Source organism: Hippoglossus stenolepis, chromosome 17, assembly GCF_022539355.2.
Source record: "Hippoglossus stenolepis isolate QCI-W04-F060 chromosome 17, HSTE1.2, whole genome shotgun sequence".
Taxonomy (NCBI): domain Eukaryota; kingdom Metazoa; phylum Chordata; class Actinopteri; order Pleuronectiformes; family Pleuronectidae; genus Hippoglossus; species Hippoglossus stenolepis.
Genome location: NC_061499.1, coordinates 7,271,815 through 7,511,302, shown reverse-complemented (window position 1 = coordinate 7,511,302; position 239,488 = coordinate 7,271,815). Strand labels below are relative to the sequence as shown.

General features: G+C 42.5%; 24 protein-coding genes and 1 non-coding gene across 52 annotated transcripts; 9 read left to right on the top strand and 16 right to left on the bottom strand.

The window, feature by feature from the left end:
* Window positions 1–2,016: 2,016 nt before the first annotated feature.
* Window positions 2,017–5,465, top strand: LOC118125169 (40S ribosomal protein S19). The gene is made up of 6 exons (XM_035183554.2): window positions 2,017–2,136; window positions 2,373–2,443; window positions 3,270–3,370; window positions 4,371–4,554; window positions 4,641–4,695; window positions 4,983–5,465. Exons 2-6 carry the CDS (start codon window positions 2,373–2,375, stop codon window positions 5,028–5,030), a joined length of 459 nt encoding a protein of 152 aa, XP_035039445.1. The 5' UTR covers window positions 2,017–2,136; the 3' UTR covers window positions 5,031–5,465.
* Window positions 5,466–5,512: 47 nt separating this feature from the next.
* On the bottom strand, window positions 5,513–8,048 carry LOC118125307 (trypsin-like). The gene is made up of 5 exons (XM_035183781.2): window positions 8,003–8,048; window positions 7,745–7,898; window positions 6,337–6,590; window positions 5,844–5,980; window positions 5,513–5,662 (listed from the first exon to the last, which is right to left on the bottom strand). Exons 1-5 carry the CDS (start codon window positions 8,040–8,042, stop codon window positions 5,513–5,515), a joined length of 735 nt encoding a protein of 244 aa, XP_035039672.1. The 5' UTR covers window positions 8,043–8,048.
* Window positions 8,049–9,090: 1,042 nt separating this feature from the next.
* kmt2ba (lysine (K)-specific methyltransferase 2Ba) lies at window positions 9,091–32,606 on the bottom strand. Of its 4 annotated transcripts, XM_047344305.1 has the most exons (37): window positions 32,202–32,606; window positions 28,349–29,792; window positions 27,991–28,157; window positions 27,158–27,241; window positions 26,895–27,051; window positions 24,464–24,734; window positions 24,196–24,257; window positions 23,786–24,031; window positions 23,513–23,622; window positions 20,826–21,341; window positions 20,490–20,603; window positions 20,222–20,368; window positions 19,879–19,971; window positions 19,545–19,662; window positions 19,224–19,337; window positions 18,891–19,081; window positions 18,701–18,802; window positions 18,390–18,500; window positions 18,172–18,248; window positions 17,852–18,033; window positions 17,560–17,645; window positions 17,023–17,157; window positions 16,743–16,901; window positions 16,440–16,557; window positions 16,260–16,338; window positions 15,990–16,150; window positions 15,693–15,854; window positions 14,110–15,572; window positions 13,178–14,004; window positions 12,906–13,028; window positions 12,504–12,619; window positions 12,154–12,279; window positions 11,696–11,948; window positions 11,441–11,551; window positions 11,226–11,309; window positions 11,012–11,141; window positions 9,091–10,881 (listed from the first exon to the last, which is right to left on the bottom strand). In XM_047344305.1, exons 1-37 carry the CDS (start codon window positions 32,505–32,507, stop codon window positions 10,606–10,608), a joined length of 9,021 nt encoding a protein of 3,006 aa, XP_047200261.1. In that variant the 5' UTR covers window positions 32,508–32,606; the 3' UTR covers window positions 9,091–10,605. The 4 variants fall into 4 exon arrangements, with proteins under 4 accessions (XP_047200261.1, XP_035037856.2, XP_047200260.1 ...); XM_035181965.2 differs by having other exon boundaries at window positions 13,178–15,572; XM_047344304.1 differs by having other exon boundaries at window positions 12,906–13,025; window positions 13,178–15,572.
* Window positions 32,607–33,402: 796 nt separating this feature from the next.
* Window positions 33,403–36,307, bottom strand: LOC118124317 (zinc finger protein 664-like). The gene is made up of 5 exons (XM_035181968.2): window positions 36,224–36,307; window positions 35,676–35,810; window positions 35,266–35,381; window positions 34,659–34,802; window positions 33,403–34,534 (listed from the first exon to the last, which is right to left on the bottom strand). Exons 2-5 carry the CDS (start codon window positions 35,773–35,775, stop codon window positions 33,887–33,889), a joined length of 1,008 nt encoding a protein of 335 aa, XP_035037859.2. The 5' UTR covers window positions 35,776–35,810; window positions 36,224–36,307; the 3' UTR covers window positions 33,403–33,886.
* A 581-nt stretch (window positions 36,308–36,888) lies between these two features.
* On the bottom strand, window positions 36,889–41,042 carry ndufv1 (NADH:ubiquinone oxidoreductase core subunit V1). Its single transcript, XM_035181967.2, has 11 exons — window positions 40,980–41,042; window positions 39,601–39,709; window positions 39,430–39,512; window positions 39,174–39,344; window positions 38,719–38,902; window positions 38,361–38,550; window positions 38,013–38,225; window positions 37,690–37,856; window positions 37,520–37,601; window positions 37,260–37,405; window positions 36,889–37,134 (listed from the first exon to the last, which is right to left on the bottom strand). Exons 2-11 carry the CDS (start codon window positions 39,703–39,705, stop codon window positions 37,063–37,065), a joined length of 1,413 nt encoding a protein of 470 aa, XP_035037858.1. The 5' UTR covers window positions 39,706–39,709; window positions 40,980–41,042; the 3' UTR covers window positions 36,889–37,062.
* A 507-nt stretch (window positions 41,043–41,549) lies between these two features.
* On the bottom strand, window positions 41,550–49,523 carry hcn3 (hyperpolarization activated cyclic nucleotide-gated potassium channel 3). Its single transcript, XM_035182019.2, has 7 exons — window positions 48,536–49,523; window positions 45,642–46,071; window positions 45,377–45,538; window positions 44,474–44,692; window positions 43,829–43,975; window positions 43,009–43,249; window positions 41,550–42,633 (listed from the first exon to the last, which is right to left on the bottom strand). The coding sequence occupies exons 1-7, from the start codon at window positions 48,991–48,993 to the stop codon at window positions 42,431–42,433; spliced, it is 1,860 nt and encodes a 619-aa protein (XP_035037910.1). The 5' UTR covers window positions 48,994–49,523; the 3' UTR covers window positions 41,550–42,430.
* Window positions 49,524–58,458: 8,935 nt separating this feature from the next.
* On the bottom strand, window positions 58,459–65,469 carry LOC118124371 (IgGFc-binding protein). Its single transcript, XM_035182048.2, has 12 exons — window positions 65,431–65,469; window positions 65,127–65,177; window positions 63,467–64,717; window positions 62,781–63,127; window positions 62,105–62,687; window positions 61,429–62,009; window positions 60,790–61,335; window positions 60,104–60,668; window positions 59,680–59,879; window positions 59,190–59,564; window positions 58,738–59,009; window positions 58,459–58,604 (listed from the first exon to the last, which is right to left on the bottom strand). The coding sequence occupies exons 2-12, from the start codon at window positions 65,167–65,169 to the stop codon at window positions 58,595–58,597; spliced, it is 4,773 nt and encodes a 1,590-aa protein (XP_035037939.1). The 5' UTR covers window positions 65,170–65,177; window positions 65,431–65,469; the 3' UTR covers window positions 58,459–58,594.
* A 1,742-nt stretch (window positions 65,470–67,211) lies between these two features.
* On the top strand, window positions 67,212–69,267 carry ecm1a (extracellular matrix protein 1a). Its single transcript, XM_035182921.2, has 3 exons — window positions 67,212–67,395; window positions 67,785–68,041; window positions 68,576–69,267. The coding sequence occupies exons 1-3, from the start codon at window positions 67,323–67,325 to the stop codon at window positions 68,777–68,779; spliced, it is 534 nt and encodes a 177-aa protein (XP_035038812.1). The 5' UTR covers window positions 67,212–67,322; the 3' UTR covers window positions 68,780–69,267.
* A 295-nt stretch (window positions 69,268–69,562) lies between these two features.
* LOC118124780 (phosphatidylinositol 4-phosphate 5-kinase type-1 alpha) lies at window positions 69,563–79,659 on the top strand. Its single transcript, XM_035182914.2, has 16 exons — window positions 69,563–69,716; window positions 70,086–70,232; window positions 72,640–72,674; window positions 72,881–72,967; window positions 73,117–73,247; window positions 73,405–73,522; window positions 73,678–73,830; window positions 74,214–74,513; window positions 74,661–74,869; window positions 74,983–75,066; window positions 75,395–75,443; window positions 75,529–75,613; window positions 75,699–75,866; window positions 76,031–76,256; window positions 76,649–76,736; window positions 76,833–79,659. The coding sequence occupies exons 2-16, from the start codon at window positions 70,184–70,186 to the stop codon at window positions 76,836–76,838; spliced, it is 1,788 nt and encodes a 595-aa protein (XP_035038805.1). The 5' UTR covers window positions 69,563–69,716; window positions 70,086–70,183; the 3' UTR covers window positions 76,839–79,659.
* A 308-nt stretch (window positions 79,660–79,967) lies between these two features.
* On the top strand, window positions 79,968–83,835 carry LOC118124782 (26S proteasome non-ATPase regulatory subunit 4). The gene is made up of 10 exons (XM_035182918.1): window positions 79,968–80,084; window positions 80,650–80,790; window positions 81,228–81,342; window positions 81,477–81,563; window positions 81,729–81,797; window positions 81,959–82,174; window positions 82,422–82,530; window positions 82,640–82,771; window positions 82,889–82,941; window positions 83,463–83,835. Exons 1-10 carry the CDS (start codon window positions 80,059–80,061, stop codon window positions 83,631–83,633), a joined length of 1,119 nt encoding a protein of 372 aa, XP_035038809.1. The 5' UTR covers window positions 79,968–80,058; the 3' UTR covers window positions 83,634–83,835.
* Window positions 83,836–83,979: 144 nt separating this feature from the next.
* On the top strand, window positions 83,980–92,569 carry znf687b (zinc finger protein 687b). 4 transcript variants are annotated; one of them, XM_035182900.2, is made up of 10 exons: window positions 83,980–84,328; window positions 85,011–87,338; window positions 87,874–88,136; window positions 88,225–88,409; window positions 88,881–89,057; window positions 89,170–89,332; window positions 89,637–89,981; window positions 90,219–90,319; window positions 90,407–90,494; window positions 90,625–92,569. In XM_035182900.2, the coding sequence occupies exons 2-10, from the start codon at window positions 85,025–85,027 to the stop codon at window positions 91,225–91,227; spliced, it is 4,239 nt and encodes a 1,412-aa protein (XP_035038791.1). In that variant the 5' UTR covers window positions 83,980–84,328; window positions 85,011–85,024; the 3' UTR covers window positions 91,228–92,569. The 4 variants fall into 4 exon arrangements, with proteins under 4 accessions (XP_035038791.1, XP_035038793.1, XP_035038796.1 ...); XM_035182902.2 differs by having other exon boundaries at window positions 87,841–88,136; XM_035182905.2 differs by lacking the exon at window positions 83,980–84,328 and adding an exon at window positions 84,346–84,662 and having other exon boundaries at window positions 87,841–88,136.
* LOC118125321 lies at window positions 89,380–89,514 on the top strand. Its single transcript, XR_004698821.1, has one exon. It is a non-coding gene; the product is annotated as a small nucleolar RNA SNORA13 (small nucleolar RNA).
* A 495-nt stretch (window positions 92,570–93,064) lies between the features above and the next one.
* Window positions 93,065–96,578, bottom strand: aqp10b (aquaporin 10b). The gene is made up of 6 exons (XM_035182917.2): window positions 95,961–96,578; window positions 94,997–95,123; window positions 94,189–94,326; window positions 93,883–94,001; window positions 93,566–93,783; window positions 93,065–93,458 (listed from the first exon to the last, which is right to left on the bottom strand). Exons 1-6 carry the CDS (start codon window positions 96,303–96,305, stop codon window positions 93,260–93,262), a joined length of 1,146 nt encoding a protein of 381 aa, XP_035038808.1. The 5' UTR covers window positions 96,306–96,578; the 3' UTR covers window positions 93,065–93,259.
* A 2,652-nt stretch (window positions 96,579–99,230) lies between these two features.
* hax1 (HCLS1 associated protein X-1) lies at window positions 99,231–101,849 on the bottom strand. Of its 2 annotated transcripts, none has more exons than XM_035182919.2 (7): window positions 101,636–101,849; window positions 101,135–101,385; window positions 100,468–100,643; window positions 100,319–100,382; window positions 100,091–100,224; window positions 99,787–99,907; window positions 99,231–99,675 (listed from the first exon to the last, which is right to left on the bottom strand). In XM_035182919.2, exons 1-7 carry the CDS (start codon window positions 101,698–101,700, stop codon window positions 99,602–99,604), a joined length of 885 nt encoding a protein of 294 aa, XP_035038810.2. In that variant the 5' UTR covers window positions 101,701–101,849; the 3' UTR covers window positions 99,231–99,601. The 2 variants fall into 2 exon arrangements, with proteins under 2 accessions (XP_035038810.2, XP_035038811.2); XM_035182920.2 differs by having other exon boundaries at window positions 101,561–101,649.
* Window positions 101,850–103,541: 1,692 nt separating this feature from the next.
* ubap2l (ubiquitin associated protein 2-like) lies at window positions 103,542–125,088 on the bottom strand. 9 transcript variants are annotated; one of them, XM_035182907.1, is made up of 30 exons: window positions 124,935–125,088; window positions 123,414–123,551; window positions 122,806–122,883; window positions 121,734–121,844; window positions 120,963–121,137; window positions 119,916–120,017; window positions 119,309–119,354; window positions 117,127–117,171; window positions 115,903–116,009; window positions 115,565–115,624; window positions 115,416–115,468; window positions 115,134–115,219; window positions 114,507–114,687; window positions 114,108–114,306; window positions 113,658–113,998; window positions 113,363–113,535; window positions 112,907–113,027; window positions 112,300–112,339; window positions 111,995–112,181; window positions 111,789–111,855; window positions 111,165–111,495; window positions 110,178–110,266; window positions 110,019–110,072; window positions 109,844–109,925; window positions 109,112–109,359; window positions 108,697–108,802; window positions 107,353–107,478; window positions 105,558–105,625; window positions 105,246–105,440; window positions 103,542–104,816 (listed from the first exon to the last, which is right to left on the bottom strand). In XM_035182907.1, exons 2-30 carry the CDS (start codon window positions 123,507–123,509, stop codon window positions 104,721–104,723), a joined length of 3,663 nt encoding a protein of 1,220 aa, XP_035038798.1. In that variant the 5' UTR covers window positions 123,510–123,551; window positions 124,935–125,088; the 3' UTR covers window positions 103,542–104,720. The 9 variants fall into 9 exon arrangements, with proteins under 9 accessions (XP_035038798.1, XP_035038799.1, XP_047200086.1 ...); XM_035182908.1 differs by having other exon boundaries at window positions 109,112–109,329; XM_047344130.1 differs by having other exon boundaries at window positions 112,907–112,997.
* A 675-nt stretch (window positions 125,089–125,763) lies between these two features.
* Window positions 125,764–128,725, top strand: LOC118124976 (protein C1orf43 homolog). Its single transcript, XM_035183239.2, has 7 exons — window positions 125,764–126,159; window positions 126,250–126,351; window positions 126,453–126,561; window positions 126,660–126,713; window positions 126,967–127,133; window positions 127,513–127,571; window positions 127,967–128,725. The coding sequence occupies exons 1-7, from the start codon at window positions 126,097–126,099 to the stop codon at window positions 128,172–128,174; spliced, it is 762 nt and encodes a 253-aa protein (XP_035039130.1). The 5' UTR covers window positions 125,764–126,096; the 3' UTR covers window positions 128,175–128,725.
* Window positions 128,726–128,806: 81 nt separating this feature from the next.
* On the bottom strand, window positions 128,807–146,208 carry tuft1b (tuftelin 1b). Of its 3 annotated transcripts, XM_035183236.2 has the most exons (13): window positions 145,951–146,207; window positions 145,059–145,115; window positions 134,461–134,538; window positions 134,252–134,350; window positions 134,062–134,136; window positions 133,787–133,852; window positions 133,395–133,484; window positions 132,473–132,583; window positions 131,515–131,738; window positions 131,149–131,254; window positions 130,793–130,876; window positions 130,101–130,195; window positions 128,807–130,001 (listed from the first exon to the last, which is right to left on the bottom strand). In XM_035183236.2, exons 1-13 carry the CDS (start codon window positions 146,059–146,061, stop codon window positions 129,929–129,931), a joined length of 1,269 nt encoding a protein of 422 aa, XP_035039127.1. In that variant the 5' UTR covers window positions 146,062–146,207; the 3' UTR covers window positions 128,807–129,928. The 3 variants fall into 3 exon arrangements, with proteins under 3 accessions (XP_035039127.1, XP_035039128.1, XP_047200163.1); XM_035183237.2 differs by lacking the exon at window positions 133,395–133,484 and having other exon boundaries at window positions 145,951–146,208; XM_047344207.1 differs by lacking the exon at window positions 145,951–146,207 and having other exon boundaries at window positions 134,252–134,345; window positions 145,059–145,076.
* Window positions 146,209–150,034: 3,826 nt separating this feature from the next.
* cgnb (cingulin b) lies at window positions 150,035–171,825 on the bottom strand. 4 transcript variants are annotated; one of them, XM_035183556.2, is made up of 21 exons: window positions 171,623–171,825; window positions 166,100–167,282; window positions 165,917–166,005; window positions 165,743–165,812; window positions 162,356–162,453; window positions 161,989–162,121; window positions 161,703–161,906; window positions 159,745–159,893; window positions 158,648–158,674; window positions 158,017–158,137; window positions 157,483–157,695; window positions 157,163–157,252; window positions 156,170–156,427; window positions 155,901–156,071; window positions 154,477–154,638; window positions 154,225–154,314; window positions 154,026–154,109; window positions 153,807–153,925; window positions 153,123–153,231; window positions 151,974–152,137; window positions 150,035–151,387 (listed from the first exon to the last, which is right to left on the bottom strand). In XM_035183556.2, exons 2-21 carry the CDS (start codon window positions 167,270–167,272, stop codon window positions 151,258–151,260), a joined length of 3,654 nt encoding a protein of 1,217 aa, XP_035039447.2. In that variant the 5' UTR covers window positions 167,273–167,282; window positions 171,623–171,825; the 3' UTR covers window positions 150,035–151,257. The 4 variants fall into 4 exon arrangements, with proteins under 4 accessions (XP_035039447.2, XP_035039446.2, XP_035039448.2 ...); XM_035183555.2 differs by having other exon boundaries at window positions 161,694–161,906; window positions 171,623–171,824; XM_035183557.2 differs by lacking the exon at window positions 158,648–158,674 and having other exon boundaries at window positions 161,694–161,906; window positions 171,623–171,824.
* A 1,502-nt stretch (window positions 171,826–173,327) lies between these two features.
* Window positions 173,328–178,689, bottom strand: pygo2 (pygopus homolog 2 (Drosophila)). 3 transcript variants are annotated; one of them, XM_035183292.2, is made up of 4 exons: window positions 178,475–178,689; window positions 177,620–177,683; window positions 176,922–176,974; window positions 173,328–176,654 (listed from the first exon to the last, which is right to left on the bottom strand). In XM_035183292.2, the coding sequence occupies exons 2-4, from the start codon at window positions 177,669–177,671 to the stop codon at window positions 174,912–174,914; spliced, it is 1,848 nt and encodes a 615-aa protein (XP_035039183.2). In that variant the 5' UTR covers window positions 177,672–177,683; window positions 178,475–178,689; the 3' UTR covers window positions 173,328–174,911. The 3 variants fall into 3 exon arrangements, with proteins under 3 accessions (XP_035039183.2, XP_035039182.2, XP_035039184.2); XM_035183291.2 differs by having other exon boundaries at window positions 177,620–178,689; XM_035183293.2 differs by lacking the exon at window positions 177,620–177,683.
* Window positions 178,690–179,616: 927 nt separating this feature from the next.
* Window positions 179,617–188,534, top strand: LOC118124294 (SH2 domain-containing adapter protein E). 2 transcript variants are annotated; one of them, XM_035181931.1, is made up of 7 exons: window positions 179,617–180,958; window positions 183,540–183,666; window positions 184,852–185,079; window positions 185,845–186,085; window positions 186,809–186,928; window positions 187,875–188,083; window positions 188,191–188,534. In XM_035181931.1, the coding sequence occupies exons 1-6, from the start codon at window positions 180,458–180,460 to the stop codon at window positions 188,056–188,058; spliced, it is 1,401 nt and encodes a 466-aa protein (XP_035037822.1). In that variant the 5' UTR covers window positions 179,617–180,457; the 3' UTR covers window positions 188,059–188,083; window positions 188,191–188,534. The 2 variants fall into 2 exon arrangements, with proteins under 2 accessions (XP_035037822.1, XP_035037821.1); XM_035181930.1 differs by having other exon boundaries at window positions 179,618–180,958; window positions 187,875–188,534.
* A 5,930-nt stretch (window positions 188,535–194,464) lies between these two features.
* On the bottom strand, window positions 194,465–197,356 carry s100s (S100 calcium binding protein S). Of its 2 annotated transcripts, none has more exons than XM_035182528.1 (3): window positions 196,010–197,356; window positions 195,476–195,629; window positions 194,465–195,246 (listed from the first exon to the last, which is right to left on the bottom strand). In XM_035182528.1, exons 1-3 carry the CDS (start codon window positions 196,144–196,146, stop codon window positions 195,064–195,066), a joined length of 474 nt encoding a protein of 157 aa, XP_035038419.1. In that variant the 5' UTR covers window positions 196,147–197,356; the 3' UTR covers window positions 194,465–195,063. The 2 variants fall into 2 exon arrangements, with proteins under 2 accessions (XP_035038419.1, XP_035038421.1); XM_035182530.1 differs by having other exon boundaries at window positions 197,264–197,317.
* A 217-nt stretch (window positions 197,357–197,573) lies between these two features.
* On the bottom strand, window positions 197,574–205,568 carry s100u (S100 calcium binding protein U). Its single transcript, XM_035182527.2, has 3 exons — window positions 205,301–205,568; window positions 201,970–202,098; window positions 197,574–201,641 (listed from the first exon to the last, which is right to left on the bottom strand). The coding sequence occupies exons 2-3, from the start codon at window positions 202,087–202,089 to the stop codon at window positions 201,000–201,002; spliced, it is 762 nt and encodes a 253-aa protein (XP_035038418.1). The 5' UTR covers window positions 202,090–202,098; window positions 205,301–205,568; the 3' UTR covers window positions 197,574–200,999.
* Window positions 205,569–207,293: 1,725 nt separating this feature from the next.
* Window positions 207,294–208,932, bottom strand: s100a11 (S100 calcium binding protein A11). The gene is made up of 3 exons (XM_035183121.1): window positions 208,786–208,932; window positions 208,557–208,703; window positions 207,294–207,586 (listed from the first exon to the last, which is right to left on the bottom strand). Exons 2-3 carry the CDS (start codon window positions 208,683–208,685, stop codon window positions 207,452–207,454), a joined length of 264 nt encoding a protein of 87 aa, XP_035039012.1. The 5' UTR covers window positions 208,686–208,703; window positions 208,786–208,932; the 3' UTR covers window positions 207,294–207,451.
* Window positions 208,933–210,432: 1,500 nt separating this feature from the next.
* On the bottom strand, window positions 210,433–219,906 carry pbxip1a (pre-B-cell leukemia homeobox interacting protein 1a). 3 transcript variants are annotated; one of them, XM_035182043.2, is made up of 11 exons: window positions 219,579–219,906; window positions 218,722–218,850; window positions 217,688–217,772; window positions 217,520–217,587; window positions 216,207–216,852; window positions 215,267–215,491; window positions 214,738–214,761; window positions 214,283–214,326; window positions 214,008–214,103; window positions 213,669–213,849; window positions 210,433–213,498 (listed from the first exon to the last, which is right to left on the bottom strand). In XM_035182043.2, exons 2-11 carry the CDS (start codon window positions 218,791–218,793, stop codon window positions 212,447–212,449), a joined length of 2,493 nt encoding a protein of 830 aa, XP_035037934.1. In that variant the 5' UTR covers window positions 218,794–218,850; window positions 219,579–219,906; the 3' UTR covers window positions 210,433–212,446. The 3 variants fall into 3 exon arrangements, with proteins under 3 accessions (XP_035037934.1, XP_035037935.1, XP_035037936.1); XM_035182044.2 differs by lacking the exon at window positions 219,579–219,906 and adding an exon at window positions 219,336–219,562; XM_035182045.2 differs by lacking the exon at window positions 214,738–214,761.
* A 2,103-nt stretch (window positions 219,907–222,009) lies between these two features.
* Window positions 222,010–226,092, top strand: cks1b (CDC28 protein kinase regulatory subunit 1B). Of its 2 annotated transcripts, none has more exons than XM_035182047.2 (4): window positions 222,010–222,300; window positions 222,555–222,621; window positions 222,775–222,902; window positions 224,469–226,092. In XM_035182047.2, the coding sequence occupies exons 2-4, from the start codon at window positions 222,563–222,565 to the stop codon at window positions 224,516–224,518; spliced, it is 237 nt and encodes a 78-aa protein (XP_035037938.1). In that variant the 5' UTR covers window positions 222,010–222,300; window positions 222,555–222,562; the 3' UTR covers window positions 224,519–226,092. The 2 variants fall into 2 exon arrangements, with proteins under 2 accessions (XP_035037938.1, XP_035037937.1); XM_035182046.2 differs by having other exon boundaries at window positions 222,014–222,300; window positions 222,552–222,621.
* Window positions 226,093–239,488: the final 13,396 nt, after the last annotated feature.

Below are 239,488 nucleotides of genomic sequence, written 5' to 3'. Positions count from 1 at the left end.
GGGACAAAAAAGGGGAGAGAGATGTTGAAAGGGGGGGAGGGGAAGAAGCTTAGACAACTGACACACAGAAAGCGCAAGGCTGCGGTGTGTGTGTTTGTGCATGTGTGTGTGTGTGTGTGTGTGTGTGTGTGATATGAACATGTCCCGCACACTTATACACGCACATTTGTCTATGTAGTTTTTACATGCTGTGTTTAACATGCTGGTGTTAATCCGTGTACGATGTGAGCCTGGATACCTGAAAGGAAATTCATAAGCTCTCAGGGCCAAAGTAAGAAAATGATTAAAAAACGGCAGGGTTTTTTCAAATGCACTTCTGACAAAGTACTGAAATTAAGCAAATGCTTTGAAGGCAATGGACGTAGTGAGTGCTGTAATTAATCCAACTGTTTTGTCAGTTAATCACTCCTTCAAAAGAAAGTGTCAGAAATAATAAATAAAGTTGTATGCGAAGCTGTCAGAGCTAAAACATGAGGCGTTCAACCTGCTGATGCTCTTGAAGTGACAATTCAAAAACCAAAAGGGACTGTTGAGGACTGAATAATTCAGCTCTAAACACAACGTCCTGTCATTTTCATTTTAAACTTAGACCGTGATCATCACATGCACACATCAGACTCAGATTGTTGTTAGTTTGTATTCTTAAAATATATACATGTAATAATTTAGTAAATAAACAGTAGGTCTAAAACTATCAATTAAAGACATTTATTTTCTCAATAATAAGTGAATTCTCAAATCTAAGAACCTACAACCATAAAGCATTTAGTTCACAAAATGAAAGAATAGATTTTAATAAATATTTAATAAATAATTTCCAATACTCTGCAGGTTTGTTAACCACATGACAGAATAAGTAAGAAAACCGTACTCCTGGTAACTTGTAACTAGCATTCACCATTGACATTACATTTTAAACAAGAAGCAAAAGTGAACAAATAACTGTTATTTGCAGACCTAATTAACCTGCAGAGTGTCAAGCAGATGTTTTGGTGTCCTAGGAAATAGATTTGTGGCTCATACTGTGAACACAAGATGAAAATACATTTGCATTTTGTGGTTCAATACAGCTCAGATGTTGCCTGCAGATATTGTGACAGGTAGACAAAGTGTGTGAGCAATTATGTTTTTTTTTTAAATTTCTAATTGCTTTATAAAAAACGGATGATTTCCAAGATCCCTGCAAAGAGGTGTGAATAAAAACCCTTTCTCTCTCTCTGTCTTTACAAAGAACCACCTTTGTTGCAGAATTGAGAGCTTTTATTTATGAATTACTCATATTCGCTGCCTCGCTGCCTCCTGCTTTGCTTTCCAAGGACATCAGTCACCTTGACAAAGAAAAAGGCCTGGACAGTGGACACAATCTAAAAAGATGGCTGTGGCAAAGAGTTTTCATTCCGTCTCATGCAGGAAATAAGAAAGATCGTGATCCTCATCACACTCCAACAAAAGTTATAAGCCACAAAACACGTTTTCATTCATTCATAGTGTCTTTATAAAAACGTGGTAGCCTCGTATAGAAGCCGGATAAAGAGAGGAGGGGCACTGACCCTCCTATGGTGGTGTCCTCTCCTCTCCGGCTGACTGCAGCACACTTCCTGAGAGGCCCCTGGGTCTGACGAGAGAGGGAAACAGGGCCAGAGATGTGAGAAAGGTGACACAACGCCACCCTCTGCTGGGATCCAGCGGGAGCAGCTCACTCCCATCCCAGCAGCAGCAGCAGCACCACCATCACCACCACAGAGATAAATAAATAAAAAAACTAATTTAACCACCACGTTCACACAATACATGAATCCCATCGTGTGGTTGAGATATAACTGGGGGGGTTAGAGTCAGTGTTTGGGGGTAGCGGAGTCCAAGGGCAGGGATAAGCTGTGATCTGCAGCTGCTGGTGAGGTTAACTCAGGCTACGGTATCATGATGAGGGCAGCATCCCTCCTCCCTCCATCCCTCCTCAGCATCCCTCCCTCCCTCCCTCCATCCCTCCTCAGCATCCCTCCCTCCATCCCTCCCTCCTCAGCATCCCTCTCTCTGCTGCTGCTTCCCCGCATCAGCTCCGGGCCAAACTGGGACCGAGCTCCATCCCTCCCCCCGCCCAGCACTTGACTGTCGACTCTGCACAGTACATGAAAAGTAAGATGCACATGCAAGTTTTTTTTTACTGTGTAAGATGAAAGCTGCACGTGTGGCCGAGCTGTCAGCCGCAGTGAGCCGTGCCTGCTAAACGGCTACTTTAGCTAGCTAGCAAGTTAGTTAGCTAGCAAGTTAGTTAGCTAGCTAGTTAGCTAACGATTTTTCTTTTGGTCCACGAAAGCTTCTCGGAGGAAGATGTCAAATGTAACATTTCAACTCACTGTGTGTTTTTCCAGATGCCGAGTGTGACAGTGAAGGATGTCAACCAGCAGGAGTTCGTCAGGGCTCTGTCCGCCTTCCTCAAGAAGTCAGAGAAGTTCACACACACACACACACACACACACACACACACACACACACACACACACACACACACACACACACACACACACACACACTGCAGCTGCGGAGAGCTGTCAATCACACAGGCTGAGCCTCATGGGAATGAATAAGAGAAAAAACTCTTTCCTCATTTAAGATGAGAGGGAAATGTAATGTAAGATATAAGTTACTGTTATTGTTGTCATTATTATTATTAATAACTATTATATAAGTGTATTCGTGTAGTCAAATAATAATGGTAAAAATACACTTTTATATATTGTTATTATACTTATATAATATATTATACTATAGGCGGCTGCCTCATGGAAATAAACAGAAATAAGAGTTGATTTTATGATATGAAAAAAAAAACACTGTAGAGTTTCATCATTTAGAATAAGATAAGATAAGATGTAAAATGTTACTATTATTATTATTGTCATCATATTATTAACTATTGAAAAAATGTATTCATATATTCAAATAATAAAATAATACTGTGACAAATGCATTTACCTAAAGTGATGTTTCCAAATAACTTACAAAAAAAAAAAATTATTGATTGAAATCTTCACATATATGAAACAGGGATGATGGATTGTTTTTATTGACAAATAAACAATAAGATGCTGGCATAAAATGGAATGAGCTTTAATTAGATTCTATTTGGTTATTTCACATTCCAATGTTTAAAAAATGCAGCAATACATATGTGTTATTATGAAATATGATTTTGTTGTGCCATATGTTGAAATGGCCCAGTCAGTTGATTTGTCACATTAACTGGTAATTATTTTTACTTTTTTCAGGTCTGGCAAACTGAAGGTCCCAGAGTGGGTCGACACTGTGAAGCTTGCCAGGCACAAGGAGATGGCTCCCTGTGATGACAACTGGTTTTACACCAGAGCAGGTTGGTTACACTGGGTTTCATCACCTCATCTGTTCCTCCTCAGCACCTAGAATAATGAGTGGATTTCAATACATTGTAATTATTGATGTTTCATTTTAAAAACCATCACAGAATAAAAAATTGCAAAATCCCTGCTTCCTTTATATTTAAATGTACAGCTGTTGTTTTCCTCAAACTGTCCTGATGATAACATTTGGGCATTTGTCAGTGTTTTCTTACATATTAAAGATAAAACAGTTAAATAATTACTTGATTACATGATTGACAAGGAAAATATGAATTCCTTGCAGCTTTTACAGCTTTTCCTTTGTGTCGATAATAATACAGGATGTCTAGTACCAGTGACTTTAATGCTTTTACACGTCAAAGACCTCATGTTGTTCATTTTAAAACCCGTCGATGGGAATTTATTCTCGGGATCATGTGATTTCTACACTAGATAATGATTCAGTGTCTTGAGATGTACAGCAAGTGTGACCTCGCTTATACAAATGGATTGAAGTACAAATGGATTTACGTTTTCTTCGACAACCCTGTGAGCGTCTCAAGGACTCTGGAGCCCGTTTTGAGAACCCATTGGTTTATATTATAAGATGAGATGTTGCTTTATTTATAGAGGGAATTCAATTTGACACGACAGCACAGAAAAAAGTCATAGGATGAGAAAATAAGAATAGAAACAGAATCCAGAGTAAATAAGGTTAAAATAGAAATGTTATATACAATATAGATAATTCAACACATGTGAAATACAGCCCATACAGATAATACACCTTGTGTAATATTGGTCTGTCTTATCAGATTTTCCACAGTATATATAATGTATAAGAATACACACTCAGCTGCTTTGTATCTTATCTCCTCGGGCAAATTGACCCAACAAAAGATTTTCACACACTTGTTTACGTTGGAATGTTTGATTTCATGTCTTTTGGCTGAACAAGTTCGATGACAAAACGGGGACATGACAGTTTATTGGACTGTTTGTTCGTCTCCTCAGCTTCCACGGCCCGTCACCTGTACCTGCGAGGAGGGGTGGGCGTGGGCTCCATGATCAAGATCTACGGAGGGCGTCAGAGGAACGGCGTGTGCCCTGCCCACTTCAGCGTGGGCTCCAGGAACGTGGCGAGGAAGGTCCTCCAGGCCCTGGAGGCCCTCAAGATGGTGGAGAAGGACCCCAGTGGGTAAGACAGGTGGATGGGGGGGGTATGAGACTGGAAGAAATGGAATAAGTGATGGATTTGTAAACATTATTAACATTTATTTACAGTGGACGGAGACTTACCCCTCAGGGCCAGAGAGATCTGGACAGGATCGCAGGTCAGGTGGGTTTGCCTGAGCCGTCATGAACATTTTATTGTTGCTCTTCACAAGATGATCTATGTTATTTCAGCAATTTATTAAATGTAATGAACCTCAGAGATGCTCATCCTTTAGTTTTAGCCTAAATATAACATATTCGTATTCATTCTTTTATCTATATAAATCCAAATTTCAGCAAGGTCACATTTTGGGCCGTTACACATTTAGTGTCACACCTCCTCTTTGACCAGTGCTCGTGCTGTATGACCATCCCTGCTGCGCGCTCTGTGTTTTTCTTCTGTCTGTTCAGGTCGCCTCAGCAAACAAGAAACAGCAAAGTTTACAAAGCGGCGTCTGAGGAATGCATGTGGAGAATCCAGAGCAGTGAAATGCAGTGATGCCTATTTACTCAAGTGTGCTTGTTTCCCTCATCACTGCGGTGCCACATTAACCGAGTACCAAAGGCATCTCATAGGCATGCATGTGCCTATAGTGCAGTAAGTACAAATTAAAGAGATTATACATGGACGTTTTTTTTGTCACAGCGGTGGCCTTGTGACTGAGAACAGAACGGACACAGAAGCACTGAGCATTTTAATGTTGTCTTTGCAACAACTGTGAAACTCAAAGAAACAACATAACAGATTAAATGGATGCTAAAGTATATTTTTTATTTATTTATTCTTCATCATGACTGTTGGTTACAGAATATCAGGCCTTATCGTTTTGTTCATGAGATGTAAATGAATGATAATAATACTCAAGGTGTTCTAAATAAACAGAGTATGAGCTAGTGTGGTGTTCCAGTGTGAGATCGTATGTGCACTAGTTGGGTTCAGTTCAGTTGTTGCCCATAACATTGCTGATCCAGCTGTTGTAGCGGCACACACGGGCGTAGACGCTGGGGTGTCCCTTCATGGCGCAGTCATAACCCCAGGACACGACCCCCTGCAGCTGACCACTACACACCAGAGGACCTCCAGAGTCCCCCTGCAAACACACAAGAAGAACAACAACACAATATGATTTGTCATCATGGTGAGTGTGTAACTCAACAACAAAAGATTAACATGACACCAGGGTGAAAATGCAGTGTTTTGCTGCCGTCTCTGGTTGAGTTCTGGAAGGTGATGCACCATCATGCACCACCCGAGGGTTTAGGTGAACTCACCTGGCAGCTGCTGGCCCCCCCGTGCATGAACCCGGAGCAGAGCATGTTCTCGGTGAGGAGGTGTGGGTAGGCGTTCCTGCAGATCCTGTCATCGATAATGGGCTGCCTCAGGCACTGCAGCCTGTCGGGAAAGTCGTCTGTGGAGCAGGAAGACGAGTCTCAGTCACTGGATCAACATATTTTTTTTATTTCTGAGCCAAAATAACCCTGAACGCAATGTCAGGGTGACATTTTCACAATTATATCTACATTTAGTGCCACAGAAGACTTTATAAAACTATTTCAAAAGGTCCATCTTTTGACTTTACATTTACTGTTGCCTTTCCCTGACACCATTATATTTATTTCCTTACACAATAAAAAACTATTTAATGATCTCATTCCCCTCCACACGGTGACAAGGTTACAGTCTCCTCAGGGCTGCTGCTGTCTCTCATTTCTGTTTTTCTTTACAACCCCTCTTCACTCAGCTCCTTCATGTCTCATCTCTTACTGCCGTTGGCCGACGTGTTGCCCCACCCGGACACCAGGCAGTTCTCGTCAGCCGCGGGGCAGCGGGAGGGCAGGGCCACGGTCTGGACGAAGCTGTTGAGGGTGGCGGGGCGGCTCAGTTTGATCAGCATGATGTCGTTGTCCAGGTTGTAGCTGTTGTACTGCGGGTGCTTGATCATCCTGGCGCCGTCAATCCACTGCTCGGTGCCCTCGTTCACGCCGACGTCGTGCTCACCGAGACGGACCTGGATACGACTGGAGGAGGCAGGAAAGTTACAGAACATAAAAGTCAGATTTTTTTTATTCTCGTAATTTCTGCATCACTTTGATCATCTTGAGCCTGGGGAACATTTTCTGAACAAATATTACAAAATAATATCTATTCAAATTTTGAAGTCCTGAGCCACCATAAGATCCTGATCATAGCAGGTATCAGCCAAACCTGTAAGTGTGTCAGAGCAAGGTTCTGTTTTATTTCATATAAATTAAATCCAAAACTGGCAATAAAAGGATTGTGTTATCCTTCTTATCCACAGGTCATAGTCTTATTCTGTGGAGCATAAATAGTTTGTAAATGTGGACATATGTGTTACACATGTACCACAAGCAGCTGAGAGACTTTTAAGAAGCATTTTTGTTGTATTTTAAATTCTAAAACAGAATTCAGTTTTTTAAACCCTTATTTTAACAAGATAAGATCATCGTTGCACAAAACAGTAGAACGAAATGTGCTGTGCAGCACCTAGAAAACGATACATACACACATTCCTACACACACATCTGTCCACATTCATAATTAATGATCAGTACAAATAACAACCAAACCCAGTCACGTGTTAGGCAGCACTGAGCTGCTGCGCCTATGCCCCGCCATTTAACCACTGGTAAATATTTTAACAGTAGAAAATGTACACTTTGATCTGCTGGAGGCGGAACATTTCTCCATGCTCACCTTAAATCGTGTGTTCCTAACCCAAACCCTAAGCCAATAATGATCCAGTGTGAAACCTAAACTGCTCCGGCTCTGGAGGTTTACAGAGGGTCGTCCACTCATCAGAAGGTCGGTGGTTCCCCGGGCCCCAAATTGCCCCTGACAGCTGTGCCCACAGTGTATGAATTGTGTGTAATAGAGAAAGTGCAGTGTGGTATGAATGGCTGTGTGAATGGGTGAATGTGACTCATTCTGTGTAGACCATTGAGTGTTCAATCAGACTGGAGACTGGTATTCATATGCTTTATGAATACAGTCCATTTACCCTTTAAACAACACTGAGAGTGATTGATAATCTTGCGTCCAGCAGTTCATCTTTTCCAAGCATTATGCTTCTTGTCTGGAGATGGTCTTCAATCTGTATTCTGGACAGTAAAGCAAGCAGAGTCATGCAGAGCGATAGACTTCCTGTACTTACGACTTGAAGCAGTGAGCAGCAGACAACACCCACTGGCTGGAGATCAGGGATCCACCGCAGAAGTGGTATCCAGCATTCAGAGACACCTGGTAGGGAACAGAGTGGCTGGGACACTCATACCCTCCGACAATCTTATCATCCAGAGCTGCAGCAACTGAAACAGCAAACAAATGCATAGTATAATTGTTAAATCTGTATAATAAGTATGTGTAAGTCGTATGTATTCACAGAAAAGTACAAAATTGGTCGATCTCTTACATGCAGCTCCAAGCAGAGCCAGGAATATCAGGGCCTTCATGCTGACAATCGTCTAAACGTTAGAGAAACTCCACACTTTATCTCTTTATATACACCCCTGCTGCACATTATGTTTTTAACTTGAGGTCGGACAGTGAAAACTGTTCTGGGAAAGAGCCATATGGCAGAAAGGAACAGAAAGACCTTGAGCAACATGGAAACTGAGGGATAAAACCCACCGGGCCTCTTTCTGATTTAACGGTGTTCTTCCTTTGACCATTATGCAATCAGCAATTATGTTATTTCAAACCAAATGACGATTATACACGACATGCACACCGATTAATATGGAACTCTACATTAAACACATCCGAACAGCTTTGGAGTGTGTCATGACACAGATGTCACATTTCCTACAGTAGGGGATATTTGTTCAGAAGCACAGAATCACACTTCGATCTCTGAGAGCAGTTCACAGTTTGCAGGTGCCGCTGGTTTGTTTCTTCGTAACACACAGAAACTTGATAAGGCTGTTTTTGAAAATGCAGCAGTAAAGCCAGCCGCGTAAGAGGGTGACTGCCACGTCCCCGAACCTGAGGGTCAGGGCCCCCTCGGAGGGACTTAAGGTGAATGTCAGGGATGTGCTGTGGGTTTCCTGTGATGAGTGGTGCAAGTTGAAGTCGAAAAAAGATTGAAACAAGAGTATATGATTGCATTAAGCATCAAGTTTCAAGAAAGATATCTTATATTATATGTATATTGTTTAAAGTTGTCTGCGACTGAAATAATTAATTTCTAGTTTTCTTTTTCTCTATTTTATTATTTTATTTCTAACAACTCTTCTTTTGGTGACACGGAATATAAAATATGAGTGAAAGGAAATAGTCAGATTTTACTTCCAATTTTATGGCTTATTGGAAATATCTATAATTTGTAATATAACTGCATTGTGATGGTTGTTTTCTTTGGTTCAGTCATAATACTGCATTATTAGAAAGAGCTGGTTTCTGGCAAGGACACGGACATTTGTCACACCTTCTAACGTTTGAATTCAATTAATTTAATAAATGCTTAATGGTAAAAACATTTGCAAAAAGTCAAGAAAAGTCTTAACATTTCAAATCTTTATTGAACATAAATTAAAAAAATGTATATAAAAAATATTTAACAGGTTTTAGAAATTCTTTATACAACTTTATACAAGCAAAAATCCATTGTGACAAAGCTTTGTTTCAAATTCAATTGTTTATCCTAAGAAAACGAAAACAAACATCTACTGGGTTCAGCTTCTACGTGAACAGGCGGGTGGAGATGCACATAGGAGGAAAAGAAAACAGCGGATACCTTTACTCAGGAAATCATTGCAGGCATAATAATAAGTCAGTGTTTAATAGTAGTGAATAGGGCTGTTTTCACACTATAATAACGTGATAAATTACAAAGACTGAACAATGAGGAAGCAAATGTTTTTTAAATGAAATCTTGCTTCATAAACACCTTTGAGGTAGAACACCAGTGAGACAGGGTGAAAAACAACCACATACAAAAAAAAAAAGAAAGATTAACTTAGGATCATGACTCTGCATCATTCCTATAAGTCAGCCTTCACTTACAAAAACTAAGTTAAAAGCTCAAACACATTTATTTCCATTAGCTTGTTTAATATACATTTATTGTTCAAATATACAAAAATACAAAACAAAAAAAGATTCATAAGGGACTGAGCAGAGCAAGATCACTGTAGTAACTTTGAACCCTGCACTGTGGAAAACTCCCTCATAGACCTTAAAATACATCGACAGCACAAATGAACAGATAAAGAACAGATCAGGGGGATAAAAGCATTTCGATCGCAGCATCTCTGCCGTTACAAATAAAAGCGAGATGTTTCTGAGAGGTGGAAAAAGTTTGGGTGACTCGTATTAAAAGTACCCATTAGGGTAAATGTCATCAGCACCTTATTGTCGTCCCTGTGGCGTCCAGAGTGATGTTAAAATGTAGCTGCACTACAACGTGCACAAGGTGCTTTGAGTAGACTTTTGTTCGGAAATAGAAATTAGTCCCGTCTGCTGTGACACCAGCGCTGCCTGAGAGGGTCTTTTCAAAATAAGGTGCTGATTTAAATTAGTTGTCGTCATCCCTTTCTGAGACCTGATATTTACAAAGACACCCTGTCACCAGCATAGTAATGGAGCCATCTTTACATACTAATAAATGCAATCGGGTTATTTTAGTCTGCACCGTTTTTTGGCTGGTAGTTGTCACCTCCCGAGCTCCAGCAGAGGCTACCGATGACAAGTGAAAGACTTGAAAGACTGAGGTGTATCGAACAGTAAATGAATAACGACAAAACGAACAAAAAGAGAGCGACAATCCAGCAGTCACGAAACTGAATAAATAGTCCTCTTCCGAAGCTTTGACATATGGCTCTAATCTGGTTTCTCGCCCAGTCGATAAATTAAGCTTCCAATGAAGTGAGGACTCAGTAGATCAGATCTGTGCACATCGGCGCCCTCTCTCCTTATGGCAGCGTCACAACAGTCGCCTTCATCGATTCATCAAAGTCCGCCTTCTGAATTCAAGTGCATAATTCAACAAGATGACCATTGGTGCGCGGCGTCGTGCTAATTCAGGAAGCGGCGGCAGCGTCTCGTCGAGCAGTTGCAGTGCAGCTTGCTGTCCTCGTCCTCGATGGGGAACTTGTAGTCGTAGGTGAGCTCCTCGCCGCGGTAGATCTTCCTCAGGGCGAAGATGACAATGTGCTTGCGGCCGTCCACGTTGATGACGCGGGAGTAGCAGTTGGGCTCGCACGAGTGGTTGATGAAGCGAGCGGCGTTGCCCTGCATCGTCGCGTCCACCACGTCGAAGTCGTCGATGCGGAACATGTAGCAGCCGATGCCCTGATGGAGAGTAATGTTTTTAAGAAACCGACATATACACTGTTGACACATTTTCACTGCTTAACTACAGTTCAATTATTCCTGTTTGATTTAGGGTTTTTTGTTTTCAAAACCAGTTAAAAGTGCTGACCTTGCTGTCATAATACTTCTCCCTCATATCGGTCAGGACAGAGCGAATGACGGTGCCGGCGTACTCGATCACCATCTCCCCAGCCTCGATGTTCCTCTTACAGTACAGTCCACGCCCGTGAATTTGAGATCTAAGACAATGACAGAAAAGGAAATGGGTTAATTTATACATTTCATTTCAGCATACATACATTAAGCATTTCGTTTTTCATTACCTGTAAACTCCAACTGCTTCTTTGGATATTTTCTCCAGGTGCCTGAATCTCATGGCCATGGGCAGCTCACTGCTGGTGGCTCGTCTGTCAGAGGAAGGTGGTAGAAAAGGTGGTTTCAATATGGATGACATTTTAAGCTCGTGTTTTCCCTGTGGCGTGCAGAGGGTATAATTTCTAATATTAGGATCATGGTGGCACAATTTAATTAATCTCACCGGGAAGATTTGAGTGGGAATTCATCCTCTTCTTCATCAAAGGGGGCGACGACGTCCGGGGGCTCTCTGTGCTGCGATGCCAGGAAGTTGAACATATCAAATGTTGCTTTCCTGATTAGGAAGAAGGAAAGAAAAAATTAAGTTAACAGACAAAGAAGTAAAAAATAAAAGACACAGAGCAACAGAGTATAAATAAACTTTATGAACATTTATAAATTTAAAAAAAAAAAAAAAAAACTGGGACCGCGTTGGTACCTTGTGTAGATTTCAGTTCGGGCGCAGCCACTTGGGTTGAGGGGAAGCTCTTCCTCGATGGCATCACAGCGGTGGAAGCGGAAGCGGTGGTATTTGCAGTTCGTGGCCCCCTGCAGTTGCTCCAGCAGGAAGATGACGGCATCGTGGACGACACCGAGCACCCGCGGCCCGCTCATCCCGCCCAGAGGCAGCTGCTTCAGGTGGAAGCCTGCGCGAGCTTCAAGGACACCGTCAATCACTGCACGCCAGGCGACTGAGGGAGGAAAGAGATGAGGGAGGAAAGAGATGAGGGAGGTGTGGGAGTTCTGCAACGCTGCACATCCACAGGACTGACTTTCATATTCAAACTAGGACAGAATGATATTCTTATAGTTTATGCAACTCTAAAAATCAGTAGCACATTTGTGAGTGAAAGCAACAAGCCTGTCAAACAGTACAGTCACTAAACAGCCCCTTACCCTCGATGCTGTTTGCTTTAACACTAAATCCATCATCACTGGTGATTTCAAAGCGCAGGTGGGGCTGGTTCATGTACATCCTCTTTTTGTGTTTAGGTGGAGGAGCATCTTCGTCTGAGCTGAAACCTGTGGAATTAAATGTAATTGCAAAAAAGGGTTATGTACAAAATTTCCAGAGCGGCTTAATAATTCAGCTTAATTAATTACAATTAGTAAGGAAAAGGAAAACAAAGGGATTTGTCTCCAAATGCTCTCAGGGATGTATTTTTACAGATTTACCAATCTGCCACACAAAGAACCTGATGCACTGATGAATAATTAAAGAGACATTCAAGGTTTTAGTCACAAACCTGTATAAGGGCCCCATTCAGAGAGGTCACTATGGCGAGCGCTGACCCACATGTGTGTTTTACTCTCGTCGCTCTGTGTGTTGGTTTGTGCGGATGAGCTGTCAACCTGAGGAGGTCTGAGGAGAAAGACGAGGCAAAAAAAATTTGTAATAGTATAAAACAATATGTGAAGTAAAAAGTTTTGCAGGAACTTTCTCCAGAAAGACAGAAAAAAATACTTGTTGCAAGAATTTTATTGTTTTTCTTTCAATTTTAGTCAAAATATTGCCAATGCAAACTTGTTCTTTTAAAATAAGCTGTCCTGATTATTTATTCTACTTACGAATGTCAGAATAGAGGCGGGTAAACATCTGTTAGTATGGAAATAAGACTACAAATGAGGATGTTTTAAGTGGAACAAACCTGGAGGGTTTGGGCAGAGGTGGAGCAGTGATTCTCAGCAGCTCAGGCTCAGACACGTTCGCCTGATCTAGATCGAGAATGTCCTTCATGCTCGGAGCTTTCATTCTCACACCACTCAATCTGCTGAATGAAATCAAGACAACATATTTTATATTCATGCTTTCTAACTCAAAAAAATACTTTCATCATGTAACACATCTAGATTCATATTTTCTAAAAGTTTAAATAGCTTTTCTAAGTTGCCAAGAAAAGAATTAGAAATCTTTCCATACCTGGCTTCATTAGCCTTTTCCAGCTCACTTGATGTATCCGACAAGAAGTCAATCTTGGATTTCTTCCTCGAGAGCTTTTCAGTTGTTGATGAGACTCTCTTAACTTTCACCAGGTGGTGTGATGAGGCAGCTGTTGGTTGCAAGTTCAAATCTGGTTCACATATTAAACCACCGGGCGACTCTGAACGTGCAGCTGGAGCCGGATCCGACTCCTCGGCGCCCTGAAACTGGGACACGCTACCCTGACTGGCATTTGGCTGCCGAATGTGAGTGAGGATGTTGGGTTTCGTCCTTGACGAGTCGCGGTGCGTCGCCATGGCTCTGTCGATGATGGCCTGAGCCGTGCTTTCCTCCATGTTGGAGAAACTAGATTCAGCGGCACTCTGCACTCCAACAGCAGCTGTGGTAGCGCTGCTGGTTTTCACAGGCACCACTCTGACGATGATTTTTCTCTCGGTTGTTGTGTGGTTACTGGCAGGAGTGGCGTTTGTGGCAGGGAGGCCGGAGCGAGGCTTTATTATGACACGAGGGACAGAGCGCTGCAAAGTGTTACGACTGTGGAGAATCTTGGCTATCTGGCTTATCTTACTGTAAGCAGGAGAACTTGAATCGAGAGACTGGTACGTGTTTGATTTCGGGTCTTTGACGAGAATCTGGCCTTGGCGGTTGACCAGCAGGACTTGATGGGCTGGGGCCGGGGCCGGGGCCGGGGATGAGGCCGAGGCCGAGTTAGTGGCTGCAGCCTGATTCACAGCCACCGCCTGCTGCTGACTTCCGGGTTTGGAGCTGTTCAGGCGGATGGCGAAGGTTCTCTGTCTGGCACCGGGCTGCACAGGTAAAGCGTTTAAACCATTGATTAGAATGGGAGCTGTGACTGTGCGTGGGACTGCACACAAAGTGGCAGCAGCAGGCGAAACAGACACATTACTTACTGTTTGAGTGGGCAACAGAAGTTTGTAATTAAGCTGTGGCGGAAGACATGGTTTTGGCGACAAGCGTTTAAGTTGTGGTGGGGGATGTTTCGTCTTCATCACAAAAGTCTTCATCATTATAGGAGATTTTTTGGTTTCAGTTTCTGGCGAGTAGTCGGGGTCGTTTAAATCGTCTTTATATCCTTCAACCGAGTCAGCTGATGAGGTAGTGTCATCTTTATCTTCTTCAATGGTTCTTGGGTAAACTATCGCGCCATCGTCAGCAGAAATAAAATGGCCTGTACTTGAATCCAAAATCACCTCGTTTTGAGATGTTGGCGTTTCAGAGCTCATGGGGACCTCAGAGCTCATGGGGACCTCAGAGCTCATGGGGACCTCAGAGCTCATGGGGACCTCAGAGCTCATGGGGACCTCTTCCTCCTGGAGTGAAGTGTCATCTTGTGCGTAATCTGACTCGAGGAGAGCAGTCGGCGGTGCGATTTCCTGAATCTCTGGCTCGGTTGTTGCTTGTTGGACCGTTGGGTGTGCCACAGTGTAGATCGACTCCAGCCTCTTTAGCGCAATGGTCAGCTGTTTAGTTGGTTTATTTTTGTTATTGGTCAGAATGTTAATGTCCGGCACTTCGTCGCTGCTCACTTCGCTTTCATCGCTCTCTGAGCCGCTGTCTGCTCCATCCAACTGTGAGATCGACTGTGCTGAGGGGAGCTGACCTGAGGCATCCGAGCCGCTCGCTGCTTCACACACCACGGTACGGGAAAACTTTAAGTAATGGCTTGAGTCTTCATCTTCAGAGTCATTCTCCTGATTCTGTTCCTGCATTTCCACATCCTGCACTGCGCCTTCCACCTCTCCTCTACCGCAGTGAAGCACCACGTTCTCCGTGAGCAGAGCTTCATCGAACTCGAGCTTCGCATCCAGCATGGAGGCCACTGCCACCTCTGTGTCAGTGTCAAACACAGTATAAGGCAGCTCCTGGGAAATCAGGTGGGCAACTTCATCTTCCAGGTTTTCCGGGGCGAGTGAGATCCCGTTGGTTGTGGCCACGGCTGCGTCTTCTGCCTCGGACGATGCCAGGAAGTCTTGGGGAACCTCGGCAGAGACCGGAGTGGTGATTTTAAAGCTCTGTCTCCCTTTGGGGGAGTGAGTGATGACTGCTTGCCGCGGTGACATCCCTGCAGTGATGCTGGAGTTGGATCTAGGCGGGGAGCTCCAAACTGGTGATGTGGAGTTTTGTCGTGACAGAGGAGGCGAGGCTGGTCCAACGCTTGATGACCTTGGTGGGGAGTTGAACAGTGCACATCTGGAGTGGACGGTGCCCCCTGAGCGGAGAGTCATCGGTACAGTGGGATCACTGTCTGTTGGGGAGGAACTACAGCGGCTTCTCGATGAGAGCCTGCGAGGCCGACGGGTGTCCTCCAGGTCCCTCAGTGTCAGGATGTGGTGAGATTTGGGGGGAGCGGATCCTGAAAGCATCAGATAACAAAGTGAATCCACTAAGACAAAGCACATTTAACAAGAAGAAATAGCATTTGCAAAGGTAAATGATAAAAACAATTCAAAGATCTTTGTGCCTAAACATCTACCTGGCGATGGGAGAGGTCGGGATGATCCTCCTGCTGGTCTCCTGGTCTGTGTGTAACCAGGACTTTTGGATCCAGGTGTGTTGTGCAGTTTAGAGTTGGGTGATGGGGTAGTGGACTTTATTGGGCTGGATGAGGTGCTTAAACGATCAGGAGACTCCATATCTGTCAAAGAAGAAAAGACAAAATGACAATAAGTTTTTCAAGCTGCTCTACATTGCTGATATACATACATTTTCATGTCAAAGTCTTTAGTGTCAATTCTCTGAGTGTTGACACGATCTGTACACTCCTCCTCACCTCTGAGGTGTTTGGGACTGTGGACGATGGTGTGATTGTCCTCCTTGTCCCATCTCAGATCCGGTTCCTCACCGGGCAGAGGCGTGCTCACTTCTGTCACCTTACAGGTGTACTTACAGCGCCTGCGGGGGTCCACAGTGCTCCAGTACAACCGAGAACATCTAAAGAATAAATGGAAGAAGAATGTGTTGCATAAATAAAACAAAAAGAGGAGTAAACCCCAAGGAGTTCATTTGTCAATATGGCTTTATAATGACAATGGCCACTTACTGATAGCCGACAGGATACAGCATTCTCCCATTAGACGACAGCTCTGACAACACACCAAGTTTCTGAATCTGCAAAGAGCCTGGAAAATAAAAAGATAAATGATGGGGTTGAGCGTATTGGCCTAATGAAGACACACACACTCCGTAAAGTAGTCAAGAACCAAAATCCAGATATGTTTACCTATGGTCATGTTTATGGTTTCTGGCTCGAGGCCGGTGAGGAACTTTCTTCTGAAAGTAATCCCCTCGAAGTCGACGTACACCCGTCGAGGGACTTCAAACCCTTCCCCAGACACCACCTGCAGAGGCACAGTAAATCTTATATCAGTACAATGCAGAAACAGTCAACAGGTGTGAAATGCAAGTGGTTTCACTAATATTCTATTACTTGTAATAATTCTGATATGAAAACATAAACCATAATTTAGGAACTATTATATAACCAGAAAGAAAAGAGAAGCTTAGAGGAAAACTGTGTTTGTACCTTTGCACTGACGAGATCCCTGTGTTTCCAGCAGAACATCTTCCTGTCCTGCTGAAACACACAGCTCTGGGCGCGAGCACACATGAAATGGAAATTACTCTGGCAGGTGGCGAGACAGCAGCCCACAGTCGCTCCCGACTGTCCACAGCGATCACAGCGCTGGAGATTGAAGGGAAAAAACAGTCATGTTAATACAACGTCACATATACGTTTGTCACAGTGTTATGCAACGTGTGCAAACTGGAACACTTGAGGCTGTAATGACAAGATAACAGCTTACCAGGTGGCGCCCTCTGGAGACAGCGGTGTGCACTTGCAAAAGAGCACCGTTGTCCTCATACACCTCTGCAGACCAAAGGCAGCAGTTAATGTGCGCCCATTCATTCTGCCCCAAGTATAACAGCCGTCCTGCATCCTATCAGGGGAAAAAACATTCTTATCACTTAATGAACAGCAGACAGTGACCATGTTTTTATGACAAGCAACATCACAGTCAACCCAGGTCTGCTGCAGTGGAAACATAATGCAGCCGGTTTCAAAGACTTGACTCTGTGTGTGAAATACAGTCAGAGGTGCTGAAACAACTATCTACAGTATTGATTATCTGTTATTTTTTACTGAATTTAAAGTTTTAAACATTTAAATGTTGCAGCTTAACTAATGTAAGGATTTGCTGCTCCTCCTTGTCTTAGTTTATACTATAAAGGCTGCATATCTTTGGGTTTAAGATACACAAATTACTTATTAATCAATAAAATAATCTGCAAACGAAAAAATGATAGCATTTATTTGACAACAGTAAGACAGCTCAACTCACAGCAGGAGCAGAGTCTCCATATTTTTGGCATAGTGCACATTGCCTCAAATCTCCAGTCCTGATGGATTTCAGGTCACCTTTCACACCTGTGAGGGAGGAGAACCAAAGTAAGTAAATTCATACATCTAATAAAGTAGCACATTCTTTTTTGCATTAAAAAGTGAGACAAACTGCACAGTTGCAATTTTTCAACTAAGGATTAAATCCACTGTAACCGTATCACAAAACGTTCTGGGTAAGATCACATTCCTCAAAATACATGATACAGAACAGACGACAGCAGTTTCCATACCATGTGAATGCAGGGGGAGGCTGCGGGTCGCACCAGACTGCTTTGTAGTGAGTGAGGATAGCAGAGGGTCCGATTTCCCCGCTGGTGGGCCCCTGGACTCCTCGAGCTGGTATGTCCTCTCCAGCCACTGTGCATAGCTGTGCTCCTTAGATGGTGGAAGGACGGCCTCAGGGAGCATGCCGCTGTGGAGTGAAGGAGACGAACAGTCAAACAGGGGAGACATTTGAGACAGCTGTCCATCTATGACAGAATCCTGAGTATCTATTTAAATCACATATATTGAGCATGAACACCAATAACACTCAAGTTGAAACATTTACCTTGGAAATTCATCAGAGAATGAGTTCCATTTTTTTAGAATAGGGGACGGAAGCCAAGTGAAAATCTGCTCCACCAACTGTCAGAAACAAAAAATGTAAGGTCAGAAGAGAACCTGGGTTAAACTGTGAAGGACAGTGTCTATTCTTGGACATTTTGGACAATACTTTAGATTAAACTATTAACTTTGAGTGTATTTTTGGAAGAGAGGTGAGCTTACTTTGACATAGTGTGCCTTGGCCCGAGTAGTTGGCCTCTGATCCTCAGGGAAAAGCTCTTCCTCCCTCAGCCACTTCCTCATCACAGAGTTGACATCCTTGTGGAACACTTTCTGAGTGGGTGAGAAGAAAAAAAAAAGAGGTTAAGAGTTTGATCCAGAGCATCTCACAAAAGTGAGTTTCAGAAAAGAGAAAGACCTGCAAAGGAAGACAGTCATAACTTCGTGACATGGACTATTTTCATTCATTTTACTGAGCTAAATGTTGTGAGTGATTACCAGAACAATCAGATTATAACAAAGAATAAACTCACTATTGAGGTGTACACTCCCTCTTCAAACTTCCTCTCCATCACTTGCAGATCACAGACGGGTCGCTGTTCCCTAAAAAACCCTGAGTCGTTTGTTTCCAGACACTGAAAGACAAAGAACCATATTAAATAAAAAAAAGTCATTAATATAAACTGATATTAACAAGCACTAGTGGCTGCGGGTCTCTCTTACCACTTTACAGATAAGTAGGTGCTTGGTGGCATCATGGGAGAGGAGGTCAGTGAGCACCTCCTCAAGCCCGGCGATCAGCCTGATCTGCAGCTCCTCCTTCAAGCAGCTAGGTTCACTCTGGTGCTCGCTACAGGGTGAACAAGTGAAATCCATCTCCTCCGTTTGGCTCGACAGCAAACCACACAGCTCCTCTGCAATCACACAGATAACGTTGGTTTCTAAATCAAACATATGCTTTCTAAAACATTATAACACTATACCTGTCAATCAAGAGCAGGAAGTCATTTGTGAAATCCCCCCTTTAAAACCCATGTATAAATTAGCATTACTCACCCGAAAGTCCTTCACATTTGTAATGAATCCAGTGGCTGCACTCTGAACACTGAATCATCTGTGCGTGTTGGCTGCTGTCGTCGTAGCACTTCTGGCACACCGTACAGAAATTACCTGATGTAATTAAAATAATTAGTGTCACACAAGTACAAAACCGACAGTGTTTACAGTGAGTACAAATATAGGTCATCTCTCTGGGCAACACTGGACTTGTTTGGTTAATTCATAACAAAGTCTGGGAGGTTTATAACCAATGACCCTCACATTTACTGAACACTATAAAGCCTTCAGGAAACTCTGCCGTCTCTCTTAGGTCTTTACCTTTCTTGTGGAGACAAGTGCAGTCAGGGCACAGGTCCTGCTCATGGTTCCAGGCCAAGTCCCAGGACTTTCCAGGAGTCACACCGCAGCTTTTACACCGAATGCACGTCATGCACACCTACACAAACACAACAAAGTTAGTAAATAGCACAAATAATAAGTCCAGAGAGGATTATTCCTCAACCAAAACCTCAGAGATACTTGATGAACAGTTCATTTGTACTAACGTTTTTTATATCAAGGTCTCACAAGTGGATTAAAGTAAAATTTAACATTTTATGACATTTGTGAATTTTCTATGATCATGCAAGAAGATCAAGGTTAAATTAAATACCCAGGGCAAGCTGCAGTTCATAGGTTTAGGGTATGTTGGTCCCAAGCAGGAAGGATGGTAGGAGGTTTGGCATCTTTTGCACTGCAACACAGGCTGGAAGGAAAAAAAAAAGAAAACACACAGAGAGAGAGAAGGGTAAATTAATAAGAGAGCTGTGGTTATCAGAGAGGAAAAAACCTCTGTCATATAAACTCTTCCAGTTATTTCCTTTTTTGTGCCGTCTACAGAAGATGGCACTTTTACAACATACAATACCTCAACCAAAGTCATAACACTACAAATCTGTTTTCAGCAAAGATAACGGATACGTTCATGTTGTGATACCTCTGCTGTGGTTACATACCTTCGTGCTCTTGCTTTTACGTCCACAAACGTGACAAAATTTGCAGCGCCTGCAGCACCAGTTCTCCTTGTTCTCCCCCTGGGGGCGCTCCTCCGGTGAGAGACAGAAACTGTGGAAAGGCTCACAGCAGATCTGGCAGAAGATCAACTGTAGGGGGACAAAAGACCAAATTTACAACTTCACTAATGAGTTTACAGCTGTAAAATATGAATGGGAGACAGCAGCCGAACATTCAAAAGATCAGTGTTCACACTAAAAGCTGAAGTACCTCATGTCGTCCTTTACTGGCGCAGAGCAGACAGACGGGTTGTGGTGTGGTCGGGACAGATGTGAGGACGCTGAGGCCGCCCATGAGCCATACATTCTGAACAGCACAGTCCTCCTGACAGGCGCAGGTCAAAAGAGTTTTATTAGTTTGAGGATGATCAAGCCAAACTACAAACTGGATTATAACAAAGATAAATATGCGTACTCCTCAAGTCCTTTATTAACCAGGACAAAAGCAATTTTCTTATTTGAGCTAAAGGAAATTGTCAAATCTAAATATTTGCTGGACATTTGTAATATAACTTCCCTGCCACATAGTTTTAATGTAAAAACCCACCTTGAAGTCCACGTGAATCTTGTGCTTGTTCTGCAACAGGCCCTTATGGGGAAGTCCATTAGTTAACCCCGTCAGGGTGTTCACTGATGCACACTCTGCAGAATTCTGGGAATGAAGGACAGAGTGCGTGTCAATTGTTGGACAGTTTTTCGGCACCGTCTCTTTGACAGGAACGTCCTCCCCTTTCTCCTCTTCAGGCAGATCCGCTCGTACGTCCTTCTGCTCATCTCGTTTGCCCTCCTGCAAGTCTGTGTCTGGATCAACAGTCTGAGACGGCACTGCCACAGTTTCATCTTTGTTAGCTCTGTATGTCTCAGTCAAAACATGTGGGTGCTGCACCTCAGACTCCTGAAAACACGGCTGTGTTGAAATCTCTGTCTGAGCTGAGTGCAGTGGGGACTGAAGTTGTTGAAATGAGGATGATGATATAGGTTTGTGTAATGCTGACTGCGCCACAGACTGGGGCAAACGGTGCAAACATAATCGCAGGGATTTCTGTGGACGGTCTGTTGCGGCCTGTGGTGAAAATGGAGAAGCAGGATGTGTTACATGCTGGGACAAATCTGCAGGAAACTGTGTTATGGCCAGTGTGGTCTGTTTTACAGGCTGGGACAGTTCTGGAGGAGACTGTGAAATAGCGGTCTGTGTTAAAAGCTGGGACAACATTGGATGCAATAGTTCCATGCACCAATCCAGACACCAGGGCAACCTCTGAGACATAGCAGCCTGCAGGATAAAATCAGGCAGACGGTATAAATGTATTTGTATCTGCCGCTGCAGCTTCGGCATTGGGCTTCTGGTTGGGCTGGTTTCAGGGAAACTTTCTCTGGCCTCCGTCTCTGCCGTGTTCTCCTGTTCCTGTGGAGGAGGGGACTGCCTAAGCCAACCAGCAAGACAGGTTCCATAGTGACACCAATACCAGTGGCATGCAGAGGCGGCGACCGGCAGCAGCCAAAGTGATAGAAAAGGGGGAGGAGCACTACGTCTTCCAGTGTGATAGCCAGGAATAATAAGTGAGAAAAGGGGGAAGTAGAATTTAGCATTCCGTAGATTGAAAAGAGGTTATTTGAGGTGTAAAAGAACAAATAAGTGATGAATTTAAGTCTCGAGAAAATAGAGACTGGCAGGTAATGACAAAACAAAGCTAGTGACTAGTTCAACACTTTAGAAAGTCCGCTTCATGGCAAAATGCATGGTGTTGTTCTCTTAGTTTGTCAGTTTCAGAACAGGGTTTATCAATATTTCCTCTTTTTTTTTTTTTAATAAAAAGGAGACATTTATTTTAAGTCTCCCATAACTTAAAGTATTTTCCTGCAAGTGTGAACCAACACACACACCCAGACGACAGTAAATATCTCATGAAACTAATGACACACATACACATACAGTGCGTTTAGAACTGCATTGTATGTACATCCATGTATTTACATCTGCATGAATGTAATCATGTATGTAATCCGTACATGATTACATTCATGCAGGTGATGCAATTAGATGTTTATATGTTGTAACAGCGTTTCCTTAACAGTTGGTCTCCACTAATAACCTGAAAACATGTTTGTTTAGTGTTGGCATGAGTCCTGCACCAACTAGTGAACTGTTCATGAGCAATGTTTACATTCTGTTGCACTCAGCTCCTTGAGAAACTTGCCATTACAATCCTTCACTTAGCACTGGGGACAAATCTGCAGGTAAGAAAAGGGAAAGCCAGGAAAAGATCCATGCTGCAATGCCACTGACATGACCGCAACCTTCGTCCTCTTCATTCTCGTCTTCAAAATATGGTGGCTTCCTTCATTACTAGTGTACTTTGATGAAGGAAGATGAGATTATTGACTTGTGACCACACAACAAACATTTCACACGCACCTGCCATGATCTCAGACCATGACCGTGTGCATGTGATAACTTCAAATACAAAAACAGCGTTACAAATTTGCAAACAACAAATAAAGATGAAAATAAATTCAAGCAGCATCTAAACATAGATAAAGGGATTATAAAAACTATGCAGCACAACAGATGATTCAAGCTATTGAGATTTAGGGGTTAGAAACAATTTAGGTGCTTTATTAGTGTATGTGCCAACTTCAATCAGCAGAAGCAAAAAGTCTGGCAGGTGCAGCAGAGATAATCAATACTACCATCATCAACCATTATTATTATTATGTACAGCCTCAAACACAACTTGAGCAGACTGGGTGCTGTGGGTTCCTACCACAAGGAAAATGGATTGCATTTTGCCATGAACAGAGCTTCATTCATCTGTTAATTATAAAACATGAGGTTAAGTTCATGCAAGGTGTTTAATGAGAAGGAGAAACGTAAAAGTCAGAAATGGGAGAAAAGCCAGGTACAATATTAAAGCAGTTAATAGAAACATTCATTCAAGCACAGAGGCTTCATTTGAAAAGGAGAAGAAATGAGATACAGATCTGGGCAAACTGTTATTTGAAAGTTATAGTTTTATTTATTATCTAAATAATCGTAATTTTGAGCGTTAGTTAACAACTTTATTTTTAGTGGCCAATTTGTTGAAGAAATACAGGATTTAAACAGTTTGTATTGTTTAAATTTGTTAACGTGACCCATCGGGATATTTAGCAGATGACAAATAACCACAAAAAACATTTTCCAATGATACAGTCTGCCCAGGGTTGATTATGTAGTGCACTAAATGGTTTTACCTTGTTCGCTCTGGGTCTGCTCCCGACTCCTCTGGAGAACAGCCGGCGATGCTTCACCACTTCAGGTGCAGGGTCGTCCGGCCCTGATCTCCAGTCTTGAGGAGCAGGATCTCCAAAAGAAAATAAACGGATTCAAGTCAAAAGTCGTATGTGTACTGAAGGGTTTCAGAGAGAGCACTATCTTTTTGTGCAAAGCAGCTATGACCCTGGGATTGTAAAATGATTTATACATTCACAAGTTTGAGTCATATTAACAGCAAAAGCTTTAATTACCTTGTTTGCTCGCAGCAGCAACATTTGCCTTGACTGTTGCTTTATCCTCATCAGCCTCTTCTCCTATTCCCTCCTCTTCCTCAGATTCAGATTTAAGCAGGCTGCTGTAGGAGCGAGGTGTGATGTTACGCAGGGACTGTTTTCTGATTCCAGGGGTCACTGCAGACGGAGCCTCGCCTTCTCCTCCCAACTCCCAGTTCCCGGTGTCACTGCTCGACATAGAGCCTGACATCCGCCTCTCCTGGCCTGAGAAACAGCATTCACATTATTAATTACGTACACAAATCAAAATATTTAGATATCCTATTAAATGGCTTTGTTCTCTATTAATTTTCACAAATTCATCAGGTGGAACTGAAACTTTAACATTCACAGCAGGAGCATCATGTAATTATGACATCATGACATACCTTTCAGTGGTCTGACAATGCGTTCAAACTTCGCTTTCACAATCTGGTCACACTTTCGGTATCTGGAAGCAGAAGAAAGAAGTCCCATGTGATAATATATCCTGAGTAAAGCTCAAATGCTCATGTGCATTTTCTTGAAGTTCTTCAATAGTCCACAAATGAGAATTACCGTATCTACATAGTTTACCTTGTGCAGGAAAATTATCATTATCATCAGTGTGTATCTCTTTGCACAAAACAATATGAATTTATGACTTGTTAAACTCACATGCAGCACTGCCGCTTAGTGTTGGGCCCTCCAAATTTGGGCTTATCCAGGCAGTTCATACACTTGGCGCAGTCCACCTTTATCAGACAGCCTTTGCAGCCCTGGCAGCGCCGGGAGCGGGATCCCACGCCTCCAAATCGTCTCATGATCTTCCTCTTTCTAAACTTGTGGCCCCTCCCCCTTCCTATCCTCCTCCGCTGGATGTTTTCCTGTGAGACAACCCACTGAGCCCTGCCCTGATCAGAGACGTCATCGTCATCATCTGCCACATCTGCAAGCGAGAGACGGACAGGATGGGTAAAAAAGCCCCGGCAGATAATTCAAACATCATTACATATCTGTGATGTGGTGGGGCGACACCTTTGGATGCCAGAACTTACTATTCATTCTGCAGGAGACATTACAGGTCTAACTGCTGTGTTTGGAGGTGTTCATTTACTTATATACTCTTATTTACTGGTCTTTTGTCCAAGCTTGGTTTCTATGGCTACAGGTTACTATTGACTCCTAAAAAAAAAAAAAATCACTCTAGGACACATCAGGAGTCTGAGAGAAATCCATTGCTGGTGGACTGACCCCGATTTCAAAAACTACTGGAGCAGATTTGAAACAACCTCCTGCATCCTTCAGTGGTAAAATGTTAATACAAGCTGGCACAAAGCAACTTCACACAAAGAAAATACTCAGAGGTGGAGACTTTCAGGTGGAATCATTTTTAAATAGTTAAAGTAGCAGGTATAACCTTGTTTAAGGCTCCATTTTTCCCAACGGCACTAGATGTGTTCATTAGGTTAAAAAAAAAATTCAGGGTAGTGAGTCTATTTGTCAAACAGCACTTCCTCACCTCATACTGAGTGATGCTCACTCGACCAGTGTTGGGTATAGCTTTCCAACAGCGGTGGCTAATCTGTGTGTGACAAAAGATATTTTTGCTGGAAAATATTTTTGTTACAACTACATTGAACTAATAAAGCAGTTCTTCTTTTGCTCAGCAGGTTAAATTTGCCAAAAGCAATAAAAACTGGTTTTCTAAAAAAATATTTTCTTAATTTGTGCTTGTAACTACAGAAGTTTATTTATGCCAGTTTGAAAGAAATAGTTTAGCCAGTGGTTTTTTATTATTATAATACACTAGTAAAGCAGCTTTGCCAAACATAAAATGGTAGAAAAAAATTTGAGTATGGACAATACTCATTTAGCATTTAAAAAAATATATATAATGTTAACCTACCAGACAGGACGTTATCAAGTCACTCTGTAAATGATGAGGTTCTGCTGCCTGTTCCAGGGTTCCAATAATTGCTACTTTAAAACTTTCTTTGAATACCACATAGAATGTAACTTAATACTTATTTCGCGATCATAAAGCTCAAATATGAAAGTATGACGGATGATGAATAAGGACAATTATTTAATATAACCTCAAATATTATTTTAGGCCAAGAGTAATATTGATACTTGATAAAAAAATATATTGGCCAATATTTATTTCTTGACACAACCCATAAGATAAATAAACGTTTTTTTTGGAATTGTAATAAAAATATGTTCCGGGCAATTCTCAAAACATCTCTTTGGTATTTCTGTGCTTAGATCTCTTGCCATGTACGAGTGGCCATATACAGTATCCATCCATATATGGGAGAAGATTGAAATGGATGAAAGACTATTTCAATCATGTCTAAAGTCAATATTTAGTTTCTGTAGCTAGCGGTAGTGGCGGTGTTTGCTATAGGTCTGATGGTGCTGACTGAACTCCACAAAAAATAAATTAATAATCCAGTGTCGGAGCTTCAGAGGAGGACATATCTCCCAACAGCACACAATGGAATACAAAAGAATTTCATGGCAAACATTAATTACTGCTTCAATGGCCTTTTTGTGAAAACGGATTCAGACCTGCATATACCCTGTACTACACTGTACACATACTTTCTACCCTGTACTTGTACGATCACGTCTCCTTTGGTTGAGATCATTCCTTTGTGTTATGTGTGTCTGTTTCTGGACAGTCGAGTCTGATTAGTTAAAACTACGAAGAAGTGCAGTCAGCACATCTGTAAGCAGCAGCATTTCCCTCGTGTCATCAAAGACCGTGACTGTTTTCTCTTTGTTGGTCCAAAAGAAAAAGACAACACACATGTGACTTTCCAAATACAATGCAAACCAAGAATAGTTTACAGGCTATTTACAATTACAGATATGAGGATACATACTACTATACTCGTATAGGCTATTTACAAAGTTTACACAGTAAGGAAAATTCCTGCATGTGCACATTGTAAAAATTAAGTTGATTTTAAAGTTAATTCTGAATATATACCACAGTTAAAATGATCACACATAAACAGTGCAATGTAAAATCCCCACCCTTGTCTGAGTTAAGACAAAGGGAGGTAAATTTGTGCCCTCTACTGTAGACACACTGTACCTTCTGTTGCGGGAGAGAAGGTGATGCCCTCTCTCTCGTGCAGAGGCAGAGCGCTCAGTCTGGGAATATCATCTGGCACCATGGCACGGGGCTGCCCCAGAGCCACTGCTGCTGCCCGACACACGTGTTTGATCCTCGGACCACCCAGCGGCGGCTCCTGCATGCACACAAACATACACAGACGCACAAAAATGTAGGACGCTTCTTGGATTTATCCAAATATATATAAGGTCAAACTCACATTTTTAATGTAGGAGCATTACCTGAGCACTAGTATCTTGAGGAGATGTAACAACTTTCCTCCTCCTCCTTCCACTTACTGGCACCTGCAATTCTCTGGAGCCCAACTATTGGTCCAGACAAAAAAAAAAAGTTTCATGAAAAACAGTACAAAATGAAAATAATATTCAATTCCTAATGATATGAAACAGAAAGGCAGCACATTCTCATTCCCACAGCCTGGAAACAAAAATTATTAATGTTTAAATACAACTGACTCAAATGCTTTGAAGCTTTGGACATTGTTATGATAATCAAGATTCAAATCAGAAAAGTCAACGGAAATATGGTCAGAAAAAGATATCTCCAAAAACAACAATGCCACAGAGAGAATCTAAAGCCAGAAGATGAGATCAAGCACAGTTCAAAAATCCTATTGGACTATAGGCATGACCTCAAGCTTATTTTTGAAAAATGATGATACCATTAATAAACAAATGGCAGTAAATATAAATGCAATTTGTTCAAGATAAAAGATAAAAAGTCTCCTGTCCGTGGTAAACACAGCCCAAGCATCGCCTCTCTGACACTTTTCATTATGAATGCATTACCACATAAATCCTAGTAGCCCATTAAATAAGAGCTTTTAATGCAAAATCTGTCATTATACATCAACATTAATAATTAACAGTTATTCTCAGATAGGCTGTTTATTTCAGCTCTACAGATTTAAGTGCCCTTGGAACGATTTACAATGTGTAAGCACCACTCCAAGGAGCAGTGAATATATTATCTTATTATCGAAGACTGACAATGTGTAAGTCCGCAAAATGTTCAGTTTCTACTTCAGCACAGATTTGATGTTTCGGGTTCTTACCTGAGACAACTTGAGCTGCTTCTGCTGATCAATCTTGATGAGCTGGACTTTGGCTTTCTTCAGCAGGTGGAGCATCCTCTTATTAGCTCCACTGAGACCTATTCGATGGCTGGGCCCACTGACTTCTAAAGTCTCCTGAACCTCCCCCGTCATGCCTTTTGCTTGATCTGTACCAAACAGCAAAAAAATAAAAATTATTAAACTGTTCAGTAAAGCTAAAATATAATAAATTTACGTATATAAATATAAACCAAAGGCGTTCTGCTGAATCGAAAAACCAAATTTTCCAGTTAAAGTTAGGGAATTAAGTAGCAAGAGCTTTCTAATTTACAAATAAAAGGAAAAAAACAATCCTTACTTTTGCTTCCACACTCTTCGAACGGCGTTTGAGAGGGCTTCTCCGCATCAGTGTTCACCACCACCGCTAGTTTCCTCACAACACCAGGAGAGTCCATCTCCATCTCTTCCATCATGAGCTTTGACCTCCGCCTCTTCTTGACATGAGCGCTCAAGCCTTCGCTGTGATACATGTGATCCTCCGGAGTGTCACACTGGCCTCTCTTTTTCTCTGCCAGTTTCAAGGTCAGTTTTTTTAGGTTCTTGTAAATCTCTACGTGGCTCGTGCCTGAGCTGGGCTTCGAAGAGAACTTCATCACAGCAGACGGGCTGTTGTAAACGGATAAAGAGTCACTGTCTGACAGCAGCGAGTTGCCATCATAACCTGACTCATGGGGTGATGCACTCGGTTTTCCATCCTCTCTCTGCTGACTCTTAAGCAATGTGGAAAAAGGGCCCTTTGGAAAGGGAATCATTTGCTCGTCCAAGAACCTCTTTGGAGTTTTAATAACTCGAGAGGACCGTGCGCTCATCAAAGGAGCGGAGGAGTTGGAGCTCTGCTGGACTTGTTCAGAAAAGGAGCTGTGTTCTCCTTCTGATGGAGTGATATTCTGTTCTTTCAGCTGCTCCTTGTCCTCGTCCTGCGTCAGTATGGCTGGAATGGCCTCTGGTACATATGTGTAAAAAACACGCCTAGTGCGAGTACGACCCAGTTTCGGGCGTCTGATGGTTGGCGGCGGCTTTCTCTTGCACCAAAACAGAGACTTTCTTTTGTGAATTCGTTTCTTAGGGGAATCTTCAGCTTTACACTCGAGGGGCATTGCTGCCTCCTCTCCACTCTGAGCACCGGCCTCGGCTCCAGCCTCCGGAGAGGCACCCGTACTCTTAACAATTCTCTTCCTCTGCCGTCTGTGGATGGATGTAAATGACAGAGCAACTGCTTGAGATGTGCTTCTGGTGTGCCCAAGTGGTTTCGGAGAGCTGTGTGGCTGGGACTGGTCTGTGTCCGAGTCTGAATCCTCTGAAAGCTCATCTTCCTCCTTGATGTCACCAGATGTTTGGTTTTGCATTCTGCCTGACTTGCCTGTTTCTCCTGCTTTCCTTGTCAAGACAGATGATCTTGTACTGCTCTGGCTGCCTGAGGCCTGCTCGTCTTTATGTTTGGCTTTTGTGGGGGGGACTAACCGCTTGCTACGCACTTTAATGATCATCTTGGGTATTTGTTTGTCTTCTTCTGGGCTCTCTTTGACACCCAGGCCTTCTTTGTGAATCCTAGGTACAATTTTCCCAATCAGAGCTGGTTTTGGGGTGTTGGGTATAACTTTTCCAACAAGATGTTTTGTTTCCGGAGAATGGTCCGAAGCACGGGAAGACTTCGCTTGGCTGAATGGCGAAGACCGTGTAACGGTGCCAGACGTCTTCTTCGGACAAACTGTCGAGGTCCCAAATCCAGTGAAATCTTCCTCCTGGAGAAAAACAGAAAAGATATAACATTTAGAATTAAATAGCAAAATAGGAGAGAGAGAAGGGGAATGAAATGCTGTAAACGGTCTGGCCGTCCAGGAGTCAAACCAAGGACGTGCTGCTCAGGACATGTAGGCCCATGTGGTATGTGCTCTAACTTTTCGGCTATCGGGCCCAGGTAAAAACATTCACCTGAATAAAACATTAGACTGTAACTAACAATTTTCTTCTATTAAAAGTAGCGATGAATATGGACACAAAATAATGACATATATTAAATAACCAACATTGCTATAATTTTGAGCGTTGATGTGTAATGAAGGTAATGCGGTAATAAGTATTTCCTTTCAAGCAAAGACAGTGAATTGGTTCAGCAGGTGCTCAGGTTTCTGAGTGTGTGGGACATTCACTGCCACATTCTTACTACCATGACGACATGTTGAAGAAACTGGTTCAGCATTCTTACTCCAGTGTGAAAGAGCTTTTCTCAATCCTTGAGAAATAACTAAGATATTATAAATGTGCACCATCTCTCTGCACATATCAATTGTAATAAGGTGCAATATGATGCAATCTAACTGTAATGTAGCATCTGAGCCATTTGGTGAAATAAAAATGTTTCAATATGGCCACTTCCATAAAATACAGCTGAAATATAATACTAACAAAGTTTAAGAAGAACAATCAGCCTCCAGCATCCTCTAATTCAGACCTGTCTACCTCATATGCTTAGACTGCACACTTCATCAAAAGCCCACTTCAACTTGGTTTCAAATTACTCACATCCATCTTCACATGCAAAATAGTCCTGCGATGAAATCTGTTGCGTCCAGCTGCAGAGCACGAGAGCGTGTGTGGCACCAAGTGACGTGTGGTGCTCCAGCCGAGCATCACCCACAAGCTTTAGCATGAGCCATGTGACTGTTTCAGTGCACACTTAGGGGATTGCATCAGTGAAGTCGGACTGGTGACAGACACTAAAGCCCGTGCTGGAGATTAAATTCTATTTGGAATGTAATATTATCACTGAATCCACCTGCCAAGCTCCGTACTGATAGTAGAACACCTTAGTAGAAAATGTCGTCACACACCGGCCTCTATGAAACACAATGAATGTATATTGACAGATCTGAATGGTCTATGTCTGCATAAATGATTAGTCAACTGACATTTCTTCTTGATGTATTGTTGTAAAATTTGTATTTTTAGGGTTTTCGAAAATGTTGATTGTGGGTAAAAAAAAACAATTACATTTTAACATAACTATTCGTGGGTTTTTTACACTGTGCTGTGGCACATTAGAAATCAAATGATGAATCAATAATGTAAACAATAGCAAGTTGCAGCCCTCGATTCTAGTTGCTAGCACTAAATACAAAGAAAGAACTGTGCAAAGACTAAAATATTATATTAATATTATACTCTCTTGACAACACTGACCATTGAAAAGAAAGTAAAGTGACAATTAAATAAAAGTGTAATTGTCCACTTCAGCTCACTCACTGCAAAACAATAAAGATTTCCCTCTCATGTCTGAGCAACCAACAACATTTGAAATCAATCCATCACACCTGCAGGTAGATTTAAACTAAGCCTGCACTGCATAAGAAATACACACATCTCTTTTAATACTTCTCTGATTTGGACTGACGTGGAAAGGACTGATTCCTGATCCACCTCCACTACCTCCTGAAGGAATGTCTTTGGAAACGTGCTAAACTAAGTCTTGACACTACCAGCTTCTTTCAGAGTATCACCAAACCCCATCTTTGTGATCTAACGTCCCTGTGTCCGCCTTCCTGTTGCAGAACCACGTCGAAAACACCGAGTTGTCAGCTGACAGGGAGCGAGAGGACCCCAGGTTATCAGCGGCTACAAGATTAGCAGTGTGTGTGCGTGTGTGCGTGCGTGTGTGTGTGCGTGTGTGCATGTGTGTGTGTGTGTGTATGTGTACAGCTTGGTAACTCAAACTGTTTTCAGGGGATGGGTAAACAAAGACATATCCCGGTTTCCACAACAAAACACATCCACTGCCGTTTCCTTTACCGCCGAAGTTTCCGCCTTGAGCCATTTCCATGCGAACCCTCAGCTGCCCAGACCCTGGTCTCCGTGTGTGAAAGACTGTGGCGACTTGCGGTCATTTCAAATCAATGAATAACTCGTATGTGCGGGGGAACCGACTGAACATTCACCCGTTGACCACTGAAGCATCGCCCGCAGCGAGCTAGCTACGATGTTTACAGGGGTTGGTGTTTGCAAGCTACCGCTAACTAGCTCCGTGTTAGCTTGAACACTTTAAATAGCAAACAAAGTGCTTTAAATGTGCCCCTTTTAAAACAGGGTGTGTTGGTTTGCCACGTTAGGATCCGTGGTCTCGATGCAACTGACATTAGCTACGTTAGCTCATTCACCTCCTCGCTGCTGCTGCTGGACTCGAAGCCCGCATCCCTCTGCCGCCTGTGCTTCTCCGCCACCCCGAGCAGGCGCAGCAGGGACGGGTCCTCGCTCAACGCGAGCCCGATGTTCACGGGCCTCGGCCCTCCGACAGCCAGCTCCCCGTCATCCGAGCCCAGCCTTCCGCGTCTGGTGCGCTTCTCCGACCGCAGCCTGCTGCGAGTCGCCCACGGCCGGCCCGGGAAGCGAGCCCGGGCCGGGTGTTGGATGTTCGAGCCCGCCACGGTAGCGGGAGATGGTAATCCGCCTCCCGATGCCGCCATTATTTACCACAACAACACGGTGGGCGCGCTGGCGGAGGGAGACTGCGGCGATGTGAGAGGTAAGATGGACCGAGGGCGCGAGATAGAGAGCAACCACTGAGGCATCATGGGAAAACGAACTTCGCCGACAGGGAGCGACACGTGAGCGACGCACTGGGCGAGTTCGCTTGTGAGGATCATTTATTATCCACAGCTCCAGGGACAAAGAGCTCATCTTTTATTTATTCAAAATACAGTAGCAGCCATATCAGGTCAGGTAGTATAATTCTATTAAAGATGTGCTTTTCCTTTTGTCTGATATTTCCTTTAACAAGTGATTGGTTGTGTAAATTAATAAAACAGATCAGTATTAATCAAGAATTTGTGTGTTAACACCCATATGGTATTCTAATGTAAATGGTTTATACAGCCATTTCAGATGAGTTTAGAAAAAATCTAAATAAAAGTGGTTCCATATATTCTTCTTTAACAAAACAGAACAGGTAATGACCGGATTTCAGTAATTATTTAAAGGACATGGCTTCATTTAACATACGTTATACAGTTGGAATAGCAAATACTTTGCATATGCATATGAATAATTTTAAAAATGCCTTATTTCTCTGTAGAGTGAAAAAAATAAAATTCATAACTCAAAACATTGTATGTAGTGAGAATAGTGACAGACAATATTGAATGCCCTTTCTTTAAATACAGAATAAAAAATAAATTTCAAGATGATAGTTGTTTATCATTATATTTCTCAATGGTAATTCCTAATCAGTCATATGTATTACATCCTAAATACAGTATATTCAGTTGTAGAATATTCATAGTGTATTATTTCATGAAGAACATGTTATTAGCATCTTTTAAGCCATTCAATCAGACACAGAAAAAGCAACAAGACAAAAACTCCTCAGAAATGTCACATTGTTTAATGCAACAATTATTTACTTCTGGGAAGAAAAGAAAGGCTCAGAGATTACATAATTTAGGTCTCATAATGCAGAATCCCTATACACGAGCCCATTTCATTATGTTTAGGATTTTCTTTACATCTTCCCTGTAGTTGTCACTTACCAGTTTCACAATTAAAATATTTCCATATTTGAGGGAGAATGAGCAAGGAATTCGAAAGCAAGGCCATGTGATATTTCAGAGTAGACATAACATGTACATAGTTTTAATGACAAGTGTGGTATGTCTCTCTAAAAGCAAGTGAAAAATTTGGTTCCAGAAACAGCCTCCGTGTTGTACAACCTTGTTTTAAAAAATCTCCCACGTGAAAGATTCACATAAAATTCTTCTTCCTACTGTCAAGAATATTGTAAGAAATATTCTGACAATCATTTAACTGAGTGTTGTAGGATCAGGTTGCAGTCTTTTCTCCATGTATATTATCTTTTTTCTGTTGCGTTCTCGCCCTCGGTGTGGGTGTTCTGGTGGACCTTTAGGGCACTCTCTCGTGCAAAGCTCTTTCCACAGGTGGGGCAGGTGTGTCCAGAGCGCTGAGCCCTAGTCATGTGTGGTTGAGTGTCACTCTCGTCACACTCTGTTCCTTCGTGAGTCTTGCGAAGAGGAGGCCCATGGCCCTCCTTCTTGTGTGCCCTCAGGGCTGCAACAGAAGGAAATATGAGGTCACAATTTGCTTCGGGACAAGGGATCTTGAGCTCTGGTTGCAGCTCGTTGGAGTAGCACCCCTCTGTCGGAGAGTCATCTGCTTCCTTTTCTTGTTTGATCTTCTTGCCGTCGGATCCTTGAGTTGTGTCCCTGGGTTTACGGCCACGTTTTTTACCTTGCACCTTAATGTCACAGTTTAGATCATTAGCAAATTTCTCCTGGTGCTGCAGAAGCTTTTCTTCTGTCGGGAAACCATGACCACATTTACAGCACTGGTAGGTGTTGACGTCATCAGCCACCACTGGGCATTGGGGGTGCACAGAAACGCGATGGTTGCGAAGTCGAGAAGGACTAGGGAACAAGGCACCACAGTCGCTGCACGGACACCGTCGTTCTATGCATTCGCGTCGTTTGTGTTTGTTCAGCTGCATGGAGACATTAAACACTCATCAAGCACAATAGACAAGTTATTTGATCATTTTCAAAGCCCCTATAGTGTGCTTATAGAGCACAAAAAACAGGCTTGCGTGCACCCTGCAGTGCCCTCACCTCAGTGAAAGTATAGAAGGTTTTCTGACAGTAAGTGCAGAGGAAGGGCTTCTCTCCTGTGTCGTGGGAAGTCTGGTGCAGGCTGAGCTCCTCGGAGGAGGAGAAGGACTTGTCACACTTGTAACAAGTAAAGAGCGTATTGGACTGTAAAATAATGAGCAGAAAGGTGGTTAAAAATAATTAAATTCTAACTGAAGGCTCTATTCACTGATTCGTCTTTTTAAAGAAGGGCAGAACTCTACAATAGAGAACAGAATAAAAATCTGTGACCAGTTATAGTTAAGTTAAGCCAAATTACATCTCTATACACATACAGAATATATTGTGAAAAAAGACATTATGCATTATGCAATAAATTCAATAAATAATTTGTCATTCAAGAAGATAAATATCTGCTTTTAGTTTCCAGTGGTACTAAACAATAAATATGTTGGGACTAAATATATGAACTTGCTCTATGACCCATTATAACGGGCATTTTCATCATCCTCTCATGTAAGTAAAAGTATCTTCACTTGCAGACTTAATAATCACAATGACTTCAGATGCATTGCTGAGTTTGTTACATAAAAGCACGAGCAGGTATCTTTAGTCTACTTCTCTCCACCTGCTGCAGCTGCATCTTGTACATGTCCCGGTGGCTCTTCCTCATGTGTCTCTCCTTGGCTTTGAAGTCAGAGAAGGTGATGAAGCACTGGAAACACTGCAGGCTCTCATGCTGATCTGCGTCATGATGGGACGACAGAAAGTTTAACGATTAGCACAAACAATATCGTGGAATAATCAGATTGTACAACTGCAGGGTATTAACACATGTCTGGTTCGAGCACTCAGAGCATCACAGTGAATATGTTAGCATCACATTGGGTATGAGCTATACAGAGACTATGTTAGCATCACATTGGGTCATGAACTATACAGTAAATATGTTAGCATCACATTGGGGTATGAACTACACAGGGACTATGTTAGCATCACATTTGGGTTATGAACCACACAATGAATATGTTAGCTCACAGGACTGCAGAGGAGGGACCACGGGCCCCGGCTTGATCTCCGCCTGAGTGGATCTCTTCTCGCCCCCAACGATAACCTGCTCGATCTTCAACATTTCCATGCCGATGCTCTCACGCACGTCCCGGCCACATGGAGCTGCAACACAGGAGCACGCCGCTGTTGTTTGCACACTCGAACCCGCTGCATATATTGTTGTGTTTGCAGGCAAAGCAGAGCCGACACCTGCATCACACCGGGCTAACGTCCAGCTAGCATAATCAGGATGTTTTCAGCTAAATCATAAAGATGCATAAACGTCCGATAACAGGATGGTGTTTTATTTATATGCATTTTAGGCAGACTTGCAATGAGATAAATACACAACAGCTAGCGTCAGGCCTGAGCTAGCGAACAGAAAGATGGAGGGAGGAGACCCGCTCAGATAAAACTAACGAGACTCTTCTATTCGAACAATATTTGATTTGCGGGTGTTGCTTTGTTTGTGTAATTTTAGATCCCTTTCGATTTGGGTTTTTGTAAACAATTCAAAAACGGGAACCATTTCTTACCGTTCGAGGCGTCCACAGAAATGAAGCCGCGCTGGACTGTCTGCCCACGTCACGTGACCCGGGCGAGGCTGCGGCGCACGGAGCTCTCGCGAGGTTACGACAATGCAACGTGTTTTTATCACTTTCTGCAGAAACTCTTAATTCTTAAAGGTGGAACAGTGATTTATATCATCTTACAGTTAGTCTATCGCTTGCTGAAGGATTTTTTTTATAGATAATTTACATTTTTTTTACATGCATTTTATGTTCCACCTGGTGGCTGGCTGCAGTATTGGTAATTGACCAAACTAAATAAACGATCTACCTCAGAGATGGTTTCTGTTAATTGAGGTAGTTCTTGTCATACTGAAGTTTGATTCAGTGTTAATTTTTACAGCAAGTTGGTTTTAATAAATCACTAGATGCTATAAAACAGTGAAACATTATCATAGACAACTGAGACTGAGAAGAGATTCTGCTACTGCGCAGATTCTGGCTCCAAACGCTCAAGATTGCAACTTTCATATCCAGGATATTTTAGCTTCATTTCTGGATAGTGGGAGTTAAGTGGAGACACGTTGTCCATCATTATATACAGTCTGTGCATAAACATATGAGGTTCAAGTGATTCCATAATAGTAATTTAAACAACACATCTACTGTCGAAACAAAAAGTTAAAGGCTTCTTTAAGGTTCATAGAACTTTATTGGTAATCTTAACAGACAAGGCAGACACATCAATGCGAAACTTGATGGTGAAAAGACATCACATTATCCTCTTAAATAATTTGTCACTGACACACGTGGGATAGAGGGCATGAAGGCAGAAGAAGAAATTCAAGGAAGTTGAAAGGAGCCATTCAAGCCCTGGCCTGCTGCTGGTATTCAGAAATTCGGTTTTCCATCACAGGCCTGAAGTGTCTGATCAATCCCTGAGAACGCAGAAAAGAAAATACAGAGGGAAATAGTACATTAATCTTCAAGCAGAAGAATAACAGATACAGCAGCTGCCAAAATATCAACTATTTCTTTATCCGTTTATAGCAAATATGAATACCTGCACTGGCCATGCCGCACCATCTCCCAGGGCACAGATGGTGTGACCCTCAATCTGCTTACTGATCTCCCAAATCATGTCGATCTCTGCTTGCCGTGCATCTCCACGTACAAAACGCCACATCATATCGTTCATCCAGTCCACTCCTACAGGACGAAGAGAGAAGGGGGAATAACTCAGAGATCTGCTTTACTCCCAGACAGTGAAAAACTCTTAGCTGGCAATGTTGCTGCATAAAATGACACTGAAGCAGCCCTTACCTTCTCTGCATGGCGTGCACTGGCCGCAGCTCTCATGTTTGTAGAACTCAATCAGGCGTGCAATGGCTCGGATAATGTCAGTCTGCAGAAACAACGCGTCCACCGATGTAACAGATGTTTGCTAACTTGCACATGCACGATGAATAACAATGCAGAGTGGACAAACTTACCGATTTGTCCATGACGATTAAGGCAGCTGTGCCGAGCCCAGTCTGAGCTTGGACGAGGCCGTCGAAGTCCATCAGCACTTCTTCACACACGTTTTTGGGGATGAGGGGAGTTGAGGAGCCACCGGGGATTACAGCCAGAAGGTTGTCCCACCCACCACGCACTCCACCTACAAGACAGATGTTTGTTTCAATTAAGTTAAACTGCATTAACTTAGGCTGTGCTTATGTTAAGCTATCTTAATCTTTTCACTCTATGACCCCCACGGTGCAGGAAAAAACAGACAGGCAAATGAAGCATTTAGGCTGTTTGGGTTCATGGGTACCTGCATGCCTCTCGATGAGTTCTTTCAGAGGGATAGACATCTCCTCCTCCACAGTGCAGGGGGTGTTTACATGGCCTGAGATGTTGAAGAGCTTTGTGCCAGAGTTTCTCTCTCTGCCAAAGCCTAGAAACCAAGAGCCTCCACGGCGACAGATGGTGGGTGCCACGGATACCGTCTCCACATTGGCAACAGTTGTAGGGCAACCAAACGCCCCTGTAAGATAGGAGGAAGAGCGAAGTAGAGGAGTCAGAGCAGTGTTTATTGGGCAAGAACACACAGCACTTGTCCACTATGGGGATACAAACAAAGGCCCAATAAGATCAGTATTTTTTTCCCAGTGGAACTCACCCACGTCAGCAGGAAATGGGGGCTTCAGGCGGGGCTTCCCTTGCTTTCCCTCCAGGGACTCAATAAGAGCGGTCTCCTCTCCGCAGATATACGCTCCAGCACCACGCATCACAAACACATCAAAGTCATAACCAGAGCCGCAGGAATTCTTTCCAATCAGCCCAGCGGCATAGGCCTCATTGATAGCAACCTAAGAGGAGATAACATTTAATGTTTCAACAGGAGTAATTCCACATTGTTGCTCAAGCAGACCTTGTGTTGTACACAGATTATCATGAGTCTCTTTGACTTGCAGTATGTTGAAATTAACCCAATTAGGACATCACAGAAATTGCCAAGATGCATCTACAATTTTCACCTGCAGGTTGGATGACTCGTTGTAGAACTCTCCTCTAATATAAATATAAGCAGCACGCGCCCCCATGGCCTTTCCAGCGATCAGACAGCCCTCCACCAGCTTGTGTGGGTCGTGCCTCATGATCTCTCTGTCCTTACAGGTGCCAGGCTCACCCTCATCTGCGTTCACCACCAGATACTTTGGCCTGAAGAATGAAATCAGAAGCGTGTTAAATAATTTCTTCCCCCCCAAAAGCAGTCACTATAGTCGAGACAGTGCAGATCTTATTAATGGCTGGTATAACTAACAAAGAACATACTGAAAATGTAATTCTCAGCTACAGCCACAAACACTTTGGTTTTGATTTATCACTTATTGGGGGTTAGGAAGATTTTCTGGTAACCAAAAATGTGTACAAATACTTGGAAAACAATAAGGATGCTGATAAGTGCTCGATGTTGCGGTTCCTCACTGACCTGCCATCGCTGGGTTTGTTCATGAAGCTCCATTTCATGCCTGTAGGGAAACCGGCTCCACCTCTCCCACGTAGGCCGGAGACCTTGATCTCATTGAGGATCCAGTCGACTCCGTTGAGAAGAATCTCCTTGGTTTTGTACCAGTCACCACGCTTCAAAGCCCCGTTCAGCCTGAAGCAAAAATCGGAACAGGTGAGGACTGTGCTCTTTTCTATATAAATTATGGATTAAGTGAGAATATCATCAGTGGTGTTACCTCCAGTCATGACGGCCATAAAGGTTTGTGAAAATTCTGTCCTCATCTGCCAGCGGTCCAAATGTTGTTTTCTTTGGAGCACTCTGGAAACATAATGCAAAGACATATGAAGTGAATGCTATCTAATCCTAAAATTTAATTGATTTATTTTGGTTATTATGGGCCAGGTACCTGTGCTGTGCTGTTGAACCGGGTGATGGCAGTCACTCCAGCTTGACTGACAGCAGCTGGGGTTCGGGCCACCCCGCTCACCACAGCTCGAGAGAAGGACAACATCCTTCTTGAAGGGGGGGGGGACGACACACAGTAACATGTTGTTAAATGTTGACATACGGCCATTTGAGTTAGTTTACATACAATACAATCTTTCCTCTTGTAACCCCTAAAGATAACTTACAACACTGATTTCTCCCACAGCATTTAAGTCTGGTATTGACCAAAACACCACAACATGCCTGTAGCACTGAGCATTAAAGACTGTCAACAACTAAAATGTCTGGTCAGACTTGCTTACTTGGTCCGCTATATATATATATATATATATATATATATATATATATAACATCACTCCTGTTTTAACCTGGAAACTAAAGGGGACAGAGCATTTTGAACCGGGGCCTGAGATTCTGGAAGGAAATGAGATTAGCTGACCCTGCAATTCCCTCAAAGTGCCTTCTTATAACATACTTTTGCCAGACAGCCTTTCCTTATATAACTTGAATTTAAATTGTCTATGAACATTATCGACCATGATCTTCTACTTTGCTTTTACTACGATCTAATGCATGTTTGACTTATTTGTTTTATTGCTTCCCCTGCGAAGCACTTTGAAATCTGGATCTATAAATACAGATTGTTATTAGTTATATAATTATAAACAGACAAATGAATTCCTGGAATTCATTTAAACGACGACCAACAGTGTATATTAACTTAAATAAACTAATAATCTTTTGTTGTTGATGTCCCAAAAACCCTCTTTTCTGATTGAGCAGCATCAAAACAAAAGCAGTTTGTTTTTAACCAGAAAATAGTTTTTATTTTAACACAACAAAAGCAACAATCGCTGGATTAAATGTCACATAACGGTGGATTTAATCTCGTATTTTAATCACTTGAATTGCTTTGCCTGGGACCTTGTGTAACTTCTTGTGTGTTGTTATGTCAGAGGTGTTGGGTTAGCTCGCAGCGTTAGCATCGTTCAATCAACCCCGAGCTGCGATGTTTCAGCTCAACACACCAGTAAATAAACTCAAACAATATCTGAATTAAACTGAAATAACCAGGGAGCTCCATTTGAAGTGTTTCCCCTCGTATCAGGGAACACACTGACCTCCATGCTCAGGTGGCTACTGCTAGCCTAGCTTAGCCTGAGCTAGCACCTCTAACCTTGTAGAGTCCGGACAGAAACATCTGGATCGCGGCGGCAGCAGCTTTTACATTTCCCAGCGAAGACACGTGGATTAACTGGTCCGCGTCAACAGCTGCATGTGTATTAATGTCTGTGTGAGATGTGCGAGAGAAGATAGAAAACAATCGGTCCTGCTCACCTCCTCTGCGTCCGGAGTTTATGAAATAACCACAGGAAGTAGAAGCTCGTGGCCCGGATACAGTCACCAACAACACGGTGAACCCCCCGCACGTTTAATAACATTTCATTCAACAACATCTGCTCAATAAAAGTTCATCTACTGTCATTAATGTGTTGCTCCTGGTAGTTATCAGTTAACATGTAAACTACATGCACGTGTATGTTAAAATGCACATAAACAATTCTCAGGTATTCAAAGTGTTTCCATTAAATCCAACTTTAACCACAACATTTAACTTGAAATAAAATTATTTTGTTGATCCACTTTATCTATTTTACAACCGTAAAGTTAACGTTTATTTTACAAATTGAACAACATTACTTAACTGCTTGCAAACAACAATTTGATATAATAACAAAAATAAATAATAATAATAATTAACATTTGTAAATTATTTCTGTATTATACCTAAAACATGTAAAACAAAATTTGTTGTTGCATTCAATCTACCGGAAATATTTACTTTTTAAATACAATATGAATAAATTAAGAAAAAGCAACACAATTAAAAAGAGACGAATGTTCATATTATGTTTTTTGGTCTTTATTAATATCAGTATTTGATTGCACTATCACTGTGTTACTGGGATTAAACAACTCCGAACCATCTGTAATGTTGTTATTTTAGGCTTATTAGTACCTTCTAACCAATTTAAGGTTTACTTCTGAAATTAAAATAATAAAAAAAAATGTATTTTTACATTTGTTTGCAGACATTAAAACAGATGAAGGTGCAAGGAAAGTGAGTGACTCTAATATTCATCTGTGGAAACACTTATACTGGGAAATAAACTGTAGGGATACAGAGGTAGAGTTCAATGTGATGAAATAAACATCTCCAAATAGGACATGTGGTGAATCAAACAATGACGTATGGCTGCGTACAGCCTGTCTCTGTACAGTTATTACATCACAGCAGCTTATCCTCAGGGAACAATGGTATTAAACCCTCATTTGATGCAACCTGCAGGCCTGTGGGATCATTTGAATCAGAGCTGCATAAAGCTGCAACACGTATATCCCAGCTGGTGCTGCTGTGTGCTTCTAATATCCTGGATGTGTGAGGGATAATGAAACTGCAGTCTCAAAGCATACAGGCCGGGAAAATTATTCCTATTTACATGTGGTGAAGAGAACACGTATCAGCAACAATAGAAGAGATTACTTTCTCATTCGTGTTCATACTTTTTTAATTATACAGTGGATCTAACCTGAGAAGTGTTGAAAAATCTAACACAAAACGATCATGTAGAATACTGAGATTTACAGGTTCAATATTTCCAACCAGGTGCAGCAATAATGTGTTAATAAATAAAATTGAGGGTCTCCATCATCTTGTCCAACAGCAATCAGTTCAGTCAAAGTGTTAAATATCCTACACCAGTGTCTCTGTGCTGGTGCAGAGGAAATCATTCTGCTGGGGGAGGCTGGTAACTGGGTCTGCGGGACACTCGTCCCAGTCGGTCGACAGCTACGCTCTCGAAGGCCCTCCTCATCAGAGGATGTTCCTCCAGCACCTCGTTGAAACTTTCCACGCTCAGGGAGTAAAGACGGCAGTATGTGTCGGCCCTCACGCTGGCTGTGCGTCGGCCCTGGGTGAGAAGGCAGATCTCTGAAATGAGAGGTTGACTGTTAAAGCAATAGATTCATGTGCTGAACTGTCATTTATCAATTATCAATATTTTCATTGATTGACTGGGAAATTATTAAGCATCTATTTCATTAATCGTTTCCTATCAGTTGCAAGCATCTGCATCATTTCTCTGTTCGTGTGGCATTGCATGAAACATCTCTGAATTTTTTATGCAAAACAATGTATCTGAATTTTGGAAATTATGACAGAATTTAAGTATTTTACAATATACCCTGTAGTTCAAATGATTCATAGAGTAGAGAAGAGGGGGTCAGTGGCAGCTTTAACAGGAGAACAACATCATGGGGAACCAGAACCACTGAACCTCTTATTGATTTGATGGGGATGATTTACCCCCAAAGTACGCTCCATCGCTGAGCATAATCTCCTTACTGCCACGCGGGAGGACAGTGACGGCGCCGTGCTGGATGAAGTACATTTTCCGACCCAGGGTCCCTTCTCGTATAATCAAGTCTGCAGGTTGGAAGACCTCAAAACGCAGCTTGGTCAGGATCACTGTCACAAAATGAGGGTCAGTGTTGGCAAACAGTGGCATGTTGGCCACCAGCCCACGGCAGTTATAGCTGACTATCTCCTGCACGGTGGAGAGAAGAGAGAAAACATTCAGAAATTGTGGGATTGAGTTATAACTATCTTTATTGTGTATCTGTCAAATTACACATAAATTAAAATGATTGTTAGTTGCAACCCTAGAGTTTTAACATTAACACATAGTTTGCTGCACATAGCATCAACTCCATTATTTAATGTAATAATTTATGTGATCCAATGTATTACACAATATCAATTTCAGAAAAAATACTAAAATTGATACCTAAATTTAATTTATGAATTCAAATTGAATTAGAGCTTAAACAAATAGTGAATTAAATAATCAGCTGTAAGAAATCTAATCTACAATTTCTTAACTAATTAATAATTTTAGCCATTTACAAACAAACCATACAAACTATTTCTAAACATTCCAGGTCTAGAATGTGAGCATTTTCTGCTTTTATCTGATTTATATCATCTTAAACATGACCTTTGTTTATTTCAATGTTATTGTCCAGGCCTAGATTTTCATCTCTGTGGACAGGTGTCATTAAAAGATATAATTACAGAGAAAGCAAGAAACACCAAGTCAAAGACAAAGTTTTAATGAGGAACCCACCTCCTTGAGCGGATCACTGAGCTCTCCGAGGATGCTGTCCTCGTCAAACATCTTGCCCTGGAATCGCTGCTCGTAATAATCATGGATCCTCTGCCTCACGTCCGCTGGCAGTTTATGGAACGACATGTACTGCTCCACTTGTTTATACTATAAAACATTTGTACAAAACAATTTTTTGGATTTAATATTCGTGACGATACGATTGAAATTCCACATGATTGTTGTCAGATTAAATCACATTTTCTACCATGTGTTTGCTGAATTAATAATTATGCATTTATTCTATTTGTGTTGTGGCTTTTGCGGTTTTAAGTGGATTACAAACTCATTTGTAATGGGCATTAGCAAACAGTGATCCAGAACAAAGGTGCCGCCATTTGTCTATTCATCCGCTCTGCTTTATCTTGTGAAAATCCCCTGGAAAAGGTCACAACAAGGCCACAAAGTCTGTTAGATAATACACATATTCTCCAGGCATTTGGCACATTTTCCACCAATAAAGTACGAGCAAGCCTGTGATGTAAATGGTTGTGAAGCCAGAATCACATTCACATCCATGTGAGGCTCTTAGGGACGTATTGTCCACACTGTGGCTGAGGGTCAAAATGTTTTTTGTCAGTTAAATGTTTCCGGTCAGATGTTCACCTTCTCTTGATACTGACGATGTGACGCATCCAAAGACTGAACCAGGGTCGTTGCGTGGCCGAGGAACAAGGCGTAGCAGGTGGCCCCCACGACCATGCTGATCATGGTGAGCCACACATCGCTCATGCCCTCCGGAGGGTGGGCGCCGTATCCTATACACAGCATGTGACTCATGGCCATAAACAGGGCGTAGGAGTACTGTATGTGCCATGTAGCGTTCTGGGAAATGGATGGTAGAGGAGACATGACAAAACAATGTTGTAATGAGAAAACATACTTAACATGATCATACAGTGTTGGATAAAAAATGCCTGATTAATTTAGCATAGGTTAAGTTTTCAACAACATTATTTATTTCATAATGAGGCTTAATAATAAGTTCCTGGAATTGAGTAGTTATCAATACGTGGGAAAGTAAGGAAAACAACCAATTTCAAATTTTTGCAATTGCAATTAAAGGAAAAGATTTTGGAAATTATTTCACTTTCTTGCTGAGGGTTGGATGAGAAGATTGACACCACTCTCATGGTGGGAGTATATTAACTCTACAGACATGATAATGGTTTCAATGTGTTTCTCAGCAAGAAACCAGACAAGTGTATTTCCCACAATATCACTCCATTCCTTTAATTTAAATGATTTACAAATTTTAAATTGGCTTTAAAATGGGTAAAATGTTAACACATTACAAAATATTTCAGGTTTAAAGGAATCATTTGACATTTATTGAACAATGACAAGATCGATACCACTCTCAACTGTTATGTTTTTATGCTAAGCTAAGCTAATCAGCTGTATACGCTTCATTTTTAACGGACAGATTTCAAAGTGGTATCCTCATTTAACTTTCTGAAATAAAAGCATATTTCTCTAAAATGTTTGTCCTATAGTCGGCCTCCTCACCACCATATTGTTCTTGGCTACCCAGCAGTCTGGAGGAAAGTCCTGCAGCATCGGCACCATGAAGGTCAAGCAGCCGTCCCAGTGACACAACAGCAGCATCATGCCAATCAAGTTCACTATTCGCACCACTGCACTGGCCAGGTCATACGTCATATGGAAAAGCTGACAGAGGGGAATTTTTCATGGAGAGAAAAAACATTCAATAAGAAAGATTTTGAATTTCTCATCCACACTGTAATAATATTCTCCTTCTTCCTCTCTTTACCTCTTCCCACTGGTGAATGTACCGGATGAGGCGAGACAGTCGCAGAAGACGCAGCAGACTCAGGATCTTGGTGAAGCGCACGATCCGGAGTGCGCGGGCAGTGCGGTACACGTCAGACGAGTCGTGCCGGGACTCCAGGTCAACGATGAGGAAGATATAGTCGACGGGGATGGAGGAGATGAAGTCCACCATGAACCATGTGCGGAGGTAGTGCCTGCGGATCTCTTTGGGGTCCAGGATGATGTGGCTGTCCCCTTCCAGGATGCCGGTGCGGAAGTTGAAAACCAAGTCCATGAGGAAGAGAGTGTCAGACAGGACGTTAAAGGTGATCCAGGGGCCGGTGTTCTGGTCCTCAAAGAAGGTGATTCCCCAGGGTAGAATCACCAGATTACTCATCATCAGCAGGAGCATCACGATGTCCCAGGAAAACCTGGACAGAACATGATGGAATGATGGAAAGTCGAGGTTGGGAAAATATAAAACTGCAAGCATTTAATTTTTTGCTTACTTGCCACAAACCTTTTCCCACTAGTGCTAAGGAGGTTATGTTTTTATCAGTGTTTGGATGGATGGATGCATTATGGGTCAGGGAAGAAGCCATAAAATAAAACACGAAGAATTCTAAATAGAGTCTGGTGTTTGTTACAGAGGCAACTCTTCTGGTTCAGGAAGCTAAGGATCATGGGTAATATCCACCATTCAGTTGTGTTTCAGTTCAGAGAGTGGGACTTCGCAGTCAGAGATTGATAGTGTTTTTTTCTCGACTTTAAATCCACTTAATTGTTTGGACATGGAACAAAATGAATCACCAGGTGTGCCTGCAGAGGGCGCTGTTGCTCAGTAAAAGTTACACAGTGTTGCTTTAAGGTGAGTTGAAGTCATCAGGTGTACAGGGTGCCGTGCAGAGATTGTCCCATTTCAGAGTGACCCTTACTCCCATAACAGATTCTGTCACAGGAGGAACCCCTCTTATTAAAAATACATGATGTTCACCTCACCAGGCTCAATGTACTTTAAAGAAGACGCTGCAGATACGTAAACGCCACCGGAGAGGTCTGACCTGCGATGTGTTGGTTTGATGGGTCAGACTTCAGAGTGTTGAAGCTCAATCACTGTCTGCTTCATGTCATACAAGTCCCACTTTACTGTAGGTCTCCCGTGTCTTGTTATACTCGGGTTGGGTTTCCTTACAGCTTGTTTCCATCATGTGTCAATCACCACGGGTCTCAGTCTCTTCCTCCCCTCTCTTTCATTACAAGGGCACAGTAACAGAATAGGAACCAGACTATTTCTGATTACCGTCACAGCTCGCCGATCGCAATGTGAACCCTGTGAGAAAAGGACCTTCCACATTCTTTAGCTGGACAGAGCGGAGGCACAGATAGATTAGTTCCTCATTTTCAATCACGTTTATCCCTCCATCAATCTCTTGTGTCCACGTCCCCTGTGTCTACACGCTGGTTTACATGCCTACTTATCATCTTATGCTGCAACAGATTAGTGGTTGCATGCTGCTAATATCACCGCTAAAGACTCTGCTGTTTATTTGTAGTGAGTGCATACCATATATATATATATAGTCAGCCCTGGTTCTTCTCTTGCACGTCTATGACTTTGAGTGCAATGACTCAAAAGCAACTGCATGAATTGCCATAGAAATCAGTTTTCCTCAGAATTGTGATCATTTTGGTGATTTCCTTACTTTTCATACAGCACCACTATCACGCCAAACTTGAATTTGTCCTTAACTTTGCTTTTTGTACCAAATACCTCAGCTGCATTTTATCTTTAGTACTAACCAGCAAACTAAGACACTAAACCTTGCTTACGTCCAGACTATCAGCATCAACATTATGATTGTGAGCATGTAGACATGTTGACATTTGGATTTGCATTACAACGCTGTCACCAAATACTTCCTCATAGACCAGCTAGCATGTTGTGCTCAGAACCGAAGAAGGTCCGAGCATCTGTGTCTCCATTACATCTGCACAAACTCCATCTGCTGATGAAAACCACATGATAGCGCTGACAGCCCCTTGCAGAACAAACCGGTAAGAGGAGTTATTACGTGAATAACCCAACCCACTTTAAATTGGATTCCAAATGCAAAAGAAAACCGACCTTCACCCCTGAACAGGAAAGCTGAGCATCACAAACGTTCTGTTCCAACTCATCCATTTTAAAGGGGAAGTTAGAGCATAAGGTTTAAGGGTAGCAGGCCTTCAATAATCCCTCCCTCAGCTGTCTGTGTATTATTGCATAATAGAGCAAGATTGGAATTATAGGGATTCTTATGGGCAATAATCCCTCTGCACGGGTTTATCCCCTCTGTCTGGCATAGGCCTGATGTTTAAAAATTGTTTAAATTTGATGGTGGTTGTTATTAGTCACCACACAGATGGATAGCTTGGGAATCACGGCTAAGATGCTGTTAGGCCCCAAAAGCTGAATTGATCGAACCAATCCTCCGAAAAGTGAGACAAAACTAGGCCAAGGAATGACATGGATAACATTAAATTATCGGGATCAATGAATGTAGTTCTTCCTTCTCGTAAACAGGGGGAAAGGGAGTCACAGGGGAGTGGTATCATTAATCCAGATGATCTTGTCCTATATATTGTATCACTAATCAAATCCCTTCATCGCCTTATCATGCACGAGGAACCATGACATCAGCTGTTGTACCGCAGTCTGTCCTTGGACGAACTGGATTGAATCGCTCAGTCGATGACTTTTTAGATCTCAAGGTAGATTTATGATAAATTGGGTAGTTTTGTGCTGGGAAAAGGTTTCATGTGGTTTTATGTGAAGAAATAATGTAGGCAAACTTTCCCATAAAAAAACTGTGACAACAAGAGGAAATTCTGAAGACAATCCAACCTTGTGGTTACCTGAAGTTACTGTAGGGGTGGATGATCCACATGCCGAAGCTCTGGACCCTGGCCTGCTCTGCAGCAACACCCTTATGGCTGCCAAACATGCGCAGGGAGAACTTGTTGACCCCGGGCTGCAGCAAGGAGCCAAACTGCCTCTGGAAGTAGGAGGACTGGTCCTGCGGGAGGTCCTCGTTGCCTCCGTCCCCCTCCTCGTTGGTGTCCAGCAGGCCATCAGGGTCAGCGGTGTAGTCTTCATTGTGGGTCTTGACTAGGGTGAAGAGAGTGTTGCTCACATCGCCCTTCTTGTCTACCTTTGGGGAAGGGGTGCCAGGGGGGGTGGTCCTCTGGGAGCCACTTCTCCACCGTGAGAAGCGGAGGCTGCTCCAGCTGCGGTACCTGGGCGTCTCTGGCTTGTGAGCCGGGCTCTCATAGACGCGTCTGTGGTCGTCGATACTCCTGGAGGGGCTGGTCATGGCAACACCTTCCAATTTAGACTGCTCACAGCAAAGAGGACTCTAATGTCCCTGTAATTTGGCTTTTGGGGCCTGACTATAAAGTTCAGTAACTAAAAAAGGTAACTCGCAGATGTCATTTTCTGTTTAGTTAACTTCATTTACAGAGTTATATAGCCAACCATATTTAGAAAAATAAAATGACAAGATGAACTTTACAATAGAGCAGTCGAACTTAAAAGTGCAATATCTTCAAGTGACGCCACATAAACCCAAAATACCATTACCTCACTCTTACCTCTCTGCTGATTACACCCTATACATTGCAAATCTCCAAATCATAAATCAAATATCATATATAAAAATTTCCTGACTCCAGTTCTTACAATAAAAATCCATGAAAAGTTGCGTCGTCCATTAAAAAAGTACTTTCCTGAGATGAATGAGGGGAAAAGAGAAACTTCTGCAGCCTCAGATGCTCAGTGTGTGTTTGAGTGTGAATGTGTGTGTGTGTATGTCTGTGTGTGTGTGCCCTCAGTAGCCTTTAATAATCGGCTTGTTGGCATAACTCACCTCCCTCCTCCCTCTTTCCCTCCCTCCTCCTCCCTGCTGAGAAAGTAGTCCCTCCCTCCCTCTCTCTCTCCCTCCCTCTCTTGCTCTGTGGGACGCAGCATTGATGCGGCTGCAGGTCAAGTTGCACAGTCATGTTAAGACCCTCCAGGTCAGAGTATCATCATTTCCTCATGACTCATCAATATTCGGAGGGAGAACCCCTTCACCTTTACCTGAAGCATGTTAAATATCGAATATTAAATATTAATCAATCCTAGAAATCTCTGAACCCCTTAAAATTTAATTGAAGGAAACAGCAGGTCTATGCACTATAGTTAGGGCTGGATCAGGTGAGTCCTGAACTATCCTTTATTTATGCTGCTATAGGCCTAAAATATTTTAGGTCTTGACCTTCTATGTAAAGTGCCTTGAGATAATGTATATCATGATTTGGTGCTATACAAACAAAATTGAATTGAATTGAATTGAATTGAATGTCTCTTTAAGATCGATATAAGGCAAAAGAACAAGAAAATGTCTATTTAAAAACATTTACGATATTGATCAATGTGCGTTTACAAAAATCAGTTGATAAAATAACAGTTTAAAATAAAATAAAAAATAGAATAATTTACATAAAAATGTTTACATTATTTTTCATGGCTTACTATTTTCTAATTGAAAATACAGAAAACTGGAAAATTCCTTTTTTAGTTTCAGGCCGTTCAATAAAAGAAAACTTTAATTTATGATTTTTAGCAGACAAAAAGTAATAAAGTGATGTTTGATTGTTATTGGGAATAGGTTTTCATTTCAGTGCTCTGTTTTGGGTTCAAGGTTCAACTCAACAATGACATATTACTTGTTATGTTTATATTTGAAACTTGTGAACATCCAGCAGTTAAGTATCAATGTTCATCATTATCATTATGAGTCAAAATTCATAATGTTGAATATGTCAACATCTCTTGTTTAGCTCGGTTTTGCCCTTCACCAAATCCTGATGGAAATATCTGGCTCTTACAGTCGCTCCATAAATTGGGTAATGAATACATTCTGTAAAAAAGTTTGTAAACCGTGTTGTTTTTTTCCACTTATGCACTTTGGACTAAGTGATATAGAGTAAAATGGCTGAAATGCAGGCTCATCAATATCTGTTTGTTTAATTACACCTATGTATTCATGTGTTTAGACCCATACAAACTTATGCAGTCCCTCAGTGCTGCCCACATGTGTTCTCTCCTGGTATATCACCATCAAATTTCACTACTGTCGCCTATACACTCTTTACAGTGGCAGGTGTCGTGTTCACGTTTACACCAGTGACTCACACACTTGAGAAGCTGCAGTCACAATTTGTGGGTCACACGGAAAGCTTGCTCCTTACAGTTATTTATTTTTTAATTAATTATACACGTTAAACATTTTAAAAATAATAATAAACTGCAGTCTTGGGGCAAACGAGGTGTGGGATACTGGGGTCAGGTTAACCAATTACCACAAAACTAAAACCAGTAACTTGTGAGGGGACTGCTGGGCCTTGTTGGACGTATATATGTGCTCTGCTGAACGCCTTTATAGTTTCACTTTCTCTCCTAAATGAAATGATAAATAATTTTACAGGGACAAAAAGATCCCGAAAACAAACTGTTTTATTATCAGTGTCATAGCACGAATGTTGGCTCAATAACATATCAATGCCACTTCATACATTAATGAAAGGAGTAATATGAAATTTTTTTTTACATAAACAGTCATTTGCTGGCATGTGGTTGTGTCTCCTGGTTGCTGAGGTTTTTATGCGTTTGCCGTCATCTCAAATCACACATCAGATATCGCACACAATTGCCTAAAACACAAAATAATATCATTGTTAATCCACTTATATATGCTCTGTAACAGCAAACGTTTGATTTATGTTGTGGTAAGAAACAGCTTTTGTGTCTTACACAGCTCCCTGGTCCTTCCTCAGGAAATTACATATTGGACTGTGTCCCTTCAGTTGTTCCTGCAGTTTGGCAATCTCCTGCTTCCAGGCATCAGACTCAGCTTTTAGAGGAGCTTAATGACAGAGAAGAGATGGAGATGATTCGGTGACACTGTCATCTCTCCACATGGTGGCAGCAAATGATCTGTGAGGTGGTTGCGTGTTTATACTTTCAGTGTCTATGAGTTCCTTCTCTGTTTTAGCCAGCTCATCACGTATTGGTTGCTAAGATTGAAGGAAAGGAAATGTCAAAGTGAACCGAAGTGAAACATCAAGCCAGTGTACAATTATTTTCATATTAAGAAGTGAGTAAAAGAACATGATTTGCAGAAAAATTTGAAGACAGTTAACATTGATGTATGAATGACAGAATGTATTGCTGCAGCCCTAGCATGTAACAAGGTGGATTTACTTCATTACAGTACTTAAGTACATTTTTTTATAACAATAACAATCTTTATATGTAGACCACTTTTATTCAAACAAAGATGCAAAGAGCTTCACATGTGGAACTAACTCCTATAGATGCACTACAGTTTAGTGCAGTGGATTCCAACATTGGGGTCAGACCCTGGCCTGCGGGTCAAAAGAGAAATCTTCTGTTTTTACTACCTTTTTTATTTTAAGCACATTTGGCTGCTTTTTATGCTATGAAAAGTGCTATGTGGATATACAATTTTTTATTATTACTGGGAAAGAAGAAAACACAAAGTTCTGCTGCACATCTATTTGACTTTCAGCTATTTAAAAGAGACCGTTTAAGTAGTTTATCTAAGGTAAATGCATCTGAGCCTCAACTAGATGGATTTTTATGAGTAGCCAAAAGAAATAGATCAGAGAGCATGAGTTTAATCTTTCAAAATATAAAGTATAAACTCAACATATGCTTTTTGAATTTCAATATGGTGTAGCAGAGGTATAAAGTGGCACAAAACTTAGTTATTCAAGGATAAAAACCTGAAATTCTACTTTTGTAAAGTACTTGAGTCAATGCTTTCCAGCATGGTTTTGTGGGCCTTTTTATTTACCTTTTCGTTTTTACAGGTCTCATCTTCTTTCTCCTTCTTTTGCATCTCTGCGACCATTTTGGACACTAAAGGCTCCAGCTCCTCCAATGCTGTCTTCCCCTGCTGCAGCAGCTTCTCCACCGAATCTTTGAATAATTCCTTGTTTGACACTCGATCAAACGTTCTTTGGAAATCCTCTTTCGCCCTGTCACTCTCCTCCTCCACAGTGGCCAGATCCTTGTACTGGCCCATAATAACCACCACCAGTCCCGTGGATACCAAGATGGAGAGAAGGCCCATAGTCAACAGAACCCGCATTGTTGCGACTATTCTGTGTCCCTGTGTGCAGCAAAGGGAAAACTAAAGTTTAACAAGTTATTACTAGGTGTGGAGTGAAAGTCACTGCACCTTAAACGTCCTACTTTCTTATTTCTGCCCTCCTCTCTACCTTCTGTTTGCCGTCTACTTCCTGCTTCCTCACTACTGGGATCTTGATCTACCGCACGGTTGAGACACACGAGGTGGGGATTGACACTCGATCTGCAGCCACTGTCACCTCCTGAGCCTCTCTCCCTGGCTCTCAGTAGACTGGTTTGCAAACAGGTTGGACAACGTTGCTATCATTTACAGCAGCGCACAATGCTCAAATATGCAGGTGATTAACTACAGCGCCGTGCTTTGTCCTTTTTTTTTCTTTCAGTCCACACACTAGAAACTTACAAGCGAGGGATGATGGAGGATAAACAATGACAAGGTGGTGAGAGGAGTGTGTGTGTGTGTGTATGCAGAGGGGTAATTAGACACAGGGGAAACACATGAGGAACAGGTGCAGACAATCACAGAGGCAGGAAACAAAGGAAGTAAAGTGGGAAACACACAATGAGCAAAAACTTCAAAATATAACAGGAAACTGAAAACTCAGGGAGAACAGAAATCCAAACACAAACATAAACACAGGGAGACACAGGGAAAAATAAACAAAGAATCTATAATCAATAACTAAAACACTCTTAATATCAGAGGGCAAAGTCCAAAATATAGAGTCCAGAGTCATGACAAATAATAAGAAGAACAACAACACTAATATCAATAATACATCTATAACTATCACTATTTTCATTATAACAACCAGAATGACAGAGCTCCAGAATATCAGGAGATAGTTCATTCTGAAATACAACCAGTGCATAGGAGGAAAACGTGACAGAAATATGTCATTTGTGTTTGTTTCAGGAGTCTCCTCCTGTCTGCACAACGATATATAAAGTTTCCATCTCTTCTGTGGAGCAGGAGCTACAGCAACATTAAAATCACACATCGTGGTTCACTTTATTTCAGCACAGTAGAAAACCTTTTGCAATATTTTCACTTATTTAAAAAAAATCCAACATCTGCAGTCCATATTTGTTAATGTGCAATCTGAAAATTCACAAAAAAACAAACAAGTGGCTGTAAATGTCAGTTTATGCAGCAGCAGATAACAAACAGCCCCAACAGCTCTGTCAGCTTTCCAGAAGCCCAACCCTCTATGTCAACTCTCCGTCAAACCAGCTTTCCGTGTCGAAAGTCCCCAGCTGCACCTCTAATGATCCACAACATGAAAAAACCAAGAGGAGGCATCTTACTGTAGGTGTGTAATAAGTAAAAAATCATATATATATGATGTATTTCCTTCTAACATGATCTTCTTTGACTGTTTGCCTGAAGACGAGAGCGCCAGTGTCTGTATTTACACTCAGGTGGCAGTTTATTAGGTACACCGACAGCTAAAATAAAGCTCCAACAATAATCCTGCTGTAAATTCTATCTTATAAGATTTCTTTTTTAGACTTGTTTCAGACAGGTGTCAATTTAACTGCATGATGAATTTGGAGGCTGCAGTTTGTGGTGCTGTTGAGCTGCATGACAATACACAATATGCATAGTTTGCCAATATCTTTGGGTTATTTAGCGCCTCATCGATATAAAAGGATATGGGATCAACACCTGTCAAAACTAGTTGGACATATATATATATATATATGTGCTCTGCTGAACGCCTTTACAGTTTCACTTTCTCTCTAAATGAAATGATAAATAATTTTACAGGGACAAAAAGATCCCGAAAACATCAAACAGTTTTATTATCAATGTCATAGCACTAATGTTGGCTCAACAACATATCTATACCACTTCATACATCAATGAAAAGAGTAATATGAAAACAAATTTGACATAAACATTGATTTGCTGGCATGTGGTTGTGTCTCCTGGTTGCTGAGGTTTTTATGCATTTGCCGTCATCTCAAAGGGTGCGAATGATGTGGACATCTGACATAATTGCCTAAAACACAAAATAATATCATTGTTAATCCACTTATATATGCTCTGTAACAGCAAACGTTTGATTTATGTTGTGGTAAGAAACAGCTTTTGTGTCTTACACAGCTCCCTGGTCCTCCCTCAGGAAATTACATATTGGACTGTGTCCCTTCAGTTGTTCCTGCAGTTTGGCAATCTCCTGCTTCCAGGCATCAGACTCAGCTTTTAGAGAAGCTTAATGACAGAGAAGAGATGGAGATGATTCGGTGACACTGTCATCTCTCCACATGGTGGCAGCAAATGATCTGTGAGGTGGTTGCGTGTTTATACCTTCAGTGTCTATGAGTTCCTTCTCTGTTTTAGCCAGCTCATCACGTATTGGTTGCTAAGATTGAAGGAAAGGAAATGTCAAAGTGAACCGAAGTGAAACATCAAGCCAGTGTACAATTATTTTCATATTAAGAAGTGAGTAAAAGAACATGATTTGCAGAAAAATTTGAATAACATTCAAAGACAGTTAACATTGATGTATGAATGACAGAATGTATTTGCTGCAGCCGTGGCATGTAACAAGGTGGATTTACTTCATTACAGTACTTAAGTACATTTTTCATGTGTTTTTTTATGATAATAACAATCTTTATATGTAGACCACTTTTATTCTAACAAATTTGCAAAGAGCTTCACATGAGGATAAAACAATAAACTAAATAAAATAAAACATGTGGAACTAACTCCTATAGATGCACTACAGTTTAGTGCAGTGGATCCCAACATTGGGGTCAGACCCTGGCCTGCGGGTCAAAAGAGAAATCTGACGTATCGTGAGATTATTACCGAATTCTGTTTTAACTACCTATTTTATTGGAAGCACATTTGGCTGCTTTTTATGCTATGAAAAGTGTTATGTGGATATACAATTTTGTATTATTACTGGGAAAGAAGAAAACACAAAGTTCTGCTGCACATCTATTTGACTTTCAGCTATTTAAAAGAGACCGTTTAAGTAGTTTATCTAAGGTAAATGCATCTGAGCCTCAACTAGACGGATTTTTATGAGTAGCCAAAAGAAATAGATCGGAGAGCATGAGTTTAATCTTTCAAAATATAAAGTATAAACTCAACATATGCTTTTTGAATTTAAGTACGGTATAGCAGAGGTATAAAGTGGCACAAAACTTAGTTATTCAAGGATAAAAACCTGAAACTCTACTTTTGTAAAGTACTTGAGTCAATGCTTTCCAGCATGGCTTTGTGGGCCTTTTTATTTACCTTTTCGTTTTGACAGGTCTCATCTTCTTTCTCCTTCTTTTGCATCTCTGCGACCATTTTGGACACTAAAGGCTCCAGCTCCTCCAATGCTGTCTTCCCCTGCTGCAGCAGCTTCTCCACCGAATCTTTGAATAATTCCTTGTTTGACACTCGATCAAACGTTCTTTGGAAATCCTCTTTCGCCCTGTCACTCTCCTCCTCCACAGTGGCCAGATCCTTGTACTGGCCCATAATAATCACCACCAGTCCCGTGGATACCAAGATAGAGAGAAGGCCCATAGTCATCTGAATCCGCATTGTTGCGACTGTTCTGTGTCCCTGTGTGCAGCAAAGGGAAAACTAAAGTTTAACAAGTTATTACTAGGTGTGGAGCGAAAGTCACTGGACCTTAAACTTCCTACTTTCTTATTTCTGCCCTCCTCTCTACCTTCTGTTTGCTGTCTACTTCCTGCTTCCTCACTACTAGGATGTTGATCTACACCACAGATAGAGACTCACGAGGTGGGGATTGACACTCGATCTGCAGCCACTGTCACCTCCTGAGCCTCTCTCCCTGGCTCTCAGTAGACTGGTTTGCAAAAAGGTTGGACAACGTTGCTATCATTTACAGCAGCGCACAATGCTCAAATATGCAGGTGATGAAGTACAGTGGTGTGCTTTGTCCTTTTTTTTCTTTCAGTCCACACACTAGAAACCTACCAGCAAGGGATGATGGAGGAGAAACAATGACAAGGTGGTGAGAGGAGTGTCTCTCTGTGTGTGTGTGTGTATGCAGAGGGTTAATTAGACACAGGGGAAACACATGAGGAACAGGTGCAGACAATCACAGGGGCAGGAAACAGAGGAAGTAAAGTGGAAAATACATAAGGAGCAAAAACTTCAAAATAAAACAGGAAACTGAAAACTCAGGGAGAACACAAATCCAAACACAAACATAAACACAGGGAGACAATACACAATATGCATAGTTTGCCAATATCTTTGGGTTATTTAGCGCCTCATCGATATAAATGGATATGGGATCAACACCTGTCAAAACTAAACTAGTTGTGTGAACTAGCTGCATTTAAAGGCATCACCTTGACCTTCTACAACAGTAAAACTCTGCTTTGATGCATCGGTACCCACAATTTAATCATATTGTAAAACAGCATAAAAACATAAATTTCTTTAGAACGAGGAATTTCACTTTGATCCTCTATGTGCATTTCGTGTCATTTTGTGTATTTGAATATGATTTTGAACTTTATACTTTATAGAAATTATGTATTTACACAAGTCACACCCAACCATTATTCTCATGGGCGGTTACCAAACGGCCACAGTGTCAACAGTGATTAATATTTAACACACACACGTTCAAACCTAATTGATGGGCACTGTTCCAGTTGAATAATCATAAAGGTTTGATGAGACAGATCGACTGTGTGTAAAAAAGATGGACGGCTCCCCTGTCAAAAGGCCTTGATCACCACCTGGTGGCTGGCTACAGTACAGGTCATGAACAGAATAATATTGAACGGATGTTTGAAGGAATTTTTGACCATCCTCCCAAAATACATCCGCACAGCACCACTAGGAGTATCCCTCCAAGCAATAGCCAAGGTCAGGTTATCGATAAAGGGCCAACTCCAACTCAGAGGCACCAACTACAACTCTTTTCTAAATTACATCAGAAGCAAGACGTAAGGACACAACGTGATTTAGGAAGCATTCTTTAGGCTTAACTAACCAATAGGATGCAAACACCTACATGTAACAGAGAGTGACAACAATTCTAGCCTTTCGTGGATGTGCTGTTGGAAATGGGTGACGCAAGGTGAGGGAGAAATATTTGGATGTTGTGTGAGACTTGATCTTCAGACTTGGGGACAATTGCTCATGTTACTCTGTTTATGTTTGTATATTGTTCCACCTTCTGGTCTCCTTGATGCATCAAGTCTACACTGAACTGTCAGCTGCTGCCTGAGTTCTCCTTTCACCAGCTTCCAGGACACTTTCATCACAATGTGCACAACAGACTCTCTTTCAGTCACATGAGCAAACACAGTAAAATAAATCTGCCATTATACTTTCTGGATTTGCAGCCATATACATGAGGCAAGGTGACAACTGTTTAACATTTAATAATTGATTTATTACACGTGGTAAGCAGATATAATATATAAGTCAACTTATAGATGCAATGTATTTACTGTAACTCCTTGTGTGGGTGACTGATTTAAAACAGATAGTAAATGGCAATAGAGTAAAACCTACTGTAATTATATTTGATATAATGGATGGTACATAAAGTAACTCACTACCAAGGTCAGTTGAATTTTGTCTGTGTGACGTTGAGGAAAGTTTTTACAGCAGGAAAAAAAATGATGATGCAAAATGTTCAAGTTTATTATGTGGTTATTTGACAAAAATTAAACATGAAGAACACACTTCAGTCTTGATTTGAATTTACTGCAGATGATACTGTTGCATTGATCTCTCAGTGACGATGCATGTTCCATCACAGCCCACTGCAAAAAAAAGAATAGAAATTAATTAAATTGGTGTGAATATACAGATCTACAACAACTGTATTCAAAATATGATTAATGTTGAAAATGTTGATCTCGGGGCGCGGCCTGACCCAGCGTCTATCCTACTCACCAGGTAGGGAAGTCTTGTGCAGGAAACTGGGCCATGTGGTCCTGCATCGTTCCCACAGAGAAGAGCATGATGTCTCTGAAGGGGAGGAGCTTGCCACATGCTCCGCACACGTTTGCCGCCATGCTGTCACTCACGGTCACAATGATCTCCTTGGTGTAGCTGAATTGCAGCTTGAAGGTCGACAGCTGCTCGACGAGTATGGCTCGGCCGGTGGATCTCACAGAGATGTCGTTTCTCGGGCGGCTGGGGGAAGTCCCCTTTTTACCGTTTACCTGTGAAACAGCATCAGAGACAGATTTCATTGTAAAAGCGATCTTCTGACTCAACCTTCAGGTTCAATCAATACATTTGAGAGAGGCTTCAGCTTTTTTTGTCCACCTCTCGAAATGAGAACAAAGTAATGTGACTAAGCATTTCCCAAAATCATGAACGACGCCTTTAAATATACTCACCCAGATCTCCTGTTTGTCGGTGACGGTGATGCTCAGATCGTTAAAGTAGAGGTAAATAGCAACAACGCTCCTCACACCGGACATTCTACATTCTTGGAACATCACCACAACCCTGAACCAGTCAACCGCCGATTTGTTGCAGTGTGTGATGATCTCATAAGCTCCCATAACAGAGATGGCACCGGTCTTGCCACTGAAAAGAGTAATGGATCCTCCGGTCTCCACTCGACACTGTTTGGGATGGCAGCCGAGGATATGGTTCTCGCCCCGGCATTTCTCTGTAGCATTGCACGAAATGTCCTCGCACTTCACTTCACCAGATGCCGTACAGACACAGCGCTGATGGCAGTTGTCAGTTACGATAGACTCACCAATCTAAGGAGGAGAGTAAAACTGTTATCATAGTACAGACAAATATTTCTGGGGGAGACTCTCAAAGCAGAAGGGATGTTAAGTATTTTGTCAAAGTGAGGACTGAGGGCTACTTCACCTTGAAGGTACGTCCTTCGTGGAAACAACTGCAATCCTTTTGGGCAACACAGCCAGTCCCATTGAAATAGTAGCCCTCTTTACAGGTGCAGCCCTCTCTGCAAGTGGTGGGGCAGGTCATGCTTGCGGTGAGACCGGGGCATGGATAGGCACAGGCTCCGCTGCAGATGCTGTAGTGACTGTGTTCAGAGCACTGAGCAGCTACAAAAGAAAGGATGATCATTCATGGAGCAATAGCATCACATTAATTACCTGATAAAGAGACCACTTAACAGCATGCATCTCTATCTAAACTGGTGCAACTACACAATTTGCCTATACATAAAATGTTAATGTTTTTTCTACATCCACTAGCTTGATGTTTTCTTGATCGCCTTTGTTGGCTGACAAGGCCAACGATCATCGATTGAATCAACAATACTTACGGCAGAAATCAGGCGTCCTCCAGTTGTCCAGCTTTACTTTGAGAGTCTGACAGTCCCTCACGTATGCTGAGATGCTGTTGCAGAGCACAGTGCGATCTCCCTGGCTCATACAGACGTCATAGACACAATCTCTGTAGTAATACTCAGGACTGAGTTTGCTGTGGCATGCAGCAAAGGTACCATTAGGATCGCGGATTCTTCCACAATCATTCTCATAGATTTTCTTTTGAGCATGGTTGCATTTCGGGCACTGGTCCCCACTGCAGCCGTCCTCACATACCACCCCTGGAGTGGGCTTTTTCCACGCTGCTCCAAAGGTTTTTACATCCTTGGTCATTTTTCCATTCGGCAGCTGAAACGAATTGGTCTTGTTCTCATAACTGCCGCACAGACCACAGGTTTTGTTTATGAGGTTTGCAGGTATAATGATTTCAATTTTGTAGATCATATCGTAGGTCACTTTCAGGCCAAAGTCAACCACGATAGCATAGGCAAAGCCTTCTTGGAAGACTTTCACTTGTCCATCATTGAGGTTAAATGGAATGTTTGTCAAGATGTCATCCACCTTGAACACAAAGAATGCAGAAAAAAGATTATATGTTGCTGAGCTATCAATACAAAATGATTACAATGAAGGAACAGAGTGACATTAAATGAATTAACAATCTCTAAACAATATTACTAACCATGAGCGATTGAAGTTGATTCCTTCGGAGGATCAGGGTGTGACCGTACACCTCCACAGCAACAAGAGTGGCTACAGCCAAATTAGGTTTGTCTGTCATTGTCCATTTCTCATTCTCCACAACCACAGAGAAATTGTGGTGATGCGATTTTTCCTGAAGGCACAATTTAGCTGCGGTGTAGGAGCACGTGCCTTGGAAGTCAAAATAATGTTGTTTGAAGTTTTTGTAATGCGGATCACCTGAGATCGTGCAGGTTGCTGATTCCTGACATGACCGATCATTCTCCCTCCAACTTTTTCCTAGTTCGTCTGCAGACACTGCCCGTGTACCATTTTTCAACCGTAGGTCATCTTTGGGGTTGGTATTATAATTCCCACACAGGCCACACATTGCGCCGGCATATGTACTGGGCACTTTGACTTGTACTGTTGAATTCCAGTTATAAGAGACGTGCACCCCGAACTTTGTCTGGATCTCAGCATGGTCATCAAACTGGCGAACTGTTACATTGCCTCTAAAGGGTAAGCTGGTATTTTTTCCATTTATCTGCAGCAAGAGAGGGTTTAATTTAAAATGTGACATATTATCAGCTTTTAAAAAACAGCCATTCTAAGATAAATTTGCTACATTGCAACTCACCAGAACGGAGTCTTTGATCCCTCTCGTGATGACAATGGAGCTGCCATGAATGTTGACCTCCACCAATGTTGCACCAGAGTCAACTATTTGCACAAGAACTCGAAACTGTTGCAGGGACGGATCTTTCACGCAGACCCCAGCCAGCTCGTACACACAGGTGCCGTTAAAGTTGTAATCGTACCTATCAAAGGTCTCGATGTGAGGTCCGGCCGTCATGTTGCACTCAGAATAAGACACTGGTTGACATCCAAGAAGTTGATCAACCATCTTGCACTGAAAGCCCTGCTGACAACCCGGTGTCTCACACTTAACTTGCTTGGTATGTTGATCGCATGTGCATTTCTCAGTACAGTTGTCAGTAAAGAAAGAGCCTTCAGCTTCTATATAGAAGCCTTTGTACGAGCAGCCACACTGGGCTTTTGGGACACACGCAGTGCCACTCAGCAGGAAGCCCTCGTCACAGACACAGGTCTCCACACAGTTTTCTTTGCAGTTTTTGACAGCATCTGGGTTTTCACAGGTGGCAGGGCAGGCGTTCCCACAGAACTCATAATGGCTGTTCTCTGCGCATCGTGGTTCAGCTATTTCAGACAAAATTACAATATATTACCATCACAGGATAAGTGTGAAACTCAAACAGCTGATATCTTCAAGTATATTCAATGGAGTTACTCACGGCAACGTGCAAGGTGCCGCCAGTCATAGATTTTAACGCCCGCTCTCTGACAGGAATCAGCGTACACTTGCAAGGTGTCACACATGAAGTTCGTCATCCCCTCACCCATGCAAACATCATACATACACATCTCATGAAGGACTTTGGAGTCAAGGACAGCATTGCAATCGCTGAGTGGTCCATCCATGACCGTGGTAAGCAAGCTGCAGAAGAGTTTGTCTTTAATGCGTCCCAAGAAGCTGTGGTTTTCACAGGTCTCACAATTGCCCGGGCATTCATCTCGACACTGGGAATCATGTGGCCCATCAGTAACCTTCCAGCTCTTGCCAAAGGTCACTACATTGTTGGTCTGTGAGCCGGTAGAAGTCACAAAGTCATCCTCCTTTTTGGTGTTGAAGTTGCCACACATGCCACACACCTTGCCAGAAAATGTGCCCGGCAGGCTAATGACAAGATACTCCTTCCAGTCATACTGCACTGTCAGGCCAAAATCTGTCTCCACAACGACAGACAAGCCGCTCTGGGATAACTTCACCTTGCCATTGCCCAGGTTGATAGGGAGATTCCACATTGTGTAGTTCATCTAAGGCAGATTCAGATGTTTTTGAATTAATTGACTGATTCACTTAATTCCTTAAAAAATATGAGCAGTAATATTTGTTCTGATCTTACTCACCTGGACAAGGCCAAACTCCGATCGCACGAGAGCCATAGTGTACCCATGGACCTTAATGATCACTTTGCCGATGAATGTGACCTCTGAACCGGTACGTTTAGTATTCTGCGCATCAACCTCAAAAGCTGGAAGGTTTTCCCCAGCATGGCAGTTCTTGACCATTGTGTAGGTGCAGTTGCCCATGAAGTTGTAGTAGGAGCCATCGAATGTGCGATAGTGAGGATCCCCCATGGCCCAGCAGGTACCTGCTTTGACGGCGGGTGGTTTTTTGAAACATATTGGGGAGTTTCTGCTCATCTTGCACACTTCGTCTTCAGGACACTTCATAGTGCTGCAGTCACGTTTCTCTGACACAATGCAAGAGTTGGAGAGGACACACAAACCATTTCATTCTTAGTTTACAGCACAGCAGCATTACTATTAGTTATAAGTTATGTGACTCTGTAGTGCACTGTGCTATTGCTTGGCTCTACTATGCTCTTCGTACAAATATATACTATTCTATACTTTACTATACCACGTTAAGCTATACTACACTATGCTTTACAATACAAGACAACTATACTATAACAATCCAACTACTATAATAACCGTGCTTAATGGTAGGCTTTGTTTTTCCTTAATGTCGCACACTATGTTATGCTGTATTTCATATTACAGTATATTTTGACTGACTCTCTCCTTACCTGCTGTTTCGCCAGATGCAGGGGATCCATACCCATTAGCAGAAGCAACACCTAAACTGTAGACACCAAAGGGGGAGCTGGGGTGAGATATCTGATAGAAGGTTGCCCCGGTGCTATATTGCATCTCAGCCCAGGAGAAATCAGTCCCATCTACTTTATGCCAGTCAAAGTTTTCAGACTTGGGCTTTGGATCAATTTTGATGTCAGCCAGGTCTTTGTTCCGAGCCACAGCTATAATTGAGTTGTAAAAATCACCCTGTCCCTGCAGGGCGTAGGAAGTGCTAAAATGAATTGTGGGCAGTATAGTCATCAGGAAGGGATCAGCACGATCAAAGAAGTCAATAGGACCCCCGTTGAATTCAAATAGGACCTGGACACCCTTGTCGGATGTCAGATATATAGCATTTGGCCAATATGATTTTATCTCATGAGTTTCTCCTGCATGCATTGTGTAATACTGGACTCTCCCATTAATACTCATGCTAATTTTGGTGGGCTCGGATGCTTGGACGTAAACACTGTCATATTGATTGGTAAACTTGTTATGATAAGGCAGGGGTGCGATGATGAATTCTTTCCCCCAGCTGTACACAGGAAGAAGTTGTTCGTAGACGTGGTTGCAAGAGGTGAATTTCTGAACACAGCCATGTCCCGAGGAGACGGCAACAGGAAGACGCGAGACCACTTTCGTGCCACTCAGGTTTTCTAGGCTCTGAATCTGAACAGCCTCAAACGCCTCGAGCTTTATGGTCATCGCACTTCCTCTAGTGTAATATTTCCCCAGGAATCTGACTGAGCCCTGAAGGGAAATCTCAACTGTGTTGGGCTCCTTGTGGTTGGTGATGGAAAATTCTTTAATGCCGTCACTCTCGTCGCCGATGGGAGTGAATATGTAGTACTCAGTCCCCCAGTCCTTTACTGGGTAAACCACAGAGGTGTCTGCTGTGTACTGCTTGAAGTTGAGTGACGTCACACTGACATCTTGGCTCGCCTCAATCAGCACAGTCTGATGGGACTTTTTGCTGCCCTTCATCTCTACGCTGTCAGGAAGCTTGAAGGAGAAGCTCTTGCCGGGCTCAATTTCCTCCACTTTGACCTCACCCTCGGCCGTCACCTTGACCTTGGTGCGGCCTTGGGAAGAAGGCAGAGCTGCAACTTCAACAGAGAAACGAGTATCCTTACCATCACCCCCAAGGTTTTGCATGAATGATGTGGCAAACTCTCTTCCTGCTGGTAAAGCAGAGCAGAGCCCTGCAATAAAACAAGGATGAAAAGCAGGCAGTGAGGAATCCAAAAGTATAAAATCACTATTGGTCAATAAATGGAAGCGATTAAAGAGTTACTCTAGATATTTCAGTTAATTAATAGTAAGAACAAAAGACAATGACAAGTAAAAGTAAAATAATTTCTTAAAAATGCATTAACACTGAAATATACTGTATGAATGGACTCTTTCAGAATAAGAAAAAGAGGACCAAGAGTGAATGGACTTAATTACTTTCTGCCACTGTTATATACGATAAAAAACATTTTTTAAGTAAAACGTGATATTCAACATGTGGGAATTTTACATGAGCATTTATCAAAAAAGATTTCTAGGAAAGTTTTTGGGTATTTCCAGACGTTTAAGGCATCTATTTGACTTATTTTGTTGACTTACCAATCACCACTAAACCCACGGGAAAGTAGGCCAGCCCTTTCATTGTTACACCTGAAATAATGCAAACACAGAACCAGAATTAACCACGATATGCAAACACACAGACACACAAACATTTGGGGGACAATTGTCAGGGTTTGTGGAGCAGTTGGACCCAAGATGCAGAGACACAGATGTTTCAACAAGAAGTGTCCTTTTAATGGCAAAATATCTTAACAGAAAAAAAAACAACTAAACAGAGAGATCTCAAAAAGCCTAAACTGAAAAAACATAGAGCACACTGGGGAAAACACTAGGAACTCACGAGAGATGGAGATGATACAGAGGAATGACAAGCACAAGAGACGAGGCATAAATGACAATGAACCAACGGAAGCACAGAGACTTATATACACAGGGAAGGCAGGGGCAATTGAACACAGGTGGAACACATGAGGACTGGTGCATCTAATTTCATTTACAAGAAGCAGAGTTAGTGATTTCTGGTACATCTTCGCAAACCTTCCAACGTGCGTGGAGAAGAGAAACATCTAGAAACTCCAACAACACGTGTAAAAGGTGTCGGTGGAGTTTTGACATATTCAGACTTATAAGCATCACTAGTCGACTAACACCCATGACATGATAAATAAAGTTCACCAGTTTGCTTCAACGCCGCTAAAATTTAAGCCACTGACTGATTTCTACCATTTGCCGATGTTTGTTATAATAAATTATTAAAACGCCTTAAAAATCCTTATAGTTATAATATTTTTAAAAAGTTCTTACCTGAACCAAATTAAAGTGGGATGTGGATACGCGGCCTCTCGACTGACACCCTTTTTATTTGCTGCGGTGTCGCCGGGTAAGCCAATCAGGGAGAAGGTATCACCTGCCTGCACAGATGCCAAGATACCAACTGACTAATCACATGTCAAAACTTTGCATGAGGATATATATCTTGTTAGGTAACAGAAAATGTCAACATGTCAAGCTCTTGCTTGGATCATGGAATTTATTGTTATCTGACAAATATCAAAGTGAAGTATTATCTTCTGACCTGACGATGACAGTTAATTAAATGCATATTTAATGTGTAGAACCATGTTTAGCTCAAGTTCAGACTAAAGTTTTACTTATATGAAACTAATGGGTCAGAGATATTTATCAGGTGTAGAAGAATGTGAGCAACAGGTGATTTTATTGAACCCTCGGGGTTTGGATTTTTCCTTCTAGACACTAAAAATCAATTCTGAGGGCCAAATCATGAAAACACACTGAGTCACACTCTGTCCTTATTGTCCAAGGACTGTGGACACAAGTTAAAACAATAGAATCATATATGAGTTACTTTGGAGCAGCACCTTTACATTAGGTGAGAATGATTTAAATGTAATGAGTCTGTGTTTGGCAGCTGCAGAATAGGTTTGTGATAAAGCTGCACATATCAAGGGTGGTGAACATTTCATACCCTGAGGACACACCTGAAAAACCTCCTGCAACACAAAACAGAACAATCAAATATCAACAAGCACTTATTCTAAATGTGGAAATAACTTGATAGTACACAATAAAAGAAAATTAACATGCTTCTTATAAGGGCTGGGGAGAACAGTAACAGATTAACTCAACAGATTCAATGAATCAACATGAGTTAAACAGAACAATGCTGACAGCAGGAATGATTGTGTGAGAGTTGTTTGAATTTTAAGGGAGGGAAAAACAATGAAAGTGATTCACTGACATCGAGTGAGTGCAACCATCATGCTCATGTGCAGAAAGTCACAACATCACGAGATGTTTGGAGAGTGTGAACCATCCTCTTTGATAACAGGATGCACACTCAGACAGTTTTTGAAGGAGTTAACCGAAAGCCATGTAAAGTTTTGGGGGAAAGAAAACACACAGGTTTTAATAAACAGGTCAGTGCCACGATAAAATATTTCACTGTCAGCTTTGGTTTCTCATTCCACCAGCATTCAAGTGTTTTTCAAGGCCTTGGGAACTTTCAGTAATAGTTTGGTATGTTGCACATGTCAGCAGATATCAGAGATCAAACTCATTTTCCAACTTATCTCCACCCCCACTTCCAAGCATTTCACACACACACTCACTCCCCTCGCCCATATATACTGGTTTCTGATCCGGTCACATCACTGGAGAGGATACCGGAGAGAAATCTGCCTTTTGAAAATCCTACCACACCGCCGTGCAGCCATGACTTCAGCTGGAGGACTCACAGGACTTTGGATGTTGGCTTTTCTGACTCTTCATGGTGCAAATTTTGGAGGTAATTTTAGGTTCTTTGAGTATTTACACTTGATGGCTTTGTGTCACGCTGGCTGCCTGGATACCAAGTTACCAGCTGATTACTTGTCTCTGCATGAGGGCATTTATCTTGTTAGGTGCCAAGAAAATGTCAACGTGTCAAGATCTTGTTCACGGCTTGAATGAAGGTGCATTTTTGTTTTTTATGAAGTTATTCATGAGCTGTGGAGGAATGGATTCATATATGATCCATATATCTCGGGTCACGACCTGTCTTTATTGTCCAAGAACCATGGATACAAGTTAAAGCATTAACAAATGTTGCTGGTAACTTCTTCTAGATTCAATCAGTATTTATACTCGATATATTCTTCCAATTAAAATGATGTTAACCTCTGTGTATTTCCACAGAAACCCAAAGACGGCCCCTCAATGAGATTGACGTTCCTTTCCCACCCGCCCGTCCCACGGCCCAAAACCTGGCTGCCATTTGCCATCAGGGTCAGGGTCGACCCAGGTACCCGGCAGGCTTCTTCCCAAGATCCGGCAGTAGCCACTACCAACGCCGTGGAAACGCCATCAACCGTCTGGAGTCGTGGTACCATTTGTGCTGCAGTGGCCAAGTGGCGCAGCAGAGTCACCAGATCCTGTGCTGTGCCCAACAAGCTGTGAGTGTTTGTGAGGACAATGACAGACAGATGCACGTGTTAAAATACGATTAATGTTTGAGGTGGGGAAACCAGACTTGACTGTCAATATACATACTTTTTTAGATTGAGTAAAATACTAAAATGGTATGCTGTTATACACAGTAATATATTGCATATTCCCGCATATTTTATGTCATAGTCTCCAGAAATTCTCCAAAAACATCTCAACCTTTTATCAAAAAACTGCAACATATTTTTAGCAACTATATCAAACACACAAGACACAGAGAGCTCCTAGTTTTAAATGTTTTTTGTTGTAATATCCAAGAATAAATGTAAAAAAACAAACAAACAACTTGAAACAACAGAAAAAATAAAGATGGATGTAAATGTATGCTATATATAGTATTTTCACACAGAAATTCACCAAAATGACAAGTTTCCTCCACATACATAAAAGCAATAAAGATTTACCTGGGTGAACAAAGAGTACTTTTGTGTGTTTTTCTTTAGCTGAGGTTTTGAGACAATAGTATGTTTTTTTTCTTGCAGTGGAAACAAACTCTGTCTCAGTTCTGTGTGGAGGAATATTCCATCAAGACAATGCCATACGAGTGCTGCAAGGGCAAAGGAGATGCTCGGTGGACGTGCTTCGACAGCAAGCTGCCAAACCCAAACTACAGCCCAACACCAGGCTACACTGCTCCCAGCGTCCCCGAGGAGCCCGGATTCACCTACAACATAAATACTTGCTAAAGTAAAGATTAAAATAATGTGTTTAATCCATTTGGACAAAAATAAAAAAAGTATGGAAGATAATGCTGAGTTTACACTCTTTTCTGCAGGTTTTTGTTTGAGCTGCTCAGAAGAGCTCTTAATAGCTAAACTAAAGATTTCACCTGCTATTTTATGACTGAACACACAACTCTTTACAGTTTGGCAGCTTCAAATAAGAGAAATAATAGTGATTTTGAGACAAAAATTTTCAGATTATTTTCAATCCATTCATGTAATAAAAAGTTCACACATGTAATAAAACACGTGTCCTCTAGGATTCATTGTTGCATGTAATAGGTGAGTGTGTGACAGATCCTGAATGACAAAATCACAAATAAACACTTTTATGTCAATTAAAGTAAATGTAAATGTTGTATTGGAATTTGCTCCAGACTACCCCCCCCGCATTTCTTTTAAAATCTACACTGCACTTTCTGTTTGGCATCAAAATAAAAGTGGGACATACATATACTCTTTTGTGTTTTCCTTCCACGTGATTGTAAGATTCATATAATTTGGGATGTGTGTTGATGTTGTTCTACAAATCTACAAAAATAAAGCCCCAAAAAGTAATGTTTCAACCTGGTTTCAACAAATACATTTAATCATTCTATAATATCTTAAATGAAATAAATGAATAGATGCTATATTTGTTTGGATTGGGGGAAGTGTACACAGTTACATTCTTGGTAGTTTGGAAGGTGATGATAATAACAAGTAGTGTTATTGTGAAGGATTTTTTTAAAAACCGGAAGTGCTGTGCTAGCTCCTGCTAACAGAGCCGGCCACAAAACAGCCGCTTCCGCACTGCTTCCTTGTTTATTAGTTTCAGGAAAAAGGTGTTTTATCCAAATAGAAAAAAACTTGTATTTCCTCTCACAGGAAAACCGAGAGAGGTCCCTCGCAGGTTTCCCGGGTGAGTGAACAGCTTTGTTTGTGTCGTTGCGGGCTCAGTTATCGGGTTAGAAACATCTGGGTTTAAGTTAGAAAAGTTAAAAAAAAGTGGAGTTAGCAGCTAGCTAACGCGCCTCTGTTTGGCTTAATGTCGCAATCCAGACATCCTGGTTGTTGTTGTAGTGGCCTGTTTCAACATGTCCCGCTGCTCGCGCCATTCAACAACACTTCCCTGCCTCCATTAGACAGCACTTTGTTTTTCTAACCCTGGTCAGCTCCTCCATCAGCTCCTCCATCAGCTCAGCAGGTCAACGTGGCTGGAGTCAATATTTGTGGCGTGAAGTCATCAGGACTGGTTTGAGTTGACGAGCTTTACACTTTGTCCTCGCAGGCCTCCTCCCACCCAACCCGAAGTCTTCTCTCTGCCGAGGAGACACTGGAGATCTGAGCTTCACCTTGAACTAGTGTTGAGTTCAGTGACTGCTCTGAATGGCCACAGCTGCAGAGGAGCCTCCAGGGCTGCAGGGCCAAGCTGGCAGTGAGTACTTTGTTTTTAATCACTCCCTCTATCTACCACCTGGATGGTGTAGATCAGATGGTTTTTAAATCAGAAGTTGGTTTACCTAACTCACTTATACAGATCAGTGGTGGAGAGAAACTAAGTTCCAGTTAAAGGTTCAGTGTGGAGGATTTGGTGGTGAAGTTGCAGCTGAACACACCCTCACCTCACCCTCCCCTTCCAAACATGAACGAGAACCTGTGGCATTCTACAGTGAAGAAAACAACAATTCTTACTATTTAGATTATTACACATTAGTGAAAACACCACTAGGATGATTTTACATTCAATTTCTGCCAATAGATCCCTTTCACCTAAATCCTACACACAAGGTACTTGTACTTGAGTGTTCTCATTTTATGATACTTTTCTACTTTACTAAATTCCGTAGAGAAATATTGTACTTTTTCCTCCACTACATTCACCCAAGAACTGTTTCAAGTTACTTAATCAACTAGCAAAAACTAATAAAGCAAAATATTTTCCTATCAACAAGCATTAACAGTAAAATGCTAGTAACACATTAATGTCATAATAATCAAATGTCATCACAGTCACAGGCGACATGGTCCTTTTACTTTCGGTCCATTTTCCTGATTATGCTAACACACTTTTACTGAGATAACACTGTCAATGTTGTAGTTTTACTTGTAGTTTTTTGTTTTACCAGAGCCTAACCGATTTATATCTCTTGGCTGATGATATCGGCCGATAGGAGCCTTTTACAGACAACAGTATCAGACATGTTGGTTTCAGTCTTTATGTCTGCTAGTATGCGCAAACATAAAAACAAATATATTTTACTAAATAAACGATGCAGAAAAGATGGGCATTTATTTTTACATTTGAAGTAAAACATGTTTATTTTGTTAATTCGAGTTCTATATATTTTCTTGTAGTTATTATCTGTTTTCTTATTGGTCGGACTCAAATTATTGCAGTGTGGTATTTGTACTTTTACTTGAGTAAATAATCTGAAGACTCCATCCGGCACTGACACAGGTACACAAACATTGACTAACTTTGTGAGGTGATCCTGTTGATGCACATGCTTTCAACAACTGGAGCTTATCACATGGCTAGTGAGAGAGATGATTCACTATTCAAAGTTCAACACACAAAACCTGTGTGTTGTTGGGTGGAGCCTTGTAAATATACAAATGTTTACATACACCCAGTTACCAGTTTATCAGTTTATTATTCCCTTTGTTATTATTTAGTTCTCATTTTATCTTTTTGTTGAAGCTTTAGAGAAATGTTGACTGAATGTAGCGATCGTTTTGGAAGATTAGGTTTGTTGCTCTGTTGTTTAATTATTGTTATATAGTATTTCGTCTACCCTCATTTTTATAAACGGATACATCAGATCAATTTACAACTGAGAGTAAATAAACAGCTAGAAATGGGTTCATTTAAATAAAAGGTTCAGTACAGTACAGAGCAAAGGTTTTAAAGGGACACAGCAGGAATTTCCACCTTTCAGTTTTGCTCCATGTTTCCCTGTGTGTCTTTATTATCTTCAGTTTTGTGCTTATGTGCAAGTAACTACTGTATTTTGACTAATAATTAAAAATACAGTAAGTTGTCAGGTCTACATAATACTGTCCTGGATTTTATTTCATACATTAAACCACTATTTAGTATCCAGCGATTAAGCAATGCAATTTCCTCAAGTCCTCTCTTGGTCAGTCAGAAATCAAAGAAGCTACAAAGAAATACTTTTTATCCCCAGGATAGTTCAAGCTCCAAAGATACATTTACCATTAACCAGTAACGTATTTTTAGAGGCTTTCTGCTCAACACTGAAACTCTACACCCCCCGTTTGTAAAACACTTTTTAAAAGAATGCTAAGATGAGATCATCCTGATGACATCACTGCTACATTATCAGGGTTACATTTTCCATCGTGAAAAAAATCCTCCTGCATTTTCACTGGCTGAACAAACAACTCAACCATTAATAATTGATATAATATATGAGAGTAAATTGAAAAGCAGAGAGTCATCACACACCATTATCTTGTGTTTCTTTTAAGAATGTGTTCCCTAAGAAAAGTTAACTATTCACTCCCAGGGACATAACTTTATGAAAGAGTCTAGCACATGTATTGGTGCTGTATGAACTCACTTTAATTATTGTAGGATTTTATAATGTAATTCCTTCAATTACGTGCAAAGACCGGCAGAGTCAGTTCTGGAGGAGACGGCCCTCTCAGATTTAATGAACATGCTTGTATCAGATTGCACTCTCACGCGTATTATCCTTTCAAGCCTTGTTTGATATCTAATGTGTCCAGCGTGAGAACTTTGAGTTTGTTTGATTCACTCAATTCCCCCTGTGTATTTCTTGTGTAACTTATATGTTTCCTCCGTTTTCTCACTTCAGATTCGACTGGGCCTCGTAAAAATGTGAATCCAGAGGTAAGAAAAAATCAGATTTGTTTAGACGAAAGGCGTAATCCAGTCGATTAGGAAACGCACATTGCATTCATCTTTAGCAGTTTGGAATTTACCGATATTTAGCTGACACATCCTCTTTTCCTTCCTCTTTGAAACTTATTGCTGCAAACTTTCTGTGAATTCGTTTTCTCTTGTAATTCTCCAGTCTGCCATGTTTCTTTTGACAGGGTCCAAGCACGACCATGACTCAGGCCCAGAAAAAAACAATCGGCCATCGTGGAATTGATCCCACCGGAGAGACCACGTACAAGAAGGTGGGAGATCACCTCGACACTGACTTTAAAATGTGCACTGTCAACGTACATTCAGTGAAAGTTAATTGGCTCTGTGACATGCTGAAGATTAATTTTAAACTAAACTTGTCTTTTGATACATGTTAGTTTTTTTTTTCTCTGTCTTCCAGACGACCTCATCGGCCCTGAAAGGTGCTATCCAGTTAGGCATCACTTACACGGTGGGCAGCTTGAGCCAAAAACCTGAGAGAGATGTCCTGCTGCAGGATTTTGAGGTGGTGGAAAGCATCTTCTTCCCTTGGTAAGGATAAGATTACAATGATGAAGTAAGGATACATGAATGTTGAAAAGACGCTGAAATGCCTGTCTCAATACTTACATCTGGATGTCGTGTCTAATTGTCTTGACCTCCTTTGTATGTGGTGTAATCTTGTAACCCCTTTGTCTTTTATTGACAGTGAGGGCAGTAACCTAACACCAGCGCACCACTATGGCGACTTCAGGTTCAAAACATACGCCCCTATCGCTTTTCGCTACTTCAGAGAGATGTTTGGCATCCGGCCTGATGACTACATGGTATTTTTGATTTCTCAGCATGTATTGTGTCTGGAAAGTGTGAAAGTAGGGAAGTGTGACATGACAAAGTAAAGGCACAATACTGATGATTTCTATAGTTTCTTCTCAAGTTTTGTTTTCACACATTTAACCACTGTGCTCTGCTCTGGTTTCAGTATTCTCTGTGTAACGACCCACTGATTGAGCTGTCGAACTCTGGAGCCAGTGGATCTCTTTTTTACGTCTCCAGTGATGATGAATACATCATTAAGACAGTGCAGCACAAAGAGGCTGAATTCTTGCAGAAACTGCTGCCAGGATACTTTATGGTAAGCTCCATTGACCAATTTGAAAAAGTCCTCTTGGCCTTGAAAATTGGTCACGTTGCAACTTAAGTAAAAGTAAATTTACTCAAAGTAGACATACAATTACTTGTGTACAAATATATACATGTCCAGAGATTTCTCTATGTTATCTGCTTGTCTGTGTGTTATGTTCAACATCTAACACATTATTTCTTACTGACTGCATCATTTATATAGGACATCGTGTTTACTCGTGGCTTGGAATATCTACTTATTGAATTAATCTATTCATCAACTATGCACATTTCAGTTTACTTTAGCGGCCGCTCATTTCTCTTTCTAGTCAATGAAACTGACACTTGTTTAATGCTGTTAATATTTTCCCTCCTTCCTCTTTCCACCATTAGAACCTGAACCAGAACAAGCGCACCTTATTACCAAAGTTCTATGGACTCTACTGTGTCCAGGCAGCAGGTAAAAACATACGTATTGCAGTTATGAACAATTTGCTCCCGAGTGCAGTGAAAATGCACCTCAAGTTTGATCTGAAGGGCTCCACCTATAAGCGACGGGCCTCAGCTAAAGAGAAGGGCAAGTCTGTGCCCACATACAAGGACCTGGACTTCATTCAGGACATGCCTGATGCGCTGTTACTGGAGGCGGACAAATACAGTGGTGTTTGCAGGACCATTCAGAGAGACTGTCTGGTGAGAACTAAAGAAAAATGCAACAAGCATGATATTGTTAAATTCATTTTAGATAAAACTCCCAGTCGTACAACAACAATCCACATTTCAAGTTCACCTGTAATTCGGTCACTGGTCTGATTCAACTTCTTCTTAATTTCCTTTCAGCTCTTGCAGAGTTTCAAGATAATGGACTACAGCCTCCTGGTCGGAGTCCACAATGTAGATCTGGCCTGTCGAGAGCAGCTGAGCGAAGAGGCTGGGGCCGCGGCCATGGATCAGCGGAGGCCACTAGGCCAAAAGTCCCTGTACAGCACGGCTATAGAGGCCATCCAGGCCGAGTCGGGGAGCATGGGATCACTGGACACAGAGGACAAGTGAGTGTCAGGGATTCTGTAGCCAGAGAATCACTCTGTGAGGCAACAATCAATTTTGTACAGAGAGGTACGACTGAGGACTAAATTGGATTCCTTTTTGTTTTATTTTACAGAACTGGAGGAATACCAGCAAGGAACTTAAAAGGCGAGAGGCTGCTGGTGTACATTGGTATCATTGACATTTTGCAGTCCTACAGGTAAACAGTAGATACAAGTGGTCTGTCTACAAACTACTCATTCAGTCTTGCACACCTACACAGTGCCAACATAACCCAACAGTAAAAGCAGCATGATAGCAGTGCAGCAGCAGCTGTCCTCCACCTGGGTGACACTGAGATAGTGAATGTGATGCAGTGGAAATGCATCACATTCACTATCTGAGCCAACACCAAGGTCTGTTTGTTCTTTAAATGCAGGTTCGAAGTGGATTTCAGTTGTGAATGTGCCTCGACTGTCAATGTATCATGTCAAACTGCACGTGTCTGACCACCGAACTTCTGCAAGTAATCTGCTGTTGATTTTCAGATTTGCGAAGATGCTTGAGCACTCATGGAAAGCTCTGGTTCACGATGGGGTAAGATTCCTCTGCCAGCCTCAGTTATAGTGTTTTGAATAAAAAAAATGACAGATGTCAACTTGTAATCATTCCTTTCCTTCAGGATACTGTGTCAGTGCACAGACCAGGCTTTTACGCAGAGCGATTTCAGAAGTTCATGTGCAGCGTAGTCTTCAGGAAGATCCCATGTATGTATATACTTAATCTGTCGATGAGCATGCATAGATCATGTCAGTTTCTCTTAATGAACACCTTTCTTTCTCTACTACCCAGTGAAGACCTCCCCATCTAAAAAGCGGCGTGCAGTGACCCATGTTCCTATGAGAAAACCAGCTGGATCTGGGCCTTTTTTCACGTCACAAACCAGCAGCAGCAGCCAGTCAGCTTTCTTCCAACGTCAAGTCAGCTCTGACACCAGAGACGACACTGATGGAGACAATTGTAAATACAGGAAAACAGGGGAACAGTGGGGTTTCAACTGCAGCCAATGAACTAAAATAATGTGCACTGTTAACCACAGAGATTAAGTCTTGCATCATGCATCAGCCTGTGAACTTCTTCTTTCACAACACAGCACTAACAGTTTTTCCGCCCTCTTTGTACAGTCATGCCGTCAGGTCGTCCTGACCTCCTCCCTAAGGCCTCCCCACCCAGCAATGCTGCTGGCAACGCTGCCGATACCACATTCTCCTCGTGCTCCTCCTCCTTGGGAAACCCTGGTTTCACTCCCACAACCCAGCCTGTGACTCACTCCCAAGACACATGCAGGTCAGTCGGAGTGGATTTAAACAGCATGTTGAGTAAAGCTATGCAGCGCAGCACCCCCAAGAGGTAAGAGAGAAAAATGGACATGAAGATTAGTATTTTAGTGAGAGATCCAAAGAAATCACTTGATTTAAAAAGTACTAAACTTTCAAAAAAATATATAGTAATGAAGAAATAAATTTTCCAGTTTTAAGAACCAGGATGTGTTCACGCTTCTATTGGCCGCACCTAACCAGAGTGCGAGTGTTTCAGGTGTATACCTGTTGTAATTGGTACACAGACTGGGAGTTATGGCTGTACAGTATGACACATTGGCAAAAATGTTCCTAAACCAGAACCTCAGGAAGTTCAGCATGAAGTCAGCAGTGCAAAATATTTAAATACGTATCTATTGGCAAATATCAGGAATTAATAAATGAAAATTTTTTTTGATTCACTCCTCTGTTTCTTGTTTTCAGAGCTCCGTCTTCGTCGCTTGAAGAAAGTTTTGATACTGAGGGTGATATCTCTCTCAGTGACGTAACTCTAAACACAAGCAAATGTTCTGTAAGTGGATTTTGTCGAACTTCTCTGGTTTTTCTGTGACACTTTTTACTCACGCCAGGTGGTTTTCTAACCAGGTTCGTTGCTTTTGGTTTGCAGGTATAAATGCGGGGAAAAGAACGAGATTGAAATAAATCCGGAACAAGCTTGGAGGATGTTATGAACATGGATGAAATGTTACAACGCCCCTTGGTGGGATTTGAGGTACCTAAACTGGAAAAGGGGGGGAACAAATGGGATATTTTTGTTAATACTTTTGCACTTTTCCAAATCTCAACATGGGAGGAGCATGTTAGTATCTGGTCATGTTCTGACACTAATAATTGTTGGTATATTAATGCTCTGGTTATTGAATGCTATTCTTCTTCTAATGAAATGAGAAATGCCTCAACCAAAGATGGTTCATGGCACAGATATGCTCAACTAAGCCAATGTACGGTGTAGAGTTTAACTCGAGGATTTATTTGAGAACATGATTTCCTTATTTAATCCCAGTTATTTCATATTCATTATCTAGTTTGGGGAATCGATTCCTCATTTGTATTTACCACATTGTTGCAGAACATCCTAATGCATACCTGACTCTTTACGAGAATAAAGACCAGAATGCTGTTCCTACCATATGTTTGATCCATGTTCATGTTTTTCAATGTACTCTTAATGCAAATTGTGCTGGAAAAGATCTGTGATCCTCAACCTGCAGTTTTTAACGGACCTGTTCTTCTGTCGAGACTGTGATTCCTAAATGTCATCTCTCGTGTTCTGATCAGACTGTTATTTTTACTTTTAAAGGACATTTTTTTAGATACTTCTACACGGTACGATCTGATTTCAGTCTCAGGTTAAGTGTGTAGACGGTTTAATGACCAAATGTGACCCACAAACTGATTCTCGGATGACTGTGGACAAAGTACCACAACAAACAGAGACATTGTGCCTGTCTCATGAATTACCGAGTTTAGTCAGCTAGGAGCGAACTTCGTCTTCTCATTTAGTGGTTGCCATAGTAACTAATGCCTCTGACCAACCCTGGAAAGAGCAGTTAGAAACAAGAGACCGACAACCTCACTAATCAAGTGCCAAAGAGCACAGGACGACTTTATTACAAATTCGCGTTACAATCACTTTGTTTTATTTTCATTATTATGATACCGGAAATGTATGTATTAATAGGAAGTGTTTACAGTACAAACAGTGCCCCACGCTGGCAAACAAATGGTACCAGCAGGGCATAGCTAGTTAGGGGCAGTGCTTAATATTCATCTAACAAACTAACAACTCAAGTGCATATAACAGGGAGACACTGTCATTGATGCACGATACCAGGCATTAAGACAAACCAGCAGCAGTTTCAGATCTGCAGATAAAGACAAGATGCTGATGTTCAGGAAAATAGATAGCTTGAGCAGTTCAGACACAGCTGCCACCTTTAAGCCAGTGAGATTTTAGCTACTGTTGTTTTTAACATCACAACATATGTTCCAGGACAACGTAGAAAGATTAACACAAGTGTTAATGTCAGTTCTCAGTTCTACGACTTAGCAAGTGTCGTCCTAATCTGAGTTTATCTGTCCAAAACAACCAGGGTGGTAAGAGATATAACTGTGCTTCTGGATATTTGATCAATACACTTGGGTGGCACTGCGTTTTTTTCACTATTTACTGTCACCGGCTGCTAAAAGTAAAAAAAACTATGCATTAAGTAAATATATCATGGATTATACACTTGTTACATTCCACTCAAGGCTGCAGATAGCCTAGAGATGAAAAGCCTATACATTTTCACACTGATTTATTAAATATTGCCTTTATTGTTTGATTGTGATTTATACCTCTTCCTCCTTTTTGTATTCATGTGATGTATTTAGTATTTTCTAAACATTACTCACAGTTTTTTTTTTTTTTTTATTACAGTGTTTATAGAAAATGTCTTGTTGAATTTTCCACACAGTAACAGATATTTTCAGCTTGTCTCTTATTAAATTCCCTGTTGTTTATTTGCTGCATGTGATTGGCTTGTCATGTGTCATGTGTACTGTGTCATGTGCACAAGCTCACAGGTGGACCGGTGAACTCATGGTTAACACAGCCGGTTGTGTGAGCATTGTGAGATGGGTTTTCTAGAATCACAAATGTGTTGTGACAACTTAGATTTGTTTTCACTTGGAATATGTGGTGATGGCTGCCTGAGGGTTGAAAAGGAAACAAGGCAAAACTGTTTGTCTGCATTTTTGTAAATTAAAACTGATAGAATTACTGTTGGTGATCTAAAAACTGTTTTGTGCAGTGTTTTGACATGACCTGATGGTTTGGTAACTTTAACCATACTGTGTGTATATGTGAATGAATATACTGTGCAATACTTTACGTGAATTGACAATTTTCCAACTGAGATGTGATAAATAAACATCATTTGGGCATTTTCATTCAACCTTTAAATTGTACGTATGAGTCGTTTTTTTCCCTCTGGCTGACACATGAAACCGTCTCAAAATGCTCACTCCCAACATTGAAAGTGAAACTGTGCCTTATGAATAAACATGCAGCCCATAAACCAAATATGTTCATATTTATCATAGTATTTATTACTACATGTATTTCTCTGGATTCCAAAATGTGTATTAATGGTGGAGATGGATTGAAAATGCACCTTTTCTTAAGCACAACAACCCTGTGACTGAGACATTCAATGTCAAAGTGTAAACACTTTGTGATGATTATGGTTATCTTAACAATTAGGGAATCTTCCTGCATCATTTTCTCATACACTTTTGAATTGCTACGCTATAAATGTGTGCACGTCTGTAAACGGGGACCAGAGCAGTGCCTTTTCACAGATTATGAAATTACACGTTTCCTTGCTCTTTTGGTGGGTGTCATGTTTTTGTACAGTTATACCTGAAGTTATTAAAGAAAAAGAAAACCCGTGCAGCCTTTGTTTGACTATTTTTCCTTATATAGATCTTCAACTTTGTGTGTTTGGTGATAAAGAAATCCAAATTCATTTGTATTGGTGTATTTACGCCATTGAAAGGTTGTACAGATTAATACAAAATTGCAGTTTTTATAAATGTGAGATTTTAACTTTGATTGAATTAAGTAACTCAATTAGTCAGATTCTTAAATTATAATCATAAGCTTTAATAAACACTTGAAAGGAAAAAAAGGAAAAGGAAGTGGACGTTGGGATAATGACACAACTGTTATTAGTAAAGAAATTACAGGAAACCAAAATTTGACCAATCAGATTTGACTTTGCTCAGCCTTCAACCAATAGCGGGTGAGCTTGCGAGATCACGACAGAGAGCAACAAGAAGTTTCCAAGATGGGGCTGGAAAGTACTATGGTCTGGTAAGAGCTGGATTAAGTTGGTGTTTCCTGTAGTTTTTGATCGGATATCTGTTCACACGACGACGTGTTTTATATTTATTATAATTGTGTTGTCCATAGAGCGGGATTTGGGGGAAATCTCCCGGAAACTGATCCAATAAATGGCCGTTAACAGTTAGCAGGCTAACGCGATGTCGAGTCATTGTGGCTAAAAGAAGCTCACATCTCCTCTCGTATTAAAGATTTAGTTAATTATCCGCGTTTTTAAGTCTCATTATTTGCGGCTAAGTACTTTCTAGCTGATTATTGAACTGACAACCTTAAATGTGTAGTTGTTTACAACGAGCGACAGTGGTGACACCGCTTGCTAACGTTAGCTTCACTTGCTAATGTCTTAAAATCTGAACCGCGAGCTCGTTCACCAACTCCCCGGCGAGGAAGACCCTTCATCGGGGAGCTGGTGACGAAGAGGAAGATGTGTTATTAATGAAAACAAGCTACTGGGCCGAATAAGGTCAAGGTTGACATGTTTGCTAATGTTAGCATGTTAGCTCAGTGATGAGTGGAATGTGTGTTTTCTCCCCAGTGTGGACAACAGTGAATACATGAGAAATGGAGACTTCCTGCCGACGAGGCTTCAGGCTCAACAAGATGCGGTCAACATCGTGTGTCACTCCAAAACCCGCAGCAACCCCGAGAACAACGTGGGCCTCATCACTATGGCAAAGTACGTTTTTATCTCCTCAGCAAACAAAACATTCTCCAAGTCGCCACTTTCCATAGACACACATCTGTAATGGAGAATCTAATAGGCACCTGTTATTTATTACTGTACATCCACAGATAAACACAAGTGTGAAATAATGAATTTACTCCAATTAGGCCAGCGCCAAATAATTATTTAATTACTGACTTAATGTGACTTTTATTGCATGAATAATAGTGTTCTAATTTCCCACAGATCAAGCTGACGTCTCCAGATATCAGTCAGAAAGATAATTTAGCCTAAAACGGCTTAAATTATTATTTGTTGCTGATTGTTTAGTTTTTGTCAATGAAGTAGTAATTGCTGCTGCTCTGAATACAATGTTGTTTTTGTTGTGCATGATGTCAACAACAGGATGTTTTCGTGCTGCTGTAACACTGACTCTTGTTTTCATGCAGTAACTGCGAGGTCCTGACCACGCTGACGCCGGACACCGGCCGCATCCTGTCCAAGCTCCACGCTATCCAGCCCAAAGGAAATATCACCTTCTGCACGGGCATCCGAGTGGCTCACGTGTGTAACATTTCCTGATTATAATCCATTGTTTTAAAATGTAAAACAAGGCCAGGACCCAGTAACTATGATTCAGCAGCAGACGATTTTGGGATGCCCTATTTCTGATATGTTTGATTTTTTTTCTTGTGTAGCTGGCCCTTAAACACAGACAAGGCAAAAACCACAAGATGAGGATCATTGCCTTTGTTGGGAGTCCGGTTGAGGATAGTGAAAAAGATGTGAGTTTTAAGTCTTGTATCATATTTTGTACCAGAGATAAATGTTGTTTCCTATTGATGATACATAATAGGTTTTACAATCTGTCCCACTGACTATATGACTGTTAATGTTTTGTTTCTTTCTTTATCTTTGACTGCTTCTGTCCCAACATGTCACTTCTGCAGCTTGTGAAGATGGCGAAGCGTTTGAAAAAAGAGAAGGTGAATGTGGATATTGTCAACTTTGGAGAAGAGGTGAGGAATCCCTTTGTATTGTTGTAAGACAGAGTGATTTTCAGACAGAATTGTTTTATCTTGCATTTAATTAAAAAAATTTGGTGTATCTGACACTTGTATGTATTTATAAAATAAGTTTTCCGTTGCCCTTACCCTCTTTCTTAAAATGTTTTATTTAGGAGTTGAATACAGAGAAGCTGACAGCTTTCATAAATACTCTTAACGGGAAGGAGGGCACGGGCTCCCATCTGGTCACCGTCCCTCCAGGGCCCAGTCTGGCTGATGCACTGCTCTCCTCTCCCATCCTGGCTGGTGAAGGCGGTGCTTTGATGGGTCTTGGTGCCAGTGACTTTGAGTTTGGTGTGGATCCCAGTGCTGATCCAGAGCTGGCACTGGTAAGCAATATAATAACTTAATATCATGAGTCAATGTTAGGAGTTACTGTTTACATAGCAAATACATGTGTTGGCTCCAAGGAACCAGTCTAAGGTTAGAATCCACTGATCTACACAGAAAAATATAAACAATGTGATGCAGATGATATAGTAGGGCACTTACATAGCATCAATAAAGAAATACATGCAGTATCTGGACTAAAATCCCATGATTAAAATGTTGACGTCATCTCTATGCATTTTTTAGGCCCTCCGTGTATCGATGGAGGAGCAGCGACAGAGGCAGGAGGAAGACGCCCGCAGAGCTGCTGTCGCTTCTGCAGCCGAGGCCGGCGTGACCACACCCACTGCAGATGGTAAACTAGGAACTGACTTCACCTAAGTGACAATAAGAATTGTAATGTTTTGGATTTAATTCAATTATATTTTTAGGCTTTAACTGAATTTTGATTGACTTTCACACAGAGTCAGAGGAGGCCTTGTTGAAGATGTCAGTATCTCAGCCTGAGAGTGGTGCAGCGGTGCTTCCTGACTTCAGCAGCATGACAGAGGAGGAGCAGATCGCCTACGCCATGCAGATGTCTCTTGCCGGTGGAGGTGAGTTTCATTTGATTCTCGTGCACATGTATGCTCTTGATATCACATTTGGTTGCTCTTATATTTGCTGTGTGTTATTTAAAATAGTGATAAGATTTTCTTTAATTATGTGAACAGAGTATGGTGAAATGGACACAGGAGCCGCCATGGACACTACAGAATCAGCCAAGGTGAGTCATCATCCATCCATCCATTATTTACACAGCTTATCCTTTGAGGCTCGTGCTTAGATGAAGATGAAAAGCCCCTGGTTGAATCATTCATACAAATAACCACAAGACTGAACAGGAAAATGTCAAGAGAAAAGTGAGGTACGACTTCAGAACCAGAGTTTAGTAGGAAACATCCATATCTTAAAATTGACCGGGAGACAATTTTGAGACTTTTTACAAGTGTAATAAGACATTCAGCAGTGGATGAAATTTTGGGTGTAATAGGCGTGTTATAAGGGTTTTGTTACAGATCTTAATAACAGTGAACTTTGAAATGAAAACTTAAAGCATATTTACATACAATAATGACATATAATTTGAGGTTTCCTATTAAAAATGAGAATGGATATAATTCATAAATTCACACATGTTTACCTTCACATGAGACACGGCCACATCCTGGACCCATTAGATCTTAAAACCTAAAAAAAAGACCTGATGGATCCAACTGATTTTTCTCCTTTATTGTAATTGAATAGGAGGAAGATGACTATGATGTGATGCAAGACCCAGAGTTTCTTCAGAGCGTCTTGGAGAACCTCCCCGGCGTCGACCCCAACAACGAGGCCATCCGCAACGCCATGGGCTCCCTGGCCTCCCAGACAGGAAACAAGCCAGACGGCAAAAAGGACGAAGAGAAGAAGAAATGAGAAGAAAGAAAAGGAGAAACTGACAGAGACTCCAGATGTTGACTAGATTAAAAAAAATGAACAATTTGCAGACGAATGCATTATTACTTTTTATGTATGAATAGATGCTTTCTCCTGCATGACGGCCCTGGGACCGACATTTAATACTCTCCTGTTTGAAAAAAGCACCAACATGCAAGAAATAAAAAACCTACAGTCTTGATTTTCTATTGTGATATCTGACTCCCCAGTTACACACATTTATTTGATCTTATAAATAGGATTTGGGCCTCGTGCAGTCTTTACCCTACATGTTCCTACGTGGTGTTGTCACCCATCAATCACCCAGAAGGGAAGAAAACAACCAGCCACACACTCCTGTCAAGTCTTTGTGTGTTTTTGAAATAAAAATCTATACGTTAGTCCCATTTCCTTGTGGTGTTTTTGTCCTCTGGTCCTGATGGTTGACAGAGAACCATCAGATCCTCGCAGAGACAGGTGGCTTCGCATGCTGTTTTAAAGACATGAGGACACAGGGTGAATATTTCAAGTCGTCCGCTGCAGAAATCAAAAAATATACGTGTCGCTAGCAGCATCCTCCTCGGTGCATTTTTCCAGCGCGATCACAGCCTGATAGGATGTCCCGGATCATGTGACGGGAAGCGCCGCATTTTCAGCTGAAAACGAGCTAGGATAGTCGGGAATCGCACATCCAGGTAAACAATCAAAAATACATGAAATATTAAAGGAAACTCCCCGTCCCGGCCATCCTCTGCTCCGCCATGGTCGGCCCTCCGGTCACCGGGGCTTCGCCGCTGTGAACCCACACCTCGGCAAACCGGCTCCGGTTGCCTGTTTGTGTCTGTAACGGGGATCGCTAGCTCGTTAGCTAAATGACCCCTCTGTCTCGGCTGGAGCTCAGCGGCCAGCTAGCCAGCCCCAGCCGTGTGTGTGTGGTGTGGGGGGGGGGAGTGGAATGCCGCTAGCTTCAAAATAAAGCGAGGTCGCCGTCCGGGTTGAACCGAGTCTCGAAATGTCCCCACCGTGAAGGTGTTGCATGTTTGTCAAAGCTGGAATGAATCCGAGTCTCTGCGTTCACGGCGAATTGGCGCTAAACCCTCCAGCAGAGGAGGGTTTGGCTGCAGAAACGGCGACGCTAGCATGCTAACAGGCTAATGTGTATGCTAGTGCAGGACCATAACAAGCTAACCGGCTGCAGCCTGTCAGATTCTGTCAAACCAATGTGCTCGGGGAAATGCACACGTTGTAAATATAAAACACGTCAAAGCCTGTAAATGATTTAAAATGTGCTGCATGTTGATTGGTTTAGTGGCATGTTTATATTCTGGTGGAGAAGAGTTGGATCCCTCTTCTAACATGCCTCTTGTGTTTTCACAGGAGGTAATCCCGGCATGGGGGACATGAAGACCCCAGATTTCGATGACCTGTTGGCAGCATTTGACATCCCTGACATCGATGCCAAGGAGGCCATCCAGTCTGCCCCAGACGAGGCAGAGGGGCCCCATGGAGCCGCAGGAGCCCCCCTGGGCAAGCAGGACAGTGTGGTGGGTGTTGGGTCGTCCATGAGGCCGCCAAGCCCTGCTGACCCACAGGCGGACACCCCCATTGTCAGCGTGATCGTGAAGAATAAAGTACGCCTGGAGACCGTAGATGGAGACGAGGGGGACGCAGACCAGGACCCGATTGATGTGATCGCCGGGGTGGATGTGGGTCCCAGACTGGGTGCGTGTGCCCCTGGGATGGCTGAGTCCGAGGCTTTGAACCACAACGGTTTTGGGGCGTCCGGTGTGTCCACGCCCCTGCCCCTCAGCCAGGCCCAGTCCAACGGGGCGCCGTGGTCAATGAACACCCCCAAAGTGTCTTCAGAAGCAGCCGGTGTAAGTAAGGCTCACAAGCAAGGGGGGAACATTTTCAACAGACTCAAACCGCTCGTGGCACAAGGGTCTGGAGATCCAGTGGGTCGGGCCAGGAAGATGCAGCTTCTCCAGCAGCAGCACCAGCAGCAGCAGGACACAGGCCAGGAGAGGGCTGATGGCGTCAAAGCATCATTACCGTCGTCGTCCTCTCTATCAGCGGGGTCTTCTCCTCTGGCTGCTGCCGGGCCCGTCGGACTGTCCTCACCTTTCTTTCCGCCCTCCAAGCCTCTGCTTCCAACTCCCCCCTCTGCCCTCTCATCGCACCCGCTGCACTCGTCTCAGCCTTTTAACGGAGCTCCCAAAAGTGGCACCGCTGGATTTCAGCACCAGCAGATGGAGGAGGATGATTCGGACCCTGATCTGGGGAGTCCACTGGTGATCCAGGAGACCCCAGACTCCCCGACCTGCCCTCAGCTGAGCCAACAACGCTACAAGTCTGACTCTGTCTCATCTCAGCCTCCATCCTCCACTTCATCTCACCCGAAGCCTGGGGACACTCCGTCTGGGGCCTCTCTGACTTCCTCAACCCCCCAGTCTGGCTCGACGGAGAGTCCCCAGCTGGAGGACCGGCACCCAGAACACGTCATCGAAGAGAGAGACTCTCCAGAGAGTCCTGAGCCAGAGATCCCCAAATCAACGGCTCAAGTCAGCTCAAAGAGGTGCTCCAGCCCCGCAGTGGCTTCCACTCCACCTCCTTCTGAGCTGCGGGAGCCCAAAGAGGAGGAGGAGGAGATGGAGGTGGGGAATGGGATCGATAGGGTTGTCGATGGCAAAGCTGACAAGGGAGAAAATGCGAGAACGGGTGAGGAAAAAATGGAGGTAGATGATGGGAAGCCTAAACCCCCGTCCACCGATGTGGGAGATGTTCCTGCACCTGCTGCTTCTGGAGCCCCGTCCCGACCCTTGAAAGTCAGAATAAAGACAATTAAAACCTCCACGGGTGGAATCACCAGAACTGTCACCAGGGTGGCGCCTAAAGGGGCCGCTGCGAAAGGTTTGGACTCTAAAGCTCAAACGGGGGAGCGAAAGCTGCTGGGAAAACAGGCCCAAAAGCTCGAAGCGTCCCCCGGTCACATGACAACAACATCCCAGAAAGTAAGTGCTCTCAATGCTCTGCCTGTGTCGACACTCGCAGCCAGCAGCGTGATGCTTGCTGCCGCCACCAAGGTCCAAAACAAAATGGCTGCATCTGACAAGGCCAAGGTTTCCGCCACTGCTGTGAGCATCACCAAATCTGCTGCTCTGCCTGCGACTCCATCTGTGACCTCCTCCCCCAAGTTCTCTGTAGCTGCCGGTGGGATCAGCGTACGCACAACCACTAACAAGACGGCTAACGGCGGCAGCGGCACCCTGTCGCCGAACAAACCTGCCTCCATCGTCAACAGCACAGGCGCCGTCATCTCCCGCAGTCAGTCGAGCCTGGTGGAGGCCTTTAACAAAATCCTGAACAGTAAGAACCTTTTGCCGAGCTACAAGCCCGACCTCTCTGCCCCCCCGCCGCCTGAGTGGGGTCTCCCGCTCCCTGCCACAGGGTACCGCTGCCTGGAGTGCGGAGACGCCTTCGCCCTGGAGCGCAGCCTGGCTCGCCACTACGACCGGCGATCGCTTCGCATCGAGGTGACCTGCAACCATTGTGCTAAGAGACTGGCCTTCTTCAATAAGTGCAGCCTGCTGCTGCACGCCAGGGAGCACAAGGAGCGTGGGCTGGTCATGCAGTGCTCACACCTGGTCATGAGGCCTGTCACCGTGGAGCAGATGATTGGCCAGCAGGACATAACGCCCATTGGTGGTGAGTTGGGCTGCAGCTGACAAATATTTTCAACATCTGTTTTTCAAATAATCATTTTGTTTTCAAATTATCATCACAATCTCCCAGAGCCTTTCATTTACAACCACATAAAACAAATTTAATTCTTACATTTTAAGGAGTCGGAAACAGACAATACCTGGTTTTCTCTCTGAGGAATCACAGAAGTGTGTTTGATGCTTTTGGAGTCAGTTTGAATTTAGACGCCCGATCAACAGTCCAAACTCTAGAGATAGTCACTTTATATTTTAGACCAAAAGACAGTTGGAAATATTCCAAAAAGAAAAAGGGATTTTGCATCCTTCTTTAAAAAAGTTATTACTAGATTTACAAAATTAATGTTCTGTTGATTGACTCATCATTTCAGCTCTACACATTAAATGTGTTTAAATCCTGTTCCTCTTGACGCATCCTTCGTATGCGATTCATCTCCATTGACCATGTCCCATTTGTCCCGGTTGATTTCCACCCTCTGGCTGAACAGGCCTGCTCACCTCTTCGTCCTCGTCTCCTCCAGTCTCCTCTCCCTCTACCACATCCGGGGGCGCCGCCATGTCTGCCAACTCCAGCCCGATGAAGGACGCCTCATCTCCAGCAGCATCTCAGCCTCGGCCGGTGCGCCGCGTGCCTCAGGGTCCCCAAGCGCTGATGCCTCTGCCCTGCAAGAAGGCCGACGTGCTGCAGTACCACAACTTCAAATGTCCGGAGTGCCAAACACAATTCGCGGGCAAGGCTAATCTGGTCACCCACTTCCAGCAGATCAGAGCTGCTCCGAACTCGGTAAGACTTGGCGATGAGAGCACAGTGTCAATGTGCTGCTGGTGTCTGCTGCTGGTAAAGGTGTGATTTCCTCTTTCTTCTGTTTCAGACATGTACGCAGTGCTCACCTCCCATGATGCTGCCAAACTCGTGTGCGGTGTCCGCCCACCAGAGGATCCATAAACACAAAGCGCCCCATGTGTGTCCCGAGTGCGGTGGGATCGCCCGGCAGGACGGCTTCCAGACCCACCTGGAGGAGGCCTGTCTGCACTTTGCCAGGCGCATCGGCTACAGGTGAGTGGACACTTTCCAAAACTATCTATCTTTACATATTTTATCAGTAGGAAAATGAAAGATCGTAAATTATTTAGCTGTTTACTTGAATGATCTGTAAAATGTCTGAAATGGTGAAAATGTAACTTTTTCCAAAGCCCAATTCAACATATTGAAATCGTTTTGTCCAAGAAAATATTAATAATCTAAGAATGTTACGTTTACTCTCACAGACAAAAAGGAAACCAGCAAATAATCACATTTGTGAATCTGAAAATACAAGTTTTACTTACTTTTTTTCAATTAACAATTTAGTTAATTGATAAAGTTTCTTACTTTATAGCATCTCAGTCATTAGTCTTCCAAACAGCCCAAGTCTATGAAAGTTTAATGGTATAAAAACCAATCTGCAAAAATGTATCCAGAGATTTTTTATGATGAACAGACAGTTCATGAAAATAAGGGAGGTTTAACAAATGTTACTTTATCAAGGTGCTCGAGCTGCCAGGTCGTGTTCGGAGGCCTGAACTCCATCAAGTCCCACATTCAGACGGCTCACTGCGAGGTCTTCCACAAGTGCCCCAGCTGCCCCATGGCCTTCAAGTCTTCCCCCAGCGCCCAGAGCCACATCAGCACCCAGCACCCGACGCTCACCGGAGGACAGGCCAAGTACGACAGCTGCTTCATTCTGCACGCTGAGAAATATCTTCAGAAAGAAAATTACAATCACATTTTTGGTCACAGATTCTAAGAATATCTGTGTTTTTTTCTTCTTTTGCAGAATGATCTACAAGTGTGTGATGTGCGATACGGTCTTTACCCAAAAGCCCTTGCTGTACATGCACTTTGACACTCATCTAGCCAAGCAGAAAGTGCACGTGTTCAAGTGTCCTGACTGCACGAAGCTCTACGCCCAGAAAGGTTCAATGATGGAGCATATTAAGGTTTGTTTATTCAGGTATTATATGTATATTGTAGTTCATGAGCCTTTTGCCTTTATGTGTTGCCTGTTCATTGCTTTCTACAGTGAATGTGGTGTCAACTAAGGCATACAGCAATTCTTGGATCGACCTTAGCAGAGTTCCTCTCTGGGGACTTTGTTATAAGTTCTATACCAAGAACAGCAGCTATTGGAGTAATGGAAATGTTTTTGTGAATTGGAGTAATCAATATTTTGAAGGTGAATGAATCACGTCTGAACGCTGTCTGTCTTTTTGTTCTGTCTCACTTTCCCATCGCCTCGCTCAGACCACACACAGAGGCCCAGCAGCCAAACAGGAGTCTGTGTCGGAGGCCCCTAACCCCGTCTCGGCCCCGACCCTCACATCCAGCCCCTCTGGCCTCAAATCCAAGCCCCCTGGAAAGCCTGACAACTCTGACGGGGAAGACTGGGGAAGGGAGCAGGAAGAGGAGGAGGAAGAGGACGACGACGAAGACGACGATGCCGACGAGGACTACGAGGCTCCGGGGGCGACCGCGGCGGGGGGCAGCACTCAACTCGCTGCCCAGACCGAGTGGACCTGCCCCCAGTGTCAGTCCACCTTCACTGACAACGACACCTATCTGAGTCACGTGAAGACGGAGCATGGCAAGGTGGAGCTCGCTACCTCTTTTATTTATTTGAATGATCATATTGAGTCCAGTTAAGGAGGACGCTAAGTCCATCAAATTCAAACATTGAACTTTGTGGTTGGAAAAAGTGCGAGAGGGAAGCTGCTGTTAATTTCCTGTCTGTACTGTCGCGGGTTTGACTGAGATTTAATATATTTTTATCTTATCTCTCTCTCTCTCTCTCTCTCTGCGTCCCTGTGTGTGCCGCCCACTTCAAAGTTCCCCTGTCGTATTTGTGGCGGCACGTTCAGCACGTCCTCCAGCTTGAGACGTCACGAGCGCGTTATTCACGAGGGCAACAAAAGAGTCTTCCACTGCCAGTGAGTCCCCGGAAGCTTCCGTCAAAAACACGCGTTTGTGTTTCATCACACAAACTGAAACAAAACTTTTGTGTAATTCTGTTTCAGATACTGCACAGAAGGCAAGCGGACCTTCGGCAGTCGGTTCTTACTGGACAAACACATTCGGCTCCATCACAGAACCCCGGATGGACAGGTGAGTGAAGACAGGAACAGTCCTCTGGCTGAGTTGTAATTTAAAGTGTGTTCTGCCTGTGGTGATGCTGTTTTCTTTCTGAAACTGTAAGAGTCCAACATTAACTCTCTCTCTCTTCTTTTATCCTCAGGCTGCCCCCATGACCAGGAAGCGTGCAGCCACCGGGGGAGAAGGTGCAGGAAGCTCCTCAGAACAAGACGGTGAGGGCGTGCCCCCTGGAGCCAGGGCAGGAGACGAGGAAGAGAACGCCACAGAGGAGGGTGAGGAAGTCAGCGCTCCCGCCAAGAGAAGCAGGGCGACCGTGCCATCGACGTCGCTCAGTGAGCTGGAAGAGGAAGACAACGTTTTCCGCTGCGTCCCCTGCGGCTTCTCCACCGAGGACGGCGCAGAGTTTCAGCGCCACATCCCCCAGCACCGGGCCGACACCGCCTCATTCCAGTGCCTGCAGTGCGGCGTCTGCTTCGCGTCAGCCGGCTCTCTCGGCCGGCACCGCTTCATCGCTCACCGCGTGCGGGATACCCAGAGTGACGCGGAACGGGGCACCGCGCGCACGCACGGCTCCCCGGATGGCTCTCCCGCTTCCTCCCCACAGGCGCTGGGTGAGGACGGCGACGGGAACCTGGGCTGCAAGGTGTGCGGCCGGCGCTTCGACAAGGCCTCGGACCTCAACACCCACTTCAGGACCCATGGCATGGCCTTCCTCACCGCACACAAGACGGACAAGCCCCAGTAGAGGCGGGGCCGGGTTCCTCTGAGACTGACGTGTCATCTGCGACGAGGAGTCGAGTGTCACGCCCGAGCAGGGAGGCGGCAGAATATGAATGTCGACGAAAACGGAGCTGCTTCCTCTGCTGTTTTTTTTAGCTACAGTAAACAGTTTAAATCTCTGGCACCTCGTGTGTGCGATTGTAACTGCATGTTTGATCCTGTTACTGGTCACCTGACTGAACGCACCTGTGATAGTGGAACGGCTCTCAAACGGCCCCCTCCCCCAACTAAAGCATTTCTATATCAGCCATATTGTTTTCCAATCACTCTGCACTGAGTGTCGCCACCTGCCTGTTACCACATGTATCGCATATTTTAATACACAACACCCCCCCACTGTACTCATGATTGCTGTAGTGCCGATATTTTTCTACTTTACATCGTTCTCACATTCGTTTGCAAGTCGTCGCTCGTTTCTGGCGTCCGGCCGGTTTTTACCAGCTCCAGACGCCGGTTCACATGATCTCAAGCAAAAAAAAATCCCCTCGACATCTGGTGAGCGTAGAATTGACACTGATTTTTATTTTTAATTTTGCTATAATATTTATTTATATGAAACACATCATGACTCTTGGTATCTGTGCGAGTCGGTTGCGCCGAATCTTACGGTGACGATTTCCCTGCGACACAAACACGAGATGCGACTCCTGGAGGGCATTTCATTAGCAGACGAGGTCACTGGAGGCGTGTGACCTGTGTAGTGTGAATAACGTGTGGTGATGTTAATCGTAAAGCTAGAAGACGAGAGGCCAGGCTTCCTGCCAGTAGTGTACGTGTACGAGTTTTGCCATGTAAATATATATAATGACACTAAAAGAAAAGCGTTCTGGTTTTAGTAACTTGTTATGATAATGTGAATACGTATAGTATTTGTACTTGTACCGTTCCTTTCTTTTTCCAAAACCATTTGAAGTCTAAAAAGAAAAAAAGAACCCCCCCCTTACCCCCCCAGAGGTAGCTATACATTGTAATTACAAAGCAGAGTGAGAGCGGGGGGGTTGTGTCGTCTTAATGTGTATGAATACAAATGTTTATCTCTTGAGATGTTTTTTTAATCAACAGAATCAGTGCTTGCTGTACTCACGTTTCTTTTATATGTTTGAAAAACAGCCTTCACGTTCACGTGATGGAGGCCGACGAGTGGAATTCTTTTTTTTGTCCGTTTGTATCTTTTATATGTCATGCTATCATATTTATATAGATCAATAGTGGAAACTTCATGTCATTTTCTTTTTCCATGGTTGTGGTCTGCTTGCTGAAATGCCATACACTTTTGTGCTGTTTCGAAATAAATGTGTAAAAGGAGACGATTGACTCGAGCGGCGCTGTCATCAGCCGGGAGGACTGAGGGTCGCAGCTTCTTTGTGTTTACGAGCTGAACTGATCTCAGTTCTGTTCGTATGAAATTCACATCAGTAAAAAACAAGAGCAGCTGAGACTTACAGGAGGGTACGGAAGCCTAATGCTGCCAAACCAGGAAAAAAAGCATGTTATATACATTTTCTTCACGTTATATTTTCACATAACATACAAACTTATCACGTTATAACATGATTCGTTTCACGATATAAAGTGAAAAATACTATACGTTTGTATGTCTTACTAGTGTGAAAATATAACCCTGTAAAAGATCTTTTTACGTTTTCACGTTATAACGGTCTGTTATACTGGTCTGTTAGTGTTTCTCTGGCGTGGCAGCAACACAAATCAAATGTTTGACCTGATTCTGGCACTAACGAAAAATAACAGGGTCAACAAAGTTAATGGGATTCACCAGAGAACAATAATTGTCTGATTCCAAGTCATCTTAAATATTTTTTATAACAGGATAAGATCATTTAGGACAAGTTTTCATCCCCTGGGAGCAGTTATTTGTATAGAATTCCAAAGAAACAATCTACATTCCAAATACATGAGTCACATATAAAACATTTACACACTTTCACTGGGTATCACACGTTTACTGTTCATGACAAAGTTTCAGCTTCATTATTTCATCACAAAGTGGGGTTTTTTTCACAGCCTGGCTCCAGCTCCAGTCCCGTCTTAGTCTCAGACGCCTCCTGACACGACATCTGGAGCTCGGTCGGAGCGAGAGGATGGTGGACTTCAATCATCAGTTCGTAGATCAGCGTCCCCAGCAGAGCTCCCACACAGGGGGCCACTATGGGCACCCACCACCAGCCTCCTCCGGCCCTGCAAAGATTCATCAAAAGTCATTAATGTGGAGCAACAAAGCAAGAAACGAGTGAAAGCTTTAACTGTGCAGACAAAACTAGAACCCCCGATGGGAGATGACTAACTTGAAAACATCAACTCCCCAGCCGGCAATGTACGTGAACAACCGAGGCCCAAAATCCCTGGCTGGGTTGAGGGCGTAGCCGCTGTTGGAGCCCATCGAGATGCCAATAACCAGCACAGCTGCTCCCACCAGGACCGGCTGCAGCCCATCAGGGAGGGAGCTGTTCCTCTGGTCCCCGAGAGCCAGCACACACAGCAGCAGGGCAGCTGTTCCTATCACCTGGAAAACATGGGAATAATGACACGTGCACACAGGGAGCTGGTGTCAACATTTTCTATTTATTGTTTTTCAAAATGAAAACCAGTGTCGGTATCTGACCTGGTCCACGACCCCTCCCCACAGACTGAGGTAGTCGGCTGGGTAGGTGGAGAATATTCCTGCTGTGGCCGTGGGACCCGTCACGGTCAGCTCACCCCCGCTGTATGACTGGATGGCGTCTGCAAACATCTCATCACACACAAGTACATGTAAACCACGCCACTGCACTTCATATGCAATTTGTCAACAATGGGGGAAAAATAGTGCAATTTTTATCCTTCAATTCAAACTGTCTCAGACCCAGAGAACAGTTGGTTGGACCTGTGTTGTGATTCTGATTTGTGTCGAACACTGTTGGAAACTCACCGTAGTACTGCAGAGCAACGGTGGCTGCAGCCAGAAAGGCTCCGAGCACCTGGAAGAAGACGTAGAGAGGCAGCTTCGTCCATGGATGTCTGCCCAGGACGCACATACTCAGAGACACAGCCGGGTTCAGGTGAGCACCTGGGGAAAGGAAAGGATTATATACAAGTTAGAAATCGTAGTTTTTTTGTCTCAGGAAATATATATTCTAAGAGGTTTTAATACCTTTTGCATGCACATATAATCTACCATCATATCAATGAGTTTTAACCTGCACAGTTTGTATTTCTGATCTGCACAAAGTAAGGAGGGAGGGTTTGGTTGTTTTCCTTCTGGCTCAAGTTCAGTTTGATTCTTTTTGTGAGAGCAGGAGTGGGTCGTATTTTTTAATAGTTGCATCAAAAAAACAACTTTCACTTCTGCCATGGTTTATAAATATGGATTTACACATTAAACTCCAGATCTGTTACAAGAAATGATCACCGGTGCAGCAGGCCCAAACATTTACACCATTTTTATTCCATGGACTCTTGATACTGACTCAACCTGACTCCTGCATTACCCACAGTGCAACTCTCCTGCTGACTCTTAAATCCTAGATTCAGATTAGCCACACAAGTAGTGACAAGCAGAGATGAAGAGCAGGCTGCAGAGCTCCTGGGAAACTCTTTGTTCTAACTCGACAGATTGGTTTTCTCCAGCTGGTGCCAACTCAAATTACATCAGTTGAGGATATTCATCAGATTTTCTTTATATTTTTTTCCCCCTTTTAATATATTAATAACCAAGGGGACGTTGTACAGTCTCTCACCTGAAACTCCACGAGACACAAAGACCCCAAACGTTACCCCCAGGGCAAAACCCAGATTGATTGACAGGTACTGCCCCTTCTTATCTTCGGTCGTGGTCACCTGGGCAACGGAGCCACATCCAAACAGCTGCAATTACATGACACGGAAATCTGTTATTGAGTGAACGAGTGCAATAAACAGAACGGATCCGCATGTTTACAAACGAGTACAGACCCTGAAATGAAAACGACACAGTTCACACACAATATCCTGACACAGGTAATTAACTTCACACTCTTGTCTCGGTGTAATCTCTGTTTTTATCAGCTTCATTACCGAGGAACTGGCTTTACGACTCCTGTTGTAAAGGAGAGACGTCGATTAGATAAAACAAAGTGTTCAGATAAGACAAAACCAAACAAACGCAACAAGCTGAGATGAAGAAACATCCCTGTCCATCTTAAAATAACACACACACACACACACACACACACACACACACACACACACACACACACACACACACACACACACACACACACACACACACACACACACACACACACACACACACACACACACACACACAATCCTCCCCCCTTTTTACCTCCCCCTCGCTCACTGTTACACTCTCTCCTACTCTCTGTCTCTCAGGCCAAAGTCCTTGGTTATGTATTGTGAAGATTCACTAGCTGCATCAAAACAGAATATAAAAAGTCACCATTTGAATTACTTGATGTTGATGAAGGGAGAACTTGAATGAATTGATAAAGAAGACTATTCGTTTATCATTTTAACAGCTTAATAAAAAGATGCATTCACTGTAAAAGACGAAAAGGACAGTTTGTGTATGTTCTGACTTCAGAGGGTGAATCATTTACTGTATTTTACCATCTTTACACATTAAAAAGAAAGATATATACTTGTAGTTAACCTCATTTAACTCTTTAACCTAAACCGATATTCTTTAAAAGATGTACTCACTATGAGGACGTAGACTCCGAGGCACTCCGCCATGCACTCCCTGACCAGCTGGTTTCTGATCTGACACTTCCTCAGCAGCCTCTCCATCCCCGGGGTTTCCTCTGCACCGTCCGGCCACAGGTGATCAGTCGGAGCCGGGTCGCTGGCATCCGGCGCACCAGACCCACACAGCACTGCACCGCCGTGTGTCTGACCGAGCAGAGTTTGCCCTTTCATACTGGAGCCGCCGGCTGCGTCACACGCTTTATGGCTCAGCCGAGGCGCACGTAGGAGAGGAGAGTAGCTCACTTTGTAGGACATCTGGAACCTAGATCCCAGCAGGACTGAGTAGAAAGTAGAATTCATCTCACAGAACTGGGCTCCTTCTACCTGATGCTACTTCCCTTGGTTGGTTTTCTGTGACCTCACCTGGTTGGAATCGACTCTTGATTGTTCTTCTCGTTTGATTGGTCCTCACAGGATTGGATTTTCCTCATTTCAATCAAGAAAATCATTTCTGACAAATCAAGCCGAGTGTGCATCTTCCTCGTGTCACGGCACCGTACATTATCTCTGTATCTTTATAATAACTTGTACTTAGTGCGTCTGTATAATTTATCACAACACATACACTACCGTTCAAAAGTTTGGGGTCACTTAGAAATTTCCTTCTTTTTCAAAGAAAAGCACTGTTTTTTTCAATGAAGATAACATCAAATTAATCAGAAATACACTCTATACATTGTTAATGTGGTAAATGACTATTCTAGGTGGAAACGTCTGGTTTTTAATGAAATATCTACATAGGTGTATAGAGGCCCATTTCCAGCAACTATCACTCCAGTGTTCTAATGGTACATTGTGTTTGCTAATCGCCTTAGAAGACTAATGGATGATTAGAAAACCCTTGAAAACCCTTGTGCAATTATGTTAGCACAGCTGAAAACTGTTTTGCTGGTGAGAGAAGCTATACAACTGGCCTTCCTTTGAGCCAGTTGAGTATCTGGAGCATCACATTTGTGGGTTCAATTATACTCTCAAAATGGCCAGAAAAAGAGAACTTTCATGTGAAACTCGCCAGTCTATTCTTGTTCTTAGAAATGAAGGCTATTCCATGCGAGAAATTGCGAAGAAGCTGAAAATTTCCTACAACGGTGTGTACTACTCCCTTCAGAGAACAGCACAAAGAGGCTCTAACCAGAGTAGAAAGAGAAGTGGGAGGCCCCGGTGCACAACTCAGCAAGAAGACAAGTATATTAGAGTCTCTAGTTTGAGAAATAGACGCCTCACAGGTCCTCAACTGGCAGCTTCTTTAAATGGTACCCGCAAAACGCCAGTGTCAACGTCTACAGTGAAGAGGCGACGCCGGGATGCTGGCCTTCTAGGCAGAGTGGCAAAGAAAAAGCCATATCTGAGACTGGCCAATAAAAAGAAAAGATTGATATGGGCAAAAGAACACAGACATTGGACAGAGGAAGATTGGAAAAAAGTGTTATGGACAGACGAATCAAAGTTTGAGGTGTTTGGATCACACAGAAGAACATTTGTGAGACGCAGAACAGGTGAAAAGATGCTGGAAGAGTGCCTGACGCCATCTGTCAAGCATGGTGGAGGTAATGTGATGGTCTGGGGCTGCTTTGGTGCTGGTAAAGTGGGAGATTTGTACAAGGTAAAAGGGATTTTAAATAAGGAAGGCTATCACTCCATTTTGCAACGCCATGCCATACCCTGTGGACAGCGCTTGATTGGAGCCAATTTCCTCCTACAACAGGACAATGACCCAAAGCACACCTCCAAATTATGCAAGAACTATTTAGGGAAGAAGCAGGCAGCTGGTATGCTGTCTGTAATGGAGCAGCCAGCGCAGTCACCAGATCTCAACCCCATTGAGCTGTTGTGGGAGCAGCTTGACCGTATGGTACGCAAGAAGTGCCCATCAAGCCAATCCAACTTGTGGGAGGTGCTTCAGGAAGCGTGGGGTGACATTTCTACAGATTACCTCAACAAATTAACAGCTAGAATGCCAAAAGTCTGCAATGCTGTAATTGCTGCAAATGGAGCATTATTTGACAAAAGCAAAGTTTGAAGAACAAAATTAATATTTCAAATAAAAATCATTATTTCTAACCTTGTCAATGTCTTGACTATATTTTCTATTCATTTTGCAACTCATTTGATAAATAAAAGTGTGAGTTTTCATGGAAAACACAAAATTGTCTGGGTGACCCCAAACTTTTGAACGGTAGTGTATAAGCAGGTAAATAAGAGAGACGACAGATTTCAGGTTTAGTTTTCTGGTTTCTGATGCATCAGGAAGAAGAGCTCAGAGTTCAATTAGACATTTTTTATGGTCCTAAATCATTTCCAGTGTAGAATAAATGAGGATGACTATATATTATAAATGCAGCCTTCACATGTGATATTTATTCTTCCTTTGTTCACATGATTTGTATCTGTTTAAAGACAATGCTGGAGGCTTTTTAAGCTCCTGATGCTGAGAAATCGACAAGTTCAAACAGAAAAATGGACAAATATCAGTGGTTGTAATGTAAAGTGCAGATAAGTGAACATCAGAGAGCTGAGAGCTGCAGCTGATTCCAGGTAACTGTGAGAAATATGGTGCTGAAAACAAAAAGGTAAAGAGATAAACAAGAGAATTCTATTTACTGTAGGAATTGACCTTTTCTTATTCTTTACCTGTTAAACAGCCAATTGTGTTCATCTGTACCTTTGGTGATTTCATGACTTTAAGTGAAGCAAGTTTCTCTAAAGTTCCTTAAATCATTTATGATAAATCTTTCTTTTTTCTCAGTTTTGAAAACACGGCTCGTCCACCTGCTAAAGCAGAAAAGACGAGTTTACACAGGAGGGAATATTAATGTCTGTATTGATTTAAAGCTTTTAAAGATAAATACTCACTTTAAAAGAAAGGACATTCACGATTTTAGGAGCTTTATGTGCCAGAAGGGAACAGAAGTTTGTGAGTAGCTGAGGGAGAACACCCGAGTCAGCACCATGACATTTAGTTTCTGTATATTTATTAACAATGTTTGGAATGAAGGTGCAATAAAGTCAAGGATAAATCCTGTTTTCAAAAAGCAGCGTTATCTCCACTCCCCTCGTGAACTGACCAGAGGAACGAGACCTCTTGATGTTTCACACATGAAAGAGAAACTTGAGTATCAGAGACAGAAAGTCCGTTCAAGCACAAGTTCAAAGGGAAACTTTCATCACAGGCCTTTTTAATGGACTTTGATTTGTCTGACATTTAAGACAAGGGAGAAAAATGAGTTCAATATATTAAGACCCTTTATTTGGTTCATCACACTCATATACATACATACATACATACATACATACATACATACATACATACGTACATACATACACACACACACACGGGTCTGTCTGCGGGACCATACAAAAATAAAATATGTAATTGTGAATTGTTCAATCCCTGACGTGTGGCTACGTGGTCGGGTGGAAACCCGGCGTTATCATCGGGCCGGTGATCCGAAAGCAAATTTGGCAACGGTTGGTCATTAAAAGTGTTGTGTCCACTTACAGATCTATCCTGTAAAAACTCACAGCTCTACTGACGCACTCGTTTTCAGATAACAAAGTTACGCTTGATTAGTCCAGAGAATTAATTGACCAACATGTTATTTAAACCCTCCGAAGAGCTTGGAGAATAACGAGTCAACATCCCGCAAGTCTGAAAAGGGCCGTTGACCACCTGGAATAAAACACAGGGATATGGATGATTTATTTAAAAAGAAGAAAAATCTGCGAAGATATACAGTGAATCAGCTGAGAGTCTAAAAACAGCCAGTGTGGATGAACTCACCCGGTAGAACAGGAACAGGTCGATCGTCGGGTCCCTCCAGGACCCCGGGGCCTCCTGAGCGGGTCACTGTGGTTTCCTCATTGCCTTTTCCATCTCTGACTGTTCTCCTCTCCTCTACAGTCTGACACACAAAGACACACAAAGAAACACAAAGACACATTAACTCACATTGCAACTGCATCCAAATATTAGAAAGGTCCAAACAATAATGAAAACTAGTCCCATCATAGTGGGATAAAATAAGCATGTGGAAATCTGCTGTGACAGAATAATAATATATGAGTATTAAGATTAACATGGTTACCCCGTCAGGTTTCACCACCTTGCTGATGGAGACTGACTGGAAGAACGACTGGATTCTGGGCTGACTCTGCGCCTGACCAGCAGGTGGCGTCAGAATCTGGTCCAGGCCCCCGGCGGACACGGCAGAGTCCAGATCTGAAGACGATGGAAAGTTAGTTTGACAAACACCAGACATCACAAAGTACATTTACTCAGTTTATTTTTCTGAATGATTACAATCATCGTTCACCTCTGTCTCCTCTGTGCTCCTCCGCCGGGGTTTTCTCAAGCCCCTGTCCCCAAATGTCGTAGAACTTAGAAGATATGAAAAAATTTGAATGAGCCCCTGAAACTAGATCATGAAGGAGACATTGAAATGGTGGATAGTGTGTCATTAACCTTGGACAAAGGGCGGCCATCATGTCTGGGCTCTGTCTGCGGTCCTGGCTGGGGCCCTCGTGTGTCTCTGTCAGGGGTCTTCAACATGAATTCTCTCAGGGGGTTCCCGCTGGATGCCCCCCCTCCTTCCTCTAGTCTGTCCTGAGATGGCGGCTGCGGCATGATGTTGGGAACACCTTCAACATAAAGGGAACAGAGAATGAGATGAAACAGCACAGGGAAGGAGAAACTTCTTGATCAGGCTCCAACAAGTCCTGGATGATGATGTTTAAAGGTCCAGTGTGTAAGATTTAGGTGAAAGGGATCTATTGGCATACATTTAATATAAAATAATCCTTGTGATGTTGTCACTAGTGTGTTTCATCTAAATTGTACGAATACTTTTTTATTCAAACTCTAAAATGGGCTCTTTATTTAAATACATTATATATATACATCGGAAGCGGGTCCTCTCTACGGAGGCTGCCATGTTTTTTTTATTTAGTCCAAACTGGACTAAATAAACATCTTTTGAGTTTGTATGACAACTGAAGCCACCACATGTTCTCCTTCATGTTTGGAAGGGGAGGGGGAGCTGAGGGGTGTTCAGCTGCAACGTGCAACTTCACCACTAGATGTCCCTTTATTCCACACACTGGACCTTTAATGCTAGGACCAGTGCTTGTACCAAAGTGTCCAGACTCGGGTGCCGCGTCCCACTGTCCCATCTGGGAAAAGATCTCCTCCATCTCCCGGAGGACGTGGCCGAACAGCGGCGGCTCCTGGATCCTCATCCCGTCCGGGCCCATGCTGAAGCCGAACCTCCAGGCGCTGTCGAAGGGATCCTGCTGCTCCCCCCGGTACCCGTCATGGTAGAAGCCATCCTCCTCTTCATCATCATCATCATCGTCATGAGTCATGGCATCGAAGAAGGGGTCCCTGAGTGACACAGTACAATCAGCATAACTCATCACAAGTTCAGGATTTATCCTCATGTGTTGATGTTGTTCATTCCCAGATCAGTGTGGATTTAGCAGCCACCATGTTAACCAGTGGTTCCCTGTGGTTCTCCTGGCAGATAAACACTAATCTCTTCCTCCATTAGCTAACTGACCCAGAATCAGCAGCACCGACCCACTTCATGTCCAACTTCTGTTAGCCCCTGTTAGCTTAGCTTAGCTAAACTCACCTCCGGCCGCGGTGGTGACCTCCGGGCACCGAGAAGAACCCGCGAAACAAATCAAAAACACTCATTTGTGACCCAGCGGCAACTTCACGCTGCGAATTAATTCATAACTTCAAACAAAAACTATTTTAAACACGTGAGTTTACACCAACATCAAAGTGACGCAGCTGTCAACAGTGTCGTAAAGCGGTCTGGATACTTCCTGGTGACGTCAGCCGTGGTAATGGCGCGTTACCGTAAGTAACAAAAAGAACGCGCACCCGAAATACGTAAAGACACTTAATTTGGTTGGGATGGAAAAACGTAATACTTAAAGGTTCGGTGTGTAGGATTTAGTGGCATCTAGTGGTGAAGTTATATATTGCAGCAAACCCCATATCCCTCACCGTCCCCTAGGAGAACTTCAGATAATGTTAAAAACACAAAGAACCTCGCTGAGCCAGTGTTTGGTTCGTTCACTACAGTAGAAACATGGCGGCCTCCGTGATATGGACATACAGGGCTCCTCCTAAAATAACAAAAACACAAACAATTCTTAGTTTCAGATAATTATATAATGAAAACATAGCCCTGCCGATAGATCCGCTAAATCGTACACACTGTACCTTTATGTTTGAATACTCTGTAATACTTTATGCTTAACGTACAGCGATACATTTAAAGTACAATTTTGATTCAAAGAGACATTTTTCCAGTGATACTTTCAGGACAGTTTGGAAGAACTTGTAATTTACCTGAGTTTTAGCATACGGACAGGGCCACTTCCGGCACTGATGGGGCACTTCAGGACTTCTTGTGACCCGGACAAAATGGATGTGAGGCCACTTGTAAAATAGCAAATGTGGCCCAAATATCCCAAAACAAATATGGGCCTGTTGGTGGCAAACATGCGGTGCCCTAGGCAAAGTGTAATCTGGATGGGAACCTAAAGTGGACCATGTGGTAAATGGTGAATATTGCCCAAATGGCACAAAACGAATTCGGGCCACGTTTGGCAGCTTTGGCTAACTTGTGGCCCAGACCTGGCAAACGGGAGCGAACCGCCCAAGTGCCATCATTCCCTGCGGCATGTGGACCGAAACAATTTTGCTATGTGAGCTACTACTTCAGTTCTACCTTGAAATCATTTAAATCAATTGAAATATCCCCAATAATACACAATAGTAAATTTTGATGTTATACTTCTGTATCTGAATCCATTACCTGTATGGAGAATGTTTATACTTTGGTAGAGGACAAAAACATACAAAGCATATTCAGTATTAAATCATTTTGTCTATGTTTTGATGTTACTCTCCTGTCAGGACCAGCAGCATGTCTTTTCACTGATCAGTATCATCACTATGTAAAAGTAAAACATTGACAGAAAGTGAATCTTTATAAAAAGTAACTGGCAGCAAGTTTGTCATGTATTTAGGCGTCATCCTACATATTTAGCAGCTCAGGTCGGTTCAGAAGACGCTGTCAGAACCTGCGATTTAGATGTAAAAAGTGAATAAAATCTTTTTTAAGAAGTGTCTTGAGAGCTGCTGTGTTGGGGGTTTAGTTTGTTGCTGCTGACCCCCCGGAGTCTGTTAGATGACTAAGTCTATAACAGAAACCAGCTCTGAAAGCCTGTCAGATGGTTTCTGTTGTGTTTAACGCTCAGTTCAGCAACAACACACAAACTGAGCATCACCGTCGACCCACAGGAAGATGATCCCGCTGCATTTACGAGCCACATGAGAAGCAAATATGGTTTCTTAAAAGACATTCACATCCAAAATGATGGAAACGTCTTTCTCTTGTTTATTTACTTAATATTTATATATTTTTACAAAATAAAAAAAGGAAATATATGAAACAAAAAGCTAACAAGTCGGCAAGGATCTGAGAAGGAAAAGGAGAAAGCCATCGAACAAACAGGGACTACAGTACTTGTGTTTTTTTATATATGTACAAGACAAGTTTATCCATTTAAATTTTTTTTAAAACGCACAGTACAAAAAGAAAAAATAAATCACTGACAAAAAAAACAAAACAACCCATAGTACAATTCTGTCCATCAGTATTCAATGCTGCAATTTCCTTACAATGTCGGGGGGGCAGGTGGTGGAGCTGGGAGGAGGTGGGGGGGCCTCAGAAACAAAAGCACACACTGGAAGGCAGACTGGGTGTGTATTGGCCTTGGAAATCATTCTGAACATCTCCTGCAGAAGAGTGGGACCCTTTATGCAACGTATGTATAATTCATGGGAACGGTCACTGTACACGTGTTGGATAATGAAAAATCCTGTGCTAGGCGAAAACACAAAGCACCGTACACAACCACGGCCCTGTGTGTACAAACATGCACGCAGTCACATGACAAACACACGGTCCCTCACAGTCCAATCCAGTGAGCTCGCTTATATGTCTTTATATATAATATATCTATATTTGGTAAAAAATAAACTTCACAACTCTACCAATTGAGAGAATTGTTTCTTCAAACTTAAAATGACATAAAAATGAAAAGCAAAACATTTAACAGCAATTAGCCAAACTACTGTGTTTGGATATTTTATGTGGGGATGGAAGCTTTTCCAACTAAATTAAAGGAGTGGGGGAGTTGAGGGTGTGAAATACTAAACCAGTCTGTCCCCCCACCTTCAGGTATTACTTCAAGCCTCCCCATCAGCAAGAAAAAAAGAGGGGGAAAGACAAAAGAAGCACAGGAAATGTTCATTCTTTTAGAAAACAGTTCTATGTTACATACAAGTGAAAGAAAAAGGGAAGGGGCGGAGGGATTAACATTATACAAATTCCCAACACTCAATATTTCACCTCTTGACGGTGTGTTTCTATAACCATTCAGCTCCGATGACTCCTCTGTTCTAAGCCCCCTCCGGTCCCTCCCACCCATCCGTGCATCATGACGGTGCTCGTTCTCTCGGCACAGCACCTCCTCTGACCGCGGTCAGAGCTGCAGGAGTGCTGGGCCAAGAGACGGGGGGAGGGAGATCTCTGCAGGAGGAACAGGGAGTTTTATACGTGGAGATGGTTTTTGCAGGAGGAGCCGTGAGCCCCCTCCTGGCGGCGGTTTGGTGGGAGGGGCCGACAGCGGGTGTTAGTTTGCGCCCCAGTTGTAGCTGTTGTACGCCGACTTGTTGATCTGAGACTTCTGCTGAATGGAAGCGTTCTGGCTGCGCTGCCCAGTGCCGCTCTGTGGAGAGAGAGGAGAGCCGTCACATCGTGTGTTCACTCAAATCTGCTGCAGTTTAATTACATGAGGGACATTTATAAAAAGGCAGGACAGTTTACGGAACAGGATTTGAAAACAGCATTTTAGCTTTAAAGGAGACATATTATTCTTTGATTATTTTATAAGGTATTTTTGTGCCCTCTAACAAAACCATGTAAAGCAACAAACAGCTTGTATAGGCCCAAATGAAACACACCAACTAGAGTTCATTGTGACTGAATCAATTACATTAGGTGTTAAAACACCTTAAGAGAGTTAAACTGAACACAATACAAACTAGAAGTAAAAAGTGCGCATTTTATTTTCTGTATCAACTGCATTAAACTACAGCAGTGAGATCGACCTGCAGCAACAGATGGAGACAAACAACAATTAAAGCCTGTTCACTACCTGTCCATCCTGCTGCAGGTGGTGGTGCAGAATCTGAGAATGGGGTTGTTGGTGCGGTGCCAGGATGTGCATGAACGGGGCAGGCGCATAGCCAGCGGCCGCCGGGGGGTTGATGGGTCCCCCGCTCGCTAAAGCCGAGGGCAGGCTGAAGGAAGCTGCCGGCGTTCCCGCGTGGAAAGCCTGCTTCTCAAATGACTGCAGGAGGAAGTGAGACAAACAGAAGAGACATTTAATGATTTGATCAAATTCTATTGGGGGGGGGGTCCTTTCCTGTGAGGAACATTCATCTCAACATTGACGTTAAGCATTTACCTGCGTCTTTGTGTAAACGGACCCTGAAATATCTGGTACCCCGGTGTTGCTCGATGTCACAGAGACTCCTGCAGAGACACAGGAAACAGGACACAAACCAATACAGGTAAACTAAACATGTAAAGTTGACACAAGATCATGGTGAGATTCTGATCAACATCAATGTCACATGGTTTATTAACAGCAAGGAATCAAATTTATGCAATTCTGTTTGTATCAACACTTTCTCCAATCCACACAGTAACCTAAAAACCAAAGAAAACTACGAGATGGAATGAAGAGAAATGATGGAGGAAGATGGTGTAAGAGCTCATCCGTTCCAGTCACACGGTGGTTTGAGTCTGAAAGTATGTGGTGGTTACTGCTCAGGTTGCTCTCGCACGCACTGACCCCCCGTATCGCCTTGGAAATGCAGAGCGAGGTCAACTGGTGTGCAAAACAAACGACTCTGAACAGGAAAGACTTTCATTCTAATGGTGGTTACATGACACAATGACAACCTTTGTCGCAACTCCTCCATTTGTAGCGAGTCCATTATTGCAGCTTTTCAGGCGAAATCCACATTTAAAAATCTGAAGGAAATCAGAATCCATTTCCCTAAACTAGGAAAACCAAATTCCTTGGTTTGAAATAGTTATTGTTCCCAAAACCCCCCCAGGTATTCAGATTGACATCAGACAATGGAAAAAGCTAATATTCATGTGAAATGATGGAACCAGTAAATTCTTTAGGTCAACTGACTTTTACAATTTTAACACTGTATTCAATCCTCTGCCTTCCATCAATATCTTTGGCAAATGAAAAAACAGCTGATGAGGAGCAGCTCAGGACATCTGCAATGTTATCAGCAACAATTTCAGGGTTTCAAAGTCTCACACACACACACACACACACACACACACACACACACACACACACACACACACACACACACACACACACACACACACACACACACACACACACACACACACACACACACACACACACACACACACACACACACACACACACACACACACACACACACACACACACAGAACTAAGTCTCAAGCTGCCTTCGCATTAGTGAGGATCGTAAAAGTTGGTGCCATTTTCTTCTGTCTTCTTTCATGGGTATAAAATCACTAATTTCTCCAATTCTTATGAAATGTGTCATGGAAATACCACAGTTCAACACAACAGCAGCAACACTGATAATAAAACCCTTTTTACAAAGCAAAATATTTGTTTTCATTCTGGTATCCTGTGTGTGTGCGCGTTTGGATGCAGCTGCTTTGGATGAAGCTCTTCAAACAACTTTATTTTAATCAAGAATGGCAGAATATCTGTTGCCTCGTCTTGGGTTGTAACCAACTTCGCTCACAGGGCAGCAAGCTTGTTACTCTGGAGACCGACAGCAGCAATGACAACATGAGTGAAGAGCAAGCAACACGGAGGGGAAATGGGACGTCATCAACCAGAGTAACTCATCGTCAGTTAATGGTATTCAAAAGCCACATCTAAGCATTATGTCTGATGACAACAGTCTATAACATATCAACCAGATTGGATTGTTGATGAGTTACCCTGGAAGACAACAGGCAACACACACAATGACAAACACAGACTGCCTGTGTGAAAGCACATGTAGTGACAGGTCAACCCACAGGCACAGCTCATCAGCAATGAGGGAAAGGAACGAGAGCGAAGAGGGGGAGAGGGATGGTTGGTGACACAAGGAGGAAGACGGGAGGGACAGGGTTTCTTATTCTCTCCCTCCTTTCGTTTTAATTCGGCATGTGGCGGCACTCACCGACTCCAGGCCCGGTGACAGAGCTGGCTGGCTTGTTTTGTGCAGAAGCGGCAGCGGCCACGGCACTGCCGTATCCGCCCTTACAGAAATCCCCACTCCCTGAAGCCTGGCCCACATCCTCATAGCCTGCAACAGTCAGACACACAGCCGCAGCCCACAGCGTTAGACACACCAGGCAGGGGGAGGCAGACCTGCCTCAAATAGCATTGGCAAATGATTAAGGCGTTTGTTTTAAACTGTGCCACATGGACAGGTTTTACCAAATCATGACAATGCAATTAGTGTCAAGCCCGGCAGGAAACACTATACCTAATAATCGGAGCTTTGACACCAACTCCATTGTCCTGCGTGGCAAAGCCTTCCCATCTAGTACAACAGGCAGGTCAGGTTCAATGCCAACCATCATTTGCAAGTACTATTTGACCCAAGTCTGAGGGGGGAGCAGGTGGGGAAGTGAGGGGGCAGGCAGGGGGTGTGTGTGGGAGGGAGGAGTGAGCTTAAGTTGGGTGATGGCAGAAAGCAGCAGATGGTGCACCTTAGAACAAACAGGTGTTGCACGTGTGACCAAAGGGTTGATACTGAATGATGAATTTAAGCAAGAAAATAAAAAAACAGCATCACTGAAAAAGAAAATAAAAAGAATACAAAAGGCGATGGAGCAAAATCCAGAAGACCACTAGGACAATATGAGACCGCTGAGAGAACAAAGAGGAGTCATATTAGGAGATCTGGGAGAACGATGATGCAACGTTTGTCGATGTGTTTATGATGAACGTGTGTGTAGGAGATGGGGTGAAAGGTGAAGCCCTTGAGCAAACTCCACTTTTAGAAACGATCAGAGCAAGACCTGGAGGCAATCGATAATCCAACCCCTCTGTTAAACATGTATAGCCAGGTACCACGGAGAGCCCCTCCTCTCTTTTCTAATTGGTCTAAATGTCAGCACCATTTATTTTATCATGAGAAGCCATTTATTAAAAGTGACTCACGGTATTATGAAGCAGCTGAGGCATGTTTCTTGCATGTACAGGCGATGCAGATTATTTACAAGATGCAGAAGTATTTCCATTGTCAACATGAGAACATTGTTAAACTTTGAGGTCATCAGTTAAAAGAATAAATACACGAGAATGATTTATGATCCACTCACATTCGTTCTGACACAAGCGTAAGAAAAGTCTCCACAAGCATCGCATTATGCTTGCTGATGCTGCAGAGCGCAAAATGAAAGGTGCACTCCACACCAATGAGAATTCAACAGGCTCCCTGTAATAATCAGTTATTGGTATGCGAGTATACATGACCCTTCTAAACATGCTGTTTCCACATTGTTTAGTGCCTTACCGGTGCTGTATCCATGGGAACCATATCCACTAGCCTGCTGGAAAGGCGTCGCTGAAGCGTTGACGCCGACATTCACACCGTGCTGCTTAGACGAGGTAGGAGCCACCTGAAGGGAAGAAATTTCATCAGGTCAGCGGGAAGAATTAACAGAAACTTTACAGTTTGTGGCATAACGAGAAAGATCGTTATATCTTCCCCAATTTGTACTGTTTTTAATAGCTGAACACAGCAAAAGTTGCGTCAAAGTCATCCACCGTTCTGTGGAATATTAATACGCGCCGCTAAAATCCTGCCACTTGTTTTCCTCGTAATGAGAAAATATTAAAAACACAAGAACCAACTCAGTGTGGGAGCAGGGACACTAATGGACTCCAATCACATTAGCAAAGTTGTGATAAGTCTAAAGTCCTCTCACCGGAAACACAGCAGGTCCATACTGGAAGGTGTTGGGCAGGCCTGGCATGCCAGTGTAGTATGGGAGGCTTGTGTAGCTGTAGCCAGGCGGCAGTGCCGGGTTGAGGAAGGTCTGCTGTGCGGTGTGATGTGTCTGGTTCTGGTTCTGTTGGGTTTGAGCTAATGTGGTGGCTGGAGCAGGCGATGACGCATCACCTCGACCGAACTTTGACAGGTCGCCTGCATGGGAAGGGACAGAGCGTGAAATCACTGAAAGGTATGAAAGAATAAAGGCAGCGTGTTAGAGCAAGAAAATTATCACATTTCAGGTAAACAAAGGACATAAAGACGAATGTTCTGAGATGCCAGAGTTAGCAGGATGTTTAACCATTGAAACATTGAGCTAATCCTCACCAAAACAGATTTATATCCATCCCACTGCCCTTAAAGCATTAAATTCATATCATACCGCTAAGAGCAATAAATAACAATACTGGAAGTGCTTTTTATGAGGCCATGGGATCAATATTATCCTATAAAATTAACGAGTGACCACAGCTAAGTTCACCTTCATCCTGCCAGGCTCAGGTTTCAAAAACCACAAATAAAATTTCAGTAAGTCAAATACATATAGTCAGAATTATCATATAAAATGTGGTTATCAAGCGCTGCGTACACCTTCGACATGCAGCTACCTCCTGAACAAACAAACTAAACTCAACTGTTCATGGACAACGGTTTGTGGATGACTCACCAGAGTAAGGGTTGTTCGTCAGGCCGCCGTCTCTACCAGTCAATGCAGTTGTGGGAGTCGCAAAGGGGATGCTGTAATAATCCTGAGGAGAGATAAAACAAATATATATTTTTCACAAAATACAAATAATGACATATGCCTTTTGAATTGTTGAAGTATTTAGTTGAACATTCACCAGCGGTATTCTTGTCTGAAGCATCTGTAGGTCATCGTAGCCGTACACCTGAGGCTGAGATGAAACAAGAGAGGTTGTAGAAAATTATGAACAAAAATGATCAAATCTGGTAAACACCAGTGACTCTCAGATATTAAATTAACATTGTCTTGAACTTACAGGGTAGGCATGCAGTAGTCCCGGGGCCATGATGTATGGGTTGGGCAGTAGAGGGGGCACTCCAGGTGGCAGGTTTGGAGGTGCTTTCCCTGTACACACAAAACAATACATTGATTTTCTATAGAAGCCAATGCTATAAAATCTAAACACTCAAGTCTGTGCACTAATTATTTATCATTCACATTCCACAAAACAGCCTTGTGGTAGTTTGCCTGCCAGTCAAGCCTTGTGTCAGTGAAGTTGACCTTTAACCTCTTGGATTTCAAATATCATCACTTTTATCTTTACATCCTGTTTAACATTTATCTGAAATAATATCGTAATTGGTGCATTAATTCTACGATTGTGGGTCAGGTGTATGAATTGAGTCTTACACATTCAATTTTTCTGTTGCATCAAGCCAAGCTATGCTGCATCAGTAAATGACAAGACTGCAATAAAACGCCTTTATTTCTGTTCTGGTCTGTGCGAATTGCTTTCTTCTCTCTTTTTGTCCCCACTGACACATGTAAAACATCCTTGGGCCCTTTGAAAGGCACTGTATAAATTCAAGCTATTAATACACCAGTAGAGGGAGCAGAAGGAAAACATGTGAAAGAATGAAAAAAAAGAAGTTTCAGAGAAGCAGCACACTGAGAGCAAGATGAGTCAGAATCATGGAAACACTGCCAGTGATGCAGAGGAAATGAAAACCAATCATCTAATCCCAGACACACTCACACTGGGCTCTTATCAAATATAAGATCACAGTGTGTGGCTGTGGCTCATTTTCAACTCAAACACACCCCAAGGTTTGGTTCAGCACAAAAACGCTAAAGAAGCATAACAAGGAGTCACTTAATAGCAATATAGAATTGTGTGGTCCTAACCCAAGTAAAAAAAGCTACCATTAACTCAGTTTTCCCCCAGTATACAGATGGAATTAGTAGTATTTCATACTGGATGAGTTCATTAAAAACAATGTTGTGCTTGTGTTTTAAGTCCAACCTGAGGATGCTGCAGAGCCGCGTGCAGATGAGGAAGTAGCTGCAGAGGGAATGGCTGAGGCCGCCGTGGAGATGAGAACTGCGGTGGCTGCTGCAGCTTGAGCAGCCATGGAGGCCGCGTTGAGGCCCATGGCCAGACTGCTGACGGGCCCGAGGCCGGAAGGAGCGGAGACTGTGGCACAGCCCACCAAGGAGGCCTGAGGGGCCCCTAGAGACACCTGTGCAGCAACCGCCATTGAGGAAGAGGAGGGGACTGACGAAGAGGGGACGGCTGAGACAGAGGAAGGGAAGGAGGAGGAGTGCAGGCTTGAGTCACCGTCTACGTTTGGATGCTGCGAGATGTGGAGGAAGTAGGGGACAAAGATGCAGTCAGGATTGATGCAATTACATTTCCATTAGTGAACAGTTATCTAATGCTTTCGCCTGTCATCACAGGAAATGCAGCTTTTAAAATGCTCAGACAGATGGAGGGAGATACACTCTCCTGCATAAACATGTTACGGAGCCATTTTATCTCTCTGGTTAAAAAACATCTGATGTTCAATTGCAATGGTTTAATAAAAGTTAAACAAACTACTAGTCCCACATGAGGTTCAGTGTGGACATAAACATGTAAAGAACAAACCATTAAGCTTGTGTTGGATGTCCGGACTGAAGATGGAGCAAGGCTGTTCTGTTGTGATGGGTGAGAGCTGTAAAAATGACAAGAAGGTTCAGACCAGGTTTCACAGATCACATCCCATTTACTGATATTTATGTTTGCCAGGAGGTAATAACTCAAGATATGTTAATTTCCTATGTATTATGTGGGTTGATTTAGTAGCATCTCACTTGTTGTGCTGTGGAGGAGGAAGGGTGCTTGGAGGCATGTCTTCACTGTGCCCCAGAGCACTTAGGGATGTCTGATTGGATGTCGTCATCAAGGAGGCAGTGTCCGTCAAAGTACCCATGCTGGAGACAGAAGCCTGCGTGACTGAATCAGAGGCTTGCTTGATTGAGACTGCAGAGCCTGCTGCAGCTGCAGAGAGGGATCAGAAAAAAAGAAAACAAAACACTGAGTGTGTGCATCTCAAATGCCTCAAAGAGTTTCAACAATGCTTGTAAGAAAAAGAAGAGCTTTGTAAATGGCCACTTACCTTCCACAGATTGCGTTGCTTGCATTGAACTGAAGCCATTCTGTAAAACCAACAATGAAGGTAAGCTCACAGGTTACTATGGAAACAGGCCATTGATATCAAGTGAAGGGTTGAAGGGTGTTGGGCTTTTGGAAACAGTCTTTAAGAAGCTTGTTTGATATTAACCTTAGGTCAGGTTTGAAACCAGTAGAGCATTAAAATGAGCACAACCTAATAAATGAAGAGCTGGAACAATGAGGAGATTGTGCAGTTTATTAAGAGCACCTGAGTATTGATCTCTAAATACGTTGGGGGAATAAAGGGGTGACACAAACTAAAGAAGGAACCTTGAGACTGCTAAAACATGCATTTGACAAAAAGGATGTTGATTTCAATGCTTGAGGGGGTTCTGTATCTTTTACATTCAGCTCACACAGTACAACAAACATCCAACTAGGCTACAGTCTGTTTTTACTGAGCGTTTCAGTCACATAATCTTCAAACTTAGATAGATGCACTGGGATATTTCTGCATCAGACCAAAAGCCTTTCATCTTTTAGGACCAAGTGGGATTTAAGCATGTTGTCCAATGTTGTTTAAATGAAAAAGGGTGAATCTTTGTCCTTACCTTGGACTGCATGTCCTTCTGAGGGGAGGAGGAGACTGAGGGAGGGTAGCGTCGGTTCTGAGGCGCTCTCTGGTCGTACAGGTCCATCTGGCTGGAGTTGGAGAGAGCTGGAGTCGACTCACTGCAGAATGTCATGTTTCAACAAGACCCAAGTTGGACTGTGTTCTTAGAGAACAATCAGTGTTTCTGACTTCTATTTTGAGAGCGTTTTTTGGACCCTAGAACACACATCGTTTCTAATAGATGGTGCAAAAGGAAATGGTGCAGTAATTTTTCAATGCAAATGTGATAGTTGTCCAGCAAGGTGCTCTTACATGGAATAACCAAATCAGTGTACTCAGTTGTTCTAAGGTTTCTTTTGACCTTCGAGGAAGTTAAGATGTTGCTTTTCCTCCTGAAATATTCCAATTACATCAATAGACATGTTTTCTAAGGTGTATTTGTGGTTGTACCAACCTGCTGGGGCTTGTGTAGAGACTGTTCTGAACCTGGTGGGCTGGTGCTGTGGTGGAAGGGGTGGAGTCATACTCTGGTAGAACTGGTTCTGACCCAAACTGCAGCGCTCCAAACTGAAGATTAAGACCTGAAATGTCTGTTGAGCCTGGCATCTCCACTGCCATTGCTGGAATCTGTGGAAGATGTGGAGCATAATGTGATTCTATGCATACATTTTTGAGCAGGAATGAAGACTTTTAAAAACTGTCCATCTATAATGTAGAACAAAATAAGGTCATTTAAATCTTAATGTTACCTTTGTTGTAATGGAGGTCCTCTTCTTCTGTTGTTTGAGTTTGTGTTGCTGCAAAGGCAGTGGACTCGAACCCTGGGCATCAGAAGAACTCGGAGAAACCTGCTGACCGAGAGAAGGGACTGCTGCCATTTTGGGAAGGGATGAAGCAGGCGGAGGCACCGCATGGGGTGAGGATGTTCTCTGTTGGGTTAAGGAAGACGACGAGGGGACAGAGGAGGAAGGAGGCAGGCCTTTGTCATGGAGGAAAACATCCAACATGGACGACGCTGAGGTGGTGGCCTGGTAAGGCTGTCGCTTCGTAAAGGGCGAATGGACCACAGACTCGGGCTGAGTCTTCATATCTGAACAGTGAATGAAGAGAGAACATTAGATAGAAAATCCTGAAAGCCTTTGATCGTCCTACACGTCAATGGTCTTGAACAGAGTATTTTGTTTAGGGTGTGATCTCACCGTATTGTCCAAGTGAGGCGGCACTGGTGTCCCAGGATGAAGGGGTTGTGTTCGGAGGTCCGGTCTGGGAATGCTGGGCTGCCAGCTGGGCCAGTGCCTGAGCGGTTTTATACTGCTCCAGGAACTGAGAGCCAGTGGTCCCTGTGCTGCCTCCTTTAGGGTCTCCCACATCCCCGAATCCCTTGCTCAGCATGCTGACCTATAATAATAGAAGATTATGAGACACTTATCACAATAATGCAAATGTTGCTGCTACACTAGTAATTTTAACATGATGTCAAATGCCCCATCTTTCCCTTGTGGTTACAAAGTGGCTGAGATATAAAGTTGAAGTGATGATTTTGCATTAGTAAGCAAAATCAAAATTTCTTAAAAAATGCTTTGATATAAAACTCTCACCATGCTGTGCTGGGTGTACGGGGTGCTGGAGGATGTTTGGGACAGTGGCGGCCCCTGCTTGGAGTTACTAAAAACCAGTGACTGGGACAAGGAGGGGGGCTGGGTGGCCTCCATGGGGGGGTTTTCTGTCTCTGAGGAGAAGGATGGAGGAGTCTTCCCCAGGAGCACCGCAAGGTCAATCCTAAAGCAAGGAGGAAAAATTACTTATGGCGTAATGGACATTTAAAAAGTGATCTTGTTAACTTGAAACTTAATTTTATTCCAAAAAACTACAATTAATTATGTCAGGACTGCAAATATGTTTACCTTTCATTGTTGATTAATCAAAATTACAAATGGTTTCGTTGGACCAACAACTTAAAAGGTATTCAGTCATAGTTTAAAGATTTCCTGACCTGTCAACCAATTTTGTTGAACAACAATGAATTAATCACCAGAGTTCTGAGCTTAAATTCGTGAAGTTAAATCTAATGTTGACATTGATTTGATATTTTCCTTACTGATAAATTCACAGCTCCAGTTCAACAAGTTAACAGCGATATGAAGGAAATTTCTCTCAACCAGTTCCTGGAAAGGCAATTTGTTGGAAAGTGCAAGTTGTGGTAATAAAGTGCATCAATGACCAACCTCTGTCCTTTGGTGATGGTAACATTCTCCTGAGGCAGCGGCAAGGATGCCACACTGGAGGATGTGAATATCTTGGTCTCTGAAAGCTGGAGAGGAAAATGGAACAAGTTGGAAAAAGTGGAGGTTGGAAGTGCATTCAGAATTAAAAAGGAGAGCTGGTCCTCAGTCAGTGAAACTACATTAAAATCTCTCACAACTTCAAATGTTTTATTAAGAAGTGCTCATATAATCTTATTTTCGAGCATGAGGTGCAATCATGAAGTTAAACCCTGAAACACTCACATCCTCATTCCAGTCTTCAGTGCCCCACTCCTCTGTGGCAGACCTCCAGGCACCTGTGAGTTTAAGATAAAGCGTTTGATATTGTAATGGGCATCGTGAGCGCCAACAGAATGAATAATACATAAAACAAGATGTGAAGGCAGGTTTACCAGGAGCAGAGTCAAACTTCGGTGGGTAATTGGTTCCCTCTCCTGCAGAGTATTCCAACCCTGGAGACAACGAGAGGTGGGGAGATCATAGATGAATGTCATGTACAGATGGTTATACTTTAGTTAACTGTGCACATGGACATCTGGATTTATTAGGAGGATGGCAAGTCTGGGATTTGGTGAACAGTTTGCATGGTTGATGAAGAAAGCATCTGTGTCTAGTATCAAAAAGCGAGTTTTCCCAGACATGATTCTCTAATTATTTGGATGGTAAGCAGATGCTTCACTGATTAGATCAACGTCTCTTATTGGAGGGCAACCTCTGTAAATTAACTTACTAGTCGACTCCTCCAGCTCCATGCTTCCCGTGTTGTTCCAGGTGCTGCCCCCTCCATAATTCTCTTCTGTCTGGGCTGGCTCTGTATAGTCTGCAGGGTTGAATGTCCTGTGAAAGACAGGGACAAAGAAGAAAAGAGTTGAGCCATGAATTCACACATGTACTGACCATTTCCAGTAGCCACAGGTTGGGAGCTCATACACAAATATCTGATGTACATTAATCTTACAAAGTACATCTTCTCTTACGTCAAATTCAAGAACTTTTCAAAGACTTCAATGGCCAATTTTAACTACAATTAAAAAAGGACCCAAGACAGCACAGTTTGTGACACACCTCAAATTTAACTACTGCAAGAACACCAAGATTTAACTAGCAGGGTCAGCAGAGGCTCACAATTTAAAAAAAGGGTTGTGAATGTGTGAACACAGCACAGCAAAAACAATATATTTAAGTTGAGATCTTGAGACAAATTTAGGAGTTCAAGAGCTGAGAGGCAGCAGGAGACATGCAGTTAGCGATATTTAGCCTCGTTATTTAAGTAAAAAAACAAAAAGAAATTCAATTTTGTACTAAACATATAGATTTAAGGACAATGACTCACATCTACTTGTGAAAAAATGTCAAACGCCTTGATTTATCCCCCCTAAGATTTACAAACCTTCAATGAACTGTTTTTAAAAAGGCCAAGTATGACCAAATCTGTCCAGAGGTTTGAAACATTACTTATTTTGATGGGTTTTACTTTCCAGTGCATCCGTACTGTTTTGTCCTTAGCATTACTTTTATCAGTACGCATTTTACTTAATACAGACGTAGTAGGAAGAGAGGAGGAGGGAACGACATGGGACGGAGGTGACACCAGTACTGTCTTTGAGAGTTTGTGCAGTGACATGCAAATGAGGAGTAGTATCTAAATGCTAACTTAGCTGTTCCTCAACAACTCGTTCCGATATTGCACTTCTGTCTTTTTAGTCAAGCCAAACAAGTATATTATTTGTCTACAATCCTTCATGTTCAAATTTAGAGAGCATTTATGGTTTTCATGAATAGATTTAATACTGACTATCAGGCTAGGTAAAATGTATTTGACATCCTCTTAATAGGATGAGGTATAATACTTAGTTTTAATAATGTCTTGAATTACATCATCTCATTTAATGGCACTCAGAAGTCTCCCTAAAGAAAGCAAGAATAACAGACACACCGGAGGCAATTCACTCACCTCTCACCTCCAGCAATATCATATGTGGGCCCCTTATCAATCTGGCTTTAGAGGAAAAATAATGGCAACAATTACAGGAAGCAAAACAGAGTAAACGTTGAAGATTTTGTTTTTTAGACCACCATCCTTGAGCAGCAGCATCTTAAGCAAAATGCTTTTAATCTACCTGTGTCAGTGCTGTAACAAACACACCACACGTCTTTCAGTCACTTTGCTATGCAAGGCAAGCCGGTGTGCTTCTCATTACGGTTCAAGAAATCCAACTCACCAGAAGTGTACACAATGCAACCACAAATACAAGCGGTTGCTTGAAGAAGGCATGAGTACATGTGGTAATCCTACTCATACATGTGGTGTGTCCTGAAGTCTACTAATACAATCATTTCACTTTCTTGCTATACAACTCTACTTGTTACAGACATTCAAACTTTACATAATGATGCATATACTTTTGTGAAAATCTAGACCAGCTTAACTTTTAACTGTCTAAAAAATAAATCCTCTTTCTGGGGATGTGCAACTACAATTCTACAGTTCCTGTAGCCGTGTCATAAAATACATCAAAATTAAAAATGCTAATATTTGCAAACAAGGAGGGGCCTGTAAGGATACAACAAACTCCCATCTCTTCCCTAAGCTTCTTCTCAGCTAATTCAACCAGAGAATTCAAATACAAAGGCTGCTAATAGTTACCCCAAAGAAACGGAACTGTAAATGAGCCAACAAACGCTTTGCTACAACTGCAAACCACTGGCTGCATAATGAATGGAGCTGTGTTCTCTCGTTCTTAGCAATATCTTGTCCCAGTGTTGAAAATCTCCTTTAACACCATTGGTGAAAACATGATGCTTTCCATATTTAAAAGCCAATAATTTTTTATTTTCCCTTGTGGAAATAAAAACTAAAACGGATATATTTTTACTGTAATTATCAACTCCTATCATTCCATCAGTAACAAATTAAGTAATAATTTCCCATGAGAGCTCGCAGTATCCATCAAGTTGGATTTAATGCATGCAAAGATTTATTTTGCAGAAAATATGTGCGCGAGGTGAAGGATACAAGCTGCCTTAGCATCATTTCGAAAGCAATAGCACAAGGTACCGATGACAACACACACACACACACACACACAAAGCTTTTCACACCATCATCATCATCTCGCACAGTAAAAACCTGATCAAACACCTGATCTGTTTAAAGGCGGCTTCCTTTAAAGCTTTGAGTGCTTCTTTAAATAACTTTGTTTAAATGACACTGAAGCCAAGCTGATAAACCGTGACTGTTGGCAGCAGGAAGCAAAAGTGATCACAGATCTTGTGGTGGGAGTTTAGGTTACATGAAAACACATGAGCTTGCAACACGCGCGACTTCAGGCGGGAAGCCCCCTCACCACACACCGCTCTCCGGACATGCATGTCAATATTTGGGTCAGACGGCGATTGTGTGTACGACCGCTTTAACGCGTGCTATGCAAGCAAAGCTCTTCCACCTCATGAGCCTCTGTGTACCAATGTATTTTTATGGAGCTCACACTAGCTTTGAAGTACATATTCAATACTTGTTTTAGTAAGAGAAAATAATCTTCCGCCTCCTCCTGGTTAAAGCTGCTCAGCTCTTGACCTCCCTGAAGAAAAACGCATTATGTCACATACACTACTTCAGCACACCCCAGGGGGATTTTTTAAATCTCTTCCTGCAGAGTAACACTACATTACACTTGACTGATCATCAACAAACAAATCAAATTTGTTGTAACAACTGGCGGCCTACTGTAATGCTGCCTATTAAATTACAATGACGTGAATCAAGAACGCCACCACAGTTGAGAAAAGTGCATCATCTGTTATGACACCTTCTGGTGAAGATTCCAGCTCATAAACTGAATAAAGCTCCAGCTTAAAGCCAGAGAGCAGAGACTGAAGTTAGCTAGTTGGCTCCCTGACACTCCTCTCAGTAGGTTTATCCAAATTTCACTCTAAATAAAATGGGTATACACCATACACTCTCTGAAGAGTCTTATTCAGCCCACACAGTTGCATCCCATTGGTTAACGTATGTCCTTCCTCCTTTGGATTAGGGCTAAACAATAGGCTGGGGTCCTGCTCTCTGGTGACCATGGCAACAGGTAAAAGTGGAACAAAGGACCCACTGGTTTTAGGCAACGCAGGTGTTCCCTTACCCCATGCCCTGCGCTGAAAATCGGCCTCCTCGCCGTCCAGATACTCCTGAGGAAACAATGACAGCTTACTTAAATGTTTAATTTTAAATAGTGACATAAGAAAGACTGGCAGCATTTCATGTAAAAATAAAACTCAAGATTAAGGCTGTGCGATATGACAATACTATGATGATAGAGATGATCGTTTCATATTATTCTCCATCATTTATTGTGATGTGCCACAAATTACACCAATATTTTTCATACTTTGGATGATGCTTTGTGTTCTCCAACACTGTGGAGATGCAGGTTTTACTAACAAACATAATGGAGAGTGAACATGACACAAATGGGGAATTATGAGGTGGGGCTATTTCTGTTGCATGTATGTAGTTTGGGTATGAAAAGCCTGACACGGACCAGAAAAATGTACTTTGCAAATTAAAACATGGCCCCAATTTACCCGGACGAGAAAAGGTAGGGATAACAAGTAACGGTATGAGGAGACGAAACTGCCTCCATCTGAAATATATTGGTCATATCACACAGCCCCACTCAACAACCTTGTTTTGATTCAATACATTACCTTGACCAAAGAGTCTGACCAAAGACAATTACAGCCACTTACCGACAGTCCCTCTTCCTCTGCCTCTTCCCCTTCGGCCTCGCTCGGCTCCTCTTCCAACTACTCCAGCCTTGCCGCCATCCAAGCCATTCTCCTGACCACGAACTGGAGTTAAGAGGAGAGACAACGGCATCAAGTTCAGACACAAACCAGCACACAGATATCCAAATAGCCATTTTATAGAGAATTAAGTAAAGTGCGAGAGCCCAAATAGCCTCTCATTCAAAATAAACAAAGACTCTCCTACTGGCTATGATTTGCTCTGGTACACACAGTAGGTGGTAACGCAGACACAGGCAAATAAACAAAAGCTTTAACATAAAAAACAATAGATGAGTAACTGCAGCTGTGTTGGCAGAGATGGAACACACAAAAGCCAACTTGTAAATAGCCCTGGTATAGCAGACTTTAGTTGCAGTGAGGCAGAGGATAATGATGCTGACCTATGACATGTGGCTTCCCTCAAACAAAGATGTGTGGTGATGCATCTTTAAATATTTTAACATGATTTCATGCAGGTGATGTCATGAAACAGCTGTTTTTAATAGACTTTGCATTTTATTCCTTCAGCAATTCTGTGAAATCTTGGTAACTTTTCACATCTTGATCTAACTTTATCTAAAAAAAAACAAAACAGTTATTAACTTTGAATCAGATGAAGTCTGTATTGTGGAATTAAGTCCCTCAAGGGTCAGTTCTTGGTGCACTATATGTTGGCAGTTGACCCCATTGTTCAGCAATATAACAATTCTTATCACACCTATGCTGATGACAAAGTTATACATGTCTGTGTCTTACAATTTCAGCCGAGTGCATTGATGATATCAAATATTGGTTGGCCAAAATAATTAAAAAACAGGTTCTATTAGAAGTGCAGCAATCCTCCGCCCGCACACAAGGCTCTGGTCAGATTTAGTTATTACGCAGATATCCCATCCAAATGACTATCTAGCATTGATATTGAGGGTAAAATGCTCCCATTTAGTTTTGAAAGCAAGTATAAATAATAAGTTAAGCCATAATAAAAAAAAAATCACGGTAAACACTCACACTCTCGTCCCCTGCTGGCTCCACGGCCCTTGCGTGGAGCTCCACCCCGACGACGTGCAACATCTTTCTCTCCTCCTTTCTCCCGGTTCTCTTTTCCTTCCTCTCCGGTTTCTGCTTGGCTGGTCTCCTTCTGGCCGGACACCCCTTTCTTCTTCCCCACCATTTCCCAAGAGTCCTTAGGAAAGGAAGCAAAGACAGAACCACAGTGTTAAGTCAGCGTACTGCTGCACTTATTGACTGTGTACAGAGTCACCAAGAAAAATAAATTAAAAAAAACTCTTTAAAAAAAAAAGGTGATTCAAGACTAGTGTATGTGAATATTGCTGCCATTAGAACAGGACAATATACCCTGCTAAAAAACTAATAAAAAGGAATAAACCATATACAAGTATATATGCAATATATGTATACAATACATGTATAGGTTTTATGATGATCTAGAGTCAGTATGACACTGACTTGTGATACTGATGGGTCATCAGTTTAAATAATACTAGGCCTACACTTGCAGCAGTGACATACTGACCAAAAGGAGAAGTATAGAAAGGTGTTAACACTGAATTTCTTAGCGCAACTTTTTACATTTATATGCAGTATGGTCTGAAATAGGAAAACAAGACTTCTCCACATACCGTTCTATACCTTCACAGGAGCATTACTTGCAGAACATAAACTGTTCATTACTATATATTTATCTAACCCAGAGTAGCCCTGATTTATCCAGAACCAGGCCCTCACAGTGCTAAGCCCTCAAACAAAGCCAGTACTCACAGTGTCCGGGCTACCCTCCAGCAACACGTTAATAGCTCTGTTGACATCCCCGTTGCAATCGTGCAGTGCGATCATGGACTCATCCTGGTCTTTGCCTGTGATGTCAATCAGCTGGAAAAGAGGGAGTAGCATGATCAAACATAAACAGGACCCCTGGATGAAACTCCTAGCATCTCATCTATCAAAGGGCTCTTATGCAGAATGTTTAAAAATATACATTTCAGGATATAGCAATATGCAAAATTAAACGCAAGTTCTTCCACTGTAGGAAATATGTAAAATATCTCAGTAAAAAATTATTTCAGAAAACAGGTTTAGCTACAAAACTGCCAGCAGAGATTCTGTTTCTTGGTCAGGACAGCAAGGTTAATTTCCCATAAAGACTGAAATCATGACCTCTTCCACTTTCTCTGAAATTATTACAGAGTATCATCAACTACGCAAAAATCCTTATCAAATGGTGAAATCAGGAGCTTTTAGACATATTGGGTTCTTGCTTAGTTTTTTTACTTAGATGCAAACATTAGTGTAGGCAGAGCACATAATTTTGTCAGATTCTCTATAATGATACTGAAGATAAATTTAAAGCCATATGGGTATGATAAAGTGGTTATCTGGCTTAAATATAGATATGTAATGAAATCTATGATGGAGCTGAGCTAGAGCAGATCAGTATTTTGTCTAAAGTATAAAAAATATTTTTAGCTAAAAAAAAATAGACATTTATATATCCTTTCCTATCATTACAATAGTTAATTCGCATAATTTACAATATCTTTGAATAGTCTTTCCTTGAGAATATGATGATTGACAATCCACCCATATAGCCTTGAGATTTCGCATTGAATGTTGTCACTAAGTTTCTCTGCTTGATTTCTGACAAACCAAATACACAAAGCATTATATAAGAGACATGCTTGTTCACTCAATACAGACAACAGATGTAATACTACATGAATCAGTGCTAAACCACATAAATCCCCTCGACCCCTTTTCACATAAGAATGAACAACTGCACAGGAAAGCTACGTGTGGAAGAATTGGGACAACAGGAAGCTGTGCATCTGCTCACCTGTTTGACCTTCTCTTCAAAGTCGGCATCATTGTGGTCTGAAATCATCTGCGCGAGTCGGATCTGCTCTGCGGTGGCCTGTTCCAAGAAGAGGGAAAGATCCAACATCATGTGTCAACAAGAAATGACCCACGCATTGTTTGCTATTGACACACTTTTCTTTGCTATTCTGTCCTGGCAGTGGGCAGAGATGCTGTGTCCACTTGAGGCCCACTCAGTGTAAGACTACATTTACATTAGTGTCACCATAGTTGGACGCACTGCCGCCAGTGGCTACTTAACTTCTTGTTGGACTCTACAAGAGTAGTCTAGATAGTAGCTGTAATCCCAAAGCCGAAAATCAGGGATTCGCTTTGCAACGGTCAAAATATGGTGTTACTGTCCCGATTAGCCCGTAGCACGTTCTGAGCTTTAGTCAAGCTAAGAAACTTGTCAAATGGGTATTTTATAGAGTTGTAACTGATACGTTATATTGATTAACTGCCCGAGCTATTGTATGCACAATTTTACATTTTAAATATTAAAAGATTCTTGATTTGACAACAGTGATTCCTGGTGAAAATCATCTTGCATCTGGGCAGCACGACAGGTGTTGAGAGTGAGGGTACCTGAGGCCTCTGCTTGTGCTGTGTCTGGCTCTGTGTCTGTCCCTGTGTCTGCTCCCAGCTGCCCCGGGCTCGGTTCCCGCCCATGGACGTCATCATTTACAGTATATACAAATAACAGTATTTACAAAGGAATAACACCTAAGGAGAGAAAAGGTGAGAGAGGCGTTAGAGAACGTGTGACCCATTTATATCACACACACACACACACACACGTCTAGTGCACATGGAACATCTCTTCCTCGAACTGACTGGTAGCTTATTGCCAAGTGGGGGGTGCTCAGAGATAACAACGGGACATCAGCAGCTTTGATTTCGAGACGTCTGGGGCTGTTTCAGTCCATATCTGGGCCAATGTCTCCAACCTGAGCCAGCAGAGGGTTCGACCCGCGGAGCCAGAGTGCCACGGTTCACTGGGGTGTTGATGCACACCACGCGCACAAGTGCATAGTAAAGCTGATATTTTCTACCTCTTGAGAATATTATGCAACACCATCTATATCAAAACAACCCCGGTGCCGTTTCCCAACCTATATTGGGAAACGAAAATTGATCAAACCGCCGATAATTGATAGATGCACGGGGAATTTGGCATCAAAATGAGGATGAGAGGATACAAACACATTGAAATCAATCAGCCTCATCTCTTCACGACACTAAACTGTTAGCCTAGCTATCTCCGCTACTCCTTAATCTTGCAAACGTTACGTAAAACCCTGTGTGGGCTAGCACACAAACAAGGCTAAAAACCAGGCCCCGTCGGGCACATCTAATACCAGCAGCCAGCCACATGGCCAAAATGCTAGCCAATTGGCTAATACTCGAAGGGAAGACAACCAGCTTACGAGTCCTGGTGGGTTTCCGCTTCTCGCCGCTTCACCTCATGGCGACTACGATGCTAACTCTAACAACCGCCAGCTAGCCCGCTAACCAAGCAGCGCTAACTGGCTGTGTAGCGCTGGGCTGTTAGCATTAGCCAACTAAGCGTGGTTGTCAACAAGTTAACTAGCCAGTCAACGGCTAGCGAGCAGCGGAGCTCTCGCGTCCCACCGAACAAAACCCCAAAACGCCCATGTCACTGCTAGTTGTCTGCTAACGGCTGGTAGCCATGCTAACTCCGCGACCTAACGTCGTCCCGGCTAGCTACGGCACGCTAGCTAGTTAGCCACGTTAGCTACAGCAGCGCCTTTATAAAACTGCACCGCTGCTCTGCATCAGTTCCCAACCAGCGCGGCCCAAGTGTGACCCGATCGGCCGGGCTCTCGACGTGGAAAACACCGAGGATGATAACAGGCCCGCAGGCCCCTAACATGAAAATACATAATCAGGCGATACTGACCAGAAACCCGGCTCAATATCAACCCAGCTACACCACCGACCGACAAGTGGCCTCGCTGTCGACCTTCGAGTCGGATCTGAGGACAGGATTTCTTGATCCCCGAGCCCCGAGCGGGTGTCACTAAAGTCGAGGAAACACAACGGAGCCGACTCGCTGCCACAACAAGCGAGAGCCAGTGAATTTACCTGTTTCTTCTCCACTCTGACACCACGGAGAGCCGCGTCACGTGGTTCGCTCCGCGCTGAGAGGAAACTGGAGCCACAACATGTGATCACGGTCTGATACACATTTATATCACCGACCAGGGTCTGTCAGTGCTGCTGCTGGACAACAGACAGGAAATACAACAACAAAAAAAAAGATTAATGTTATGATCCACGGGAGATTTCACTCCACGTGTTACAACAACACGAGAGACAAAGAGATGCAGAGAAACGGATGAAAATCAAATAATGGAAAGAAAAATAATCACATATACAGAACAATACCTGTTAGCTAGACTCTATAAAGGAATTGTGTAAATACTAGAGAAATGTAGTTTGTATTGTATAAATATAAGTGTATAAATATATATAAGTATACATGGATGCTTGATATATATATATTTATTGATGTATTTACACTCACTATATTCTACTTATATAGTAAAATGTCATAGCTACATAAAAGAGATATACATATGGAAAATAATACATATTTATAAGAATTATAAACGTATATTTTAATATAATAATAGAGTAAAATATGTTATTACCACTGATTCTAATATAATAATGATAATAATTACATAAGGTACTGTTTCAATAGGCAACAGTTTTATAGCCAATAAGAAAAATCATAATAATAATAATAATATTCCCTTTGTGTGTATCCAGTTTTGTACAAGATGTAACAATATATAATTCCAAATATTTATAGTATTGATACGAATAGATTGTAGGTGAAATATTTGAAGCACCACACATAGAATGAAAATAAACTCCAGGCAGGTTGTAAGACGGGACTGGTCCCTACACAGTTATTACGGTAATGTCGAGCGTCGTAAATGAGCTGCAACTGTCGTTACTCTCGGAGCTAGCACAAGCTAAACTGCGTAATTTCACGCAAGATGTCGACGAGCGTGAACAGGAACATTGGTCCAGTCACCGCGTAGTTATTTATCTGTTTAATAAAACCACCTTAAAGCTGCGGTGGGAACAGCAGCTCCTCTTCTGCGCTACAGGAAGTTTTGCTATTTTCAAAATGGACCGACTGTTAGCTACGATGCTAACGAAGCAACACAGCGTTGAGCGTGTTTGCTAGCGAGCTGATCGACCTGTGGATGAAGTGAACACACTGACAGCAAACATGGCCGAGTCGGCCCCTCTCTCGGGGGTTAATGTCGTTTTGGTCATGGCCTATGGAAGTCTGGTAAGATGCTAAGTTCTGGCTGCTAGCTGCTAAGCGCTCATGCTATGATGCTAACCTAAACAACAATGTGCTGTTATTGTGTGTCTACAGGTGTTTGTGTTGTTGTTTATCTTCGTCAAGAGGCAGATCATGCGGTTTGCAATGAGATCCCGGCGGGGACCCCACGCACCCATCGGCCACAACGCACCCAAGGTAAAGCGGGTGTCCTCCTTGTGCTGTTAAATACACATCACCCACTGCTGCTGCCATAGTTCGTGTGTCTGTGTGTTTATTCTGAATGAACTGTTCTACAGGGTCTGAGGGAGGAGATCGACTCCAGACTCTCCAAAGTGCAGGAGATCTGCTTCGAGCCCCGTCTCCTGTCGGAAGAAGACGACAGACTGAAGCAGGGATTACAGATCAGTGAGTAATATTTCATCTTCATTTAATACATCTCTCTGTGCTGCATATTCTCCATTTTGTGTAATAAAACCCCCAAAAACCTGTTTTGTACTTCACAGGCTGCTACAACTACCTGTACAGAATGAAAGCTCTGGATGCAATCCGTGACTCAGGTAAACTTGTTCAAACTTATTGATACTTGCAGGATTTCAGCTGATTACATAATTCTCACACACTCACATACAATCATCATCTCTCATATCCTCTTAGTTGAAATTCCTTTTCTTCAATAACAATCTGAAACCTGTACTTTTTCCACTTCCTTTCGTCGAAATTATATATTACACATGTTTTTTTTTTTTCTTGGTTTTTCAGTTACGCAATTTCTAACCTTCACTTCTTGTTCCTTCCTGTTTTGGATCTCAGGAATTCCTCTGCAGGAGATAAGCCGCAGTCCCAGTGCGTTTACAGGACGCAACTTCAGGAGCTGGCTGCTGGAGCTGCGCAACTCCCACTCGCTGATAAAGAGCAGCCACAGTGCGCTGATTGACCGCTTGCTCGAGGGCTACGACAGCGCTCGCCACGGAACTGGGGTGTGTCCGGGTTTTTTTTTTGTGACTGTCTCTTACTTTGTTAATCTTTCACTAAAGTCCGGGTAATAGACACTAAGTAGTTTACTCAGCAGTGAGCCGTAAACTGAGGTTTCAGACACGTATCATCTATTTGAGTTGAACAAATGCTCATTTTTCTATCTATAAAATGCATTTAGGGATTTTTAGGCGAACGTTTGCGCACATTACATCATAACTACCTTTTTCACATCCTTTTTTCGACGGCATCTACCCCCCACACTTAGTTAATGGATTCTTGGCGAAGCCCGTGCAAAAATAGCAAAACATAATATGGTACCTTCAAGTTATTTCATTAGCTGTTGTAACATGTTACTGACTTGACCTCCACTCTGTGTTCCAGGTATTTGGGGAAGCCGAGTTTCTGGAATACCAGCAGGCTCTCGATGAACTCGCTGATGTGTGAGTGCCGGTTCAGACTTGACATTGTTTAAGTGGTTTTAACATGTGTTCGGTCTTCACTGCACACAGTGACAGGGTGGGGCGTGGTGCATGTAATTACCTCCAGAGTTTTAACTTGTGCGAAAATTCAAGTGATGGGAGAAAAGACTAAATGACATTTTACAACAAAATCGTAACAAAATGGAGGATTGAGTTAAATTGTGCTGATTTATTAAATATATCTTATGATCTGTGGAATATATAGAACTGTAGATGGATGTAATTTGTTGGAGCCAAGAATTCAAACTTGAATCCATTTGCCAGTGGGATTCATTACATGTACAAAGTTAGCTTCAGGCAGTAGTATCCATTTTACAGAGCTAACCTTTCCATGTGTTTTCTCTTTCTGGCCACAGGGTGAAGGCCTATTCCAGCACCACCAGTCTGGACCAGCATCATCAGTCGGCAGCCAAGGACCTGACGGGGTCTCCCGTTCGCAGCACCCCCTCCACCATCCAGGTCACCTACCTGCCCTCCACCGGCCAGCGCAGCAAGAGGCCCAAACACTTTCTGGAGCTCAAAAGCTTCAAAGACAATTACAACACGCTGGAGAGCACGCTGTGAAACACGTTGGTGTGGTGTGTGAGCATGTGAGTGCTCAATGGTGACACAGCCTACTGGGAAGCAAGTACTTGTAACAGACTCTAACTTAGTTTTCAAAGTGAGCTGTGGAATTTTGAAAGCTTCCCCACGATCTACGATAAGTTCTGAACGACAAAAGACTTTTTTCAGAAAAATATGTCAAGTCAAACAATTGTTCAAATCTTGCAGTCACAAGATTTCCTTCCTCTCATTCTGATGATGCACGCGTTACACCAAAGCCTTTTATTTCGGACCTGATGAGTGTGTTCAGAGGACAAACATGATTGTAGCTCACATGGCAAGATTTTCATTGTCACTTTTGTAGAAATTACAAATCACCCGTATTCATCTGTATTTGTATTTTTCATCAACAGCCCAAATGTAAATATGAATGTTCCATTTGATTTGTTGTGTTTGTGGACATGTAAGATATTTATATGGATGGTTATTTTATTGATACTGTGTGATTTTTGTATTCATGTGAGGTTGTTTACTTTGTGGTTTGAGATAAAAAAACAAACTTCTTAAATACACTTCATTACGTTCACAGTCCTTAATATCTCCACTAGGTGGCAGTAGAATGTTATGGATACAAGGAAAACTTCACAAATGAGTTTTGATAAACCAGGCCATTTATTATATTTAAATAAAAACGAACAACATCTACAATAAAATACAGTCAGAACTAAAGTGTATCTATCTACAAGGTTCACAGTGAAAGGCTATTTGGTTTATAAAAATGCTCATTCTCTACTACAGCATAAAGTATTTTACAGAGAAACAAGGTCCATACAAACATAACTGCCAATAGGTAAGTTCATCAGTTATTGTTAATATTATTAATAATAATAATTAAATAAACCTTTTAGCACAAACAGGATCAAACAGCTGCTGAGGCAGCACTTGGCAGCAAAGATCAGAATTAAAGTTGTACCATCAACACGCTGCTGTCTCTACATGTAGCCTCTGGTAACTCTTTTCTAAGTATAATAAAGTATAAAATTAAATATACTAAATTTAATTAATTAAAATAAAATTATTCATTTCCTCCTGTCTAACGTGAGAGTGAGTAAAACGTAAATCACGACCAAGTGCATGTCTGCTCATTGGCAACGTGGTGCAAAGCACTGAGGAATGTGACCCTGAACCCTGACGCTGAGGGTTGTGGTCGACGAGGCTGTTGGACGAAGAAGTGCTGAGAACATTCAACACAACGTGACTATTTGTACATGTGTGTAACAGAGACATGAACAATACAATAACTGTTAACAATAATAATGTTAGAATAATGTAATAATCTAAACCCACCCTTTACACTGACCTGTTGAAACATCATACTTAAGAATCTTCGTGCGAGAGAAGTTAAAGTTGAAAACTTGACAACACAGGGAACCTTTTCGAACTCCTGCTGCTGCCACTGACTCTTGAAGACTCTCTGACACGGAACATGCCGCTCAGACGTGTGTCTGTACAGTAAATCATCTGAGAAGTTCAGCTCTGCTCCTGCTCCTGTTTCCTTTTTAAGGTTTCTCCTGTGTTTGGATCCCAGGTCGAATTCATACTTAACCTGTTTGGATTCAGTTTGACTCTGAGGAATTTCGTCCTTCGTCAACCTGAGATCTGTTTAATCTGCCTTTTTTTAATCCATGCAAACCATGTTTTGTTGGAAGGTGGTTGAATATATATATTTACATTTTTGTTTTTACTTCCAATCATTCCTTTAGTTGACCCTTCATTCAGGACTTGATCTCAATGACTTTGATGAGTGGCAGGGCTCTGTTGGTCGGTGATGTTGGTGTGAGGGGTTTACTGCACAGAGGGGGATGACAAATAAAAAGTTCATGTTATGAGGTGTACTTGGACATTTAATGAAAGCATGAGCAGTAGACAGAGATCTTCTCAGGTCACCTGTAAACGATCTCTGGCTTGTTCTCAGTGGACTTCAGGGGAGGAGGGTTCTGGCCGGCCAGGAAATACTCCATGTGGTCATGCATTTCTCTGTTCTGCAACGAGAACAGGGTAATATACATTAAAGTGTGTGTTGGGGGGGTTTAACTGTGTGAAGGATTTACATCCTGGGTCAATTCAGTGCATTTTGGCCTTTAGTCTACGAAGTGTCATGCTTTAAGTTTAAAGGATAAGACTTCTGTTATTCTATTTTTTCCTAATTTTCAACGATTTGCACGAAAAGACCAAATCAAACAAAGTTTTAATCTGCCGCTCAGTACTTTTTGACATTCCCATCATGTGTGGGTTTCAGCCCTGGGCTTATCTGTGTCTAATCAATACATATGAATACATTATCAAACAGGCCAAAATATAAAAAGAGAGATTCACCAAAAAGAAGTAAACAGTGCATAACCCATATTTGATTTGTGCTTGTGTATATCATGATGAAGTAACAGCACCGTGTCGCTCACTGGTGCTTCTGTGAAAGCTTTTGGAAAACAATGGACGTCTATAGCACAAGGGAATAAGCTCTACGAGACACAGTCAATACTGAGGCTCAGTGACAATAAAGACGTCTAAGTGGGAACAACCCTTTAGTGGATTTACTGCTATCTTTTTTAATGAATGCAGGGATATTGCCGGCTCCAGACCTCAGCTTCCAGGAAAGCCACCTTCTCCTCCAGGTCCCCGATGACTCGATCTCTCTCCTGGATGACGGTCCGAGAGTTCTGCAGCTGAATCACAGACAAAACAGACAAAGTGAGGTACTCTAGAGAAACAGCTTCGTCCAACAGGCGCAGACGCAGCATCACTTATTGTTTTGTCTCACCACACATTTCCGCTCGGCTCCACTCCCTTGAATCAATAAGGCTCTTTGTGTCCGCCTCCTCTAAATCTAATATCCTCATTAATTGCTTCCTGTGTGTTTGTGGGCAATATAGACATCGCTTGCATTGTGTGTCTCTGTGTGTGTCTGTGTGTGTCTGTGTGCACCTTGCATACTAACCTGTTCGATCATGTGGCGGACCTTCCTCTGCTGACTCTTCAACATGTCGTCAAGATGGTGGATCTTTTCCTTCAGGATGGCCAACTGCTTCTCCAGCTCGGCACACCTGCAAACACAAAGATCATATGAGGGAAGTCTCTCAAACTAATAACAATTTATCAAATATTAGTTTGTAATCTTGACTAGATGAGGGCACGTTATTTGTATTTTGCTATTTTGGAAGTTTCAATCTAACAAATTCATATTTAGGATTATAGTCTCTCATATTAGATAAAATATCAGTTGGTTTTATTTAAGTTGGCACATGATAAAACTATCAGTGAAACAAATAATATAATATGACAACTTTTGTGTTTTCCGTCTCACCTCTGCTCCCTCTCCTCCCCTTCCTCCCTGCTCGCTCTCAGCTGCAGCAGCTCCAGCTCCCCTGCTGCCATCTTGTCTTTGAGGAGGCCGCTCTCGTTCTCCATGCCTCCCAGCAGCCTCTGCAGCTCCTCCACCTGCAGCCCTCTCTCCTCCGACTGGTCCTCGGCCTTCTGCAGCCGCTCCGACTGCTCGGCCAGACGAGTGTGGTACTCATTGGACTCGGCCTGTGAGGGAAACCAGAGTGTGAGGATGGATTAAGTTTATTATAGACACACTATTAAGCTGGAATGGAACGCAGTAGAACGTTTTTTTGGGGGGGGCAAGACAACTTAAAACTTATCGTTCCTTATTAGTACATGAGCTGAGGCCTAGATACTAATTTTAAGCAAGTAAAAAGTACATTAACTCTATAATATCACACTGAAAAAGGAGTAGAATACAGTAAAGACAACTAAAAATAGTCAGTGTGCAAATACAAAAATATGGAGAAACTGCTCATAGCTAAAAAAATATATAAATAATTTAAACAAATAATTGTGGATAGTGGAGACACAGCTAAAGTAACACCCCCGAAAACCCCCACATTTTTTTAGAAGAAAATGTTGCAAATTATAAAGAATTTAAGATTGACAGCATAACTTAATATGAGCTAAAGGTTAAAAGAAAATGGTTAAATAAATGTAACTAACACAATAAACAGGGTTAAGAACAAGGCCATCGTTACAGCACATGACAGATCAGCCTGTGGTTAATTGTAAGACTGTGTCCCTTCATGACCTGACACATTAATGTACAGTAGAGCAAAGACCCAAACACAGGAGCACAGGAGGAAGGATGATGAATCCTGAGATGACACTGAGAGATAATGAGGAAGAATAAAGGAGAGAGCAGCAGCAGAGAAGTGACTCATCGCTGCAGACAGGAAATCGAGTCATGTTACTCGTCTCATGAGCCAGACCTGCAGCCGCTCCCTCTCCTCCTGGTGCCTCTTCTCCATCTCCTTCAGCTGCGTATACAGACGCTTGGTCACCTCCCTCAGCTTCCCGCTCTCCTCCTGATTATCTGAAACCTGAGAGAACGGGCAGACAGAAAGTGTCGTGCTCAATTAGGCTTATCCAGGCAAACCACTTGAACCTGAGGGCACGGCAGGTGCTAACAAACAGCTAGAGGCGAAGCCGCCGATAGGATCGCTATGTGTTTAAAAGGCTGTTTGGTCAAGCCTGAGGTAACAAAAGCATTTCCCAGACGTCTGTTAAATAGCGGAGAGATAATCTTTAATCTCCAGGCTCTGCTTGAGGTGGTCAAAATACTTCTCGTAAACACGTACACAGTACACAGTACACGTTGCATTCCGGAAATATCTATTTAGAAAGGAGGGCAGCGTAAAGTGACCCTAGTTTACTTGTATATGACACATACAGGTCAGTGGGTATCGATAACCTCAGTGCACACACACTCACTCCCTGCTACAACACTTCCTCCTTGCAGATAATGGTGTTGTGTTACAGGAGATGTACAGAGTCTAGAATAATGCACGAGGAAATACGATATCCTGTGTGTGTGTGTGTGTGTGTGTGTGTGTGTGTGTGCGCATGCTATTAGAGTGTCAGTGAGACTTTTGCACTTTGTTATCATCTTTAGAGAGTCTAGCACCCTCTGAGGAGCAGCAGGCAGTTGGCTGGAGGCCCAGACATTTCTTCCCCCATTATGAACGTTGTATCTGTCACTTCAACACACATTTGAACGCAGCAAAGCTTGTTTTGAGCTGAAATTACTTTCTCATGCTTCATTCACATGAAACCGATGAATAAACGCATCATAAAAACCACAGCAACACTTTTCTGAGGACGTTAGAAAGAGCAGAGTTGTGATGAGCTTACATGAGCTTTAGAGGCAATGAGAACAGTGTTGCTATTGGAGACGGCCGGTTGGCTGCTGGGTAGATTGACCCTGAAGCCATTGGCGGGACACTGAAGAAGAGAGCAGCGGCTGGTTAGTGGTGTTAGTCATGTATTTCTTCTTTTATGAAATGTACAAATGCTTCGATGGGTGAGAGCTCAAAGCACTGCAACAGGAAAAGACACGTCAGATGCCAGACAGATTACAAGAGGATCTTTATCCGCCACATACAGAAGCTTCAAGAATATAATTAAATTTAATTATTCTAGAAAGTTCTCACATTGCAGAAGAGGAATTATGCATTTTATGTCCTACAGTTTCGGCACCACCCTGAAAGTCAAACATCTCTCCCACTGATGCAGAAGGTGTTTACCTTGTTGTTGTTGCTGTTCTGCCTGGCTGCCATCTGCTCTCTCAGAGACTTCAGACAGTACCTCACCTAGAAACAAAAACACATCACGCATTAAAACAACGTGTGTGTGTGTGAGCGGCAGAAACATCACCGTGTCCTTCACCTTATTCAACCCGTACATTTGAAAAATAATCCTAAAACAAACACACACAGAGTTGAGTTCTCTCCCCTCGGGGCTGAATGTTGACTCATTGTCTAAATATGGCATTGCTCAGCTCCGCCCGTCACACACTGACCTCCTGAATCTGCGACACCTCGTCCGTGAGCATCCTGACACTCTGTGCCTTCCTTGGACAGGATTCAAGGTAAACCTAGGAAGCACATCGATAAGAGCACGCCAGATAACACAGGGAGTTACAGTTTAGTTCCGGTAAACATGAAGGGTTGACACACAACTACACAAAACAGGCAAACATGCTCAAATACCTTTATGACTTCGACTTTTTCTTTAGTGGGAGTGATGAGTTCACGTGTTTCGTCCTGCTCTTCTAGTTTTTGTGGCAGCACTACTGCTATGCTGCTGTCCTTCATTCGAACAAAAAGAGAAGTTCAGAAAAGGTTCCACCCTCCACTATTCTTCTTTTAGTTCAGCAAACAATAAGAAAAAAGTTGCTTCCCCTCTTTTCATCCCGTACCTTGTTGCCGAGCCTCTGCTGGGTGCAGCCGGACTGATGCTGATCTTGTAGAGTGAGTCTAAGCCGCCTGCATCGGTCCTGAAGTGAAAGATGAGAGGATAAGAGAAACTAGATGAGTAAATGGAACAGGGGGTTACGGGAAAAACCACCAATGTCGAGAAAGACGAGGGAGCCTGAAGAGAAAGTCACCAATAACAAAGAGGGCGGAGCAGGGACAGAGGGAGGGGGAACTTTTTGGGCCATAAAACTTCTCCATACTGAAGTTCCTCTGTGGACGCCTCAGAGTTACACTGTGAAACCATAGCAACCAACGCTGAGGAGACATTTCCACTGAAACCACAGGACCTGGTCTGGTGATTATAACCAAACACAACACGACTCACTGGAGAAAATGAAAACAGTCCGGCAGAGGCCAGAAATACCAACACGCAAAACATCAACGGCTACTGAGTCACTCTCAAACCAACTCTGTCGCCTTGGCAACAAAAACTAATCGTGTAATTGTCTCTCATGCTTTCATAACTTAATTTTAAAACAACACATGCAGACTCTATTCTGTATATAGATGCATGTATATTATTCCATGTGCATGTTTTTTTTATCGAGTCCACATCCATCTTATACTCTCCTATTATAGGCTGTTCTGTAGTCATATCTTTTATTTTGTATTCTATTCTATAAATACAGATGATGACTCACTCATTCATTCTGTGCCCTTCTGACTTCTCTATAGCTCCTTTATTTTTAATTGTACACTGTTCATCACTCAGTTCAGGACATTTCTATTTTCTTAATAACAAGCAGACACTTCCCTTTATTGACTGTAGGCTATGAGCTAATTCATCTAATCTAATACTAATCAAGTGCAACTGATTTGATTAATGTTGCAGAACTTCATCGAGCTACAACATCTTCAGATCATCCATTGAGTTTGGTCTAATGTCATAAACAAAGATAAAACACATGGACGTACTTTCTGTACAGTTTACTTATTCAGACTATTATTACAGAGATAAACAAATCATTTAATAGATATTATCACAAAAACTATATCTGAGTCTTGCTGAGACATGTTTAGTTTAATACACAACGCACCTGGCCCTTTTTTAATGTAAAGTTTTCTTACATAACAAAAGTACAAAGTGCACGTCCCACAGCAAATGATGCAAATAAAGGGACAACGCCCATTCAGTTGTGTTGTCTTTTCTCTTGAATGTGCAAAGAAAACAACAAATGTTTGGCTCTTTGACAAAACCTCAACTTCAGGTGGACAATGGTCCAGGTGCACGTGAGTTATGTAACCAGTGTGTCTCTGTATGTACTGTACATGGAACACACTGTAGCTGTATGTAATGAATGTATGTTATAAAAACTCAACTGCTATTATCAGTCATTATTTGGGGCGGACGCCTTTGTCTTGCTGCTGTGGTTTCTATCATCAGTGGCCTTAATTAAACATTGTGTGGGTGTTTGCTACAGACTCATCTACAAATCAGACCAAAGGCTAAGCTGCACAAATGGAACATAATTTAACAGCTAAGACAAAAAAAGTCCTGTAGACAGCGAGACAGAAATGATCTTTACTTCCTTGCTGATTTCTTTTTTTTGTGTTAGTCTGTAGTTAAGTGGGACTAGCAGTCCTCAGTGAAAGACAAATAATAATAATACATTTTATTTCACAGTGACTTTATAGACACAGAAAGACACTTTACAATATAAACTGATGAAGAAGCACACGTATAATTAGAGTTAAAAGTAAAACCAATGTTAAAATCAGGTTAAGACTCACAGACAGTTCATCATATTAACGGCTACATAGAGGATATGCTGGTTTGTTTTTCTCCCATTGACTATAGATGTGACAGGAGAACACTATGTGTTTACTGTTGCTATGTGTCAAACCACTGGCAGCTGAAGCTTCACCCATAAAAATAATATTTTCGGGGGCGAGCTTTCCATTTTCCACCTGAGAGTTATTTTAACAAGTTTGACAAGCAGGTGTTACTCTTACACGCTACATAAAATGCAACGAGAGACAGATGTTGTTAAATCACGCTGAAGGACGTCGTGAGTCGACTTTGTCTTATCAATTAAACCTGCATTCAAATTTACATCCACACACTTAAACACCCGTCTCCATAACATCCCATGTTTTAATATCACCTGTTAACGTGGCCAATTGAACTGCAGCAACACTTTGTGATGCTGCTCACACGGTGTCACACTGTTCTCCTCATTAAGTCATTTTACACACCTTTAATTGCTGCCTGTGCGAATGACATATGCAGGAATGATAACGAGGCACCGACACATTCTTGACATTCCAAAGACTGCTGTCAGCTTGAAGGCTGAAGACGGTGACACAACAGTAAATCTTCACAGTGAACTATACGACAGCAAACCTCTGATTTTAATTAAGACGGCTATCAATAAAACTGGAGATGCACCAGATTGGTGTTCCCTTTCTAATACTCGAATTTGCCAATACCAATACTTGAGCTCTGTATTCCAATTCCAATCGTCATCACTAATGTTGGTATTGTTTGTATGATTACATGAGGTTGCAGTAAACCACACACTTGTAGACAAGAGGGTGCAGATTTCTATGGTAACTGCTTTTATGTTTCAAAAAACAAATAAACAAAGAGTCGATCGTACTTATAAGTCGATTTCTAAATCTACATGTTTATAATTAAATATCTGACTATAAAGAAGTAGTTGTTGAGCACCCAGCTGCTGACCTGGTTGAGCATGTGCCTCATGTACAGAAGCTTTATGGAAGCTCTCTCTTCCCATTTAATGCTTAAACTCTGTCCTATCAGTCTTATTGCCCAAAACAATATTGGTTGCATAAAACTGTATGTGTGGGAAAGAAATCTACTACATATCCATATATCTGAAGTATTCTTATCAAATGAGAAAGATATATGCAGTAGATTACAGAACATTTGAATCTTTTTTGTAACTTTGTGTGTGTGCATACCACACATAAATAAACCTGCGTGCCAATGAGTGGAAACTGTTGTCGAGGGTGTGTGAACATGCAAATCACGCAGACTTAGAAGAACAAAGCCGGTCAACCCGTGTGGCGAACATATTTAGCTTCGTACGTAAGCAACCAGTTCTCCGGTTGGCAAGTCAAACACAGGATAAATGCTTTAGCGTGTGATTGGCAGTTCTTTGTGTGTAATTGCGTTGTCTGAAAAAACCATCAGAGCCGGGGCAGCGACACGAAGGCCAGTATTTCACTCTGAGGTCTGAGGGAGTGACAGCTCCAGGGCTTCTCTCTCCCCCAGAGACACAGGGGAGAGGATGGTACAGAGACACACCCAGGGGGGTGCAAACTATGCACAAAAACACAATGTTCTGCACCCCCCACCAAACGCTGCGTTACTCTGGAACCAACATGTATTCATTTCACAATATAAATAGATCGATAATAAGTTACCGGTTCGCAATATATTCCTGAAAAATGTACTGTTTTGGGTTAAAAAAATCACTCATACTACAGTCTCAGTAGATATATATACTCGATACATTTTGGGCATGTAATTTCGAGCAGGGGCCTGGGAAACTAACACATTTTAAGGAGTTGAGGTTTTCCATCCTCCCCCAGGAAACTCCTTCTTTCCACAGCATATGGTAAATATAAAATCCTTTGCAGAGGTAAGTGGATCAAAACTCCCACACACGGTCTCACTCTCAGTGATATATTCATTTGCGACGTTTAGGCAAAAACAATCTTGTTCTAGCACCAAAATGTTTCACTATAAGTGAGACCGTGTGCGGCAGTATTAAAGGTTTGATGCATCACTGCTTCAAAATCATTGGCTGCATGTACCGTGTGTATTGGAGACAACATCATCACAACATTATGGAAACAGCCTCAACAAATGGTTATGAAATAAAGTAAGATTGATTTACGACCGCTCCCATGTAAGGTGATCATTAGGCGTCATTACAGGACAAATATACTTGTGATCTCGTTCCAAGTTCAAATAAAAAATTTAATCACTGCATAATTTAGAGGTTCTGTCCTTTTTTAATGAGAAACAGTTTTTCATGTAGTGACAAGAGAATTTGAGAGAAAATGTGTTCGGTGACGGATATGAAGAGATGGGTGTGTTTGTGTTTCCAGAGAACAGGTTGTTATCTTAGATGCAGCAGTACACTGTTTAATAAGCTTGTTTTGTTCTGATGCAAATGTTTGCACGTGCGCCTCTCTGCGGCATGGGCATGTGCAAACTTATACTGTACTTTTCCATCAAGTATAATGGAATCAGCCCTTTCATCTGTTCAAAGCATTAACAGTGTAATAAATATCTGCCTTGAGTGTTGAGGCCAACAGGTAGAAACTTCTGAGAGCGGAGGCCTGTCCGTGCAGCTCAGGGAACGCTTAATTAACATTTCCACTGAATTTCTAATCTAAGAGGAAGAGAAAACAAAGTCTGTGAGGTTCAGTGGTATCCCTGGGTTTCTCTTACATAACACAAGTTTATATTTACATATAAACTTACAAAACAAATTAACCTGTTCAATTAATCATTGTGAAAATAGCTTTGAAGATCACTTCAACAAAAGTAATCGAAGTGTTCCGGTGTTCTCCCTTCAAGGCTTCAATCTAAGTTAGATTCTGATCAGGTCGATAAGATCAAAGAAACAAACTTGGAGTTAAATTCTCGAAGTCTTTCACAACACTGCATAAAGACTACGACTTAATTCAAACAAGGAAACCACAGCTACTCTTCACAGTCACAAACTGGCACTCATCAGAGCACATACCTCAGCCAAGGCCATACAGTCTGCTTAAATTAAATCGAGCTGCACCTTGTTCACACACTCACAGATATCAGTCCCTTATACATTTATTTAAATGTTTCTTTCATCAAGATCTATAAATTATTCCCTGGGAAAATGGAGAAAATGACAAACACACCGTCTTGCAATGTTAAAGAAGGTGAGATAAATAAATCCTGCATCCAACCAGGACCCATAACGCATCCTTCCAGCGAATCTGTAAACTCCTTGAGAGAGGGAATAAAGAAAGTGTTTCTTCAGACACTGCAAATAATCTATACTGTTCCATCTTTAACATATGTAATTAATGATTCATGAAGAAAACTGTCCAAAACAATGTATGAGTCAGTCTTAATGTTCATGTTATGTGCAAACAGGAAACACAGGAGGTCTGATAAGTGCTTCAGAGTAAAGTGCAGTCGATAAATGTCACATTATTATTTCTCTTACGTTTAAAGACTGATCTTTTGCTCCTGAGTGAAGTTTGTGCTTTTAAACTCTTCTTTATGAGCACAGAATAACAAACACATGACAAAACATTTTACAAATCTGACGTAGAGTAGATCAATATGTGTTATACCTCCTCAGTGTGTTTACACAATGCACAAGTATTATATCAATATATATTGGATTTTTGTTATATTGCTATTGACTAAAATTACATTGTGACAACTATTGATACTGTTTTATTGCCCAGCCCTAAGAGGAAACAAGTACATCAGTGCACGCAAGCTTTGAATATTATATGAGTGGAGGGACGAGTATAGAAGAGTACAGCCTGATGCATATTTACAGATATGGAGGTGATATCACTGCTTAAGAGTCAGAGTCTCCTCTAACCTCCAACAATCAATACAACCAATCCCAGTTATTACCTCTCAACATATGATATCACTGCTGTAAAGACACAACAACACTGACTAAAGGATCGACCAGGCATCGCTATAAATATATATCCTTGATTATTTTAGCACAGCTAGAAGAAGAAAATTGGCGTACGATAAAATCATTTGTATGATGTCAGATGACTATTTGCAGCAGCACATCTGTGTCTTATCTTTACTTCTGTCCCAACAGCGAGTTCACGTCAAAGTGTGAAAATCCATCCGTCTCCGACTGCTGTCATAACAAGGTACGTTTTATAAGCAGGCAGCACAACGACACATGCTGCCAACGATAAGTCCTAAAACACATACAAACAACAGGGGGGATATCAAGATCACCATTGCTTGTCACACACGCTCATCACAGGCTTTCCCCTTTCTCATGATCTGCAGTGTGTGTCATCATTACAACAGAAAATGAGTCACTTTTCCATAGTATAACTGACAAATGCGAGGTAAGTCTAAAAAGTTCCAAGCCTGTCAGGATAAACTATGTCTGCTCCGGTTCCTCTGTGTCAAATATAATAGATTTTATCCTTTTTTATTATTATCATCTCCTTTAATCTCTTTAACTCTTTCCTTCTGCTTGAAAATTGCTTGAAACTGTTTTCTGATTTTAAATTGATCTGTCCCAATGTTGTCTCTGTCCCGGTGCAGCACCTTGCATCGATCTCTGTGTATTGACACGTCTGCGTAATTCACGTTAATCTAAGAAAGCAAAACGTGTTGTTGCCTCCATATTTTTAAGTGTCTCTTTTGTTTCAACGGCGAAAGACAAACCAAAATGAATCATACAACCAAACACTACCAAACAGACAAAACTACAGCCCCGAGTACCATCATGCGTTTCACTCCACAAACCCTTCACTTTATCTGACAAAGATTACTCTTGTATCTACCTGGGCAGACGGAGCTGTGCGGGACACGTCTCACTGATGTTCAGGCAGCTGCGATCCAGACGCTCTGTGCATGTGTGACTAACTGCGTGGGAAACCGCGGCTGTCTTCCCTTACTAGGCTGGGTGAGGCTCCGCCAGCTGCCCAACCCTCTTTCCCTCCAGACATGTTCCCCAGTCGCTGAGCTACAGCGCCAGTCTGAGGGTCATTCTGCGCTTCACCTGCAGGACTGCGATGCCTCATAAACAACGGAAAGAACTGGAGGAAACATTTCCACTGATTAGATTAAACAAAGTCCTGGAAAAAGAAGTTTGTTTAATGGAGAATCTAAACTGTCACATTTTGAAATAGCATTAAAGATAGAATATGTAACAATTCCTCATTAAAATGTCTCAAACGACGAGATCTATGTTATATGTTTGTTAACTTGTGAACTAACCTTTTAATTGCATCTTGTCTGCTTTACCTATGGCTTTTCTGATTTCTGCTGTAATTTCCGGGGCAAACAAAGTACGACACAGGACACACACTGCTAGCTAGTTAGCCAGTCGCCAGTTTGTTTTTGTCCACTGTTTGTATTCATCTCTCAAAATGGATGAAGATTATTCATTGCCGTTTGCTGCGTAATGTAAATCTGTGAACATGATTTGCATCTGAGTCGAGTCCGGTAGATTTCAATGAGCAATGCTGGCGAGGACAACAGCTCCCATGATCCCACACTCTTTAACGACGTCATCAAACTAGGTCCTTTGTTATTTTCATTTTGATTGAGAGACCGCGAGTGACCAAAGTTACATATTGTACGTTTTAACTCATAGATCGTACTTTAACTTTATCGACCAAAGAATTTCCTCCACATTTTATTTGAATAACCGAAAAACAACACTGGACATGTGGCCAGTGATTCTGGAAACTTTTAACCTATACTCTTTGTCAAACACTTTCAATCATTCAAAGTCAATGACTGACCTGGTTAAACCTTGATACTAAATGTGTGCAAACACACACTAATATATAACTCAGGAGAATATGTGACCAACAGATAAAACTGTGGAATGAAGACGGCCTCATTTATCTGCCACATGGTGACAGTGGTAGGTAGCAGGACAGTGAGGAATGTGTGCTGTGGTTTATGTAAGAGAGAGATTAATGAAGCGTCTTTATATAACAGTAACTGGCTTGGTGAGTGTGTGCTGTATAAACAAATGTGCAAACCAAAGTCAAATGCCACAGTTCAAATATGCTCATTCCTCTGTGTGTTGGTGTGTGTGTGTGTGTGTGTGTGTGTGTGTGTGTGTGTGTGTGTGTGTGTGTGTGTGTGTGTGTGTGTGTGTGTTTAGGTATCTGAAACTTCAAAGGTTAAACTTCCATCAGTGGAAAACTTCATGTTATTCATTACAATTTAATTTAATCATTAAATTAGTCTGGAAATGTCTCTGGAAATCTTTAATTGATTTATTAATCAACAATCAACCCTGTTTTTTTTTTAGAAGTGTATGAAACATACATAGTTTCCGTACTTAATTGGCCAAGGTGAGAAAAAAAAAACATTTGGGGAATTGAGATGGTCACGTTATACCATTTCTTAAATATCATCAAATTAACAGATTCATAGAGAACATAATTAGCAGATTAATTTACAATACAACAATAATGCAATCAATGGTTGCAGTCAAAATCAAGAATAATCAATTTACAATTATATAAAACCATTATATTCCACATAGTATGTTTATAAAGGTGCAGGACATGACAGCTCCCCAAAAGGGAGGTCAAAGCGTCTTGATTGCCCCCTGGTGGCTGACTGCAGTATAGATGATAAAGCCCACTTCTTCCATGTTAGTAGCCTAAAAAGTACAGTACATTTTTTTCTCAAATATTCTTACCACACTGATGTATTTTTCATGTAATTTGGGTTTTAATTAGTTATTTGATGCTACATGTCATGTGTAATGTCATGATTGACAGTCTCTGGGATAATTTGGCCTCATTTGGGAGGAGGTGGAGACGTGTTGTCTATCGTCCTCTACAGTCTACGTTATGACTTTGTGTCCTGCTGCTTTTGTTTTCAGTTTTGCGTGTTTGTTCGTGCTTGATAAGCAAACTTCCAATATGAGCAGGTGTTTACTAAACACAGTTTAATTTCCCAGGCTGCTTGTATGTAGCCGCTAATCTTTTTGTTGACAGTGCAAACATGCCCTTTAACAGTGTTGCTAACACACACAAAAGACTTAGAGTGGATCTGTCTCATGTAGCCATGTAAAAAAAAACACATTACAATCCAGCAAAGCTATTTTAATCACATGTTTTTGCTCCTGTCAGTTTGTTCTCACACGATGACAGGACACACATGAACTAAAATGCAATTTGTCAAGATCAGGAAGAAAATGGTTTCACTCCTAAATGTGCTTACGTGGAATAAAAAGGGTTTCAGTTTTGAAAACGGAAAACAAGAGTGCATGAGAGGCCAGCGCTCATGTTTACAGTGTAATGACAGGACTGACAGAAAAATAACACATTCCTCTGCAACCAGCGACAAAACAACACATCTTAAATCACATCTTTAAAAACGTTAAGCTGGTGACTTCATTTCTTCTATGATTAAATCTCACAGAACCTCACAACAATCCAAAAGGACCAAAAAAAAAACTCAGACACTGTTTTTTATCTAATCAGTTGTTGCAGCGAATAGAAACTGTCATCAAAGAAAAAAAGGCTTTTGCATCACAAGTCTGTATTTGTCCGAACACGACTGACTGTATGCTCCCCTTCCTGCCGGATGTCTGACTAAATAAATGATTTGTCGATGCATGCAACCTTCCCTGTGTGCACGAGGCTATTATGACAAGACACAACAACCATATGTTAATGACTGCGAGTTATGTTTTGTTTAACCTGTTCTTTAGCTAACCCCTGGTCTGTGTGACTTTAGTAGATAGTCGTCAAACTTGGACAAGAAAGTGTGCAATGACAACAATGTGCAATAAACTCAGGTGAGCCTTGACAATGCCTCAACTTATTCAAAAATGTTACAATTATTTTTAAGCACCAAAACATGGCCGGAGGGTGTAGCTAATGATTTTACCATCTAAACTGAATTTGAAGTAGGTTGTTCAGACTTGTTTCAACATATCAATTCATTGTTTAATACCTGTTAAAGAGCATCAGCTTTTCTTTGCTGTATCTGATAGCAGGTTAATGCGCCATTGAAAGTGTCATGTATACAATGAATAGGTGAACTTAATAAAGATTCATATATAAAGTGAAGTAAGTGATGTGTAACTTGTGTATCAGTGCAGTCACACCTGCTCTTTGACCTACATTGTCAGTAATAAGAGATCATGAACCATTTGGGATCACTGGATCTCAGCCCTTTGAGGGGATCAGGGATATCAAGTCATCTCAACTGCATTCACCTTTTTCACAAGTTCTAAAACACAATCATTTGAGTCATGAAATACAGCCACTCCCACTATGTGAGGTTCATACTATAATAGACAACACCGGCCATTTTGGCTATATCATGTAACCCTAATACAAAATAAAATGATCAAATAAATGATCAAATACATTTAAAAATATATCTATATTTAGACTTATTGTCTTTATATTTCCAAAATTGACTTAATTATTTGAATTGTTCCTCTTCATAACATATTTTTTACAGATTCTTTATGGCACTGTTATGACTCCATATCTCCTGACACCATGTGATTGGTGAAAGTGACTTATCTTCTAATTTAGTTTTTGGATTCAAAGGTCACATTTATACATGACGTACATATGAAGCTATAAAATGTGGCTTAATAAACATGTAGGGTTTCAGGTGTGTGTCTTTGTATGTAAAATGAAAGACGTACTTTGAATTCAGAGAGTAAACAGAGTCCACACATGTGACTGACAGGTTTATACAACACGTGTGCCTGAGCGGCGCAGACACGTTACAGTTACATTACACCGGACAGAGACAGTCAAAATACTTTTTTATCGTAATAAAAGTATACTTTGTATCGTTACTCACGCTATTGGAGTTTTCTTCTTCTCCTCTTCCCACAGTCTGCGTCACTCCTCCGCTCATCTTCTCAGGCGGAAACCAATTCAACAGATACAAAAATAAATTAAAAACTTAAACAGTCACAGATTAAGTTTCTGTTTCCTTCTTCTTCTGCTTCTGCTTCTTTTTTTCCCTTCTTCTTCTTCTTCTTCTTCTCCTTTTCCTCCTCCTTCGTCTCGCTCTTCTTCTGCTTCTGCTTCCTCTTCTTCTCCTTCTCCTCCTTCTCCTCCTCCTTCTTCTTCGTGTGGCCAGGTGGAGGTTGAACCTGCAGGTCCTCTATGACCGCGCCTCATTTCAATGGAATGTACTGAATCATCACTAAAGACGCAGCAGGCTCTTTGTACCACATCAAACTTACACCCTTCATTTGAACAATTATTTAATTATTTATATTTGACATCAGCTCTAATTTGCTTTAGCTACACACTTAAGTGTTTTTCATCCTGAGGGGACAAAGAAATGTAATTGAGGCTTGTTTTCTTTTGTAATAGTTTAACCATTAACGTCATCATAAATAACTATGAATAAAAATAAAAGGCAAACACAACTAAATATATAGAGCTTGAAAGAGTTATTAAGAAAATAAAAAAATGCACATCTTTTCTGCTTTATTTGTTCTGTAAAATAAGACGTATCCTATCGACAAACATATACCCAGATGTGTCCAAAAGGCTCATATCGGCTGGTGTCATCAGCCAAACAATAAATCTGTCAGGCTCTAAACGGTGGTAAGAAATACGCCTCTCAATACACAACAGTTGACAATTCAAGGAAACTTAATTCCATCAAAATGTCTTATTTATAGTGGGAATCTACAGGGATGATAAAGACTGATTTACTAGAAATAAACGTGTCTGACCTCAGAGAAGATGGTGACGCCTCCGTCCGGCAGACACTTGGCGTTGGCGCTGCCGAGCCGCAGCATTTTGCCGTCAGTCACCTGCCTGATCTTCTTCCACATTGACCCCATGTGCTTTCTCTCCTCATCTGTCTCGTTTCAACAACTTCTCTTCAACCTCTCTTCTCCATGTTTCCCTGCAACTCCTCTGCTGTTATAACAGCCACAGCACCAGGAACCTCACAGTGCCTGTGATCTGCTTCCAGCTAATTCTGTGTCAGACCTGCAAAGAGGATCTAGTCCTGTATGTAAACAGTGCAGTCACATGTCAGGTGGCTCCGGTGCCATTTACACTTGTGCTTATTTTCCTGTTTGGCCCGTGGCTGAACTCATTACCCTCTGCTGGCATATGGCTGGAAACTTTCTAGACACGTCTGACACATCAGCTCAGAGTACGTGTCCCACTTTCTGCAGTTGACAATGTACTGTTGCTGTGATGATGTGAGAACATTGTTGAATAATGGATCAAACCACTGAGAAACTTTTTGGTCGAAAACTTTATTAAAACTTATAGAGCATACTTTATTTAGACTAATATCACATTTTTTCAATGTGTTCAAAATGTTACGAGCATGAATTAGTACAAAACTCGGTTAAAGCTCATTTGACTGTTTAATTTAATTGTATTTGCTTGTGGTGACTTGCCTTCGGGGACAAGTGGCATTAAAAGAAATGAAAAGCTAATTCCGCACAAAGACCAGCATCTAATCCCCAAGTCAACTTCCATCATTTAAGCCTCTCACTTCACCATCTTCATCACAGTGTTTTCTCACTCAGGTTGACATCATGTAATTATGTTTTACACCTCGGCTGCAGACGTAATCCAACATTATAGGTTATTTGCTCTGCGCCACCAGCAGTGACTCTGTGCACCAGTGAATTCCAATAAGCTGCTGTGAATGCGGCACATCTGCTTTTGTGTCAGGCGCCTATTAAAGGTTAATAGATGAACGACGCCGATTCAAAAGGAAGCTTGTTTTTGAGAAGCCTGGCCCAAGGTAAACACGCACCAACGATTAATGACTTTGGTTTTATCAGATCAGAAGAAAGCTTTGTATTCTGTGCAATGCAAAGTTATTTTAAACCTCAAGTTTTCCACTGAAAAGGCTCAATGCCATTCAGTTGTGGTACATTTGCAAAATATGTCTGTTTAAAGTTTAGACACAGGTGAATTAACAGCTGTGGCTTTTCTATTATGTTCTGAACTTCAAACTGAGCTCAAATTTAAACTTATGTGTGTAAATGTTAATACTGTCATTTATTCTCCCTTTTTTCTTGAAGGGTTCTAACTGCAAAGTTCAGTACTGGTGTAGAAAAGCATTTTTGCTTTGTCATTAAAATTCACGACCAGCGACAAGAATGCTGATCAGTGAGGTCGTAAAGCTTCTGCTCATTTTCTCACACATCAACAAGGTGCACTGGAACATACCACTAATACTTTGAGTACTCTAAATCATGTTGAGCTACAGTAAAGTACAGAAAACGCCATAATTCACTGCATGGGCTGAACTTCAAAACCAGATATACTAGGCACACAATCAGGTTCTATCAGGACTGTGGAGGCCCCCGGCAAAAGAGACCAGAGGGGCCCTACATCAAACCAAACTGAGACCGCAGTCCCAGGAAAAACACTTTCACAACGTCGTGGTATCGTGCAAGAGGCAGCACTGGCAAGACAAGACAGTTGAGACAGCTTCTCTGTTTCGTGATATCGAACATGACTCACTGGGAAAAATTAAAAACAGAAAGGCAAATTCCTCTACTGGCAATGGGAGAGGAGTCGATTAAGAAATCTTTTAGCAGTTTCACCCACATTAAAAAACACGTTCACCTCCTACTTTTTGTGTAAAAGACAAGCAGCATGACCATAGCATCGTTCATCAAAATGGTTTCTTACAAAATTGTCGTTGCTGTGGATCGGCTGTTCCCAGCGGCCCCTTCTCAGCTCAGGGCCCCAGGTAGTAATGTGCTTTACCTTCGCTGTTGTAACGCCACTGCACACACTCATTTATTTTGACTGACTGAAATGAATGGACATCATATTGAAATTCATCATAATAATACAAATTTTTAACTTTATTTATGTAACACTTTTCAACAAATCATACGTTTTAAGAGGGAGATGCAGGAGGCAATGGATAAAACACCGAATTGAAAGCCTTTATCTTTTATTAACTACAAAGTGAAAGAAGAGAGCAGGTTTTCATTTACCCTGTGAAGACAGAGGAGGAGAAGATGAGCTGAGGTCAGAGACACAGAGGTGAGATGAGGTGGAGTCATGATTACAGCTCCATGTCTTCTGTGATTACTGTAAAGGATTACAGCCTCTGTGTGTCTGAGGGGGGAAACTCAGCTCGAGCGTGGAGAGACACTCGGCTGCCTCAAGATCCAGATTCAGATTCAGACAAGATGTATGTAGACTAGAACTGCGCTGGTTGGCAGAGGCAAACAATTGCAGGGCAGTGACTCTAGTTAACTCTAGTTTTTTTTGTTTTACACATTTCAACAATGTCTCACTGACTCCACACTGTTCTGATGAGGTGGGAAGGTCTGTAGCAGTCAGCCCAAGGAACTCGGTTCGTACAATATATTTTTGGATTCTGCTGAACATCAACATTAATTGTCAGCTCATTGTTTGTGACCCCATGACCCTCGATGCTTCCTGACAATGTACGAAATTCTATCTGACAGTAAACCCTGAGGCCTGCTGGGTTGGTTAGTAATGATAAGCCGTGGAAGAGCTGTGAGCTGCACAGACAGAACAGCGGGACAGCAGCCGGCACTGATCTTAGATTTCCTGTATCTCTGTAAAGGTGTGAAGTTGCCTCAGGATATTTTAAACTGGTTTCTGATGTGTAGCAAAGTCCCTGCATGTGTTATTCCCTGTGTCTTGGAGATCCAACATTTGCTGCCGTTATTTCTGTACGACAGAAAAATGGAGCAGTCTCATTTGTGGATTTTGCATTTTTCCTTTTTTGTGTAGATTCTCCTTATTCTTGTTGAGGTTTAAGTAAAGAGGAAGTCACACCTTGTTAAGCCTCATGAGGGAAAGTGTGATTTGTGAATGTGGGCTATACAAATAAAACTTGATTGATCAACTTTGTTGTTTGAAGGCAACCCATGTTGACGTGGGAGTTTATGTACAAATTCCCATTGCTGTGTGTGAGGTGAAATGTGGGAAGAAAGTGAATTAATAGGTTCTGGGTTCAGGCCTGTCGATGACTGACGCTGCTCCCACAGAGTACACAGAGAGCCGGCAGGTATGAGGCAACGACCACACCCCTTGGATAAGATGGTTCATGTGGCTGTGGAGTAATAGAGTATATCTTTTTTTTTTTTAAGTCATACAGTTTAAAGCAAAGGTCCTGCAGCAGACATTAGAGCTCCCAGCGATCTCAACAGACCATTGTCATGTTAAGGAATAAGAAAGAAATTGATTATATGACAATGAGAATTTCTAATAAAGCTTCAAACATCCATTTCTTTTTGGATTTTATCAAATATAATATTTCCATGGTACCTTTTATTGGTGAAATATACAGAAAAAATTGATATTTAGATAAAAATACAACGCCCTTATGCTACAGTGTCTTTGACATATGACATGTAGAAGTTGATTTACTGTGTAGTTTATATCATACAAGGTACTATTCTGTACATATGTATATATATTATGTAAACTACATACTATGTATGCTGCTCTGTTAATGTTACATTCCCTTGATCCTTGTTTTGTCCTGTCTTGAATGTAATTTGATGTATGGGACTAATTTACTGGTTATGTATGTTTTATCTGTTGGAAAAACAATACAAAGAAAATTAAAATATATTAAGTGTAATTTGTATATTGAGGTACACCCATGATGTGAGGGTTAAGATGGCGTCCATATACCACAGTGTCCCTGCTTCCTGTTGACCTTCGTTGCATCTTTTTCTCCCTATTTCCTGTCATATTTCTCCTGTTTATAATAAAAGTTTAAAATGCCTACACTTTACTTAAAAAGTGCATTTCACAGTTTAAGATAAGTAACAAAATAAGAACAACTTACAATGTCCCTCTTTTTTATTGTACACTCTTTGCCATATATCAAATGTTACCAGCAGCTCAATATACAACCTCTAAATATAAAGCATCCTTTCTTGTAATTGCCCTTATATAAATCTTCAAAGTGACACGTTTGAAATATAATAACACCAATAAGTCATTTGGGGAGATATGAATCAATATTCATAACAGCCGGTTGCAACAAGGAGAAATGTGGAATGTTTCTTAAGTTAAGTTAATGCACAAGAGACGCAAGCACAGGCAAGCTAGTGAAATACTATTGAAAACATTACAGCAGCAGCAGCAGCAGCAGCAGCATATACAGTAAACACAACACATGCAGCGACGACATTAAGTGAGAATAAAGATACAAGTTCATTTTTTAAGGCATTCGAGTGAAAACATGCACAAGAACCGAGCTGAATACACAAAGATACACAAATATAACGAACCACATTGAGAAATATGATCATTAAAGCAGTTAATTAACCTCTGAGGATACACAGTGTCACCGTATGCTTATTTGATTGTCATGACTAACAGGTATGCAAAAAAATGGAGGCTCAGTTTAAACGGGCCGTTACTGTCACAGTCAAAGGTAAAAAATACATACATATATATATATATATATATCACTTAATACACGAAGAAAACTTGGAGCTATAACAACACTGACAGATGTAAATTATCATGCGCAAGCAAACACAAACACGACCAATGACGGAAACAGTGAGACAAAACAAGAAAAGAAAAAAATCTATATATTTTTGGTTTCAAATAGATTTAAGTTTCTAAGTCAGTGGAAGAAAACTGGTAAAATACCTGGTTACCTCTGAACATAAACCCCAGTGACGTGCTACCACAGTATTATACAGTAAATGTGAAGCCTTTTTTCGACAACAGAATTAAAGCTGTGACGTAAAAACCTTGTGTTTGTAACTCTTCGTCTAAACAGAGAAACAGCACGCCTCATGACAGATAGAACAAAACAGCAGAGACGCAATCATAATCACAGCTGAAGGCTCAAACGAAATGCAATCTAATTATCCTGACAACCTGTCTCCGTCGGACCGCTGCACTAAAAATAAGAATAGGAGCAACTGCACGGCAAGTCTGTGGTGCATGGCAACAGAGTCATTCACACAAGTGGATCCTTGATGCCCCTGAGTTTCCTTCTCATCCTACAAGTTTTCTGCACTGAGTTTTTCCACAGTGGTCTCATTCTAGCTGTTGGACTGCAGGTGGCTCTCGTGCAGGATGGAGGTGATGTTGGCGTCAAAGAACCCGTCCTCCTCCTCGGAGCTGAGAGTGGAGGGAGCCAGAGACGCACGATGCGTGTGCTGCGACTTCCGCCTGAGAGAAAACCAAACCAGAGACATTCCAACAGCATGACTCAATGACTACAGGCAGGTCATGCTAGTTACTATTTACTGCCACCTAGTGTTAAGAACACACGTGTTATTGATAGGATCAGTTAAATCAAGTATATACAGTATATGTTGTTTGTGGAAAAATAAAACTGTCAAATATAAACTTAAAGGTTCAGTGTGTAAGATTTAGATGAAAGGGTCTATTGGCAGAAATTGAATATAAAATAATCCTTGTGATGTAATATAATCATCTAAATTGTACAAATTGTTGTTTTCTTTAGCCTAGAATGAGCCTTTTATATTTAAATACTTTATATTTATGTCTTTATATTTAGAGCGGGTCCTCTCTATGGAGGCCGCCATTTTTTTTACAGTAGCCCAGACTGGACAAACTAAACACCTTTTGAGTTTTTATGACAACTTTCCACAGGTTCTCTTTCATGTTTGGGAGGGGAGGGTGAGGTGAGGGGTGTTCAGCTGCAACATGCAACTTCACCACTAGTTGCCACTAAAGTCTACACACTGAACCTTTAATGACCTAATGACTGAATGGTTGAGTAAGGTCCTACTTGAGCTCAGTCTCCAGCGCCGTGACTTTGGCCTGCTGCGCCTCCTGGAGCTCCTGCTGCTCCTCCAGGTCTCTGAGAACCTTGCGGCGCACCACCTCCAGGCGCTCCACCTCCCCTTCGCTCTCGTCGAACTGCCGTTTCAGGGCCTTCACGCGCAGAGACAGCTAGGGACGGAGAGGGAGAGCCAGGGGGTTAGAGGGGAACAGAGGAGGTCATGGGTGAAGATGAGGGAGCGGAGGGGTGAAGAAGCCAGAGAGGCAGGTGCTCTAGGTATGTGGGGGGTGCAGTTAAGGCTACCGAAAAAAGAAAAAAAGAGCAGAGGCAGCAGAAAGATGATCGGGGGAGGGAAGTCAGGGAGCGTTCTGGTGACCGAGTGAGATTGGGTGTGGGTCAGGAGGAGTTCGCATCAGATTATTAGTCGTACATAAAAGAAGCAATTAAACATTGTTTGAACTGTGCGATGATTAAACAGCAGACGCAGATCAAACAGGACCTATTGATGATTCTTACTGCTGTGTCGAGGACGTAAATCAGCACAAACACAGAGTCAGCAAACTTCACACAACCACATTTGATATTTAGGAGGAGTAGGTCTCACTGACATTGAAAGATAAGTTTGACTTCTTTTGGAAAAGAGATGCAGAGAAAAAGATGAGAAGACTGAGACCACTCGTGTGTCTGACTGTATATAAAGACGGACGATATGACAGCTTCCCAAAAGTGAACCCAAAACGCCTTGATCGCCCCTCGGTGGCTGGCTGCAGAATAGGATATAAACCCCGCCTCCTCCATGTTAGTGGATGGGGACCAAACTAAAATATCAAAGTGCACGTCACAAAATCATTCTCATTCTCAAGATGATTGACAGCTGGGACTGACTCATGATTGGTCAAACCCATGTATCAGTGGGACCTCGGTACCACGGCTCTATCCCCCGATCGCTACTGCACAGACTCCAAATGCAAGATGGCAGCGTTCTTATCTGTATCGTATTTTGGCTTCATTTCTGGATGCTGGGAGGAAGTTACACACAGTCTACACACTGTTGTCTTATGGGTGATTATTGGTTTGATCCCTTTGAGCATCAGCATTTAACCAATAGAGACTAAAACAAGGAGAAATATTATTTTCACAAATCTTGATATTTACCTGATCTCTCTGCTCGACATGTTGGGTCCTCTCCTGGTCTAACGTGGCGTTCAGCTCCTTCAGTTTTCTCTCCATTCGTCTCTGAGAGGCCTGGATACTGGCTTTCTCTCTGTGGGGACAAATTCAACACTCAGTCAATACCACTGCAAAACGTAGATATAATACACAATTATTTAAGTTATATTCTGGATCTTTAATACATTTTGCCTCCCTAATTCCTCTCCTTGTGATATTTTATGGATGATTTGATTTCTCAGTCCTGGAGTGTTATTCTTTCTGAGTGTGTATATCTACACTAGAACCAGGTTTGTTATCATTACCGCCAAAAGGAGGTTATCTTTTCATTGGGTTAGTCTGATTAAGCAAAAACTAAGGAACACATTTTATTGAAACTTGGGGGACGGATGGGGAATGAAAGAAAGAACCCATTAACTTTTGGAGCAGATTCAATTAATCTAAGCATTTTGTTTTTCACTTTCATTAACATTGTGAGATTGGGTGTGAATTTCTCAAGAAATAATTCATGGATCTTGATGAAAATAGGAAAATCGTGCACTTTCAGGGGACTTATCTGTGGGAGCAATTTGGTGCAGCTTGATTGAAACTAAGGAGACTGTTGGCCTTGGCCGAGGTATTTGCTCTTATGCCTTATTAAAACACAACCAACATATTTTAAGTCCGTACCGTTCTTCACTGCGAAGTCTCTCCTCTAACTCCTGAATTTTGTTTTCCAGCAGGCTGAGTCCAGCTGTGGGCCGAGGCTGTCCCTCCATGTCGGCCATACGAGACTTCATCTCCTTCATCTTGAAGAGGAGCGGTGCAGTGACGTGAATAAACAACTCATTTTTAAAAAACTCTACATGTGCGTGTTTGTGTATTAAAACACGAATGACTGGACAGTACCTGTCTCTCTATTGCACTCTTGTCCATCTCCAGGTCGTGTCTCGCCGAGCGCTCCTGCATCAGCTCCGAGCGAAGCTGATCCACCTGAGAGGAGAGGGAGGAGGTGGTGTAAGTGAACCTGTTATCAGTTCTACCGCTGCATAAAAACGCCTTCTCCTCTTTATTTGCATGTGCTTTCAGATATTTCTTCATGTGGCACCTGATCTCTGCTACGTGAGATACGGTCGTTGAGAAGCTCCACGCTGCTCCTCTCCTCGTCCAGCTCGATCTCCAGCAACTTTATTTTATCCTGTGAACACACACAGGCTTGAAATGCCCGTACCATTTGATACCTCAACTTCACATGCATGACTCCCTCAACATTTTTCTACTGACACACCCCTGTATCCCCAATTTACCCCCACCCATCTTTGGAGTCCACAGTTCATGGCCTTTGACCTTGAAACCTCACCTCCAGGCCCCTGATCTCCCTGGTGCGATCTGTGTGGGTGCTCTTCTCTGTCTCCAGTTCACTGTCCAAGTGTTTGAGCCGGTTACTGAGGAGGTCTCTCTCCAGCTGGGCGCTGTCTCTCTCCTCGCTGCACGCCAGCAGCTCCTTCTTCAGGCGGGAAACCTGGAAGAAAAAGGAGCAAAGGATCATTATGTATGAAACTTTATAGGAACTCTCACTCGTTCTTATCTATTTTCTGCTTTTGTAATTCCCCCAAAACTCCACTTACAGTTTGTCTGACATGCTCTATATATAGAACCCTGCTACACGTTCTCAGACTTTAGGGAAACATAAAGGGGGAAAAGAGTCATAATATTACAAGAATACAGTTTTTATTTCAGCATACGTTTTAGAAGAGGAATATCAGAAGATCAACCTGTCGCCTGCATTCAAATGAGGAATCTGGAGATTATTGGTTAAGTTATAGTTTAATATCAGTTTCACAAATTACAAAATACCACATTAGTATCAGAAGAATGTGCAAGAAACTGTGTCTATTCTGAAGAAAGAACAACACAAACCAGGAGGAAATTGCCTCTTTGGAAGTGTTTGGTTGAACGCAAAGCTATCGTAACGTCTGCGTGATATTCTAAGAGGTTTCGTAGTTTCTCAAGAAACGATTTTGGATCCAGAGGAAGTAGAACTCCAGAGATACTGGGTTAGCCTTGAAGATTATTGACAAAATATGTTAAATATAACTTTATTCTTGTAATATAACAGCTTTCTTCTAATTATTCTCAAAATGTCACATTCATTTATTCTATTTTACACTCCTGTAATACATTGCAAGCAGCAGTTTATCATCTTATATCTTACGTTTTTATACACTTTTATACACTAACACAATATCCTAACACAACTAAGAGTATATAACCATATGTTTACAGCTCTGTGTCTAACATTAGTCTGGTAACATGCCTACAGCAACGATTTTATCGTTACATTTGGAAGCTGTCATATGTACCATGTTAGTTAGCACCTTATTAGCATGCTAACATTTGTTAAATAGCTAAAAACACAAAGTTCTGATGGAAAAAACGGTAGTTTTGTGGGCACTGGACAGATTTAATGTTTGTCCAGATGATGGCGCTAAATCAGGAATCATTTCAGGCAAGCATTACAGTTCAATTACAATTCTGAGGATAGGAAAGTATGTAATATATATCATGTTAATAAATACTGAATGTAAAAATAAATAGTTTTTTAAATACGTCAGTCTAGACAAAACCATTGACCCACAGATCAACATGGCGATTCCTAAAACCATAAAGCTTGCACAAATAAAAAAAGTTGAAGAATCGAAGTTCATGGTTACATTTCAATTGTAAAACCTTTGGACAATTTCAGAGGTTCCTTCGTGTTTCTGTCTTCCTTCATGTCCTCACCTCTTCCTGCTGGGCCTTCAGGTTGTTCTGGCTTCTCTGCAGCTCGGCCAGTCGGTCTTTGCAGTTGCGCTGCGCCTCCAGCAGGTCCTTCCTCGAGCGCTCCCTGTAGTCCTCAAGCTGCGTCTGCAGGGCTATCACGGACTGACGGGAATCTCCCATCATCATCTCCATCTGGTGCAGCGGTGGAGGAGGAGGCAGAGAGGAGAAACACGGTGATGAACATCTCCTTATGCTGTGTGACCAAACCCTGCTGCTTATCTGACACGCACCTCTTTGTTGATCTTCTCCAGGGCTCGGTCCAGCAGCCTCTTCTGCTCCTCCAGGTCGCTCTTGCCCCTCCGCAGCGCCTCCCTCTCCAGGTCTCTCTCCTCCAGCCGCCGGGTCAGCTCGTCCCTCTCCTTGCTCATGCGGGTGGCTCCTCGCTTGGCCTCCTCCAGCTGAGACTTCAGGGAACGGTTCTCGTCCTCCAGAGCCTCCACCGCCTCGTCTGTGTCTGAGCTCACGGACACACTGGAGTGAAGCCTCGTCTGTGTAATGAGAAAATATCTTTGTTTAGCCTCCACACCAGTGACAGCCGGTGACCGGGGGCATTGTTTTCAGGTTGAACGTCTCTCTTCGTCTTGAAGAACGTCTTGAGGGAATTTCTTCTTCTAATAAATGTACCTTATTACATAGCAGGGGTCAAAGGTCACAATGACCTCATATGAATCAGAAAAAATAATGTATGTAGACTATAAACAGAGCAAACCTATTGTATTAATCCAGTATTGCATAATTTGCCATTGATACAACTGTTATGTAAAATAGGTGGAATGATAAAAGGCTTTCACTCCATATTCAAAATACTGTTAGAACAGGGACTTTAAACTTGATTATCTTGATTTCAAAATTTTCCTCTGTATCCTTGACATAATAATTTGTTATTAGCTTTGCACATATTCTGATTGGTGTATGACTCCACTCGTCACATGATGAGTAAGTAATAAGATTAAAGCTTGTACAGCAGCTATGAAACCACGATATTCTAGCGCACATGGAGAACAATATACATCCCATGCAAATTCATCTCGGAGGGATTATTCCCCGAGCTTACATGTTTGAGATTTCCTTCGGATCTAATTTACTTTACGTCTCCCAGTTGAAAATAGCGTCTGTGTGGGAGGCCGTTTCTTTTGTACTGGTACAGTATGTGGGTTAATATAATTTTGTGTGTGTACAGCAGTTTACTGCACTGTCTTGTCTTGTCTTTGTTTGTACGGTACCATGCGTGCCAGCCTCTCTCTGAGGCGAGCGTTTGCTTCCTGCAACTCCATGTTGGCGCCCTGGTCCACCACAGTCTTTCCAGCTGATGACTGTAGAGACGAGGGTCAAAGTACAGAGAGGAAAGAGGAAGGTGAAACAGAAAGCTGATATGCGATGGAGAATTTACTGATCATACATGAAACACTTGCGCTTTTCCTGTTAATTTCTGATATTCATTCAAACTCTTTACATTAGATCAATTTCAGAGAAGCAGGAGTTGTCTCTTTCATTTTATTTATGATCAAATTCATTTATTTTCATTAGAATCTAGACGCCGCACCTCCTTCGCCTTGTCGAGCGCCTTTTCCAGCTCGTTCTTGTCTTTCTGCGACTGCTCCTTCATCTTGCCGATTTCAGACATCAGCCCGGCCTCTTTCTCGCCGCTCGCTTTCTTCAGGGCCTGAAGTGCTTTGCTCTTCTCGTCTAACTCGCCCTTTTGTTTGTCAAGATCGGCGCGAGTCCGCTTGAGATCGTCATGGCAACGCTGAAGCTCCTTGGGATAAGTAATCAGAGATGAATAATGCGTGTGTGAGCAAGAGGAATGTGCCAGGGCGCATAACAATGTGTTGATATGAGCAGTGGGCATGTGAGTGTGACTTTCAATGTGTGTGTGTGTGCAGAAAAGATGAATGAAAATGAAAAAACGAGATGATCTAAACTTCATCCAAAAGAAAACCCACGGCCGCTTCACAGCTCCGACAGATTAGAGAAAATAAAAAGCTGAGCATACTGTAAAACAGAAAAGACGAGCCCCTGCACTTCACCCACACAGAGAGAATAATCTGCGTTCTGCGTCGTGACGAATGTGAATTACCTCTGCTGAAGAGCGGTTATCGTCGCACGCAGGCCCTTGTTTCTTCGTGGCGAGAAGTGAATCCTGCAGATCCTTAAGCTTGCTCTCAAAGGCTTCCCTCTCCGAACAGGATTTTTGCAGGCTGAGGAAAGAAAAGTCAGATTTTAAGGAACACACAGGGGTGACAGCAACACCGAGAACTAAAGACGAGAACACACACACACACACACACACTGCACACAAGGCTATGGGCACAAACACATGCCTAGGACAAAACCATAAAAACATCACTACATACAAAATCGGGCAGTTGTTGCAGGAGAAGCACTTATAAAGTAGGATTGGCACCTTAAATTACCTAAATCAATTAATCATTTACTCAAATCTAATCTCTAATAGATAATTAAATGTGATCAGATGGTGATAAACTACAAAATATTGATGGATTAATATAGATTCATTTACGTATATCCTGAATATTGATTGGTTTGTTATGATTGGGTTGATTATCACCACAGCACTGCTAGTAGGGATCCACCAATCTAATGATCAATGCACGTCATCAGATACAAAATCCACTCAGATCATCGACATGAAATGAAACTGGGCGAAATCTACTCGAAACCAAACACAGTGATTCTCTCTCTCTCACATTCCACTGCTGTCGGGCTTCCCGCTCCTGCCGGATGAAAAGTACAGTGAAAGAGCGCATGCATTAGAAATAACTTGAGAGGAATGTAATCTTATAGGAGCAAACCAAAAACAGTTCTTCAGATTCTTTGAACTAATCCTCCAGCGTAGAGGAAAAAATCAAACACGACAAAGGGTGTTTGATGCTTGACCGAGGCTGGAACATGTTACCGCTGCCAGTTCAAAGACATAAAGAGAAGTTGTGAACTAAAGTTGTGTTTTAATGTCTATCTTTGTCTTTTTATGGATCCTAAAGTGTTGAGATGGCTCCATAACAAGTTTGGTTGAGCATTCAATCATAGATACATATGCTTCTATCCTACATATTTGAAATAAACATGGGTTTATCCACATATTTGAGGTTTTTGAAAGTTACTTCATGCTTGTGTAGTGGTTTTGACACACATTTGAAGTTAGAGACGAAACAAATACGAAAAATTCATACGTTTCAGAGAGGTGTCTGATGCGAGTTACGTTATTTACATAAAGAAAAAGAAAACATAAGGAAATGGAGCCATATCTGCACAACGTTTTAAAATCCCCCTCCAGTAGCTTATTAAATCCCCTGAAACGCTTCCTTGTTCCTCAACCTTTGTCATCAAATTACTTTAATGTAATCCTACACCTTCCTTCCTCATTTCTTGACTCAAATCTATGAATAAGCTAACATGGCCCCGCCCCTGCCCCTGTTTCCCCCCCCCCCACATCACAGTGCCACCTGCAGCTGAGGAGCCATTCCCAGCTAATGAGCCACACCCACAAGTTGACACGATTGGTTTCTTAGATTTGTGACATCACATCAAACTCAATTGTGTGGTCTGTAGTCTGTTTGGGGTTCTGGTTGTTGTTGTTGTTGCTCAAAATACATATTTTATCATATAAAAGGCTCAAGACGGACATATTGACATGTATAAAAACTTGATTTTCACCACTTTAAACACTTGACATGTCATTTATGCTCAACAGCTTACAAATGTCATCGATATCGGCATCTTTGAGGTCGCCTGTCATTTATTTCTATGTGGTGCAATAAAGAAAGTATGACTTGGAGACACTGACTCTTCTCTGGTGTCGTGCAGCTCCTGTGTGGTGACCTCCAGCTGCATCTTCCACTCCTCGCCCTCTTCTCTGCAGCTCTCCAGCTCGTCCTCCAGGGTCAACATGGAGGCGTTCACCCTCTCCCTCTCCTCCTCTATCTGCTCCTGGGACTGACACACGACCACAAACATGCACACACAAGTAAGTTCATTTATCCTTCTCGTTATCATGACAGCAGCGAATCAAAGGGAGCGCACACACACAAATCTATCACATTTTCTTTTAATTACATTTCCTTTTCACAAAGAAAAGACACACAGATTTCTCAGCTTATTCTTTCATCAACACGTCTACAACTTCTAAAAAATACTTGTAGGTGAGACATAACGCTGCAGAATTTCAGACAGGATCACGGTGGAGTCGACACAAACAGCGATCCAGCTGCTTTAATCCTCCTCTCGCCAAATAAAAATCACATAGTCAAAAGCAGCTGACAACCTGTCTGCTCATTTCCTGCTCTCGGGCTGCGTGTTGTTATTATTTTTTTCACCTGACATCTCCCAGACCTGCATAATGATCTATTCCTGTATATGTGCACGTATGCTTCACATTTCTTTTTACACCGCGTCCTACAGTGCTACAGAAATAGACGACAGAAACTCCAGAATAGAAATGCAACTGGAGAATGTTTTACATCTCAATCACAAGCAGAAAAACTTCTCTGGGCTCTGGACTTAGTCTGACCCTATGTTACCTTCAACGCCGCAAACTGACACATTGAACAGAATAATAAGACAAAGCCCGGGTGTATAATAGGCAGATGCAACATGAAAGTATCCCCTCAGTAACACATGACTGTTCTGTATATCTGTATAAAGAGCTCATCTGAGAAGGGAAAAAAATGCACTGGCTGTTTCTATCCTCCGGCTGCATTAACAGACTATGATGCAACAGAAATAAAAAAATATTTCAATGATAAGAAACTGAGAAATGATCACTGTGCATTGCCGCATTGCAGATTTACCATGGCAGGGAATTAGGTTAATAATCCTTCCTTGAAGTGAATTGTAATCTGCACGCTCTTATTTTGACACTGAAACAATATAACGAGGATTATCATGCAATAAAATAAAAGTAAAATATATGTCAGGGTGCAAGTTTATGTTGAACCATAACACAAATGTCAAAAGCTTACAAAAAAAAGAAAAACAAAAAAGTGGATATTACTTAAATGTATTTGAACCAAACCAGAAAGAAATGTTAAAAAATAAATAGATTCAATTTAATTCTGCACAATTTCTGCTTCTTTCACAGTAAAGTTTATGATCCCAACCACCTGTTAACAAGACTTTGTGAAGAAACACATGAGAAGGAGCTGTCCTGTTCTTTTAAAGTTTCTTGTGTGTCCAGCTCTGTGTGTAAACAGCGTCTTGTTTGTTCTCTCTTCAGTTAATTGAATCACTTGTGCTTCGTGTGTGTTGGTTCAGTGACATCAGAGTTACAGAACCAACATTTTTACTGCTATGGAATTAAGTCTTTGTTTTTCTTCTTCTTCGAAGTTCATCCGGTCAACAGACATTTTTTTCTCAAGTATGCGCAAAATGCTTCTGTAGTTTAACTGATGAATTTTCATTCAACTTTAAGAATCAATATTCTTGTTGTGTACCATTGTTCCCCTGCCGGCTTAATTCAAAAAGTCCCTCATGATATGTTGAAGCTGCACAGTGTCTATTCCTTCTTATCTGTTTTCACTGTTTTAATCATCCTTGCTGATAAGATTAGTCATACGTCTTAACTACTGACACTAATCAAGTCAATTTAAAAAAATCTTATTTTCTGTTAAATGTTCTGCTGCATCACAGGAGATGTGATCAGAGACATCACATTGTAACTGAGGGGCTGCGACACAGTAAAGTTTTGTGCGTCGGACGTGATGCACGAAATGAATAAAAGAAAACTGCTGCATCCACCTGTGTCACCTGCTCCATAGTTGTTCTTAGGTTGTCCATGTCCTGGCTGTACTGCTCCCTGAGAATCTCCATCTCTTTGTCATGACACTCGATCTCCTCCTTCAGCGCGCCCTTCAACGCCGTCAGCTCCCGCTCGCGCTGGTGGAGCGTGTCCTCCTGCCGCTGACGCAACATGGCCGCCTCGGCCAGGTCAGCCTGCAGAGTCACCACATCCTATGAAGAAAGAAATGTACGGATTAGTACGATAGATAAGAGCATGAGTGTGTGTCAGTGAGATTGTGCAGAAGGTCAGTACCGTCTGTAATGAGTCAGAGTACGGGGAGTTCTCTGAAACCCTCCTCAGATCCTCCTGAAGCTCAGCCAGCAGATCTTCCTGTAGACGTATACGAGTCTCTGCACCCTCTCTGGCCATGCGCTCCTCGGCCAGTCTGTGCACGCACACACACACACACACACACACACACACAGACTCATTAGCAAGCCAATCAATCAGGTAACAGTGAAGAGATCATTTGACAAAAAGCCACAGGAGTGACAACTGGAAGATTATTGTCGGCTTTTAAGTGCACACATGCAAAACCACACACACGGCACTTTTGCGTACATTACATAGACCACAACGGAAACATATAACAGACACAGACAGACAGACAGATCCTTACTCATCATAGGCCTGCTGCAGTTCTTTCTTGCATCTATTGAGTTGCTCCTGAAGTTCCTCAAGATTTGCCTTTTGGGGTCTCCCATCATATCCTCCCTTCTGTGCGCACACACACACACACACACACACACACACACACACACACACACACACACACACACACACACACACACACACACACACACACACACACACACACACACACACACACACACACACACACACACACACACACACACACAGTGTAGAGGAGACATAGGACAATGAGCGAGCACAAAGACACAGAGGAAACATGGCAGTGTCACTGTCAGCCTTACATTATGCGCTCTGTATTACTTAAACATTAAAAGATATTGGGGAAAAAAATCCTTCCTTGGATTTTTCTTGCCCTAGTTTCTGACAGTGAAAAAGTCTGTGTGAAAACAGGCCCTGCCAGTGAGCTCAGACATCGTCAAAAAGGTTCGATCCCCTGCACATAAACAACAGCCGCTGTCAGGCTGCAGGGGAGCAGAGCCGGAGCGGTGGCTCGTCTGTCGCCCACACCGCTCATCGAGACTCGCTCTCACTGAAGAGGAGGTATAAGCGCAGCCTGCCCATGAAACCGCTCTCATCCTCCTACACACCCATTACAGGGACGCACAGCAACAGAGACGAGAGACAAAGCGAGGATCACGGACAGCTCTGCTCCTCGGGGGGGGGATTTCTCTAACTTATCAGAGATAGATTATGAAGATATACTGTGTACAGATTTGTTTCATTTTCCTCTCGTCCCCCGCAGGACGGTTTCGTAGATAATCCCGTTCTGGGACGTTTCAGTTTCTCTCCGTCCCCACAAAGAGATAATTAACACGAGATAACATAACTGAGAATATGAATAAGCTCTTTGGAGCACTTGGAGTGAATTGCATCAGCTGTGTATTTACAACAAAAAGAGACTCTCCTGCCATGCTAAACACATCGGAAAATGTTTGAACACAATGTGATTACATATTGCAAATGAGATTCATTACACCACGGGTCTAGATAATAGCTGTTCTGATCCTGACAGGCTCTGGTCTGGTGGTTCAGGATGGGGGTCAGGCCCCAGTGATGAGGTCATAACATAACAGAGAGGGGAAAATAAAGCAGAAAATGATTCCTTGTTCAGTTTGGGAAGAAAATAATTGTTTTATCGTAACCAAATCTACACAAATCCCCAAAGCAAGTGAAACAAAAGATTACACCAGCTATTAGCAGCACATATAATATAATTTTAAGCTCAGTATTGGATGTTTCTTGAGGAAATGCACCTGAGGAGTCAGAGTTAACGCATTCCCAATGTTTTGCGTAAACGGACTTTTACCTTTTATCAAAGAAAGAGACATTAACGCACTTGTTGAGCTTTAGTTTTGACACGAGAGTTGAGAGGATGCAAACTAGTGGGAGAGAGAATGGGGGAAGACGCAGCAAAAGACAGGTCACAACCAAATTCTGCCAAAAATTAATGGAACTTTTACTTCCAGAACCAGAACTGACGAGGTGCCACAAACAAAAAAGGCTGTGAATGGGTCCTTTGTCGAGGCAGCAGACACAAACAAACACACGTATCCTGTCTGGGACTGAGTGAATCCAACAACACAACAGCATATGAACCTCAGTTAACCCGAGAAATCAATCAGGGTGTCAGTGCTTTTACTCATCACTCTCCCACTGACTTTCATCTACTGCAATAAATCAGTCAAAACACAACACAAGCACTTAAAAGACAGCCAAAGACATTAGTGGTACAGAAGAAATGTGAACCGGCTGCTTCACATAACACTTTGAAATGCATGTCAACCTCTGAAATGAAAGCTACAACCATGTTTCCACATTGGATGCATCACAAATGCAGCAAAACTGGATGAGTCTTTTAGTTTACAAGGACACACATCATCCAATCCTGCTCTGATCTTGTGTTTCTGGGTTTTACACAGAGACGAAAAATGTTTTGGCTTTAGGACCAGAGCTGAGAAAGGAATAGCTCCACGCAAAGAAAACAATTTCAACCCCTTCATCCTGCCGTCAGACGCTCGGCTGAGAAATCAGCTCGAGCGAAGTGCACAACATGGCGGACGACGCGAAAAACAAGGAGGATTTGTTCAACAAGGACCCCCGTGAGGAGGATCCGTCCCATCCGGCAAGCCAACCCCCAGCTGGTGCAGGGTTCCAGTCCAACTCAATTATTAATGGATCTCAATGACTGCGCTCTCAACACACGCCGAGCCCTCAACAGCTTTCCTCTGCAGGTGCATTGTTGCCAAGAGACAAGGGGGGCAAATAATTAATAAGCAGCCATGGTCACAAACCCGCTAAGAAGTACATAACACGGGATCATACATAATCAAGTGCACGTAATTTGAGAAGGTGAGGACCCAAAGGGATTACTTCTGCATGTAGATTTATGCAAAAGGTTGCAAATTTAAAAGGAGGTACTCTGTTCATCCTCATAAAAACCCAGACGCAGTCTATTTTAATAAGGTGTCAGAGGAGCACAAAGGAGCGGAGACGATGCCGTAAATTGACAAGAGGAATACTCAGCATGGCCCTTAATTTTCAAGTTTTTTTGGGGGCCTGCCAAACAAGGATCCTCTGAGGCAAAGTTGAATAAAACAGAAACTTCGTAGGCTCAGAACAAAGCGGCGGCTGCCAACCATCTGTTAGCTTCATCACAAGAACTGCTCGGCTGAGGAGAAGACCAGACCTCCCTGTTTTCCAACCGTTTGTTTGACTAATGTGCTGAAGCTACACGAGACGGAAATACAGTAGTTGTGCCGAGCTTTAAGAGTGAACGTTTGGGTCGGATCATCTATATGTGCACAGCTGATAGTTGCTTTAGCTTCTGGTCTACAATTTTTAAAGATATTGGTTAATACATGATAAAAATAAGCTTTTATTTGCTGTCTTTGCCGAGAGTCTGATAAGAAAATCAATATATCTCTGACTTCTTTTTACGTCTGTACACTAGATATGAAGCTACAGATAAAAAAACAAGATGTGATGTGTTTTTCAGTGAGATTTGAAGGTGTTGAGAGGTGGATTTTATTAGCTTTAGACAAAGCTCGCCATTTCCCACGGTTAAATTCTCTGTGTCACATTAACCGGCTGTTGGTTGTAGCATAATATTTACTGTACAGACAGTAGACTATTACTTTTGATCAAAGCAAACAACCATATTCCTCAAATGTTAAAGGCACAGTAATACAGTTGAAAAGTAAAAAACCTGGGAAGTGGACTTTTGAGTTCCCAATATCAACATTGAACCTCCATGTTTTCACAGGTTCATTTATGTTTGTATCAGAAACACACAAAATACAAGGGTTTATGACATTTAAGCAAAACATGAATGAGCTTTAATGCCTTGTCGTACCTTAAAACTGCCATTTGTCTCATGATCCGCGTAGACCTTTCTTTTGAGGGATCCCTCGCTCTCACTGTTGCTGGGGGAGAAAACAGGGGATTAGATTGGAAACCCCCCCCCCCATGTTTGTATACACAGCAACATGGACGCTATATCCATCCAGTAAATCTTGTTTGTATTTACCCGTCTTTGAGGTGGTTAAAAATAGACTGCTTGACCTGAGCCTCTTCCCCACTAATGACCTCTGTGCTTTTGCTCCTCGGAGGAATCTCCTTCGAAGAGAAAGTAAACAAAGTGAGACACGAAACAAAGAGACAATTTAATACCTTAAAATAACTTCTAATCCCTCCCATGGGTGGTACTTACAGGCTTTTTAGCTATAGATGGAGGGTAGTTCTTAGCAACGAACTTCCCCGGAGACCTGAAGCCTGGCTTGGGAGCCTCGAGTGCCGACACCTTGGTGACGGATGCAGGGCCTCTTCCCAGGCTGCTGGGCGCTTGGGCGTGTGACAGCAGCGAATTGGAGGAGGCAGACAGAGGAGCAGCGTAGGGATTCAGAGTCGGAGAGATGGGAGAGGCGTAGGGATTCAGAGTCTGAGAGACAGGAGACGTAGGAGAGGACAGGGAAACGTCCGACTGGACATCTTTTCTAGCGTCAAGGCTTCTGGATCGTCTGCGCTCGTCAAACTTCAGCCGCTGCCTTGCTCCGGAGCGGCCTCGGGCCTGCGGGGCGCTGCCTGGCGTCCCACTGTTAAACTTATTGATGAGCTTGTTGATGGGAGCCAGGGAGTCGGTGACGATGGCTGGGGGAGGCTCCTCATTGGCTGGTGCTGATGCTGCTGGGAATGACTTTGAAGGGGAAAACGGGCTGTGCTTTTTCCCACTGTACCTCCCCAAAGAGCCAGTGAAACCAGATTTAGTTGGCACATACCCTCTGGGTCCCACGCCATTTAATTTGACAGGTTTCAGCCCTGCTTCATTATACTCATCCGTACAATCTCTTGTATTGTTCTCTACTTCACTGGCTGTTGCTTTGAGTTGGGGTTCGGCTTTCTGCTTTTCGACCCGTCCTTGTCTTCCAGCAGCACCTTCTTCCTCCCCTTGTGTTCCTGCTTGACCATCCCCTGGAGGTCGCTTTAGAGGACTCCCAAAAATCTCCCTGTCCTCGTCCTCCGCTGGAGAAACAGGGGAGCGAGCTGTGTTTGCAGCGGGGACGTAGGGGTTCGTGAATCCTGCTGGTTCTTTATTAGCTTTGGGGAGGCTGTTGTAAGGTGATGGCGACCCAGAGCTGGAGCTGGGAGTGTTTAGCTGAACTCCATACGAGTCACCTTTATCGCCATCTTTCAAGACCACATAGGGCTGACCAGAGATTCCCTGCACCCGCACTGCCACCCCATACTTGTTGGTATTAGGAGTGGCACCGTTAGTCCCTCTGGATTTGTCAGGATAACCCCCGCCTGTGTCGTCGAGGTCTTTGATGAAGCGGATCTGAACGCCGTAATCCACGAGCGGCTTCCTGTCAGTGGAGAGAGTGCTCATGTTCACCGGCCTGGTCAGGGGAGACATGAGAACAGCAGAAATGCAAATCAGGTTACGTAAGCAACAAGAATACGGAAATTTTAGAGGCTGAGATTTGAGGAAGCTATAAAGAGCAGATCTGGATAAACGGGCAGATCCAGGAAGGTGTTGGCCTTGGTGGATTTTCACCGACTGTGTTTCAGGCACTGCACTCATAAGTCCTCCACGTCATTTTTGCTATTTCCAGGTTTTTACAAAAAGTAATTGCACACTAACTCATCTGCCACCTTTTGACCCATGTCCCGACTTCCTCATAACCTTTTCCTCGTCTCCTGTGTAAATTCCCTTCTTCCTCTTCCCAGATGGAGTCAGTCTGGCTCAGCTGAAATATCAGACTACTAGTATATCTTGATGAAGCTGTCATCTTCTCTTGCTGCTCAACAGGTTAAAATTCCTTCTCAGCCAGAATGCATTGTATTCATGCCATGCCAAATATGCCACTGGGGCATTTTGAATTTCTTTGTACAGGTTGAGGCCGACTTTTTTCCCCCAGGGTGTGTTCAGAAAGCAGGGAAAACACAGTTAGACGGATCAGTTAGTGTCTTTTAGACCAAAATGACTAGCATGTTGCTTTTGATTCACAAAGGCAAGCTGGTGCCACCTTATGTTTTCTAATCATTAACTGGGTTTTTGGTATGTTCATGTATTTGAACAGCTGGAACGCACAGAGGCATCTAAATGTCCTTTTGGCTGATACTGGGAGCACAGAGGAACAAAGACCTACTGTACACTGTAGGTGTGTGGCTGGTGGATGTCAGATAGGTAGATATTTGCACTACTAGTGGCCACAGTGGCAAATGAACACCTGATACAACAATATCCTCCGTTGATGAGCTTCTACAGACTATGACAAATAACCCAGATGATGTCACTAGGGTTATCTCAGCCGAGCGCTTGGTAGATTTTGCATGACAAACTGGGAGCAGGAGGAGTTTGAAAGACAGGGAGCGTCAAACTAAAAGATGCTTTTGTTACCAAGTGTTACTCATAAAGACGAGTTTAAAACCACAACCTTCACTCTGGAGGAAAGAAAGCAGTCGTTAAACTTAACAGAAAAGATAATGTGACGTTTATTCTGATATCGATATTGACTGAGATGAACATTTTTATGTTGATACAATCTTTTTGCTGTATCGTCCACCTCTACTTTAAAGTGTAATATTACGTTTCTGGAGAACCTGTTTAAGTGACACTGAATCTATTGGTGTTTTAAATAATGACTGAAATGAACATTTTCATTATGGATTAACCTTGATGACTCTATTTAGTCCACAATGACCTGTTCAAAGTCTTTGTTTTATCAAACCATCTGTGCAAAGCTGTTGTGTTATATTATACATGACGATGAAACAAATCCTTATAGATTTTACATATTTGCCTAAAAGGAAAATCTCCTGTTCAATGAATTGATGTTTAAAGTATTTGCAGATCAGTTTTAGAGTTTAGAGACTCGACCTACACGGCTACAATGAGAGTCGTATAACCTACGCGTGTCCACCTTCTGCTCTGAAAATGAGTTTGGTGATGGGCGCTCTGAGGAGGTGAATACTCTTCCCTTTGTCCCGGCTCTGTGGAGCATTAAACACCAGGGACTAGATCAGGAATGGGCCTCCCCTCGGTCTCCCTGCCTCTGCCAGAGTCTCCCCAGTCACCAGACTTCAGAGTAGAGTCACTCAGGCGTAGACTGTTTACTTTGAGCCGCGCGGGCACACACTGCCTCGCAAGCACGAACACACACTCACACACACACACACACACACACACACACACACACACTTACTATATGCAAGGGTGTGCACACGAGGACAAAACCTGCTGTGCATTCCCCTGCAGGTAATTGACTCAATGAGCATCACCCTTTTCAGTATCTCGTTAAGTCATGTGTACTTTCTTGACATGCATTGATCTGTATATTTATATTTCCAGCCTCACACTGGGACCCCTGTCTATTTCCTGACATCCAGCGTTTGCAGATGTGACTCCCACAGGACTTAGAATGTAACCAGTTCTGTCTGACGGCTGGTTATAGAGTAACACGCTGCACCTCGACTAGCAATGAGGTTAGATTAGTGAATCAAAGTCAGCCTTTGTCTTCCCCCCCCCCCCAAAAAACATTCTTAGGATTCCAGTCGTTCCCTTTACACTTGGCATTGCGCGTGGTTTGCATTTGTATAATAAGGACAGATTAAGAAGAAACTGAGAACTGGGGCAGCATCAACTCTAAAGCCTACACGTTGGGAAACTGTCCACATAGGCAGTAAATAAAAAGTGAAGAGACTAATTAAAAAGGATGACAAACTAACTGGAGACTAAAAATACAGCGCAAAACAAATTTATTCTCCTGTCCTGACATAACCACAAGCAGGTTCCCAGACCGTGTTGGACATATTATTAATCTGCGGGTTAGGAATATGGCCTGTGTCTCATCCATATGCGTCTGTTTTTGCTGTTATCAAGATGCTCAGGTCTCAGCTGCCGGTCACTGGTCACACTGAATGCCCACAGGTGTAAATAAGCTCCTTGGGTAAACACAGATTTCAACAAGAGCTCAGTTGTTGTCGTGCACGTTCAGCAGCCAGCAGCCGAGCGCCGGTTTGTGTCAACTCTCCCTGTCTCTCTGTCACAAGTGAAGGCTGTGTCAACAGAGACAGGAATGTCACCGAACGGGCCCATCAGCCGTCACGCTTCCTTTTCTCCTCGCCCAGCATTCGCTTCTTATTTTCCTCTGGCCCGGTTCTACCAGCCTCTTCTGCTTCCAACCCTATATTTGATGTTCAACTCCCTCAGTTTCTCTCACCCCAGGGGGCATCTGAAAAAAATGGGTTATTTGACCCTGTAGGTGCTGCGTCAATTGGCTGAAATCCATTATTATAATATATTATTTAAATATTTTAACCGAAACTATGAGTCAAATAAAAGATAAACAGAGAAGTAATTTGCATCATGTTTGATCATTTAAAGGATTGCTGAAGGTTGTTGAACTCAATGTGGGAAATTCCTTCTTTTCTATTTGTTATTTTATTTGGACAAAAGTAAAAGAATTGAGATATCACCTGCAAAATTGTGATGAGCATATTTCATTTTATGACATTTTACATGATATCCAAAGAAGAATAAGGATATGTGAAAAATACACAAAATGACATAACACATTTCAATTTCTGTTAAAGATTTCACATGTGAGAAACTAAATGTTGTAGTTTGGTTAATTTTTAGTGTATATTGCTAGAAATTAATCATTTACCTAAAATAATTTCTTCAAAACAAAAAGGACATTCCACCCTTCAATTACACTTAAAGTCTATAAAAGATAATACTAAATCATAATTTCAATATAATGAGTTTATTTGGGATGAGTATAATTCATTTTCTACGAAACAGCAAGGTCTCACTGAGCAAACTATTATGGTATTGGCTGTGTTGGCTGTGTTGTTGAGATAGGGGAGGGGTCTCTGGGGTTAAAATAACCCAACCCTGGTGACATGTTGACCCAAACACACACAGGTGAGCTGCATTAGCCCATAACATGTTCAAACTCAGGATTAGAAGTGGATGCATATATTTAAACAGACCTTTTAAAGAAGGAATAAGTTGGCACATTTCACCAGTTATCACTTGTAAACTCTAATGTGTGATAGGAGGATTTATCACGAGGCTGATCTCACTTCTCAGCCAAATGTAAGTGTTTCCTTGTCAGGTGTCCCAGTATTTACACATGTACTCACTCATTAATTTCGCATTGAAATCCATATCAACAAAGATAAAGACTCCAGAAACCATGAGAGCAGCAGGGTCACCTCTACAAGCACCTGTCTGCTCCCGGATGGTTGCGTCACACCCACCTATCCGGTCAGTCAGTATCGGTGCGCGTCGAAACCAAACCCCCGGGTTGTTTACACGAGCTCCGTGCGTGGGAATAAACAAACAAACAAACAAATACACAAACAAACAAACAAACACCTGCCTCCCAACGAGAACCCCTCGTGTCCTCTTTACGCAGCGCGCTCGCATCCAATTATAGACAAGCGCACACGGAGCCGCATCCAGGGGGAGATTTCCAGCCCTGGCGTTCGCTTCTTTTCGTCCATTATCGCGAGCAGGAAAAGCCGTGCGCGAGAAGACCGCCACCAAAATCCAATCACAAAGCCACAGGTGTCCGTCTATGTTTATCCAAAGATTACGCCACGCTCACCGCCTCGCAGCAGGTACTCGGACATCCGGCCACTTGTGCGCAAAACCCAACAAAAGTGCGAGAAACACTTCAGCTGTGTAAACATCCTCAAGAGTGGGATAGTTGTTGTTGTACTGTACCTGCAGATAATCCCGATCCAGGAATACCCCTCCCTGCTCGGTCAGAGGTTCAGTGTGACTCCCCGCAGCGGGAGGAAGAGGAGGATGATCGGGTTCCCTGCTCAGAGTTGAGTCTGGATGAGATGATTGTTCCTCCACAAACTGAGGACATGGGGCAGATTCACCCCCGCGACCAGAGCAACCTGTTGCCAGCGCATCAGAGTCCTGGTCCCGCCTCAGGACCGACCGGATTGGTGGGAGGTTCCCAGAGGGGGCGGGGCCTGCTGCGGGCTAACTAACATCTCATCTGCACATGCACGCACTCACACACACACACAGACACACCCCAGACACAGCCAGTGTGTGACCCATTTCCACAGCTGTGTTATGGGAAATAATCTGTCGATCGATCAGAAAATGTCTGCACGCAGAATGGAGCTATGACCACATCCAATACACAGGCGGGTCAGTGCGGAGGCGAGGATAATTAACTATTGACAGGAAAAGAGTGAATTCCAGTCACAAAGTACAGTAAAGTGTATATGACCATTCAATTGATATCGTAACTAATAGGGAATTAACTAATCTGGCACTAAAATTTTGTTTATAATCTTTATTTTGATTTGATCGTCTTTTTAACATCTGTCCTTAACCCAGATATAACACTGATATATCTTGTTTTTGGAAGCACTAGAACACAAGTGTTTTTAATCCCTGTGTTCTTGTAAAATGTCTTGATTTTATTCTATATTTTTTGTGCTGTATTTTGTAATTTGTATCTTTTTATTTTTGTTTTATATTCATATGGACCTGAGTCTTATTTTTGCCAAGTAACACAATATTAATAGTCTTTACTAGGGCTGGGTGAAAACAATAATTATCACAATATAATTGTCAGCAATAGCAATGGGACATGGGTTCTTTATATATCGATATATTCCTCATGCATTGTGCACAGTGAGGAGATGTAACACATAATTGTTCCTCCTGATATTTATAAAATGTTTTGCTGGTTATCGTCACTCTGCTCACAAAGAAGAGTTTATAACCAGAACCTTCACTCCAGAGCAAATATCCGTCTTAAATTTAACAGACTTTTTTATCGACTGCTGAACATTTTTTCACTTTTGACCGTATCACCCAAACCCTAATCATAACTGCTTTCTACACATCAGGCTATTATATTACTGCTGAATGAACTAAATCCTTATGACCCTCACCAATACAAAAATCATTTCCTACTAAATAATTTAAGTTTCTGTTTTTAGACAGAGCCTAGTTTAGGAGTGACTACAGGCGAAAGGGAACAACAGTTTGACTTGTATATTCAGTGGCCACAGTTCTTGGTTACCAGAGAGATTTCCAAGAGAGTAAATAATTATTAATTTATTGCTGTAAGATTTCTGGAAATTCTCTTGGTTATGCTATTAGAGAACTTCATTGGAATTTGAACCCTTGAAAAGTTGATTTCAGTTAGTGCCTAATTACGTTTTTGTAAACGTATTACTAATTTATTAGGACATTAAAAATGTAGAGACCCATAAAACAAAGTTTAACTATTTTTTTCTGAATGTTCTTGATTCACAAATCACCATAGATAACCGCTTCTAAACGACCACTTATTTTCTCAAATGTTTTTTTAATTGATGTTTTAATGAGATTTCCAACCCTCATTTTAATACAATTTTTATCACAAAAAAAAGGGAATAAAAAACAGACAGACGAGTACAAAAAATCTCTTTACTTCAGAGTTCAGTACCTTTCCCTTTCCCACCTGGTGTGGGACACAGTGGTTCCTCCAAGTTTCACCAGGAGGCGCCAGAACAGAGCAAAAGCACAGCACAAATACCAGTACAAAATTAAAAGGGAACAGCTGAGAGAGCAAGAAAAAGGCAATCGAATGAAGTAAATGAAAGGAAACGAAGAAGGAAGAATAGTTATAAACACCTTATACTGTGACAGAAGTGTGAAAATGGGTATTTTTCGCTCATTAGTTATTTGGTCTACTTCAAGGCCTCTCACTGCTCAGAGGCCAGAATATAAACATAAACAGGTCAGACACTTACTGCATTGGTTCACATGCACCCCCCGCCCCCTTTTTTTCCTATTTTTTTTGTTTTGTTAAAAAGGAACTATGAACATTTGATATGACATGATGCCACTACTTGCTATGCCAACACCATCCAAAAGCACTGATGTCACGATTTCATGTGTACTGCAGAGATAAAAACCAACTGTTGACTCAAATGTACTGTATATAAAAAACCAAAAACGCCATATTGTTTACAACCAAGACACATAGGTTCAACTCATTATTTTTGTTCATTGGTCGACTCTGCGGCATGTTCACAACGGATGGGGGGAGTTCCAGACAAATGTTTCAACCTAATATTTACAACTACATGGACTTAACCCTCGATGTGAAGTGTGGGTGAAATCTCGGCCGGGTCTCCTTTGGATTTATCAGCACAAGGTACAAAATGATTACAGGGTCAAAGTGTGTATGTGTAGGAATTATCAAAAGAACTTAGAAATTGACCCCCTCCCCCCCTCACTTGACATTTACAATACACATGATACTGTTTACACTGAAATATACTGATGTGTTATTCTGTTTTCTTGCCCTCGATTCCAGGAAAAAAAGTTGTGATGTCCTAGAATTAAGCTGCGATTCAATCAATGAATAAAACTCCAGTCCCTTTTAGTTTGATGGACTCTTCATTATTAAACTTTTTCATTTTTAAAGAATCTATAAATTATGTATTTTAATTTAAAGCCAAGAATAATCAAAGAATACTGTTCGTACTTTGGGTCAAAACACAGTCTGGCCATTATCCAACATTTCTCCCCCTGTCTAACGTGGGTTTGTGTGTGTGTGTGATTGTGTGTTTGAAATAGCATCACACTCTTGTGGTGTGCGAGTGTGCCAAGTCAATCCCAGTCAGTCAGTGCGGGAGCTTCCGTGCCAGTCAGTTACAAAGTGTGTGAGGTAGTGTGTTGGTGTCAGTGCTTTGCTGGTTGGCAGGCTAGATGTCTGGAGGACTGTGTAGTTTTAACATTCATCATGATTTGACTCCTGTGGGGTGGGGAGAAGAAAAATCGTTTGCCTAGAGTCACTCAAAGCTCTATTTATAAGCATGAATGTCAATGAGTGTGTTCCTCTGTGTAGTGAACAAGTAAAGGGCTAGTCAAGAGAAAACTGGGCAAGTAGCTGACATGACACACACGTCATTCAGTGAGATCAGAACAAAGATGTCTTTTTGTGTCCTTACGTGTCGCACCTCCACGCTGCTCTTTTGTCACCCACTCCTCAACTCTCATTAGCTGCCACCAGCTGGCCTAATCCCTGGCGCACAAACACAGCCTGGATGTCCTTGGTCTTGATGCAGAAGTCACAGGCCCAAACAGCAGAGCTCTCTCGAGTCAGCAGTCCGTACGCTGGCTCTGTCAGGCCTGTACAGTCACGGTGGAACCAGCGTTGGCACGAGGCCTCGCACAGGATGGCGTCCTGGTCGTCGTGGACCTCCGCCATACAGAGGCCGCAAGGGAAGACCATACCGGGGCCACCGAGTTTTCCGGGGCCAGAACCGGGCCCGGTCGAGGGGGCAGCAGGGCCGGGGGGCAGGGGAGACTGGGTGTTCGGAGTTGAGGTGGAGTTAGAAGGGGGGTTGGGGTTGCTGCCAGGAGTGTTGCCCCCATTGTTATTGGTCATGCTGTTCTGACCTGAATTGGAGGCTGCATTTGGCATCGGACCACCAGAACCTGGAGTGTTGTTCTGCTGGTTGTAAGGTGTGGAGCCAGGGGCAGAGTTAGGTGGAGTAGATTGTTGCTGCTGGGAAGAGTTATTAGAGTTTGGTGTGTTTGAATTGCTGGGGGGCTGTAGCTGGGAGGGAGGTGGATGCTGGGGCTGCCCTGATCCATTCAGGGGACCAGTGGGGGAAGAGTTAGGGTTAGACTGGGGCTGTGCCGAGGGAGGCTGACCAGGTGTATTGGCATTGGGCTGCTGAACGTCAGGGTGGCCAGGGAAGCCTCCCCCAGGCTGTGGTGGGCCAGAGTTAGGAGGGCCAGGAGTGGAGTTATTAGGAGGGGGGCCATTAGGATTTAGGTTAAGTTGTTGCTGCTGCTGCTGCTGTTGTTGTTGTTGCTGCTGCTGCTGCTGTTGCTGCTGCTGTTGTTGTTGCTGCTGTTGCTGTTGTTGCTGTTGTTGTTGCTGCTGCTGAGGCCCAGGCGGCGCCCCTCCTCCACCAAAGTTCTTTCCATCCTCGTTACCTGGCCCTGGCGGACTGGGGCCTGGGTAGGGACCATCCTGTGAGGTAGGGAACTGTCCTTGAGGGGGCATACCTGGTAACCCTCCTACCATGTTGCCTCCAGGGCCACCACCCATTCCACCCATCATATTCATCCCAGGACCCATGCCTCCTCCCATGGAAGGCAGGGGGCCATGGGGGGGGCCTCTGGGGCCTCCACCGCCAGGTAGTGGTGGGCTGTTAAATGGATGTCCACCTTGTCCATGCTGCTGCTGTGGAGGCATGCCAAACCGAGGATGGGGCGGCCCCCCTCCACCAGGACCTCCCATACCCCCCGGCGACAACATGGGATTGAATCCTGGTCCGGGGTGCATGGGTGGACTGAAGTTAGGTGGCATATTGAACTGAGAGGGGCCACCAGGGGGGAATCCTCCGCCACCTCCTCCTCCTGCACTCCCTCCGCCGCCGCCACCTCCAAAGCCAGGCATTCCTCCAAAACCTAGCTGGTGGTGAGGCCCAGCATTAGGTGAAGGGCCAAACGGTGGCCTCCGCACAGGCTGACCGCCGCCTGGTCCTCCCGGGCCTCCCATGAAGCCCATGCCTCCGCCCATCCTGCCTCCACCACCATACCCACCTCCTCCACTTGCACCTGGGCTTGGAAGAAACGGAGCACCACCTGGTCCACCTGTCCCAGTCGGTCGGGATGGGGGCCCAAAGTCATCGTCAAAGGGGTTGGAGGCGACCAGGTGGTCCACCATGGGGGTAGGAGGAGGCGCAAACTCAGTGAGGTGGGAGAACCCCGCAGGCTAAAACGAAGGAGAAAAAATTAAGCAACTGTTACTTTCTCTTTGTATCAGTCTGAAAGGCCCTTTCTGTGTTTCCTTCATGAAGCAAAGTAATCAGATTTCTTAAATCAGATCAAATTTGGGCTGCTGTGACTCAGGAAGTCGAGTCCTTTAAAAAATAAAAGCGTTTTGTATAGCCGTGACTGTATGAATGTGTGTGAATGGGTGGCCGTGACTTGTTCTGTAAAATGACTAGAAAAGCGCTTTAAAAGTCCATTCAATTATTACCTGAGCCGTTGATTTCCTCGCCTTCTTCTTCTCCGGGCTCTTCATCTGAGAAGCTGAAAGAGGAAAATAAGGAGGAGGGGGGGAAATATTATATTAGCAGCAACAAAATCGGGCCTCCATTTTCTCATGCCATTGGTCCACCACCAAATCGAGTGCAGCATCACATTTGGTTTGGCCAATACCCCTGAGTGACAGAGTGGAGCAGCTTTAGACCTAGGGCCTCTTTCCCCCCCAAGTCCAACAGTTGGGATGCATTCAATGACGGGACATAGACTGGCATGAGGACAAGATGCTTGAACATCCAGGCGTTACCATCACCCCCCGAGGTTATTATGAAGCCTTGAATCGCAAAATGACCCAGGCGGACCAAAGGACCCAGGCGAGGGGGAGAGAGGCCGCAAACAGAGGCAGAAGAGGTAAGGTCAATGGGGGACACAGGGAAAAAAAGAGACGAAGACATGAGGACGAGGAAACGTAGTTGGAGGTACATTGACAGCCAGATAGACATCAACCCCGTTCACAGGTCCATTCTGAGAGAAACAGCCACCACCGGAGACAGTCGTGAAGTTTACATGTGGGGAGGGGGGGGTAGGCGAGAAGGGGTTTTGCTAACAGCACCAGTGCAGCCCATTGCAGCGCAGTAATGGATGATTCCGATCTGATTGGGGGGTGGGGAGATGGGTGAAGTAAATTCCTACCTTTGCTTCGTTTTCCTTGTCCCGCCTGTAGTCTCCCCGATTCGGCAGCCATTAGCTAATATGACTGTCGGTGAAGTGGCATGTCACCGTTCATATGCAAGAAAAAAAAAGTTAAAAATGACGACGTCTGGAAAGGCTTATGTGCCGAGGAGGTGGACTGCGCCTTCAGGTCATGACAATAACGATCAAATGGTTGTCATCGCAGCAGAAACGAACACGGGGTGTGTTTTTTTTGGTTGGTTGCTAGATTTGTGTTTTTAACAACGTCGGCCCAGGTCTGCAAACTCCTTTCCAGCTGCAAATACTCCGCCACGGTGTCTGTCACACCGGGATTTGGTCACCAAATAAGCGTCAGGTAACCCTGAGCTGGTTCTCGCTATTTAGCACAAGTTCGTTTGGTTGCTAGCTGGTATTTTCTTGGCTAGCTGGGTGAAACTGGTCGCCACCTGGCCCGTGTGCCGGTACAAGCAATGTTACACAGCACCACCCCCCCTCTCTCTCTCTCTCTCTCTCTCTCTAAGAAATGATCACTTACAGATGTGTGGCTAACAAGCAGCTAGCTAACGCAAGCTAGTGACTGCCTTAGCTAACTAGCTAGCCACGTTACTCAATGTGGCTAGCTAGCAGCGCCGAGTGGCCGCAACAACTGGCACATCGACGCGGAACTGCGAGTTTATCTCCACAAATCGACCACGTGCCCTCGGATACACTCATCACAGCATGTATGAGGCAAAGCAGTCGACCACGTCTCCGGGAGCTGTGGTCCACTATGCTAGCATTAGCTTGCTAGCTAACGTTAGCATGCCACTGAAGATAGCTAGCCATCTTGCAGGCTGTCTGGGAAGCAAACTGTACCCTTTCTCCGTTGCGTGCTCTGCTGTCCCGTTAAACTGAAACTCTCTGGTGCGTCATTGCCGGACAAAGCGGTCCTCACGCGGCGTGTGCTTGATGATCCACCATTCGGCTATAATTCATTCAAAAACGCAAATTTTGCCATAATTATCGTGGCCTTCCGTCGCCACCGGACAAAGAGGGACAAACAGGAGTATCGCGCACCGCGGAGCGTCCCATTCCGCCGGGAAACCGGGGGTGTCGAGAGGGGTGCTTCGCGACTTTAAAACGATTTTGAGAGCTTTTACAAAACCACCGACACACTGTGTGATTCATGTAACTTCTAATTTATATATTTGATGATCCGATTGACTCTTAATGGTTCATAGTGGTTGTGGTTTGACTTTTAGAATTGGCGTCATACCTTTCGCTGGTGCACATGGAGCAGCTCAGAACGAACCATTTCCTTACTATACTATATGAAGTGAAATCAGAGATGGATATTAATCAAACAGCCAATTAAGCACATTATCAAGTGACATTATGATTAATATACAATTAATGACCAACATCTATTAGCATAGTTGTCAACTTTGTTCCAAGTTTCTTTATAAAAAAAACAATGCATGAATGTAGGTAGGCTGCTGTGTAATATTAATGCATCAGAGCAGAATCAATACTAAGATTAATTTGATTTATATTAGGTGTATATGCTTTTATTTTGCTATCAACAATCATTTTGGTTGGTGTAGGTCTAAATATAATACAGAGGTTTCATTAATTATAGGAGGAATGAAATAATACAGATCTTACAGAAGTTTATTTAGCCTGTTATAATATTTCTCCCCACAACTGGAGAGTAGCATAGTACATTTACTTAAATGTTGCTTTCAGGTCAAATTTTGAGGTACTTCTTTTACTTCAGTATTGATATTCAGGAGAAATGGAACGACATAAAAACCCTTATCTGGTTGTCATGGTTACTATTTGCTTCACAAATTAAGATTTTACACAGAAAACCCGTACAGGTGTATATAGCGGGTTATCTAAAATATTACGAATACAACAACAACAGCAACTACTACTGCTACTGCTGCTGCTACTATTACTACTAATAAAATACATTTTTAAAGACTTTTCAAAACAAAGTTAGTGGTTAGAGCAAGATTAAAACATTTCATATAACAACAACAATAACAAAAACAATATGAATACACTTTATTTACACACAAAGTGCTTTGATATGACAAAAACATCATGAAAGCATTTCAGGACAGATACAAAAGATCAGGGAATAAAAGAAATACAGGAATAAAACATTTAAATGCAGCATTTAACAACAACAATAAAACAGACAATTATTAGGTAATAATAATTGTGTACTAGAAATAAACAATATAAATTAATAGGGATTTAAAAGATGTCAATGATTCTGCAAACCTCCATCATGGCATGTAGAATGAAACATCGCCGCCCACCCGGCTCTGCCTCCCCCATCCTCTCAACTTCACACACCCCCTCCCCTCTCTTCACTCCAGCCTCAGTCACAGGCTCGTTGAGATGGTGGACGGTTGTCACACATCAGCCTCTCTGGGAATGGGACCACACATCAGAAGTAGGACAAGCTTTACCTTCTTTCAGCTCATCCCACTCTGAAGACTCCTCTTCCTCCAAAGGGAATACACTTTTTCTCTGGAGCAGGTGTCAGACAACCACAAATGGGATAAAGTTTGAATTTTCCTCCCTTTGCCAAACAGGCATGAAGGTTGTGGGTGTTTTATCCTATAGTTGGGTATTTGAGCAGAGAGCGATGGGCTGTTAAGAGCATTTATGATATTCTTCAAAGTGAGGAGTGGAGCTCCTGCAGTCTGTCCTAGAATAAAGCAGCGGAAGTCTTTTGTTGGAAAGGGCTGTGATTTGTAAAGGTGCGTCTCTGGGGCCCTGTATGGAGCTGAAAGGTGTCGGAGCAGGAACACAGAGGTTTCACTGGTTTCCATCTGAGCTGCAATGGCAAAGTGGTTCAAGGAGTTTCCCATCAACCTGAAAAATGGTGCCGACAGGATCCGCTCAGCCTCCGAGTCACAACCGAGAGCCGGGAAGGGCGGCCTGGTCGCCGGCATAGGCACCAAAACCTCAGGCTCCAAAACGGGCCAGCGCAAGAACTCCTCCTCTGACAGCACCGGCGGAGGAGTTGGGTCTCTCCTGACCGGGAGGAACCGGAAAAACTCGGCTGTGGAGCTGGGCAGAACCGGTGGAAGCCCCCCGAGTAAAGATGGGAAAGTGTGGGACAACCTGTTGTCCGGGAAGAGCTGGAAAAACTCCAAAGCAGAGCCGGTGGTTGAGGAGCAGCACCGGGGCCCGAAGAGCTCCCCCCCAGCCAATGCCTCCTACATCAGCCGGCTGATCCGGCTGGACAAACAGGACAAGAGCCCCAACTTCAACAGCGGTACCATCAGCAACACAGTGGGAAGTGAAGCAGAGAAACCAGCCCAGAGCAAAGCAGAAACTGTGAGTAACCATCTGCCACCAAAACATGTCAATACACCATTAATATCCTGATGGAAATACCTTTGGAGGCTCATGATATCTGTGCTGTTCAAATATCTTAAATTTCAAGATTTTACAGGGCTTTATTTAACCTGTTATATTTGTTCAAAGTAAAGATACTGTATTTCTGTTCTGAAACTTTTTTTTTTTGTCAGTCTAACTTAAATATCCTAAAACTAGTCTAACTTAGTACATTTACTCTAGTATTGCACTCCAGTAACTTTCAGGTACTTCTTTTACTTTAGTATTAATATTTCCAGTTTATGCCCCTTTACATTCCCATTGCACCACATTTCAGAGGAAATGAAATAAGATAAAAAAAACACTTATCTGGTTGCCATGGTTACTATTTGCCTCTTAGATTAAGATTTTATGCAGGAAACCCCCCATGGATTAAAAAACAATATGATGAACCTACCAAACGGAATAGCCTAATGTAGTGGAAACAACTCTCAAACCTATGGTTAAAACCAACAACCACTTAGCCTATGTGTTACCACATCAATTTAAATATTGATCAACAATATTCATCAATAATAATATGAACAGTTTTCTGCTTTACAGTTACTTGTCTGTACTTTGCTCAAGTAAAACCACTGTAACTAAGTATTTCTGCAATGTACTAGTATTTTTTGTAGCTTTTGTAGTATTTAGTAAGTATAAGATGCAAATGTTTCTCCAGTGTTGATATGATAATCCACGTAAATTAAAACAGAATCAGTGGCACCTTCCTCTGATTCGTGCAGCATTGCAACAAAAATAAAATGTGTTGTCATCAATATTAGTGACAATGAATTGGCCGGGCTCCAGTCCAAGCTCTGAAGATTGATATTAATGTTTCTGCGTCTTCCTCCCCTTTGTCTCAGCAACACTCCATTGTGTCCACTCCTCCCAGTCGCTCTGTCTATCTCTCTTTCTCTTCCTCTCCACCCCTCGCCCTCACACCCACCTTCCCGCTGCCTCGAATACAAAGCTGCGGTCAGACATGAGGCCTTCACCTCCCTCTCTTCTGGCTCAGTATTCCCCTTCTCTCACCCGCCCTCCCTCCGCCTCATCCCTCTCTTTCACTGGAAATCAGGCCCCCTGGTGAAGGCTATCATATTATAAAAAGCATTGTGTCATTTGACACTCAGGTGCTATCCCAAGTTCCCTCCAGCTTGGCTTTGAAAAAAAAAGAGGAGAAAGAGAGAAGTCGGGGAGGTGATAGTGGAGAGAAGGTGTGAAAAAAGACAGATAAAAGAGAATGAAATGGGGAGTTTTATGTTGCAAAAAGGGAGTAAATCCCCATTCTCCATCTCAAATTCATGCATCAACCACTTGTTTAATGGCTCTCAGTGGAGCGAATACCTCAAGACCCAACACTCCCCGTATGAAACCACATTTAAATTCATTTTTAATTGGATCTGCACCACGTTTCACCTGAATGTGTCAGATTTTTTTACATCAAGATTCACAAATTATTCCCTGGGAAATCAAGGAAAATGTTGAAAAACATCCCATCACACAATGTTAAAAGACAGGGATTAAAAAATACTTGATCTGCCCCCTGATCCCGATCCCCACCAAAACTAAATGGATTCTTCCCCAACCCAACCCATACCGCATCCTTCCACCAAGTTTCGTGGAAATCCGTTGAGTATATTTGACTTAATCCTGCTTACAAACAAACAAACAAACCAACAGACATGGGTGACAACATAAACTCCTTGGTGGTAGTAGGTGTTCTAGTTAATATGTGTTACATCTAGCGTTTTGTCCCCTAATTTATAAAGAATTTTATTTCTACAGGAAGTGAATGTAAAAGCAAAAAAATGCATTTGTCAGATTAAACCTCTAAAAGATAAAAATGTTAACAACACTGAGTTATTACCTGTCAAACATCTGCTAGTTAATTATAAACGCAGACAAATGAGTGAGAGAGACGGCTTCACTTTACGGCCTGGTCTTATCTCTGGTTGGTTAGCGGCTTGTAAAATAAACAAGTAATGATGTGACAACGATAAGATGATGAGACAGAGAAGCGTAACTGGTAAAAGAGGTTGTTAACTTAAAGATATGAATGTGAGGAGAATGGGCTTTTAAGCAAAGAGACACTCTTCAGAAAACAATGTATATGAGGAGACAAGAAGATATTCTTCTCACTGAAGTCTGACATGTAGTTTATTGAAGTACTTTTTTTTTGTCTGACAAAACCCTTCATCCCTGTCGGATCAGCCTCAGTCTTCCACCTCTTCATAAACACCTCATGTTCCAATTTTCATTTTCATGTAAAATATCAAATATTTTCCAGTTCCAGCTTCAGAATTTGCTGCCATATTTTCATATATGGAACAATATATTTTGTTCAATATCTCTACTTCTGCCAACTCCATCGACGTGTCTGATAGATTCCACAATATGCAAAATATTTACATGACAGCATTTCTAATCTTATTTCTTTGTTTATTTCCCTCAATTCCAATCTGAAAGTGTTTGTCTTTTTAGTGTCTAAACTATGCATGAAACATATTGATTTCCCTGTGTGTGTGTTTTGTTTTTGCAGGTGATAATTCTTGAGGATTATGCCGATCCATTTGACGCTCAGAAGACCAGAGAGCAAAGAGAGGCAGAGCGTGTTGGGGAGAATGATGGATACATGGAGCCTTATGATGCCCAGCAGATGATCACTGGTGAGACTTACGTTTACATTGATATGATCTCACTGCCTTGTTGTTCCAGTAACACTAGGAAGACAATCTGCGTCGGACCACGTATCCTCAACGACAGGATTCTCCTTTTCAGTCTCTCCGGGCCGAGCAGTGAGAACGTGAACTCACTCCCCCAGTGCTCTCTGCACCCCATGGGGTTGCCACAGCAACTCCGCTGCATTCGGACAATGGGTGCAGTTTCCTGCCCCTGCTTCCTCTTTCCTGTCTCTGTTTCCTGGTACTATTCTCTAAAAAGGAAGTTGGCCCTCAGTGCCCCCCCTCCCCTCCTCTCCTCTCGGATGCAGCTCTGTGTAAACCCCTACATGGACCCGTCTGCCCATTTATCAAAACTTCCCAGCATCCAGGATGACTGGTGGTCCGTCGTCCAATCACACACCCCCCCGACCTTTCCTTCCATCGCTCCATTGTTTTAACTAAAAAGAGGGTTACACAATAGCCTGCTGTGAATGTGAGAATGTTTTATTGCGGTGCTTTCGAGTAGCTGTCACTTCAATCAGTGCCACTTCCAGGCCTCCTCAAAGAAGTCTGCAGAGGATGTGATGATGTGACTCAGTCAATTTACGAGGTTTAAATCACAGCGAGGAAGTCGGCAAGGGTCTGATGTCACTGTGATTCAATCAGCAAAGCCATGAGATCATTATTAACACTTTAACATCAGATACCAGAAACTAAACCGATATTGTGGTAGTTGAAATGGATATTCCCACCCACAGAACTGAAAGAAAATATCAATTTATTTTAATTCAAAAATCCTTGTTCTCCTTTTGTCAGTTGGCAATTTTAGATAAGCTGGATTTGTAAACATGAAAATCTATCCAAAAATATACAAAAGTTGATGGCAGCTGGCTGATCAATAGATGACCAAGGTTGTCCACTGTGTGAGGAATATATTTCTTTAAATCCATGGTTTATTGGAGAGGTACAGACTTTTTAAACTCATACAATAAAATGTACAAAAAATGTGACATGAAGATTCCTGATGCGCATGAGTTTGTTGCACATGAAATCCAAAGTTTTCTCTGTGAACTTAATAATAATAAAAAACTGAAGAATCATACAGAAGTGATTTGAGTGGGGCGCAGACTGGCCCCACTCATACCATCAATCATCATCTTAATCTTTAATCTCATGTGTTCCACCTGCCAGAGATCAGACGTCGGGGGTCCAAGGACCTGCTGAAGGTCTGCGTGCTGAGTGAGGGGATAGTAGAGGAGGGCCAGTCCGCGCCCCTTCAGATCTATGACGTCCCGTACGAGGGGGGAGGTGATGGTGACAAGCCGGTGGTCACACGGCCGGAGCTGGATCCTCGTCCCTCCACCGAGTACGAGCTGCCGTGGGAGAGGAAGAAGGATCATATCGTCAGAACTCTGTCCGGTAAATAGATCGCACACAGACTGATACCCGAGAAAAGAGTTGGCGCCAATTCTACGAATACTTTTAATTTGAAAGTGAGGGGATTTTTCCCTCTGAAAACACCTGAACTGAACTTCCTGCACCTTTTTAAATCAACAATCCACTTGTTTGCGTAAGTAGCTACAAGAAACCAGAAAGAGGGCATATCTCCAACAGTCTCCTTAAACTCAATCAAGCTGCACCAAATTGCTCACACTCATTGATATCACTTCCCGCCTTTTTTCATCAAGATCCAAGATCTGGGAAATTACTGAAAATGTCAAAAAGCTCATGCAAATCTTGGAAAGTTAAAGAAAGTGATAAATAAATTCCTGGATCCGTCCCTTTGTGCGGATCCACGTCAGAATTCAATGGGTTCTTTGTTGTCCCTTGTTCCATCCTCCTTGGCAGAGGTAATAAAAGTGCATTGCTGATTTCAGGCTGTCACATTTTCAATTGTGATACTGGTTCATCCAATGCAGCACCAACCCTGCCTCCTCTCTGCCTTAGATCCATATGAAAAATATTTGGTCAAAAAACAAGTCAGGCCTGCGCTCACATTTATATTTCATATGCTGCACAGACCAACAGCATACTAAATAATATTTTGCATGAGACATCAAAGTGCTGTCTTCTTATTCTATATTTACTGGAGGCGCCGGCATCCAGTTCAAACTTGGGCAGCAGAGATGCTGTGTATTTCTCTACATGAATTCATATCTTCTCTCCTGACTCTTCTTCCCCCAGCACAGTTTGACAGCCCTGAGCGCCCAGCCAAAGATGAGACGCCTCACCCGACACTCACCAGGCAGCCGCAGCATCCGCCCACCCAGCCGCTGTCTCAGCATCAGCATCTGAGGCAGAAAAGCTGGACCCAGAAGATCCTGCGATCGTCGCCGCCGACCCTGACGCCTTCCTCCACGCCGGGCAGCGGCCCTGACGCCGAGGTCTGCTGGGTGGACCCCTCACTGCCCCTGGAAAAGCAGAGGTATTGATTGTAGCTCAATCCTTTTCGCTGTAAATGTTATTTGTATGGAATGTGTTAGAGTGTGTTTCCATGTATTTTTCCTTTTTGCAATAAACCTCACTCCCGAATATTAATACACACGTTATTTAGTCACATTAAAGTATCACTATGTAACTTTTACTGAGCAACAGCGCCCCCCTGCAGCCACACATGGTGATTAATCCTGTTTGGCTCCACGTCCAACCAATTAAATAGTTTTCATGTAGAGAAAAAAAAAGCCTGCGTATAATCCCACTCACTGAACTGAAACACGACTGGAGGGCGGATATTACCCATGATCCCTAGCTTCCTGGACCAGAAAATGTGCCACTGTAACAAATCCACCAAACTCTGTCGAGAATCCTTCATATTTTCCTATTATTAGAGATGAATATGACTCATAAGTCTTTTTAACTGATCTGAAGTTAAGCATTACTCTTGCTGCACCGGATTCTGACAAGCTAAGCTGCGACTATTTGTCAGTTCCACACTTCTCACAGGAGATCTGTACCCACTCACCAAAGTTACAGGCGTTCAGGGTGAGGAGTGGGATGGAAAGTGACTCCATTCTTCCTACACTGAACCATCAAACTCATTAAAGCTACTGTTATAGGTTTAAAACGTTACACAGTGTTGCTTTGAGTGTCGTTTTCTACACTTGATCCATAGCAAATTAAATGTAACTTCATCATCCCCCTGTCTCAGCTGGTACCACGGCTGCGTGACCCGCCAGGAGGCCGAGTTTCAGCTGCAGTCCTGCAAAGAGGCCAGCTTCCTGGTCAGGAACAGCGAGTCGGACAACAGCAAGTACTCCATCGCCCTCAAGTGAGTGTAAGAGGACAGTGCATGGGTAGTGTCCAAAGGGCTGAGATAATAACTGTGAACTCACATTGGTCTCATCCTGCAGCGTATGAAAGGAATTACATAGGTCCGGAAACATTTACTTTAACATTTTAGATTCTAAGGCTGTTACTATTCAGTGCTTTTGTTATTGCAGATGGTGATTGCATGTGTGGAGGTGTATCTGCTCTTTTGTAGTGATCCAGTGCAGTAGGGATTTTGCTACTGAGCTTGTTTTTGTCATGTTCAAAGTGTCTTAAAAGCCCAACGTTATCTCAGTCAAGAAGTTTGTGTTTTTCCGCATTTGTTCATTTGTTAGTTAGTAGGAATACACAAAAACTACTGGATGGATTAACACAAAACTTCAAATCTGGGAATTTCTTTTTCACATTCGTTAACATTGCAAGATAGGACGTTTTTTTCATAGAGAATAGTTCGAGAATCTTTGTGAAAATATCAGACATGTTTAGGGTTCTGACATTTATGACTGCAGACCAAAATATAACTTAGAATCTTGTGAATTTAAATGTGGTTTCTTAAGGTTTTCTCAAAAGGAGAATGCCATGTATTCAAAGCCTGATACAGCATATTCTTCAGTTTTATACAACTCACATCATCATTGCAGTAAAAAAATGATTAATCTGATGCTAAAAGTATTGCCTGATAAAGTTTACTCCTGTCTGAGAATATTTTCTACAGAGTCGAGCTGTTTTGGAAATATTTACACTTTAATAAAACATTAATAAAGTATTTTTAAATATTTACATCCTCAGTTGTCGTGAATGTGTTGAGCTGAGTATCACAGACATGTGAGAGGGTATCACAGGATGTTACATGAGTAGAAACGTTGCATACTTGTAGGTGAAAGCTTAAAAACATGCATGAATGATGTATGAATCAATAACATTTATTTTGGGTGAACTCTCCTCAGGACGAGCCAGGGCTGCGTTCACATCATGGTTGCTCAGACCAAAGAGAGCGGCTACACCCTGGACCAGAGCAGCTGTGTGTTCCCCAGCATCCCAGAGGTGGTGCACCATTACTGCACTCAGCGTCTGCCTTTCAACGGGGCCGAGCACATGACCCTGCTGCACCCGGTGCCTCGCACCCACTGACGACTCCGCCCTAGCACCACGTTAGGTATACAAAACAAACACACCTCTGGGCCTGCTCGGACGCAACGTTTCCTGACATCAGTCACAGTGAAGCTCAACGTGTACTTCTGTTGCTATGTCCCTTTTCTACAGGTCCCACTGTATGACTCAACTGTATCACCAGACTTTACGTGTGTTTTTTATTTTAACTGTGTGATCGTGAACACGTTTTTGCAGCTCAGCCTTAGTCTTGAAACTCTGGACGTCTTCACCTTTCTTTACTTTACTCTGATGCAAAACACACAGGCTGATGTTTTGCATGTGAAGGCTCAGCGGAGACCAAGAGGCACTTTTATTGATTAAATGTGACTTGAAGTTGTTGTTGAAAGTGACTCATACATAGCTGCATTGTTTTAATCATTATTAAAAGATAAGGAAAGATGTGCTAATTTCTGCAAATTAAAATTTATTGTGACGCAGGAAGTGCTTCAGACTTAGATAATTGTTTTGTGTCTCTCTGCTTCTCTCTGGTGGATGTGCTGGTACACTACACCAGCTTTACCAGCACAATAAGTCTTTTCTTGAACTTCCCAGTTGGTAAAACCCATGCACATGTATCATGCGTATCTTTCCACTTATCAAGATACAGATAAACGCCAGCTACTTTATCTTAATACGCGCAGCAGATTTCAAATTCATGCTCCTTATACTTGTTAGTTTTCTGCAACCGCTGCCCCCTGAGGTTTTCCTCTGTCTTACTGTGAATGAGGGAGTTGTTTCTACTCTGAACTGTGAAGAGTGAGTGATTCACCCTGATGTAATGTGCAGGAGGGAAAAATGCACTGCACGATATAGTTGGAGCTTTTTAGGACAAGGACTGTGGCTGTGTTTCATTTGGGATTTTCGGATAAATAACATCGCAAAAGCCAGTGGAACAAATGACGAGATACACAGTGTTAAGTGAATGTCAAACTTCTGTATGATTTATAGACAAGAAATTAACAGATATTGAAATAATGGAAACAAAAAACAAAATACAAATTCTGTATCAGGCCCCTGTTGTTTCTCCCCCTCAAAGTGAAATGAAGCCGATCAGCAAAATGAGAATTTGTGAATGTATTATATTCCCTGTCTTCTCTTTCTTTGTGTATTCTAAATATAACGCAGACATCTGACATGGTTTGTCTTGATTTGGTGATGTGCTGGAAATCATTTGGTCTGCAACACAGAGGGATTCAAGCCCTAAGTGCCATAAATAAGGTCAAGGTTTTGTCTTGTATCCCACATATCTTGGCAGCCTGACACCGCTGGGTCTTCTCTGTGATTTAAGGAAGTCGGTTTGTGGTTTTTGGCAGCCGCGCTCACAAAGAGGTAATCCAAGGAGACACACCTGTTATACATTTTTCACCGTTGTCTTTTGATATGTGGAGACCTGATGTTGAGACATTGTAAAACAAACGCTAATAAGAAAAAAAAGGCCCTGAGTCTCGGTGCTGGAGATCCCCGGTGCAGCTTCTCTCTGATCCCAAATAAATCAACAGTGTAAACAGCAAAATGTGAGGGTGTTTGTGTCAATGATCAAAGCGCCACCTCCTCCCCGCGGAACCGGCCTCCTTGCACATCCTGGGATGACTGAATGGGGGCATTTTTTGAGCGTGATGAATCTTTTAACCATGAGAGCTTGATTGTGGTTTCGGCAGTTTGCTCGTTTGTCTGGAAGTTTAGTTCTCCATGCTGCTAAAAGGGAGGCGGGGGGGGATCACTGAATATGCCAGGTTGGAGTGAAAAGGTTGAGGGGGGAAAGGTCCAGTGGAGGAGATTAGGTTTAAGCCGAGGATCATGTTGAGCACAAACGGATTACTTGCAATGAGCACTGCAGTTTGTGCTGTGTGTACGTCTAAGGTAAAGGCGGTGCTAAAAAAAGGATAAATAGTAAGAGTAGTATCATTACACGCATGTCAAGGACGCTTAATGTCAGGGAGGGGGGAAAAAGGAGCAATTGACACCATCCCTCTCTCCTTCCCTCCTTTTCTTACATATCATTCGCCCCTCTCCTTTACCTTCCTCACCGCCGGTGTCATCCGAGGCTGATATCTGTCTGTCAACTGTTTCTCCTTGACTCACCGAGACGGGACGCCATCGCCGTTTGGTGCCAAGAGTTTGGGCTTTAATTCATGAAGGCGTCTCGTTTTCTCTAAAACCAGAGATAACGTTAAGTCCTCCCATCAACGTTGCGTTACCTCATAAATAACTGTTTGCTGTTACCTTCTGAGGTAGACCGAGGTTGAAATAAAGTAAAAGTACCGATGTCACTCTGTGAAAATACAACATTACAAGTAAAAGCTATAGATTCAAAGGTTTCTTTAGTATTAATACTTAATACACATTAATACATAAGTGTCAACAAAAACATTGTCCACATGACTGGTTTATCATTAAAATGACATTATTACATTCGCCTAAACTAGAATTCAGTAGAGCACATACCTCTGCCAAGGCCCAACTGTCCCTCTATAAAAACACTTTTAAATTTAATAGATCTGGATTTTTATTTGGATCTGTACCAAGTTACACACACTCATAGATATTCTAAATGTACCAGATTTTTTTTTTTAACATCAAGATCCATGAATTCTTCTCTGAAACATCAATGAAAATGGCAAAAACATTTAATGGCTTCATGTCCCTCCCTTCCACCAAATTTTGTGGCAATCCCTTTGGTTGTTTTTGCATAATCTTGCTCACAAACAAACAAAGTAGATTGGCACTTGAACGCAAATCTCAGCCAAGGCCCAATCGTCCCCTTAAATTCAACCAAGCTGCACCAAATCACTCACACTCACAGATATCAGTCCAGTAAATATGCATGATTATTTGCATCAAGATCAGTTAACATGTAAAAAAAAACGCCACATCTCATCATGTTACAGAAAGTGTTAAAATGTGGATCCTCACCAGAATTTAATAGATTCTTTCCGGACCCATATCACATCCTTCCCCCGGGTTTTGTGGTAATCCGTCCAGTAGTTTTTGTGTAAACTTGCTCACAAACACACAAACAAACAATAGTGGTGAAACATAACCTCTTCGGTGGAGGTAAAAATACAGACGTAGCTAAATATATTAAAAGGGTCATAAGTCAAATTACTCTCTCAGCAAAACAATGGTCCATGTGACTGGTTTATCATTAAAATTGAATTATTCCATTAACTTAAATTATTTACTTTACTATTTTTGGCTCTTTGGTGAAGCTGCTAATGACACATAAACAATTGACATGTGACACGGGGCCCCAACAACAAGTGCTTTATTGTAAGTGGCCACAAAAAGATTGGAAACTAATGGTTGAATGGTTCTTTGACAATCGGTTGTATGTCTAAGCTCAAAGTAGCTGACTCTTGCACTGGACAGTAACTGGAAACTTCCCCTGTCAGTGTACAAAGTGCAGTATTTCCCTGTGAAATGTAGTGCAGTACGAGTATAGCGTATGAAGCTTTGTAATTCATAAGTGTCCCGGCTCCTCCTTGGCAGCGAGCTGCAGCCATAAGGTTTCCCTGCAGCCGTCCGTCGAGATGGATTTCATGAAGCTGAGGAACGCGGGCCTTCTCAAGTTCTCCCCGAGAGGGAGTGAGCTCCACCTGGAGAGGAATTAATCATCAGATGATTATAAACCTGGATCCACCTATGCTGCTGTATACTTGAATGAATAATTTCATTTTGTTCTCGTGTGTGTGTGTGCCATCCTACTCTCACAACAGCCGGCCTCTCAGGCTTCTCGTGGCAGCCTGACATGATCGCCGGCTGACTGCACCTGATGGACGTGGCGACTGGAATCCAGGGTGTCGCTTGACCTGCTCCGCTGGTAATCGAAGTGCCCCTGCCATCGTTATCAGATGCTTCAGACTCGGCGGCAGTGACACGGCCCTGGCTCTGTGTTGCTCATCTCCTTTCCCCGTGAAGGTGACGCCTGCCACGTGTGATCCATCAGCGGAGACGCTTGTCTTTCAGTTTGAATTGTCTGGTGAGGTCAGCCGTGTTTTAGATACTGTTTGCAGGACGTCTTCCAGCCTTTGTCTGTCTGAGTACGGTTGGAAAGGCCATTTGATTGAGTGTTAAGTAACTGGAATCACTCATGTCTCCCTGTGGATCCCAACTGATGCAACACATTTACAAGCACTTAATTCCCATAATTCACTGAACAAGCCTATGAACTGTTGAAATTCCCCTCTGCTCTCAACCCGATGCCAGAAGAAATGTTCAGTCTCAAACACTAAATAACTCTTGTTCCCTATGAAAGAAAGTAAAATTCCCACATCATTCCTGTTGCCACTGCTGCTACTTTTAAATTACACCAGTTAACATCATATAAAAACCTCATTTACTGTGTTGGAATCTAACTAAGTACATTTACATGTACATTTACTGCATTTAGGTACAATGGCTAGGTCGTTGTACTTAAGTATTTTCATTTGACGATTCTTTACTACATTTTCAAAGGGAAATTAGTAGTTTTACTGCACAATATTTATTGGACAACTACTCATTACAACTAGAGGAACTACTTACTTTTAAGATTTATGTTTTACAAAACAGTCAATACGCTTATAAAACACAATACAGAGTGTTGTTGGTCCCTTGTCCCTATTCAGATGACTATAACTTGTCAGTGGTTTATCTTAGGGGGAAGCACGGTGGTACAATGGTTAGCTCTCACACAGAAAGGTGGTTCCTGGTTCAAATCCCAGTTGGAATCCCTGTTGGACGTTTGCATGTTGTCTACGTGAGTTTTCTCAGGGTGTCTCTTGCCCAATGTTAGCTGGGATTGGCTCAGATAAAACAGCATACATGATGGTTGGAAGATTTAGGGTTGTGGCTCAGTATCATATTGTGTCAAAGTCTAAATTTGTTTTATTTTCTTCTTTCTTGTCCAACTGACGACTTCACGACCCCTGAGATTTATCCTGTGACCCTTTGGAAATGCCCCAACCCCCAGACTGGAAACCACTGCTGCATTTAAGCTCCACTTTGACCTGATATAAAAGTCAAATGTTAGAATTACCTTTTGCTACTTCAAGTATATATATTGCTGATAATACTTGTAGTATTGTTGCATTGGTGCTTTAAATGATCTGGTTTACTGCACATTGACACTCTTTTAACATACTTCCACTTCCTCTTAACATATTAAATAATTCTCCTTTTTCCCACCCATGCACCTGCACATTAGGGAACAGATGACCTGACTTCAGGTCACATTATTCTGTCCACCCCCTTTAAAGAACGGTTGATTAATTGGTCCTGTGGAATGAGCCTGGCAGCAAACACGTTGTTTGTTTCCCTCCGGGCTGCAGCAGGGTTAACAGTCGTAAACGCCGTCTTGTTTTGAATTGTTTACCTATCTGCAGGCCGTGCATGTTGAACTCAAATATTCAAACCAGCCAATCAGAGGACGCCCTCGGAGAACACAGGGGCGCGAGGAATGAAAGCAAATAGGGTGAACTCCGCCTGTCGACACTAACTGACCTGTTTTTTTTTTTTTTCAATTCTAGGTAAGAGGAAGAGGAGGCGGTTGAGCTCATAAAACGTTCAAGCACATTACATCCCCCAAAAAAATGAAGATATCCCTCAGCTGCTCAAGTTTTCAAATGACAAGCTGCGGTAAAAGCCAACAGGGTGGGAGAGGACATGTTGATTTACTTATCTGTGTGTGTCTGTGTGTGTGTTTCTGTGTGTGTGTTTGTGTGTGTGAAACACTGAGGGACATGTGTGCTAACAGTCACAGCAACTCCAACATTCCTCTGTGATTATACCACCACTTTCCAAGTTACATACTTGACTGATGTACTCCATAAATTGGATTCACTCCCCGCCTGCGCTGCTCTTCCTTCATTCACAAACACACACACACACACACACACACACACACACACACACACACACACACACACTTGCAGAGACGCACACTTACACACACACAAACACTCTCTCCCCTTATCTTCCCCTCACACCCTCAGCCCGTCTCTCTCCTTCTTTCCTTCTCTGTTGCCCTCTTTTGAAGAAGTTTTCCATGCAGATCCAAGTCAAACATCTGGGTCAGCTTATATCTAGTGGAACAAGACTTGCAGGATATTGTTGGCAGGATGCATGAACTGGAGCAGTTTACTCTGTGGGAATCCCCAATACACACACACACACACACACACACACACTGATGGACGCTCACACAAAGGAACACACTTGCTTTTTTGCTGACATAGTTTCTCCGTGCACCATTCAACTTGATTTCCAGGTGCGGCGATTCATTCCCGACATGTTGAGGAATATTTGTGCAGCATTGAAAGGAAGTGAATGTGAAACCAATCCCCCACACACACACACAAACACACAACACAGTTGGTTGTTGGTTAAATGCAATGTTTAATATCTTTGAAGAATGCATTAGTTATTACCCCAAAAAAGATTACAAAATAGGTGCAGGAAAGTGGGTAATTCATATTCTGTTGTTAAAACACTGAGTACATACAACGATATGATCATCTTTAATTTATATTTATATGTGATCAGAAGTTATTCATGTGCAAGAAATGCTCAAACAAGCCCAGTGTGCGTTCTGCAACAAAACGTCCTCTTCCCCCCCCCCAGTGCCTTTATTCAGAACATGCAAGAAACTGTCTAAACTGCTGCTGGATGTGAGCTGGAAGAAGTTGGAATATTCCTCGTGCTGCATGTGAAACAAGCTCCGGATGTGCTTTTGGTATGAAACAGTGTTGCAGGGAAAAACACTCTACTCCTGCTGAATGCCCCCGTGCTCTGTGAACCCACAAACTATCTGCTGGAACGCTTCCCTTATGTGTAGCCGGAGTGTTTACGAATTGCACAAGACAAATATCCATTCCAACTCTGTCCTCTATGTCTCCTGATTTACAGCTCTCTCCCCTCCTCCTCCTCATCTACCTCCCTCTCTTCTTCTCCCCCACTTCCCTTCCACCCCTCTCCCTCCCTCCACTCTTCTCCTCTTGCACGGCTTCAATCTTTCTTCTCCGCCGACTCTTTCGGCTTCTCGTCTGTTTTGTACTCCAGGAAGAAGTCGTTGCAGGCGACCGTGAGGGCGCCCATCAGGATGATGAACTCGGTGAAGTCCACCTCCCCGTCGTTGTTGGCGTCCAAGTCGTTCATCACCTTCTCGACTCCTTCATTATCTTTGGAGCTCTGTCAGTGGGGAACACAGAGGAAGAGAGAGTTAAGAATGTGTTCCCTGTTATGTGTGTGTGTGTGTGCGTGGGGGGGGGGGGCATACATCACTGCACAGGCTTGTTCCAGCTTGTGCCGTCAGAGTATTTGAGCGCATACCTTCACTTCTGTGTCACATATCTGCAAACTGCATCAGTGTGTTATTGTGCAACCAAATATGCGCCTCTTCACACACTTCTCCTCTTACCCCTAAGTAGCTCCCCAGCTCCTCTACTAGCAGCTCCTTCAGCTCGCCCCGACTCAGTGTGTACTTGTCGCCCTCCTTCCCCGAGTACTTGTGGAAGGTCTTTATGAGCATCTGCATGGCACTCTCCAGGTTGGAACTGGGCTCCTTGGACATGCTGGGGAAGGAATCGGGTCAAAAGGTCAGACTCCTTCACAAAATGCCCGCTCCAGGCCCCAGCTGCATGTGCGGCCACATAGCAAACAGGGGCTGAAGCCACCTCCGAGACAAAGTGATAGTTGGAAAGGCAAAAGGGTGGAAGGAAACAAAAAACAGAGAGATTTTCCCATTTCCACAGAGAAAGGGGTTGAATAACACTCTGTGTGTAATGCAGAGGCTATTACTGACCCTAATTTAGGAAGTGTGGTCACTGCGTGTGTGCGTGCGTGTGTGTGTGTGTGTGTGTGACCTTACTGGGTGCTACATTTCAGAGGTTTGGAGAGAAAGGTCGGAGGATAGCGTTGGAAAGTTGTTTTTTTTCTGAACAATCTTACACACATTGTGTCCGGCATGGTGGTGCTTCTCTGCTGGACTCTGGAGAGACTGTGCACACACAGACACAGACAAGTCACTGTCAACAATGCAGAGTTTGAGTGGGAACAATAAATGCACCTTCGTGTCACCACCTGCTGCATGAAAACTGTACTTTGAACAGTTGAGCTGTTTTAATAGTATTGATGAGCGTTGTGCATTGGTGAGAGGTTCCCTGTAAAAATCTTCTCTGTCTGATTCCACAAAAGCTTTGTCATTTAAATTTTTCGAAAAAACAGAAGTGAAACATAAAAGTCACATTCAAAATCTACAGGCCCGAGCAACCTGAGGTGCTGGCGTGCACACTAATGTGTGCGTACGGATAACTGCGCTCATTCACTTCCACGCTCAAGAAACCTAAGAAACTTCAGCTTAAAACCTCAAGTTCCAAATTAAAAGTCTGCAGCATTATTTGGAGCTTAATCCACAACCACACACACAAAACATAAACAGAGGGAATCATCCAATCCGTCAGTCAATCCCCTCCTTCCCTCCGTGCATGATTCATTAACCAATCAGCTGTTACAACAGGAGACGGGGATGCTCATGCCAGTCACCGGTTATTGCCTCTCGTCATGCTGCCGTGCATCGTGCCGCAGAGGTCAGAGATGTAGGCGGCCGAGACAAAAGAGGAGGCGAGCGGACACCAAAGCTGGATAACTGGAAAATCTATAGGGGTCATTAGTCTCACTGGCTGACGCAACACAATGGGAAACCATGGAGACAAAAAATGCCAACAGTAACACAATATTGAGTATGGTAATAATGCATATGCACTATGTCAATGAACAAAAGAGGGATGCTCAATGACAGTACATGTAAATAAAGGCTAAGTCCATGTCATGCTTATATTATCTATACACACGTGAATAATAATAATGTGGCATTAATATGTGAAATATACTAATGCCATTATATTGTTATTTCATGATATGACTTTGCAACAAATCCCTATTGGCTTTGCTTGTTTCCACATTTCATTTATCTATATTTCTTGTCATGCTCATCTCAAAAAACTCAGAGAGCAGAAGCAACAAAAAAGTAAAAGTCTACAAATGAATCGCACAGTTTTGCTTCCCGAGTCTCTCGATGAGCGTCCACATCCCAGCATCTTAACCCTCTAGGAGGATTTTCAAGTTACGCAGATGATACACTACTTTACATGGCAGCCATCATCAGATACACAGGAGAAAGTACAGCGAAGCAAGGTGTGTGTCTCACCTGAGTGTTGATGGAGGGCCTCCTTTGTCTCTGAAGAGGTGCAGCGGACGGAGCCAAGCTAGAGATGGATGTGGGAGAGAGTTTGCCTGTGGCTTAAATATCACCTGCCTCCCTCCCTCCTCCCCCTCCGTCTCCCCCTCAAACTCCTTCACCCTCTTAACGTACATACCCGCCACATTTGTTTCTCTGCACCCCCCCCCCCACCCTCTTCCTCTCTCTCAAGGTGCTTTCTCTCCATCACACTCACACAAACGTGCACACACACAATAACGGGATGCGAGCACAAATAGGAGGCCACTGATGAAAAGTATATAGTTGTCACAGTTTTATTCAATTTTAGCCATTACATGTTACAGAGAATAAGCAAAAAAATGATACAGCGTTACATATGAAGATGAAATACGAGCAGAGTGGACTTTGCTGGAATTGACAAGTGGACTGAAACGAGTCCAATTGCTAAACACACACGCCCTCTCATGCTTGGCAGCAAATAAACACGAGTAAATCGAAGTACAATGATGAAAGCCTGCACAACATCCTGGGAATGGTCCCATAGTCACAAACATTCCAAACAAATGAGCCTGAAGAGCACGTCAATATACTTGTATGTACACTTATTATATCCAATGGGGGGATTATCAGCAAGGGCTTTTATGTTCATCTACTGTGTCTCGATGAATGAGACGTATTGTGCAGCAATGAGAAATCTGGCTGCGAACACTCCCTGCCGCAAGTCTGCTGTGTTTGGTTCCAGCATGTTTTTAATCTGCATGGAGTTAAAGCTGGGTGCGGTTTACACTAAGGGACAAGCAGCAAAACTGCCAATGGAGACGGTTCAGAGCTGCGGCGCTCAGGGCTCACTCCGTCTCCGATTCAAAGAAAACATTTGCCGACATAAAACAATTTCCAGATGATGTTTAACCCAGGTCTGTTGTTAGTGCAAGTCATTAGTCAAGTGAATTTCGCTTGATCCAGTTTCGTCTTATCATGGTTTTGGCTTAGAAAGAAGGCAAAGATCACATTTTAAACTAGTAGAGAAGTGATACAATCTGCCTAAATGTGCCTGGCCTGAGCTGGGAAGCAGAAAACAATGTGTGCAGCTTGGCAATGTGTCTATACACGTATGACTTAAACATGCAACGGCCGAGGACCATATACATGCTGAACAGGAAACTGGCTGTAGATGGTGCAAGAGAGTGATATGTCTCCATAATTCACAGGAAGTACCATGATTAGAAAATGTTTTTATATAAAAAAGAATATAGCTTTTAATAAAAAAATAACTAATGATAAAGACTAAATTGCCCCAAATGTCTTAATAAGTTTGTTAGTAGCAGATCATGCAGGAAACATAGCAAACTACAGTACGAGTGTATACAGGCTGAGCAGAGCGAGTGTAAACAAAAGAGTATTTACAATGGGAGTGTCGCAGCGAAGCAGGCAAATCACATGACTCACTTTATTTGTCTTGACCATTTTGCTGCCGAACAGTTTGAAGTGTCTGCTGCTGTTACCACATCCGTTGGTGTGACAAAAACGTGTGTGTGCCACTACGTGGCTGGCCAGGTAGACCTATGATATAGCAATCCTGCAACACGAGCCTTTTTCTCATGACTGCATTATTGATGAGGGGACAATTTACAAATCATTAAATTGTAATTAACAAATTGCATGTAATGTGACATAGATCTATGTTTCCAGTGATCTCCATAGTGGTCCAAACAAGAAAGAATTAGATTAAAAAGTTAAATATAAAGCGGCCATGTAGAACTTAAATAATGGCCCCAGTAATGGTAAATACAATGGTAATATTTAATTTCTGATAGCATGCAACATCTTATCATTAGGCTGCCGTACAAAAGATAACACCACATCGAATCAGACTGATGGCTCAGTATTCTGTTTTACTCACACAAACAGCCCCACCTCTGACACTTAGCACCTCGTCTAATGGGCAGGATCAGTGGAGAAATAATTGTGTCACAGGGTGTGTTTCACATCAAATGCCTAATCCAGCAGTTTCCCAACGTGTCAGACTAAAGGATCCAGTTGCTTTTGTCAGACAGGGTCTCTACACTGTTGCAGGGCGTGGCTGATAAACACACAAGCCTGAACGGCCAGTGGAAAACAAGCAGCAACTATTTTGAACAGAGCCTAAAGAGAAGACTCCCAATCCAGTGCTACACCTCTACAGACCAGCACCTTTACAGGTCAGGAAGTAGAATATGACCATAATAGCGCTACAATAACCACATATGCACTATATCATAAAGGTAAAAAGTGCCATTAGGTGACAACTGATAAGGGTTTCTTTTCTTCTTGGTGTTTGTTATCTTTTTCTTCTCCACTAGCTCTAACCAATGTGGATTAAGTTGCATGAACACCTTCTCTGACCTGCTCCTCCAGTGACCAGCTCACTCCCATGGGACCAGCTTAGGCTCCTTTTTGACCCTAATGGTTCTTTGATATGTATTCTATCCCTCGAACCTTAATTATTTAGCCAGGGGGCCACGCCTGATCTTCCAGTTCCTAATCGATGGCCGACTACGAGTGAGGGGAATATACCGTCGGCTCCAGATGAAGCTAAACTCTTACAGAGTAAAAATGAAAAGAGACAAAGAGCCCGTAAAGTAGAATAAAAGAGAGAGAGAAAGAAGAGGGTGTGATGGAGTACACAATTAAGATGAGCAAAGCTTCAGCAAAACAATATGTTTATTGTCATGCCAAATCAGTTCCATAGCACTGTGAGTTAAAAGATGGGAACGTTAAAAAAATGATTAAGCGTTACTGACAGATTTTCATGCAACCAATATGAGAATAGTTTAAGATTTTGGGGTTTGCGTTCTTGCCCAGCGTTAGACGAGAAGATTGATACCTCACACTCATATCTGTCCAGTAAATATGAAACTGTGCTTAGTAGCTAGATAGCTTAGCTTAGCATAAAGAATGGAAACAGTGGGAAACAGCGTGCTGCCCTCCAGCAGCTGTGGAGCTCACAATATCGTGTTTGGTTAAATCGTAGAGAAATTCCAAAGTATAAGAAAGATTTATCGATTCAGTAGCGGATTCCCTCTGTTTCCAGCCTGTATGCTAGGTTAGGCTAAGCAGCGGCTGGCTGTAACTTCGTATGCAATAGCCTGGGTAAGAAAGCTAATAAGCACCATTCCCAAAAATGTCAAACTATTTCTTTAAGCCATTAGTACCTAGCAAGATGTATACTTGTGATATTATACCCGGAAGACTGAACAGAAATTGATGTAGGGCTGCATGACACAACTGTGGAAGAAGAGTCATAAGTGAGGAGAGGACGTGATCTAAACTGAGCCTCTTGTCTGCAGCGGTGCGTTCATGTGCAGGGAAATTCATACTTTCAGTAAAGTTTTCACAGGGATCTGGCATGCACAAGATCATGTACGTCTGCATGCAAACATAGTATATTGTCATGATGAGGTAAATGTGCTTTAATATAGTGGGATGCACATGCTGTACATAGGAACATAGTGGTAACTAGGAATATAAAGCAATAATTCTACTCTTTCATGTACATGTGTTATTTATCATGAATAGGGAGGGGGTTTCTTCAGAGTTGGGTGGGTAGTGTTTGAACTACAACTTTTGTATTTCAAAGTTGTGAGTATTTAAAAAAAATCATTAGTGGCTTATAAACTTATTTTTGGCAACGTTAATGCTATGTTTTGTGTATGTGTGTGTTGTGTTTTTTGTTGTGGATTGTCCCCTATGAGGTCGCCTCCTCTGTCTTCTTCTCCACTTCCTCCTCCACTGCTGCAGCAACCTTTTCTACAACCTCTCCCACCTTCACCGTTTCCTCCATCTTCCCCTCTTCTTTCACCACCACCTCCACGGCAGCTGCTGCCACCTCTGCAGCTGGAGCCTCTCCTGCTTCTGTCACCGCCGCTGCCACCGCCGCAGCCGCAGCCGCAGGCCCAGCCGCCGCCACTGCCGGCACCGCAGCCGCAGGCCCAACCACCACCGCTGGCTCCTCCTTTGCGACATCAGGCTGCGTCTCTCCCTCTTCTTTTACTGCTACCTTTACTTCTAGGTTTGCATCCGCGTTTGCTTCTACCTTCACTTCAGCAGCTGCACCTGCCTTTGCCTCTTCATTTGCTACAGGCTTGGCCTCCTCCGTAGCCTCTGCGGTCGCCTCCGGCTTCTCCTCCTCTTTGTCGGGGGCGCTTTGTGCCACTTGTCCGGAAGCAGCATTTTGGGCTGGTTCCTCTTTAGCGAGGGTTCGCTGGTCACTGAGCGAGACCGCCAGGTAGCCGACCAGCTTCATGTACTCCTCAAAGCCGACCTTGCCGTCGTGGTTTTCATCCAGTTCCTGAGCCATGTTGTTGACCGCCTTCTTCTTCCCTGCGTCCTGGGTAGTGGGCACACACAACCATGAGACAACCAAGCATGATGATGGGTAATTCTAACTGGACACTCACTGGTGAAATCACAATACACTTTTAATAAATGTCTCTATCAGTGGCTCTATTTACATTATCATGCTGATTTATGTTATTCTATCATATTGTTCCAATTCATCTACTGTATATTTCACCCCAATTTGGTCTCAATGCTCATGTTAAAAAGGTTCAGACTTGCCCCTTATGATGAAAACTGTGCTAGTGCTTTTCTGTGCGGCAGTTACATAATGTAAGTGCTGGTAAAGTTTCAGAATAGTTGAATGAACATTTCCTAACCAACAGGATGTTGCTGAGCTGGGACTTGACGAGACCATGGAATTCTTTCTTCCCTAGATTCTCCTTTCCCTTGGTCGACTTCAGGAAGACCTTCACCAGGGTCTGAATAGCATCCTCCATGACTCCTCTCTGTGGGGAAGACACTGATATGAGATATATACTTATAAACATATAGATAGATAGATAGATAGATAGATAGATAGATAGATAGATAGATAGATAGATAGATAGATAGATAGATAGATAGATAGATAGATAGATAGATAGATAATTCATTTGACTTCTGTTGCATGCAGTGTAAACCACACAATGGAAACATCTAGTGGACAAGGCCTTTTCCCGTTTCAGGTTAAATCCAGAGCGGCGATGACAGCGTGATGGTGACGTTAGATACATGGAGAGGGCGGTAGGTAGGTAGGTAGGTAGGTAGGTAGGTAGGTAGGTAGGTAGGTAGGTAGGAGGATAAAGGATAGGTAGGAAGGTAGGTATGTAGGTAGGAAGGTAGGAGGATAAAGGATAGGTAGGTAGGTAGGTAGGAGGATAAATTATATGTAGGTAGGTAGGAAGGTAGGAGGATAAAAGATAGGGAGGCAGGTAGGTAGAAGGATAAAGGATAGGTAGGTAGGTAGGTAGGTAGGTAGGTGGTAGGTAGGTGAGGTAGGAAGGTAGGAAGGTAGGTAGGTAGGTAGGGAGGTAGGAAGGTAGGAGGATAGGGATAGAGGTAGGTAGGTAGGTAGGTAGGTAGGTAGGTAGGTAGGTAGGTAGGTAGGTAGGAAGGAAGGAAGGTAGGTAGGTAGGTAGGTAGGTAGATAGATCGTCATTTATAGTCATTTGACTGCTGTTGCTTGCCATATAAACCACATTCAGACTACAGACACAGCTAGTGGAAAATGAAACAGAGGATCTCCTCGTGTCCCCACAGGGCCTTTTCCCCCGTTTCAGGTGTTAAGTCCAGAGCGGCGATGACGGCGTGATGGTGAGGTGAGATACATGGAGAGGGAGAGGGGGAGTCTGACTGAGAGACAGGTTCTGATGCACAATGGAAGTTCTGATCTTTGATAGGTCATCTGATCTGGTGAAGTAACCGAGGGGACTGGGCTTCAGATTACCTGAGGGATTACCTAGTCCCTGTCTGTTCCGCTCTCTCTCCCCGTCCTTCTTTCTCTCTCTCCCTCTCTGGCCAGCTGTACCTGCCTCTCTCTTTCACTATCTCATCCTTGTTTTCACTCTGTCGGCCCTTTCTTCTCCTCAAGCCTCTGAGCCTTCAGACTATTTTGCACAAATACACAACCTAATGAATTAGACAGCCAGGGCCCGGTATGGATTACACATCCGCAGTTGTAAACACGCAGACATTTTAAAGTGAATTTAGACGTTACCTGACTTAGATAAAGAGACACAATCAGAAATTTGGGTTTCGACAGATGTATAGATAATCTACAGATGACAGAACATGCCAGGGGGTGACACAATTTTGCAGGAATTCCATTCATTGCTGTCCGTGGAGCTCACTTAGACAGGAATTTACAGGCTAACACCGAGCAGGGGCACGATACGTTAAAGCTGACTGTACTCGTCTGTCAGCTTCAGCAGAGCACACAGCGGTGCGACACAGACGACACACGCCGAGGACTCCGGCGGCTTCCTGCTCGCATCAGCTAAATGGTCATTTGTAAACTGCAAATTTATATCTCCGCCGCTGGAGTGCATGTCACACTCGAGCAGTCACCAGGAGCATACAGAGGCCGAGAGCATGTGCCTGCTAGTCTCATTATAACACGAGACACAGGGAGCGCTGATAGGTGTGGCGTATATGGGGCCATTAACATCTACAATTTCACTCGACCCCCTTTCGGATTTTGCAATGTGACATAACGATCTCTAACTGTCTGACGCCATGTTAACATTACACAAACCACAAGTTTGCAAGTAGTAGAGTGAGCAAATCTCATCTGATTGTCAATGCAGCCGTTATTGAGGAAATAATAATGTTTTGAGTATAAAACTGATAAATTTGGCACATTTTATATAAAATTTCCATCCCTGGATCATGTCTTTTGATAGATCATGTTATAGACACAGTTTGCAGGAACTTTAGGGGACTTCTTCACTTCTTCCTGGCCCAGTGACACACCCTCTGCAGAGGTAGAAGCCTACACAGGGGCCTTAACGGCTCTCTGTGCGTCCTGACTCAAAAAAACACACCCAGCAAAGACGTTTCTGTCCATTCTCACATCCATTATTTACTCCATCAGCTGCCTCAAGGTGCTTGTTTGGAGCAAAGGCATGTGTCCTAATTTCGACAAAATTGTTCAAGACATGCGTCCCACGTCAGAACTTCGTCTTGTCCAACTCAGGACACGAACTAATCACCGGTATTTGCCTTAAAGGGCCCCCCCCACCCAAAAAAACACCCTGCGCAAATAATTAAACATACAGGCCTACAACCAGAGGTTTCCCGTTTCCCTCCAGAGCCCGGAGAAGATTGAGTGTTCCGTTTCCAAATGGGCGAATGTGATACGGTACGTGCGCAGAGTAATGACAATACTACCGCTCGTGTGTCATGAAATATTAACAGAGGAACAAGTTAGGTTGTGGCTGTAGATTGCGGTGAGCAGACGAGCGGGGTGGCTGTCTCTCATCCAGCTGGGTTTCAAAAACGCAGACGACTGGACGCTGGCTGAGACGCGTGCGCCACCCCATCAACAAGGTGTGCCAGGACGCGTAGATAAATGTTGAAAGGCAGTATTGAAAGAAAGCTGACACAAGTGACATTGCTGTGCTAATAAATAAATGAATAAATAAATCCACCCGGTCAGAGAGCCAAGCTGTCACTCCGGTGGGGCCCCCTTAATAAAAAGCATACTGTGCGCAAAAGGCTCATTTAGCGCAAAATGTGGCTTTTACGCGCGGCCCGGATGCCAACTGGAAAGACCGTGTTAGCGCATTCTGTCACCTCCAGTGCAGCCACTTCAATTTTTGATAAGCTCCCTCACATTTGATCGGCAACTTGACAACGGATCTACATCAAAATATCAAATATCTTTCCGAGAGGCAGAGAGAGGGAGCATATGGTGATCAAACACTGTGGGGACCAGTGCGTTAAAAGCACAAAATCCACCCAGAAACTATCATCATTTACTTCTTTTACCAAAGTGTAACTTGAGCCAAGCCACAGTGAAACCCTGCCGCAGCCACACCGAGTTTCATGGGACGGCTCTTTGCAAAGCCGCCTCCACCGAAACGTGGCAAAACACCCCACGAGCAAACCCAGCGGAGGAGAAACTTCCCCAAAAAAATTTGAAATCCAGGAAAGACGCATTCAACTCACCGTAAACTCGTCTGCGGGACAAGGGCAGTGTAATAAATGCGCACAGTTGTGAGTTTCTGCTTTCTTCTCCGCCTTTTTAACGCTGCTTTGCGCGCACGGAACTTGCCAAACTAGTAGGACTACAGAATCTCTTCCGTGATTTGGCTTTTCTTTTTTTTTCTTTCCTTAAAACTTTTCCCCCTGACAAGTCAAAGGGCGTGTACCTGGAAGAGCGAGTGAGTGAGAGGCAGAGCTGGGAATGTGGAGGAGCTTTTACGCTTCAGCCAAAACGCATAGAAAAGTGGGATCAGAAACTTATTTAACTCTTTTTTTTGTTTTTTTAAAACTGGATTTGTCTTTGGCTCGTGTGGCCAGCTGTTGCACGTCATGCGTGATTTGCGCAGTTTCACGCCTGCTCGCCAGGCTTGTGGCTTTGGAGCGGCGTCATGTGCAGGGACGAGGAGACGGGGCGGGTGGGATTACTTCATCTGCACAAAGTCTCAGTCTCTCGCAAAACGATTTCACTTATTAAAAGTAGAAAAACCAAACTTTAAAAAAAAACAGATTTACTATCCTGTCTATGGAGGAGGTGCCTGTTCTTCTACTGTATGTCATGACACGTTTCAGCCAAACAATTTGTTTGCACCAAAACTTCCCAACATGAACAAAACCACATTTTCAACCACAGATGACAGTTGAAGCGTCACCTCAGTGATTAACGTTTCCCACAGGACACGTGAGAATAAAAGGACTCTTCACTGGAGAGACAGTGTGGGTGTCAAAAGGAGTTTAAGACCTTAGGCAGCCTTGCCAGATTCTTAACAGTGTTTTCAAGAACTTTATATTGTTTTTAGATTCCCCGCACAGATACTAGCTCACGGATTCTTTCTATGGATGGATGAGATATAAGCCTCCTGACTTGCTGACAAACAGGCCTTCCCTGTAGCCACAGACACTACAGTGGGTGCCACTCCTTTAGTTATCAGACCCTTACAATCCTGTTTATTGAGGAGGTGCCTCTTCTCTTATGTCACTAGTGGGGACACACATTTGAAATATCCCCCCTTTTTACACAAAAACTTCTAAACATGAACAAAACTTTATTTTATCATCAGAATTAGTCTGTGGCCATGATCCTTTCCCAAAGGTCACTTTGGCAATGTGAGAAAATTTTTTTATTCCTCACTGGAGAGCCGGTGTGGGTGGTAAGAAAAGTGGTGCAAGACCTAAAGCAGCCTTGCCAGATTCTTAACAGTTCTTTGGAGAACTTCGTATTGCTTTTAAGTCCCAGCACGGATAACATCTCACTGTGTCTTTCTGTGGAAGTCTCCATGCTGTCTCCATGCTCCTGACCAAGAGGCCTTACCTAGAAGCCACAGGGCACATACAGTCTATGCCACAGATATACACACAGCGCCCAGTCGACGGGTGCCCTGCTCATTTAGTCCTTCACTTTGCGGCTGCTAACTCATTTGCCCGTCACCACTCCTCCCACACTGGCACCTTACCGTGTGCAATTTGGAGACAAAGGTCACATTTTCTTATCTCGCCGAAAGATCCGCATTCTCACTTAGCGGCATTTTTTCCCTTTCTCTTTTTGCAAAATTAAAACAGGCCTATGGGCCATAAAACAGCTGGGGAGCTTGCCAGCACACATAACTCTGTCTAGACATCAGCATTAATACAAAGTGAGCCTAACTCCGAGAATTATCAGCGAAACAAGCAAAAATGCAATTTTGACTTCAAGACACAAGATGTCCTCCCAAACATGACAGGATGCATTGGGTTCCCTGGTCTCCATTACAGCCAGGAGCCTTAGCATCACTGCTGCTGTAATACATGGATGGGTAACTTTCTAGAGGCGTTATGACCCTCTATGGAACATGATATTGTCCGCATGCTGCAGCAGTGACAGCAGTGACACGTATAGGGTTACAGGCCTCTAAATCAAGGCTGTAATTCACTGTGCGGCTGAACATCATGCAGTGTGGTGAATGAATGACAGGGGACGGAGTGTTGGTGGCCTCGGGTTCAAGACAATGAAGCCTTTAATTCATGGTTCCCAAATGGTTAACTAAAGAGTTACACATGAGATAAACAACTTCAAATGCCTTTCGAGTTTACAGCTGGACAGCTTCAATTGGGGTGATTGGTTGTTGCACAATCCGATCTCTACTGGCCGAAGCCGCCCTGTTGGCTCGCCAGTTTTCCAATCAGCTGCCAGAACTCGGAGAAGGTCAGCTCGCCGTCGTTGTTTTCGTCCAGCGAGCCCATGAGCTGGTCGACGGCCGCCGGGCTGCTGTAGTTCTGTGGGTGATCAGAGACACTTGAATTAATGCACAGTGAGCTGCAGCATCAGCTCCTCTGGAAGACTGTCCTGCCACCTAATGGTTGAGTGAAGTAACAAATACAACTGATGAAAGAAAAAATAAGAAAGTTTCCTCATGATGAAATCCTTATAATTATATTTAATCTGTTGTATTGTATTTTTCCTGTTAAGACATATTCTGTATATATTGGCAGACTGCAGCTGGAAATATAAATCAAACCTACTATGTTATTATAACTGTTATAAAAGATGAATATTTTGCAGTATTTTTGAAATGTGTGGATAAACAGTGCTCAACTTTCATGTAGATCCAAATTACACTTTACACAAATTTGGAAATAACTGGTGACAAATTTGATTATCGGTAATTAATCATTTAAGCAGATCTCAAGTAAATCTATTATTAACATGCATTTCAAACTGAAAAGCTTTATTCTGTCAGACAGAGAAAGTGAACATTTGTAAGACATCAACTAATCGTATCATCTTATGGAGGAGATGCTAATATTTTGAAAATGAGACATTGGACATTAGGTTATTTTCAATAAAGAGTTATTCACTGATTGTATGACAATAAGACATTAAATGGAGGCAGAGTCCCTCATATGTTACACAAATCATTTAGTACTAAAAGCATCTACTCAGTTTGTGCAACAAATATAATAAATGTGTCGTATAAAACCTAAGTGAAGAGTCTTAAAAGAGAAATGCTACATTGTGCAATTGCAAACATTTCATTCCTGTGGGCTGCTAATGCATTTCTGAAGACAGATAACAGTACAGTTACATGGAAAAGCAATTTTCCTCAGTAATACGTCTGAATAACAGTTGAGAGACGTCACCTTAATGTTGCTTAATAAACCAGTTTTTTTTTGTCTGTCTGTGATCAGGAAGCAAAGACGACAAGAAATCAGCAGGAAGATCGTCTGAGATCTATCTGCGTCGTACCTTGGCGTAGCTCGGAAGCTGGGAGGTCAGCAGGTTCTGGAACTCATCTTTGCTCAGGGTGCTGGTGGATCCATCCTTCCCAGCGAACGACTTGAACTGGGTGACCAGGGTGCAGATTGCAGCTTCCATGGTGGACTGTGCGAAGGCCTGAGATAAATGAAGGAGTGAAACAATCATTCACAGAAGAAATAAGTGAAATATTGTCGTAAACCGGCGGCTGAGGTCTCACCTGTTGTGTTGAGATACGGTCTGGTGTGTTTCAGCAGATGCCAAGAACCTCGTCCACTCCACTCTGAGATCACCTCTCTGAATATATATGCTTCATACTGATGCTCACATCAGCGGAAAACACTCGACCTTCCCTCTTGTCCCTCATCCAGCCGACCGCCCTTATCTGCCTGATTTCCACTGGCCTCGGGGGTACACATCACAAAACTGCCCACTTCGACCTGCTAAGGACAAATTTGTACTGATGGTAGCACAAAACCCATTTAAGTGTGTTTACAGAGCAAAGGATTTGGTGATTTCATCCTTGTCAGGCCATTGCAATCAAGAGACAGAATCGTGTACGCCTCAGCAGGAATTAGTTTATACAAAACACGACAGGAGGAACACGCACTGTGACATATAGGCTACATCGCTCAGGAGGAAATGTGAGTGTAAGCATTCAACCCCTCTCTCATTTCTCCTCTCTACATTGTCTGTTTGATATTTTGTAGTTGGAGATCGACGTGCACTTTAAACGTAGTTCAGTTTCCTCTTCAGCCATGTACCTGGAGGTCATTGAGAGAAAATGCTCTCTCTCTCTCTCGAAGAGAATAAAGTACAGAAACATGCAGAGACGCCTGCATGCTGACTTGTCCGAAGAAGTCGAAGAATGACAAGAATCCCGCGCACGTTCAAAGAGAATGAGTCGTTCTCAATCATTGCTCACATTCTCCTTCATCTGCATCTCTGTTCCTGTGTGGCGACGGACTGGAAGTGACTTTGTGTCTGTGAATGTCTGAGTTCCTGTTCAGAGGATTTAATCTGGTTGTAAATATTTGCCTCGTGTGCATAGCTGTGAACAAGGTATCGTTTTCGCCCCCCCATGTACGTGTGTGAGTGTACAAGATAACTCAACAACACATGGGCGGATTTACACCAAACTTGGTGAGAATATCACTTGAGAGGGGATCTCCAGATGATTACCGTTTGGAGCTGATTAGTCGAAGGTCAACAAAAATATGGTCGGAAAAACACATTTTCCAAGATTCTCCGCAAATTATTGGATATGAAGTGATAATCAGAAAATGGTATAATGCATATTTCAAAACTTAAAGGGCTGAACGACATGACCTGAATCTTATAGAGATGCTAAAATAATCTGATCATATGTTTGGAATGAGAGAAGTAGGGCGTCACTCTTAAGTCAGAAAATGATGTCATATAGTGCATACATTTATGCCACCAATAAGATTAGAGACACAATCTACAGCTTGTTTATATTAACCAATCATTCCTATCAATGTATCATATGGTATAAAATGACATAATTATGAATTGAGGTCAATGTAAACAACGTAGCATTGCCGAATGGGGTTATGTACAGCGAGTGCAGGTTATACGTCTGACCTCTGATGCTCTTCAATTAGTTCATGATCATAGCTGTGATAATAAATACTTGTCATACCATCACTTTCACTTTCTACCTGAGACTGAGTCAGATGTCACACGTCACTTATTGCTGAGTAAATCTTTCACAACTAAAACAGTCATTAACACAACTCTCTCTGACTCTGAGGCAGACGATATATTCTGTTATATCATCATTGAACCCCCCCCCCCCACACACACATAATGGATGAATTCAATTAAATAACAGACACTGTTAACATGATGGTGAATTTTTTTTATTGAACTTAACACTGAACTTCCTAAAAGAGGACAAGACTCATGATGAGGAAAAACTAGAAATGATCCAAATTGAACAATACATCTGTCCAGTGATCAATAACATGCACATCATGGACCACATTGTCAGTAAACACACAGACCTACTGTTGTCCCACAAAGACAAACATACGTCTTAAATATTGCTTCCATAAATGTGTTTCATTAAAGGATTCATCTGTTCTGGTTAAACTTTCTCTTGATCCCTTTCGGTCTAAAAAAAGAAAAAGGAAAAGAAAAAACACTCCTCACAGCAGATAAAATAAAAATCTGTTCAACACATCATAAATAAAGCCTTTGACATTCATTCTCTGCCCTATAATTGCAAGTAGTGTAAACCTGTTTTCTTCTCATCCTCGCAGAAGCAAAAATAAATCAAAGTCCTTTTTCAGTCTAACCTTATTTGTGATGATAAAGGCACATACGCAGTAGCTGGCAAACTAAATTTCTGTAAACTAAAGGAAAACGTCAACATTTTCACATTAAAAGTTTATGATCTGCAACAGAGTGTGGCAATTCTGTCGAATAAGGAAAAGTGTTGCAGTGTAGTTGACAGAATAAATAAACATTTTACTCTTCAAAGCTTCTTTCAATCTAAAAAAAATAGCCGAAAAATGAGAAATAACAATCACAATCTGTCGCTTTTCACTTCACATCCCCCGAAGGAGGGAAACTTTCAGGATATCAAACATTACTACGAAATAAAAAGAAAGAAAAAGAAATATTTCTGTTAAAGCGTAATGCTACGATACCTTATAGACAATGTTGTGTACCATTCTCGTACCTTTGCCACGTTTATTCAACTCATTCAAAATAAAATGTAGCAGCTTCCTTATTTTTCTTTTGACTAAATGTCAATTTGCATCAACAAAAAAAGGAAAATGAAATTAAAATACTGAAACAGATCTTGGGATGGACGTCCTCATGGCTACATTGCAAAGAGAGTATTAAAGAAAACCGGTGGACTAAAACAAGTACATGAAATGTAAATCGTGAGAAATTAAAACGTTGCTGTAAATGTGAATGTTTGAGAAAAGTGCTCAAGCGGTTTAGCAGTCTTCACTTCATCCGTGGCTGTACATTTCTAAATCGGTTTGTCCTATTGCTGTGTTCTTTGAGCAGCTTCGCAAACTGGTTCCTGGTTGTTCCAGACATCTGCTGTCAACTGGCAGTTGGAAAAACCTCCAACAAATCTAGAGGCCAAACACTTGGGGCTCTAAAACAGTGCTCTTTGTCTGTCTCTGTGTGTGTGTGTGTGTCTGTGTGTTGTGTGCTGCTCTCACAAAACAGGTCTGACTTGATCTTATTCCTATCACTGAAAGAACCGGGATCTCATCCTCTGGGATCAAACAGTTACACCCAACTTGACTACACACAGATAGTATCAACAGAAAACCTCTGAGCCTTTGTTTTAACCTGTTTGGAGCAGAGATCACGTGATAAGGGAGAGAACGTCAAATTTCAGGGTCAATTTAACACGACCTTCTGTATTTGACAACTTATCTAATATGATATGAACTGCATGAATAGATTCAACCTGTTTCCACTGGTGCTGAACAGAATTATTTGCAAATACCATCTCCTTACAACCCTAGGTTTTAGTGTGATGTGAATATTATCAGTTTGAATTTACATTATGAGCTGCAACATGCACTAGTTACTGAGAAAACACTATATAGCAGAGGAAAACCCACACAACACATGACTGAAAGACTTAGGAAAGCAAGACCTGACAGAGGTAGCTGACAACACCTAAGTCCAGAATGACACGTACGAGTCAAGCTTATAATTAAAGACTCGGAGGGTCACATTTATGAGAGGCACAACCACTCTACGCCAGAAGCTACTACAATTACAGCTCTGAAGAGGAGAGGGTAGGCGAGAGAAGTCCTACCAAACCACCACTTGTGCTGCATCCTAGTGTTGTATTTTACTTCTTTTCCCAAACGACACTCAATTCAAGCTGTGGCGGCAAACTTCCAGAGGGCTTCTCGTTCAAACTCCTCCATCTCCTCCTCCAAGGAGTCATTGTCCTTCTGCCCGTCGCCTTCCAGGACGTCCACCATGTCCTCCAGAATGTCCGCTACGTCCTCAGCAAAGTCGCCGAAGCGAACCCTGTCGTGGACAAACACGCCGTCCTCAAAGAACTCCGCGGTCAGCTTTCGAATTTTGTCCTTGTTCTCGGACACAGACCCTTCGAGCTTGCTCAGGTAGCCCTCCAGCAGTTCCTCAAACTCGGGCAGCTCCACGGCGTAGAGCCCCTCCTTGCTGGCGCAGTCGTCCACAGAGGTGCAGCCCAGCTGGGGTTTGAAGTTTCGTCTGAGCTTCTGCTCCTGGTCTCTCCAGAAGTCGTTGTGGTTGTACTGGTGAGTCTGGCGGGACTGGTGATGCTGATTCTGCTGATTCTGGTGGTTATGGTTGTGGTTGTGGGATTTTTTACTTGGCTGGGTGTGCCACGGCTTCTCCTTCCTCCGGTCCTCTCTGTCCACCCTGCGCTCGTCCTTCTTCTTCTCCCACTCGTCCTGGTGTTTCCTCCATGCCTCTTTGTGCGAGTTTTGCTTCTGGGGCTTCCACTCCTCCTTCCTCTTCTCGTCTTTCTCCTTCCATCCTCCCTCTTTGCCGTGCTTCCACTCTTTCTCTCCTCTCCACTCCTTCTTTTCTTCTTTCTTCCAGTGGTCCCGCTCAACGTTTTTACCTTTGTTCCCTTTCCATTTGGAATCCTGTGGTTTCTTCTTCCCCCACCTCTCGACTTGTTCAGAGAGCTTCTTCTGGATCTCCTCCAAACTGTCGGTGACGCGTTTCCTGCTGCCGCCATGTTTTTTCATCCCCTCCAGTCTCTGTCTGCTCTCCTCCAAAAGCACCTTCTGTCTCTGGAGTTCCTGCTTCAGCTTGACTCCCTCGTTCTTTTCCTTTCTCCTCTCGGGCTCAGCTGCTTTCTGGTCACTCTGACCATCTTTGACACCGGGCTGAGGAGCTGGACCAGGAGTTGCTGGAGGCATTTTTTGATCAACTGTAAAGTAAGTATAAGATATTAAAGTTAAAGTAAAAAAAAATATCACTGAGAACAGTTATTATTGCACAGTACCCTCCTTTTTGCATTTTCATTTCAATAAATAGTAAATGACTTAAAAAATACAGCAGAAAAGACGATTAAATCACTTGATTTACTTCACATCATACCTGTGAGCTGGTTGAGTTCCGTCACTCTGGCCCTCAGACTCTCCAGCTCTTTCTTCAGTTCTGGCAGAGACGACAGCTCCTCCTTCAAATTTGCATTTTCTTGTTCCAGATCTGCTTTTCCTTTCTCATCTCCGCTTTCTGACACTGATTTAAGTGCCGACTCCATTTCTTCTTTCTGAGACTGAAAGAGAAAGAAAAATAGACGGTTAAAGCCTAGTGCCTTAATCACACAATACACAATTTGGAAAAGTGTTAAATGTAAATATGCCGTGGCAATGAATTGAGACATCATGGCCACATAAAACAACATAATTTGCATGAATATGACTGTACACTGACCTGCAGTTGAGCCTCTAGCAGAGCAATGTGTTGGTTTTCCTGTGTCAGTTTATCCAATAACTCTTTCATATCCTGTGGATCACCGCTAAGCCAGTCCTGGATGGAAAATCATTGGCAAATGAATAATACAAATATTTCAAAAATAATCCCGTCTTTTTATCTTATCATTTGTCTGAAAGTTGTGAGTTTTCTTTAAAGGCAGCACTGTATGGACACACACGGACAACATATACCACTGAGGTTGAGTAAATGGAAAGAGAGACAGTGGAACAGACCTGGCTTTTTTCTCCATCGCTCAGTTCAGAGGCGTCAAAATCACCTGTCAGATAAGAAAACACATCTTTCACACAAGTCTGACAACAGACTGATTTGTTGACACAGCTTCCAGGCAGTCCTACAGCAACATAAGCTTCTTTTGTTGTGAAGTGCATTTTCTGAGGCCAGGCCACAGCTACACAGAAACTATTTATTTAGACTGATTATTTGAAATTACTTTTGAATGGTGTAATATATTTACTTTACCAAGCTAATGGCCTGCACCTCAATTTAAGCACTCTTATCATCCAGTGAGCCCTTCCAAAGTGACAAAGAGTGTTATGGTACAGTTAGAAATGCGTGTTATTAACCACTGCACGAAGTGTTAGGCTGGATAAGTGCTCGGAGAAGCTACTGAGTATCAGCCAGCTGGTGCAGAAGCTTACACTGCTGACTAATCTAGTACTAGACGTACCATAATCCAGGTCAGAGGGGAAACCTGTTGACACAGTTCATTATAGTCAACAAGGTCTGAGAACAGACACCGTACTGCTGCTGAAAACATGCTCATGTATTTTTTAAATACTGGCATTGTCAAATAAGGTAATGCGAAATAAAAAGAATTACAATAAACCCTAAAACTGTCAAATCTCTTGCAACAGGTACAAGCAGGCGATACACAGAAAGCAAAAACTGTCAAAAAGCATTATTAAGGGTTAGGTAATAAGAGATTTGTGCAATAAAAGAAACTTGTCTGACTGTAAACAGTGAACGGAAGAGACTGAAAGAGCCTGATTATTCACTGTCTAAACCGGAAGACACAAAATTGCCCGTTGCCCCCAGAGGCTACTTTGTGTTCAGATGAAAGCCGATGGGCTCTGAGATTGGGTAATAATTATCTTAATCATGTCTTTTTATTGTTGATACGGTAGCAACTTTCCCTTTATCTGACCATAAAAGCAGAAACACACTGGCAAGCTTTGTTAGACGTAAGAGGAACTCACCTGAGAGGAAGAGGGAACCTAAAAAGAGCAGGATCAGGGCTCCCACAATGCACTTGTTCATGGACAACCATGGCTTCTCCTCCTTCACAGGCAGCTTGAACTCCACTTCCTCGTCCTCGTCGTCCTCGTCTGACGTTCTTGATCTCGGCCCCTCAAAAGGCGGGATGTTCCTCCTCCTCACGCCATCATCGAAGCCGCTTGTGTCGCCAAAACTAGTGGATGGCTCTGAGAAAAGTAGAAACATGACAAAGAGGAAGCAATGAGTGACTTCAACAAATCATCTCCACGTATTTGGCAACAGCAGAAGAAAAACTAGACTTAATTCCAAAATCATAATCATCTACAGGCAGACTGTCTCACACAAAACACTCAGAAGTATGTGAACACATGTGCTGTAAAACTCAACAGTGTGTAAACACTGTGTAAAAAAAGAAGAAAAGTTAGTGCTGCTCGTGACATTTACCCACTAAATTACAACAACAGTAATTTCATGCATGGGAGTTTCTTATTTTCTTAGCTGGGTGTATGCCTCTCTGTAATACTGATAAATCTCTCTCCAGCCGTTGGTGTGACACAGAGAAGAAACACGTTAATCAAATCTGCATGAAGACTCTCATTTCATTTCTCAAATGAAGGCCCCATGTTCTCTGTGTGGCAGCTGGTTTATAGAGATGGAACCAAATATCATATAACTTGGTTATACGACTTTGAAAACTACACAATGAACTGACGTGTCATCGACCTTAAGATGAGTCCGGCTTTGTTACTTGGTCTTGATTCCCTGAGTCACAATCTGGTTTCATATTGTGCATGTTTTTACATTAGCTAGTGCTTAAAAGTATCCCACAGCAAACACATATTCCAGCATGGACAAACTGTACACAAAGCCCTCAGGTTATTCTAGCCTTGACATATCTTTCATGCAGCATCCATTCCATACCATCTTCTTCCTCTTCTTCTCGCTCGTCCTGCTCCCCTGTCTCCCATGTCTCTGTTGCCTCTTCCTCTACCGCTGCCTCCTCCTCTGCCTCTACTGAACCAACAGTCTCTGGTGCAGGACTTTCATCGACGGGCTCCTCTGGCACCAGGCTCTCTGGGGCAGGGCTTGGCCGCTCGGTGCTTACTGGAGCAAAGCTAACATCAGCATCGACATGAGAGGGAGGATTGATGGCTGTAATGGTCTCTGTGGCAACGTTAACCTCAGGTTCAACGTCGAACACAGGACTCTCCTCAGCGGGGCTCGCAAGATCCTGCTCTACATCAGCAGGCGTGTCAAATGTTGGGTTTGCAGAGACAGGGAGATCAGTCACGGGAGCAGAGCAGGACTCCTCAAACTCAGATGGGAGTAGTTCAGCAGCAGAAATATCAAGTTGATCCTCCATATCAATGTTGGTAACAAAGGGTGTGGCCCCTAGGAGTTCATTGTCACTGCAGGGCGAGCTGGTGTCAATCTCATGAATAACTGGAGCCTGGCTCTCCATGTCGAGGTCTGGGGGGTCCATGGGGTCGTCTGGAATAGGACTCATCTGGGCCGGACTAGAAGGGATGGGACCTTCACTGGACACTGGAGACGTCTCCTGACAAACCTACAAGTAGAGAGAGAGACATTTGTTGCCATCAAGGTGTCTATTTTGCAATAAAGTCATATGATTTAGTTTAACGTGCACCTGTCTCCTTAACCCTACATTGTATAAAGTATGTCTCTACCATTTAATGGATTCCTATGTGGCTCCAAGTGACAATTTCAAGAGAAAAGTTCTCAAGTGTTAAATGTATATTGAGCATAGGCAGTTGCATATACGCCTGAGAAAGTTAACCAAGTTAAAAACCAGCATTTGATCGAGCATCACACTCAATTGAGCACCGAGCGTGACTGAAAACATTTAATTAGACTGGTTTCTATAAATATGTGCAAATTAGTGTGGCTTGATTGAACTTAAGGGGAGTATTGGGCTTTGGTGGAGATAAACACTCTACTGAGTTCCAATGTAATTATATTAAAGATCTGGCCTGTGCTGAACTGTTAAAACTCCACTGCAGTTACAATATGCTGGAGAGTAGGTATGTAAATGTGGTCAGATTACACAATCAAACAAGAAATTACACGGAACAAAAAAACCTCACAGTTGTATATGCAAATATGCTCCGGGCTAGGATTTGTTCTTGATACATTTTTTGGTATTGGCATGATAATAAAAAACAAATTAACATCTGTACTAAGTAAGATTATTACGTTGTTTATTGTGTACTAACCTGATGGCCTTCCTCTGACAGGACAGTCTCGACTGGAATGTCACTTGGTTTGAACTCCACAGCAGCTCCTGAACGGAGATCAACACAGTGTCAGACTATAATTTGAAATGTATGATGTCACAACCCATAACCGCAGATCTTGCTCCAGCTCCGTTCGCTGTCAGTTACCTGCCAACTCCTCGGAGAGACTGGGGACGTCGCCCAGGCTCTCGGTGCCGTCATCCACAGGCCCGACATTCTCAACAGCAGCTTCCTGTGGAGTAAGACGATCCAAAAAGGTCAGGCTTCCTACAAGTATTAACATTAACACCTATAGTACACGTATTGGCAATGTTGACCTTGACATTTACAGCACAACCGTTAAAAGGGTGCGAGCTCGCCCTACACACATAAATGCCCGGACTGAGGGATGTAGTGATAATTCTAGTAGATCACAGTTATATTTTGTAACTTGTGACGTGTCATGTTGTTGTCTTGATTAACGATAGGTAATCAGATTACTTCCATAATGATTTCTGACAACTGCTGCTACAAACTACAGTTCGTTTGACTTATTGTCAAATTAAACATTATACATGCTCCTATATAATTCTACACTGTGAAGTAAACACTCATATTAATGGATTCAAATGTGTCTTGTTTAGTCCTTTACTCTCACTGATATAAATGGAACTTATACAAACTATTCCCCCTCTGTAATTCAACATCACCACATACTACAACAAAAACTGAGCACTCTAACCATCATGAGGGCAGAATTATTTTTGAAGGGCTGCTGTATTAGCCTCATTTAGTTTCAATGAGGTGTTCTTAATTAAATTTATGTAATTTAATATATATTCTGAGGAGGATCTTTGGTTGATATCAATAAGTTTGTCATGAATTATCTGATTTAACACAGTCACACTTAGACAAAAATACCTGCACATAAATACACCATAAAAAAAACTAACAAAATAAAGTCAGTGGCAAACAGATTAATAAATACACACACATTTCATGATTGTACATTGGACCTGGACAGAATCTAATCAATTGGCCACAACTTTCGCTGTGATTTCCTCAGCGTGGGCGTCTCAAGGCTGCAGGTTCAGACATGTTACACGAGACAGAATCATACAACCAACGCTCCACAGTTATATCCAGGCCCACGGATCTCCAGGCACTTCCCCCTGATGTGTGCCCTGGATCTGGGGTCTTACCTCGGGGGAGAGGAGGGTCCAGCTGTTGGTCGAGGACGCACTGCTCCCTGTGCTGTTGCTGTGGTCAGACATCGCCGCCTGCAGGCTCACTTCGGCACAGCACGGTTGCAGATTCGGCTCAGTGATATTCTGCAGACAGAAACATGGTGAACACGCCTGATGCATACGACACATGCACTGTTGGGGTTACAACTATCTCCTGCATGCATTGATCTGACTGCAGCTTGGTTATTACAGACACAACAAGCAGCATAGGCATTGTCTTACACGTGAGAGTCACATTGTGTCTTCTCACCTGCAGTATTCTGCTGGTTGTTACATAAAAGACAGTCTAGGAGGAAGGGATTATGCATTTACGGGACAATTTGGGAGCTAAATCGTCGCACACATGGAACTAGGAGCAGATTGCCGTTGTTATGCAACAATATGGTGGCGCCCACACGATAGAGCTGCGCAGTTACACAGCAGCTTCCAGTCAGATGGAACCAGAACCAGCTGATCACATTCACTTCCAGCCAAAAAGAGGATCCTCCATTGATTCAGAGCCCCGTTGTCCGTTCAAACCACCAAACATGGCGAGAACCACCCGTGATGCGGGGACGAGTCACACTCACCTGACGCTCGTCTACTCGGCTGCAGCGAGTAGGGGGCACAAATGACGGTCTGTGGTTGTTGTAGCAACCGAATTCAAGGTGGAGACGTGATGGTAAACAAAGGATGGTGGACGGGGCTCTATCTCCCACTCCCACTCCCACTCTTCCGCGTTCCCAGTCGGGCCCCCGCCGCCGGCACCTCGCCTCAAACAACACCCGCTGCCCCCCGCGTCGCACGAACAACACGCACACGGTTTTATTTACCGGAGCTGCCTCGCCGCTGTTTTCCTCCGCGTCGCCGTTTTGTTTGGGTTTATTTTCTCCGCTTCTCTCTTCCGCTGAACTTGGGAACTTTGGGAATTCCACGCTGCGTCACGTCGACCAATGCGCCGTCTCGTCCAATGGGATCCCGGCAAAGCCCCCGCGGCGCCCGCCCCCGCAGCGAGGCTGGACCAATCGGGGGAGAAGTGTCGCGTCAGGGTAAAGAGACAGGGCTCTGGTTGATTGACAGCTGCAGGTGACGGAGGCCCTGAGTGTGTTGATAATGCAGCTTCATGTGTGACCCATGCACACACACACAGCGTTCACACTCACACACACACACACATGGTATATATATACTGCAGGGAGAGGCTGCCTGCACCAGCCACACACTGACACGTCTGCAGAGTTATATTTACACTGAGGGACTTTACCACATGGACATCCCCTCCGCTCCTGTTGCTCCTGTGTGGACGTCCATTTCATCATCTGACTCCTTCTCTATTATTAGTCTGTGAACTGTTTTTTTCTTTGATAAGCAAATGTACACGTGTCTATACCTTCAGGCCATCGTGTTCCTAAACTCATAAGACGAACAACCATCTGTTTTCCTGCCTGTTTGCACTTTATTTGGAAGAACAACCGAGACACACACAGTGCAATAACTGTACATACACATGTGCATTAACTATTCACACACACTCCATACAGTTAAAGTTGTTACTTCATTTGCAGCGAATGACACACTGCACTTTTAGTTTTGTATTGTATTGTAAGCTCTTTATACCTTGCTTTGATTCTAATTTAACTATTGCACTGCTGAGCTGAGTGGTTTCTTCTTGTCCAACAACTTTCATTGTACTGTCGACCGTGTGTTAACTGCATATGACAAATAAATCTTGAAACTTGAAACCTACATGTCTGCACATGACTGGATTAGCTGACAGCAATCAAATGAAGCAGACAACTTCGCAGGGGCCACCCAAGAGCCCCATGTTTAATTAACTGAAACTGTCATATATAATGGGCGTCTATAGGTGTTTTTACAGGCGCTTGAGGGTGTGAATACAGTCATGCCTCTGCATGTATGCAATGAGAACCCAAACAAATCACTGCCATTAAAATGATGTGCTTAACCAGAAGGTTTCAGTTGGTTATTATTTTAATATAAGTGACAACACTATTCGATACAAATAAATAAATAGGCAAGTTGATATATGAATAAATACATAAATAAAGTAAAGTTTGATCAGGTTAATGTACTTAAATGCAAAAATATGGGAAGACCTTATAGTGTTGCAGACTAGGTGTTGCAACAAGGAAAATGCCTGGGGTCAAAATGAATCTACATGCCACTAACTTTTGTTTAAAACTTTACAATTTTGGTTGAAGACTAGAACGTCTGATGTGTATGTGATGGTGGTGGGGGCTTGCACCTACAATTTGATATGAGTATCATGGAATTGGACCTGGAAATATGCAATTTTATTGGTAATATGGTGACAGAATGATAACTTTGTAAACTTGTTGTCATCACTCTGCAGATCCTACTGCAGCTGCTACCAGATCTTCATAGCGGACAGACATCGGATCACTTTCTCTAACAGACTGGTTCAGCTCTGCTGCTGCAAGGACAGATCCAGGAAATCTTTCAATAACAATAACACTGTGCAACTCTTCACCTCTGTCGAAAGGTGAACTCTCAAAACCCTGATATATAGTTCCTCTCCACAGCAAAACTCTCAGCTCACTCCTGCAATAACTGTGAATTTGCACGTTATATACATATTGTATTTTGTATGTCATGTTCCTACCTACCTCATTACATTGTCTTTAAATGCAAACAACTACTGCACACTTGTCTATTGTTCATAGTTTTTCATGTCAATCTATCTATCTATCTATCCATTATGTATCTCTCTCGCTCTCTCTGTCTGTCTGTCTGTCTGTCTATCTCTCTCTTGCTCTCTGTCTGTTTATCTATCGCTCTCTCTCGCTCCTTTTCTGTTTGTCTTTCTGTCTCTCTCTCTCTTTGTTTATCTATCTCTCTCTCTGTCTCTTTATCTATCTCTCTCTCTTTCTGTCTGTCTGTTTATCTATCGCTCTCTCTCTCTCCCTCTGTCTGTCTGTCTGTCTGTCTGTTTATCTTGCTGTCTGTCTGTCTGTCTGTCTCTCTCTCTCTCTCTCTCTCTGTCTGTCTGTTTATCTAGCGCTCTCTCTCTCCCTCTGTCTGTCTGTCTGTCTGTCTGTCTGTCTCTCTCTCTCTCTCTCTCTCCCTCCCTCCCTCCCTCCCTCCGTCCGTCCGTCCGTCCGTCCTCCTCTCTCTCTCTCTCTCTCTCTCTCTCTCTCTCTCTCTCTCTCTCTCTCTCTCTCTCTCTGTCTGTCTGTCTGTCTGGTGCAATAACATTAAACTATTCGAATTTGGCCTCGTGGCTCCCTATCAAAAAACCTGGGGGATGTTTTCTCCAGCCAATCGCAAGGCGGTGGGGTGATGGCGTCAATTTCCTGCGACTGACCGAACTGACCAATGGCAGGAGAGCTGCTCGCTTCGATTGGCCAATGGGGTGAGGCGAAGTGTATTTGAACGGTGAGAAGCGGGCTCGCCGACATTCGAGAGGGAAACAAAGGAGGCGGAAACATCCCGCATCTGCAGCGCGTCAAAAAAAAAGAAAGAAGCTGGAATAACTAACTGTACCCGCGTCAGGAGAAGCTGTCAACCAACAAGGTAACTTCTCCACACGTATGTTTGCGTCGCGCGTCCGCAGAAACGTCCGATTTACTGTTTACATCCTCGGAAGTTGCCAGGAGGTAAAACTCTAGTTCTTCTCGGGCTAACTTTAGCGACGTTAGCTTAGCACGGCTCGCCTAGCATGACGACCTGAAGCTCGCTGTCACGCTCCACGCTAAACTGTGTCGCTAATGTGTTTTACGTGTGTGACTGTGAATGTTGACTAACTGTGAATAAAACCCCTCCAGCAGATCCCATCATGTCTCACAAACAGATCTACTACTCGGACAAGTACGACGATGAGAAATACGAGTACAGGTGAGCACCACATGTACTTTAACTGTGTCAGTGTGTCACTGTTATTCCACAACAAATATAAGTACACCCAAGGTAACATTGTACTGAGACTGTCATGGTTTATGATGCACTGCTTTAACATTTCTGTTGAACATCTGTGTGTTCCCTCCACAGACATGTAATGCTGCCCAAAGACATCGCAAAGCGTGTTCCCAAAACCCACTTGATGTCTGAGACCGAGTGGAGGAACCTGGGTGTCCAACAGAGCCAAGGATGGGTGCATTACATGATTCACCAGCCAGGTATGTCCTCTCGATGCTGGGACACCGAGCGCGTCACAACAACTTAGCTGAAGATGTACCAGGAATTAAAAAGCTGCCCTAAATATCCCATGTTGATATGAGCCTGATTTTGTTGGTAAACTTTTGACCTGGTCGCGTTTCCTGTCAGGGCCCCCACGCTTTGGAACAATCTCCCTGAGAAAATCTCTTTTTAAATGCCCTAAAGACATATTTTTATAGGTCTGCTTTTTCCTAACCCTGATATTAGTGTAATTTTAACTTTAAATAATGTTTTGTTTGTATCTAGGGACAAGGACTGACTTAATTTTGCTCATATCGGTTAATTCGGTTTATATTTTCCCCCAAACAAACGGTCGGGTTTCCCCTACGTTCTGTCGTATTACTGCTGCATGTCCTCTCTCTTTACTCCTATTGTTCATTAATTGTAATCGAGGTACAACTTTTGATAGTAGTGATATTGATTTGTAGTCAAATCGCCCTATTTTTATCTTTTCACTCTTTCCTCATCTGTAATAATTTGTATTTCTGTATCTGTGCTCTATTGTTTTTTTAATTGGTTCTTAGTATTTGTTATTAACCGCCTCCCATTGTCTGCCTTACATTTTTCATTTTTAACGTGTAAAGCACCTTGTTACTGTTTTTTTTTAAAAAAGGGGCTGTATAAATAGTTTATTATTAGAAGTCTGCTGCTGGAGCTAGTAGCAGACCATCACCAGACTGTTTGAGACAAGTCTTGGTTTTTGTTAGTAAATATCATTGGGATTTGTTTTGCACTAAAGTTTGTACAAGTTATGACATTAACAAACTGTGCAAAGACACCTGAAGGGGCCAACCTGCAATCTGAAGCTGTTGGATTGAAAGTGTTTCAATATATTTTCCCTAAAGTATAATACTGTAATAAATGAGCTGTCACTAGGTTTTGGCTCTAATAATATGTGAAAAAGGATTTGAGTCTTTACCAAAGTAAAGGATGACACAGGGTTAAAGTTTATTTTACTGTCACATATCTATAAAATGTTTCTGTATGTTCTAAGAGAAATTGTTTTGACTGATTTATAAACTGAAACTAGGCACATGACACAGTATAGAAGACTAGAGCTATTCATTATGTTTAATAATGTGTTTTTTATTCAACTGATCTTTAGGCTACTCAGGAAAAAAGAGGAACATGAATGCCACAGTTCCAAGATGCCAACGTGGCTATTTATATTTGTCACGTTGGTCGGAAGATTATTTTGTCTAGTTTGATCAGCTGAGCAAATGATTGGCTTTTTTGTTTTATGACAAAATAAATCCTTTAATGACTCTTGTCGGGTGTCTTGCATTCAAACGTGCACTTTTACACCTTGTTGAAGAGGTGTGCCAGTTATTGGTTAACATTTCAATAGGTTTGGTGCCCACAAGCATATGGACAACAGATGTGAAGTCACACCTTCCATTAAAACCAAAAAAGGTTTAATGGCAGTTCCAAGAGTCGAGTTTCCCCACTAAGAAAGCATCACAGATGTTCAAGTATGGTTATCTCTGCTGACATATTGCCCTTTTCTTTTTTTCGTCCGCCTCCAGAGCCGCACATCTTGCTGTTCCGACGCCCTCTGCCAAACCAAAAAGCATAAGTGAGCGATGCTCTGGGTCCTCAGAAGATCAGCCCCACTTATGTGCTACAGATCAACGCATCAAAATAGGGATCATGCTGTCAGACTACCAAGGTCTCTTGTGGTAGGTGACTTGTAATTTGGGCCTGATCACGGTGGACCTGGATAAGGACTTTCACACTTATGAACAATGGTTGTGGAACGGAGTTTGCGTTGAAGGAACAAAATCATCACCATTCTCGTGGGGGAAAAGACTTGTGCACGTGTTAACAGCAACACACTGTTTGCCAGAACCATTCAGATCAGCCAACACTGTCCCTTTGTCTGAATCTGTCCGTCCAACTTGCCAAACCTGCCTGGACATTTGAGCTTTTTAGAACAATTGTTAAAAGATGTGGGGAATCAAACATGTGAGTTATTCTAACAGAGTACATTCTGGGTAAAGCTCCGGTCACAGCACAAGCCAGGTAGGAAAGTTGGATCCTAAATTCAGTTTCACTCAACTTTGAAATGTCAAACTGGGGTTTTAAGTGACGTATTGCTGCTCCGTTTAAATGACGCTGTCAATCAGCATTTAACAATTTGTAATATACATGAAAAGCTGCATCTATAGTTGTCACCTAGAAACTAGTTCTGATCACTTTTTCCAGAAGAGCGTTCATCAGATTGAGGCCTATTTAAAACACACTTTTGTTGATGGGTGATTGTACTAGTGAGCTGCTCGGTATTTATGAATGTTTTGACATCTCTGAAATAAATGTAAACTTTAAAATCTCATTAGTTCCGACGTGTGTCTCGACAGTATTTGGAGTTCACAGCTACTGTGTGGTTATGCTGGACCACTCGACTCGTAAGATAAATACTCAAAAAGATAAAATACCGGCAGTTGGCGGCTTTAATGGCAAACGCGACCCTACAATGCTCTTATAGAATAAGTGGAGATCACAGATGTTGGAAAGGCTGCCGCATTTATTTGTTTGGTGTTGCATGAGATCGTTTGAGGCCGTGACATTTCTCCTTTTGAATACTTGCACCCACCTATAAGTACTGATCTGTCGATGCCTTACTTCCACTCACTGAGCTGCTCTGCTGTCATGTGGTGATTTTTGCCTTAACGTTCTTCAGTGACGTTGTACATTTTGTTGAGTCTGAAACACGTGTAGGCACAGAGCTGCTTTTCTTTTTCAGGGTCATAAAATCTATATATGGGGAAAGTTGTGATGTATTCTCTGAAACAACTGAAATCTCATATCTTTGGATTTAGTGTACGTAGGGGATTGACCCGGTCTGTTAACACCAGACTACTGGATTACTACAGATGAAGTGTAGAATGGATCATGCCTCACTTTGCATTGTAACATGTTGCAGCTGCATTGAAATGAAAAAAATGTACTCGTCTGTTTTGCAAAAATGTTTTTGAATAGTCGGTGCTGGAATATCTACAAGTATCTTCACTTTAATCTCTTAGCTTTTATCCAATCATGTCGTGTTTGGTAAAATCAGCCAGACAACAGCATGAAATTCTTTTGACTACGCTCTTATTTCTCATCTGTTTCCTGTCTCTGTCAAATGTAAAATAAAGGAAGCTCACATTTGGGCAGTATCAGGTGATTTTAATGTCCTTTCCAACAGCCGACAAACTTCTGTTAACTGCACGTAACGGTGTCACACCAGACATTTGAAAACCACAAAGACAATGATGTGCACCTCCTCTGCCAGTGGAAACCTGTCACATTGTTGTATTGCATTCATTTCATGCAAATGTAATGTGCACAGGGCACACCCGCAATAGCACAGGGAAATCAATCAGGCTTATTTTAACATCTCTTTGTGCTTATACCGCTCAGAAAATAAATGTAAACCTGGTTTAATGCAAAATGTTTTCTAATACAGCTGTGTAAGTACATTAGAATATTATATAATAGGTCTTAAATATGTTTAGGTAGGTATTGATTATTTTAACGCTACTTCAATCATGCTTTAAAATGAGTTTTCCAAGAGAGCTGTTTTGGTGGCATTCTTTCTCAACGATCCAGATATTGGAACGTTGTAAGACTACAAACAAGATGCATGTGGAACTAACAACTGAGTCTACAAACACTAGGTCTGAATTTACCTCATTACACTCAGCCTAGCTGTGGGAAAGACTCGATACCTACTGTACTGTCTCTGCCTGCAGTTTGAGGGATAACGTGTCATTTCAGGCTTATTCTCTACTCTGCTACCTCACTGCATCTTCAATTATGGGGAAGTGTAAGTAATTCTGGGACTGATATTCATATCTGTTGAACTTTACATAAATCTTGAATTCCATTTATTATAATTATATAAAAAGGTTGTTGAAACCTGCATAAACCCTGTTATGTATTTACACTGACATGGTTTTCTGTCAACGACTTCCAGTAAATTCAAAGCTTCTGTCTGACTCAATTTGTGTGTTAGTGGAATACGTGGCAGCTCTAACTGTGCTGTAAAGTTTCCATGTGTATGATAATCGGGTGTTGCGACACATCTCCTCACTCTACCTATTGTAGTATAATGGGATGAGCCCTGCTGCTATAAAGCTGTGATCTGACAAAATGTGCAGGCGTGTGTGCCAGATGGCGCTCTCTGTGAATATGTGATATTATGGTGTGTACAGTTGGTGGTTTTCCAGTGGCACAGTGATACGGCATCTGTTGTCTGGCACTGTGACCGGACTCTTGTTTTACTTATTAGTTGCCTGTAATTCAATTCCAATTCCTCCATGTGTAATCTGGGTCTCATTTACGGGTAAACGTCTTTGTGAGCGTAATGGACAATATTTTACTGAATGGGCAAGTCGTTACAGTGCGCTGTCATAATGGGAGAGGCAGACGCAGCATCTGCTGGCCATTTAGCATTTATACATGCTGTGGATTATTGCTGAACAGAGGTTTTAATGAACAGACTGGATCATTCAGAGGATTTGTTGTTCATTTTAAGAGGATTCAGCTCTTTGTAAATTAAGTTGTCTTCTCTAAGAGCCTGTGATAAAAAGCACTTTATTCCCATGTGAGAATTTTAATCCTGAACTAACAGAAATATGACAACAGTCATGACGAAATCCTCGTCTGACGAAAATGACTTTGTTACACAAATGTTTGGCAATCACTCATTTTTATTTAAGGACCCAATCCCTGGAAGGGATTGTTGTCGTCTTTTGTGTTCGTATTACATTTAAAAACAAAGAAAACTTCCTATTTCTCATCATGCTCAGTTTCATTAGACTTAATTCTCCTGGTCAGCGCATAATAATCAAATTGAGACTAAATATAACCCATTCACCGATTCAATGCAATAATGAAATTCTCAAAAGAGCAGGATGTGAAAAACGGAGCCTCAACGATGTCTCTGCTGTGATGCAGTTTCACACATTGGACTGTGGAGGGCAGTACTACACAACTATGATAAACAGGGAGACTACATTAATTCAACTGGCTCTTTTTTTTTTCATATATGCTGCATTGATCACAATGTAAACACAGAGGCTGCTCACTGAGTGTTATTTAGACAGAATCATCAGCTTCTATTTGTCACATTTCTGTGATGTTTTGCTGCTCTGATCTTTATCTGTTAGTCTTTGTCCCACATGCATTCAGACTGATTCGATGCAAACAGCTCGTTGCAACAGTCAACATTGTAGATATTATCCACACAACTTTTGAAAGTCATTGGTAATGGAGGAAAGAAAATATTCTGCAAGTCACAGGGAGATGACGATTTCTGGAAAACCTTGCCCAGGTATAATCACAAGTCTGTGATGGTCCGCAATCTGAGCCTCTCGCTGAGATCCAGAGATGTGCCGTGGGCAGAGAAAGACGCCTTAAGGTGGAATAAGAAAAAAAATTGCTTGAGCATCTGCCAGAAGAATCCTCTGAATTGTGCTGAAATTAGTTTCCTATAGGAAGCCTCAAGGTAAACGAACCTGAATCTGGAACATTATTTACAGAATAGCTTGGTGCAGCAAGATGCTGAACCAGTTTATCAGGGCGATGACCTTCTATTGAATATCTACCAGTCAGCATTCTTCCCTTATAATGTTATTACCAATATCACTGCTCAGTTTTCAAAGACGAGGTTTAATGGTGTTCAGAGATTACATGAGAGCAAGTTTAAGGGGGAAGTGTGGTTGAGGTTTGAGCTGAAACTATCACTTATTTTCATCATTAAGCTCTGGATTATTGTTTTAAACTATCCATTCTTTTTTTTGGCCAAAAAATGTAGAAAATTGTGAAACTGCCAGATTCCAGTCATCAAATGGCTTATTTTGTTGAAACAAAGAATCAATGTGTTGACTTTGGGAATATTTGACATGTTTGCTTGAAAAATAGTTTAAAGGCTTGCTTATATGTTGGTGTATTGCTGTTTGTTAATGGTTGTCCTACCACCTCGGTCATGGCCCCCTTTGGAAACTGAAAAGTATTTTGCCCCATGTGCACCATTGTAAAAAATCTCAAACTACTGAGGGAACAATAACAACACTGGTAAAGTTGAGCTTTGGAAATAACATTACCCAGAGATTATTGGTTCCCATCCCAGATGCTGTCACATCGGGGTTGGAAGATAAAAAATAACTTTTTGGTCTCTTTCTCCAATCATTGCTTTCCTTTTGAAATACTATATAATACTGTGAGGGTAACTTGCTCACCTCTAAGTTTGGTCTCATGACCACACAACTGGTTTCACAACCACTCATTGTTTTTACCTCAGAGTCAAAAGCCAGATCATAGCCTTCGTGTCTGAGGTTTTCATCCAGATCATCAAAGACGGTTCTGCTGAGGAAGGGTGAGACTCTTAGTTGAGAGGTGAAACATGTCAGTATGAACTGAATCCCTCTGTTGCTTTTCAATGTGTAATTCTCTTTATAGGTTCTCTTTAAGATTCAAACAAAATACACCCACTGGAGAATGTGTTTTTGCGTAATGACATCTCATTTATCTGTCTTTTATATTCACATGTCAAATTCTATTGTCTGAATTAACATGAGCCTTGCTGGCCTTTTAGTATGATGTCTACTTTGGTTAGTGTTTATAGGAGATGACCTAATTCCCCCAGATCAATAAATGTGACAGTTTTGAGGTTTCTATTGCTTTTATTGTGTAAAGCACTTTAATGCTTTACACAATAAAAGCAATAGAAACAATACCCCATCGCTCCATCCACCCACAGAACAAAACAAAAAAATGTACTTACATTTTTTAACCATGCTCTTTGAAGTTACTGATGAATAAAATGTACTAAATGCACAAATTAGTTTTTTTCCTTCAGATTAAAAAGTGAAAAAAGCCTAATAAGACATTTCAGTTTACATTTTGTTGACTTTGAGACATGACAGCTACTTTTATACAACATGGCATTGAATCATGGTTTGGATCTGTATTACCTTTCAATATTGCCATTGGAAATTGCCATTCTATCTCCAAAATGTCCAAGTGTCATTAGAGTTAACCATGTATATGAATAAAGCAAAAGTAAAAGCCGTGAGAGGAAAGTGTGATGGAGAATGATGTGGTGTGAAGATGTGCTCAGAGACGAGAGAAATAAGAGGAACGTTTTACATTTGGGGGGAAAAAGAGTCGAGATTCAAAGAGAGCCGAGCCGAGCAGAAGGTCTTTACAGGAGCAGGTAGGAGAGAGATGTGAATGGAAAAGAAATGAGGGAGAGTCAGCGAGAGGGATAAGAGAGGCGAGAGAAAGAAGGTCAGACAAAGATGGGAGAGTGCTCTGGCGAGAGGGGGTATTTACGTCTAGTGTCGCTGGCGCAGCGGGACGCCTCCTAAAAGGAAGCCAAGTTTGATACAGAGTGCGAGAGGAGAGGGAGCGGCTGTTTGAAAGACAGCTGATGGAACAAAGAGCTCCAAATTGCTCCATTAGACTGTCCAGAGACCCGTGTTCTAAAAATACATCTCCGGACGGGCACCAAATAATTTATAGGCCTAATCTATCAAAGTATACAAAACCCCGCCGATTCATTCTAAGGTTAATATTGTGTGAAACAACAAACTGTCTGTGATAAATTAATCTTTGAATAATACATTTCGGGAAAATGTATAATTCAGTTAATGTGATTCACTGATTCACCTCAGACTGATACTGTCACGAAAAAAATTAAATGATCCACCGGCCACTAAGACGCATGATGTGAGACCTTGGGGCCACAAGGGCAAATCTGGCAAAAACGAGTGTCGTATATTAAATTAAAGCTGGTGGGGATCTGTCCAGAGGCAAAGGCGCACTGCCGAGCACATTACAGACGACAGAAAGGTGGAAAATAACCCCTTTCAACTTCTAATACAATCTATGAAAATTCCCCACTGAGTTTCTCACATGACAGGTTTTCTCATGCAAAATGAACGAAAAGAAGAGTGACTGTCACTCGCTGTGAGGGCTTGTTTTACCTAACTATCAGTGCTTCAGTTTTCTCAATGGACTTGAATACTGTGTACATTTGGTGTACTTTGATGTATAAGAGAAAAAATATATACGTAAGTGTCCAAATGTCTCACAGAATAAGTTTCAATAAATGTAATTAAGTGCTGTATTAAAACATGATATGAGTCGGCTGTTCAGGTCACTGTCTCCTAAGAACATAATAAATCAACTTGTAATCTATATTAAGCTACATAATTACAGATTTAAAGTATTGCTCAACTTTCACCGTTAATTACTGTCTGAAATAGCTTGTAAGACTAACACACTTTTGTTATAATCAATCAATCATACTGTTTTTCTCAGGTACGATTTAAAATAATCATACATCCAGTCTAGTGTTTAACAGTTTCCAATTTTACAGGTAATTAGTTCTGCAAGACCAAATGAGGACATAAATTAAACTTCCAAGGAGCCGTGTTTAATATCGCATTAACGCCGTTGAACCGTGGCGGTGTCATAAAATGGAGCGACGGGAATAACCACGAAAAAAAAACAAGAGTAGAAAGTCAATGAGCGCCCGTACGATGTGGATGAAAGTCAGCTCTGAACCTCGGGTCAGTTTTGTCTAGTAACAGGATCAATAAAGTTTGGTCAAACATGATGATTGGGTCCTCAACAATAAGGAAGAAATAAAACCCAGAGAAAATATCATTACTTTTTACTATTATGAATGGAAAGTAAAATTACAATAAAAAGAGCCTCGTATATTCAGACATTCTGCAACTGTTCCATTTTATGTCCCTGCATAGTCGAGCATTCAAGACGACACTGAACACATAAATAATTATTGTACAAACCTGAAACTACTCTTTCAATTGGTAACACAAATTAAATAGATTTTTCCCAAATGGAAATTATTGATCCTGTTCGTATAACTTAACTTTTTAAGTTGATCCAACAATTTTCTTTTTTCCGTGCACAATCAACCACAACTTTGAAAATACTACTTTATTTATTCTAACACAAGCTCACTACAGTTTATACGAGATGTTTTTGTAGCAGCCATGTGTGAAATCAGCCGACACATTTTTTTTTTTGAACCTACCGGAGATCCATCTGAGCGTTCGACAGCCAGATTGTTGATTTGTTCAGGCAATTAATCAGACGTTGTGACCCCCACCGCCATCAGACTGCTCGGTAAATGGCAGCCGATTTGGCAGAAAAGCGAATAATGGTTGAGGTTGTGCCGAATGCACAGTCTCTCCTAGAGTGGGGCTCGGGATGCAATTTACTGCCCAAATCAGGGAAAACTAAACGATGCCGACCTAAATCCAACAGGCATTCTTCTTTTTTGTGTCTTAACCCGAACTGAGCCGGTGGGTTTTCCCTGATTTCCGGCACGTGCGGTGTAAAAAAAATCGAATAATTAGCCCAGCCAACATGACAGCACCCGTGTATCATTTTAGAATTTTAGTCTGGACCTGGCCTGGGTATCCACGCTCCAGTCTCTCCGGCTTGATGTAGTGTTTTGAATGCACTGCATCTTTACCTTCAAATTCTCACCGTGTCCTTGTTTTCACCGAGTCAAAGCTTCGTCAGTAAACAAGCAGGAGTTTCATCTAAGATCTCAAATGAGTTCATCCACTTAAGTGCAACTGAAACCTACAGCACAAGGTGAAAGGCTGAGGCAGCGCCTGCACGGGCATTAATTCATCCGCCCCTACCAATCACTTCTGTTGATAACAAGGGCCTCTAATGGAGTCAGCCGGTCAGCCATCGATCTGGTCTCAGGAGGGACTGGCACCTCTGGCGATACCGATTTTTGGTGTTTGGTCCAGGGCGCTGTGCTGCATTGATCCCACTTGCTCATTGGACTTTATGGCGTGTTTGTGTAAGAGTTGTTCTATGAGTTGGTCTATTGAAAAGGACGTCGAGATTGGCAGTTCTTTCATGAGTCGGCCCGTCGGGATTGCTAGCGGCACACTTGGGCCTATAGCAGAAAAAAATCAGTAATGGCTGTCGATATGAGCCGCAGGGGTCAAGCTGCCTGTACTTATAATGCTGCACTGTAAACACATGACACAGCGTTTTAGTCACTCAGTTTCCTCTCCATCACTCCCCGGAGCTAACCTCAAGGCTGACAGAAACATCATCCAACAGTATTTTTGGATTATGTCCTGAGACTCTATTTAAAGAGACTTTCGTTCAAATTGAAATCCGCCTCAAAGACTGTGGCCCTGACTCGCATATTCTTCGCGAGAGGAAGGTTATGAATCAAGTTCGGGATCGACCGAGCACTTTATCTTGATTTTCAACCTTGGCAGATCCTTTACGGGTCTTTTAAACATTAGTATATTTCTTGCACTGGCGAGTGGCGGTCGAAGCGTCTGACTGCTCTCTTTATGTAGAACAAGGCGACTCAATGTGGGCTGATTCAGTGACTCATTCTTTTAAATGAGGCATATTAAACTGCACCTGTTGGGAGCAATGGAGTGCGTATGATTGTGCCCAGGGTATCGATCCAGCGGGAGGGGAGCTGGGGGAGGACTTCCACATGGCCTTGATGTGTGAGATGCCGTCTGGACCTGGAGACTGCGCTATCGATCAGCATGTTGAGTCCTAGGGAGCCTCTTCATTCAGACCCCTTGACAGCAACGCACTTCAATAACAACAGCAATCAATGGAAATAGTTAAATGACCTCACACAACTGACACGTTATGAATTGCCTCGGCGCCGTGCATTTATTTCCGTGGATTATGGAGCACTGTCTGACTTATTGACCACTCGTGAGACTACTTATCCTCCCAGAGGATAGACATTGTGTCAAACTGGAGCTTAGTGTTTATGAACTACACCCCCAATGAATCAGTGAATGTTTACCTCCCTTCCCTCGCTGCTGCAAAAATACCCTCTTTGCATGATAGATGGGCAATGGATGAGCCGTTTCCCCCTTTTCACTCCTCACTGCTTATAATCCAAACACATTTGGGTGTGATAGTTGTCAAATGGTAGCGGGTAATCAGACACAGACAAAAATGAATAATGCATCTCAATATGTCTGGCTATCATTGTGTTGATTATTGTTAGAATGAGCTAGAGCTCTGTTGTTGAGGAAGAGATTCAGTACAGCTCAAGCTCTACGTCCAGCAGTGAAATGTACATACATTCATATACACTCTGTCTCTTTACCTTGTAGTATATGATACATATCTATGTACTAATTACTGCAGCCGCAGCTCAATTACTGCAGGTCACTTATAGAATTTCAGAAAGAAAGCTGCAAACAGAGCAAGCCAAGCAAACGGCCCATTCCAATCAGGCAGGTTTTCATCAGGCACTGAACTAGTGATAGAAAACTGAAGCATGATACCAGAAAGTTCCAAAAAGTCAGAACTGTAATTGTCACAACCTTCTCCATATATCGTAAGCTCAAGAGGCGATAAGATGGGTAGTTAAGTCGTCCATCACTTCACTTTGCCCCAGTAGTGTAGACACATTGACAAACGGTATAATGCAGACAATTGAGATTGATACAGCCGCAGAGACGCTCGGAAAGCTCCGGACATAACAGAGCAGACTACAGCAGCAAATGTGTTTTTCTCACAAAGTACATCTCTGCACAACTGAGTTCAGAATCAAAAGATCAAGCAAAAGAGAAATGTCAGAACTATGCAGAGCGCCGAAGAGGTGAAACGCTGCGATTTTTCAGGTACAAATTATTACGTCCTTAATTATTACATCCAAAATGGCAGATGGGTGTAAAAACGCACCCATTTGCAGCAATTTATTCTTCTGATTCACTGGGCGTAGAATGGTGTGTGGAGTGGTGTGGTGATTTGTGAGGATCATTACAGCGAGAGGCCAGTGTTTAGTAGGAGGACTTCTCACATCAGCCTGAGTGACAAAGACGGAGAGTGAAAGTGTGAGGAACTAATGAGAACAGCATTTAGCCACTGTTAAACAGCAGAGCCAGGAGGTGCCATGCTGGAGAACAGGGTGTATTATTGAGTCGTTATAGCCATCGCAGAGCAAAAGATGTCCTCAACTGCTCAGTGGCATATCCAGGGATTGAAGTGAACTGAACTCTACTACTAAGAGCTGCAGTGTTATGAGAAGACAAAGAATGGACATGTATGATAAAGTGGCATGAATGTCCACAGCCTGCATATAAAACCTGTTATCTCTCCTGGACTGAGAGTGTGACATTTCGCTGCCGCCATTTGCGTGTTGACAAGCCCTCTTCCGTTTTTTATCTGAACCTTAATGTTTTCAGCCCCACTCTCCGAATTAGCTGTCAGCCGCTGTGGTCTCCGTCTCAATGCTTCTTTGCAGCTCAAATGACTGAATTAGGCTCTACCTTTAAAGATAATTGCTTAATTGGGGTCTTTTCATATGCTGTCGGCAGCCGAGAGCCCAAGAAAGGCTCTGATAACTCTGTAATTATGCGGCTACAGCAGATATACGCATTTGAGGCAGAGCTGCGAAGAATGAGCCGACAGCCTCGTGCTCTCTGCGTCCACTCCTCCTCAGTGGATGTTGAGATAAAGTTGAAATTGCACTGCCTCTTTCAATACAAGTACACGGGTATTTGTGTGTGTGCGCACATGACAGGACCGATGAGTGTTTCTTGGTGTATGAAAGAGACGTCAGAAGATGTCTGAATCTAGCGAGGCTGCAGGTATTTCTGCGAAAAGTCTTTGCTTTTGCTTTTATTCGTGCTGCACTCTCACCGCCTCCTCTTTGAAAGGTGGAGGAACGCTATTACATGGTACATCTTCCTCCTTCTAGTACAGCTTTTGAATACAAAGTGTCAGATGAAGCCTATTTGTAGGATGTTTCAGGGAGGACCATCACATACATGACGGCCGATTTCACCTGAGCCATTTTTTCCGACGGCTTACCTGTCAATACAACTTTGCCCGTAGAGAGTAGGAGAGATGCACTGTGGCAGGGGGAGAGGTAAATACATTTATGGTCTGAGGTGAATAACAGCTGGGTGTCAGAGGGAAGAAGTGGGAGCTGGCGTAAGGAGGACTGCAGCCATAGCAAGAAGAGAAAGAGCAGGGGGGAAGATTAGTTTTGCTCCGGTAACGACAGATCATAAAAACACAAAGGGGAGGAAAGAGGAGATGAAAAAGAGAGAAGGGGGGAGGATTAGTGCCAATTCAGGAATGACAGAACATGGGGGAGTAAGAAAGCGAGGGGAGTGGGATGGGAACAGGGAGGAATCCTGGGAGTTTAGTTAGGATTAGTTTTGCTCCAGGGACTGGGGATTGAAGGGAGGGAGAGCGAGTTGGCTGATCTGGGTGGCGTCATGAAAACAAAACCTCTTATCAATCAATTGTTGACAAAGTGAGACGCAAAGCAATCTCTCTCTCTCTCCACTCACCCTGCACTCCCAGCCCTCTGGGATGTGTTTATCTACTGGACAAGAGTGGCAGCAAACTTTTATAACTAAAGATGCAGTGGTTAAAAAAATAAAAAAATATAATAAGTTGAACTGCAAGAAGACAAGTATAAATTTGCACATTTATTTAAGAAAATATATCATACTGACAGTGATTCCTTGACTTTTAGCACCAGAAGATTGACATTTTGGGCATTTAGTGAAATATCTTGACAACTTTAGGATGGATTGCCTTTAAATTTGTTAAAGCCATTGGGTACCATGGTACCCAGTGGTTGAATCCCAATGATGAATCCCACTCCCAACCTTTACCGGTTTGGCTGTGAACCCCCCCGGTATATATGATGACTGATTTGTGCAACAAAGCCTGTGATCATGACAAACATCACAACTTCTTAGTATCAGCATGTTAACATTATCACTGTGAGCATGTTTTACATGCTGATTAGCTTTTGGCTCAACTACTGTGCAGCCTCTAAGCTGCTTGCATGGCTGTGGAAACGTAAGCTGCCAGTTCACTCCATCAGAAGAGCTTCTCGCCAAATGTTGTATAGCAGCTACAACCATCTTATGACCACACGGATCTATGGAGCAACACCTGCTGCTGGCCACCATTATGTTAATTCTGCATCTGCATGTGAACCAGTGGGTATAAGCAGCAGAAGATGGATCACATCACCTTGTTTTTGTATTCTAATATTTCCTGTTTCCTGGAGCTAGTCTATCCTCAAACATTACCCTGATAGATCCGTCAGTGCAAAACAAGACACTAGTTTCAGCACATGACTCAGAATGAGCAGCTAAAGCTGTTCCTTTTTCAGTTGGCAGGAATCTCTTGTTGCTCCTATTTTGCCTTGGAAATGAAAGATATGCTTGTGAGATATTTTTTCTCTTTACTGATGCCATCAGGGGAGCCTTTAACACAGAAATAGTGCTCAACGGGGTCTAATTTCCTGTGATAGAGGGTATGAAAACGATGCAGTAACAAAGCATTTGTGTATTCTGAAGTTTTCTTCAAAGTTGTATAGATATAAGAGGGAAAAAAAGGAGATAACAAGAAAGACTGCTAACTAGCTCCCTGGTCGTTACATGAATCTGCATGGCAGCCAAAAAAAGAACAAATAGATGCTCGTAATGGGAATAAACATCACGGCTGGATTATACCTACGACTAATCAAGTTTTCCTGGATGATATCCCCTGAATAAAAATGTGACTGGGACATTTTCCTGTTTTTCTTTGCCAGGATTTACATGTAGCGATAGCTGACTGACATGTTGCCAAGCCAGGTGAATGTTTCTATCAAGCTGCATATATTTCCTTCATGCTGCGCCCTGACAGGAAGTGGTGCAGGGAGAGAGAGAGGGGAGAAAATGAGGCGGCAAGAGAAAGCAGGAGTACAGGGAGTAACTATGACTGACCCATTAACAGGGCTAGGTTGTCAGTGTCAGCGGGCTCAGCTGCGGACAGCGGGCTGCAGTATGCTGCAGAGGAACATTGTTAAGAGGCAGCAGCACTGTCAGATCTGGACATTCTCCTAAAGTGTACACGGCCCAGGTCACAGGGCGCATGGTTAACACTGGCAGAGGAGAATAACAAGTCCAGCGCTTTGTACAGATTGACTCTGAGGACTGTCCCAATGTGAATATCAAACCTCGACCGTGACAAATAGGCAAAGAGGGCAGGGGATGAAGAGCCAGGCGAGAGTTGTGAAAAGAGGGAAGCATGAGCAAATTGATGGAAAGAGGTTGCTGGCAGGGAGGGAGGGAGGGCGGGTGGGAGATGGAGAGAGGGGATGTGAGGCAGATGGAGAGAGGTGACAGAGCAGGGAGAGAGCAAAAGAGAGAGAAAGAGAGAGAGAAAGGAAGAGACAGAAAGGGGGAAGGCTTGTGTTTAATTAGCAGCCCTGGAGAGTCTTGGTTGAGCCAAGAAGAAACATGGGATGTTCTCTAATTGGCCCTGCTCTGTGGAGAGGGAGGGAAGGAGGGGAAGCGAGAAAGAGAGGAGACAGACACAAGAGGGAGGAGATGAAACGGAGGAGGAATGACTGGACTTTTGTCTGCATGGCTGCGCGTCTATATGAGGAGTGTGGATGCATGTGTCAAAAGAGATATGCACCCACAGTCACTGCACTCATTAGATCTCACTCCAGTTTACCTTACTCATTTATGTTGTGTAATTGAGCTATATGTAATACACTGTACCATGTAATGCCACTGTTATTTTATACACTTCATTGAATAGGTATTATTTCACCATTTATTGCCCTATAACTATAATTATTGTTTATGTTTGGTATTTAAGTGAATTGCAGCAGAGTGCAAACTAATGCTCAATTATGTCCGTTATATATGGATCTGGAACCAGTAGACAGGTTAGCTTTGCATAAGGGAAACTGAAAATGTTAGATTAAACAAATGTGATTATCCATGAGCTGTAGGGGGGGATGGTAGGCTACCTAGTTTCTTTCTGCTCTAAGCTAACCAGCTGAACATTTGGGTGGACTGTCCCTTTAATATAACGGCATTAGCTTCATACTTATCATACAAACTAATTAATCTTCTGAATTAGTGTAGCGTATTTCCCAAAAAGCCAGACCAGTGCTTTAAGTTTAATATTCCTTCCCGTCAAAGATAAAACAGAAACACGGAATGGGTTTTAACTATGAAAGCATCCCTGTTGTGTATATTCAGAGACTCCTACATTATTTAATATTCTTAATAAAATGCTGTTTGGAATTTTCAATATGATAAATCCTGAAGAATAAGAGCAAATGCACAATATCTGTATATATGTGGCCCCTCAGGAAAAACACAATTACCCATCCCTGTTTTTTACGCAGTATTGTGTTTCCAAAGTTGTTTCAATACGGCACTTCCCCCAAGTGCAAAGTGAGGTTTGTAAGGAATTGGTTTTCTCCCAGTCTGATATGGAAGCACTTGACTGGCCTGCTCAACCCCATTCAACACCACTGGGATAAACTGGAACTCCCAGCATCAGTGATCGACCTCACTAATTCTCCTGTGAATGAATGAATGTTTCAAAGACATGCGTGTAATGTCTGATTGTCTAAATATTTTTATCCGTGAAGTACAGATTGTAGATATACATATAGATGTCGTTGGCATACTGTCACACGTGCAGAGCCATAACAAAATACATAACTTTCTAAAAATGTACACTAATGTATTGC

Coding starts and splice junctions, on each gene's coding strand:
- LOC118125169 (XM_035183554.2), top strand. CDS start 2,373: ATGCCGAGTGTGACAGTGAAGGATGTCAACCAGCAGGAGTTCGTCAGG. Junction 2,444..3,269: donor CTGTCCGCCTTCCTCAAGAA/GTCAGAGAAGTT, acceptor TACTTTTTTCAG/GTCTGGCAAACTGAAGGTCC. Junction 4,696..4,982: donor TGGACAGGATCGCAGGTCAG/GTGGGTTTGCCT, acceptor CTGTCTGTTCAG/GTCGCCTCAGCAAACAAGAA.
- LOC118125307 (XM_035183781.2), bottom strand. CDS start 8,042: ATGAAGGCCCTGATATTCCTGGCTCTGCTTGGAGCTGCAT. Junction 7,899..8,002: donor GGCTCTGCTTGGAGCTGCAT/GTAAGAGATCGA, acceptor TTGCTGTTTCAG/TTGCTGCAGCTCTGGATGAT. Junction 5,663..5,843: donor GGGGGGCCAGCAGCTGCCAG/GTGAGTTCACCT, acceptor GTGTGTTTGCAG/GGGGACTCTGGAGGTCCTCT.
- kmt2ba (XM_035181965.2), bottom strand. CDS start 32,507: ATGGCGGCATCGGGAGGCGGATTACCATCTCCCGCTACCGTGGCGGGC. Junction 19,663..19,878: donor TGAACTGCAGCTTGCCCTGG/GTATTTAATTTA, acceptor GTGTTTGTGTAG/GTGTGCATGACGTGCATTCG. Junction 18,034..18,171: donor TTCTCTGATGAATTTCCAAG/GTAAATGTTTCA, acceptor TTCACTCCACAG/CGGCATGCTCCCTGAGGCCG.
- LOC118124317 (XM_035181968.2), bottom strand. CDS start 35,775: ATGGAAATGTTGAAGATCGAGCAGGTTATCGTTGGGGGCGAGAAGAGA. Junction 35,382..35,675: donor GGTCCCTCCTCTGCAGTCCT/GTGAGCTAACAT, acceptor ATCATGACGCAG/ATCAGCATGAGAGCCTGCAG. Junction 34,535..34,658: donor CCTTCTATACTTTCACTGAG/GTGAGGGCACTG, acceptor GTCTCCATGCAG/CTGAACAAACACAAACGACG.
- ndufv1 (XM_035181967.2), bottom strand. CDS start 39,705: ATGTTGTCCTTCTCTCGAGCTGTGGTGAGCGGGGTGGCCCGAACCCCA. Junction 37,857..38,012: donor ACTCATCGAGAGGCATGCAG/GTACCCATGAAC, acceptor TCTGTCTTGTAG/GTGGAGTGCGTGGTGGGTGG. Junction 37,135..37,259: donor GTGCGGCATGGCCAGTGCAG/GTATTCATATTT, acceptor CTGCGTTCTCAG/GGATTGATCAGACACTTCAG.
- hcn3 (XM_035182019.2), bottom strand. CDS start 48,993: ATGACCAGCCCCTCCAGGAGTATCGACGACCACAGACGCGTCTATGAG. Junction 43,250..43,828: donor TCAGTGATCCGCTCAAGGAG/GTGGGTTCCTCA, acceptor TCCACCGTGCAG/GAGATAGTCAGCTATAACTG. Junction 42,634..43,008: donor CGATGGAGCGTACTTTGGGG/GTAAATCATCCC, acceptor CTCTCATTTCAG/AGATCTGCCTTCTCACCCAG.
- LOC118124371 (XM_035182048.2), bottom strand. CDS start 65,169: ATGAAAGGGCTGGCCTACTTTCCCGTGGGTTTAGTGGTGATTG. Junction 64,718..65,126: donor CGTGGGTTTAGTGGTGATTG/GTAAGTCAACAA, acceptor GTTTTATTGCAG/GGCTCTGCTCTGCTTTACCA. Junction 61,336..61,428: donor GGATCAAAGACTCCGTTCTG/GTGAGTTGCAAT, acceptor CTCTTGCTGCAG/ATAAATGGAAAAAATACCAG.
- ecm1a (XM_035182921.2), top strand. CDS start 67,323: ATGACTTCAGCTGGAGGACTCACAGGACTTTGGATGTTGGCTTTTCTG. Junction 67,396..67,784: donor TCATGGTGCAAATTTTGGAG/GTAATTTTAGGT, acceptor GTATTTCCACAG/AAACCCAAAGACGGCCCCTC. Junction 68,042..68,575: donor TGTGCTGTGCCCAACAAGCT/GTGAGTGTTTGT, acceptor TTTTTCTTGCAG/TGGAAACAAACTCTGTCTCA.
- LOC118124780 (XM_035182914.2), top strand. CDS start 70,184: ATGGCCACAGCTGCAGAGGAGCCTCCAGGGCTGCAGGGCCAAGCTGGC. Junction 73,831..74,213: donor TGCTGCCAGGATACTTTATG/GTAAGCTCCATT, acceptor TTCCACCATTAG/AACCTGAACCAGAACAAGCG. Junction 75,444..75,528: donor AAGCTCTGGTTCACGATGGG/GTAAGATTCCTC, acceptor CCTTTCCTTCAG/GATACTGTGTCAGTGCACAG.
- LOC118124782 (XM_035182918.1), top strand. CDS start 80,059: ATGGGGCTGGAAAGTACTATGGTCTG. Junction 80,085..80,649: donor CTGGAAAGTACTATGGTCTG/GTAAGAGCTGGA, acceptor TTTTCTCCCCAG/TGTGGACAACAGTGAATACA. Junction 81,564..81,728: donor TTGAGGATAGTGAAAAAGAT/GTGAGTTTTAAG, acceptor TCACTTCTGCAG/CTTGTGAAGATGGCGAAGCG.
- znf687b (XM_035182902.2), top strand. CDS start 85,025: ATGGGGGACATGAAGACCCCAGATTTCGATGACCTGTTGGCAGCATTT. Junction 89,333..89,636: donor CAATGATGGAGCATATTAAG/GTTTGTTTATTC, acceptor CGCCTCGCTCAG/ACCACACACAGAGGCCCAGC. Junction 90,495..90,624: donor ACAGAACCCCGGATGGACAG/GTGAGTGAAGAC, acceptor TTTTATCCTCAG/GCTGCCCCCATGACCAGGAA.
- aqp10b (XM_035182917.2), bottom strand. CDS start 96,305: ATGAATTCTACTTTCTACTCAGTCCTGCTGGGATCTAGGTTCCAGATG. Junction 95,124..95,960: donor TCGGAGTCTACGTCCTCATA/GTGAGTACATCT, acceptor ATGTAATTGCAG/CTGTTTGGATGTGGCTCCGT. Junction 94,002..94,188: donor CGTTGCTCTGCAGTACTACG/GTGAGTTTCCAA, acceptor AGATGTTTGCAG/ACGCCATCCAGTCATACAGC.
- hax1 (XM_035182919.2), bottom strand. CDS start 101,700: ATGAGTGTTTTTGATTTGTTTCGCGGGTTCTTCTCGGTGCCCGGAGGT. Junction 100,225..100,318: donor GGAGCACAGAGGAGACAGAG/GTGAACGATGAT, acceptor CATCGTCTTCAG/ATCTGGACTCTGCCGTGTCC. Junction 99,908..100,090: donor AGGTGGTGAAACCTGACGGG/GTAACCATGTTA, acceptor TTTGTGTGTCAG/ACTGTAGAGGAGAGGAGAAC.
- ubap2l (XM_035182907.1), bottom strand. CDS start 123,509: ATGATGACGTCCATGGGCGGGAACCGAGCCCGGGGCAGCTGGGAGCAG. Junction 112,340..112,906: donor AGAAGGACATGCAGTCCAAG/GTAAGGACAAAG, acceptor TTGGTTTTACAG/AATGGCTTCAGTTCAATGCA. Junction 104,817..105,245: donor ACCTGCAGCAGGATGGACAG/GTAGTGAACAGG, acceptor CTCTCTCCACAG/AGCGGCACTGGGCAGCGCAG.
- LOC118124976 (XM_035183239.2), top strand. CDS start 126,097: ATGGCCGAGTCGGCCCCTCTCTCGGGGGTTAATGTCGTTTTGGTCATG. Junction 126,160..126,249: donor TCATGGCCTATGGAAGTCTG/GTAAGATGCTAA, acceptor GTGTGTCTACAG/GTGTTTGTGTTGTTGTTTAT. Junction 126,352..126,452: donor TCGGCCACAACGCACCCAAG/GTAAAGCGGGTG, acceptor ACTGTTCTACAG/GGTCTGAGGGAGGAGATCGA.
- tuft1b (XM_035183236.2), bottom strand. CDS start 146,061: ATGGGGTCAATGTGGAAGAAGATCAGGCAGGTGACTGACGGCAAAATG. Junction 134,539..145,058: donor AAGAAGAAAACTCCAATAGC/GTGAGTAACGAT, acceptor CTTTCACTTCAG/GACCGATGCAGGCGGCTTAG. Junction 130,877..131,148: donor TCCGCCACATGATCGAACAG/GTTAGTATGCAA, acceptor TCTGTGATTCAG/CTGCAGAACTCTCGGACCGT.
- cgnb (XM_035183555.2), bottom strand. CDS start 167,272: ATGAGCACTCTCTCCACTGACAGGAAGCCGCTCGTGGATTACGGCGTT. Junction 162,122..162,355: donor CTGCAGCAGGCCTATGATGA/GTAAGGATCTGT, acceptor GTGCGTGCACAG/ACTGGCCGAGGAGCGCATGG. Junction 159,894..161,693: donor CTATGGAGCAGGTGACACAG/GTGGATGCAGCA, acceptor GTCGTGTGTCAG/TCCCAGGAGCAGATAGAGGA.
- pygo2 (XM_035183291.2), bottom strand. CDS start 177,671: ATGGCTGCCGAATCGGGGAGACTACAGGCGGGACAAGGAAAACGAAGC. Junction 176,975..177,619: donor ACAAGGAAAACGAAGCAAAG/GTAGGAATTTAC, acceptor TTCCTCTTTCAG/CTTCTCAGATGAAGAGCCCG. Junction 176,655..176,921: donor CGAGGAAATCAACGGCTCAG/GTAATAATTGAA, acceptor CCTTCGTTTTAG/CCTGCGGGGTTCTCCCACCT.
- LOC118124294 (XM_035181931.1), top strand. CDS start 180,458: ATGGCAAAGTGGTTCAAGGAGTTTCCCATCAACCTGAAAAATGGTGCC. Junction 180,959..183,539: donor CCCAGAGCAAAGCAGAAACT/GTGAGTAACCAT, acceptor TTGTTTTTGCAG/GTGATAATTCTTGAGGATTA. Junction 183,667..184,851: donor TGCCCAGCAGATGATCACTG/GTGAGACTTACG, acceptor TCCACCTGCCAG/AGATCAGACGTCGGGGGTCC.
- s100s (XM_035182528.1), bottom strand. CDS start 196,146: ATGCAGCAGGTGGTGACACGAAGGTGCATTTATTGTTCCCACTCAAAC. Junction 195,630..196,009: donor ACCACCATGCCGGACACAAT/GTGTGTAAGATT, acceptor TTCCTTCCCCAG/CATGTCCAAGGAGCCCAGTT. Junction 195,247..195,475: donor AGCTGGGGAGCTACTTAGGG/GTAAGAGGAGAA, acceptor CCCCACTGACAG/AGCTCCAAAGATAATGAAGG.
- s100u (XM_035182527.2), bottom strand. CDS start 202,089: ATGGAGGATGCTATTCAGACCCTGGTGAAGGTCTTCCTGAAGTCGACC. Junction 201,642..201,969: donor AGCTCAGCAACATCCTGTTG/GTTAGGAAATGT, acceptor CCCACTACCCAG/GACGCAGGGAAGAAGAAGGC.
- s100a11 (XM_035183121.1), bottom strand. CDS start 208,685: ATGGAAGCTGCAATCTGCACCCTGGTCACCCAGTTCAAGTCGTTCGCT. Junction 207,587..208,556: donor AGCTTCCGAGCTACGCCAAG/GTACGACGCAGA, acceptor GATCACCCACAG/AACTACAGCAGCCCGGCGGC.
- pbxip1a (XM_035182043.2), bottom strand. CDS start 218,793: ATGTCTGACCACAGCAACAGCACAGGGAGCAGTGCGTCCTCGACCAAC. Junction 216,853..217,519: donor TGTCAGAGGAAGGCCATCAG/GTTAGTACACAA, acceptor CTCTACTTGTAG/GTTTGTCAGGAGACGTCTCC. Junction 215,492..216,206: donor AGAAGAAGAGGAAGAAGATG/GTATGGAATGGA, acceptor TACTTTTCTCAG/AGCCATCCACTAGTTTTGGC.
- cks1b (XM_035182047.2), top strand. CDS start 222,563: ATGTCTCACAAACAGATCTACTACTCGGACAAGTACGACGATGAGAAA. Junction 222,622..222,774: donor GATGAGAAATACGAGTACAG/GTGAGCACCACA, acceptor TTCCCTCCACAG/ACATGTAATGCTGCCCAAAG. Junction 222,903..224,468: donor TTACATGATTCACCAGCCAG/GTATGTCCTCTC, acceptor GTCCGCCTCCAG/AGCCGCACATCTTGCTGTTC.